Below are 280,531 nucleotides of genomic sequence, written 5' to 3'. Positions count from 1 at the left end.
ATTCACACTCTTTAATTCAAAAATTTCACTTCTAGAATTGTATTAAGAGAAAACAAAAATATTTTTTAAATGTATGTAAGTGGATGTTTATCACAACGTTATTTATAATATCAAAAAAAAAAAAACAACCCAGAAAGCAACGTAAAATAAATAAGGCACCCAAATGATTGAATACTATGAAGTCATTTAAGTCATAGTTCTGGGAGGATATTTAATGAGCTGGGAAAATGTCCATGGTATTTTAAGTGGAAAGAAGCTGGTCACAAAGCAGCATCTTGCCCAGATTTAGAGGGACAATGTGTGCTTATGTTTGCACAAAGAAACGGTAAGAGGGCTGCGCGCTAAAATGTCCACATGGTTCTCTCTGGATGCTGGAATCAAGGGTGATTTTAGTCTTCTTTACTCTCTTCTTATTTTTCAGCTTTACAGTGAATACAGATTACTGATATAATCAGGATGAAACATATTCTCACAAAGTAGTGGTTCTGTAAGGCCCCTTTGTTCTACTTCTCTGAACCTCATTTGTGTCACAAATCCCTTTGAGAAGCTGGTGAAAATTGTGAATCTCCTCCCAAGAAGCACAAATACCCATTGTCATATTTTACCAATAATTTCTAGGGATTCACCACCCAGGAGTTCATAGGTCCCGCGTTAAGAACTGTCCACCCAGGGGGCCGGCCCGGTGGTGCAGCGGTTAAGTTCACACACTCCACTTCTCGGTGGCCCGGGGTTCACTGGTTTGGATCCCGGGTGCGGACATGGCACTGCTTGGCAAAAGCCATGCTGTGGTAGGCATCCCACGTATAAAGTAGAGGAAGATGGGCATGGATGTTAGCTCAGGGCCAGTCTTCCTCAGCAAAAAGAGGATTGGCAGTAGTTAGCTCAGGGCTAATCTTCCTCAAAAAAAAAAAAAAAAAAGAACTGTCCACCCACAGTCCAGGTGGCTCTCACTCTGTGGATTTGGTCACTCTTTGCAATACTCCAGTGGTGCCAGAGTCCCCTTTGCCACTCCAAGAGCAGGCTGGGCCTGCCCATCAGCCTCCGCAGATCCATAGACCCAGCAAGTACTTTGAAAGCGCCCAGGTTAGTCTCGCGGGATGACATCGACAACTGAGAGGTGTGGTGGAGGAGATCACGGTGCTCCAGAGCCCTGCCCTCAGAGCCAGGGTGGGGAGAGTGGAGCAGGCAGGCCACTTGTGTAGCTTCCGAATGAGCCTTGGCCGCTCGGTGCTCCCAAGGGGGTGGAGGAGCATGTACTCAGGTGACTCTTATTTGGATGCAGTCAGCACGACCCTGAGACTTTGAAAATTAATAGCAAGCAGTCATCATTGAGAAACCTGACTCAATACAGGAATAAAACGAGAGCAGGGGCCGGCCCCGTGGCCGAGTGGTTAAGTTCGCGTGCTCCGCTTCAGCGGCCCAGGGTTTCGCAGGTTCGGATCCTGGGTGCAGACATGGCACCGCTCATCAGGCCATGCTGAGGCGGCGTCCCACATGCCACAACTGGAAGGACCCATAACTAAAATATGCAACTATGCACTGGGGGGATTTGGGGAGAAAAAGCAGGAAAAAAAAAAAGATTGGCAACAATTGTTAGCTCAGGTGCCAATCTTTAAAAAAAAAGAGAGAGAGAGAGAAAGCAGAAAGTAATACCTGAGGACTGGAAAAGCATGCCTGCCGGGCTGCTGTCAGAAACCGGAATTCAGGGACCTGGCAGTGGAAGTGGAGAGGGACATAGAGCTTCACTCCACAGTCCCACTGGACTGGAGGCATCGACCTTGAGGGAAGACCTCCTCCCTGGACCTCACACGTGGGCACAGGCTGAGGCTGAGGAGGCCAGTTTGTGAAGACTCGTATCTCTTGCTCACGAATTGAAAGCTTGCTGATCATACAGCCACAAAAAAGGCTGCAGAAGTTTCTAACCCTAAAAGTGATCTGAGCTGACTTGGAGAAAGATAACTAGAGATAGGAGGTCAGAGGAGGCTGCAGGACGGAGAGATGGGAGATGTCTGAGGCGTAGGACACAGAGGATCTGGGGACAGGTGGGATCAGATGGGGAGGGGAGGAGGAGTCAGAGCCTTAGGAAAGTCTCTGAGGGGGCTAGCCTGGGACACTGTTTGGATGACTCCATCCACCGAGACCCGCAGAGCTCAGCGGGAGGGCATCATGAGCCACTGCGGGCTTGTTCGTGTGAGGAACTGCAGGTATCCACGTGGAACCGTCCGGCGGGCATTAGGAAACAGGGATCAGGAGCTACTAAGTAGCCAGACGACGTGGCTGCTAAAACGAACACAGCCTTAGACTGCATTTCCCGCTGCAGAGTATTGAGACAGAGGTAACCATCCACTGTCGGCCAGTCAGGTCTGAGGTGGAGAGCGCCTCATTCGTGCCAAAGCAGTGAGGAGGGAGTGGGCATAGTTTCAGACTGACGTCAGTAACCCAACTCGGAACAGGTCCGAGGGCGGGCGGAGGCAACCAGGATGGTAGGAGAGCTGGAAGTCGTGTTACGTACACTAAAAAAACCAGACATCATTGTGTTCCGGAAAAGGAACTCTGGGTTAAATGATTAGTGTGTGACAGGGTATGAAAAAGGAAGCTTCTACAGAGACACCAAGTTACAGTAAATATGAACTTTCAGAGTGAGATGCCAAGTTGGCATGGATCACCAGAGAGAGATTTACAAAAGAAATGGTTCCCAGACCCATTCAGCGAATCTGGGGAGTCAAGGATAGGAAAAGTCCGAGAGTGGGAAGAGGAAAATAGATGAAGAGATTTAGGGGGCACGGCGGGAGTGGTTGCTGTGTCTGAGGCCCCACCCACCCCTAAAAATGAGAAGTTGTGTGGGGGAGGATGGATGCGGGGAGGGAGTGCCTTTTAACCCAAAGCCTAGTGAGGTGGCCGTCTGAGCTGTCTCCTCACCATCCCCTGAAAGCGGAGCCTGAAGAAATGGCTGCCTTGCACAGTTTATGTGTCGCATGGTCCCAAGGAACAGGAGTGACGACAGGGAAGAGTGAAACAGGGAGGTAGGGAACACCAATCCCAGCTCATCATTATTGTAGGTAACTGGGCCTGATGTCACCTGGCACTTTCTGAGGAGCCTCAGAGTTGTCTGGCCAAGGGATGGAAAAAGATGGTATTTATGCCCAGGCTCCAAGCCCGAAGAGGTCAAGGGCCACCCCCAGGGTGTTTGCACACATGTCAGAGTGCCACAGTGGGTTCCCCCGGCCCCCACCCAGCCACAAAGAAGCCCAGGGCCGGAGCGAGAGGTGCGAGGTGTGAGTACAGCAGAGGGACACACTGCTGTCCTGGGCCATAGAGGACCCGTGTCAGCTCCACACTTGAGAAGGCTAAAGCGGCCTTTGGCCGGGGGTCTGCTCCCACCTGGGACTTCTAAAGGGCAGATGACAGTGGGCTCATTGCCATGGTGGCCAAGACAGCGAGCACTGCAGCACTGGATCAGCCTACCCTTCCAGAGTGTGTTGGCAGAAAGGCTGTCTGGGTGCTTCCTTGGCCCTCAAAGGAGACAGCCTCCTTGGGGTTGTCTTACAGACTGCCCAAGAGGACTTCCGGTTTGGGGAGTGAGGAGACATTAAGAAGTCGGAGGGCACTGCCCAAGGCCCAGGGATGAGGAGAGGACCCCCCAGTGAGAATCTTTGAAGAGCCCAGGAAAACTCCCAGGAGAGAAAGAATCAGCTTTGGACACCTGCCAGGCCCAGAGAGAGAACCAGGTCACGAGAGCCACCATGCCTCCCTCCACTCCACCCTGCCCCTGAGGAGCTGGAGAGGGGGAGGGAAGGGGAAGTGCAAGGTGGAGAAGTAGACGGGAGCCAGCCACGCCTACTGACTGATGGAGGAGTCCAACCGGAAGCAGGCCTGAGCAGGGGGAGGGGAGAAGTTATGAAGATTATCTTGGGCTGGAGACTCTAATTATGGAAGAGAGGCTGTGTTTGTGACTTTGAGGGACTATAAGGCTGTGTATTACCAGGGACTGAGCTGGAAAGTCATGGGGCCTCCTGGAGTATTTATCTAGTAACGGGGTTTATTTATCCAGTGTGTTAGGGTTCTCCAGAAAAACAGAACCAATAGGATGTGTATGCATATATATAGAAAGAGGTTTATTATAAGGAATTGGCTCATGCAATTATGGAGGCTGACAAGTCCCAAGATCTGCAGTGGGCAAGCTGGAGACCCACAGAGCCAATGGTGTCCTTCCAGTCCAAGTGACAGCAGTCTCGAGACCCAAGAAGAGCCGATGTTTCAGTTCCAATCTGAAGGCGGAAAAAAAACAATGTCCTGGTTCAAAGGCGGTCAGGCAGGAGGAGTTCCCCCTTACTCAGCCTTTTTGTTCTACTCAGGCCTTCAACTGATTGGATGAGGCCCACCCACATTGGGAAAATTGATCTGCTTTATTCAGTCTACTGATTCAAGGGTTAAGCTCATCCAAAAACACTCCCAGGGATACACCCAGAATCATGTTTGACCAAAAATTTGGGTACCCATGGCCCAGTCAAGTTGACATATAAAATAAACCATCACATCCAGGTAATGTCCACTGAACGGATTTTCAAGGAGACTCAATAAAAGTAGTGTTTCATTATGTACGAGCCAAGCATAGACGACCTTCCAGTTACATTCTTGGAACTAGCTCAGGACCTCCCGTGGGGACTGGTAAAGCTGGCCTGGACCCTTGGCTACCCTGTCCCCTCTGCCTCCCTCCTTCGTCTTGACGCATGCTTAGTAGCTTCCTGGCTCCGGGTTTGGGGCTCCACCCTCTGAAGAGCAGGCAGCATGCCCCGCAGCCCCGGAGCAGTGTCTCCATAGTCGCAACCCTAATGAACCCTCCGTCAGACACGGTCTCAGCATCATTCGAGATGGTTCTCCTCAACATGCTGAGAGACGCAACACTCTCTTCCAAAACAGCCTAGTGGTTGCAGTAACACCAGGCAGTTGTCAGCCAAAGAGGTCCCCAAGCCGAATTCTAGTGACTTAGCTTGGCTGTGAAAATCCACAGGAACTCTGTCTTTTTTTAACTTTTTCCTACACAGCTTGGACCAAGCTGTCAAAAGGCTTCCTTTGTTAACCAGTAGCTCCAGCACTTGCAAATCCTCTGCAGTGGGTACTTCAAGCCAGGATCTTTTTGGTTTCGACCATTCCAGGTCGGATGGAGGAAACAAATATTTATGACACTGGGTTTCTGCCTCGGGCAGAAATAAACTTATAATTACCACACTGTGCTCTGAGGCTGAAAATCGAGAGAGGCATAAACTGTGTGTGCGCATGCGTGTGTGTTAGTGTGTGTGCATGTGTGTGCGCGCATGTGTGTCTGCTGCAAGGGAGTGAGGGAAGCAGGCGAGGGAAGGAGAAGAAGCCCAGCAAGGACGAGCTTTCAGAAGCCTAGACTCAGCCGGATCCCACGGGTGGCTGCAGAGCACACCTTGTCCCTCAGAATGTGTCCTGCCCTGAGACGAGGGAAAGGAGCTTTAATGCCCCTGTCCGAATCACTCCTTGAAGATGCCTCCTCTGAGGACCCTGTGGCCTGAGTGGCTCAATCACCTAAGGGCAAGCAGGTCAAGGTTGCAGGTGTGGACCATTAGCAGCAGCACCCGGACCACTCAGAGAACAGCCGGTGAACTGGTTAAAGCGATCTCGGGGGTTCTGGGTGGGGCTCCCAAAGTGTCTGCTACAGCTCCCCAGTGGACAGACAGTTTGAGTTGGGTTTTTAAGAAGCAGATGGAGTCTTTGGGTAAAGAGGCTGGGAAGAGAACATTCCAGGCCTGTGCCAAGGCTGAGAGACATGACATGGCAGCCGGGGTTGAAGAAGAGTACAAAGCAGGTGGAAAGGACAGCTGGAGAGGGGTGTATGTGCAGGGGGAGAGAGGCAGGTTGTACGGGCCTTGAATGCCGTGCTGAGGAACGTGGACTCCGTTACGAGAGACAGAGGCGGATTAGAATAGGTCCAGAGGAGGACGCCTGGGGGGCAAGAGGCCTGGAAATGCATGCTGTCTCTCCACTCCATTGCCAAGGATTGGACTGTGTGGTGGTGAGGCCACCCCGGGGGTGAGGGGACAGGCCGATGTCTCCCAGAAACAGTGGCTCTTCTGCAGCCAACAGCCGGCCTGACTCCCAGTGTTCTTGTGCCTCCTCTCGGCTTGCTCTCCTCTCCCTACCTTGTCTGTAGAACTCTCTTTCCACAACCCCTCCTCTCTTTTCTTACCTCTTCTCATCATCCCAGCTTCTCTTTTCTTTCTCTCCTTTGCCACGTGGCTGAGAGTCGACCTGCAGTGGGCCTGCTGTTCTAGGAACGCCCTTGCTCCATCTCCTCTTCTCTTCCTGTGGGTTCCCTGGATTCGGTCCGATGTGAAGTGTGGTGCCACAAGGAAAGCAGCTGTACGTATTTATGCATAAACTTTTATTTAAAAACGTTTCAACTTTTTATAATGAAAAATTTCAACATATACCCAAGTAGAGAAAACAGTATAATAAACCCCTATGTACTTATGCCCCAGTTTAAAAAATTATCAACTCATGGCCAATCTTATATCCTCTATACTTTCACTCACTTCCCCACCTCAGAATGCTTTGACGCAAATCCCAGACATCATAGCATTTCATCTGCAGATTTTTCAATGTATCTCTAAGAGTTAAGACTTTAATAAAAGAACATAACTACAATACCATTAATGCTCCCTATAACAATAATCAGTCCAGATCGTCAACTATCTAGTCAGTGTTCACGTTTTCCCAATTGTCTTATACAATTTTAATAGTTCGTTTGAATCAAGCTATAAATAAGTCCATACATTGCATTTGGCTGATATGTTTCTTAAGTCTGTCAGTCTATAGGTTGACCTTCCATCTCATTTTTTTCTTGCAATTTGTTGTCATTGTTGAAGAAACTGGATAATTTGTCCATAAGAGTTTCCCAAAGCCTGAATATTGCTTAGTGCATCCTCATGGTATGGTTTGACGTGTTCCTCTGTCCTCTGTATTTCCTGTAAACTGGTAGTTAGAGCTAGGCCAGTGCTGTCAAATAGAACTTTCTGCAATGACAGAAATGTTCTATATCTGCACTGTCCAATATGGTAACCACTAGCCACATATGGGTATTGAGCACTTGAGATGTGGCCATTGTCTAAGAAACTGAATTTTTTTTTTTTTAAAGATTGGCACCTGAGTTAACAACTGTGGCCAATCTTTTTTTTTTTTTTTTTCTGCTTTATCTCCCCAAATCCCCCCTGGTACATAGTTGTATATCTTAGTTGCAGGTCCTTCTGGTTGTGGCATATGGAATGCCACCTCAACGTGGCCTGATGAGCAGTGCCATGTCTGTGCCCAGGATCCAAACTAGTGAAAACCCGGGCTGCTGCAGCAGAGCAAGCGAACTTAACCACTCAGCCACAGGGCTGGCCCCTAAGAAACTGAATTTTTAACTTCATGTAATTTTAATTCAGTTAAATATAAATAGCCACATGCAACCAGTGACTATTGCATTGGACAATGCAGATCTAGAGGCTTGATCGGATTCAGTTTTGGTTTTTTTTTGCTTTTTGTGGGCTTTTTTGAGGAAGATTAGCTCTGAGCTAACATCTGCCACCAATCCTCCTCTTTTCACTGAGGAAGACTGGCCCTGAGCTAACATCCGTGCCTATCTTCCTCTACTTTATATGTGGGACACCTACCACAGCATGGCTTGACAAGCGGTGCCATGTCCACACCCAGGATCTGAACCAGCGAACCCTGGGCTGCTGAAGAGGAACATGTGAACTTAACCACCACACCGCTGGGCCGGCCCCTCAGTTTTGTTTTGTTTTCAAAACTATTTCAGTGGCGATATGTACTTCCATCATTCACCACTGTATGTGGTCCAAATTTATTTCTTCTTGTCTGCAATCAGTCTGCTCTCGTGGTGTTTATGCCTTTTATGCATTTCCTGACAGGCCACAGGGTGGCACTGTGGGCCTGACCTCCTCTGAGGAGCCCACCAGCACCATGGACACAATTACTTAGCCAAGACCCAGCTACACAGCAATTTTTCCCTTCTTGTTTGGTTGAACTCCATTGTGTTTTTTCACAAAGCTTATAAAATCATGAAATTAGAATATTTCTTCATTTTACAGGTGAAGAACATGGAGCAGGGAGGGGAGCAGGCTGCTTCTCAAAGCTGTGCTCCCCTTCTCAGTGAAGAGCCCCTCCTGAGAACCCCTTTGGAAGAGGGAGGGGGGTGGCAAAAGGTTATACAACTAGTTAATGGCTGAACAAAGATAGAACTTAACTCTGTCTCCTAATGCCCACACCAGTGTTCTTTTGTCTTTCTTCTATCAACACTGTGAATTCCATGATAGATTTGCTGATGTTGAACCATCCTTGCATTCCTGCAATAGCTCTGCTTGGCATCCATAATGTTTTAATGTCTTATATACTGCTGGATTCAACTTACTAATATTTTATTCAGGATTTTTGAATTTGCATTCATAAGTTAGTTTAGTCCATTTCTTTCCTGTCTTCTTATTGTACTTGTCTGATATGGATATCAAGATTCTAATAGCCCCATAAAATGAGTTGGGCAGCTTTCCTTCTTTTCTATTTTATGTAACAATTTATATAAGGTAGGATTTCCTGTTTTTTGAAGATTGGGTAAAATACATCCATGAAAGTGTCTGAACCTGGTTCTCTTCCTTCCTTCCTTCCTTTTTTCCTTTCTTTCTCTTTCTTTCTTTCTCTTTTTCTTTCTTTCTTTTGTAGATGGCAGAGTGGGGGCTTTGGGAGAGACTGAGGAAGACTGGCCCTGAGCTAACATCCGTGCCCATCCTCCTCTACTTTATATGTGGGATGCCTACCACAACATGGCTTGCCACGTGGTGCCACGTCTGCACCCGGGATCTGAACTGGCAAACCCTGGGCCGCTGAAGCAGAACATGCACACTTAACCACTGCGCCACCGGGCTGGCCCCCTGTTTAATTTTTTTTTTTAAAGATTTTATTTTTTTCCTTTTTCTCCCCAAAGCCCCCCAGTACATAGTTGTATATTCTTCGTTGTGGGTCCTTCTAGTTGTGGCATGTGGGACGCTGCCTCAGCATGGCTTGATGAGCAGTGCCATGTCCGCACCCAGGATTCGAACTAATGAAACACTGGGCCACCTGCAGCAGAGCACACGAACTTGACCACTCAGCCACGGGGCCAGCCCCCCTGTTTAATTTTTTTTAAGTTATTGTTTTATTCTGATATTCCATTTCCTATTGAATTGATTTTGTTGTTTTACATTACAAGATTGTTTCTTTCATCTAATTTTCCAAATTTATTGACATAAACTTGTTCATAGCGATTGCATATGATTTTCAAATCTCTTCCAGCATACTTTCCTCTCAATTCTGCTGACTCCTGTCCAGTCCTGTGCCACAAGGCCTCCATAATGACTTTGTAGTCCTGTCTGAATGCCAACCCCAAATGTGCAGTAAATGTGTATTGTCCATATATTGATGAGATGGGGAGTGTTAACCAGATCTGGAGAGAAAGCCACAGTTCTTAGGGCTTGCAAAGGATATTTAGTTTAGTTTAGTTTTTTTCCACCATAGGAAACACAAATCTGTATAAAATACTGCTTGGTTTTGTCACTGCCATGCTTAAGAATGCCCCCCAGCACTGACTCTAACTTGTTTGGCCAAGCTCTCAGGATCCTATGGAATCAGTCCTCCATAAATCTCTGTGCCAAGTATTGAACTTAAAGCCAGGGAGAATATAGAGACAACAACTACATATTCAAGGGTTTTGCTGGTTCAGATCCTGGGCGTGGACGTAGCATTGCTCATCAAGCCGTGCTGAGGCAGCATCCCACATAGCACAACCAGAAGGACCTACAACTAGAATATGCAACTATATACTTGGGGACTTTGGGGAGAAGAAAAAGAAGAAAAAAAAGAGGTAAATTATGTGCTAATCTGTAAAGTGCTGCTGTGGATACAAACAGCAGGAGCCACTGGACGAGGGGAGAGTTGGATGAGTTGGGGAGGCCAAGAAGGGATTGGCTAGGCAGGGGGAGCACGGAGAGTTTTAGGCAATAGAAACTGGTAGAAGAAAGGCAAAATCAGTGGGACAGAGGCAAAAAGCACTACAGGATACAGAATGTCAGAGGGGCTTGGCCTAGGGGGCCACCTGATTATGGATTATGGACACGGAAGGCGAGAAGGCATGCCTGCTGATCCTTCTGTGTAAACACTAGATCGAGGTGAGAGAGAGAATCAACGGGATTAACTGATCTTCCATGTAAGAATAAATTCTTTTTTTTTTTTTTTGAGGAAGATCAGCTCTGAGCTAACATCTGCCACCCATCCTCCTCTTTTTGCTGAGGAAGGCTGACCCTGAGCTAACACCTGTGCCCATCTTCCTCCACTTTATATGTGGGACGCCTACCACAGCATGGCTTGCCAAGTGGTGCCATGTCTGCACCCGGGATCCAAACCAGCAAACCCCAGGTCGCCAAAGTGGAATGTGCAGGCTTAACCACTGTGCCACCAGGCTGGCCCAAAATAAATTCTTATGTATAAGAATACGTTCTCATGCAAACAACCCAAATGTCCATCAATGGATGAATGGATAAACAAAATGTGGTATAGCCATACAATGGAATCTCATTCAGCCCTAAAAACGAATGAAATTCTGACACATGCTACAACACGGATGAAACTTGAAGACATTCTACTATGTGAAATAAGCTAGTCACAAAAGGACAAATCCTGTGTGATTCTCCTTATATGGGGTCCCTAGAGTAGCCAAACTCACAGAGACAGAAAGTAGAATGGTGGTTGCCGAGGGCTGGGGAGAGGAGAGAATGAGGTATAGAGTTTCAGTTCGGAAAAATGAAAAAGTTCTGGAGATGGATGGTGGTGATGGTTGTACAATAACGTGAATGTACTTCATGCCACTGAACTATGTGCTTAAAAATGGTTAAAATGGTAAATTTAAATTTTTATTTTAAATTTTATAAAAATTTAAAATTTTTTATTTTTATATTTTATACAATGTTATACATTTTTAAAATGTCATGTATGTTTTATCACAATAAAAAAAACCAAAATAAGTACATTCTTATATATAAGAATATATGTATATATCCTAAGGAATATAGACCAGAGTGAGCAGGGGTTCTTTCTGCAAGGTGGAAGCGCAGAGAATATTCTATATTATACATTTCCACACTGTTTGAACGTCTTCCAAGGAGCATGTCATTTTGTAATCACAAGATAATTAAAGATGAAAAAACTCCAGCAGAGGATGCAATGTGATGGATTACATGAAAAGTGCCTGTGCTCCGGCTGAAAGTCACTTCAGAAGAGGAGGGTTTTCCTACTTTGGAGGAGGGAAGGGGTCTGCTTTCGCTCACACCCCAGGGGACGAGTGAGAAGCGGGGTAGGGGGGGGGGTGGCGCCAGACAAAAGGTTAGGGCCCCAGAGGAAGCTGACCCGCTGCAACTTCTGGCGATTCTCCTCCTTGAGCAGAGGGGACTTGGTGGCTGGCAGTCAGCAGAGTGAATATACCCCCCGCCCCGCCCCCCCCCCCCCCACCAACCCGGGGCCTGGTCAGGGGTCTGAGGGGGCCAAGTGCACAGCAGCTGAGAGACACCCAAGCAGAGGCCCCGGGACGCGGGCACCGGGGCTGCGCTCCAGCCTCCCCACCCGCTGGAGACCCGCCGGTGGGAGAAGCCAGCGCGGTCCAGGGGGCTGGAGGGAACTGGCGTTTGAAATGTTCGTTTCTCCGCTTTGCTCCCAGGTTGCCAGGGTAAAATCCATAAACACACTGACTGGCTTCATTACTGAGTAATGAGCTTCAGCTTTATTTCTGCGAATCCTTGGACGTGAACCAGGCGGCTCCGTGCTCCTGCTCCTCCTAACGGCAGGTTCCGAGCCTCGTGCTTCTCCCCGGCCGCAGGCTCCCCCAGCGCAGGCCGCCACGTGACTGGGCCCTCCTCCACCCAGGCCTGGGGAACTCTCAGCTCCTGGGTGTCTCCATGCCTGTCAGGTCCTTCCTGATGCAGAGACTGGCTGAGTGGCGTGCACCTTCCCAAAGCTGGCCCAGCACCTGTGCCCTTGAACCCGTCCTTCTGGGTAGCCATCTCTGAGGCCCTTCACGACTTCCCTAGTCTCTCCTCTGTTTTCTCTCTCCTGCACCAGACTTGATCCTCACAGGCTGTACATGTGATCTGTCCTTGAAAAACTAAAACCCCGAATTGTGACCTTAGTGCAGCCTCTGTCCGAGGCCATATCACGTCTCTCATCTCCTTCTTGCCCCAGAGCCACTACAAGCTGATACATGGCTCAAACACAAGTCTCCTGGACACCTTCCATGCATTCCGTATTCTTTTTTAAAAACCAATTGTATTAAAGTATACTTTATCTACAAGCAAATGAACCAACTTTAAGTGCACATTTGGATGAGTTTTGACGAATGTACACACACGTGTAACCACCATCACAATCAAGGTAAAGGTTTCATTACCCTGAAAAGTTCCATCCTGTTCCTTCCCAAACTTCTCCTGCCACCCCCATCCCCAGGCAGCCATGGATCTGCTTTCTGTCATTCTACATTAAATTTGTCTTTCTAGACTTCCATACAAATGGAATCATACAGTAAGTACCTTTTTGTGTCTTGTTTTTCTCACTTGGCCTGTTTTTGGAGATTCGTCCGTGTTGTTGCGTGTGTCAATAGCTCATCCCTTTTTATTGATGAGTAGTATTCCATCATGTGGTTATACCACAATTTGTCTATCCGTTTAACTGTTGATGGATTTTGTGCTACTTCCAATTTTTTTTAAGCTATCATGAATAAAGCTGCCAGGAGCCTTTGTATACAAGTATTTGGGTGGACATATGTTTTCATTTCTCTTGGGTAAATATCTAAGAATAAAATGGCCAAGTCATATGGTGATTCTCTCTTTAAATTGATAAAGAAGTGCTAAATCATTTTCCAGAGTTGCTGTAACATTTGACATTCCTGTCAGCAGGGTATGAGTGATCCAGTTGCTCCATATCCTTGTCAGCACTTGGTATTGTCAGTCTAATTTTAGCCATTCTAATTGGTGTGTAGTGGCACTCTGTTTTCTTTTAAATTTTTGTCATGAAATATTTTCAGTGTTTGAAATGTTGAGAAAATAATATAACAAATACCCATGTACCCAGCACCTAGCTTCATCAAATGTCAACATTTTGCCATGATTGCTTCTTCTAATTTCTATTTATGCTGAGAGTCTATTGAAAATTCCATGTGCTGTACAATCATATTTTTACATCTTATTTGAGGAGAGAATTTAATATTTTTTTATTTATTTTTATTGTGGTCGTAATAGCTTATAACAGTGGGATTTCAGTTGTACATTATTGTTTGTCATACACCATGTAAGTATGCCCCTTCACCCCTTGTGCCCACCCTCCACCTCCCTTCCCCCCATAACCACTAATTTATTCTCTTTGTCAGTAAGTTTGTTTATATTCCACATATGAGTGAAATCATCTGGTGTTTGTCTTTCTCTGTCTGGCTTATTTTGCTTAACATGATGCCCTCAAACTTCATCCATGTGGTTTCAAATGGGACAATTTTGTCTTTTTTCTGGCTGAGTAGTATTCCATTGTGTATATATACCACATCTTCTTTATCCAGTCATCAGTCGATGGGCACTTGGGTTGCTTCCACGTCTTGGCTATTGTGAGTAATGCTGCAATGAACATAGGGGTGCATAAGTCTCTTTGAATTGTTGATTTCAGGTTCTTTGGGTAAATACCTAGTAGTGAGATAGCTGGGTCATATGGTATTTCTATTTTTAATTTTTTGAGAAATCTCCATACTGTTTTCCACAGTGGCTGAACCAGTTTGCATTCCCACCAGCAGTGGATGAAGGTTCCCTTTTCTCCACAACCTCTCCAACATTTGTTGTTATTCGTCTTGGTGATTATAGCCATTCTAATGGGTGTAAGATGGTATCTAAGTGTAGTTTTGGTTTGCATTTCCCTGATGATAAGTGATGTTGAGCATCTTTTCATGTGCCTGTTGGCCATCTGTATATCTTCTTTGGAAAAATGTCTGTTCATGTCTTCTGCCCACTTTTTGATTGAGTTGTTTGTTTTTTGGTAGTTCATTTGTGTGAGCTCTTTATATATTATGGAGATTAACCCCTTATCAGATATATGATTTGCAAATATTTTCTCCCAGTTGGTGGGTTGTTTTTTCATTTTGATCTTGGTTTCCTTTGCCTTCCAGAAGCTCTTTAGTCTGATGAAGTCCCACTTGTTTATCTTTCCTTTTGTTTCCCTTGTCTAAGTAGACATGGTATTCGAAAAGATCCTTTTAAGTCTGATATCAAAGAATGTACTCCCTATATTCTCTTCCAGAAGTTTTATGGTTTCAGGTCTTACCTTCAAGTCTTTGGTCCATTTTGAGTCTATTTTTGTGCATGGGGAAAGATAATGGTCTACTTTCATAGGAGCAAATTTACTTTTGACCTTAGAAATAATTTCATTGGGGCTGGCCCCGTGGCCGAGTGGTTAAGTTTGCGCGCTCCGCTGCAGGCGGCCTGGTGTTTCATTGGTTCAAATCCTGGGTGCGGACATGGTACTGCTCATCAAACCACGCTGAGGCAGCATCCCACATGCCACAACTAGAAGGACCCACAACGAAGAATATACAACTATGTACCGGGGGGCTTTGGGGAGAAAAAGGGAAAAAAAACCTTTAAAAAAAGAAAAAGAAAGAATTTCGTTAAGCCAACCATCAGCAATTTAATAAATTTCAGTGAATTTTAGTGGCTAGCAACATCAATATTTGGCTTAAATAATTATTTAATCTTGATTAATATTTTTCCAAATGAGCACTTTTTTTTCCCTGAGGAAGATTAGCCCTGAGCTAACATCTGTGCCAGTCTTCCTCCACTTTATATGGGGGTCGCTGCCACAGCATGGCTGATGTGTGGTGTAGGTCCATGCCCGGGATCTGAACCCGTGAACCCAGGCTGCTGAAATGGAGTGTGCCAAACTCAACCGCTATGCCATGGGACCAACCCCTGAATGAGCACATTTTTAAAAAGTTATTTTGTTAAGGTCATATTGGCTTATAACATTGTGTGCATTTGAAGTGTGCGTTATTATGTATCAGTTTCTGTATAGACTGCATCATGTTCGCTACTAAGTGTCTGGTTTTTATCCATCACCTTACATATGTGCCCTCTACCCCCTTCGCCCTCCCCCCACCTCGTCCCCTCTGGTAACCACTAATCTGTTCTTCTTATCCATGTGTGTGTTTATCTTCTACATCTGAGTGAAATCATGTCTTTCTCTGTCTGGCTTATTTTGCTTAACATAATACCCTCAAGGTCCATCCATGTTGTTGCAAATGGGACAATTTTGCATTTTTTATGGCTGTATATATTTATATACACGACATCTTCTTTATCCAATCATCTGTTGATGGGCACTTGGGTTGCTTCCACATCTTGGCTATTGTGAATAATGCTGCAGTGAACATTGGGGTGCATATATCTCTTTGTATTGTTGATTTCAAGTTCTCTGGGTAAATACCCAGTAGTGGGATAGCTGGATTGTATGATATTTCTATTGTTAATTTTTTGAGAAATCTCTATACTGTTTTCCGCAGTGGCTGCACCAGTTTGCACTCCCACCAGCAGTGTGTGAGGGTTCCCTTTTCTCTACATCTTCTACAACACCAAATGGGCACGTTTTTTAAAATCAGAAAATTCAGTGTAAAGTATGAAGTGGTGAAGCATTTCTTTTTTTTTTAAGATTTTTTTTTTCCTTTTTCTCCCCAAAGCCCCCCAGTACATAGTTGTGTATTCTTCGTTGTGGGTCCTTCTAGTTGTGGCATGTGGGACGCTGCCTCAGCGTGGTTTGATAAGCAGTGCCATGTCTACGCCCAGGATTCGAACCAATGAAACACTGGGCCGCCTGCAGCGGAGCGCATGAACTTAACCACTCGGCCACAGGGCGAGCCCCAGCATTTCTTTTTTTTAAGCAACTTTATTAAGATAATTTACATATCATATAGTTCACCCATTTAAAGTGGCCTTCTAGATTTCCAGAAATATGTCAGAGTTTTTCAAAGCCCCCTCTGGACAGCCACTTCCTCAGCTCCTCCTCTTCCTGTTGTGCCTGTCTCTGCTGACAACATCTCCAGTCGAACTGGGACTTTTTAGGTTATAGGAGACAGTTACTCCTCAGTGAGGTCACCTGTAGGTTCCATGTGGGGCAATTAGGGAGTCAGGCCTCAAGGCCTCGTTAGGCCGCAAGAGGCAGAAAGGAGGCCGGGTACCCAGAGCCTGAGACACCTCCAGGCCGCCATCTCACAGCTGCTCCCCTGCTCCTGGGGATCCGCTGTGTTCTCTCCCTGATGACCACGTCCTCTGCTTACTCATTCATCCCTTCTGTTCCCTCATAACCTCTGCTTACTCGTGGCCCACCCACATCGTGACCTTTTAGCTTCTGCTCCTTTAGTTAGCTGATGAGTCCCCCAGTGTGTCCTAGTCTCAATCCCCAGTGAGAGGAAATCTGTCCGGGCTCATCTTCTCTTGCAGGCCACCTCACAGGATGCCATTCAGCCTGTGGATTTACTTGTCTCAGGTCACATGCTCACTCTGGTCCAATCAGCTTTTGCCAAGGGAGTAGGGTGGAGTCAGGTGTCCACTAAAAAACCTTCCAGGGGCTGCGGGTGGGACAGTCTCACTCAGAAGGTGCTGAGAATTGGCAGACATCATGAACGACATCTCTAGGACTGTCGCACGCTATGGTAGAGCCTAATGCTTAAGGGTACAGTGTCAAGCTAAACTGCCTGAATTTGTGTCCCAGCTCCTCCACTTACGAGTTATGTGTCCTTGGGCAAGTTAACCTGTTGGAGCCTCAGTTTCCTTATCTGTAAAATGAGAATGGTGGTAATAATTAGACTCACTGAAGGAGGATTAAATGAATTAGTGCTGGGGCCGGCCGGGTGGCGCAGCGGTTAAGTGCACATGTTCCACTTAGGCGGCCGGGGGTTCGCCGGTTCAAATCCTGGTTGTGGACATGGCACTGCTCAGCAAGCCATACTGTGGTAGGCGTCCCACATATAAAGTAGAGGAAGATGGGCATGGATGTTAGCTCAGGGCCAGTCTTCCTCAGCAAAAAGAGGAGGACTGGCAGCAGTTAGCTCAGGGCTAATCTTCCTCAAAAAAAAAAAAAAAAGAATTAGTGCACATAAAGTGCTTAGAACAGTGTCAGGTATCTGAGAAGTGCTCAATAAATGCTAGAAATCATTCTCCAGCCACTGAAGGTGGAAAATGTAGGCTCACTTTTTACTCTCTTCTCTTTATATCTCTGACAAGAGATTTTCACATATTGAGGTATATGGGGTAACTTCTGGTTCAAAACTGATTCAACTTGAATGGGAGAAGCCTGACTTACAGGGGGCTAGCCTGGTGGCGTAGTGATTAAGTTCACGTGCTCTGCTTCAGTGGCCTGGGGTTCACAGGTTCGGATCCTGGGTGCAGACCTACACACCGCTCATCAAGCCATGCTGTGGAAGCATCCCACATACAAAATAGAGGAAGATTGGCACAGATGTTAACTCAGGGCTAATATTCCTCACCAAAAAAAAGGAGAAGAAGAAGCCTGACTTATGGCCTATTAAACATACACTGTACATCTGTTTTAACCATTAAAGAATACACTCTCTTTTGTTTTTTTAAGATTTTATTTTTTTTCCCTTTTTCTCCCCAAAGCCCTCCAGTACATAGTTGTATATTCTTCATTGTGGGTCCTTCTAGTTGTGGCATGTGGGACGCTGCCTCAGCGTGGCTTGATGAGCAGTGCCATGTCCGCGCCCAGGATTCGAATCAACGAAACACTGGGCCGCCTGCAGCGGAGCGCGCGAACTTAACCACTCGGCCACGGGGCCAGCCCCAAGAATACACTCTCTTAAGACAAGAATGCATACTTCCCCTCCTATGCCTTGTCACTAATGCCCTATTAGTAACACCCTATTGGTAATGTCCATATTAGTCCCTTTGCCAACACAGGGTATTGTTGACCTGCTAATTTGCAACTGAATACCTCTTTGAAACTTTGATGAATATGTATCCTGAGAGTATTTAATGTATGTTCTTTGTTCTAAAAAGATCGAAGACTGCACTGAAAACCATGCTCCTCTGGAACACTTTCTTCTTTTGTGGATACTGCCTTCCTGGGTTATAATGCTCACTCTGGCTCAAGTAAAATTCACCTTCTCTCTCTTATCTATAGGATGGCGGTTGGTTATTTTGTGTCAACGTCTCCCACTTCCGATGTCCCTACATTCTGTCAATTCTATAACGAAAATCCCTGTGAAGATATCACCTTGACTGCCTCATCGTTTCTCCGTGAGAATCTGGCAGGCACCTCCCCACTCCTTGCTTTCACGTTTCCCCACTCCGGTCCAGTCTCCCTGCTGCCTCCAGAATCATTTTTCTCAAAGGTACCTCTGGTCACGTCACTTTCCTTCTCGAGAAAACTCCAGTAGCTTCCCATGCCTGCAGAATAAAGTTTAAGCTCCGTGGCACTCCCAGTGATAAGAAATGTTCACATATTGAGGGATATGGGCTAGCTATTCTGGATTCAACCTGACTGAGTTTGAACTAAAGAAGCCTGATTAATGGGCTGTCAAGCATACATTGTGCATCTGCTGTAAGCATTGAAGTAAAGAATGCACTGGACATTATCTCAAGGTGAAAGAATGCTCTCTCTGAAGATAAGGATGCACGCTTCCTTTCCTACAGGCCAGTACCAGGACTCCTGAAGATAAGTTTCCTTTCCCAGACATCAGGGTCATGGCGACCTGCTAATCTGCAACTGAAGATCTCTTTGAAATGCAGTCTGGGCATGTTTAATGCATGTCCTTTGTTCTAAAAAGGCATGAAACTGTAGTGAAAATCACGCTTCTCCAGAGCGCTTTCTTCCTTTGTGAAGGCTGCTCTCCCGGGTTACAATCCTCAGCCTGGCTCCAGTGACATTCACCTTATCTCTTCTATGTCTAGAATGGTTACTGGTTATTTGCGTTGACACCGGGTTGATCTCGCCCTGTCACTCAAAGCAGGATAATGTACTGAACTATTATTTGATACGCCCTCTGGGGAGGCCTAGCCAGGCCTGCGTAGTTCCTTGCCTCAGGAGCTTTAGAGGGAGGAAAGCTGAGCTGCCCAAGGCAAGTCCTCTTTCCAGTCTTTAGGAAAAGCCTAGGCTGACAGAAGAGGTCCTGCTAGGTGACAAGGGAGGAGCAGCGAAGGAGGAGCGTCCCTCGGAGTGGGCACGAGGGGGCAGAGAATCCCAAGGACAGATGGAGGGATAGAGGTCGGCAATCTTGTGAGCAGTCAGGGTGCTCTGCTCCGTGGCAGAGCCCTGGGAAGGTGGCTAGACACAAGAGAGCTGGCTGGGTGGCACAGTGAGGGGCTGGACTCCAGTCCCCAGGACTGCCAGCCTGAAAAAGATTGCAAGACCCCCACCATCAAGCCAAGCACTGTCTTTGAATATCCTAAGGCCCCGAATCTGCTATGTAATCTGGGTGCCACTATATTGACTTAAAGAAGGACATGTTCCTTTACGCTGAACGTAAGTTTACATGGACCAGAAACATCCATGTTCCCCATTAAGAGCCCTCCTGTTCTGAACAAAGGAAACGTGGAGGCCAAATTGTCTTGTGGGAAGCTTGCTTAGCTAAAGTGGCAGACGTGCCTACCCAGCGCCCTTTCTCCCTTCCCCTTTACCAACAGTACTCTGATATTATTGGGGGTAGCAATGTGCCACATAGAAAAAGACGTTCCCAGCCTCCCTTGCATCCAAGGATGACCATTGGGATGTAAGTGGAAGCTGATGGGTGAGGTTTCTAGGAAAGGTCTTTTGTCCCTTCCCCTTCCCCTACCTCCTGCCTAGAATGTCGCTGTGATGATACAATTCCAGCAACAGTTTTGTGATCTGAGGGGTGGAAGTCATGCCCTAAGGATGAAGGAGTAGAAAGATAGAAAGAACCTGGGTCCCAGATGCCTGTGGAGCCACCATATCAGCCTTGGTCTGCTTATCTCTGGACTTCTTTTGAATGCAAGAGAAATCAACTTCTATCTTGTTTAAGTCACTTATTTGTTTTCTGTTTTACCAGCCATATCTAATCCTAACTGGTAAAGCAAGCACAAAATCAGAGTTTAGGAAAGAGAATAGCCCGGAGGAATAGTACACGCAGGCCAGAGTATGAGTGCAGAGCCTTAACTGTCCACCTGTGGCAGGAGCCTCAAAGATGGCCCCAAGGATCCCCATCCCTTGGTGTTCACTCTCTTGTGTACACCCCTGTCACAATGAATAGGGCTGGCCTGTATAGGCGATAGGATACTGTGGAAGTGACAGTGCATGGCTTCTGAGGTTAGGCCATAAGGGACACAGCAGCTTTTGCCTCACTCTCTCTCGGATCACTCATTCTGGGGAGAGCCAACTGCCATGCTATGAGGACACTCTCACAGTCTTATGGAGAGGCCCATGTGGTGAAGAACTGGGGCCTCTGCCAACAGCCAGCCACATGCGTCAGCCATCTTGGAAGTGGATACGCCAGCCCCAGTCAAGTCCCCAGAGACTGCAGCCCAAGCTTTACTGCAACCTTGTGAGAGACCCCAAGTCAGAAGCACCCTGAGAGCCACTGCCAGACTCCTGACCTACAGACATTGTAAGATATGTCGAGGCAAAATAACCAATAACCCTTCTCTAGATAAGAGAGAAAAGTGAGTTTTACTTGAGCCAGGGTGAGGATTACAATCCGGGAAGGCAGTATCCACAAAGGAAGAAAGCGTTCTGGACATATATGGTTTTCAGTAAGTCTTACATCTTTTTAGAACAAAGAACATCCATTAAACATGCCCAGGATACATTTTCATCAGAGTTTCAAAAAGGTATTCAGCTGCAAATTAACAGATCAACATGACCCTGATGTCCTGGAAAGGGAACTTCAGGAGTACGAATAGGGCATTGCCTAGGAAGGAAGCATGCAATCTTATCTTAAGAGAGTGCATTCTTACTTTAATGGTTAAAGCAGATGTTCTATGTATGTGCGATAGGCCATAAGTCAGACTTCTCTATTCAAGCTGAATCAGTTTTGAAGAAGAATAGCTACCCCATATACATCAATATGTGAGAATCTCTTGTCAGATAATAAGTGCTCATTGTTGTTTTAAGCTAAGTTTTGTTACACAGCCATAGCTAACCAATACACCACCACACGGGGACTTCTCAGCCGGCTTGTCTCACCCCCAGCAGGTGGGACACTGCCAGATTCCTGCTGTGTGGGCCGGTGGGCTCTGGAGCTCTCTTGCCAGCCCAAGTGCCGTGGCTCTCTAGGTGCTGGGAATGGGCCACAGGCCTGCCCCAAGAACTGATGGTTGTACGTTTTATGGTAATTTTATTTGAATTTTATATAAAGTCAATGTTTTATATCATCACCAGTCCTTTTTTATTACCATAATTTTATGCTATAAAGAAAATGTAATAGTTTTTTCTTTTACCAAGCCTCTTATAGGCACTCTCAAATGAATAATGCAAATATTATCATTTTTGGTGCGTGAAAAGGTTAGGAAGCCCCGGGCTAGGCTGCCCACTGCCCACTCCCGTCTGTAACATGTTCTTCCTTTGAGTAGGGCCATGACGTAATTACCGAGGGAACCCCCTTCTTGGATGTGCACCCACATTTCCCTCAGACTACCACTCTAGTGAACTTGGCTGTGGCCCAGACTTCTCTGAAAGCTCAGCCCATCACCTCTTGCACAGGATGGAGGGTGGGGCTGCTTGCAGAAGTTGCCTGTTGATGTCTCCAAGCCCACATACCTCCCCTTCGCAAAGCTTCCTCCATTGTCTGTGGGACTCGCTCCACTCCTCAGGCCGTACCACCCAGTTAGATAGCAGCTGGGCTGAGGTTTGTTCTGGAACCTGGGGTAGCCCCGGGGAAGGAAAGCTTGCTAATCAGAAATGGCTGGTAGCTATACTTCTCCTCCTCTTCCTTTGTAGCATCAGTGGTCCTCAAGGTGAGCTTCCAGGACCACCAGCAGCAGCAGCACCTAGAACTTGTTAGAAATGCAAATTCTCTGGCCTCAGCCGAGACCTATTGAATCAGAAACTCTGGGGGTGGGGCCCAGCACTTTGGGTTTTAATAAGCCCTCCAGGGGTTTCGGATGCAGCTCAAGGGTGAGAACTCGCAAAGCTCTTTTAATTCTTTCCGGGGATTTGATTAGAGTGCTTCTTTCTTCCTCGCTGAGTCACTCAGCAGGGTTAGCGTGGACCAGAGCAGTTCTGGAGCTAGGCTGGCGGGCCCTCTGGGATCTCAGCACTGCTAGGTAACCCCAGAGCTCTTCCCGGTTGGGGAGAGTGTGGGGGTGGGGGTCACTAATCCCTGAGGAAACTGGGTAGATGGAGACAGACTCATAAACACGGCAAAGAAGTCAAGTTCTACAGTGGGTCCTCTGAATGGCGAGACCAGAAGTAGAGCTTTTTTGCATCATTCTTTTTGTTTTCAACCTTGTAACTGCAAGCCCTCCAGGACCAGTTCAAGTGACCCCATCTTATCAACAGAGCAAATAAGAGTTGTCTTTCAGAAACCAAGACCCATTGTCCAGTTCAGGCTGGTTGAGACCACCAACCCATCAACTGGGCCTGCACAAATGCTCGATAAGTGACCTTTTTGACGTCAAGGAGTGAAAAACTCCACCCTCGGATCATAGGCCACCATTTTGTGAACACATGTCCTGTGAAGAGGCACGAAGCTTGACCACGCTTGAGCAGGTCATCAATTACCTCACTTCTTACCTCCGATCTCCTTACCTCCAATCATCTACCGCCACACTTCATCCCATAAATTGTGCCCCAAACTCTGGATCGGGGAGACAGATCTGAGGGCACATGCCCCCGTCTCCTTGCACATCCATCTCACAAAATAAAGCTACATGGCTTTTCCCAAAGGCTGATACCAAAATAATTGGCTTTTTTAATGTACATCAGGCAAGAAAACCCCAACTTTGTGTGGTAACAATCTCAGGTGCAGAGGGTCAAATTAATAATACTCCTCTGTTTGTGCATAGTAACAACATTGATCCACAGAAGGCCTGTTGTGTGTGTGCATGTGCGGACGCTCACGTGTGTTTATTTCATTGTATTTCCAATCCGCACTCCCGCTCCCCTCCCCCCACAGACAATCATTTTAGTGTATATCTTTTCCTTCACTTATTCTCTCGCAAAATGGGTATTCCTGTTTTCCTGTGAATATAGTTTTTGTTTTAAAGATTTTTATTTTTCCTTTTTCTCCCAAAGCCCCCCGGTACATAGTTGTGTATTTTTAGTTGTGGGTCCTTCTAGTTGTGGCATTTGGGACGCCGCCTCAGCATGGCCTGATGAGCTGTGCCATGTCCACACGCAGGATTCGAACGAACGAAACCCGGGGCCGCTGCAGCGGAGCGCGCGAACTTAACAATTCGCCCACAGGGCTGGCCCCTAGTTTTTGTTTTAATGTAATTTGTATAGCTGTGTAACATACATACGGAAAAATGCACACATCATAAGTGCACAGCTGGATAGACTTTCACAAAGTGAACACACCTGTGTAACCAGCTTCCAGCTCAAGCAAAAGAACATGACCAACGCTCCAGAAGTGCCTCACGCTTCCTGTAAATCATTACCTCTCCAAGGGTAATTTGTATCTGGATTTACAACAGCACAGATTAGGTTTTCTGTTTCTGAAATTTAGATAAATGGCACCCGTATGTATAAATTTTAAATCTACATTAATGGTATTGGGTTATATATTTGCTCCTGTTTTTTACCTTTTTTCACTGAGCACTAGGTTTTTCAGATCCATTCCTGTTACTACCTGTACATATAATGCCCTGCTTCTAATTGCTGTGTGATATTCCAGGATGTGCCCCCACGATACCGAACCACGTCCTGGGTGACGGATGCCCAGATTACTTGGGAATCCCTGCCAAGGAGCTTTTCATCCGTCGTCTTTTCATCTGCGTCTGTGTTGGGAGCAAGGCTGAAGGGTAATCATGTTCTTATTGAATATTTATAGTAACGTTCAGGAACCCGGCTTCAGACCTGTGAGCAGTCCCGTGGGATACACGTTGTACAAAAAGGGGTTAACACGGCAGGCCTGACTGCTTATCCTTAGAAAGGCCTGCTTGCAAAGTTGGCCCTTGGCTGGCGTCTGGGAACTTAGATTTCAGGAGAGCTCCCACCATTCCAGCTGATGAGGGTGGCTCATCATGCCTAGATGTTTGCAAACATTGAGGTCTATGCTGAACACCTGCTTTCCTTCTGGGAGTCTGGAATTTGGGTACCTGACAGGCAGAGGGTGACTATGTGACCAGCCCCCAACAAAAATCCTGGGCGCTGAGTTTCTAATGAGCTTCCCTGGTGGACAACATTTCACACGTGTTGTCACAACTCATTGCTGGGGGAAGGAGGCATGTCCTGTGTGACCCCACAGGGAGAAGACTCTTGGAAACTTGTGCCTGGTCTCCCCTTGACCTCACCCCATGCTCCTCCTCCCTGTGCTGATCGTGCTTTGCGTCCTTTCACTGTGATCAATCTTAGCTGTGAAGACAATTATATGCTGAGTCCTGTGAGCCCTCCCAGGGAGTCATCGAACCTGGGGGTGGTCTGGAGACCCTCAATACGCACGTCCAGGAGGGGACTTGCTGGGTCACACAAAACGCATATACTAAAGCTCACTTAGTCCTGTTCTGCCACCTCTCTCTCCTTCTTCTCTTCTATCTCCGGCCTCTTTCCCATGAGCTTCTTTGCTCTCTCTTCATGCATCCACTTGGTAAATCATTTGTAATTTACTTGTCTGCGTCACCATGTCTCTGCTGCCCTTACTCTGCCAAGAATGCCATTCTCTCCCTTCCCTCTCCTTTCTCATCACTTCTTGAAAATTTGATTTACTATTCACTTACAGAAATTCCTACTGTTACTGAACCAGGTTCATTTTTTTTTTTCAGGAAGATTAGCCCTGAGCTAACATCTGCTGCCAATCCTCCTCTTTTTGCTGAGGCAAACTGGCCCTGAGCTAACATCTGTGCCTGTCTTCCTCTACTTTATACGTGGGACGCCTACCACAGCATGGCTTTTGCCAAGTGGTGCCATGTCCGCACCCGGGATCTGAACCAGCAACCCCCGGGCTGCTGAAATGGAACGTGCGCAGTTAACTGTTGCGCCAACGGGTGGCCCCTGAACCAGGTTCATTTTGCCCACCACACGATTATACCAATCACTAAGACAACAAGATTGAAAGAGAAAGGGTTTAATCACAGGCAGTCAAGTGAGGAGACAGGAGAACCAATCTCAAATCCGCCTCCCCGAAAAATGCGGATTAGGGATATTTATGGGATAAGGGTGCAGGGCGGTGTGAAGTGTAGGAATAGATGATTGGAGGTGAGGAGAAGTGAGGCAGTTCATGATCTGCACAAGTGTAATCCAGCTTCATGGCTCTTCATAGGCTGCATGTTCACAAGATGGCAGAGTTACCATGATCTGAGGGTGGAGTTTTCAGCTCCCTGACATCAAAAGGTCACCTATCGGTCATCCTCTCAGGGCCAGTTGATGAGTCGATGGTCTTAACCAGCCTGAACTGGACACAGAGTCAACTCTCAGTTCCTGAGAAAATTAAGCACCCATTACCATGGTGACCCAAGTGTCAGAGATGTTCTTGTGGGGACCTGGAATTGGCCACCCCAAGATATGTCTCTTTGGCATGATGATTATTTGAGGCTGGTTCCTTTGCAGACAGGAAAACAACTGGAAAGTAGAATTTACTTACCCTTTGTAAGAGATATTTACATTGTAAAGGAACTCTCCATCTGTAAAGATATCTCCCTCTGTACCAGGAAGAAGGGGAGATGCCCTTGTCTCTAGAAACTGTTAATCAACAGGGAAGGCAAGGACTTAAATCTGCATTTGTTTATTGTGCTTGTCTGGTAACCTCCTGTAACTGACTTCCCTCCCCCTCCCAACATTGGCATTTCCTTCTGGATTAAGCATCTTTCCTTAGGCTAGGAACTGATTGCTGCGCTCACCTGTGACCACCCAGCTCAAGACAATAGACTTGCCTCCTGCTATGCCCTCTGAGATAGCAGACCCACTACCTGCTGTGTCCATCAAGTGCTGTGCCCACAGGGCAATCTTGTGACTACTGTGGGAGGGACGTTTCAATCACATGTGAAACACCCCGTTTGGGGGTATATAACCACTCTGTGCACCCCACTTCTTCGGTGCCCTTTCTTCCTTCGGGAAGAAAGGCCCCAGGCCATGGTCCTCATAAAGCTTTGTTTAATTTTCTTCTGCTATTCTGTCTCCTGTGAATTTAATTTGTTCTCCAGCCAGACGAACCCACACTAGGCAGAGGAAAAGTCTTCCTCCCCTACAGTCTCCATAGGGTGGGCTTAGTAGTGCACTATCTAACTACTTTGCAAACAGACAGCTAACTGAGCATAGCTAAAGCAAGTTGGCCCCTGGTTTCACTACCACCTCAAGGAAGTGGGATGTCACTTCCAAAGTGAAACAAGTTGTAGCACATTGTACCACCTACTGTCAAGAAAAAGGCACACTGTTTGGTGTCATTTTGGATTTTAGGGGCAACACACACCCCATTCGAGCCAGCTGCTCTGACCCAATTGCCAAATAACCCAGAGGCAGCCAGTTCTGAGGGGACGCAGAGCAAGAGACGGCTCTGCGACAGTCAAGGCTTCAGTACAGCTGCTCTGCCACTTGGGCCGACGGTGCTCAAAAAGTCTCTGGCAAATAGGCGTGCTGTCTGGAGGCCCTGGCAAGCCCAGAGAAGAGATTCGCACACAGACCCCTGGGGTTTGAGGCGGGGTTGCGGCCTCTTCTGCTGTCAAGTGCTTCCTAGATCCCCACTGTACGCCTGATCGTGGAACATCTGCAAAATTTGGTTCACCACTTACGTTCAGGAACTTTCCATAGATAACTACACTCTGTGGCCTCAAGTTTTTTGGACTGAAATTGTGTTTCATTAAACTGGACTTGTAGCCACTTGCCTTGCTAAGTGATCAACCCATGTTGTGTATCTCCCAACTAATTGTGTGATATTGAGCAAATTAGCTCATCTGTTGAAAAGTGAGGATAACATTACCTGGCAGTGTTGGTTTGAGGTAAAGTGTGCAAAGGGCCTAGCACAAGGATCCAAAACCTGGTAGCATTTATTATTGCTACAACTAGGTTGTTAGGAAAACAGTATGGTGGTTCCTCAAAAACTAAACATAAAAAAAAATTAGGGCCGGCCCGGTGGCACAGTGGTTAAGTGCACACGTTCCGCTTCTTGGCAGCGGTTCGGATCCCGGGTGTGGACATGGCACCGCTTGGCAAGCCATGCTGTGGTAGGCATCCCATGTATAAAGTAGAGGAAGATGGGCATGGATGTTCGCTCAGGGCCAGTCTTCCTCAGCAAAAAGAGGAAGATTGGCGGCAGTTAGCTCAGGGCTAATCTTCCTGAAAAAAAAAATAATAATTAAACATAGAATTACTAGATGATCCAGCAATTCCACTTCTGGGTATACACTCAAAAGAACTGAAAACGAGGGCTCAAACAGGGATTTGCACACCCATGTTCATAGCAGCATTATTCACAATAGCCAAAACATGGCAGCAACCCAAATGTCCACTCATGGATGAATAGATAAAATGTGGTATATACATACAATGGAATATTATTCAGCCTTAAAAAGGAATGAAATTCTGACACATGCTACAACACGGATGAACCTTGAAGACATTACGCTAAGTAAAATAAGCCAGACACAGAAGGACAAATATCGTATGGTCCCGCTTGTATCAGATACCTAGAGTTGCCAAACTCATAGAGACAGAAAGTAGGATGGTGGTTGCCAGGGGCTACGAGGAGGAGGAGTGTGGGGAGTCAGTGTTTAAGGGGCACAGAGTTTCAATCTGGGGTGATCAAAAACTTCTAGAGATGGATGGTGATGATGGTTGCACAACAATGTGACTGTATTTGATTACACTAAACGGTACACTTAAAAATGGTTCAAGTGGTAAACTTTGTGTTATTTGTTTTTTACCACAAAAAGTATGCAAATGAATGTAATTCAGATTTTTTAAAACCAGGTTAACTTTCTAAGAGCAGTGAGTGCATCTTTTACTTCTTTAGTGTCAGTCAATTAAAAATATTCATGGAAGCCTGACCGCCATTTGGCATCTAAGACATAGAACCTGTCCACACAGAACTCATGTTCTAGATGAGTCTTAGTGCCTGGTGAACTGTGTCAGACACAGGGCAAGGGCTTGTGGTGTGGTGACCAACACTTGCACAGGGCTAGGTAGCTTTTTGCTGTCACCTCTAGAGCAGGTTTAAGGTTGTTCTGAGGGCAAGCTCCGTCTCTGTTTAGCTTCTCTTCACACCTGCGGTACCCAGCCTCCAAGATGGCCTCCAGGGGTCTCTGCTTCCTGGGCCACACCTGTCTGTAATCCCCTCCTGCTGGGGTGGGCTGGACTTTAATAGAAGACAGAAGTGACATGCTATTGGGAGACTAGGTCATAAAAGGCAGAGTGGCTCATCTCTCAATCTCTCTTCCCCCCTCGTCACTCACACTGGGGCAAGTGTCCCCAGAGTAGGCCTGTGGAGAGGCCCAGGCAAGGAACTGAGGCCTCCTGCCAACAGCCGCATGAGTGAGCTCAGCGGCGGATCCTCCGGGCCCAGGCAAGTCTTGGCAGAGCGCAGCCCTGGCCCACAGCCTGACTGCAGCCCTCCCCACAGACCCCTGAGCCCGAGCGCCCAGGGTCCTCCCCCTCAGAAATCATGTGCCATAATACCTGCCCGTTGTTTTAAGCTGCTACATTTCGGAGTAATCACACAGCCATATATAACTAATATCTTCCCATCACAGTCCAGGGCTTAACAGTGGAACCTCGGGAAATACAGTCTGGACTCAAATCCTCGTTAGGCCACTTGCAAGCTGTGTGACCTTGAGCATGTAACTTAACTTTTCTGTGCCTCAGCTTCCTCAATTACAAACTGGGGCATACTCCTAGTATCTACCTCATAAGGTTGTGAGGATTAAATAAATCCATATCAAGTGCTTGGCAAGGTGCCGGGCATACAATTAGCAGTCAGCAAATGTCAGCTGCTCTTGTCGTTGTTCTTATCATGGTTGATGGGAGAATGCTGCAGAGACGTGTGGGGACTCAGGAGGAAGCCCCTGTCGGCAGCATGGTGCTCCCGACCTCCAGAGGAAGATGGCATGATGAGTCTTTCCAGGCGCCCCGGAACAGGGTCGTGGCTTTGCCTCCATGCGGAGCATTGCGGGGCTCTTCTCACTGCAAATGGGACTGCGCTGCTGCCGGGCTGCACAGAGGAGCCCTCGGGACGGTTCCTGGAGGCCAGGCCTCGGGGTCATGCCCATCCCTGGGCAGAGCAGCCGCTATGCTGAGCATGTGTCCTGGGTTTGTAACATCCCTGCTCTGGAAGATGATGTCAGAGAATGCCCTAGACAGGATGGACTGTGGCTGAAACTAGAAATGCTGCGATTTCTAGTTTCCAGTATTCAGTGTTATTTTCCCTTTTCCCAAAGGAAAAACATTTGATTCCAATTTATTTGCAGGCCTGAAAAAAGCTGTTTCCCACAATTGGAAGGTATTATATATGGTGCACACTAAATAAGAGAAGGGTTGGAAAAAGGTAAGCAGGAAACATTGCCCATGAAAGCAAAGCGAGTTACAAAGTGAAAGAGGCCAATCTGAAAGGCTGCATACTGTATAGCTCCAACTACATGGCATTCTAGAAAAGACGAAACTGTGGAGACGGTCAAAGGAGCAGTGGCTGCTGGGGTGGGGTGGTGAAGAGGCAGAGCACAGAGGATTTTTGGGACAACGAAACTATTTTTGATCCTGTCATGAGAGATACATGTCATTACATATTTGTCCAGTCCCATAGAATGGCCGACACTGAGAGTGAAGTCCAGGGTGAACTACGGACTCTGGGTGATGACGATGTGTCGGTGGAGGGTTCATCCGTGGTAACAAATGCACCACTCTGGTGGGGGATGTTGATAACGGGGGAGGCTGTGCATGTATTAGGGCAGGGGCGATATGGGAAATCTCTGTACCTTCCTCTCGATCTTGCTATGAACCGAAAACTGCTCTAACACGTAAAAGCTATTTTTGAAAAAAAGTAAAATGAGAAAGCTTTGATTTGAGGACATGTTATTTCAAACTCCACTGAGTGCAAGTAACAGAAGTTTCAAGCTCACTGAACCTCAGTTTCTTGGTCATAGGTGCCTGGTGAACCACAAGACGGGAATTATTGTTATGGAAGATGGGAGGATGCTGCAGTGGACCTCAGACAGGCCTGGAAGGCGGCAGGGAGCACAGGCTGAGGCGGAGTTCCTGCGGCCTGCCCCATCTATGCCAGCATCTCTTGATTCCCTCTGTCTTCCTCCCTCAGCCTCCTACCCTAGGGTGCTCCCTCCGCCTCCTGGGGGCCGCAGCCTCCCACTGCTCCCCTATTTACACAGAATGGTCTCTCCCTCTGCGCAGACACTTTCTTTTTCTCCATTCCAATTCTAAATTCCTGGGCAAGGGGACTCTGGTGGCCCAGTATCTTGGGGCAGATGTCAGCTCCCTGCTCCAGCAACTCTGGCCATGGGGGCTGGAGGTGGGACCGTGGCACAAAGGAAGCTGCTGGAACCCATCCCTGCAAGGAAGCGAATGTGTCTGTGCGTGCGCGTGTGTGGGAGGGGGGCCTACGAGGAGGTGTGTGGGGCTGGTGCCTTTCAGCTGGGCCTAGTTCTGTGACATGGGGCAGTTGCGCCCCCAGGAGCAGGAACCTTAGCCGGCAGAACTCTGCCCCACTTTCTGTGCTGTGCTGGCGCCGCTGTCCCTTTGGACTCAAGGCCGGAGCAGGGGCTCTGATTTGGAGCGTGGCGTTGGAGGAATTCTTACTGCCAACCATCCTGAATGCGTCCTTCTTATATAACTAAATGGCAACCGAGAGGATGTTTGGATTCTGCTTTTTCCCCCCGGATGCAGTAGTTTATTAATTCGTGTGCAAAAAAATAAAAAGGAAGTAATAGAATAACCTTGTTTATGTTCTGCTCCCCTGTTCTGTGTGCTCACTTGTCTGCAGCCTGGCCCTGGCGTGGGGAGCAGGAACGCCGGGCCCGGGGGAGGGGGCCGGGCCCGGGTGGCAGCATCTTCCGCTGCGGACACGCGGGGCCAATGCGAGTCATTCCTCTCCCTCCCTCCCCCCGCTCACCCCTCCCTCCCTGCTCCCCCTGCGGGTGCTGGGCGTCCTTGGAAGGAAAGAGGGCTTACTGGGAGGGTGGCTTCGAGGCCGGAGGACCCGCATCAGTCATTCCAAACGTCTTTGGAAGCGGGGACGGTATCAACAAGGAGGTTGAGACTCGGGTTCTAGACGGCCTCGGGGGCGCTCGCCGCGCCTCCCCGCCCTCACCCCCATCCCCACCCCCACCCCGCCCGGCGCCCTCCTGGGGACCGCGCCGGCCGCCGCCACCGGCCACCCGTGTGCGCCCCTTCACTTCGGGGCTGCCTCGGGCTCCTCGGATCCCACGGTGCGGGGCTTACAGTAGTCGAGGACGGGAGCCCAGGGGTGCCGGGGCTCCCGGAGAGTGTGACTCCGAGGGGCAGGGGGTCTCCGCTCCCCAAAGCCTGGGCGCCCCAGTGCGACCGTGAGCCCCAGGGCGGCGCGCCTGCCACCCGTCCCCTCGCAAGGAGGGACGCGGGGATCGAAGGATGGCCCGATCGATCCGAGAGAAGCTTCTGGCCCCGCCCCGGATGACTTGGAACGGTTCGTAATCGAGGCTGGCCCGCCTTTTCCGGCCCCTCCCAGCACCCCCACCCCCACCCCGAGGCCGCAGCCCGCGCCGTCGGGCAGGCGAGCCCAGGCGGCGGCAGGCGGGGAAAGGAGCGGGACGAGCCGGCTGCCCGCGAGGCTGCACTTCCCGGTCGCCCCCTCCCAGCCCGCGCCTGGGCCTGGGGACCCGGGCTCCTGCAGTGCTGGAGCCTCGCCCGGCGGGGAGGGGGCGAGAGCAGCCTTTGCAGTGGGTTTTGGAGGTGGGGTCAGGCCCACAACCTTGTTCGCCTTGTTCACCAGGCCTCATCCTTGTTCACCTCGTGACACACCCAGAAAATGTAGATAATATCTCTGTGACCTTCAGCGGTGAACTGGAGAGTACTTGGAGGGTCCAAATGGGGTCTGGTGGGAAAGGAATGTATTTCATTCTGTGTATCATGCAATCATGTAAAGAAATTAAATACAAACTATTAGAAAAGGTGTTAAATGGCAAGTGTGTATATATATTTTTCTAGTGAAATTTTTCCAAGCTTCCCTTTTATTTTTTAGCTTTTACTATGGAAAATTTCAAACATATACGAAAATAGAGGAGTAGATCATGAACCCCCAGCTGCAGCAACTGTCAAGGTGGGGCTGGGTTTGTTGCATCTCCACCCCCAGCCACTTCCCCCTCCTGTTGTCTCTTGCACTTTTTAGTGTCAAGTTGAGCTTGTGTTTTAGTCAGCCTTTGCTGTGTAACAAGCCGTCTCAAGGCCTCGTGTCCCCAAACAACAATAGTGCATTTTTTCTCAGGACTGTGGTGGTTGGCTGGGCACTTCCTTTGCTTGTTTGACTGGACTCAGGAGGGAGGGTCAGCTGGGCTGGGAGGCCCGGGAAGGCCTCAGTCCTGTGTCTGCCTGTGGACTAGGACCCTCAGGTCTCTCCTCCATGGCTTCTCATGCTCTAGAAGGCTAGATGGACTTCCTTATGTGACAACCAGAGCCTTCAAAGAGAATCAAGGCCTCAAGCTTCCTGACAGTGGGAGTCCCAAGTCACTTCCGCCCTCTTCGGTTGGCCAAAGCAAGTAGTCACAAGGCCAGCCCAGACTCTGGGGTGGGAGGGATAGAGGAATATCGCCGTGGATATTTCTGGATGGGAGGAACAAAGGGGAGGGACACATTGCAAAGTGAATACTAGCATGGGAGAGATTGGTGGCCTTTAACAATCTGCCACAGTTTACTTTCATCAACATAACTTTTTATATGAGGATTTATGCTTGCAAAAGCCACACACGATTCCTAATCTAGGCTTTGTAATGATGAACACTTCGAATGCTTGATGGTCACCATCAAGGAGAAACTTTGTTAGCACAGGTAAGCAAGTGACATTTTTGTTTATCATCCATTTAAAATTGCGCAACAGTTGGAATTATATTTAAAGAGGCTGGCAGTTCTTCCTTTTGTGGACAGATGACACATTGACATTTCTGGTAGCAACGGGAATAGATTTTGAATCCAAACCTATCTTTTCCTATCAGGCACTTGAAAATAAAGATGCAGGTCTAATTTGCAGAAGGCACATGCATTATTAGCAGCCCATCAGCCACAAAAGGATGGAGGTACCTGATACCTGTGGGGATGATGTGTCAGGGCGCACTGCGGGGGCCCTGCCCCCCCAGCCTCACGCTGTACTGCCCAGGCTGGGTCCGTGGGGGCAAGAGCAGGCATGGGGACAAACACCAAGTTAGGGTCTCCAGGTAGTTTGAAAACAAGCCAAAGGACGAACTTTTCAAAGTTGTACTTACTTTTAGCAAGAAATGTCATAGTACTGAAGATTCTTCTTTCAATGGAAGGTGATGGATTTTGCCTTAAATTTCCTGTCGTTAATTTTCACTTTGTTGTCAAACAACGTGATGGGGATGTTTTCACACGCTTGTACCAGATCTCTATATCAGTTAGGCACGTTCTTGTAAGTAACTCTCACATGTTACATCAAACATTCTAATGGCACACTGGGTTTGGATATAATGGCAGTCTCTTCCAGCCCACCAAATTTCTCCTGACCAGCTGTATCCCTATATTGAACTTAACAGGTCCTCTGTTGGTGTGGAACACAAGGACAGAGATCTCAACACTCACTGTGGCCACATGCTTCTCCACTTCACCAAATGAGGTTTCACGAAGGTAGTTTCTCCAACACCAGTGCAACCAATACAAGTGTGAACTGAACTTGTGATTCTCCTTGGGCCACCATCGTGAAGCTTTTCCCAAACACGTCTCTGTGCCCCATCTGACCCAGGGCGCTATGACCATTATTCTTGCATTTACTATTAACAGGATAGCTCCTTCTGTGCACCCCCTTGTAAAACTAGGCAACAATCTACAAGACCACCCTCACTTCCAACACCAACTGCAGAGTTCAGGGGTCCCCAAGACCACCCTCAGGTTTGATTATTTGCAGAACTTACAGAACTTACCTGAAGCTGTTATACTCATGGTTACAGTGAAAGGATACCAATTAAAATCAGTCAAGGGAAGAGACTCGGGGCAGAGTCCAGAGAGGTCCAAACACAGAGCTTCCAGTTGTGCTCTCCTAGTGGTGTCATGAACTCCTCCCAGCACCTATATGTGACAACACCCATGGAGTATTGCCAACCAGAAAGCTCACCCAAGCCTTGATGTCCAGAGTTCTTACTGGGGCTCAGTCACATAGGCATGGCTGGTTGCCCACCCTCTGGAGGCTGAGCCGATACTGTGTGACCCAAAGCTCCCACCAGAAATCACATTGTTTGGCTATCTGGTGTGGCGCAGGGCCCCCAGGTAAACAGACACTGTTGTCAGGCAAGACATTCCAGGGGTTTAGAGATCACCTCCCAGGAGCTAGGGGCAAAGGGCAGACCTTTCTTTGGGCAAGGGTCATTCTTTACTGCACACTCCTCATTCTGCTTTTCCTCTCTCTCCCTTTCTCCACATCCCTTTCCCTCCCACCTCTCCTCTGTGCTAGGCTGGGAGGTCACACTGTTATCACAGGGGGGTTGAAGGTCAATGAATGGGATAGGGCGCCTCAGTAGTTCCCTCCCCAGGGTCTCCACAGCTTTGTGTCCAGGGCACCATGCGGCAGAGGCCAGCCACACTGCTGTCTGCTAGGTGAGCTCAGGGAGACAGCACATGGGTGCAGAGAGTACAGTGGGTCTACGCAGTAAGTGGGGCTCTTGATCCCCCCCATGACCTGGCCAGCTGGGGCATGTCACAGGCATCATGCCTGCTCCCTGGAGTGTGAAGGAACTGACACGAAGGGACAGAGAGAGGGGCCTGAGCAGGTCTGAGCTAAGTTGCCTGTGGCACTCACCACCATACCCAAGTCCAAGTTGAACCCCGAGCTTCAGGCAGAATCAGATCTCCCATTACCACACCCTAGGAGGCCAGGCGTCTTGGAGATTACACGTGACTCTGGGAAGGATGGCTGCGTCCAGAAGGCGAGACAGAAGTGGATGATGGGGCCGGCCTGGTGGCGCAGCAGTTAAGTGCGCACATTCCACTTCGGCGGCCCAGGGTTCGCCGGTTCAGATCCCGGGTGTGGACATGGCACCGCTTGGCAAGCCATGCTGTGGTAGGCATCCCACATATAAAGTAGAGGAAGATGGGCATGGATGTTAGCTCAGGGCCAGTCTTCCTCAGCAAAAAGAGGAAGATTGGCAGATGTTAGCTCAGGGCTGATCTTCCTCAAAAAAAAAGAAGTGGATGATGAAGAACTCGGAGCCCCATAAACCTACCTGTTTTTAAAAGTAGGGGACACCCTGTTTGCAAAAATGGCCACAATTCCACTTATATGAGATATCTAGAATAGTCGAATTCATAGAGACAGACAGTAGAATAGAGGCCACCAGGGGCTGGGGAAGGGGGAGGGGACAGTCACTGTTTAACGGGTACAGAGTTTCTGCTGGGGATGATGAAAAGTTCCGGAGTTGACAACATCTAATGCTGGCGAGGATGTGGAACAGCGGCAACTCTCCTTCACTGCCGGTGAGAATGCAAAATGGTACGGCCACTTTGGAAGACAGTTTGGCAGTTTCTTAAAAAATTAAACATACAGATTTATCATACGACCTAGCAATTGTGCTCCTGGGTATTTACCCAAAGGAGTTGAAGACTTACATCCACACGAAAACCTGCACATGGATGTTTATAGCAGGTTATTCGTAGTTACCAAAACTCAGAAGCAACCAAGATGTCTTTCAGCAGGTGAAGGGATAAATAAACTGTGGTTCCTCCAGACAGTGGAATACGATTCAGCGCTAAAAAGAAATGAGCTGTCAAGTCATGAAAAGACATGGAGGAACCTTAGCATATTATGAAGTGAAAGAAGCCAATGTGAAAAGGCTACATACTGTATGATTCACTCTATGACATTCTGGAAAAGGCAAAACTATGGAGACAGTAAACAGATGAGCGGTTGCTGGGGGCTGGGGGCTGGGGAGAGGAGGAGTGAATGGGCGAGCACAGAGGACTCTTAGGGCAGTGAAAAAAAATGGTCCTGTTCCAACTGTGAAAGTGCTAAATGAATGGAAGGTAGCATTTAATAAGAAAAGTCTCAAAGGAAAAGTTCTGGAAAGGGATGGTGGTGACGGTGGCATAGCAGTGTGAATGAGTGTATTTAATGGCAATGTGAACTGTACACCTAAAGATGGATAAAATGGTAATTTTTATGTTATGTGTATTTTACCATAATACCACAATTTTAAAGAAAACACATGGCCCCAACTGTTACCCTCCCTGTACCTGCGCCCCTTTTCAACGCAGAGTGGCTCCTCCCATCAAGCGGTGGAGCCCTTGGACCTGGGCTGGTCTTGGAACCGGCTCTGACCAACCGAATATAAAACGTGGTCCCTGTCCAGGCCGATCTCAAGAAGCCTTGAGCGTTTTTCTGTTTGGGCTTGCAACCCAGCCGCCTCCCTGTGAACAAACCCAGGCTAGCCTGCGGGAGGATGCGAGACCGTGCGGAAGAAAGACGATCTGACCAGCCGAGAGGGTCCCGGACCCCCAGCCCATCCGGCCGCGGATATTGCAGACGCCGGTGTGAGCCGGGGGCCTCGGCGGAGCTCAGCCCAGGTTGCCAGTCCGCAGAGTGGAGAGCCAAACTAACAGTCGGCGTCTTAAGGCGCTAAGCTTTGTGGCGGGTTTGTTTGGCAGCAAAAGCTAACTGACTCAGAGCGTGGTGATGGAGGTCAAGAAGGACCTTCTTGGTGAGGAGCCTACCCTCTCCGGTGCTGGTTTCCCTTAGTTGCAGAGTTTGAGAGACACTGGTTGCTAATGGGTTTCGGGAAAACTTTTGGAGATAGCTGTTAGCCTCACTGATGCTGGAGAAGCCTAGAACGCCTTGGAGGTCAAGGTTCCAGCCTCACCAGATTCAAGGTTCCAGCCTCTGGGTTCTTGGACAGCAGAATCCAGCATGAAGGAAAGAGGAGTGAGTCACAAGGCGGCTGGCTGAGGACTTCCGGTGTAATGGTGGGGGGCGTGGGGATAGGAAGCGGCTGGGGAGCCCAGCTGGCCCCCCGAGAAGCAGGCCCACGCCTTTCCCGTGAGTCTCCGGGATCCTGTGCGGGGGCCCTGCAGCAGCACCCCAGGCGGGCTGGTGGGCCCACCTTGCTTTGCCGGGTGGGAGGTTCAGAAGGGCCAAGATTCATGCTAAATGCGGCGATTCTTACTCAGAGCTGGGTTTCACGCCTTCTGGCATTCAATACTAGCCTAGTTTTTAATAAAAACAGCACTATTTTGGTGCTGTAAACCTATTTTTCACCATCTGGCATAGCCTTATGCCTCTTATATTTCTTCTAGTACAGCCTGACAGGAAAAAACCATCGTGGGACTGGAAGCTCCCTACCTACGAGGCTATTATTGTGCATTCAAATGGACACGGTGCCTCCCTCTCTTCAGGTTGCACCCGCTTAACCCCGAGCAACAGACTTCAAAAAAACTCTTTCTACAAATGTCAATAGAACAAAGTAAAAGAAGTTTAGCTCATGAAATATTAAGGTAAAAAATGAAAGTTTGATTTTTTTTTTTTTTTTTGCATAACAGATGATGACAATCTTAAAATACCCAAGAGACTAACGAGGAAGAAAAAGCAGTCCTTCTGTCGAAGGGAATGTGAAATAATGGCCCAAAGCTGTCCTCTGCAGTTTCTTTGGTGGTGACACTAAAAGAATGGAAGGCACTGGGGGAACCAACAGGAAAATTAGCTTGGTTAGTAAAATTAGCTTCATTAGTAAAAATAATTCTCATTAGATCAAGCTTTTAATAAATCTGTGGTAATTTTGTGATTCTGTGAATTTTCTAGGGGAGGGGTCTTGTGCCTCTTTTTACCCCGTGAGCCCACAGTTCTTAGTTCTGTATGTGAGATGGGGGGGGTGTGCGGGGGGGCGGGGTGCACATTTATGTGTGGGATGGATCCAGGGTTTTTCGCTTTCTGAAGATTGTGTAATTTGGGGGGCCTTTAAACAGAAAACAGAGGGGCCAGCCTGGTGGCGCAGCGGTTAAGCACGCACTTCTGCTTCTCCGGGGCCCAGGTTCGCCGGTTCCAATCCCGGGTGTGGACATGGCACTGCTCATCAAGCCATGGTGTGGCAGGTGTCCCACATATAAAGTAGAGGAAGATGGGCACGGATGTTAGCTCAGGCCTAGTCTTCCTCAGCAAAAAAAAAAAAAAAGGAAAGAAAATTATGAACACAGAATTAGGTAGGAAAGGAAGGTTATTTAGAATCAGAAAGAAAACACAATAATAACACTTTAAAAGCTGAGAAAGATCTCAAATCTCATATGATTCAGAAAACTGACATAAGGTTTTGTTAACTGCTTGACAAACTCTTACAACAATTTTCTGCCCTACAATTTTTGGCTGTAGACTCTGATTGCCTTTTCACGTGACGACAATTTTGTAATATCATTTTCCAGCAAGAGGATAGAAAGATAATTCATTCTGGTTTTCTTCTAGCATGGTTGATGCAGATTTGGTTTACGTTATTGATGGTTTAGAAAACTTGCAGCTTTACAATTTGTTATTAGTAATGCTGTATACGTTTTTAGGACGGCTGTCAAATTTGGGGAAACCTCTATCAAGTTTCTTTCAATATAAAGTTGTAAATTTTCAGGGCGTATCGAAGTTTCGTATTCAGAGACCAATCTTAAATACTCTGAATTGACGATATTCACCAACCAACTTGTAGAAGTCTGGTTTGAGATTTATGTTATCTTTGTCAATGTCAGTATTCTGGCCAAATCAGCAAGAAATTTAAATTCTTTCCCACTGTGTTCAAATACTTCACTTCTTCTCATCAAGTAGATTATTATACAATCCAAAAACTCATATATATTACCTCTATTCAAAATTTCTCTTTCCCTTTTGGTACGATCTGAAAAAGATTTTGCTGCAATTTACTTCGTGCCAGAATAGTTTCTATTGGTTACATATAGACACACTTGAAAACAATTTCATTTTACAGGAAGTTTGCCATTATATTCACTGCATTATTGATGATATTCCTGACAGAAAAATCTTCCGTTTTGATCTGCTCACAAATTTAGGCATTTGATAATTGGAAGAATTTTCCACAGACTAGCTTCCGGCTCTGTACATTTCAAACCTTGTTTCTCCTCCTCCGTCCCAGCTGCTGTAGAGCTCAGCGTCATGACGCCAGGTGGGCAGTGGGATTATTCCTGGAAGTCATTCTTACCCCAGGATGGCCAGTAATAACTCGCTATGTAAACAGATCCCATGAAAGTCACACTAAATGTTTCCCCAACTCAACTTCCCCTTCGCCAGCTCCCCGAGGCCCAAGGCCCCTCCACTGCTACAGGGCCGGAGGGGGAGGGTGACAGTCAGGGTGGGAAGAGAACGATCTTAACCGATGACAGTCCAATACAGATGTTAGCCAATTTGCAGTTCGCATCTGCAGATTTTACAAACACCTACGACCAGATGAATATATTTCTGGGGCCCCACCAAGGGTCTTCTGCAAATGAGGGGCCCCGACCCTTCAGCATCATTAGCTCTATGTAGGTATGAGTGTGCGAGGGTTCTTTTTGCTTTAAATTAACAAGCGGCAGCGGAATCCCCAGGGGCCGCTTCCGGAAGGCTCGGATCTGGGTCTGCCTGTGACCTTGAACGGATGCTTCGCCCTCGGTGCGCCCGCCCGGGTCCCGCCCCTGCCGGCCGCCGCCGCGCAGGTGAAAGCCCGCGGCCTCCAGGGGGCGTCACAGCCCCGCCGGCCGGGGCGGTGTCTGGCGGCTGCACGGGCTCCGGGACCCGCCGACGCTTTGCGCGCCATCGTGCTCCGCGCGAAACGTCCCAGCGGGCGGGCAGCGGGGGAGCCGGCGGGGCCTCACGCAGCCCCCTGGGCTTTGAACGGCTGCTCGGGAGGGGGCGGGGGCCTCCGGGAGCGAGCCGGCTTCCCCGTCGACGGTCGTGGAGCTGCTTGGGGTGCACGGCAGCGTTTTCAGGGCCGTGACCCCTGCTGAGGGCTGCGAGGGGCCTTCCCTGCCATCAGCCACCGCCCCTCACCCCCGGGGACTTTGCAGCCCTGCAGGATCTCGAAGCGCACGGGCCTCCGGCTCTGGATTTGGGGTGTCTGGGATGGGGCGCCCCGCAGGTGACCACCGGTGCTCGTTGGGCGGGGGGGCGCAGGGCCCCCAGCGGCCGCCCTCCCCGCAGGGTGTGTGTTGGCGGCGGCGCCCGATCTGGGGGTTCCGCAGAGCCCCCCTTTGGAGGTCGGGCCAAGCGCCGGGAGGAGGGCTCGGCCTACGCCCAGGCCCCTCAGAGGGTGAGGGCCCTCAGAGGGTGACTGGCTGCCATCTGGGACCATGTGATAGCTGTGTCTTCAAGGGGATTTCCTCTGTGACCTCTGGGCCTCAGGGGCGGGAGGGGCCTCGGGGGGACTGTCCGGCGCTCCCCTCCCATGTCAGGGGAGAAGGGGTGGGCCGGTGAGGCAGAAGCAAAGGATTTAGGCGAGAAAATCACTCTGATGAATATGACAATTGTCAGTCCCCGCAGCGGAACCCTGGGACAGCCCCGGTTCAGGGGTGGGAGGCTGCTGGGCCTGGCCCTTTGTGCCTGGAACCAGTGTGTGTGTGTGGGGGGGGGGGGGGGGGGCAAGAGCACACAGGGAAGGCATACGTATTTTTTTATTGTGGTAAAATAGCTATAACATAAAAGTCATCCTCATTTAAAAGGGTACAATTGGGGCCGGCCCCATGGCCTAGTGGCTAAGTTGGAATGCTCTGCTTCGGTAGCCCAGAGTTTTGCCGGTTTGGATCCTGGGCGTGGACATGGCCGCGCTCATCAAGCCACGCTGAGGCCGCGTCCCACATGCCATAACTAGAAGGACCCACAACTAAAAATATGCAACCATGTACCGGGGGGCTTTGGGAAGAAGAAGGAAAAAAATAAAATCTTAAAAAAATAAAATGCAACTATGTAACTGGGGGACTTTGGGGAGAAAAAGGAAAAATAATAAAATCTTTAAAAAAAGTACATTCACAATGTTGTACAACCATTGACATTACCTAGTTCCAGAACATTTTCATCACCTCAAAAGGAAACCCATACCATTAGCAGTCACTCCCCGTTCCCCTCTCCCAGCTCCTGGCAACCACCAATCTACTCTCTCCTTATTTTATTTTAGTTTTTTTTTGAGGAAGATTAGTCCTGAGCTAACTACTGCCAATCCTCCTCTTTTTGCTGAGGAAGACTGGCCCTGAGCTAACATCCGTGCCCATCTTCCCCTACTTTATAGGTGGGACGCCTAGCACAGCATGGCTTTTGCCAAGCGGTGCCATGTCCGCACCTGGGATCTGAACCGGCGAACCCCGGGCTGCCGAAGCAGAATGTTCGAACTTAACCACTGTGCCACCAGGCCCCCCCTACCCTCTGTCCTTATAGATTTGCCTATCCTGGACATTTCGTGTGGATGGAATCATACAACATGTGCTCCTTTGTGTGTGGCTCCTTTCGCTCAGTGTAATGTTTCCAAAGGTCGGCCGTGTCACAGCACGTATCCGTGCTTCATTCCGTGTTAGGGCTGAGTAGTATTCCACCGTGTGGATGCACCGTATTTTGTCTGTCCCTTCATCTATTGATGGGCACTCAGGCTCTTTCCACCTTTTGGCCACTGTGAACAGAAACACATAGACCTTTTCGTCTGTGTCCTGCCCTCATCTGCCCGCCTCTCTGGGTCCAGTGCTCTCTGCTAATGCCCGGCTGTGAGCAGGTCTTCCGGCGCCTACACCTCCCCCTGCCTCCCACCCCAGCCCAGGGAACCTTCGTGTGGTCTGGGGGCTCGCACTCATCAGGCACCACCTCAAACAGAGAGAGTCCACCCGGAGTTATTTTTGCTTCTTCTCAGGGGCTAGGCCTTCACAACTCAGAGGCCAGAAGCAGCTCCTTTTTCTCTTTCTGCCATTACATCCCTGGGGCAAAGAACAAGGCTGGTCTGGCTGCTGCCATGACGAGAGGGGGCACAGGCCAGGGACGACGGGAAATTCTGGAAGGTAGAGGGGCCTGGAGGAACATGATCCTGCATGTTTCTATCTTTATTTACTCTCTTTTGGATGACAACTTGTATAAATGATTGGAGGGTGGGACATGTAGGCCACGACCAGCCCAGGAAAAGGGGGAGGGGAGACTGTGAAGGACCATCTCCCTACTCAGCGCAGCCAGTCTGCCCAGGCCCTGAGATGCAGCAAGAATGGGGAGACTGTGTGTGTATGTGGGCTGGGAAGTGACTGGGGAGGCCCTGCCTGGACAAGCAGACTCTTCCTTGCCAAGGGAGATGGGCAAATTGTGATTGCCAGTCCTAGAAAAGGTAGCCAAAGGGCCCTGAAGGGGAACTCTCCCCAAATCCACAGGCAGGTCGGCGATCAGTGAACAAAGCCTATCAAGCTAGGATTGGATGGCCTGGGGTCCTGTGACCTGTCCAGGCCTCTAGTTACAGGAAATGAAGCCGCCTCTGTCCTCTCCTCCCACCCTGCCTTTGCAAGACTCTAGATCGCCTGTTGAAGTGAACAGGAGCAGCCCCATGCCAGCTCGCCTCATTTGGAATTCAGCATTTACTGACTGCCAGAGACAGCTGCTCTCCGGGTTTCATTTTGTTTTTTAAAGGGGACCAACATTGGCTTGCCTACTTCGTGTTCTCCCAAGTTAGAGAAGCAAAAAACAGCACCCCACCACTACCACGATCATATGAGGACAGGCATTTGAATTTCAAAAGATTCAAAGAGCCCAGCCTCATAGGACGGTCTTTTAAATGGGGAAAATTCAGTTTTATGAAGATCTTACTATTTTGTCCTAATTTCTCTCATTCTGCCTCATTCCAACCAGACAAATCCTCAGAGTATGAGGTTTGGGGACCAGCCCAGTGTTTCGAAACCCCTGCCCTAAATCTCACCCCCAGGGCCCCTGGGAGCCTCCCATCTGGTTTTCCTGTTTCCTTCTTCAATTGTTCTTCCAATTCCAAGATTTTTAAAAAAATCTTTAGGAGAGCCGACCCCGTGGCCGAGTGGTTAAGTTCGTGCTCCGCTTCGGTGGCCCAGGGTTTTGCCGGTTGGGATCCTGGGCGCGGACATGGCACCGCTCATCAGGCCATGCTGAGGCAGCGTCCCACATGCCACAACTAGAAGGACCCACAACTGAAATATACAACTATGTACTGGGGGACTTTGGGGAGAAAAAGGGAAAATAAATCTTAAAAAAAATTTTTTTTAAATCTTTATTGAGGAATAACAGACAAATATAATGTATATACTTAAAGTGCATAACATGATGATTTTTTTTCTTTTTTTGAAGAAGATTAGCCCTGAGCTAACTACTGCCAATCCTTTTTTTTTTTTTTTTTTTGCTGAGGAAGACTGGCCCTGAGCTAACATCCGTGCCCATCTTCCTCTACTTTATATGTGGGACTCCTACCACAGCACGGCTTGCCAAGCAGTGCCATGGCTGAACCCAGGATCCGAAACTTGAACCCCAGGCCACCGAAGCAGAACGTGCGCACTTAACTGCTGCACCACCAGGCCGGCCCCTAACATGATGATTTGCTATACAGACATTGTGGAATGATTACCAAGATCAACATAATTACATCCATCCTCTCACATAGTTAACACTTTTTTTTTTGGTGTGGTCAGAATGCTGAAGATTTACTTTCAACAACTTTCAAGTACGTAATGCCATGTTATTAACTAGTCACCATGCTGTACATTAGACCCTTAGAACGTGTTCTTCTTGTAACTGGAAATTTGTACCCTTTGACCTACATATCCCCCCCATCCCCCCAGTTTTCTTCATCAGGCATTCACGGGGTCTTTGCTTAATTAGAAATCATGCTGCTCAAATCAGAACTTCTTGTAGCTTCTAGAAATCTCCATATTAGTGGTGAGCAACCTTTATTTTCCCCTACACGAGCCAATTTAGGGGAAAAAATGATGCTTATGGGCTGTATTTATTTTCATTCCAAATGAAAATAGCTTTGAGTCCCGAGGGGGGGAAAATGTATTTTCTTCCAGGGCAGAATGCCCGTGCAATCAAGTGGGTTTATGCTAATGAGCAAACGGGGCTGCTTTCCAGCTCCTGAAATGGTAACATCCGGCCTAGCTGAGAACTAGTCACATAGAGGGAGCTTTCTAATTTTTTACCCGAAATTAGTTGACAGGCTAAAGGGATAGATCGATAGAGGGGCACAAAACCATCTAGTACCGGCGTCGACTTGTTTTTCTCCAATACAGGAAACCAACTTATTAAGAATTCTGCGTGTTGTTATTACACCGCTGTTACAAAAATAAGTGCTTCTGTGTTAGCAAGCAGATCTGACATACAGATCATAACTCAAATTATTGTGTGGTTGAAACATCTGTTTGCTGCATTAGTCGAGTCGGTCCCAGCTGACCAAAGCTCTGATACAAAGGTTTGATCCATTTAATGCCCAGGCGCCTGAGTTTGCACTCTGGGGTCACGCTGTCTGGGTTGGAATCCTCAAGAAAGCACTGTTACTCAATCTCGTTCCCGCGGTGCTCTCGCTCCTGGCGCAGAGGGACTCACACCAGGGCCGGTGGAGGGGGAGGGAGTCAGCAAGATGTCCAATATGGGAACTGTTATTAGTGATATGGCAGAGGAGAGACAGACGGAGGATACAGAAAACCTGGAGAAATGACATGATCCAGGCCGAGACGCTTCAAAATTCATTTCCTTACGCTTACAGTTTCAAGCAAGAATGTTCTTTACTCTCTCAACATGAAATAGAATTGTCTGCCAGGCCTTCATTCTCAAACGGGTTTTCATTGTTAAAAAATCATTTAAAAAATCCTGAAAATGGAGCTTTCTCTGGAACCTGCGCCACCGCAGATCTCATTTATTAGAGGCCATGAAAACTACGGAAGTTGCGCTTGTTGTATTTTCTGCATTTCCAGTTTTATGCAATTTCATTAGATTTTCTGCTTTGGTAGTAAATTTAGACAGCAGAAGAAAAAATATCACATATTTCAAAATGCAACACTTATGAGATTCTATTTACCAATATCATCTCTTCAGGATAACTTTAATCCTTGCAGCTCAATTTTTTCTATTGAAATATATTTGACACATAACATTGTGTAAATTTAAAGCTCAATTTTTTCCTTTGTTTTCTGAAAGATAGCGTAACCTGTTTCTGGACAAAAACATCTTCAATATTTTCTCCTCTGGGGATGTGGCTGTTATCTTGCGGGGGGTACAATTGATTAACAAATAGTAGCCACAGAGCTGTGAAATGCCAATGATCTCCTCAAAGAAGTAAAACCATCTATTTTTGTCCCCAATGCTGCAAGTGAAACCTTTCACGATGAAACGCTGACAGATTGCCAGCGCCGTGTTCGTAAACCATGTAGTCCATTCGAAATGTTACCTCCCGTTCGTTTTATTTATTTGACCAATAGTTTAATACAAAGAAAGCAATTTCTCGTTTTTCTCTCTCCCTGCTGAGCAACTCCAGAGGACTCTTTTAAGCCCTTTGAGCTGAAATTTCTCCACGTAGAAGATGAGGCTATTTTCACCTCCCTTATGGGGTTGGAAGGATTAGGGCCGTCCTACTGCTGGCTGAGAACTAAAGAATTCAATCTTCTCATGTGTCCTCTTCTACAGAAAAGACAAAATAAATATAATACTATCTTTGATAATCATTTAGCGAATCAATAGGAAACAAATCCCCATTGGAATTTCCCAAAGCGAACAGCAAGTAAAGCAAACCACCATTATCATCCATGAAAGTCTTTTCCCATGCATTACCAAGAGCCACTTGGTGAACTAGTTAGGCCGTTGTTCCAGAAGATTCTTATTGCTAATTTCAGCAACAAAGCCAAATTTCAACATAAAAACATAACCTCAAAGTTGTGCCATCTCCATATTTTCCTTGCTTTTCTTCAAAGGGAGTGGGGCCCCAGCAATCCCAGAGCACGCTGCATTTCTTGCTCTAAAGCAAGTCACGCGTTACCAAAACATCTTGGGTAAAAATAAATTAAGTTGTGATTCTTTCTGAGATGGAGATTGCTTTGGCTGCTCACCCAACCATGCTTTTTGCAAAACTCTGGGCTTTGTTTTTGCTTTTTATTGAAGCAGGTTTATAAACACCAGAGGCGAAATGCACCAACTCGAACAGATGGCTCGCAGTGCTATTTCATTTGTCATTATTTGTTTGGGGGATGTCGTCAAGTTGGGTTGCTGGGATTGCAGGCTTAATTCTAGAAGAATTGTCTCACGCGGAATCAAAGACCCCTTGCCGCAAAGCTGGGGCTCAGTACTTTCCTTTTTTAAAAGGAAAATGCGACAGACACAGAAAGCATCCTCTTGTTGCTCCCGGGACTCTAACCACACGTGAGGAAGATGGGATGACTAGAAATCTTGTTTCCACAAGTGGCAGAAGGCAGTCGTGTCATAGCCCACGACTGGAGAAGAACGCCACTTCTAACCCAGACCCGCTCCGGCTTCTGGAGAAACCCCATCAATTCCTTTGGACTTCGACACCTTTGCCTAGAAAATACTACGCTAAGGTCATTTTGCTCACACAGAACGTTGTCAATGTTCCTGAATTTACCAAGTCTTTTTCTTTTTTCTTGGAATTCTTTAAGGAAGAGCCTCCTAGTCCTTCTCTGGTGAAACACTACTTCGAGTTTTCCCTGTGAAATTCCCCACCTGGGGGTGCTGCGACATCCCGGCTTGGCCAACTGTCAGCAAGCCTGGGCACCGTTACAAACTGCGCCCGAAGGATGCACGACGAATCGTGACGGTGGAGGCTCCTGAAGGAGGGGGAGGGAATGAGACTGAGGACGGTGGGGGGGTGGGGGGCGGCGGGGCAGCGCTTTATTATAGTAGCTGACTTGTCTTAATGAAAATACGACTTGAAGTAAATATGCGAGTTCCAGGTAGTAGGTACATGAGTGATCTATTTGTATACTTCTGTATATTTTTAAAGTTTGGTACCGCCCCCCCCCCCCCTTTAAGAACAGCAGGGCGCTATGGAAATAGTTGTCAAACCCAACTGCCGTTACATGGGGAACTTAAACAATGTTAGATTCCTGGCCATGCTACACCTGTACTCAGTTCCCAGGAGAGGGATCCAGAAGGTGGGTTTTTAAAAAGTTCCCCGGATAATCCTCATTCAGCCATTCCAGCGCAGCCCTCAGAGCAGCTTTGAAGCCCCACTGCCTTGCAGAAGTCACCCTGTGTATGCTTATAAGTCACCCCATACAACGCCCCCAACTGTATTAACTCACATACTTAGCAAAAACAACAATCCAGCAGTGTTTCTGCCCACGTGGAGATTCAATCCCTCTAATGTAGCGTAAATCGTTTAACAACAAAAAGGTCTCTTTTTTTTTTAAAGATTTTATTTTTTTCCTTTTTCTCCCCAAAGCCCCCCGGTACATAGTTGTATATTCTTCGTTGTGGGTCCTTCTAGTTGTGGCACGTGGGAGGCTGCCTCAGCGTGGTTTGATGAGCAGTGCCATGTCCGCTCCCAGGACTCGAACCAACAAAACACTGGGCCGCCTGCAGCGGAGCGCACAAACTTAACCACTCGGCCACAGGGCCAGCCCCCAAAAAGGTCTCTTTTTAAGTCTCTATGTGAAAATTGGGTCAAAACTCATTTGACGACATATAGACTAGGATCCTCATGCAGTTTTAAACCTAAAGTTTTAAAGTTTAATAGCTTAGATGACAACAAAATCTGTATATGGCATTCCAGTATAAACGGAGTTTCCTTCTCAGACAATCTGGAGCTTTAATTCCGCCAGCCTTAGGGCAGTGCAAATCGACAACAGCATCTTTTTCACGGTAGGAGTGGATATGACAGAATTGTACACAAGGTTTTCTTCTGATTGTCTTAATTTGTAGCTTTAACTTTCTTTCTTCTCTCATGACCACTCAATGATTTTTCATGTTTTGAAGGTAATGAGTTTAAACTCACCATATGTGTAGCTACGTTTACATGCACACACAGTCACGCCCCGGCGCTGGGGACCTAGTTGCACACTTGAAGTCCCTCACTGAGTTCTTGCTTCTTATTTAATGTTATTTTTTTGCCGTTACCCCCATTCTCCATCAAATGCTGAGCAGTGAAACAAGTGAAATTAAATAGTCCTCTTTGCCACTCAACAGTAGCTTGGTACCAGGCAGCTAAAACTAATAAATGAAAACCAAGACAACTTTACACCCATCTATGGCTTTCTAACAAGCATATTTTATGGCTTGCTTCCATCATGACAGCTAAGCCTGGGTTGCCTTTTTCTTTTTCTTTTACAATTTAAGATCAATCCTGTAACAGGTCGGAAGAACTTCCAGGTTCAAAGGGGCCCCTCAGGCCCGGCTTTCAGGACCATATTTGGGATGAGGGTGCCAGTGAGGCTGTCCCGCTTGAGGTGGGGCAGGTTCTTGACCCAACTCAGCAGAAATCATCAGGTCTTCCTGGGGCACCTGTCACGTGTCCAACAGTGTCATCCACACACTTTAGTAAATAGCCCAAATTGAGCAGACTCCCTTTGTCTGAATATAAAATTCTATCCTATGATTTGTTTACAGCTTCACTGATATGGAAAGGCTTATTACAAGAGCAGAGCCAGAGAACTAGTGACGTGCTAGTACTTGTGTGAAGTGTCCCTGCTGTTTTTGTCTGGCTCCAGGCCTTTCTTTTTTTCTTTTATTTTGTTTTGCTGAGGAAGATTAGCCCTGAGCTAACATCTGTGCCAGTCGCCACCACGGCATGGCCGACAAATGGTGTAGGTCCATGCCCAGGATCCAAACCCAGGCCACTGGAGTGTGCCGAACTTAACCACTACGCCATGGGGCCAGCTCCTCCAGGCCTTTCTTAAGGGCCACTGTGGCCCTTGCTGGTTTCTTGATTTTATAACATTAGAAAAAGGAAAGCAAGTTCAAGTCTACAGAAGCGTTAGAACAGCAAAGAGTTCAATCATTTTCAATGCAAATTGATTCAAACAAATATAAAGAGAAGTGGCCAAAGTTGGACAAAATAATATTCCTTAAATGTGTATATGTTCAAAATCTGAATAAGATATTAAAGAAAAAAGTAAATATAGGACAAACAAACCACTTGGGGTTGTATCAACCTATCCAGGTGACCAGCTCAATGTAAGATTTTATTTACAGGCAATCCTAAACTTAGCAATTTTCAATTTTAATTCTAAGCTGAGAGATTTTATCAGCTGCCTTTCTTTACACATGAAAGTTGCATCAACTGTGTCTGTAAAGAAAGTTGACGTTTCTTATAAGAAGACACATTACACTGAAAAAATCTAGCAAGGACATGCCTGACACTAGCATTTCTCTGGACCAATACAAATACAAATGACTTTACACAGGATTAATGACTGTGCACCTGGGGACAGAGACCAGAACTTTCCAGAGGCCAAGTTGGGCCCCAAGTCCCCATATTCAAATCAAGAGAGCAACTGGGACAGAATGCAATTTAAGGCATTATCAAAAGAATTTGAGTTTGAGAGCCAGCCCTGATGGCTTACCGGTTAAAGTTCAGCACATTCCACTTTGGTGGCCTGGGTTTGGTTCCTGGGCATGGAACCACACCACCCGTCTGTCAGTAGCCCTGCTGTGGTGGCGGCTCACACAGAACTAGAAGGACTCACAACTAGAATATACAACTGTGTACCTGGACTTTGGGGAGAAAAAAAATCTGAGTTTGAGGGAGAAGTGCACTTCGCACAGAGCACGTGTGCTTCAGCTCTGAGAACTAGCCTCAACTCCTTTCTTTACGTTATTTTCTCAGTGCCCGTGTTCGTAATATTATCATTTCTGAGAGACCGTTATAGCAGCGTTAACTTCTGACTAAAACTTGTTTTAATAAAGACCAGTGAAATGCAAATGAGAAAAATTCCTGCCCCGAGGCTACCGATGTGTAGTTTAGACCATTTCAGAAATCTTTAAAGGAGGTGGGTCTTTAATCAAAATTATCATGGTAAGGTTTAATATGAATAGACAAGCTTATTACTTTTTTTTTTTAAAGATTTTATTTTTTCCTTTTTCTCCCCAAAGCCCCCGGGTACATAATTGTATATTCTTCGTTGTGGGTCCTTCTAGTTGTGGCATGTGGGATGCTGCCTCAGCGTGGTCTGATGAGCAGTGCCATGTCCGCGCCCAGGATTCGAACCAACGAAACACTGGGCCACCTGCAGCGGAGCGCGCGAACTTAACCACTCGGCCACGGGGCCAGCCCTGACAAGCTTATTACTTTTTCAGGGGGAAAACATTCATAGTTGAGATCCAACCTAAGAACCACACACAAGGAGAGCCTGCTTTCTCAGTTCGGGCCTTGCTATTTGGCTAGGCAAGAGCACAGAGCTCACAGGCTCGCCTCTTCCGTTTGGTGTGGTACTGAAGTCACCACCGGGGCCCGGGACATTCACAGTTTACAGCTGCCGAGGAAATTGCACGGATTGCTGCTGGGTCAGGGCACATCCTGCTGTCACTTGAAAATGAGTTGCAATTTTCTTTTCCCCACGGACCTGTTTTTTTTTTTTTTTTTGAGGAAGATTAGCCCTGAGCTAAGTGCTGCCAATCCTCCTCTTTTTGCTGAGGAAGACTGGCCCTGAGCTAACATCCATGCCCATCTTCCTCTACTTTATACGTGGGACGCCTAGCACAGCATGGCTTTTGCCAAGCAGTGCCATGTCCATACCTGGGATCTGAACCAGCGAACTCCAGGCTGCAGAGAAGCAGAATGTGCAAACTTAACTGCTGCGCCATCGGGCCGGCCCCCAAACAGACCTGTTTTTTGAAGATCACATTAGCGCTTTTTCTTCTCATTCCAAGTAGTGGCTACAAGAAACCCCTCATCTGAGCTACCAGAAACGCTTCAGTATAACTTTTCGATGTACCGATTTTTAAATCAGAGCCAAGAAAAAGTAAAAAGCATATGTCAGTTTTCAAGTTGTAACCTCACATCAAATTCCTAAGAAAAGCTGTCCCTTGCCGGAGGGGGGCTCACACTAAAGGCTTGGCAAAGAACTATTGCAGTTGATACACAGATAGCATCTTTTAAATTACGGGATAATATATTATTTTAGGCAGCTGTATTTTCTTTTTTTTTTTAAGCAAAGCCTTTTTTTTTGTATGCTTTTTGGTGAGGAAGATTGGCTCTGAGTTAACATCTGTTGCCAATTTTCCTTTTTTTTCCTCCCCAAAGCCCAAGTACACAGTTGTATATCCTAGTTGTAAGTCCTTCTAGTTCCTCTATGTGGGATGCCACCACAGCATGGCTTGATGAGCGGTGTGTGGGTCCACGCCCAGGATCCGAACTGGCAAACCTGGGGCCACCGAAGTGGAGAGTGTGAACTTAACTGCTATGCCACTGGGCTGGCCCCTGTATTTTCTCTTTTAATCTAGACACAAAATATAGCACCACATTTCAGATTTAATATATACATCTGTAAACAAATTCAGAACACAAAAAACAAACCTTACTTTTTTTTCCCTTATTCACTAATCAAGTTTAGAAGGCCAAGTTTTACTAACTGCTGTTAAACCAGCCTAACACCAAACGTCAAGATTTCATAGGAGATTCAGGTATGACATTATCTACATCTTCCTTTGGTTCTAGCTTTCCATTTTCAGTTCATTCTTGACTTTAAAAAAGCATTTAAATGTAAGCATTCTAGAGTTAAGCCAGCTTCCCTATGATATAAATTATTACTCTTCTTACATTTCAGCCTCCAACTGATTTTGTGTTGACTATTGCCCATCACACTTTGGCATAGCAGAGTGACAATTAAAAACTGAAATGTGAATTGCATATTGATAAATTATTACCGCTCAGAAGCACCTGAAAATATAAGTGTTGCTCCTGGTTACTTGGCACTGTGCTTTTCTAGAGACAAAAACGCGAGGAGAGAGACATCCTATAGCCATTTCTATTTTATCACAAGTCCTAAGGGTTTTTCAACACTACATTCTTCTCCGCCTGCACTCCTTCCAAAACAGTAGGTTGGATTCTTTTCCCTGTAAGAATGGAGTATCTGCTAACCTCAGTGTAAGCAGCTCACTTTAAGCGTCTAATGCTGTGTCATCGCTAAGTGCTAAACAATAACCGGACATCCAGTTTATCTTGCAGTTACGTTACTAGCGACAATTACTAAACCAAGCTCCAGTGGCTATTAGAAAGACTCATTTGTTCGTATTTTACGGCAAATTTGAATTTTTGGTTTTTGCTTTTTAATGGGAAATGCCAACCTTGGGGCAATAGAGAAGACTAACGACAATTTAAGAGCTTGGGATTTAAAACTTAGTAGCTTTAAAAAAAATCTCTTTGGTACATTCATGGTCTCAGTCTTTGACTAAGTCAGATGTTTAACACAGCCTTTTGGGAATCTGCATAAGGTCCATTTGGCTAAGAAAGAATTTATACTAAATGCTTAAGAAGACACCCTGAAAGTAGATGGCTGAAAGAACTAATTACTAGTACTACTGATTAATATTTTCAATAAGGGAAGGTACTCGCCAAATTTAAGCAGTCACCATCTAGCTTTGTGATTTTAAACACACAGCCTGAAAAAGCTGTTTCCCTTTTCACCCAACAGCACACACTGACTGACATCAAGAACTGTGTCAGGGACGCATCCTAAACGTACAGGAAGTGGATGACGAAGGGCTTTTCTTCCACAGCCCTGAGTGTTGACTACTTCCTTGGCGCTCTGCAAACGCTTCCTCTTGCCAACAGCCGCGGGTCAGGCGGTGCTTGGGCAGATCCAGCGGGAGATTCTGAACCTTCGTGATGCAAACGCTTCCTTCTCTGCTCCACCCCCCATCACCAGATTTAAGACCGCGCATTATCTTGACTTCTGAATTCCAAAGGTGTACCCAGTGTTTGGATGGGCGGGGGACTGGATGAGAACTTGACAGAATGGAGGTGGCTCACAGCAACACTGTAAGAATACCTTTCTAATCCTCACCCAAGTGAATCCCTCCAGAGGACTCATGGAAAAACTTTCCAGGGTCCAAAGCGTCCATTTTGGATGCTTTTACATCTACACAATTGAAAATAGAAAATGAATACAATTCTTACCATCTTGCAAGGTGGCGCCCACTAATGTTACCTTTGGGGAGGGAGGGTAGGGGTGAGAAGGGCAAGGAAGCTGGCTGCTATCCTTCTCTGACAAGGAGTGCTCTGACGGTCAAAAATGAGGCCAGGGCAGCTGCAGAACACTGGTGGAGCCAGAAAGTCTGCTTGGTGTCTTAACTATAATGGATGTGAAAAGACAACGGGGGGGGGCTACGACACCGACTATGTCAAAAGGACTGCTTATGTACGGCACTCCGTTAATAGACGACTCCTTAAAGCTTTAGTTCCATCAAGGTTTTTCCTCATAAACTTGTAAAGTGGCCAGCTTTGTTACTAATCACACATAAAAATAGGGTTACTGTATTCCATCAGGTTAATGGAAAAACGGGCAAAGTGAGAAAAACCCACTACAATGAAAAAACTTCTATTTTCAGATATTAAAAAGGTATTTGCCATGACATGGATTACTACCAAATGGGATTCCCCTTTTAATATCCCTCAGTCAGTGAGTTTGCTTACTGGCGCACCTGTGACTCGATGAAATGCAGTATATCCTAACACTGAGCAGTGAGATGACTTCTCTCGTTTTCAGAGGACAGCTAAAAGCAGTCCCATCCTACTCGTGAGTTCCACCCATCTTAATGGAATGCCTTTAAAATAATCAACTGACTTTTACATGGGCCTGAAATTTGTTTTATGGAGCAGTTTCTTAGTATGGTTTGAGAACACTTGCCTTGACACTTCACATCCCTAAAGAAAGAGTTATTAAAACCTTTTATGTAACCCCAACTTTAAACTTTGAGGTATACAGATAAAAATTGAGCCGTCGATTTCTTACCTACCTGTAAATTATCAGATTACAATGAAGGAGTTCAAAATATCGGTGGCTATGTTAATATTAAATGATTCATGCAGGTAAAAATACTTGGAATTCAAACGGTGCAATGCAACTGGAGTTTCCCAAACTGCAGGACACTAGTGTGTTAAATATTACTTCTCTGATTCTGTTTTTAAGGAATACATAAAATCTGATGAAAATCTGGGATGTGTGTCTTTCTTTAGCAGCAGTGCTTGAAGTAACCCAACTTTAGGGAAGGACCAACAGGTTTCTACGGAAGTCCTATTTCTTTGGAACACGGCAACAAAGAAATACTTTTCAGATACTAAAAAGCAGAGCAGATGGCACGTGCTGTTGAATTACCTGAATCTTCCCTTCTCTAACTCCCCTCAAAACATGTGACCTCCTTTATTTCTGACTATTTAAATGAACCTTGAAACAGCGAAGTGTCTGCCGAATCTTGGTTTTAGAATGAAAGGTAGGCCAGCAACTGGAATCACAACTTAGCTTTGGCACTGCTGAGACGTGACACACACAATGAGGGCCGAATCCCCTACTTGTCAACATTTCCCTTTTTAAGTTCCCTTCAAATCTATTACACCTCTAATTTACCTTCCGTTTAGAAACCTTGTTTTAATAAATAAAAGGGAAAACCGAAATTTACTTTATAAAGTTTTATTTTTGTGTGCGCTAAATCTTAGGACCTGTGGACAGTCTTCAGTCTGTCGGCTCGTAAAAGGCTGAGAAGTGTGTGAGCTGGGTGGTGAAATTGCCTTCTGGGAATCTGGATTTCAAAATAAAATTTCACTCATTTGCAAGTTTAAAACATGGTGCACCTTTCCCCCTTTTTTCTTAAACCTATAAATCTGGAGGAACAGTGCTACATTTCTGCAAACGTAAAATAATCATTATAAATACAATCGGCAGAAAGTTCGTAATACATTTAGCACTCCTGTGGTGATTTATCACACCCAAAACCTTATTTTCGAACACTAAACACTCACAGAGGTGCAGGACCAATTTTGGCTGAGCTCTCCCGAAGCCAGTACTGAATGGTTTTTTTCTCAGTGACACAAAAACTGGAGGGAGGGGAGTGCTGTGTGCCTCTCTCAGCAGTCATGTCCAACTTTCAAACTCGAGGCCAGAACGGGGCACTTATAATGAAAAGACAATTTGCTTACCCAGTTATGATTCTAAGTAAGGCAGGATATAGCCACCAAATTAACCACAAAGTTCAGCAAAGTAAGAGTTCATGGGAGAACATAAGCTGGAAAAATACTAAGAAAACACTGAAAGGGACTATTCTGGAGTGGTCACATGAATATTCCGACTGTTGCTTCCATTTACAAATGTAATTCAAATAAAAAAAGGCTCTTCATCTTTTTAACTACTAGGATTAAATACTTATTCACTAATAAAAGTTAATCATGAAAAAAATATAAAACATTTTAATAATTCTAAATTTGTATTCATAACAGCTAGAAGACACAAGGTTGGGAAATTATCAGAGAGAAAAATCAACGAAAGACAAAAACCCCAAATATGACTATGTTCTTATTTCCGCCTCTACCATGTTGAACACGAAAATTTGGTTGGTGGAGGGCTTAGAAACAGCAGCAATATGGTCTTTACCAAGTTGTGCACTGAAACACTTAGAGCCGGCAGGGCCAAGCCCTTGTTCGCAGAGATTAACAACAAAAATATCTTCAGTCTTTGTGTTAAGAGATTCTACTGTCTTCTAGAAAGTAATCATGCCATTTAGAATTCTGGGGTTACTTCTTTGCAAGGAAGACTAGCGATTCTGCAACAAACAATTTAAAGTAGGAAATATATATATGGCTCAAGAAATCAGTTGAGGGAGAATTAAATAATCTTTAGGCACTTTGAAGACTTGAAGTTTAAAATGTGCCATTTATGTTCAGAAAAAACCTCAAAATCACCACTATGTTGCTCTTACAATAACATGCATCTTAAAATTTCCGGTTATACATTAATGCTTGCTCAAGAGTTAAATATAGAAAATAATTTGCACAAACAAACAAACAAAAATAACTCTCTCCATTCACTTTACCTCGATCCTGGTCACAACACAGACCATGTTCCTCCAGTGGAGGGAACATGCTTCACAAGCCCTCACCTGGCACAAGGGGGCTCAAACTCAAAGCAACCAAGGTGGGATCTCCCTCCAAGAAGAAAAATTCACAGCCTTTTAAAATGTCAAGTTTTTCGTGTCTAGGATGTCAGCAAAGTTTTTAAATTAAGTACATTACATACTTTTGTTAAGGAGCAGGAAATATAAAAACCACCTCTCAGATGGAGAGAGGATATATTTAAGGATAGCAACTTGTCCAAATAAAGTTAACCTATTCTGCTCATTGTTAAGGAAGCTAGGAATTGAGGAACTTTTAAATTAAAATTACCAATTGGAATTGCAAACTGCGTACAGCTTTTGCTCAAACTCAACAAATTCAGGTGTAATACACTTAAGGTAAAAACAGGATCTATCTGGTGTCAAAATTTACTAATGTTACAGAAAACCTAGGATCATAGGTTGACTCAGAGGACTGCAAATAAGATACCCAAAGCTTGATCTTAAATACCTGCCCCTTTTAATCACAAAATAATGCAATTCTCACTTTTGTTTCTGCTTTGTTCAGTTCCAACTACAGCCTTTTTGACAAGACATTTTCCTATTAACTGAATTGTAAAAAATACAACCAAGCTTGTGCTCATTAAATATACATGTATATAAAAAACATACAAAAAGTACAAGATTGATTATGTTAGGAAACTTTTACAGTGTCAACATCCTGTTTTCTCTAAATCTTTAGTAATGGGCCAAAGGTCAAATCTTTCTGTGCACAAAAACTCGATGTGACTGAACCCCTGAATTCAGTGTCATGCCTTGGCATGTTATGCACAGAATTAATTTTAATATGCAGTCCTTCAGGAAAAAAAAAAAAAAAGGACAAAAAAGTAACCAAAAAACCAAAAACACACCACAGGACAAAAAGTTCTTCTTAAATCAAATTCTATTTGTGAATTCAGCAAAATAATTTCTATAAAATAAAACAGCAAAATATTTAAATAGAATAGGGTGGACTGTATCTGTTTGCAGGGGTATTTGGTTTTTAGACAGGTTCCAAAAAATTACACACATTCAAGTTACCAATTCTCTTTTAAATACAGTATTAACTGAGTTCCCTATCTTTAATTAAATGTTTATTCTGAAATTATGATACCTCAATTATATTAACTAACCAGTAGTTTCCTTTTTAATTAGACCCTGCTTCGAACGTTAAAATTTTTGGAATAATGGAAAAGGAGCGAGGACAATTCTTGCTTTCAAGTAAAACTGTGACCGAAGGGAAAGCCAGCCAGACATCTTGGTGCAATGGTGCTCCAAGCACTGCGGGCTTCTGACGACTTCCACTTCACTGGGCTCCAGCAGGAGGAAAGTTTTACAAGATTCACCTAACGAGCTCTACCAAAGAAACAAAACAAGCACACCAAACACAGTCTTCTATGACGCGCCGAGCAGCCGGGCACAGCAAAGTTTTGCATATTTGTTTTAAATCTTTTAAAATTCCCATCACTGATACTTAAGTTTCTTTATCCCACCCAGAGATTGAACTGTCAAACATTAGATGTAAGCAACATATGTGTAACTGAAAAACCACCTGTTTATCACATTTCTCCCCTTGTTTTATATTTTATATTCTAGGTGTAAGGAAAAGCTCTGAGCAACACAGCTGTCACACCGGGACAACTGCTGTCATTATGGTAATTTTTTCCTCGTTGGCTACACTACCCTGGTGTGAAGCCATGCTAAATGTTACAGCATAACTATAGCTTCAAAGTGATTAACCTAATATCAGAATAAAAAGGCAATGAAAAAGATCTAGAAACAATGTTACATCACCAATTTTCCACATCAACCAAATAATTTAAAGGTTACCAGCCTTACATTGCGCATAGTAAAACTGACTCCAGTGGCAAAGAATTAACATGAAACTATTGGTGTGGTTGACATGGATGGGCTCTGTTTTGTTGCTGTTGGTTTATTTTTTGTTTTTGTAAAGGAGTTGATCCAACTGCCATGAGGCAGGCAACACTGGTTGCAGAGTGCAATGGGTATAACAAGAAAATTAACTTTTGTAGTTTTTGTAGATTTGTGAGTCTCATCAAGAAAAAAGTTTCTTGCTTAAGAATTAACAGTCAAACATTAATATACTATATACACCTTTGCCATTTACACATTAGCATCAGGCCATTTATTACAAAACACTATACACTTTCCACTGCAGGCGGGTTATATATTGACAGCAAATTTCTGCAGATAAGACAGTGAATAAACTCTCCACTCCATGTTGATTAGGAATAGTTTTTCTAGTTTTAAATATTAGCCAGACACAGAAAAAGGTTGGACTGTAAGGCCTGGGTGCACAGTCTTGGTGGAACCAGTTCACTACGCGCATTTCACTGATCCTTTGTCTGAGGCGGGGCTACTTCTTCACTGCCTTCATAGTTTTCTTGTGCTCGTTGGCCGGTTCTCTGAGGGTTGTTCATGTGATGTGCTGCTGGGCCCGTGTATGGCTGTCCATGCACATGGTTATTCTGGGAGGGGAGGAGAGAGCGGCACGTTAAAACTTCCCACATACTAAACTTAATCACGGGCTGAAGTTTGTGGAAATGTACACATTTCTTTTATTCTTGGGACTTACAAAGAGTAAATACACTTGGGATAATGGTGAAAAGAAAAAATAATTGGTTTTAAAAGAGAAAAGCTACCCTAAATGCAAACCCCAAAGCCCCAAATAAGAGCAGTGTAGGTCTGTATAAATCTTTGGCCAAAGAGACTTTTAGTGCCAAACGTTATTTAGACCCAAGTTCGACAAACAAGGGATCACAGCTCATGGTCACAAATATTCACAAAAAAAAGAGATTTGTGAGCTAGACTACATCTATTCCGACTCTTCCAAGCATCCTGAAACTTCCAAATGATAAATCTGATTTCAGCATTTGAAGTCTGCATAAGCAATAATCCTGAACACCGAATGATGTCAATGGAAAGAAAACAATGCTGAAGATAATAATGGATTAACCAGGCATTACTAACATATGAGCTTCCTCAGGGCCGTGGAAAGTAATTTTTCCCCTTGTGGATTTGGTTCCTCAACCTTTCACAATCCCTGAACCCTCCTGAGTTTTCTGCACATTCTCACCAGCCAAGCCAAGAAGATTTTAGGCTTTACTTTCTACTGTTTGTATTATGAAAATAAATACAGTGAATATGCATTTTCTAACTATTCAGCATGCTTCTATTTCCATGCTGAAATATAAGAAGAATACCTTAAATAGTATTTCTGAAAGTATGGTTCCGAGACCAGCAGTGGCATCCCCTGGGAACTTGTTAGAAATGTGGAATTTCTGGTCCCGCCCCAGAACTCTGTGCTGTAACAAAACCACCAGGGGATTCTGATGCTCAATGGAGTTTGAGCACCACTGCCTCAAAAGGTCTGAATTAGTCACATCTGGGTTTCAGAAAAAGAAGTCCTCATTTAGAGAGTCCTGCACCTAAATTTCACTTTAATTTATTTAGTTCTTGATTTTACAGGAAGTTTTATGGAAATCTGTCAAATCCTTGAATTTTTTCCAACAATTTTTGTGTCACTGAAGTCTTGGTTAGGCTAAGTAACCTAAGATCTTCTTCCTTCATTGCCACATCTTAATGTCTTCGGAATCCATCTGCAGATTTAGCCTAACAGAAAATGCCGTCATAATCCATGGTACTAAAGGTTATCATTCTACGTTGCCGGGAATTATCACACAGTTTTACTACCTTTAATTACTAGTACAAGAGGGGCACCTATTTGACAAGGAAAACACCCCGGGGCTAGTTCCAACACGCCACACGGACCCCACTGCAGCCACTCCTCTTCTGATCATGCCCCCAAAGCTAGCTTAGATAGTCCCTCTAGAACTTTACGGTCACGACCAAACCTAGCCATGCTTTCATGCAAGCATAACATGGGGTCAGGGACAAAACCCAGACCAAGGCCTACTCACCTGCTGATACTGAGAGCCAGGGGAGTGGGGGTATAACGGGGCGTCTTCAGGCGGAGGCGACTCATGCTCATCTGGGGCATCTTGGTCATCTGGCTCCTAATCGAAAATACGTAAAGATAAAGAATTTTGTAGGCAAATTCAAATTTATTTCTGTTTTTTTTTGGATTCAAAATAAATGTTTTAAAAAACATCTACAAAACTGACCCACTAAAAACTTTCCTTTTACCGCAGATAAACAAATAAAGCAACTGAAAAAAACCTAATCTGGGTTCTCTTAGAAATGCTACGTTTCAGGCAATTTCACAGAAATTTCTCTAAAAGAAGGCTCCCTCATCAACTTAAGGCCACATGAAGCAAACATTAAAACAAACAAAACTTAAACATATTTTTTTTACATTATCATTAATACATAAACACTGGCCTATAAAGTAAAGAATTACTTTGCTTTCTTCCATTCCTATCTGCTGCACACTGGCGGCTTTTTTTACCTCCTCTGGACAGAGTTCACAAGCTTTTGCAAGTGTCATCCTAGCGCTATGCGATCTCTCCAGGAAATAACCATTGGACGTTTCATTGCTTTGCACCGGAGGAGACCAATTGTTGTACGTGTACTGAGGATTGCCAGTGTATGGTCGTCTTTCAAGTTCATCTCCAAGCCATTCCACTGCCCAGGTCCACTTTCTTTTAAGATCTCCATTGCCCTTCAAAAGAAATTAAAAAAATACATCAAAGGTTTCAGAATGCTTTTCAAAGTTAACTTACAACAACAACTCCAAATTCTCATCTTTTAAAACAGAATCCTTAATTCTGATTCAGATTTCTACAAAATTAGTAAAAAACCCCAAAGCCCTCACCTGGAGAATCTGGTAAGCAACAGGACAATTGCTGAAGAGAGCTACCATGCATTTTATACACTGGTATGCTCTTTTCTGATAGTGATTCTTAGAGCGCTGGATTGTGTCGAAGAGCCCATCTCGGTCATCTGGGATTCCTTTAAGTGCATTATGAATTCTGAAAGAGAACCAGATTACAAAATAACAACTTCCAAAATCACATAGCAGCTAACATTTACTGAGTGCCTACTATGAGCTGCTCAATAAATGTCTTTGGTGTAGTCTTGTCATCTAATGCTAGACAGTAGGTACTGTTACGAAAAGCCTTGAAGAGATAAGAATGGGTGCGGAGAGGTCAAACAGCTTGCCCAAGGTCGTACAGCTGCCCAGCAGTCTGACTCTGGAGTCTGTACTCTTACCAACTCATTACCAATCCGAAAGCCTTTTGCTATACATCTCATTCAAATACATTACCAGAAGAGAATTCAGGGCACTGAGAGTAAGAGACTTTTAAAAATTAAAGTTAACAACTGGGTTTATAGCTGTTGTACTTGAGAAGAATTTGCTTCAAGTCAGTTCTGTTTATAAAACTGCATTTCTGAAGGTAAGTTAGGATCCAGTAACGATGAAACAGCGATATAATTTGGAAGTATAAAATTAACTTGAATTCTAATAATGAGAATACATGGGAGGCAAAGCAATTTTCACCAGCAATAGTACAATTTGGCTGATTTCATTTTAGCTCTTGCCAAACAGAATATACAGTTAATGATTTCTTGTTCTTCCCCCTCTAACAAATCAAAAAATGATTGTAGGGGCAAAAACATTCCTAGTTTCTTTTGTGTGAAAAACATTACCTGACAGTAAACAAAATGTGGTATATCCACACAGTGGAATATTATTCAGCCTTAAAAAGGAATGGAATTTGGACACACTACAACACGGATGAGCCTTGAAGACATTAAGTAAAATCGACACAAAAGGACAAATGTTGTACGATTCCATTTATATGAGGTATGTGGACCAGGCGAAATCAGAAAGAACAGTGGTTACACCAGGGGCTGGAGGGAGAGGAATGAGGAGGTGGTTGAATGGGTATAGTTTCAATTTGGGATGATGAACAAGTTCTGGGGGCAGACAGTGGTGATGGTGACGCAACACTGCTGATGTACTTAATTACCACTGAACCGTATGCTTGAAAATGGCTAAAATGGTAAATTTTATGTTGTGAATATTTTGCAATTAAAAAAAAAAAAGCTTAGAAAAAAACGGAGACCCTTCCCCCTCCATTATCTGCCTGCAATTCTACTCCAAGGTATAGATATCCAAGACAATTGAAAACTAGAGTTAAAGCAAAAACTTGAACACAAACGTCCACAGCAGCATTATCACAAGAGTCAAAAGGTGGAAACAACCCAAGTGTCTATTAATGGATGAATGGATAAATAAAATGTGGTATATCCACACAGTGGAGTATTATTCAGCCATAAAAAGGAATGAAGTATTGACATGCTCTAACATGGATGAACTTGAAAACATTATACTAAGTGAAAGAAGCCAGACACGTAAGGACACATTGTACGATTCCATTCACATGAAGTGTCCAGGCAAATCCTAGACATTTTGCCTGTGGACAGACAAATCCATAGAGACAGAAAGCCTATCAGTGGCTGCTGGGGGATGGGGGAATAGGGAGTGACTGCATGGGGTTTCCTTTTGCAGTGATGAAAATGTTCGGGAATTAGATAGTGGTTAGTGGTTGCACAACACTGTGAATGTACTAAAAGCCACTGAACTGCATGCTTTAAAATGGTAAAAATGGTGACTCTTTTTTTTAACTTTTTATTAAGATTATGATAGTTTACAACCTTGTGAAATTTCAGTTGTACATTATTGTTAGTCATGTTGTAGATGTACCACTTCATCCCCCACCCCCCCTTTCCCCTGGTAACCACCAATCAGTTCTCTGTCTGTATGTTTAACTTCCACCTATGAATGGAGTCAAACAGAGTTCGTCTTTCTCTAACTGACTTATTTCACTTAACATAATACCCTAAAAATGGTGAATTTTATCTCAAAAAAGAAACATTACCTGTACAGTCAGTAAAAAAAAAAAAAAAAAAAGAGGCCGGCCCCGCGGCCAAGTGGTTAAGTTTGCATGCTCCGCTTCGACGGCCCAGGGTCTCGCTGGTTTGGATCCTGGGTGTGGACATGGCATCGCTCATCAGGCCATGCTGAGGCGGTGTCCCACATGCCACAGCTAGAAGGACCCACAACTAAAAATATACCAATATGTACCAGGGGGCTTTGGTGAAAAAGGAAAAATAAAATCTTACCAAAGAAAAAAAAAAAAAAAAAAATCTTATGTACACTACGTATTTTACTTAATAGAATGTTCCAAATCAAAATGCAAGTAGTTTTTTGAATTACACACATTCATAAAATGTTTTGTTTGGAAATTATTACTTCAGCAATTTTGCAAAAATTTAATCATTTCCGACCAAATAATCAACCATATAGAGGCTTCTCGCTGTTTAATCTGAAACACTGCAGTCAGTGTATATTCCGTTTTTACCTTCAGTTTTGTCAAGTGATGATGAAGTGTAAGCCATTTCTGCCACATCATGTTTTCTTCCCATTAGTATTAACTACATTTATATGCTATTTTTTATCAATATTATCTTTGTCTGCCTTACTCCCCAATGCCTAGCTGCGCCAGGCACATGGCAGATGCTCCATAAATATTTGAACATGTTCACTGAACCAACTAAAAAAGCTCACCATGAGAAGATTATTTTCGAGCTTGGGCCAAGCGACTTATAATAACAATACCTTACAATCTCGTCACACAAAAGTCAACTGCCCATGTTTAATCCAGCATATGTGCCTTCTTTACCTTTATCACTTGCTCTAATGAAACAAGGTGGCTAAGATGTGACTAACTGGTTTAAAGGTAAAAATGCCTAAAACATTTTTTTTTTAAAAAATAGTAAAAGTTAGACTCCATTAAAACCAACTCTTAAGAAAAGTTTCAAATCCTTTGATCATATTGAAAAGGCTGCTGCATAGTGTGCAAAATAAATGGCTATCTATAGTTTTGGAACTACTAAATTTTCTGTCTCATGAAAATTGATTTCTGGTTTAATGTTTTTTTTTTCTTTTTCCGAGGAAGATTAGCCCTGAGCTAACATCTGTGCCAATCTTCCTCCACTTTATGTGTGGGTTGCCACCACAGCATAGCTGATGAATGGTGTAGGTCTGTACCCAGGATCTGAGCCTGCGAACCTGGGCTGCCGAAGTGGAGCATGCTGAACTTAACCACTATGCCACAGAGCTGGCCCCCTGGTTTAATGTATTTTTACAATATTAATTTGACTATTTGAAATCTATGATGGTAATTTTGGAGATAATTTGAAAATATTAATTCATGAATTCTGGCATTTGCAATCTCCACTAAGATTCAAGACTGTAATTTCTCTTTAAGCACTTTGTTGTTACAGAACTTGTTTTCAAGCTTCTGTTTTACTTATTATATTGACAGATGGGAGGCAGTATATTATTTTGGGAAACAATTTAAAATCTATATAAACTATGATACTAATGTTCATGTGGGGAGGGAAGCTATAAAATCTGGCAGAGCTGTCACCTAATTCCATAGTTTATCATCATCAGTATAACTCTTGGGATTAAAGATAATATATTAAGCTTTTACTGTAAATAAACAAATAGAGGACCTCTAGAAGAAGCCTGTGGGATAGTCTGGATAGTCTTAGTTCTTAAAAAAAAAAGAAAGAAAAAATTGCACTCTAAACTTCTCATATACTGAAAACCAAATTATAGTTGATGCTCATTATTCACAGATTCCATATTTGTGAATTTGCCTACTTGCTCAACTTTATTTATAACGGTAAAAATCAACACTCAAGGTGCCTTCATGGTCATGTGCACGGCGGCAAAAAATGAGTTGCCCAAAACACCATGTTCTCAGCTGAAGTAGAACAAAGTGACGCTCTGCTTGTTTCAGCTCACTCTGTAAACAAGTGTCCTTTTGTCTATTTAGTGCCGCCCTTTCCATATTTTTGTGCTTTCTGTTGATTTCACTGTTTACGATGGACCTCAAATGTGTACTGCTGAAGTGCTATCTAGTATTCCTAAGCCCAAGAAGGCTGTGATGTGCCTCGCAGAGAAAATAACGTGTTAGATAAGCTTTGTTCAGATACTGAGTTATCATGAGTGCAGCATTAACGAGTCACCAATATATATTAAATATGGTGTCTTTAAACAGAAACACACATAACAAAAGGTTATATATTGACTGGTTGATAAAAAAAAATGTAACTGGAGGCCTGTAGGAACCTAACCCTGTGTTTCTGCTAAGAGTGTGTTTCATTTGGTGTTCCAAATGAATTTACAGAATGTAACTATCACGAATAATGGGAATTGACTATACTTACCTAAGGACTATTTCTAGATAACCAAATGTTATCTCTTGTGACTAATTCTAAAACTAATGTAATCTGGGCTGGTCCTGGGGCCTAGTGGTTAAGTTTGGTGTGATCTGCTTCAGCAGCCTGGGTTTGGTTCCTGGATACAAGACCTACACTACTCATTGGCAGCCAAGCTGTGGCAGTGACCCACACACAAAATAGGGGAAATTGGCACAGATGTTAGCTCAGGGTGATTCTTCCTCAGCAAAAACACCCCCCCCAAAAAGCCCAAAAAACAACAAAAAACACCCCAACTAATGTAATCTAATCCTAAAACAACCCTAGGGCATCATTAATGAAATTAAAATAGTCACCAAAAGCTAGTTTTCCTTAATTTAAAAAATAGTCAATTGTAAGAAAAGAGTATATTAAGTATGCAACTTGGGCAATGAGAAAAGAATAAAAAATGAAATAAAATTGTGTGGGAAGGTGCGAACTTATTCATTCTTGTCTTAAGTTTTTATTTAAGATAAAACATTTATCAGATCTCCAAGAGGTAAAAAATCATATATGCTGACTGGCAATTTCAGTTCTGACTACAGCTGGGCAAGTAATCACAAAGGGCTATCTACCTGTGAGTCTGCCAGGAGTCCTCAATCAGTAAGATCTGCAAAAGCAGATCCAGATAGGGCCGGAGCTCATAAGTGTAGGAATACGCAACCTAAAAACAGGTAAGACATGGTGAATAACTTAATTAAAGGAGTAACAAATCCAATTATAGAGACATACGAATGTTTATGTTCCTTTAACCTGCCAGAGAAGTTCACTGAGGACAGTAGATGAGAACTGAGGATTCTCCCAGCAGCAAAAACGAAGCAATTTGACAGTTTCCTCTGAGTTACTGCAGTCCTCAATGATTTTCTTCACATAACTTGTTCTCACAAATAAAATGTCTGCCACATTCTGCTGAATTGGCATTATAGGCTGTGACAAATTAGGATCACCAAAAGGATTGGGAAGAGGAGGATTACCTAGAATACAGATTTGTCATCAATGAAAAACTAATAGGCTTCTCCACAGTAACATACAGCTTTCACCATAGAAAACAGCTTCTGAGTTTTTTCTTTTAGAAAAATAACATTTTAAGTTTCCTAAGTACAATGAAGAAAGTAATATATTAGGCATTACAATGATCAGATATACCAAGATGATAAAATGTAAAATTTAAATGACAACACTGGCATTTACCTATATAATTGTTAAACTACCTCATAAACAAGGTATCCTCAGCAGCAAGTAGACAGAAATAGAGCTCCTTAAATAAGTGAAAAAGGCATACGACTCAAAAATACTATAAAATATTCCAAAGTATGGTCCTTTGAGACTCTTGTTTTATACGTAAACATCTTCAGAATTACTTTTAATCAAGTCCTGCATACGCTCAGCAGTGTTTTAAAACCAATGTACAGAACACAGTATTCAACTTTACCATTGATTGAAGACTGCATTCTCGATGAGACATTGCAACAGCGGATCAGCTGTGACACTACTGAGTATAATTTGCCCAATTCAGCATACTGATATTTGATTGGAGGACCTGGACCTTCATCTAAAGACACAAGCATGAACGTAGCAGGTACGCTCAATTTCAGAAGCTGTGTCTTCTCCGCCACACCTACAAGGAAGGGAGAAGTGGGAAATGAGGGATAAGAATTATACGAGACGAAAGAATTAGGAAGGCAATGGCTTCATAATAAAGTAGTTATCTAAAAAATATTTTTCTATAACTTTTATGATCATTTACTGAGCATTCAGAGAATTATTTAACCAGAACAGAAAACCCACTGAGTTAGTATAACTGTATTTAAGTATGACCATGACACTCCAATCATACTGGGCCATAAGAAAGATGAACACTTTTTATGGCCTGGAGAGTCTGGGGGACTAACATATATTACAATCCTCCTCATTAGGTAGCATGATAAAAACTAAATTAGGGGCTGGCCCAGTGGCCGAGTGGTTAAGTTCGTCTGCTCTGCTGCAGGTGGCCCAGTGTTTCGTTGGTTCGAATCCTGGGCACAGACATGGCACTGCTCATCAAACCACGCTGAGGCAGCGTCCCACATGCCACAACTAGAAGGACCCAGAACGAAGAATATACAACTATGTACCGGGGGGCTTTGGGGAGAAAAAGGAAAAAATAAAATTTAAAAAAAAAAAAAAAAAAAAAGAATTTTTTTCTTTTTGAGGAAGACTATCCCTGAGCTAACTGCTGCCAATCTTCCTCTTTTTTTTTGGCTGAGGAAGACTGGCCCTGAGCTAACATCCACGCCCATCTTCCTCTACTTTGTATGTGGGACGCCTACCACCAGCATGGCTTTTGCCAAGTGGTGCCATGTCCGCACCCGGGATCTGAACCAGCGAACCCCGGGCTGCTGAAGAGGAACGTGCGCACTTAACCGTTGCGCCACTGGGCCAGCCCCACCCCGAGAAGTAAGAATTTTTTTGTTAACTGCTGTCTCTCTTCTTTCTTCCACAGTCAAGCCTCTTGAAAAAGATGCGTAAGTTTGGTCTCTACTTTCTCATTTTCCCACTCCTCAACCCATGCCAATCTGGTTTCTGCCCTCTTTCCTGTTGTAAAGCTAAGGAATCGTTCTCAAACCATAGCCACTTCCTCCTCCTTTCTTTCTACCTCTTCTCCTTGGTCTCATTTGTTAAGTCCCCCTTCCCCTGTCTCTTGACAACTGCTGCTCCTCAAAGTTACCAGGCCACGTTATCACCGCACACTGTATGCCTTCCCTGGACGATCAAATCTACTCTAAGGGCTTCAAGTTTCAGCTACTTCCACTCAGATGATTCATCTTACTGTTCTACTGGACATCTCCATTTGGGTGCCACAGGCTCAAACTCAATTTGCCCAAAATGAACTCATCATTTTTCTCCCCCATCCCTGTTCTTCCTCAGGTGTTTCCCCTCTCAGCACACAGCACCAATCTCTGCTCAGTTCATCAAGTCAGAATCCTGGGCATCATTCTTAACATCTCTTCTGTGTTCCCCTCCCCTGTATATCCAATCACCAAATCCCCCTGACTCGACCCCTGATAAAAAGCATCAGAATCTGTCCTATTCCTGTCCCTCTCACTGCATCCCCAATACAGGCCACAATGATCTTCTGCCTAGAGATCATTTTAACAATCGCTAGCTTACTCCCCCTGTAATCCATTCCACACTGTAGCCAGAGTGATCTTTCTAGAAGATATGTCTATTCAAAACTCTACAATGGCTCACCACTGCTCTCAGGGTAAACTCTCGAATCCCTCACAAGGCTTGCCAAAATAGCACCATCAGAGAATCCTGCTCACCACTCCTGCCATCCCCATCTTACACCAATTTGCCAGACGGAATAACTTCTGTTTCCGCCAATGAGCCATGCTGAGTTTGTTCCAAAGTCTTTGCATCTGCTGTTCACTCTGGATAGAAAACTCAACCAACCAATTCCCACATCAGCTTCTCCATTAAGTTCCTGTACTCCCCACATCTGATCAGGTACCACGATGTACTTCCAGAGCACTTTGTATTTTCTCTGTTACAGCCATCAACATACTTTATAGCAACTACCTTTTGATTTGCTTCTATACCCCATTAGACAGTAGATTGTCTTATTTACTGTCATGTTCCCAGAAGTATAATACAGGTTCACAGTCCCGTATCTGAAATCCTGAGATTCAAAAAGCTCTTATCATGAATATAAACAAAGTTCTTTCATAAAGTTGGTATCGAAATGTGTTTGGTGAGAACACGTGGCTTGAACCGACAAGAAGCTATTTATGGTCTTCATTTATCCTCTCAGTGTGAATATCCATGTTTTATCACAGAAATATTAATATGTATGACTATAAGGTGCTGTCTCAGATCCTGCTAAAGGGATGTTACATGACACATGGTATATGAACTGCCTTACCTTTCTTAAATCCAAACAATTGTGAACCCCAAAACATATCTGTCTTAAGGATTTCATATTAAAGTTTATAGACACATATTTGCTTTTAGCAGGGAAATTTTAATTAGATTATATTATGGATCAATGACGTATGCTTTGTGAACAGGCAATAGCTAAAAAGGGAGTTAAACAGAAGAGGATTTTTGTGATGGCCTAAATCTGGCATTTCTAAGTTTGAAATACAGATTCCACATATGCTTGTTTATGTAATAAACATTCTCTTCCTTCTCAACTACAGATACCCAAGCATCTCCAGCATGAAAGGAAAGGGAAAAGGAGACACACAGAAAGGAGAATGTTATGTCAAAAGGGCCACTGATCAGTTGGTGATTAGTAAGTTCACATAGAAAAAACCTGGAATCACAGGGATGTTTGGGTACAGAACTTATTAATAGGTAAAGTTTTTTTTACTTTTAAGAAGTTATTCAAAACTATCTGCTAAGTCTCTGAATCAGTTCCCAATCTGGCTAAATATACATTATCATCACTAAAGTTCTAACTGGAATGTCTCAGTGAATTAGTCATTTGGGACCAGTGCACTAACATTTGTAATTCTTAATAATTTCAATTATAGGAAAGTTAAACCCCCAAGCCAATTAACAAACACCAAAATGATATTCCTAACTATCCATCTGTTGGTTCAACAAACATTTGCTGAATGCTATCGTGCAAAGCTCTGATCTTTGCAATCTAGTCAGAGAGCAACACAAAAATCTGAATGTTATGAAAAACAAGAGGGTAAGCCTGAGATAGTATAGCATACTTTTTAGGTAAGTATTATAGAATCACTGGAAACAAATGATCAGGTGATGCTATGAAGAGCAGGTTACTGTGAGGAGGAGACTGCTGTTATACAGAGGCTGTACCATGTCAGTAACAGGGTGATTGAACTGAATCCCTTAAGTGACCATTTGTATTATCCTTAATTTTAATTTAGTTTACCTCAACAAACACTTATGTACAAACTAAGTCCTCCACCCAAACTTGGTGAGTATCACGAGCACCTGGACCTTCTGAAAACATGGGTTCCTTTCACCAGCTCGGAGAATTACGATTCAGCTGGTGTGAGATGAGGCCTAGGAATTAGTATTTTCAAAAACCAGAGACATCTGGCAGCACTGCTTTAGGAGATAAAGATATGATTAACACACAGATCCTGACCTGTGTCTACTACAGACATAAGAAAATGCATAAATAACTATCAAGTACAAGGTGAAAAGTACAGTCAAAAAAAGTTTCAGATAAAATTCACACTAGGTTTTATGGAATATTGTTTCTATTCCAGATCAGGTTACGTTTCATCACTTGACTTAAATGACTTCATCACTTCATATAATACATTAAAACAGAACTATGAAAACGAATTCTTACCTAAATTGGCATACATTACAAACAGGTTGAAATATTGCTGTAAATGACGCCCATGCTCCGAAACTTCTCTTCTCAAGAGATTTAGTACTGCTCTTAGCAAATGATCGCTCAGGCTTAAGTTGTCATAAGCCTATAAAGGATAAAACATTGGCTGTTTTTTCAGCAACAAGGTGCAGGTATGACATAATTCTATTTACATAAGAAAGGGATATACATACTCTCTCACACACACACACATACAGAGAATATAAGCAGAAGTTTCTGGAAGGACTGATCACACAAGAAAACTATTAAAGGGCCAGCCCCAGTGACCTAGCGGTTAAGTTTGGTGTGCTCTGCTACAGTGGCCCTGGCACGGACCTACGCCACTCATCTGTTAGCAGCCATGCTATGGGTGGTGGCAAACATAAAAAAGAAAAAAGAGTAAGACTGGCAATGGATGTTAGCTCAGGGTGAATCTTCCTCAGCAACGAAAAAGAAAAAAACCACAAAGAACTATTAAAAAAGGATTACTTCTTGGGAAGGGGAATGAAGATCCCAGGTAGATTTCATTACAGAGCCTTCGTGCTGTTCTAATTTTTTTTTAAATGCAAGTTCATTTTAAAAAGACTTTAAAAATCATTTATATTACAGTAAGTGTATAATTAAGCCACTGCATGAAACTGAATGAACAGAGAAAATTTTGTTATGTTTTTAAAGACCCAATTAATCACTATTCATTGCTGTGCCATACTTTTTCAGAAGACTGGCCCTGAGCTAACATCTGTTGCCAGTCTTCCATTTTTTGCTTGAGGAAGACTGTTGCTAAGTTAACATCTGTACCGATCTTCCTCTATTTCATATGTGGGACACTGCCACAGCATGGCTTGATGAGCAGTGTGCAGGTCCACATCTGGGACATGAACCTGCAAACCCTGGGCTGCCAAAGCTAAGCGTGCAAACCTAACCACTATGCCATTGGGCTGGCCCCTGAAGTACTTTTAACGGAACTCATATACATCAGATTGTGTGTTGTGTGTGTTCACGTGCACACACGTTAGGTAAACATATCAATTAGATGTATACATATTTGTGACTTAAAATTCCAGGAGACAGAATTAATTTGTAAGCATTTAATCCTTAGAAAGAAAGCTGTGCATACCTGACTAGAAGGTCCAGGAGATGCAAAAGGTGAAGGACACGGTCCATCTTGCAAGGAAAAATGTGCAATAAAAACTATAAGTTTTGCAAATGCACCCCTCACTTCTGCACTAGGGCACTCCAGAAGGTATTCAGAGAAACGATTTGAAACATTAAAAAGGACATTATGAGCAAACCAAAAACGTACGTTCTTGCTGTGACGAAGGAGAATACACAATGCATCATACCTAAGGCAAAGCAAACAAGAATCTCTGAGTATCAATTCAGTAACATGTTTCTTATAGTATACGGATGGGTCTCTTTCTATGAACCAAATAAAAATCAAAGATCTTCTTTTACTACCCGAGTGAGCAAACCAGCAATGGTTGCTTCTAGTACTGATATTAAAAGGACAGATGAATACTATGACTTGGTCTGTTCTCAGAGTGACAAAATAGATAGACAAAAGCTTATTCAGTTCTCTACAGATCCATTACCAGACTCTTCCTAGGTGTTACGACAAAACAATATCCACCCCTCCACCTTCCACGAACATCTTACATCGGATAAGTAAGTATAAACTGTTACATCAAGCTGTCACGATGGCTTCTGTCCTTCCATAATCATGAAACATTTTAATTTTTTACCTTTTTAATCTATAGCAGAATTTAATCTAGGGATGCCAAAACTTAATAATTTCATGGTTAAATAGCTTAGACTTTTAAGCATCATCCTATAATCTTTTGTACAGAGATGTAAACAACACGATACAAAGTAATACAACGAGAAGCCAGTTTTTGAATGACCAAAGGCCATGTTTAATCTAAGTAATTATTTCAAGATGCATTTCTCTCACTGCTACCAAGTTTTTTATTCTACATTCCAAAGCTGAAAAAAGAATTATCATGGTTTGGCAAGAATCAAGCAGCATATTCAAGAACCAAACTAAATGTTAGTGTAAGAGGAATGAGAAGTCAAAGCAGTGTACCAATCACTGGCAGAGCCGCGGATTATCTTCTTGGTGTGGAATCCCGTGGTAAAGAGGAACCTAGCAGCAAGCTGAATACTAATCATAGTGATTTCTTCTGCTTCAGGCAACAGGTGATCTTGCCCTATAAATAAAATGCAGATTAAAAAAAGTTCAAGTATCTATGTTCAAGCCCCATTTTCAACCAAGTCTGCATTTCCACTAATTTTCAGAAGTCCTAACTTTGCTAAAACCTCTCTCAGGTTGCTTATGAAATAATTCTTAGCAGTTCACTAAAGCACGTTTCAAACTAATGCTTGAGTCAAAAACAAACTGTTAAAATCAACAAAAACTCCTCTGTTTCCAAATAGCAAGACAATATATACCGCTCAAAGACAACACAGTCACGCGCCCTTAACGATGGGGCTATGTTCTGAGAAATGCATTGTTAGGCGATTTTGTCGTTGTGTGAACACCACAGAGTGCACTTACACAAACCTAGATGGTACAGCCTACCACACACCTAGGCTACATGGTCCTAATCTATGAGACCACCGTGGTGCATGCGGGTCGTGGCTGAGCGAAATGTCAGTACGCGACGCATGACTGTAGTCATCTGAAATGACTTTAAAACAACCCAAAGTAAAACAAACAAACAAACATGTTAATGCCTGCGAAGAAATCCCACAAGTAAAATAAGAATTATGCTTTATCATCAAGAAGCTGACTGCTTGATACTTACCTGGAGGAGGATTTAAGTAAACACTATTACATGTAAGCAGTTTTTTCATAAACTGAAAATACTCCAAACTGTACTGCATTCGGTTATGCATGAACTGCACATTCTGTTTCCGAACACTTCTCTCAATGGCTGATGGCATAACGATCTGATGGGGCCTTGTGCTGATAGCAAGCTCTGATATATATTTTATCAACTCATCACCTTGGTCTATTGTGTCCAATCGTTCATAAAAAAGTATATACGCATTCCACCACCTTTTCTGGCGCCTGTAGGACATGCGTTTCATCATGTGATCAAATACTTCTCCCATGTACTCCCCACCAAAGCACTGGTTTTTCATTTCTTCATCATCATCCATTTTACACTCTGTTACATCTCCATCATCAAATTTATACCAGCGGTTTCTCTCACCATCTCCACCATTCCTTTGAATGATATAAGAATAATAATGTCCCCCACTCGCTTGACCACTGTGTACAAGCACACCCACAAGTCTGTATCTTGTGCTTCCTGCCGTCTCACTTTCAGACTGCTCGTTCTGTTGTATCAACTGACTCTCTGGGTTCACATTATCTCCTTCCAGCTTTGCAACACCTGCAACTGTGTAAGGTTCCATGTCCAGCTCTCGAGGAAATTCAAAATAATCATTGAACTTGATTGCACATTCTCTTTCCCAGTCATAGTCGAATCGTTTTAATTGGATAGCAAGAACAGGAGGTAATTTTTTAATTAGCAAGCGCTTTACAGTATCAACCTAAAATAAACAGAGTGAGTTACTGGATGTTCTCTTATAATCCACTGCAAAAAACAAATGAACTTTAAAATTCTATTATTAAATTCTCTTAAGACTAATCTGAAATTATAAGTGTAAACTAAACAAATAGAGGATAATGAACATAATCAAGGTAATGCTGCCACAGTTGCTATTTTTCAAAACGTTAACTAAAATAATATGAAAATGGCTTATGCCATTTATTACAAATTGCAAAAATTAGTGATATAGACGTTACTCGCTGCCTGGTTTCCATATTGTCATTGCTATCTCACCATTACTTGTTTGATATTTACTGTTATTCTAATGAAAGTGGTCCGCTGTGAGCAAACTGAAGAAAGAGAATAAAGCAGCTAACAGTTACTGGGAAATCAGGTGCCAGGTAATATGCTAAGTGCTTCCCAGTACCACTGAACCTTAAGATGAGGATTACGAGTAGCAAAGAGGTTAAGTAACTGGCCTCAAGTCTCAGTGCTGTGGGTGGGTGGGAGGCAGTACGGCTCTACAACTCAAGGTCTCAACCTCTAGACTTTAAAAGCTCTCTTTAAGTGGTGTATAACGTCACAGCAGAGGGACTTGGAGGTGAGAGGGGAGGAAGCCCAGAAAGATACACGTTATTTACTTTCCGTATGTGTGAACTCTCTCCCCCCAAGAGCTGTTAAGTGCCCACAGATAAAAACTAAGCAGGTGGGTCTAAAAGTCGGATCCAAGTGGTTTAAAAACACAGGTGGGAGAAGAAATCTTATGTGGCTGAATAAAGTAATGGTCTCAGCAAATGTCTTGGTCTTCACAAGTAACTCTGGACATGAGAGAAGAAATGCTTTCTGCTGTGGGCTCTGTAATGGCGAGGAGTTCAACCGCAGTTTGACTGGGTACAGACGGAAAATGTGTAATTCAGAAAAGAGAATGTGATAGTAAGACCTCTAAAATGATTCACCCACTCTTATTTACCTGTTTTCCCTAGCCCTTCTGGCACAACTTTCTCTCGATCTTCTTTCCCTGATAAGTCTTTAAATCCGTTATCTTAACTACCTCTCTGCTACCACTATAACAAAGCAGGGTAGGGGACACAAGGAGGGGGACTGCTGAAGACAGACCAAAACAACCAGCTTCTTCCAAATCCATTAAATTTAGTCATAATTATTTTAAAGAAAACTGGATAATTCGTACCTTTTTATTACACTTTTCACAATGATATGCATTTGCACCTTCTAATAAATCTCCTTTGACATATTGTTCCAAAGAATCAAGAAGATTTTGGTGATTTCTAATGTCTACATTCAAAGTCGTAAAAGATTCTTCACACTCGTATCTAAAGATATTTAAGAAACAACCAAAATGGACTTATTCCTTAGTTTTTAAAACATTTTAGTTAGTTATGGACTTACCGAAAACTACATTTGCAATATTTACAATATAATACAAAACCTGTAAGTCAGAGAATGTTATCAGAAAATGACAGTAAATATTTATTGGTTAACTTATCCTGTGCTGGGCATCACATTAGGTTGTTTACACACTATATAGACCAGGTTCTCAGCCTTCATGACAAGCCTGCTAGAGCACTATCAGGAGCTCCACTTCAGAGATGAGGGGACAGAGGTTCAGAAAGATTAATTTGGTCAAGATTAGGCAAAACGGTGTTTTGAAGCCTGGTCTGTCTGGTGTCACAGCTTCAGCTCTTTATAGTCTACCATGCTGCTTCCTCCGTTATCTATTTAGATAGTAATTCATGCCAAGGCCAAAGCATGAATTCATCAACTTCTGAAAAGGATATTTTAAACTATCACTGGGCTGAATTTTTAAATGTTCCTCCTTTTCTGTAATGGAAACCTTACTCAAGCACAAGTTTGAACACAAACAGAGGATAAGCAATCTGAGTAGGAGCCAGAATCTCATATTCTGGCAATTTCCCACCAAAGGAATTTTCAGATTTCTGATGAGACATTCATAAATTCAGAACATGGGACGTGGGGAGTACATTCTCAAACATCCAATTCATTCATTCAACAAATATATTGAGGATGCCTTCCATGTGTAAAGCACTGTGGAATAGTCAATGTTAAGATAGTCCCTCATATTTAGGGCTTTTCAATTAGTTAGGGAGAAAAGACAGGTGCACAAAAGGCATTTATAAGTGACATGAATGGAATATGAAGTGGATATTAAGCAAATTGCTACTATAATCGGGGAACAGCCCATAGAAGAGAAAAAGGAAGTCAGACCTTATAACTCCAGTTAAAAAGTAGGACGTTCCAAGACAAGAAATGTGCAAAGTTTTTCTGTAAAAGGCCAGGCAGTAATATCACACACTTTTGAGGACCATGAAGTCTCTGTGCAACCACTCGACCACTCTGCTGTTATAGTGAAAGCAGCGAGACAACAGGCAAAGGGGTGGGGACGTTCCAATAAAGCCTTACGGAGACAGACGTCAGACTGGAATTGACCCACGGTCCACAGTTTATTACCCGTTCTAGACAAATAATGCCTTAAAACAGATAGACTCGGGACTGTTACCTTCTGCAATATAACCAGAACAAGACTAGTTATAGAGCAGGGATTTGAACTTTGGGGATCTTTAAGATCATGCTCTCTGGACATTTTCACCTAGCAAAGAAAACCAAGAACTTCCAAATAATTTTGAAAACTGTCTAGGGGCTGGTCCCGTGGCCGAGTGGTTAGGTTCGCACATTCCGCTTCAGTGGCCCAGGGTTTCGCCAGTTCGGATCCTGGGAGCAGACATGGCACCACTCATCAAGCCAGCTGAGGCGGCGTCCCACATGCCACAACTAGAAGGACCCACATCTAGAATATATAACTATGTACTGGGGGGCTTTGGGGAGAAAAAGCAGAGGGGAAAAAAAAAAAAAAAAAAGAAGATTGGCAACAGTTGTTAGCTCAGGTGCCAATCTTTAAAAAAAAAAAAAAAGAAAACTGTCTAAAACAAAGCTAGAAGGACTGACAAGAACAGATGACCAGAAAGTTGGCCATTCTATCTGTAATCAAAAACAAGAGGTTAAAAGGATAATTGTACTGCCCACCTAATACAAAAGGTCTTTCATAAGGATGAAAAGTTGTCCAGGCTACGTGAACAATTACATGCTCTCGTTTTGAAGGAATGTTATAACCCAATGGAAATTTCTCTTGTATATAGTATTACCTCTCCCCCACTCATTTCCCCATGTTCAAAAATGGAGCACCCCTGCCAACCACATATACACACAACCCATGACTACAAATAATACTGTTTGGGCTTGTAGAAAATACTATCTTACTGTGATATTTTGGTGAAAGAAGATTTCAAACCAACATTAATTGATAACATACAAGAGAAGTTTCAAAGCAAAACTTCCATGTAATAGGGATAAATGTGAATCTATCAGGAATGAACTTTAACAGTTATTTAACTATTTTCAGTAAGGGCCCTTAATCAAACAATTTCCCTTTTAAGTCAAAACAACATTTGTTTACGCAACTCTTGCTGTGAACGTTTTGTGTGGAAAACATACTTTAAGGATAACGACAATAATCAATGCTATTTTAAAAGTCAGTATTTCACTTGTATAGGAAATAGTCCTCCATGTCTGGCTGTCATCTTCTAAACTTAAAATAATTATAATATTGTAAATATATTAATTCTAAAATAAAGGGCAAATTTATAAAGTAACACCTGTGGCTATATGTAAAATGCCATTTTATTTCCCCAGGAACGACCATACGTGAAAGAAGGTAAGAGTATGAAATAGTTAAGAGACTAAGTGGAGTAAAAGGAACCAAAAGTTATGGCAAAAAACAAACAACCCCCCCGCCCATTGCTAAGGTATGTACAGTATATAATTCATCCAGTCTCAGGTATTTAGTAATTGGTGGTATACTTCACTTTTATATATAATTACTAGTAAAAATCTTAGTTAGCAAATAAACAGTACAACATACACTTTAAATATCTAACTGGCACTTACCTATGTGGGCAGCCTTGGCAAATCTTCTGATCAGCAAAGGAACCTCCTAAGACTTTACTTAGCATAGCTGGATGTCCTAAGGCTTTCAAAGCTTCATCTAAACTATCCACCAAGGAATTAAAAAATTCTAAAGCATCATGTTGCTCACGCAGATTAACAGGCTCACCCCAAAGCCTAAGAAGGGATGGAATAAAATATGTAATGTGCAATACTCCCAAACAGTATACACAAATATTTTTCAGGGAAAAAAAGCAATATAATCACAAATGACAGTATTTAACTCAGATTATATTCCTTAATTACATGAGGAATTAGGAAAAAAAATGCTCTTTCTGCACAGAGTGCAGTGGGGGAGAAAGTGAGGCTCACAGTAAAAGCAGTACTACAGCGGGAAGAATTACCATGAAACTACTGGGGCGGGTGATGGACAGTATGGCTCTAAGAAGGATGGCTGCTTTAACTGATATGGTATATGCGTGCATTTTGAATCCAACTGAAGATGCTATTAAAATGGGGTGGTGGACCTCACTCTTACGTAGATGTTATAATTACTGTTTTCTTTCTTCCCTTTTTCTTTAAATTTCGGGTTATAGATACAGTGCAAAGGTTATATCTATTTACTCTGAATTACATTGATTTTCCCAAGTGAAAAGAGAAGATCTGACTTGCTCCAGAGTTGACCTCTTTCGAATAAACTGAGGACTTAAATTAGGCAAATCAATCCTGAGAAAACAAACTATCAATTGTGTATACCACAAAATGAGAACTGATACTGCTAAAAATTAGGCACTGTTGGAAACTATCAATGACATCGAATTTTGTATTTACAGAGTAATATACATAGAGAATATAAGTGAATTCATTTTAAGCGAGAGATATGAAAAATGCATTTCTTCTCTTTTTAAATTTAATTTTTATTGAGGCAATGTTGGTTTATAACATTAGGTAAATATCAGGTGTACATCATTATATTTTGACTTCTGTGTAGACTACATCGTGTGCACCATCCAGTCTAGTTGCCATCCATCACCGACAAATGTATTTTAAATATGCTAGAGGTACTAATTGTCTATTGATAAATTCTTGTGTAACACTTTTTCTATGTAGCAGATAATCTCATTCCAATTAGATTTTAGACTTTAAATTTGCATATAGTGAGTTTAAAAGAAAATACATAATTATTTGTTAAAATCTATTTGTTTCACTATTGGAGATGACACCAATCCATTCTATTTACTTTGAAATTGTAGTCAACTCCTCATAATTTCAAAAGTAGTCAACTATTAACTACAAAAGGGAAAAGGCACCTTTACAATGAGAGGTCTGTTAAGAACCCAAGTGATCAAAGTAAATCTCACCAATAATCAGATAAACTGATACCACATGCCTCCGAACGCAGTGCAACTGAGGCATATAACATCACCTACACAATTTTCTTGCCAAAAAAACAAAAACATGTTTAACTGAATCAAATCATGAAGAAACAACTGCACAAATCAAGAAAGTGAGACACCGCAAGACAACTGGCTTAGACTCTTCAAAAATTTCAGTGCCACAAAAGTCACTGTTTTAGAGAAAACTAAAGAGTTAACAACCAAATTCTTGTGATTCCTTCCAGGGTATCAGACTAGGATCGGGGGGGGGGGGGGGAAACAAAAGTCATAAAGAATATTTCGGGGAAATTGGAATACACATTGATGAATATTAGACATTGTTAATCAACATTAAATTCTGTGGGTGTGATAATTGTATTATACATAAGTAGGAAAATGTCCTTATTCTTAGAAGATAAATGTTGAAGCATGTACGGGGGTAAAGTATCGTGTTTACAACTTAGTATCAACTGGTTTAGGAAAAAAAATCAAACAAAAACCAAAACCCAAGTATACATACCAGCAAATATGGCAAAATGTTAACAATTGGTAATCTGGGTAAAGAATATAACATAAAGGTGATTATTGTACTACTTCTTCACCTTTTCTGTTGGTTTGAAATTTTTCCAAATAAAAAATTAGGGCTGGGGAGGGGAATGTGGTTAACTAACCCACATGTATCAGGACTGTATTTCATATCTAAAGTGTGGATAATCCCAAAGTGCTCGTCTACACAAACTGCAAGATCCACTAGCACAGGGAGTAAATGAGAAGTCAAAAATGCAAATGCATTCTAAGAAGAGAGAAAACTATTAACTAAATGACAAATTTTGAGATAAAAGATCAAAAAGCATGAGAGTAATTTGGAAGAGGAAGAACAGAAATGCTAAAAGCCTTATGGCAGAGATGGGACCAGCTAGGGAAGGAAAGAGAACAGAACAGCGAGAGAGGAGGGCGAGGGTGTGCCACGTGATAGGACTGAAGGAGCAAGAGCAGAGGCGGGAAGAAGGGTGGTGCAGGCAAGCCGGGAATACAGATTAAGTAGGGGCCTAGGCAGGGGTGTCAGAGGAATTTACATGAGAAGTCATAGGTAGGCTATCGTACTATAAAGCATTGGTTTCAAAAAGAAATCCAAGTAGCATCCTTGTAGGGAAAGGAGCTGCTCTGGTCGAAGCAGGGAAGGTGGACGGGAGTGGCAGTGCCAGGTGAGCCTTTGCTGCCCCGTTCTCAGCTGTCTGGGAGATCCCGGGAAGGCATTCTAAGGAGTATTATTTTAAAACCCACTGTTATGAAGGATTATAGCTTTGTTCCTACATGGTAAAGAGTTCTGTGGTTGTAGTGTTGTATTTTAACAGCACATGACACATAACAGGCAATGATTAAAAAAAAGTGAAATAAATCAAGTCAAAGTGCAATCAAGGATTTTTTAAAATAAAAAAACAGAAGAGAAAACAAATTTATCCCACCTTTCTTATAAAATTGCACACTAGAATGGTCAAACAGTTGGTGAAGGAAAGTTTCCCTTTTGAGATCTAGTCCAGCTAATATAAAATTAGAATATTGCCACTTTGTAACCCCAATGAAATACTGTATTTAGGCAACGATGATCAATGGCTGTTATCATAAGAAGGGGAAGAGACAGACACTATACCTCTCCTCACCGAGGTAAACGTTAAACGTTACCACCTAAGAAGCAGCTTTGACTATCCATTCCAAAAAAAGAAAAACAACACCTCAATGTGATCAAGCCTCTATATCTCACTATCTATTTATAGGAAATACAGGGGACTGAGGAAACTAGAAAATACTAAAATACCACAGGGATCCCATTAATAAAATCGAGATGGTGGGAAAATTTACAGGGTAAACTACCTGTTTTATTTTTCGCTTTCAACAAATAATTCCAAGGGTGAAAAAAGATTAGAAGAGGGACTGGCCCAATGGCGTAGTGGTTGAGTTTGCACGCTCTGCTTCGGCGGCATGGGGTTCGCCGGTTTGGATCCCTGGTGCGGACATGGCACTGCTTATCAAGCCATGCTGTGGCAGGCGTCCCACGTATAAAGTACAGGAAGATGGGCACGGACGTTAGCTCAGGGTCAGTCTTCCTCAGCAAAAAGAGGAGGACTGGCGGTGGACGTTAGCTCAGGACTAGTCTTCCTCAAAAGATTAGAAGAGACTCAAGAGTCATACCTACATCTGCCATATATGGACTTCACTTGGATCCTGATTTCAAAAAACAGTAAAAAATACTTGAGAAAATTGGGTAAATTCCAACACTAACAAGAATATTAAGGAATTTTTAAAAGACATGATAGTATCATGGTTATGTTTAAAAAAAGAGAGATACATACTGAAATATTTATGGATGAAACTATGTATTTAAGATTTGCTTCAGAACAATCTGGAAAGAAGAAGATTAAATAAGATTGCCCATGAGCTGACAACTGTTGAAGTTGGGTGATGAATACATAAGGGTTTATACTATTCTCTCTACTTCTATATATATTAGAAGTTTTCCAAATAAAAAGTTATTAACATCTTCAGAGACTACAGAATGCTGCCTCTCCTTACTATGACACTTTCTACATCCTCCTTTGGGGACAATGACAAAAAAAACAACAACTGAGAAGCAGGGTTTGAATATTACTATTGCTTGAATATTAAATAAAAAATGCCTTCCAACATATACTTTAGAAGTTTAACATTAGTGTATTGAGATGTTCATAAAGGTTTAAGCAGTATCCTTATTATTCTCCATCCATAGTTTACCTGAACTGTTTCCAAAATCCTCTTGGCACATAGTACTGTAGTCGAGAAGCAGCTAAATGACCAAAGATGACTTGAAGGTGTCTTAGAACACCAATATTGTACTCTTTCCTATCTTCTGTTTTACTTAATGCTGGTTTGTCTTCAAATTGTTGAGGATATCCAAATACATCATCTCTGGGATCAACATTGCTCTAGAAGTAAAAAAGATCATTACTGAGTGAATCTAACTTTAAAGTATGATAAAATATGTTGAAACAAATGCCAAACAGAATGATCTGTACCTCTATTTCTTATCTCCAAAGCACTTAACTTTTAATTTATAAATTTTAATTTATAATATTGGTGCTTATTCCCACCACTTCGCATAAGGAGTGGTCATAAAGGAATAATCCTATGTACTGGAGAGCTAGATAATATACCGGAGTAGAGTTCAGTGATTAACTAAGACTGAACTGGACACAAAGGCAGGCTCTGCCACTTAGAAGCTAAGTATCTTAGAGCAAGTAAGTTACTTAACTTTTCTAAGCATCAGTTTCCTCATGTGTAAATAGGGATATACAGTCTTCATGTAGCTGTTGTGAGGATTATGAGATAATGTATATAAAGCACTCAGAAGTGTAAACATTCAATAAAATTCAATAAAATATACATATTAACAGCAGTAGCACTCTTCAACAAATGGTGGTGGAAAAATTAGATATCCATAAGCAAAAGAATCAAGTTGAACTCTTCCCCAACACTGTGTACAAAAATTAACTCAACAGGGATCAAACACCTGTACGCAAGAGCTAAAACTATGAAACTCTCAAAAGAAACCAGAGGGTAAAAGCGCCACAACATTGGATTCAGCCATGATTTACTGGATATGATACCAAGGGCACAAGCAATGAAACAAAAAGAGATATATTGAACCTCATGAAAATTAAAAACTTTTGTACAAAGAAATTGGAACCCTTGTGCACTGTTGATGGGAATACAAATTGATGCAGCCACTATGGACAGCAGTTCCTCAAAACACTAAGAATAGAATTACTACATGATCCAGCAATTCCACTTCTGAGTTTACACCCAAAAGTACTCAAGGGAAGGTCTCAAAGAGGTACCTGTACACTCATGTTCATAGCAGCATGATTCCCAATAGCCCAAAAGGCAGAAGCAACCCAAGTGTCCATCGATAGATAAATGGATAAACAAAATGTGGTATACCCATACGATGGAATATTATTCAGCCTTAAAAAGGAAATTATGACACATGCTATGACATGGATAAACCTTGAGAACATTATGTTCAGTGAAATAAGCCAGTCAGAAAAGGACAAATAATATATGACTCCACCTATATGAGGTACCTAGAATAGTCAAATTCTTTGAGATAGAGAATGCTGGTGGCAGATCAAAGGTCTGAGAACTCTGATATAGAAATAGACAATATCTAGTCCCTACAATGAGAAAGCTGAAATCTAGAGAAGGAAACGAGCACAGAGGCAAAAAACAAAAAACTGAAGAAACCCACAGTGCAGTGGGTGCCGAGACAACAGAGAGTAGAGGGTACCATGAGAGTAGAGGTGGGACACCTTATTTCAAATTGTATCATATTTTGCCTGCCTTGTTTACTTCTTGCTGGTACAATTAGCTATCTCTACTTGTGATTAACTCAACATCTCAGAGATGTGATGGGCTACAGAACTAGAATTTCAATTTCAATTTTCACTCAGAGCAGTGGTTCTTAACCAGGCATGGGTGTCAGCATCCCCTATGAAGCCTTTTTAAAAAAAGTAAAAACGCTTAGACCCCAACTTCTGAATGACGTGCTTCAGTAGATCTGGGACAAGAGTTGAGGCAAGCGTATGTTTCAGAAGGTCTGTAAATGATAAACTACCTCAGAGCAAATAGTTCCAGTGACTGAAAGAGAAAAGAACCATTCAAGATATTTACTACAATTAGAACACACTCCAGCTTCTCAGCAACACTATGAACAGGAAAAGGTAAAATAAAAACAAAGCAATGGAGGGTGGATAGACACATGACTACAACTTAAGTCTTGCCATATTCTCTTCTTTAAAGAGCCATGCCATAGTCATGTCAACTCTGATCCACCACCACAGCCTGAACTTTCCCATAGCTTTTTTCTGCATTTTCTCTACTTCGTAGGCAGCCTTAATTTTGCCAAGAGACCACATAATATTTAAAACAGAGAGAAGTTTGTTCCCTACGCAAGAAGAGCTATGATGTTGGGTAAATGTAAAACTAACCTAACAGTAAGCACGGATAATGAAACTGGTATAGTATACAACTTGGCGTAAATTAATGGAAATATATAATTTAAAACATCAAATAGAAAAGTAAAAATATAATTTAAACTATTATTAAAAATGAAGATTCTTATCATTATACAAACTCCAGATTATACTAAACAGTTCATACAGAAAAGTGAGTATATTAACTGTTGCTTTAAAGATACCTAACTGTCATAAAAATTAACTCTAGTTTAAAGTGTGGGAGACAGTGAGCACTATATTACATCAAGAGGTAGCAGTCACGCTGGAAGAGTCTAGCTTTATTTTCAAATACACGTCAACGGGTGCAATGAAAGTACCACACTCTCTAAGAGAGAACAACCGGATCTAGCATCAGAACTTCAAACACAGAAAACAAAAGCACTAAATAAAATTTACCTCATTGTCCTGCTTCTCATCCCCAGACATATCATCATCTACATCACTACCTGTGCCTTCAATTGCAAGAATACCGTTCCTGATGGAGGGAATCATGTAGAGTTGCTGAATCACAGAATTCATATAACAAGTAGCACCAGCATTCTTCAGCCCCACAAATCCTTTGGGTGGGCGGGGCCCAACAGGTGGCAGATATTCCCACTCAGTAAGTGCTTCACAAGCTGAGAGAAGATAAAAGATTCTTGTAGTATGCATAGAACCATTTTGTCCACTTTTAGCTCTATTAGTTGATAAATTAACATCACCATCAAGTGCACACTCCTATAGTTGCCTGAAGCAGTGCTCCAAGCGTGCACCTCACCCTCCACAAACCTAAGTATACAAGAACACGTACCACTCCACAGGTTCTTACCCCAGCATCCACGAACCCACGTTTTATCTGGAGTTGTTCTATGGCAATCTCACAAGATGGTATGATGCTGATTTCTACGTGTTAACCTTACTTTTTAGCTTTACTGTTTAGTCATTATGAACTTTAATTTTTTTTTTAATTTAGTAATAAGAGTAACACCTGCTTTGCCTATAATCACAATGATATTTTGAGGAGCAAATGAGATAGTGGATTTGAAAGTTCTGAGAGAATTGTAAATCACCATACATCTCCCTCTACCATACTATCAAGTGTCTACAGGACCGGTTAAACAAATTATAGCATATTGAACTGAAAGGTATATAGCCAATAAATGAAACTAGGTAAATATTTGTGTGTTGATAGTGAACAATCACAGATATATTGGGGGAAAAGAAAGTGAAGAACAATGTGTGTACTACATGCTAATCTGTGGTTAAAAAACTAAACAAAAAAGATCTTTCATACACAGAGATGCTGGGAGGACAGACATGAACTGAGGATATTGGTTACAGTTATCAATGGGGGACTGGGAGACTGGAATGGGCAGGAAACATACTTTTTAGTATATACTGTCTTTGGTACTTGAAATTTTTACCATGCAAATGTACTACTTACAAACAAGAGGCCTAGGGGCTGACCCAGTGGCATAGCGGTTAAGTTTGCACACTCCCCTTCAGTGGCCCAGGGTTTGCGGGTTCACCCAGGTGGGTCCTGGGTGTGGACCTACCTACCATGGCTCATCAGGCACGCTGTGGCAGCATCTCACATACAAAATAGAGGAAGGTTGGCAAAGATGTTAGCTCAGGGCCAGTCTTCCTCACCAAAAAAACCCAAAAACCAGAAAACACAAGTGGACTTTCTCTTTCTGCCATCTTGGAGCCTGTGGAGGTGTGCTGGGAAGAGGATTTCTAAAACAGCAAATACATCTGGAAAGCTGTGGTCCAAGGCTATTTTTTCTATCTTTTGTTGGCTATAAAACCAGAGGGAGCACATAGCTCCTCTTCCTAAAACTGAAGGTGTTCATGCCCAAGGTGAAATTGAATTCTACGTATTTAAGAGAGGTACTCATGTGTACAAAAGCAAAGAACAACACAGTGACTCATGGCCGCAAACTGAACAAAACCAGAGGAATCTGGGGAAAGGTAACTCATGCCCATGAAAACAGTGACATGGTCCATGCCAAATTCCAAAGCAACCTTTCTGCCAGGGCCACTGGACACAGACTCCTTGGGATGCCATACCCCTTGGGGGTTTAAACTTATTGAAAACTAAATAAGTCAAAGTGTGGATTAGTTTGAAAAAATGAACAAACAAAAAACCCCCCTTTAAGTTAAAACAAAACCTGCCTTACTATATATACATTTGGTAAAATAAATAGCCTAAGGTCTAACCTTTTAAGCAGTCAGTTGAATCAGAATCTCCTAAAATGTTATTAAAAACATCCTTATATTCTGAAATACAAGTATCAAAAAATAGGCTGACATGTTCTTAAGGATTTACTATAATCAACTGTATCCTTAAGCTTCGCAGATAGAAAAACATGAGTTGAAGATGTTTATTAAAAGAAAAACAGGAAAACAGGATTTGAACACATAAGAGAATTGTCATCACAACTTTGTACTTTAAAATACTTACTAGTTATTGCTGTGCCAATGTAATACATTTCAGTCAAAGAATCTACAATCTGTTTGAGATTCCTCACACAGCCAACAGCTAATGCTACAAGTAACTCAAAACCAGCATTAATGGTAGCTGGTGAACTACAGACTGGAATAGCCTGCTCGGCTGGCAGCTCTCCATTTCTCATATACTGCAGGTAAACATTGGATGCAGGGAAGATGAAATCATCAATTAATTCCTACAAGAGTTGAAAAAAGGATTACGTATTAACAATGACATACATAATCACTATGTTATACGTTATACATACTTACATGACATTTATATATAAATATGTGACATACAGAAAGTTATGTATATACATTTTTTTTTAAGGAAAGAAAAATGTCTCTTAGAAGGAAATAATGTTAAATTACCATCAGAATTCAAGATCTCATTACATCTCAGAAAACTTGGATTTTCTAACAAAAAGATCTCACTTCAAAACACTATTTACTATAATTAACAAATACACCCAGTTTCTCAGGCTAAAAATTTAAGTATCAAGAGCAATCTGATTGTAACACTTAAAAAACTTACGTTTTAAATAAAAATAATGCTAATTTTTTTTCTTGAGTTACTATGAATGTGAAGAAACTCATTAAAGAAATACGATAAACAAGCAGCACAATCTTACAAAACAGAGGTTTATCTCATTTTGAAAAGTTCAACGAAGTGAAAAACTCAGATTTTCCCAAGAGAAAAATAGTGCTTATTTACTTTATAAAATACATTGTATTGAAATTTTATTTATACAAAACTCAGAAATTATATTTTAAACATTACTATAACCTCCACATTGATTCTTAAAAAGTAGAAAAAAGATCAAGATAATATACTGATATGACACTATAAATTAATCTGACAGATTTGCTAACAAACATTTAGAATGTTATGATATAACTTTCTAATAAACATTTAGAAAGTTATGATATAACTTTCTAATAAACATTTAGAAAGTTATGATATCTAGTTTAGGACCAGGACAACAGAACTTACTTTAATGAGATTAGCACCTCCTTTTTCACAACCAATATGATACTTTTTCTCAGGGGTTTGAAAGGCCAGTAACTCTTTTGTTACCCCAAGGTGGCCTTCCAAGATCGTCTCTTCAACACCCGTTTCACCGGTTCTTTTAACATCATCCTGCCAAAGACAAAATGCCAAATGCCTAACTTACGAAAGGGAGGTAGAGATGGAGGGAGAAGCCAGAATAAGAGAGGGCTGGAAGGACATGAGGATTTCCCCAAACTTTTCTATTCTAAGCAAGTTTAAGTTCTCTAGAACTTTCTAGAAGTAGGCTTTACAAACTACTAGAAGAAATGCTAAAAGCTGCAAATCTCTTCAGAAATATATTCTTATACAATTCTAAGATTATCAGGTGTTAAGATCAAGAGTTAAATTAAGTGCTAGTATATTTTGATGACAACAATTCAAGAATTCTTTTTAAAAGATGAAAATATGCAAAAAGGCCGAAGATTCTCAAATGGAAGCAGCTGAAAATCAGTATTCCAAATCTCCAGTAAAACAAAGCATTTTACAAAACTAGTTATGCATTTATTCTGTGAATCATCAGTTACTACTATTTACCAACAGAGCTTGTCTTCTTTGGTCCTTTTTATTACTCTTTGGTGTTTTTCATTTAACCAAAATGCTCAAAACTACAAACTATTAATAAAATACTACTTATTGATATGGTAAACACAGTACCTAATGCAACTTACCCTAATTCTTTTAAGCCAATCAATTTCATTATTGAGAAGAACTTCAGCGTTGGGTATATTAATATTACTGTTGTAAGCATAATTAAGAAGATGCCTTAAAAGAGTGAAGTAGTCGCCTGAATGTTTAGCTCTCTCTCTCGCTGTGCTCTGAAACAATAAAGTAGAATAATATGAATTTTTTATGTCCGTGCTTAGAATCCACTTTTTAAAAACTAGAATAGGTGACTAAAAGAGTATGGGAAATCACTAATATTTTATTTATTAAATAAATATGGACTGCTCTAACTTTTTTAGGTAAGAAAGAAAATATTTATGATCACACATCGAAAATGACAAATACAACAAAATTCTGAAAAATAAAATTTAGACATTGCTCAATCTTATTTGTCCATAAAAAAATTATTTCCATAACAACAAACAACTACTAAAATAGCTAGTGGTCTGGGGATACAATGACCTATATTCTGGTCCTCATTTTCCGAAGTTGTGGGGCCACTTTGATTTTCTCTTTTTCTTTTATTGAGGTAACATTAGTTTATAACATTATATAAATTTCAGGTGTACATCACTCTATTTCGATTTCTGTGTGGACCACACCATGTTCACCACCCAAAGACTAATTACCATCCATCACCATACAGATGTGCCCAGTCACCTCACCCCCCAGCTGCTCTAACTTTAATATCAGCTAAAACCATAAATTCCTGAATGTTCCTTGTTTAAACAAGGAATTACATTGATAAACATATTAAAAGATCTCACCCCCAAAACGGTAAAGAGCAGAGTAATGAAGAAAAGCAGAGGCCTGTGTCCCATGCAACATCTGGTGCACATTAAAAAGAATTGCTCCTGTGCCACCTGGCGAACAGTTCTGAAATAAAAAAAAAGAAAAGATGCCAACACTGTTCTCTCTTGGGGGTGGGGGTGGGAATAAGGAGTAGGTAAATTCTAAGTAAAAATATGAGGTAACACTCCCTTAAGCCAGCAACACATAACAGATGAACTTAGGCTGTGCGTCAAGAACTATAGTCTCAAATTGCCACCGAAGAGTTTGAGGGATACCTTCTAATACCCCTTTTCTGGAACAGGCTGGAAACGCTCCTCTAGGTACAGGATGGTCTACAGTGAGCATTATGCATCTTTTTGGCCTTCCACAGGATTTTTATTCAATTGGGCTTTGAGGCAAACAACTCTACAGGAATTCTGCTGCAATTACAATAAGGACATTGCTGCATATGTCCCTTAGATTATACCAGCAGTTCCCAGAGCATGGTCCCCACATCAGCATCAGGATCATCTGGGAACTTGTTAAACATACAAAACCTCAGGCTCTATCTCAGACCTGCTGAATGAGAAACACTGACGGTGGGTCCCAGCAACCTGTATTTTCATAAATCCTTCAGATGATTCCAACGCACGCTAAAGATGAGAACCACTGTATTATACAATATTCCCTCTGTGATGACCCATGGGAAAAACTTGTCTCTGGTCCCAGTACCGGGAATTTTCCCTGATTGTTATGGATCTTACTAGAATAAATGCTCCAAGTTGGCAGAGACATGATCTATTTAGTTTACTACCATGCTCTAGAATCTAGAATAGTGTTTCGCATTCACTAGGTGCCAAGAACCAGTTATCAAACGTATAAATACTATTTTTGTTTATAAGATGGTGGTCTGTCTCCAGTAGAAAGTAACCTCTTTCAGGGCAGGGCTCTGCTTTATTGATGCCAGAGTTTCTGGCACCTAGAACAACATCTGACATATGGAAGATGTGTGCTAACTTAAGCATTTGTGTATCTTACAGACATTACAAACTACATTTCACGGTTAGCTATGTTTCCGTCTTTGTGCTAGCTGACAGAGAGCTTAGAAGCAAATTTACAGTTCAATGTAAAGAACCTGAATCTTCTGTGTACCAACCTCTTCCTAGATATTTTTTAGGTTTCTGAAACCCGTACATGGTCCTATAAACCAGAAGGACTTTAGAAGCTTTGGGTTGAGTTTGGTGGAACCCAAGAAAATCGAAGTCAAGAGTGCCTAGTTTTCTGGGATAAGGTCATTAATGTTTATCAGATTTTCAAAGGTATTATGTTATTCATGCTGCCCTAGTTTATTTTTTAAAAAGTTAGGCATGCAGCCCCAATAGAGTAGGGGTCTATAAAGAGCTGGTGCTTGTCAGTTCCTGATGAAACCTGTCACACATGCAGACCTCTTTAACGCTTCAAATGAAACACATGTCTATCAACAAATCCTGTTGCCAGTATCTTCACAAAATACTCAAAATCTGATCACTTCTTACCACTTCTACCATATCACTGCCATGTTTCCAGTCTCGGACATCTATTCTTTGGATTAATGAAACAGTCTGCTTTTCCTGCCACTCTATAACTTATTTTCAATAAAGCAACCAGAACAAACTTAAAATGTTAACTCAGACCACATCATTCCTCTGCTCAAAACCCTCCTATGGATTCCAATCTCACTTAGGGTAAAAGTCAGTGTCCTCACAATGATGTCTAAGATCCTTACAGGCTGCTTGTTACTTCTGTGATCTTACCCCCTACAAGTGCCCTCCCTCATGCACTCTGCTCCAGCCACACTGGGCTCCCTGCTGTTCCTTAACATGTCAGGCATGTCCCTACCTTGGGACATTTACACCTGTTGTTCCTTCTGCTTAAAACACACTTCCTCCATTCTCTACACGAATGATACTCTTTCAGAGCTTTGTTTAAAGGTCACTTGCTTAGGGAAGCCTTCTCTGACTATCCTATATAAAACCGAATGACACTAAGCCCCCACTCCTTATCCTCTTTCCTGCTTTATTTCTCTCTATAGCATTTATTACTACCTACACACAATATATTTTCCTGTATGTCTTCCCTCCCTACTCCTCACCCCCAATAGTATGTAGACTCCAAGAAGGCTGACATTTTGTCTGTTTTGTTTGTTATATCCCCAGTAGCTAGAATAGAGCCTAGTACATAATAGGTACTCGATAAATTATTTAACAATGAGACTGCCTACCATATTAAAATCTAACACTACTTAGATCTCAGCATCAAAGGCTTTCTGTAAACTGACTCCTACTAATCTCCTTTACAGTATTATCTTTTACTCCTCTTTTCTACACATCAAACCAGGCTACTCGGCTCTGTCCTGAAAGCACTATGCCAGGAGTGGCAAACTCAACTGCCTCCATGCATTAGAGAGGTAACACAAGGAGTTAAATAGGCAGGGTATAAAGCAACGGGTGCTGGAAGGGGCTGGAAAAAACCATATCCACCTAAAGGAATACAAATCTGATTGTGAGTGATTACAATAAAATAAAGTCAGTGTTACGAGGTGGAAGCAGATCTCATCTAATAGGAACAGATGTCTGGGAAACCTTCCGAGTCTGGGGATAAGGAAAACTTAATGGAAAATGTGGCATTTAAGTTGAAACTTATGATTAGAACCAAGAGTCAAACTGTGGAGTGCCTATAAATCAAATTTAAATGTTTAGACTTAATTTAAAGGCAATGGGAAGACATGGAAAGATTTTAAGCAGGAAAACAACATGATCATATTTTGCAAAGATCACTTGGTCTGCAGTGTGGTCCACAGATCAGAGTAACACCTTAGTCGTGCAACACTAGGCGTGGGAAGATTAAGGATACTGCAGTTGTCCAGGTAATGGGCGCTGGGTGCTTAGACAGGGGAAGAAGTAGCAAGGAGAAAAGTGTATGGAATCCAAAAATACACGAAGTAAAAACAAGACAACGGGGAGTGAAGGTGTGAGAGAGGACACCACCAATGTCCATCTTACATTTTTACGCACACATAAATCTTATGCAAACATAAGCTCACATGCTACATTCTGCACAGAACCTTCACTTGTGCTCCTTCCAGGAAGAAAATAACTTGAATTCCTCCTCCGATTTCCAAAGCACTTTTTCCCTTTTATGACACTAATTTCTGTCTCAAAGTTCCTCGAGTGCAGAAACTATCTTATTTGACTTTGGACAAGCTTGACAATTGCTAAGCACACCGTAAGAACTCATATAATTTGCTGGGGGATTATAATTACACAGAGTCAGATTGTGTGGCAGAAATAAGTTAGAACTCAAGAGATATGACCTTGTCATTTAACTTCAGTCTTAGGCCCTCCATCAGCAAAATCTACTTCTCAGTTGCTACAGAATTAAGTGAGAAAATCTATGTGGGAAATGATCTGTAAATAGCTATACTGGTTAGTAATGCGATTATTCAAGTATAAACCCTACCTGAAGGGCAGCCTCGTGTATATATGCCCACAATCCCTATCTGAAACCCTCGGGGCCAGATGTGTTTCGGGATTCCGATTTTAAAAAGGCAATGATAACAAATAATGTTCAGGTCAGGTTACAACATGATTGAAAACTACAGGGCAGGGTAAGAATCAGTACTAGACAAGAAAATCAGATACCTAAAGCTCAAAAAGATCTTAAGCTTAGAAGACTCCCTTTGGTGCTGAAGACAGGATGACAGGCGTAACGAGACAAAGTGCTGCTACAGTAGAGTATTTCATTGTGTGCCAAGTTTCAGGGAGGAGAGGAGAGAAACGGTTCTAACTTCCTACAAGGGGAATTTTCACAAAGGGTAGAGGGAACCTGTTAAACCAAGTTCCTTAACGCTCAGTAGCCAAGGAAGTGAAATAAGTTCCCTAAATAGTTTAAGATTTTTTAAAAAATCAACATAAATAAGAAATCTGTTACCTCCAGGTTTGACTTGATTTAAACTGTTAGCTAATCATCTTTCCTCTTTAAATGCAACTGGACTTACTCAACCTATTTATCTTTCGTAACATACGTAGCTGGCCAATGATGATAACGTCTTCTCAAGGAGATAGCAAGCTCAACCTTTTCTGGGGGGATCCTGTCAAAGGATTTTCTGAATAGGCTGGACTAGATGTCTTCAAGAAAATTACCAAGGAATTTCTAAAATAATAGACATTCCCACTTGAGGCCCACTAAATCACTTTATAGCATCCTCTGGAGTTAGCAAGTTGAACCTACTCCCTTATATCATGTACATTTTTTTTTAAAAAGTTTCACTTATCATTAGGCTTCATTTTAGCAAAATACTTATTTTGACTTTACAATAGCTTTTCATCAGGGATTCCTCACAATGGCATGTGACAGAATAAACAAAGTGAACATTTTCTCTTTTCACAAAATGTATATAAGAGATTAATTACACATAACAGTGGCACTAATTAGCACTCGAGTTTAAAAAGTTACCTTATGAAGGTCAGGATGAGATTGACATAAGAGGATGGAAACCAACATTTTCTAAAAATCTGACCAACATGAATAAACAGAAGCCCGAAACAAAATAAACGTAATTAATTAAATGCTCTTGAATTGAAATTAGGGCTTTATAGTTGGTCTTAACTCTCAGTGTAAAGTGTACAGTTCTTACCATAAACCTGCCTTGCGAATTTCATACTGAATTAACAACTTCAATAAAAAACAAAAAAAGACCAAAAAAACCCAGAAACCTGGTCATCTAGGTATCTGAGATAGGCAGCTGATATCCTATTTAAATCTTGTAAACCAGATTTTAAAAATGGCTTAAAATATATATACCTCTTAGGAGAAACTCAATTCTGAAATTAACGAAAAATTAATTTTACTTTGACAATTGACGTTGGCATTTTGCAGAGACTAAAACCAAACAAATTTAGCTCTACACAAAACATGGTTAAATAAAAATTTCCTAAACATTAATGGGCTATGGAGACAATAAATATTTGAATTCTGGGATAAATTCTGCCAGCATAAATTAACTCATTTCTGCTTACAAAAATAAGTTTATTACAATTAAAGAAGACACTTACTTGCTGTGACAGTGTAATAGTAAGTCAATAATGAATGTCTGCCAAGCCTTTTCTTTACTAAGAGCATCTAAGGCTGTTGGAATCAAGGCAAAACATAACGTCATCACTTCCAATGCTTCACAGCAAACCTGTTCATCTTCCAAGTCCGGCTCATTGCCTGCATTGGTCTGTAAAATTACAGTCGGGCAAATTACCTAGAGATGCATTTAAGAAAAAAATCTCATACAACTTCAAGTTAGTGCTTAAAACTTACCTACTCGTTTAAACCATTTGGCCTCGGCCTCTTTCCTGCAACTCTTGAGGCCCCTTTGGAATAGTATGGAAATGACTATAATAGACAGTGAAGTCTAACTACAGTATTTTGCTATGTCCCAAGGAGGGCCGAAGGAACCCACTGAGCACACCACCAGATTCTTTGTGCTTCAGGCTCCTGGAGACCTTCTGAACCAACAATCATTCCTTTCTCAAGAACCACTCCAGCAGTGCAATTAGATATTTCTGGCTGGGTTCCATTACGTAGCTTACCTAAAGTGCCATTTTATTTGAAAGCAACTGCCTTGGACAATTGTTTAGGAAGGTTTTGAAGGTTTTATAACCTAAAATATACTTGCGTAGATAGCTAATAAATTCTAATCTTACTGTTTCAAAAATAACTACAGTACATGCCTGAAAATGAATAGGCATTGAAATAGCAGCTGACTGAACAGCCAGCACTATACCAGACAGATACCAGAGGACACCAACATATATCCTGGGCAAATCAGGGTTATGTTGGCCACAAAAGGTAAGCTCTACCCAGCCAGAAAAGTTCCTGTAACTTAATTTCCTCTTCTAAATTTGCAGCAGTGGCTTCAGAGGCAGGTACAAATGATAAGAAATCAGAGTTAAACATAGCCTCTCTTCTGCAAATAATTTGCTTAACCCTAACGAGAGGTCAGGGATGATACCTAATCGACTGATACTCTTCCTACTTTTGACTGCTTTAAGAGAATCAAAAATACTTAAATGCCACGATACTAAAACTGACAGTTACCTAAACTAAAATTCACACAGGACAGAAAGATGATCAAAGAAGAATAAAGAGAATGGGACAAAGTAAATTTAGTATGAGACAATTATGTCTGGCCCCAGTGAGAAGTAGAAAAAACTGGTGCATATTAAAAAGAAAGGAAAAAAAAAGGAGGGAACTGGCCGAGTGGCGTAGTGGTTAAGTTCGTGTACTCTGCTTTGGCAGCCCAGGGTTCACTGGTTAGGATCCTAGGGGTGCACCTACACACCGTTCGTCAAGCCATGCTGTGGTGGCATCCCACATAGAAGAACTAGAATGACTTAACAACTATGATATACAACTATGCACCGGGGCTTTGGGAAGAGGGAAAAAAAGGGCGGGGGGGGGGGGGGGCTCATGGCAGGATTCTGAAGTACTTTATTTTCAAAGTAAAGCTTTACTGTATTCTCATCTTAATTATAGCTACTAGTTAATTTTCAATCATTAAGATGCAAATGATTGGATTTTTAAAGATAGCAGACATCATAATTCAGCCTCACACACAAACATTTATTTAAAAGGAATATATTTCTGTGGTAACTCTTACCTTCTCATAAATTTTAGTGATTTCTTCATTTGGGCTAAATACTAGCTGTAATGCCCCACATCCTGATGCCCAGGTAATTTTTTGTATAGCTCTAATTACACAAATATCCGGCATATATCTTGAAGCCTGCAAGATAAAGAGTAATTAAAACTATTGACAGAGTGTGAGAGTGGAATAATCATTAGACAAGCAAAAACGTTTCTTCTCCCTGTAAAGGAAACAGGAAGGGCTGTGAAGGAGTACCACTGTCTTTAGGTTCCCAAGTTGCCTTTGTCCCATTGTTTAGTTTAAGAGCAACACCAAAAAGTATGCTCTCCAAGTTATTATCTGGCTCTATATAGTAGTCCCCCCATTATCTGCGGTTTCACTCTCCGAGGTTTCAGTTACTTGTAGTCAACCATGGTCCGAAAATAGTAAACGGAAAATTCCAGAAATAAACAATTCATAAGTTTTAAATTGTGCGCCATCCTGAGTTGTGTGATGAAATCTCTCGCTGTCCTGCTCCATCCCACCCAGGACATGAATCATCCCTTTGGCCAGCGTATCCACGCGGTATACCTTACCTGCCTTTTAGCCATTTAGTAGCCACCTCAGTTATCAGATCAGTTGTCTCAGTATTGCAGTGCCTGTGTTCAAGTAACCTTTGTTTTACTTAATAATGGCCTCAAAGTGCAAGAGTAGTGATGCTGATAATTCGAATATGCTGAAGAGAAGTTACTGTTGTTAATCTTCTACTGTGCCTAATTTATAAATTAAACTTCATCATAGTCATATGTACATATAGGAAAAAACAGAGTGTACATAGGGTTTGGCACTATTCGAGGATTTAGGCATCCACTGGGGGTCTTGGAATGTCTCCCTGAGGAAAAGGGGGGACTACTGAACTACTTTCAGAAGACTCTTAAAAAGACTACAAAGGTGATCCAACCATTGCAAGCCTAGTGTTTTTACCCAAGAGAAATAAAAACCTATGTCCATACAAACACTTGTACAGAATGCTCGCAGCAGGTTTATTCACAGCCAAAAAGGGGAAACAATCCAATGTCCTTCACCAAGTACGCTGATAAACAACGTGGAATATTCATAATGGGATACTACTCAGCAATAAAAAGGAATGGACTAATGGTCCGCAAAATACAGATCATTCTCAGCCATTATTCTGAGTTACAGAAGCCAGACACAAAAGCACACACACTTGTATGATATTTCACTTGCATAAAATTCTAAAAAATGAAAACTACTATATAGTGGCAAAAGATCAGTGGTTACCTGGAGCCAGAGGGAGACAGAAAAATGGACTGCAAAGGGGCATATGGAAAGAGTGATGGAAATGTTCTGTGTCTTGATTGCGTCAGTGGTTTCACACATACATGCATTTGTCAAAATTCATTGAATTATATACTTTAAAATGATGCTGTTTATTTTACATAAAGATAATCAAAACCAGAAAGTACTAATATTAATATTCGATAAAGTTCATGTTAAGGGAATTTTATCTAGACTGAGACAGCGATTAAAGTAAGTGGGCCTAGGAAAATCAAGCACCAAATTGTGGTAAGGGCTCTTTCTAAATTAAAGAGAGGGTCAAAAGTAGAAAGAAATAAACCTTCTAGGATTTCAGAGCTTTAAAGGTTTAATACTAACCTCATCAGATATTTGCTGAGCAAGACGAATTGACACGTTTCTAAGCATGCATTCAGATGATGGATTTGGAATGCTCTGAAGGGCACTTTGTAGCACCACGGCTTGATCATGAGTAACTTGGTTGACCTGAAAAAAGATAACATTTCACCTGGAGAAAATAATTTGTACTTAACCAGACCCAATCATTTGCTCCTCACCCATCATCACTCTTCCATACATGTACTGTACAACCCATGGTGACTTACACAAAAAGCACTTCACAATGCCAGCAACGTAGGTTTCCTCTTTTTCTTGTGCACTGGAGTGCCACATTATCCCTCTGTAAACCCCCATTCTACATCAATCTTAGTCTGGGATCAGCATAACTTGTAACTGGACTAACTGGTTCCAACCCTATCTAGAGATTCAGTCAAGTACTCCACATCTTTTACATGCTGCTCCTGGGCAGACCCTGGTCCCATTCCCTCTGGTCATCAAATTCTCCTTTGAACAGGAGAAAGATTAAGGAATATCAGTGACAGAATGAAAATACTAATGTATGAAAGGTATCAGTGTTTTACTGACTAGCATAACCAACTTCTTAAATCCCCAAGAACAAACATATGACTTTTAAGCGAGGCAATTCAGACTGCCTTTCAAGTTGTAACTCCCCTTTCTCTATATTGTATTTCCACAACAGTATTTAAGACATGTCTGTTGTACTAATTTTGCTTTTAGCTCCCTACTGACTGTGTGCTCTTTAAGACTAGAGGCTCTCGTGTACCTTTGTATCTACAGTGGCACATTTTCTGAATAAATATTGGAGAAAAGTGAAAGAGGAAAGCATTGTAATTGTTTTCTGTGTGCTTCATTAAGCACCTGTGTCAGAGATCACGATAAGAACCTGTTTTTATCTTAGAAAGAACCACTTTTCTTATCCTAATAAATATGGGACCCTTAATACAAAACAACATAAAACTTAGTTCATTTTTTTCATTATCTTTTTTAATGGAAAATTTCTAACATATATGAAAGTGGAGAGAATAGTATTATGAACTCCCATGTACCCATTTCCCAGCTTCAACAATTATGAACAGAGAACCAAAACTGTTTTACCTAGCCACTCTCCCTCACTTTCCATCCCCTCTCTATCCCAGGATTATTCTGAAGCAGATCCTGGATTATCAGATAATTTCATCTGCAAATATTTCAGCAATTATTTTTTTAAAAAAAGAGGGAAGCTCTTTTTTTCTATATTCTTCTCCCCAAAGCCCGCCAGTACATAGTTGTGTATTTTTAGTTGTGAGTCCTTCTAGTTGTGGCATGTCGGACACCACCTCAGCATGGCCTGACAAGCAGTGCCATGTCCGCGCCCAGGATCCGAACCAGTGAAACCCTGGGCTGCCGAAGTGGAGGGTGTGAATGAAAGCAGTCGGCCATGGGGCCAGCACCAGCTCTTTCTTTTAAACATAACCACAGTATCACTATCACACCTAGAACTATTATAAGTGCTATCACAATTCCATGTGATATTATCTGATAATATATCTCACTAACATTCCAAGCTCTCTAAGATCTAAGACATTTCTAAAAAAGAAAATCTATATTACTGAAGATTTTATCTTCTATCAGTAACTCGGTAAACCAAAACTTATGCTGCAAATAAATCAAATTTTAGTCAGAATTACATGCATAGTTTGACCTCTCATTAATAGGCATCAAATTCTGGCATGTCTTGAGAACTTTTGGAGAAATGGATCCAAGATGCCACCAAGGCAAAGACGGAGTCAAAATAAGCTCCAAACTGGAGTTGAAGCCCGTCAGGGTGGGAAGAGACGCTGGCAACAGGCTAACTCAACTGCATCTTTATTACCATTTGTGTCGCTATGCATCTGCCAAGTACAAGTTAACAAGAGATTCATCTGGAACTTTTATTGGGTTTAAAATAATTGAAAGTCAAACAGGATGTAAGGGGGTAGTGGGGAACTGTCCTCTCCGAGTGTAGTCAGTGAAAAGCGCTTGCACTTTTCATACAAATATAATTTAAGAGAAGGAAATCTCTAAAAGGAGGTACCACTATAATGGAACTTGAAACATTTTGAATCTACTTTGAATGGTATACTTTAAAAGTTGCTGAGTTTAATTTTAAAAATCACCATCTGTTGTTATAAAGAAGATTTTTAAAACGTCGGTATTACCGATGACATGGGATTCACGCCTTCCACACCTGGCTGACAAGCTTCTGCTACAGCTCGAACGTGGCCATAGCCAATGGCAGTTAGCAACAGTTTGGCTATTTTAAGAGCATTGAGGTAGGCACCCCTTCGAGTTTCCATATCTGCATTTGGTAGGAAGTTATTTCTGGTTAGCATACTCAGAACGAGGGGTAGGCCACCACTTTTCAAGAAATGAAATTGAAAATCAGAGGAATCGTCAGCCAGAGGTGCACCAGCAGGCATTAACAAGGCATAGACTACCTGGAAGAAAAAGGAGAAGGACTATATTAAAAGGTTGTAAAAAGGCAACTTCTCTTTTCCCTATCATCATTGCTAAGACATTTTTGACCATTTCAAAAGTATTTCATTACAATTTTATCCATGTTCTTCACATTACCACATAAAAGGTCAAATTTAAAGAACATGAAAGAAATTTAAAAGGAAAAAACCAACCTCTGTTAGGTAGAGCACTTGTGAGGCCGAAGGACCAAAGAAAAGTGAGTCAAGAGATGGACTAAGGCTGCTTTCTCCAAGTTTAGCGTGGTCCAAACAAATAGCTCTTAATTTTTCTATTGTTGTGCTATCTGTAAGAAAAAAAGAGACAGTCTTTTAAAAACAAAACATAATTGATATGCTCCTAATATTTCACTTTTGATATTCTGAAGACTACTTTAGTACGGAGTAACAATCAATTCAGTTGAGTTATAGGCTCAAACTTCAAGACATAACCAGATCTGGATTAAAAAAGAAAAAATCAAAATCCAAATCCAGCAGGGCTCCTTCATCAGTCAACCGAAGCACAAAGGAATCAGTCTCCTGCTACTCACGAGCCTCAAATCTACATGCTCTCCTCAGCCACTGGAGACAGAAGAAAATACCAAAAGAGAAAAAACGACAAGCTCTGCTCTCCAACTTCTCTACTGTTCACTTCCATGACACTATGTATTAACCGGTTTGTTTTACTCAAAGAGCCTTAGTGGTATCCTAGAAACGGAACCTTAAAAAGGAAATATTAAAAAAAAAAAAAAAAAAAGCAAAGAAAAAAATGCATAGTGCCTAATGTTCGCCTTAGAGTAAGCATAGTTTTGATTTTTTTTGGTCATAATATTAAAAGATGAATTTCTTTTAAATCACAGTGAAAAGATACAGTAAGAAAAAAAAAGATAATACCAACACTCAAAAGTTAAGAACAGTCAATCAACTTTAGAAAGTACTTTGATAATCAAACTATTCCCAAAGTAAATGCCCTATGACTAAAACACCACTTGATAAACAAGAATTTTTTTTAAGTAAAAGCTTTTTTTGAAGAATAAAGATGATAACTGAAAATTACTATAATTTCCTTAGGGTGAGCTAATTTTTACAGGCCTGGAAATACAAAAAATCTTCAATTTGTGTTAAAATTGTTGGTTTTCCCTATTCTGAAGGGATAGTGACATATAACTAAATGAAATATTAAATTTTTATAATGTAACACTTGTGAATATCTTCTCATGTTATTAAATATTCATCTCCTACATTTTTTTTTTCCACCCAGGGAAAGATTTGCCCTGAGCTAATATCTGTTGCCAATCTTCCTCTTTGTTTTCATTTTTAATTAACGTTTAAAATGACATCATATCATTTTTACCAGTATACCAAGTTTAATCTCTATTATTGGGCATTTAGGCTTTTTCCACAATTTTGTTTTACTACTTAAAGGTCCTAGCAGCTAAATCTTTGCAATTATTTCATCAGGAAAAAAAACCTGAGAGCAGAAAGAACTGCAAGATCCAAGACTTCTGACACACATAACCAAATTACTCTCCAAAAACAAACCAATTCATGTGTTACATTTGAGAATGTCCTGCTTCGGTGAAAAATATTCTCAGTGAAGGATGGAAGCAAAAGAGAGCAGGAGAAAAGAAATAAGAGCTCTAAGAAAAGGAAGCAGTAAATTCTAAGCCAATCATTTCATTTTGTTGGATTATAGTTTATTCACCTGAGGGATCTCAACCAAATCATCAGTAGTGGCCATTCGACCTTTAGCATTCATGAACCTAAAGCATTTTAGGTCCCTGATTAGACATGTTCACTTTACAAAATACGGAAAACAGAAAAATTTAAACCACCCATAATCCTGTCATCCAGATATAGTTAAGATTTTAGTTTATTCCTTTCTAGTGTTTTCAGATTTTTTATTTTTTTCCTTTTTCTCCCCAAAGCCCCCCGGGACATTGTGGGCCCTTCTAGTTGTGGCATGTGGGACGCTGCCTCAGCGTGGTTTGACGAGCAGTGCCATGTCCGCGCCCAGGATTTGAACCAACGAAACACTGGGTCGCCTGCAGCGAAGCGTGCGAACTTAACCACTCGGCCACGGGGCCAGCCCCCCTTTCTAGTGTTTTTAAAAGATATTTTAGCCTAATCGATTATATGATTCTAACAGTGGATTATTTAAAAGTATAGAAAATGATGAGCAGTAACACGGGTTAACAGCAGAAACTGTGAAGCCCAAGTGCATGCATCTGAACCTGAGAACTGTCATTTAAGCTACGTGTCCCTGATCAAGCAACTTACTCTCTCTGTGCGTCAGTTTTCCCATCTTTAAAATACTGATAAAAATAGTAATTCCCTCAGAGGAATGTTGTGAGGTTTAAATGAGGGAACAAGTGTAAAGCGCTTATAATAGACTTTGGCATATTTTAAGATATTAGTCAGACCAAACTTCTAGGAAAAAAAAAAAAGCTCCGAAGAGGAAAAGCAAGTCCTTCTGCTTGGTATCGCACTATACGTTTTAACCACTCAGTATCAAGCGAGAGTCTGTTTTCCAGATGTAAGTAGTACCAGAAAGGTTACAGGAGCGCCTGAGTACAGTGAAGGTTACAAGAGATTAAATTACCTACAGAGAAGACTATAAAAGTTCTAAGTTTAATCGTAAATCATAATGGAAGTGCTTGACTTCAGGCAGTCAGAATGAACTAACAGAGGTAAAGCTAAGGACTAGAAAAAAAGCTACTAATTCCATCTTGGTCCCCCCCCACTTTAAAATACACGCACATGTGCACAAACACTAAATGATTATCCAAATGTTACATAGCTAGAAACAAAATTTATACCTACTTCCTTTTCAGAGAGCCCCTGCTTCCTTTCTCAAAGAAGTGTGTGTGTGCTCGCTCAGACGTGTATGCAGCAACGACAGTGACACAGAGTAAATTAACATTTGTTGAATACTGATTAAATACCAGTCTGGGCTAAGGGTTCTCCATACATCACCCCAGTGAGTCCCTGCGATTCTATGAAGTAGTTATTAAGGCCAGTTTTACAGCTAAGGAAGCTCTGAAAAACTAAAAAAATTTGTGTCTAAGGCCACGTGGTAGCAACTAGAAGAAGCAGGATTTGCACTCAAGTCCATTTGAGTCCAAAGCCTATGATTTGTCTACTATAATACAATCATTACTGGCTATTTCAAAGTTGGCTGTTTCAAATTTAGGTACTATACTTTGACTATATAAAATATGAAAAAAAAAACCACCCTCAAATTTCTTGCTTGAGCTGCCTGGCGAGAGCTCACTCCTGCCATCTGGTGGCATTATGCTCAAATCACAAGATCAGGGATTCTGAAGTGGGTTTATGTTAAAATACGTTCTGAAGGTTGAATTTGCATACATAAAGCAACAACTGTTACTCAGCTACTAGTAAATAAAATACAAATTCTAAACAATACAACAGACAAGGATTAAATTAAATCGTTGAGAGAAACCTTAATCAAGAATCTAAGTAATATTTGAACTGAATCTGTCCCACAGGGATCAGAAAGCAAGATGGGAAAGGCTAACAGGGTGTTTACTTCAGAAAAAGGTGATAATGGAAACAAGACAGTTTTAAAAATGAACTGGACCAATTATTGAACCGTATCAGCAATGCACCCACAAACCCCACTAAAATGAGAATAAGTGAATATAAAATATATAAACTCAAAAGGATAAACAAACAAACAGGAGATGAAGGAACACTGGAGAGATGTCAGTGAATCACTGAAGGAGTAGAGGGGATAGAAGGTAGATAGCTGGCTCAGCTGAACCAAGAAGCACTTGCGGGGTTAGAGGGAGGAGGAGAGCATAAGTTAGCACCCCACCAAATTCTAGAAAATCTAAGGGTATGAAAACAACAGGTACTTGAGAAGTTACAGATCAATCAAAGACCTAAAAACAGAGTGGCTGAGGTCTGTATAAGAAGCGAGTTTCTACTCTGTGCCCCCCCATCCCTGAAAAGATCAACTAGGTTGGGGAGCAGATTCCTCACTAATGTAGAGATAGATACAAATATGGAATGGAGAAAGACCAAGAAGCTGGATTAACACCAGTATGAATCTATGTTTGTTTTTTCCTAATAGAGACAGATACAAAAATTGATAGAGATGTGTGTATTACTTCCTCAGTCCAATGAAAAGACCTAGAAACAAGGACATCCTTGTAGTAATGAGCACAATTTAGCCCTCAGATTTTGGTTTCTAAATATCCTCTCTCTCGCCAAAAGGAGAAATGGCTGATTCCAGGGCTGGGATACAGAAAGTACTAGAAGAGCTTTAAACATCTTGTGTCAGAAAGTAAGAAAGTACTCAAAAAATGATGAGGCAATATAAAAAGGGCATTGGGTCTATGTAAAAAAACAGTGGGTCCATCCACTGACCATATCTGGGACAACAGCAACAAAATAAATAATGATTATAGTCCAATGGATAAAATAAGAATCCATGAGTAAATAGTGATGATACATAACAAATAGGGGAGAAGGTAAAGCTCTATCTTATAGAATACCAACTAATAAATGCATAAAGAACGACCAACTTAAAACAAAATCATTTTGCAATCATCATAGGAAAACTGATTCAGGCAGTAATCACAATGAATGATAAAATCAGTAAGTAAAAGTCTGATGAGGAAAAAGTTACAGAGTATCAAAGCATCTCCCCACAAAAGGAAAAATAACTTTGCAGAGGAGAAACCTGGTAGACATCAATTAAGTCATCGGTGATAATGTCACCATTAGGGACAAACTGATATGTGCCTCCTGGTGTGATGCTCTGAGGAAGACAGAGCATCACATTAGCAGTCTGGCAAAAAACGTACAACTGAGGCAGCCCTGATGGCCTAGTGGTTAAAGTTTGGCACGCTCCACTTGAGTGGCCCGGGTTTGGTTCCTGGGCGTGGAACCACACCACTTGTCTGTCAGTAGCCATGCTGTGGTGGCGTCCCACCTAGAAGAACTAGAAGGACCTACAACTAGAATATACAACTATGTACTGGGGCTTTGGGGAGGGAAAAAAAAGCACAACCTGTATATAATCATCAGGAAACAGACAAAATCCAAAGAGACACATTCGACATCAAACTGATCTGTGCTTTTCAAAACCACCAAGGTTATAAAAGACAAAGACTGAGGAACTGTTGCAGATTAAAGAGATATACTAACTAATCATGCTATGTATGAACATCAATTGGACCCTCAACCAGAACACACTGTTATAAGGAACATTATTGGGAAAAGTAGTAAAATATTAGTACAGTCTGTAAATCAGATAATAGTAATGTATCAATGTTAAATTTTCTGATTTTGTTTAATACTGTGGTAATAACAGAACGTCCTTGTTCTTAGAAAGCACTAAGTATTTACGGATAAAAAGATATGGTATTTACAACTTGTTCTGTAAAGGTTAGAAAAAAATCCTATCATAGAACAATAGAACAACTATGGCAAAATGTTAACTATTGATCGGGGAAGGGTAACTGAGATTGTACTATTCTTTGTAAGTTTGAAATTACTTCAATAGAAAAAGTTTTCTTTAACAGGAAAAAAAACCCTCTTTGAACACAAGAGACACGCAAGAAACAGGAGAAAACAAATAAAACATCTATCAGTAATAGCCTCCAGAGAAATAAGTACAGTCTCTTATGTGGTAACGTGTGTTTCCAGAACCCCAATTAGCTCATTTTCAATTGGCAAATAGAACCATGTCAGTAAAATGGTGAAGTGTGTTCATATGTGATTGTCCCCAGGCAATGGGAGTCAGTACGGCAGGAGAAGAATTGTAATTTCCAACAACAACTAAAACCAAAGCCAACCAAACAAAAACCCCTCAGCCTGGCAGCTGCACAGGAAGAACCCCTTTTTCTCTTCCAGGAAAATTAAAAGTGAGCACCTGGACCTGGGGCTCATCCTGGAAGGTGTACTTCCAGACTTTCAACACTCTTGGCAGATTTTCCCTTGTGCTGTGCCCACCTTAATGGTAGCCCATCTGTCTCAGAGTTCCACTTCCATCTGTATTATCTCAGCACTGTCAAGCCAGCATTTTCTCTTTATTGGTTTCATGTCTTTTTATTATCTCCTGAGGCAGCCTTCGGCCACAATGAACTACCTGCGTGTGCTGTCCAAGTTACCACCGAAGATACTAATTATTTTTATTAGCAACCTGTTTAAACTCGATGTGAAAGGGCTGCCTAGCCTAGGGTGTAAGAGCCCAAGCAGGGTGAGGAGGATGTCCACACGGTGGGGCACATTCCCACGTAGCGACTAAGAAGCCAAGTAGGAGAGGAAGAAAGTACAAACAATGGGGTAGCTCAGCATGAGGATTCAACTCAGGCAGAGTGAGGAGGGTGTCCATGTGGTGCAGTGAGGCTCAGCATGAATGAATATAAAATACACACGCTCGATAAACTGAAAGCCAGAGTCCTTCCACACAGAGAAATGCATGGGTGTAGAGATGACTGATTACATAAGGAGGGCTGATTAAATAGGAAAATACATTAAAGGGTAACGGGACCCAGGTTGTTCACTGTCAGAGAAGGGAGTTACAAATATGGAAAGGGAGAAAACGAAAATGAACCTTGTGATATCAGACTTGAATTGAAGGAACTGGTATGACTCTATGATATGAGTTTTTAATCTATGTATCCATATGTGTGTGTATACATATGGATGGATGTATAAAATACAGATGTAAATGTGGATGTACATACACATATTGCTTAGTTCTATCCAACGAGAGCCCAGGAGCAGCAACATACCAATAGCAATGAGCACAATAGTGCTCTTCCCTTCTAAATATTATTTTCCAGGAAAAGCAACCAGGGCTCCCTAGAGAAACGGCTCACTGCAGACTGCGGCAGAGAGAGCACATGATGTTAGGCTGGAAGATCGTGAGCCAGAAAGCACACAAGTGCTCAAAGAATGACGGGAATATGTGAAAATAACACGGAAATCAGCTTGAAGAGGCTCCCACTGGCCAAATTAGAGATAATTTGAGCATCCAAATCAATCATAGTGACGGATTATAACCTCTTGAATATAACAGGAAACCATGAGTTTATAGAGTTATAAATGAAAGAACAAATGGAAAGCCTGATGGGGAACAGCATAAACAGTTTCAAAGTACCTCCCCACATAATACTTAATAAGAAAGGGAAAAGAGTTATTTTAAAGTGGAGAAGCATGGCAAATGCTCAAGCGATCCACAGTGCTCATTGGCAGTAAAGGGAAAACCTGAAATTGCCCACGTGACAGGAAGCACTGGGAAGAACAGAGGCTCACTTCTGTGGCGTTCCCTCGTGCCTATGGGAAGCTTAGCATGATGAAAAGAGATAAATCTAAGGTGAAGGATATTCTACAAAATAGCTGGCCTATAATCCTCAAAACTGTCAAGGTGATGAAAGTCAAAGATAGAATGAGGAACTACTCCAGAAGGAAACTAAGGAGATACATGTCAACTAAGTACAATACATGATTTATGAATTGGATCTTTTTGCTCTAAAGGAGAGTACTGAAGAACCTTTAATGGGGATTGCTAACTAGATAGTAGTAATGAATCAATGTTAACGCCCTGGTTTAGACGGCTGCATTTTGGCTATACAAACATCTTTGTTTGTTGGGAATACACAATAAAGTGTTTAAGGGCGATGGGACATCAGACCAGCCAATTACTCTCACATGGTTCTCAAAGAAGTTCTTAAATTGTACTTCCAACTTTTCTGTAAGGTTGTAAACGTTTAAAAAAGAAACAAATTTTTTTTTTAAGTTGTACAGAATTGAATGATCTGCCCCAACTCTCTTTTTTTCAACAAACCCTGTTACTTTTAATGCCTAATTTTGCAAAACATTAGGTTTTGGAGGAAAACATATATTAGAGCAGAAACACTGAAATGTGTTCATGGAAAACAAAATCATATGGAAGGGGATCACTTGGAGGAAGGCCTGGAAAATTTAACACTAGAATATCTGGGTGCGAAAAGTCAACAGAAGAGCTGGAAAGAGCTAAGAAAACAACCCCAAAGATGGAATAAAGTTAATGAGAGAAAGGAGACAGACAAGGTAAGAAAAACAGATTTAGTCAAGCCAACACCACAGTCATAGACATTTTAAAGACACACAAAAAGCAAAACGCTCAGAAGAAAATGAGCAAAGAAAGAATACATCTCTCTCACAAATAAGGACTCTCTAGGCCCACCACAAAACAGACCTACTCCAAGTCATCTCATCATGAAATTTCAAACCCAAACTTCCAGAAACAGAGATCACACACAAAGGAAGAGAAAACAGGTGGGTTTTGGTCTTCACACCAGCAACGTTACCAAGTAGACAGGGTGAATGTCTAACTTAGAATTCTATACCCAAACTACGAATCAAATGTGAGGTTTTAGCTACATTCAGATAAGCAATATCTCAAAAACAAAAAACAAAACTATCTCCCATGTGCCCTTTCTGAGATAACTGCAGGAGGGCATGCTTCAGCAAAATGAGAGAGAACCTCAAGAAAGGCCTAAGAGCCAGTGACAGGGATACACCATAGGAAAGGTGAAGAAAGAAGCCCCCAAAAGGTAGCCACGTAGCAAACAACAATCAGATGAGAGGAGGAAGAAGAAAAGTTCTAGGATAACGGTGGAGCTGACATATTATACAATGCACATATTAATGGAAAATGACTTTGAGAGGTTATGAGAGCACATGTGGGAACAATCAGTGATAGTTGTATAGGAGATCAAAACACTGAAAAGGGGAAATTATGAAATCCAGGAAAAAAAGGTGTCAGTATTCCAGTGAACTACTTTTCACACTCTTGAAAACGAAAATGCTGAATGTGAATTTAAACAAAAGCTGGGAGGATGTGGGAGTCAAGAGTTAAGTGGGTGTTTCTAAGGAATAAAAAAGGAACAATGCTATAGACGACACATGACCCAAAATATAGTCCAGGGGTCAGCAAAGGTTTCCTGTAAAGGGCCAGACAGTAAATATTTACGACTTTGTAGGCCTCATGGTCTCTGCCACAACTACCGAGCTCCGCTGCTTTAAGATACAAGCAGCTATAGACAGTATGTAAGTGACTGAGCATGGCTGTACACCAATAAACCTTGGTTTATGGATACTAAAATTTAAATTTCATATAGTTTTCATGAATCAAAAAATATGATTGTTTTGATTTTTTTCTTCAGCCATTTAAAAACGAACAAACCATCCTTAGCCCATGGTCTGTACAAAAACAGGCAGTGGGCTGGATTTGGTCTGTGGGCTATAGTTTGCCAACTCCTATTCTGGTGTATACCACAAAGCATGTTCTATCTAGGAACAGAACTTGCTAACATACCCCATTATTGTCCAGTATGTGTTTTATTAACATTATTATTATTTTTAAAGAAATTCTTACCAGGTGGCATAAGTTTCATAAGTACTCTTGCTCCATCTCTAAGAGGCGGCATATTCAGGCTGCTGCCTAAGTCCGCAACTTGCCAAAGGAAAGAGATGTATCTGGGATGCAGTGACATTATCTAGAATATAAAATACACAAAATATTTACCTGTAAATTATACGTCCCCCAAAGAGCCCACACATAAATTGTTTGTTCATCTCCACTGCTCTGAAATGGTTTGCCTTCCCTATCTTCTCACCTTTACAAATCCTTCGTGATGCCGACTGAATACATTATCCAAGGCAACTCCAGTAATCTCTGTGTGATAGCTCTTTTACTATTTTGTTAAACTACTTCTCTCATACAAACAAGTCAGACTCTGTATATACAAAAGGCTGCCATGCCCACTAATAGTTAAATTCCTAACCTAACTGCTGTAGGCAGCCAATCCTTCTGACACTGGAGTGGCTGGTATTATTAAAGCCATTAAAATTCTTATTCTGAAGGAGGATTCATTTTTGTGGTACGAATACAAAACACAGTGGTATTTCTCTAAATTTACATATTCAATAGTTATAATTAAGTTGTATAACAGATTAACTTTATGTAAACATAGCAATACTGTATCTACAGGGAAACGTCATTTTAAATCTCAACCAAGTTAAAATCCCCTCAGAGGGATCCATTCTGAAGTTGATGGTTAACTGTACAGTTATTTGATGTTTTCTCACATTAAATCATAAGCTGCTTAAGAAAAAAACTATTCTACATACTTCTATGTTCTTGAAGAACCTAGCATAATGCCTTGCATACAGTAGCTCAAAACTATCTACTCACCACCCCGGGCAAACAGCTTTCCACTTCCGGGTTAGGACCATCACTGTAATGATTACCATGGTTTCCAGGAGATCCAGTTGAGGAATCAGAAGAGCTATCAGGGCTTGAAGGCATATTGGAACTTATCTGTGTAAGTTTGGCTGTAATTAGCTGAAAATGATATACTATGTTAGTATCAAAGACAAGAAAAAAATATACAAAACAGACGTTAGTGACATACCAAGAAATAAAAAAACTACACACTATACTTCTAGAAATACCATAAATGTTGTCTAACATAATCACTTAAATAGTTTTAGAACTACTTTCTTCTGCTATGTTGTAGGTACCATGATGCCTGTCTTATTTCGTGTTATAATCCAAACACCTAATACAGAGCCTCAGATATAACAGATACTCAACTAACATTTTTTGAATGAAAGATGAATACTGAAATGAAAAAGTCTCAGGCTTGATTTTCTTGAAAATTTAATTATAGATACTTACCGACTTATCTTTTAAGTTTAATTGTCCAATCAACTTCCTATCATCTGCAGGATCTATCAGTTCACCGCCCACAAAGAGCTCAATTTTTGTATGCGCTACATTGGCTTTAATACGATTGAGAATATATCGTCGTACTGAACCAATTGTATCATTTGTATGAGACCATACGTCCAAGTCATCAACCTGCCTGCCCTGGTTTGGAAATCGAACTATAAAAGAGAGGTGTTTACCACGGAAAGCTCTGGAGGAAAAAAAGGGAAAACATTATATTCAGCAGATTTTCAAAGCTTCTTGTAAAGAAAATAAAGCTAGGAATTTAATATTGAATATCTTATTAAACAAGAGAAGAGAGTTGAAGATACTTATTTTTAGGTTCTTAGAAAAAAAATCTATTGCTCCTTTCAACTACAAGTACTACAAGTAATCTTCAAAACACAACAATCATATTCCATTGCTGTTACTCTTGTCCCTGTGGTTGCAGAAAATGAGGAGTCTAAGTTTTAAGAAATTAAAACAGAGACGTGAGTAATACATCAATGTTTTTATGCTATAAAATCCCAACTCACTATTTTTAAATGTGGAAGATAAACTTCATCTTGAGACTAACAACAAAAATGCTAAGATGTACATTTTTTCTGAAAAAGTCTTAATATCAAACTTCATCCCCCAAAATGATATTTATGTTACTATATTATCTTCTTGCAAGATGCATAAGATAAAAATGATATTCAAGGAGTGACTTTAAATAATTTCATGGTTAAGAAAGAGAACTCTTGGGGCAAGCCTGATGGCACAGCAGTTAAGTGCACACGTTCTGCTTTGGCGGCCTGGGGTTCGCCGGTTCGGATCCCGGGTGCGGAAACGGCACCGCTTGGCACGCCATGCTGTGGTAGGCGTCCCACATATAAAGTAGAGGAAGATGGGCATGGATGTTAGCTCAGGGCCAGTCTTCCTCAGCAAAAAGAAGAGGATTGGCAGCAGTTAGCTCAGGGCTAATCTTCCTCCAAAAAAAAAAAAGAAAGAAAGAAAGAGAACCCTTTAAAACAAATACTGATGGCACTCATTCTATAGACATCTCTAAATTATAACTATTTGAATTACTAACTGGTGAGACCTTAGGAGAAATGTTAGTAGACCATTTGAAAATATTTCTTGCTTTACTGGCTATCTTCTCAAGGTGGCTTTTAAGAACTCTTTCCAATTACTTTCCAAAAGACTATTCTATTATTTGTAACAGTGTAAACAAACTGCATCAAAACACTTCAACTGCGAAATATCCCTGATGACACTTCACAGGCAATAAAGTCAACGGCAAAAAAAGAATGAGAAGAGCAGACTAGTCTTAATGAATGAGAATGCCCTACAAAAACCCACACAGGAACACACAAAACAGACCCTGGAAAACAAACAAAGGTCTACCATTAAAAAGATTCTAAGGGCCGGCCTGTGGCCTAGTGATTAAGTTCAATGCAATCTGCTTCAGCAGCCCGGGTTCAGTTGCTGGGGGCAGATCTACACTTTGTCCACAGCCACTCACATACAAAATGAAGGAAGATTGACACAGATTCACTCAGGGTGAACCTTCCTCAGCAAAATAACAAAAGCAAAAACAAAAAAAGAAAGTAGATTCTATAAGATGCAAATGTTTTTAATGGGCAAGACATCAACATTTTCAAAAACAAAAACTTTCCCCAGTCTCCTTTTTCCTGTATACTGTCACTTTCTGAAGATAAAATGGCTAGGAAAATACCAAATAATTAAGAAAGACAACTAGTAGATCAGTGATCAGTTATTCACAAACCTTGACATAGGTAGAATTGTTCTTTCCTCGTGATAATCGCTGTCACACTCATTTATATACTCTCTTAACACAGTTAATACTCGAACCATTCGAACAGCTTCCTGTCTTGCACAATTAATACTGTCTTTGTCACCATCCAAAACACACAACGTGTCATATGAGGCTTTCAAACGATCAAAGCAAGACTGAATGAAGTCTTCATGGATCACAACCTACAAGCAATGTGTCAAATAAAGAGTTCAAGTTGCTTTGAAATGTGAAAGTTAAACATATATATAAACATTAATGATGGGAACAAGTAATTTAGAGGTAGCTCTCAATAAACCACACCATATTTAACCAGACAGTCTATAGTGATAATAAAACACACTGTTTTGTCAAAGGAAGCTAGAGTTATGTAAGTTAACAAGTATAAACTAGATACCCCAAAAATGAACTTGAGGATTCGGTGTTAGAATCAAAAGAAATTCAGTCAAAACCTCTTGCTATACTCACAGTCGCCCCTCGGTGTCTGTGGATGCTCAAGTTCCTCACAGAAAATGATGCAGTATTTGCATATAACCTACGCATAGCCTCCCGTGTACTTTCAGTCATCTCTAGGTTACTTATAATACCTAATACAATGTAAATGCTATGTGAGTAGTTATACTGTATTGTTTATGGAATAAAGAAAAGAAAAAAAAGCCTGTACACGTTCAGTATGGACACAACCATCGTAGGCCTTCAGATCTGTAGCTGGTTGAATTCATGGATGCAGAACCCACGGATAAGGAGGGTAGACTGAGAATATCCGCCCTCCTTATCAAAACCATCACTTCAAGATAAGCACCAAAACAACACTCACTTAGACAGCATTTTGTATGGGTGAAATATGGACCAAATATTTTAGGTATATTTTAATAAGAGATGAAACAAACAATTTCTAGTTAACTTTGAATTAAAGGAAAAACTCTTATCAGCAAGAGTTCTTCAATCAGAATTCCAATTTGTGGAAGTTTTAATGCACTTCAATACTCACCTGATTGACCTGCAGCCTTGGACCAAGGTTTGTGTATATCTCTTTAAGGAGATCTATAGCTCTGCTGGCAATATCATCATTACTCTGAATCACGACCTAGATTCAAAAAGATTCAAGCGTAAATACCTTTCAAGAAATATTTCAGTTGGGCATCAAACTAAAATGGGTTTAATTCAATTCAAACCATACCCTCAGTTATTTCTAATACAGTATTCAATAATTTAAGGGTCGACTGACTTTGATAACCAAGTAAATCAAGTAAAATTAAGGTGTGAAAACAGACCAAAAGGAAGAATAGTAAATGCAAAACTCAAGTCTTTCAATAAAGGAATTTAAGAATAGAAGACACATTTTAGTAAGGATAAAATATGCTTTGACCACTATTATTTAACCGTGCACTGAACACCTTGGGAGCCAAGCTGTGAGACGTTAAAGGAGGAATTCAAATTGGTTAAGAGGAAATAAAAGATTACATGAAATAGCTTAGTATAAAAGGCTACTTATTCCATTTCTACAGATCTTTAGCACTCATCTAATTCTAGCAGTGGTTTTCAAACTACGTGTGGAACTCTAGGGCTTGGCGGAAGTGTCTTAGGGCTGACCCTGTAATAGGCTTGGGGAGGGGGCAGGGGCTGAAGCACAGGCAGACGGAGCAGGAAAACAAGGGCTTTCCCTTGTTACTTCAATTAGTTTTACATTTTGGAGTATTACATAAATTTTGATTTTTAAAAAGGGTTTCTGTTGTTTAAATATGTTGAAAACCACTTAAAAAAAAGTTTGAACAATCAAATACTACAGTAAACATCTTAGTCTGTTTGCAAGAAAAATATTTCCCATCCAAAGAATAATATGAACTGCTGTGAACAGAACATATTTTTAAAGATAGGAATAATATATTAATCGTACATTGCTACAACATGAATGGGCCTTGAGGGCATTATGCTAAGTGAAATAAATCAGAGAAAGACAAATACCACATGATCTCACTTATACGTGGAATCTAAAAAACAACAACAAAACCCACAAACAACCGAACTCAGATACAAAGAACAGATCAGTGGTTACGAGGCAGGGGCTGGGGAGTGGACCGAATGGGTGAAGGGAGTCAAAAGGTACAAACTTTCAGTTATAAAACAAGTAACTCCTAGGGATGCAATGTACAGCACGGCAACTATAATTAATAATACTATACTGCATATCTGAAAGTTGCTGAGTAAATCTTAAAAGTTCTCATCACAAGAAAAACAAATTGTAACTATATGTGGCGATGGATGTTAACCAGTATTGTGGTGAACATCTTCTAATATATATACATATATCGAATCATTATGTTATACACCTTAAACTAATGTTCTACATCAATAATATCTCTATTAAAAATATATATATATGTTACTACAAAAGTGAAAAGATTACCCTTAAATAGATGATAATATTTTACTCCCTCAGGTACTTAAAAATACCAAGTTAAACAGTGCCAATAAAGTAGACAATCATAATACCTTCTAAGTCAAGTCTTCTCTTCTGTCCTCTATTTATTTTAGTATTAAATGTATAATACCCTAAAATTAACATTGAAGAGAAGAAATAGATCTACATTGAATGAAAAAAGGGAAGAACAATAACTTCCATGGGGAGGCATGAAAGATTTGTATGGTTAGTGCACTCCTAAACACGTCTGGAACAGACAGATTCTAAGTCAAGACAAAAGGAGCAGCAGTGGGGCAGAAGGAGAGGGAGGGAAAGGGAGAGAGAGAAGAAAAAACCCGATGACAAATGACATGAACAATAGTATAAAGATGAACGATCACCACCTCCTGGGACAAGCATCAGAGCAGCATACATACATAAACTTTATTTGCAAAATTGTGATTCCTTACCTATTTGAAAAACTACATCAGAAACAACTGTCTACAAAGTTCCTAGTTTCCACTTACCCTCCAAAGGTAATCTAATCCTATTAACTCCAAATCATCCATCATATATGCTCTCCTTTTTGCTACTAGTTTTCCTTCTCGACAATTCACAGCTTTGAAGAATCGCTCAAAACATTTCATCCCATTTTCAGTTAATAGGGAAGGATCAAGCTGAAGCACATTACTTTCAAAGAAGTCCTTATTAATATCAGGATCCAAGTCTGGTTCATCCCCCATCAACTTGGAATACCACTTAAAACAGGCTTCACGGTCACAAAGGTAAACTGCATTCTCTGCTAAGCATTTCCAGATTTGTTTTGCCTGAGGAGCACACAGCCACAGTTGGCCATCCTTCAATAAAAATCTTGGAAAAACATAAAAAATTAGCAATTAGACATACATAATTTTTATCTTGAAAGACAATCTATCTATATATATATAAGCGAAATATAAACCATTTACCGCAATTATATTTTAACTACAGGTAAAAAGATGTCAGTTCTCATTGACATTTAAAAGAACTTATTTCTCAACCTTTATCTGGTACTAAACAAGTACCCCATATTAATTCATTTATTTAACAAGCACATATTGGGCACCTACGATGTGCCAGGAATTCTGCTAGATGACTGCACCTAAACTGAATAAAAGATTTGTTTCTTGAATTTAAAGTTTAGTCTTTGAAACCAGTCCTTTTGCAAGCACGTTTAATACGCTGTTTGCGTTTTAGCATTCTGCTTACACGACATCACTGGAGAATGAGGTATTCTACCAAGCCACTTTCACACATACCAACTCACTGACATTTAAGAGTTAAAACTGCTTCAGTTTTAATACTTTATGATGACCTAATATTCATCACTCAGTATCTGGCCACATTAAGCACAATAACCTACACATGAGTTAAACTTTTTATGTCAATATTCAACAGGAGGCTTATCGATTATTCAGTGATGTTCTCTAGGGTCTTTTTTGTGACTGTTGGTTTGGTCATTAAAATATGACAATAATGAAAGTGAATTGTTACAACTAACCTCTCTTTCTTCATTAAGTTTTCTATTTCTTTTAGCATTCATCCACCCGCCCTGCCTGCCATTATCTTTGAATGACAAAGAAAGAGAACACCTCATTTTATTGTGAGAACAAATAATTTTTGGCTAACACTATGGTGGCTCCACACCCAGTTACAGAGTATGGGGCATGTACTTAATGTCCTCTCCATTTCAAAGCATTTTGAGGTCTCAATCCTAGGGTCTTTGATATTCTCACAGGATTGCAGACCCTGAAGGTGGCTTCTAGCACCTAGTCCTACCTAACCTTGCCACCCTAATTTACAGAGAAGAAACTGAGATCCAATGTGATGATCAAACGCACGTACAGTTGTTTTCAAAGTTTAATTGCCGTTTTTAAAGACAACAGCAGAAAACTTTTTTCAAGCAAAAATTCCATTTGGAAGTCTGACGTATAAAATGAAAGCAGAGCTGCTCCAGTTGTTGGGAAGAGCAGGAGGAGGAAAGAAAGGAGAAATGGGAACAAAACCTCCACTGCTTGTTCAGACACCTTGGAGGAAGCTCCTTAGAAGCCTAAGGCTCCAAGGTAGGTTTGAAAAATCACTGAATAGAAAGAGCGCAACCTCTGAAGTCAGACTTGGTTGCAGAGTGCAATGCCATTACATACTGGCTGTGTGATTTCAAACAAGAATGTGAATCTCAGCTTTCTTACTAATCAAATGGGCATAATACCTCCCTGAATGCATTGCTATGAGGATTCAATGCAAATGTAAAGGGTTTAACACAGGTCGAGTGTACAGTGGCTGAAGTTAGTTCTCTTCCCTTGATTGAGTTGCTGTAGGTCATGTAGACAGGTACTAATAGAGCAGGGGCTAGAATAAGTCTTCTGATTCCAAACTTTAATATAGCAAAAGGAACTCTTAACAACTTTTCTCTTCTAGGAAATCTAAGGGATACAACATACACCAATCAGTAACAATGGCTCACGATGGCAGTGATTCTCAATCTGGGGAGGTAGGTCCTTCTATCCAGGTGGTTGAAAAACAAAACAGACACACACAAAACACTTCATTTTAAACAAAATGTCAGATTTCTTAAAATCTGGTGGCTAGAGTTTTTCCTGAAGTTAAAATTATTTAACTACCTATGTAAATGTTTCCCAAAAAGTAAGCACACAGTTCAATAAACTTGAGCCCATAATTAACACAGCCCAGGAGAAAATTCCCCAGTGTGTTGAAATAATAAACATAATAGATCTAATCTGCGCAGTTCCCTTAGCACACTCATGATCTGAATAAGCTCTTTTGCTATATGATGTGGTTTCCGAATTCACAAGAAACCTCTCGGCATCAAAAGGTTTAATTTCAAATCTATAAGGGTGTTATCATTAAAAGCTAAATCATCACTGAGCAAATCTAGTCTGGGACTACATTTAGCTTCGGCTTAAGGCAATAGACCTCTTTTCCTCATCGCCATCAGAATAACAGCATTAACGCACGACTTCAGACGGCCTTGGTCAGCCACTGCTAGGATACACAAGGCACCACAGGACTCAACCACTCTTTTGGGGCGCTGGTTCAGCAGCCTTTGGGCTCCATTTCCTTAGTGTCTATGATATCATTAAGGTCAGTATGGTTCTCTAGTCAGTTGTGTCAAAATACAAAAATTTGTTCTTTAAAAAATAAGCATTTTCAGCGTAAGCAAATATGAATAACAGAAGTCTATACAAAAGCTTAAAATGTGTTCCCTTCAAACACTGTGAAGACGACAAGCTAAAAGTCAGCCAGTCATTTAAAATATTTAATAATGAACAGATAGGGAAATGTTCGGTGACTTTTAGGTAATGATCTCCATGTTGGAAAATAAAAAGTGCCAAGGGGAAAAGGCCACCTAACAAAGACCTAGCTATACAGCATATTAACTTGGCATTCTTTATCTGTGTCTTAAAGAGAGCAACACTAATTCTTTAAAACAAACCTAAGGAAGTTAAGCCGTTCTTGGACTTCTTGAACATGACTATATCTACTTCCCAGCCTCACAGTTTGTGGGTCATAGTCTTCATGGTCTGCAAATAAAGAAAAATCAGGCATTATACACATGGACACCCACATCACTGCTGACTTTAACCAAAGGAAATTAAGTCAGTTAAAAAGTCATTAATCCTTTATCATTAAAAGGCAACCTGAAGTCTATTAATTAATTATTGGTGGTTTCTACCCATCTCCTATTCCCCACAAAAATAAACTTTCCTTTTATATAACCAAAAGAAAGTGATCTGTTTAATGTGCTGTCAAATAACTTTTCACCACAACCCCTTCGCCCAATCTTCATACACAATGAAGAAATTTCTGATCACAGCCCAAAACTGACCTGAGGGGTCTGTGAACATAAACTAACCACCAAGACAAAGCTTTTTCTTCAATTTCCTTCCTGTTATACTGAAAACTGTCATTATGGAGGAAAAAAAAGTTATAAAAATAAGTTATATTACTAATTTCTACCTACGAAGTTAGAGTAACACAAGATGCTACTCTATATAATGAAGTTATCGTAACAGTTATCACCAGCATGTTATGAAAGTTTCAGACAGAAGTTCAAGAAAATCTACCCTTTAAGTTGGAAATTCCTTTATAAAAAGAACTAAAAAATAAAATAAAGTGAGCAAACTCTTTGGTTTCACTTTCATCACAGCATACAATGGGTGAAAAGGCTTGCAATGAAAGAGCACAGCAGAACATCTTAAAAAGCACCTACTGTCCTAAAAATACCATGGACAGTTTCTTGTTTTTTAAATTTTATTGGAAAAAGCTGTATGCCCCAGAAATGGTCAAGCTGATTTGTGGTTTGGAGTACAAGAAAGCTGAAGCAAATGCTCTGACAAGTCCTCTTCCAGAAAGTTCAGGCACATTATAGAGGAATAAGAAATTGTGTAATTTCCTTTTAGCATTGGTTACTAACATTTCCATACCAGATCCTGGACCTTACGGTACGTGTGGGCTGGTCTCATAGAATTCTAATTGTATGAGACCCTTTGGAAATAGTAAAGCTAATCGAAGTCTTCAAAAACAGTAAGGTTTCTTCTCTGAACAAAATCTTGACATGTCGTAAAGATGGAATATTTACAATGTTTAGAAACATCTGCTTTTGATGCTTTGGTGAAGAAAAGAAGCCCAATACATTATGACTAACTACTTTCTACTTCCACATATATTATCATCTACCCAAGTCCTAAACACATATCGTCTACTTTCATGAAAGTCAATTTCAACGGGCCTCAAGACCTGAAGCATTACTTCACAAGAAATTTTCTCAAGAAACTGGAGAAAATATCAAATTCTATTTTACTATGCAGAAAATTTCTGTTTCAGAGCGCTAGTCTTGAAGTACCTGAATAAACAATAGACTTCAGCTGCTCTTTTTTTTGAAAACAAGGAGTTTATGTAAGCTTTGTTCACTCGGCAAGTTCTTTTTTAGGGGAAATGCTAAATTTTAATAATTTCCAACTTGACAAGTTTCAAAAACAATATAAAAATTCCCTTATAATCTTTACCCATATTCGCCAGTTGTTCACCTTTTGCCCCATTTGCTTCATTAGTTGCTACACGTGCATGCATGTGTATGTATATTTCTCAATCATTTTAGAGTTGGAGACACGTCCCTTTACCCCTAAATACTTCAATGAACATTTCTGAATAAGGAGGACATTTTTTTACATAACCACAGTACACTTATCAAATTAACACTGATACCATACTATTATCTAACCCAAGGTTTCTCAACAGCACACTATCAACATTTTGAGCTGGATAATGCTTTGTTGTGTGGAACTGTCCTGTGTATTTTAGGACATCTACCAGCAACCCAGGCCTCTATCCACTAGATTCCAGTAGCATCCTTGCCCAACCACCCTCCCAAAAATACCTCCACACAATTTTAATTCTCTCAATAATGTCCATTTATACTTTCTTTTCTCCAAATCCCATATTAAATACACATTGCAATTAGTTCTCGCGCCTTTCTATTCTTTAATCTGGACAACTCATTATCCTTTCTTTGTGTTTCTCGACTTTTTAGGAAACTATGAGCCAATTTTGTTGCATATTGCTTAATTTGGGCTTCTCTGATGCTTCCACATGATTAGATCCAGGCTAGGCACTTTGGCAAAGAACCATAGAAGTGGTCCTCCTCAGTGTATCATTATCAGGAGTAACATCATCTCACTTTGTGGCAATATTCGTAATGTTAACTTTGATCACTTGGTCAAAGTGGTTTTCACCAGGTGTCTCTCCACTCTAAGGTTACTATTTTTCTCTTCATAATCAGTAAATAATCTGTGGGGAGACACTTCGAGACTATGAAAATAATCTTGTTTCTTATCAAACTTTTACCCAATAGTTTCAGCATTCCTCCTTTTTTATTTAGGTGCCAGATGTTTCAAGAACTGGGACTCTGAACACAGGGAAAAATTCTGAAAACATTCAATGAAAGTCAAAAGTCAAGAAATACGAAGATCCCTCTATGCTAAATAGGAATGGAGAGGCCTTACACTTTGCTACAGAGAAGCTTCCGGGCTGTCAAAACAGAAACAAGATGGTTGGTTTTCCTTGTAAACAGTGAGCACCAAACAAATACTGTGATTAGTTAGTAGTCAAATAAAGAGGATGATCCATTTTTTACTCATGCTGCCTAGCTAGTAGATACCCCACTGAAAAGAGGAGGAGAAATTAGATGAGACTAAATTAACTCAAGTATCTATGCTAAAGCTAACAGTTTCTTGTCATTATAAACTGCAGGTTGTCTAGAGTTCTTTTCAGAATTCATTATAAAAGAGAAGGCTACCTTTTTAATAAGCATCTTTATTGAGACATAATTGAAATACCATAAAATCCACCCACTTAAAATGTACAATTCAATGGTTTTTAATATAGTCAGAGCTGTGTAACCACCATCACAATCTACTTTTACAAGATTTTGCATGAACTCAAAAAGAAGTCCTGCACAATCATTCCCCATTTTCTCCTGTCCCCAGCCCTTAGTCTATTTGAGACATGTCATACAAATGGAATCATACAATATGTGGTCTTTCCTGTTTTTTTTCCACTTAGCTTAATATTTTTCAGGGTTCATCCATGCTGTAGCATCCTTTTTATCACTGAATAGTATTCCATTGTATGGATATATGACATATTGTTTATCCATTCATCAAATGATGGACATTAGGGTGTTTCCACCTTGTGGCTATAATGAACAATGCTGTTATGAACATTCATGTACAAGCTTTTGCATGGATCTATGTTTTCATTTCACTTGGGTATATAACTAGGAGTGGATCATATGGTAAAGTCTAAGTTTACCCTTTTGTGGAACTGCCAATTTGTTTAGCAAGGTGGCTGTACTACTTTATGATCCCAGAAGAAACATACGAAGGCGCCAATTTGTCCACATTCCTGCCAACACTTGCTGTTGTCTTTAGTTTTGTCATCCTAGTAGATAGGTATCTAATATCTCAGTGTGGTTTTGATTTGTATTTCCCTAATAACTAATGATACTGAGCAATTTTTAATGTGCCCATTGGCCATCTATACATCTTTGGATAAGTGTTTATACAGATCCTCAGCCCATTTCTTTGAGCATTTGGTCAAGGTGGTTTCCACCAGGTTTCTCCACTGTAAAGTTACTATTTTTCTCTTAGTTTTGGCATAGTCCAATATGTCACTTTTCCCCCCTAACAATTTTGCATTGTGTAACCCAAGGCCACAAAGATTTCTTCCTATTTTTTTCCTAAGAGTTTTACTTTTAATCCTATGATCCATTTTGAGTTAATTTTTGTGCATGGTGTGAGGTAGGGGATTCAATTTCATTCTTTTAGATGTGGGTATCCAGTTTTTCCAGCAACATTTATGAGAGACCTATTTCTTTCCCACTGAATATTCTTGGCACCCTTATAAAAATCAATTGACCATAAACAAAACGGTTTATTTCTGGACTGTCAATTACATTTCACTGATGCATACATCTATCCTTATGTCAGTATGACACCATCTTAATTACTATTATTTTGTACTAAGTTTTGAATAGGAAGTATGAGTCAGCCAACTTTGGTTTTTATCATCAAGATTGTTTTGGCAATTAGGGTGCCTTACATTTCCATGATTTTGAGAATCAACTTGGCAATGTCTGTAAAAAGAAAAAATTGGGGTTTTTTTTTTTAAAGATTTTATTTTTTCCTTTTTCTCCCCAAAGCCCCCCGGTGCATAGTTGTATACTCTTCATTGTGGGTCCTTCTAGTTGTGGCATGTGGGATGCTCCCTCAGCATGGTTTGATGAGCAGTGCCATGTCCGCGCCCAGGATTCGAACCAACGAAACACTGGGCCGCCTGCAGTGGAGCGCATGAACTTAACCGCTCGGCCACGGGGCCAGCCCCAAATTGGGGTATTTTTATAGGAATTTTGTTGAGTATTGCCATCGTAACAATATTAAGTCTTCCATTCCATGAAAATGGGACGTCCTCCCATGTTTTTAGATCTTTAAATTGCTTAACAATGTTCCTTTATAGTTTTCAGTGTACAAGTTCTATACTTCTTTTGTTCAAGTTATCCCCAAGTATTTTATGCTTTTTACAGCTATTGTAAATGGAATTAATTTCTTAATTTCATTTTCAGGTTGTTCATTGCTAGTGTATAGAAAGACAACTGATTTTCGTATATTGATATTAACGTTTGCAACCTAGCTGAACTCATTTATTAGTTTTAACAGACTTTAGTGGATTCTTTAAGATTTTCTATACACAAAATAATGTTATCTGTGATTAGAGATAGCTTTACTTCCTTTCCAAACAAGATGCTTCTTTCTCTTCCTTGGCTAGTTGCCGTGGCTAGAATCTCCAGTAGAATGTTAAATAGAAGTGATCCCAGGGGTAAAGGAGACAGTCTTCCACCATTAAGTATGATGTTAGCTGTGGGTTTTTCAAGATGCCCTTCATTAGCTGGAGAAATTCCTTTCCATTCCTAGTCTGTTGAATGTTTTCTTACAATGAAAAGTGTTAGATTTTGTCAAATGCTTTTTCTGCATTTACTGAAAAGATCATGTAATTTTGGTCCGTTTGGTCTATTAATATGGTATATTACAATTGACTTTTGGGTGTCAAATCAACACTGTGATCCAGGGACACATTCCATTGGGTCACGGAGCATACTTTCTGTATGTTGCTGAATTCATTTTTCCTTTTCTTTTTAAAGACTGGCCCTGAACTAACCATCTGTTGCCAATTTTCCTTTTCCCCCCCTTCTCCCCAAAGCCCCCGAGTACATAGGTGTATATGCTAGTTGTAGGTCCTTCTAGTTCTGCTACATGGGACGCCACCTCAGCATGGCTTGAGGAGTGGTGCTAGGTCTGCACCCAGGACCTGAACCAGTGAAACCCTGGGCCCCTGAAGCAGAGAGTGCGAGCTTAACCACCCAGCCATGATGCCGACCCCAGTCCCTGGTCTTTTTTGAGGACTTCTGAGTATATATTCACAAAGGATAGTGGGCTGTAATTTTCTTGATGTCTTTGTGCTTTTTTTAAATATCAGGGCAATAAGTTTCATAGAATGAGTTGGGAAGTGTTCTTTTATTTTTTTGGAAAGAAGTTCTGAAGGATCAGTGTTAATTCTTTAAATGCTCAGTAAAATTCACCAATGAAGCCATTTGGTCCTGGGCTTCTCAGTGAGAATGTCTTTTGATTATTAATTCAATCTTTACTTGTTATACCTATTCAACTTTTTAATTGCTTCTTGAGTCAATTTCAGTAATTTGCTATTCTCTCATACTTTTTCTTTTTGTAAGGTTGGTAGTGATGCCTTCTCATTTTTGATTTTCATAATTGAGTCCTCTTAGCCTAGCTAAAGATCTGTCAATTGTGCTGATCTTTTCAAAGAACCAGCTTTCAGCTTCATTGATTTTCTGCATTTTTCTCTTCCCTATTTCATTTATTTCCACTCTAACCATTATTTCCTTCCTCCTTCTAGCTTTGGGTGGGTTTAGTTTGCTCTATTCTAGTTTCTGAAGGTGAAAAGTTAGTTACTGATTTGCCTCCTTCCTTAATACAGGCATTCAGAGCCATAAATTTTCTTCTAAGCACTGATTTAGCAATGCTCTATAAGTTTTGGCATTTTGTGTTTTCATTCATCTCCGTATATTCTCCTTTCACTTGTCCTTTCTTCTTCTTCTTTTTTTTAACAGGGAAAGATTCGCCCTGAGCTAATATCTGTTGCCAACCTTCCTCTTTTTTTAGGTTTTTACCTCCCCAAAGCCTCAGTTTATGTTTGTATATCCTTGTTGTTCTAGTTCTTCTATGTGAGCTGCCACCACAGAATGGCAACTGACAGGTGGTGTGGTTCCACGACCAGGAAGCAAACCTGGGCCACGAAAGTAGTGAGTGCCGAACTTTAACCACTAGGCCATCACGGCTGGCTCTGTCATTTCTTCCTTGACCCACTGGTTAGTTAGGAGTATATAATTTCCATACACTTGCAAAATTTCCAAATTTCCTTTTTTCTGCAGCTTTGTATTACTATCTGGTGTCACTTCCTTTAGTATTCCTTGGAAGGCACATCTGCTAGCAACAAATTTTCTCAGCATTTATCTGGGAATGTCTTTATCCTGCCTTCGTTTCTGAAAGACAGTTTTGCTGAATAAAAGAATCTTAGTTGTCAGGTTCCTCCCCTGCCCCGAGCACTGTGATATGTTGTCCTATTGCCTTCTGGCCTCGAATGTTCTCATAAGAAATCAGTTGTTATTTTTATTAGGGTTTCCTTATGGACGAACAGTCATTTCTCTCTTACTACCTTCAAGGTTTTCTTTTTTACTATGATGTGTCTGCACCTGAGTCTCTCTGCATTTAACCTACTTGGAGTCGAGCTTCTTGGATGTGTAGGTTAATGTCTTTCACTGAATTTGGGAAGCTTTCAGCAATTATGTTTTTCCGCCCCCTTCTCTCTCCCCCCTATCCTTCTGGTATTCCCATTACATGTGTTGGCATTTTTCTTTTCTTTTTTTAAAAGATTGGCACCTGAGCTAACAATTGTTGCCAATCTTTTTTCTTCTTTTCCTTCTTCTCCCCAAAGCCCCCCGGTACATAGTTACATATTCTAGTTGTAGATCCTTCTAGTTGTGCAATGTGGGATGCCACCTCAGCATGGCCTGATGAGTGATGCCACATCCACACCCAGGATCCGAACCAATGAAACCCTGGGCCGCCAAAACGGAGCATGTGAAGTTAACCACTCGGCCATAGGGCCAGCCCCTGTTGGCACTATTAATGCTGTCCCATACTTCCCTAAGAATCTATTCATTTTCATTCATCCTCTTTCCCTTGTTCTTCAGACTGTGTAATCTCTACTGATCTATAACTCACCAATTCTTTCTTCTGCCCCTCAAATCTACTGTTCAGCCCCTAGTGAAATTTTCATTTTGGCTATTGTACTTTTCAACTCCAGAATTTCCATTTGCTTCGTTCTTTCTTTTTTAAAATAGTTTCTATCTCTGTACTGGCATTTTTAACTAAAACAATGTCATGATACCTTCCTTTAATTCTTTAGACAAGAGTTCATTAATTTCTGTGACATACTTGTAACAGCTACTTTCAAGTATCTGTCTCCAAAGTCCACCATCTGGGCCCCTTCAGAGGCAGTTTCTGTTGTCTGTGTATGTATGGGTGACACTTGGCATCTTTTTTTGTTAAAATACAGGAATCTTAGATATATTGTAGCAACTTGGAGACAGATACCACACCCTCCCAGGGTGACACTGTTTGCCTGGCTGTTTAGTGACGGGGCTTCACTAACTCTGTGAAGTCTATCTCATCCACAGTGCTTTCCCCTTGTTCTTATCTTTTAGCCTGGCTACCTATGGGTTGCTCCTGGGTCAGCATAATCCCCTTATTGCTCAAAGGTTGTGCTTAAGTAAGTCCCTTTGGCAAGTTAGATTTTCACCCTTATCATTGGACACGTGTGTGGTCTGGAATTTACCATCACTGTCCAAGGAGTTTATTCCTTTGTTTCACATTCAGTCAGGGACTGGTAGCTCAGATATTCTCTTTCCAATTACTCCTGAGAGGGTGCAGTCTTGGGCATGACATGTAGTCTTCCAGACTGCCAGGGATACATGCAATTATATTTTAAGCAAGCTTCCTAGTGGTTGCCCCTGGGTCTGGGTAGTTTATCATTCATGCAGTATTTGGTCAGAAGTTGAATTTAAGTACCTGTGCTAGTGAAGCTTCGAGCCTTTGTTGATGGATCTATGTGTAGATTGTGTAATGCATACAACTTGTCCCACACGTCCTGCTCTGACTGCTTCTGAATGGGTGCAGTCGAATGCATGTGCACAGCATTCCTGACCTCCCTGGCCTGACTGAGCCCAGGAGGGCTCACCTTGGTTGTTTCTTTATCTAGATCTCTCTGTTAAACTGCTGGTTGCTCAGCTGTTTTTGCTTGTTGATATGAGTACACGGAGCTACAAGTACCCTCTTAATTGCTCTGCGCCAAAATTTCCACTGGTTTTGATAACACCCTTAGGAATGGCATGATCCGGTCCAAATAAAGTTAGTCTCTTCAAGCCTAACTGCTGAGCTCTTCATTCTCACAGCTTGTCTCTCTGACTGGGCAGAACTTCTGTACCACCGCATAGGAGCTGGTGGCAACACAGCAGGAAGCTTCTCTCAGAGTGATACCCCTGGCTCTATGAGTGGTGCTGGTCATAGCCCCCGGTTTTCTCAGTATGCCCCTCCTGGCATGGAACTTCTATCTTCTGAGCAAGCTGTAGCAGGGGTAACCAGGACTCCAGTATTCTCAGCCTGCCATACCTGGAGTAAAGCTTCCGCCCTATGAGTAGGCGCTGGGTAAGATAAGCGAGTCTTAGTCCTCCTGCCATGATTGCCTAGAATAGAGTTTCTGCAACACAGGACAGGGGAAGACAAATACCAATAGCTTGCCCTTCCTGTGGTGGAACCACAGCCCTAGACCGGCAGAAGGGAGTGAGGTGTGGCTCAAATGCTATAGATTCTTGCTGTTCCTTCTGCGATTTCGTAGATTTTCTTGAGTAAATGTTTCCCCATTTGCTGTACCCCCTTAAGACAATTCCCATATACTTTAAATGATTATTTTTAAAATAATTATCTCTAGTTAAATGGTTGTTTTGTTAAGGAGAAGGTCCAATGGGCATCTTATTCCCACCACTCCAGAAGTTAAATCCCTCATCCCTCGGTTTTTTATCATCATCATATGTTCTATATTTATTAGTTGGTATTTTCCTTTCTTTCGGTATAGACTGAAGGGTTCATATTTCACTTAATGGGTTTAGTTATTTTCATTATTTCTTTTGACCCAGTTTTGGCCAGTGAGAGCCAACTCCTGTGTTTCTTTGACATGTCACTATGATTCCTCAAGCACTTTCTCACTTTCTAGAATCAGATGGTCAAGGATCATCTTGTACTGTCCCTGCACCAAGCCTGGAAATAGCCATTACTCCAGAGAACTATAAATGGTTCATAAAATGGATACTAATTTAATGTTTTTAAATCACAAAGAACCCACACAGACTTAACAGTATTTCACGGCTGATGTGTAGGAATGAGCCAGCACTACCGAGAAAATCTAGCCTAGGATGTGCATCCTAACACAGAGCACAGTTGGTGAATGACAACTCATCAAGAGTTCTTAAAAACTGCCAGTTTTGGATGTAAGAGACTGGGGAAGAGGTCATTCAAAGTGGCAGTTCTTAGAAAACGGAATGCAAAAATGGGATGTGCAATGAAGACAAGTCCTCCAACTCTATCCACAAAACAGGAAAAATGGTAAATAAAACTTCCCATAAGTGTTCAAGTCAGTACAATGACTATCCTACCAATGAAGTAAACCTTGAGTGAAAACTGAAAGACGGTTTTACACTTTGCTATATACACATAAAAAGCTTTTAAGAAAGGATTTGTTAAGTACCAGTGCCTAAAAGCACTAGTAGTAAGAACACGAGTCAATACTGTAGAGAATAATAATAAGTTCATTACTTTCACTAACTACTGTTAGAACAAGAGGTAGGATCAGCTGACCATACAACTGACGAAATGTTTTCCCAGAGCCGAGGATGATAGTGGAGATGAAATATGGGCAGAACAAAAACTTAATATTGGTGAAAAAGTTATCAGAAATTGAGATTATCATTGAACTGTGGAGGCACGAGTTATTCGGCTAAATAAAATGTCTCATACCTAATGGGATCCATGCAACATTTTTATTATATGGAGGCAGAATTATAATTTAATTTAGAATTGCAAATTCACAAATTGGTTGATGTTACCACAGAAGTGATTTAATGCTGTGAAAAGTTTAACAGGAGAATTTTACTAGTTTTAAAAATTACTTTCCGCCCCATATTTAAGTATCTGTAGACTGATCAGTATTTTTCAGCAGAGTACTGTAATACAGGATGAAAAGGTATCAAAGGTAGGAGAAACAGAAGGCAGGGGAGAAAAGGGTGTCAATGAATTCAAGCGAACATATCAATAAGAACAAAAATTCAAGAGTTTACTAAGTGCCAGGCATTGTTCTAGCATAAATAACTTCTCCAAGGTCACAGAGCTAATGTTTGGGTCACGTTTCAAATCGAGGCAATCTGACCATGCAGATTCACATCTCTTACTTTGTGGAGATACAGACAACAAAAGGAGGTGAAACTGAAGACTGAAAACATTCTTGTGGCCATGAAATTGAGATGAAGCAATGATTCATGTAGAATTTGACTACAACAGAGCAGAAAACTCGAGTGAAGCTGAAATGCACATGCACCATCTCCTGATTGCCCTGATAACAGGGTCCCCAACCTCTGATGATAAAATTAAGTGAAACACCATGTACAAGTGAAGCAAGTAAAAATCAGCACTGCAGCACATATGATTTATGTTCCATTCTGAGGGAAGGCATGCATTGCCATCTGTGAGGGCTTTGTACCAGAAAGAAGAGACCATAACACAAAACTGGAGTTAGGTTAAACTGAGCCCAGATGCTTGCATACTTGGGTATAACTACATGGAAACCTTTTGTGCCACTCTCTGATTTTGCTTGCATTTGGTACAGAATATAATTCACAGGGTCACATGCCTACACTGCCCTGATTGTTCTATCATGCTGCGTAGAAAAACCTTAGGATTGAAATGATAAAAGATCATTACCTGGTGCTTACCAGCTGCCTGATGCATAGACTGCTTACCTAGCTCTACAACCTACTGCCTACTAGGACTCAGCAGGCCCAGAGGAGGTAAATGGAAGAATAGGTCAACAAAATCACTAGGGGTATATGAAGACCTGCTTAATTTTTCAATTATGTTTATCTGAATTTTATATGGGAATGTACATACTATATGTGTTAAGCATAACTCTCATGATTTATAAGCACCTTGGGGTTTTATTCAATAATGCCAAGAGTCTACTCTTTAAATAATGAGTATCAGAAGTATCCTCATTTTTAATATCTACTATTGGCTTCTGCAGATTCTATTATACCATGTTATGCGAGTGGTGTGTTCAGTAACCATTATGCTCAAGTCTATCTTTAACACTGGTAACATAAAGTTTAATTTCTACAGCTTCGGGAACAAACAAGCCTATAAACTAGTTTTTGGGACCTACGAATCTGGCGTAAGACAGAGGAATATGTACTAAGAACCCATCTGTACTCTAGCACAAACTCAGACACAACTGTCAGAGGGCAAAAGAGCACTGAAACAGACTTCCACATATGGCAGGCACTTAAAGACTGGATGTTGAAACCACAGGAAACTTTACCCTAATATGGCTAGACAAATTCACATTTTGGAAACCGATTAAACATGTGGATTCTTGAAGCCTTGCATCTCTATTCTTGTGAAATTTTAATTAATAAAGTCTGAAGCACTTATATGAAACATAGATTTAGGATTATAACAGATTATTAGATTATAATATATTCAAGAACAGGGGCCGGCCCTGTGGCCAAGTGGTTAAGTTCACGCACTCTGCTTCAGCGGACCAGGGTTTCGGTGGTTCGAATACTGGGCACAGACATGGTACCGCTCGTCAAGCCATGCTGAGGCGGCACCCCACATACCACAACTAGAAGGACCCACAACTAAAAATACACAATTGTGTACTCGGGGGTCTTTGGGAGAAAAAGGAAAAATAAAATCTTTAAAAAAAAGAATAGACTTCAATAAGTTTTCTTGAAAAGATAAAGGTGGTGGTAGCAAGGAAACAAAGGTTGAAAATGAGGCAAGTACATACCTAAGAAGGTAACAACCAATTGTAGTATAGACAGGCAGAGTTCCCAGGCAGGGAACAAAAAGAAATGAATTTACAAAGAGAGTGGGGAAGGCACGCACTTAGTAAAGAGCCTTGGAATGCTGGCCTGGAATTTAGGGCGTGTAAGAGTTGGGAGTAAAGTGGATCATAAACTCTAAAAGAAACACAATTTATAAACCCAATTATCTTGTATCTTTAAAAATACCTCTGTTGTCATTCCTAAGGTAATTAACGCCCCCAAAGGATGCTAGTAAGGAAGTTGCTGTTCTTCTCCATAGTTCACGCCAGCTTACAATACATACCTCTAGCATACAGTCTCATGCTTTCCATGTAAGTTGCGAGGTTTTCTGCTACCAAAGTAACTAGAGCATGATTGTGCTGAAGTTGATTGATTAAGTCATGGCGATAAAATACATGGGGACTTCGCTGAGTTTGACTGAAACGAGAAGAACTTAACAATATAATTAGGCAATTAAACTCTGTTGTAATCACAAGAGCTTATAAACTCTAAATTCTTACCTACTAATTTAAAAACTTAGAATGGTTTCCTTTATAACTGAATTACACTTTTGGCCATTTACTCTAATGACAATATCAAGCAATTTAAAAGAAAATAATTGATGTGTCGAAAAATGAGACGTTTATCCCATTATTCTTTTTCACGTGAAAACTATGCATTAACATTCTCCAATTTCAAACCATGGGAGTCTACTTCAATGACTGCTATTTCCTCCTATACTACAGTAGTACCACAGCACTTGTATAAACTCACATGATTATTCCCAGAATTATAAAATAGAAACACCCCTTGCAAGATTAGCACTACAAAGATTATGCTTTAATTGCAGTGAAGAATTTAATCAAAGAAAATGCTTTCAGTAAAGCTTTATTTATTATCCATTAACGGCACATTCTGGGACACTTGGTTTGTAGCCAAGTTTGCCCAGAGATAGCACCAGAAAGGTATCTAGTCCCTTGCCAACCTGTTTTGCCACCTACAGGGACATAAATCAACTTTCATAGCCATGAGTACTCTTGTGGAGATGAAGCCACTGCTCCTTAGGAAGAGTATGTAAGCTACTGTGTCTATCTACAACAGATGAATTCACTTGAGAAAGGCCAAGAGGCACTATGTACAGCGGGCAAAACGCAATCAAAATACGTCCCTCAAATAAATGTTACTGTTAATAAGATATACGTCTGAATTTTCTCCACTGTTTATCCCTATAGCTTTTCTAATTTCATATTATTTATCCAGCTTTGGGAAAAAATGATACAAAGTTCAACTGTTAAAACCAAAGTATACACGAACTTTTCTACTTCTGCCTTAGGCATAATCATAATAATCTAGAGCTGTAAAAGATCTTGGTAATCATTTAATTTTATACACAGAAAAATATATGTCTTCAGATTAGAGAATCTTTACAAGATGATACGACTGGTTACACACAAGAGTCATGCCCAGGAATCCTAACTCCACTGTTAATATTCTTTGCACTATACCTAGCTCTCTCTCTTCCTTATTCTTCCTTTGCATGTTATCAGTTGCAACTCTTATAACCAGAAAATACAAAGACAAATTATTCCGGTAACTAGAATTTGGCATGTAAGATAATGTATTCAAAGACAGCTATTTAACAGAAATTTAGCTAAAATAAATCAGAAAAATGTATTTTTATATCTTTCATAATTTAAACATACTTGCAGTCTAATCTCTGAAATTAAATTTAAAAATTAACTATTAAAAAAATAAGAAACAGGTTTATTTTACTTTGAAAGCTTCTGTAGTATGATGTTTTGAAGTTACTAAAATGTTAAATATTTCAGAGTGAGCCAATTAAGGAAACAATAAGGTCTATGAGAAATATATAATACGAGATAGAAAGGATGGCCACTGCACAAAGAGAAAACAAAGCAAGAAAGATAAAATGAAATGATAAATGAGATTAACAGATACAACACATGCCATGAAACTGTCCGTCACACTTGCTGGAAATAGAGATAATTGTGAACCAAGAACCTTTTGAAAGGCAGTATTATCATCTTGATTCTGATACTTCTCACTTAATTGTGGCTTATTTCCTCGTTAATAAAATCAGAGCTGTATATGATACAGGAATCTTCTTTCATCCACATTAACCCTTCTCTCAGCCTCCTGTCACCCCACTCTAATTTTCTTTTTTAAAATTTGCTTTTACAACTGATAATGTTGTTTCTTTTCAATAAAATACATCAATGAAAATATTGAAATTCTCTGTTAAAAGCCTTACCTCAAATTTTGAGGTGCTTCACCAAACAAACTACAGATTTCTCTGATTTGCTTCAGCGCGGGAATAACCCATTTGTCATTAGTACGAAGTTCTTCTATAAAGCGATCTATCCACTGGATCTTCTGTGTGTCACGGTCCTTAAACAAACAATTACACTGTTTTATATAGGTCAATACTCAAGAGAATCCCGCCTTCACAACTTATTTTGAGAATTACAAAATAGAGCTTTTCTTGTAAGGTTCGCATCACATACATTTTGCCATAAGCGCAATAAAAAGTTTAATAGTAATTAAAAAGAAAAAGCTGCTTTAAGTACCTTTGTATTTCACATTTACTACCAAAACTCCAAAAGCGTAAAATACTGTAATAAAAGCTCAACATGACCTGGACTCAGATATATCCACACAAAGGTATAGATCCTAAATATTAGGCACACAGAAGGTGGGCGTTTAGCTTTTATCCAATATTTTAAGAGACTCTATCACATAATAAAATTGAGCAATAACATACAACCCTAATTGTTACTCTATATAGGTTTTTTAGCACAGTGAGGAACATTGAAAATTTGTATTCTACCAAGAAAATAATGGTATGGCAAATAAGTTTAAAAAATTCAGCAAAAATCAAAATAAGGACATATCCACATACACAGAGGGAGAGAAAGGAATAGAAACAGTATAAGCAGTTAAAAAATAATGTTCTAAACTCAAAATTATCTCACATACGATATTTTACTTCTCTCCTCATTTACTTTACTCCTTCCCCTAAGTCAATAGTAATCAGAAATGCAGGTTTGTGTACCCAACAATTTTAAGTTTGAATTATTTGTGCATATGTATCTCTGTTCAATGAAATAATTTAAACACAAAGTTCTTATTACTATTTGATATACCAAATAGTTAATGAACTGTCACAAGCAAGTATAGGCAAAAAGGGAGTAGCATCTGAATCACATACACCTACGTGAGCTTCTTTTCTTTAACCTTACCTAAATTGCAGCTCACCAGTATAGCAAACAGGCTTAACAAGTGGGAAATCAGCAGAACGTTCATTTTACCATGAGTTAAAAGATACACACTTGACAAATCAGAATGCAGGGGAGCTGCTGTGTGATTTGCTCACAGGAAAGGCAATAATGTTTTATTGTTTAGGAAATTCTACTAATTTTTCTTAACTTCCCTAAGAGCAAAGAAAACCTAACTTCTCTTACCTTTAAAGTCCTTAAACAGCTTTTTTTTTTTCAAAGATTTCATTTTTCCTTTTTCTCCCAAAGCCCACTGGTACATAGTTGTATATTGTAGTTGTAGGTCCTTCTAGTTGTGGCACCCAGGATGCTGCCACAACACGGCTTGACGAGCAGCGCCGTGTCTGCACCCAGGATCTGAACCAGCAAATCCCTGGGCCGCCGAAGTGGAGTGTGCGAACTTAACCACTAGGCCACGGGCCGGCCCCAGCTTTAGTATCTTAGGATCTATTTGAAACTGGTATTTCAGCAGCAAACATTTGACAATACTACCACTACATAACCTGTTTTGTTTATATTGTCTTGCTCCCAAGGAGACTAAAATGCTTTTCAGATGATACACAAAACTTTGACATAGAGACCTAGGAAGAGGAAGGCAGACTTACATGAAGAAAATAATTTTCAAGTCACTTCAAAAACGACAATGTCAGAAAAACCTGGAACTATTCTGTATCTAAGCTATCCTAATTGTGAAGGGTCACAAAAAGTGAACAAAGCAGGGGCTGGCCCTGTGGCCGACTGGTTAAGTTTGCAAGCACCACTTCGATGGCCCAGGGTTTCGCCAGTTCGGATCCTGGGTGCGGACATGGCCCCGCTCATCAGGCCATGTTGAGGCGGCATCCCACATGCCACAACTAGAAGGACCCACAACTAAAACATACAACTATGTACTGGGGAGATTTGGGATAAAAAGCAAAAGAAACAAATAAACAACAACAACAACAAAAAGATTGGCAACAGCTGTTAGCTCAGGTGCCAATCTTTAAAAAAAAAAAAAAAGCAAACAAAGCAGCACACACTTACCTGGGAACAACTATAATCTAGTATTTTTATGTGGGCACTGAGAGCCAGGTCCATGATGTCTACAGGCACATCATCACTGTGGGCCAGGTTCCAGAGGAGGTTCAACACTTTGTGTGCCATCACACCATCTTTGTCATCTTCTGCAAGACGGCGTATCAGCTCAAGTAGTTTTTCACGTTGCTTTTTACTTGCATTTGTCCAACTGGCCTAGAAAAAATTTTTAAATGACATGAAAACATATTTATTTCTCACTGCTTAAAATAAGTGTCACTGGATTGGAAAAACAACATAGCTGAGCACACGATTATTTAAGTGATACCTGAGAGATAAGGCAAACTGCAGGAAACAGGAATCTCCATTTATAGTTAAATACCTCAGGATCAGGCTTTCTCAACCTTGGTACTACTGACATTTGGGCAGGAAAATTCTTTGTCGTGGGGGTCTGTCCCATGCATTGTAGGAAGTTTAGCAGCATCTCTGGCCTCTACCTAATGGAAGCCAGTAGCAACTCCTCCTTCTAGCTGTGACAACCAAAAATGTCTCCAGATATTGCCAAATATCGGGAGGGGGGCACGGTGGCCACAGATCAACCCGTGTTGAAAACCACTGCCTTAGATTCAGTCTATTTGTGACTTTTAAGTTATCTTAAGAGATGATACAGACGATTAGATAGAGAACAATTTTCATAATAAATGAAAAAAGCTGCTTATAGAGCAACGCATATTACGCATTTGAAAACAAAAGTCTGTGGCAAGGTTTGTTATTAACCAAGAAAAATAATTTCTAACTGAGATAGAAATGATACAATGCTATTTAAATTTGGAAGATGAAATACTCATTTTAAACTCTAAAATGGAAAAAACCCTCTCTAAAATGCTATTTTTCAAAAAGCCCAGTTTATACAATTAGGGGGGAGAGGTATTTGCTAGTGGCATCTAGTGGGTAGAGGTCAGCATGCAATAAGGAAAACTATATGTTTAAAGTGGCTAATCAGTGTTTCTTAGAAAATAAACTGAAATCAAACTAGTGGCAAACAGTAGAAGGATGATTAATTACAGAAAATCCTTACAATGGAATTATTACACAGACGTTTGAAATAAATACAGGATGTCTTGGAAAATGACTTGAATGCATCCTTTCAATTCCTCCTAGCCGCTCAAAATTAGGAAAGGAATATGAAAACTACTAAGTGTATAAGACTGAAAGATTAAAATTAAGAAGATCTTAAAAAGAGAGCTAACCCAGCATTGCATGCCTCCTGAAGGAAGAGCACATCGAAACCTATAATGTATTCTAGCACAAGGAGGGGGAATTATATTCTACTTTTGACATACAAAAAGGCAACAATCAATCCACTTTCGTCAACAAATAAATTGCAAGGAAAGAAAAAGATAAAGGGGGAAACTACAGATTCGAAGAGACTTGAAACACATATGCAACCAGTTACAAAGTATGGATCCTGATGGAAACAAACATCAAAAATAAACTATGATCTGAGACAACTGGAAGTTTTAACACTATCTGATGATATTATGGAATTATTCGCTTTTTAGGTATGACAATGCTATTGTGAATTTTTTGTGTACTCATCTCTAAGGGATATATAGTAAAATAATTACATATAAAAAGGAGAAATCAATTAAGAACATCTGTTCATCAAAAACCACTGTAAGGATGGGGCAGGCCCTACGGCCTACTGGTTAAGCTTGGCACGCTCCGCTTCAGTGGGCAACGACCTAGACCACGCATCAGTGGTCATACTGCAGTGGCAACCCACATACAAAACAGAGGTAGACTGGCACAGATGTTAGCTCAGCGTGAATCTTCTTCAAGCAAAAAAAGAGGAAGACTGGCAATAGATGTTAGCTCACGGCAAATCATTCTCAGTGAAAAAACAAAAGAGAAAACAAAAAACTACCATAAGGAGAATATAAAAGACAACCACAAAGTGGGAGAAATTATTTGCAACACCTGAACTGATAAGAACTAGCATTCAGAATATGTCAAGAATTCCTACGAATCAACAAGAAAAATACAAACAATCCGATAGCGAAAAATTAGGCAAAAGACTTGAATAAGGCTTTTCACACACACAAAAAAGAATACAAACATATGAAAAGATATTCAACCTCATAATGATCAAGGATATAAAAACCAATACCTCAATGACGTAACATTTCACACCAAGCAGACTGTCAAAAATCCAGAGTTCTGACAAAAACAAGTGTTGACAAGGATGTGAAACTCTTGGTGGGACCGCAAACTGGTGGGACCGCTCTGAAGAACCAAGACTTACTTAGAATTCAAACATTTAAAAACTAGACGAGGCACATACGTCAGCAAAGTCCAATCAACAAGTTTGAAATCATCTGGTTGCAGTCTATAAAGAACTGCAAAGTGACCTGGACTTCATGTTTCCTTTGACTTGGCTTTAGTAGAAAGAAGTTAAGGCGCATTCCATAAGAATTGCTTGATTTACCAACACTTCAAAAAATAGTGCTTGTTACCAAACAAGTGCTCAATAAACATCTGTTAAGCCAAAGGGGGGAAAAATAGATAAGAGATTTTTATATTTAGACTATGACTGCATTTAGACCATCCTTAAAAGAGGCGTGTTCAGCGAATGTAATGACAGTCCACCTCTTCTTTCTTTCTCCCATCATGGCAATCATTGGTCACGCACCACCATTTCAGAAGTCATCTCAAGATTAAAAGTGAATGGCAATTAACTTTAGCGCACCCATGATAACTGATTCTATTCTCTCCTCAGGTGCCTTTGAGGTACTTGAAACTGAATTTCTCCATAAGGCAGTGATTTACAACGTTAATGTGCTTAAGATTCATCTGAGAATCTGTCTTAAAAATACAGACTCCTAGGCCCCATATCTAGCAATGTGGATTTAATTAATCTGCGGTGGAAACCAATAATTGGTATTATTTTTTTTCTCCTATGGTGAAATACATATCAAGGAAGGTATAAATATATACATTATAGTGCGTAATGTAAACACCTGTGTAACTACTACCCAGGTCAAAAATAACACATGATAAGCAGCACTCCAGAAGCCAGCTGGGTCTATTCCTGCAGTTTATGTTAATGCAATCAAGGCATATGAATACTTGTGTGACTTCATTCCTTTCTTCAACCATGTATGTGGTTGAGTTGCTAGAATTTGCCTTCTCATTATCGTGAATTGTTTCATTATATGAACATTCCACAATTTATTGATCCACTCTACATAGCGATTTTTTGTTATTAAATAATTCCACTACAAATGCTGAACATGTATCCTGTTGCACGTGTGCAGCAGTTGCAGAAGTTTCCCTAGAGTATATATTCAGAAGTCAAACTGATGAGTCATGAGAATCTTACGCTTCTCCAGAAATAGCAAACTATTTTCCAAAGAGGTTGTAGCAACTTGTGTTCCTACCAGCAGGCAGTAGAAATGTTATTTCTACACAACATACCTCTGTGATCTAATGCAAATTGTTAATGGAACACCTTATAAGGTCCTATTTTCTTAATCCACAAATTCACCAATCATTTGGCTTTTACAAACCCAATACCAGCAAGTGGAGAGAGACTACTACACGACATGACGGCACCAATGCAGGTGTGACTGCAGGGGCTCTCGGGCTACCTTATGAATTACATTTCCAATCTGCCTATGCATATCACCCCAGAATACCGAGGCCCTGCTCATCCCTTGCTGTCTCCTCCTCAGTTTCCATTGTAACTAATCATTCTTCCCCACAGTCCTACACTTCACCTGAACCTATAATAAAAATACAAACTGCTACAGGAAATAAGTCCAAATTGACAACCTGAGTTAAAAGAAAATCCTTGTTTATGAGGGCTACTATTACAAAAATGAACATCAAGTTCTCATTGGAAAAGAAAACAATGGCCAATTCCTTCACACTAGAGACTATTTAATGATTTCTATTTAAATATTTCTTGGCTAAGAGCTACTCACAGATCTAATGAATTAATTCTATTAAAAATGAAATGGTAATACTTTACTTTGTTAACTATTACCTTAAAGCAATCAAAAAGATGATCAAGTTGTTCAGGAGAAAAATCCCATGCCAGCTTTGCCAGTAGATCATGTACATTCTTCACAATGGCTTCATGTTTCCCTGCCTATTGAAAAGACAAAGAACATCATAGGATACTAGAATCTGAACAGCAGATAAGTAGTGTCTACTGCCTGCTGACAACTATTAAATTAATGAAGCATTCCCATCTCCTTCATCTTACGGTGTAACATAAGAAAACTAACATTTTACATGCTTCAGAACTGCCACGTAAAACCTGACAATTCAATTTCTTGATATACATGGTTAATGTATACCTTGGGAAGTGATGTGAACTTTATTAGTTTATTGAATTTAGTGTGCCAATTTTAACACTGCAAGAGGAGAAAAATAAAGCACACCAATGGTATTGTTTCAAAACTGGAATTTTAAACACTCAAAGGCAAAACTGAATGTTTTCTTGGTGGCTATATACTCAAAAAACAAAGCTTTGTAACCTAGAACTCCATACTTCCCGAGTGATCCATGAGCAGAAACTTGTCATTAAGATAATCAAAGGAATTATAAAGTTTCTAGCTGTGAAACCAAAAAGGTGACTGGCCTTCTGACAAGCTATGCATCCTTTACATCCCACAGTCTCGGCAAGGGATCTAGTGGGTTAGTGACTCTGCAGGCATTGGAGTTGTCTTCGTATTAAGTTTATGAAGAAATCAATTACAGATGTCTTATGCTCTTTCAATAGACATTCCTAACTATTTTACTGTTTACCTCTGATTTAAAACCATCTACAAACTGCCAACTTTTACCAAAAACATAGAGTAGATGATGAAATATTTTCATTTTTAAAATATTAGTGGCTATTTCAAAAAGATTCTTGGCAGGATTTCTGAAAACAAGCACCTAAACATACAAAAACTCAAACAATATAAGCCTTCATCCCATTTCACGACTACTATATTTCTTTGGCTTTTAGTATCTTTCTTTTACAAACCAAATACCACCAACTTAAATTGCTTACCTGTGCCGCCCAGATATTATCAAGATCTTGTAAGGTCAGAGCCTTTTCTTTGATGACAAAACGAAGAATCTTCTCCAGCTTTTCTACATATTGCGGTTGATGAAGACTATCTCGCAAGACTATGGATAAGATATTGTTCTGCTGGATCCATTCCTAAATAGAAGTCAAAAATTGTTTTCAAAGCAGAAACTACAACACAGCTTTTAGAAAAATAAAGTATTGTTCACACTTTTCAACAACATTAGTAGGAACTGAAAAGCACTCACAAAATACAATACACTCATGTAATATGCTTAGGTGTTTTAATACAAAATTAGGAAAAGATCACAGTAACTTCATGGAAATAGCTTCATTAAAAACAATTTAATTTTGCACATACAGAAATGCTTCCAGGAATTACAAACGGTGAAAGCATTAAAGATTCTACTCCAGCATTTACTCAGAAAAATATTACCTAAGCACAGCAATCACCACGGTTTAAACAGGGTGGGAACATGACCTATTTTAGAGTCTTTGGATTCCTTATACGAGTTTTGATTTGGGTGAAAAGGCTATTTTTTGCTTTTACTTATTAACCAATTACACTAGTATTGCTTATCCATTAGCTCCTGAATCTTCCAAACAATCCTAACGAGGGATGTATTATCCTGCTACAGAACGGTAAACAGGCTTGGAAGTATTGGAATTGGAACTGGAATCTGAATCAAGGCTGTATGCTTCCCACGTCTGTGTTTCTATAATACTATGCAATGTTGTTTGGCATTTATTTAATATCTATACCAATAGATATTACACTATAACTTATGATACAAAAAGGTAATAGTCCCCACTGTATGATTATACAGTATTCAAGCGAATGAGAATAAAAAGTATTTAGCACCAAAATGTGCTAGAAAAGTATACTTTTCAATTGTTAAAGGTACCTTTTTATTTCTAATCTGTTGCAGGCAGACATTTTTGTAAAATACACTAAAAACGTGACAATATAAAATTGCTCTGAAAGTTTCTAAACACTTAATGCTATTTCCTGTACTCATGTAGGACTGGCAACAGCTCAAGGACCAGAACCAGCCCTTGGAACACACTATGAGTAGCTCTGTGCTTGACTTCCCACAAGGTGGACAGGCGAATCACATACACAAAACCAAATGTCTACCACCTGACCCCTAATACGAGGCCAGTGTCTAGGCATCCTCCACATACTTCTGATGACATTCTAAGCACTGTCTCCCCTATGAAACCGAGGCCGCCTTCAGGGCAAGGACAGTTCTTTTACAGATGTCTCCCCAGTACTGTCAGACAGCAGGCACTAAAGTTACTCAACCAATATTTTTTAAGGGGCATACTTATTCATTTTAAAACTACAACATATACAAATGTCTATGGTAAATAAAGTTTCCTAAATTTTCAATGTCAAAATGATGCAACTTTAAGTGCAGTTCTTAAAATGATAAAACATTAATCCATGCAGATCTTATTCCAGTAATTATATATCCTAATTTAAAATCTTTTAAGTGGAATTGGTCAAATGAAAAATAGGCCACTTCATTTATTAGGTACTAGATACTACCCAATCTATTCCCAAGATCACCTTTATCTACTCCATTTCAACCAACTCCCCCCAGCAAGCCAATAATTCCTTCAAACACCAACATTCAGATGTGCTATGCTACTACCAGTATCACCACCAAATAATAAACTATGTTACTACAAAAAATTCTTAGGGGGCCAGCCCCGTGGCCCAGTGGTTAAGTTCGCATGCTCCGCTGAAGCGGCCCAGGGTTTCGCCGGTTTGGATGCTGGGCATGGACATGGCACCACTCATCAGGCCACGCTGAGGCAGCGTCCTTCATGCCACAACTAGAAGGATTCACAAGTAAAATATACAACTATGTACTGAGGGGATTTGGGAGAAAAAGGAAAAATAAAATCTTAAAAAAATTCTTAGGATTAACAGAGTTGTAAATCAATCCAAACACCTCCCAATTTCATGGTTTTCTTTAAAATGTTAATATTGCTAACTTATGTAAAGCTATTCTAAATTTTGCCTTAGGTAGATTCTTATTCATGAAAGAAGAATCCACGGACTTACTGCCATTCGTTCAGCCGTGAGCCACTCCTCCTCCTCAGGGTTACCATGCCGATGAGTGTAGTACGAGACACTAGATATCACCTTGTTAACCTCATTCAGGGCGTTCATCTTCCCATTGAAAGAAGAAATTTGCAATAATCTAGAAGAGAAATTCAGAGTTAAGTATGATTCTAAATGTTCACATAATTATTTCAAGAGGTAAATATCTTACCTAAGTATCATTTTTAACCTAAATATTTCTAAATTTTTTACAGTTTCCTCTTGTCCTGGAACCCTTGAAGCCAAATTCTTCAAAGATTTAATAATCATTGAAAGGGCATCATTCTTGGCTTCATTCTTTGCTTCTTTTTTCAGTTCTTCATCAGTTAAGTTTTCTAAAAACTGTGGAACCATTTCTATTACTGGAAGAAAGTACTTTTTCACTGTATGAAGAGTGAGAAACTCATAGCACTGTCCAAATGGTCTGAAATAGGAAAGACAAAAAATTCTTGTAATACTCAATTTCTTAAAATCAACTAGGACTGAACTCAGATTATTAATATTACTTTAAAAAATCCAAGTTACCAATTAAAGAAGAAACCATGCTCGAAAAAAGAAACTCAATTTTTATTAAGCAATAAAGTAGCAATTTCTATAATGCACTTAAAATTCATTTTAAAACATAACTTACTTAATAAGAGCTGCAATTATTTGAACATTTAATGCTGATCCATTAATAAAACGATCATGCAAAATCTGGAACCCATTTAAAGTGCCGAATTTGTTGAGAAGATCCACTAGCCAACCCTGCAAAACAGTAAATGAAAAATGTTAACTTCCTGCTTTTAGGGGGGAAAACAAGTACTATCTGAAGTAAGTTCTTGATTGGAACATACTAGGAACAGGAAATTCATTACAAGAAAATTATTATGTAAACCCATCTTTGAAAAAAACACAAAACCAGTGCATATTCTTCACAGTAATCCTGTCTGCGACAGAGAAGATCAGCAGCAGTACAGATCAGATGGCTACGGCACAGCTGGCTGTTTATACCAATATAGCTGGTGAGCAGAAATGAGAAGCCATGCTTCTATTTCAGCAATCCCATCATTGTACAATATCTTCTGATTATCTAAAAATATGTTTTAAAAAATGTAAGGGAGTAAAAAAACTGTTTAAGAAAAGTAAGATATTTGGTAACCCAAGATAATGTTTGAATTCATTTTTTGTGGTAGTTTTAAATAACTAAAAATTCCATATAAATAATAGTCTTAAAGCCCAAGAGTGATCTATCCATTAAAAACTAACCCCTGGTATTCTATCTGTTGGTCCTAACTAGAATATGCTGCTTAATGCTTTCGCTGACTCACGTGAATGAACCCAGTTCTCATCGCAGAGGTGCGACGACAGAATAGTATGGACTGTCTTTCAATCTTTGCCCTAAGGAATAGCAGCATCTCGGAGACCAATGCAGCTGCGCTATGGAACGTTTCGTGTAGTGAAACGTACGCCTATATGTAAAAACTTAAAATGAATTAAAAGAGTATATGGATACAGTTGTCCCTCAGTATCCATGGGGGACTGGTTCTAGGATCCTCCCTCCCCCGCAGACACCCAAGTCCAAGGATGCTCAAGTCCCTAACATAAAATGGCATGGTATTTGCATGTAACCAACGCACATCCTCCTGTATACTTTAAATAATCTCTACATTACTTATAACACCTAATACAATGTAAATCGTTGTTTTACTGTATGGTTCAGTGAGTAAAGACAAGAAAAAAAGGTCTGTACATATTCAGTCCGGACAGAACCACCGTAGGCCTTTCGACAGGCAGTTAGTTGAATGTGCAGATGTGGAACCCATGGATATGGAGGGCTGACTGTATAAGAATCAAATGCATCTAAAAATTTATGTACTCAAGACAACCTTTTATACCTTGCTTTCTTCTAAACGGCCACATTTTAGAAGCCACTGAGGGAAAAACAAGGGGGGGCAATTTGTCTACTAAGCCTTAAGCAAAAATAATTTCTACAATGATTTAAAAACAAAAAAACACAGGTCCAAGACAAAGGTAAATGCTAAATAAAAGGTAAATGCTTTAAAGAGAGAATATTGTAGCTAAGGGTAGTTTTGATATGATTTTATGATAATCTAAATCAAATTCTCTAATAAATCAACTACCATATTTCTATATAATTACAGGATTTTCCTACATTTTTATTTGGTCTTAAAAAGCTTATTCAAAACAATTAAAAATCTGAGCATTTAATTCACCAGGTCCCTTTTGGTATTCAGCAATTCTAAGATAGTACATATTCATTATGCAGTATGTATTTTTATTTCTCCAATAACTGGAATGAAACTATTAGGCTGATATACTCAACAGTTACATATGATATATATAAAATAGCACACATGCACAAAGTAAAGAGTTAGTCTAAAGCTAATCTTCTCATGTTTTCAGCAGCAACGTATATTTAAGAAATTAGGAATACTCAGTAGTAATACTCAAGAAGAGCTAGGCTTCAAAGGAAAATATAAAAATATCTTCAACCAGAAACCATCTTAAATCAAGTTATTCTCTGTGAGTCTCTTTACTGACCTATAGAGCAAAAAATAAAATAAAAAAGGAATACAGGTATATTTCGGAGACTGACATTATTTAGACATTAATTTGATTTACTTAAATAAAAGTAAGCCTGAATTAGATAACATGACCCTTGGGAAATACCTGAAAATCTCAGCTCTAAGTTCAACACACCCTGATGATAGCCACCTTTGACAGAAGAAACCAAGCATTGTATGTATAAATTCAAATCTTCCTGGCTGGTTTTATAAGGCCCATAATATTAAAAATGTCTCCCTAAAATCTGAAATTTGAAAACTATATATTGTTAATTATTTAAAACTTAGTAAAAGAAATATAGTTTAGGGAAACATTGTTTAAAGTGTATACTGTTTATGTTGCTATAGAAAATTTATCCTGGAGAACTTTCACATTTATGTATATAAAATATATTTCATTAACACTTAACTATTTTGCTTTCATTTATAATTTCTATAATTTTAGTTTTATGACATTATTAGACATTTATAGGATGTACTTGATCTGGGAGTCAAAATCTTAGAATGTCTAAAATAATCATGGCTTTGGTCAAAGAAGTAACCACCTACTCTACTCGTATTTAAAAGGAAAAACATCGTCTGTTTCATATTAACCCAAATTATGTCTATTTGCCAAGAGGCTAGGCAGAAGACAATGGTGACTGACTACATGGAGAACGAAAAAAAAGAAAGAAAAAATAATAATTTTATTTGCCAACTACATCTCAATAAAGCTGAGGGGGGAAAAAAGATTCTAAAATACAAAATAATGCAGAATCCTTTTAAGAGTAATATGAAATTATTCTTCCCCATCTTAACAGGAGGTTCAGATCATTTAAAGTTTTGTGGCAGAGCAAAGTAACTATAATATTTAATTTTGAAAATAACAAACCAACGCACTTTTGGTGATCGAGGGTCTGGTGAACGAGCAAAGAGTTCATCTTCAGGCAACTGAACATTTGAGGAAACGGATTCACATGGACGTGTACCATTGTAGATATGGAATTTGCAATGAGGATTTAAGGCCATGGAGAGAAGTTCTAAAAGTGGAAACCAGTCTTGGGACAACTTGGCCACACATAGCTCCACCAGGCGGTGAGTATTGTTGATAATACACCTCTGTTATATAAAGGAAAAAGGTGATTTATAAGATCAAAACACTACAATTCCAAACAGAAATGTTTCCCATCTTAATTAATTATATCTTAATAATGATCTATTTTTCTATACAAATCATTTGAATTATGTTTCATTTCACTAATAGGAGGACCAAACTGATATATCAAGAAAGACAAATTAGCATTTATTTTATAATTTATATATACTACCTACTTTCAAAAGCCATTTGTAATGGCTTATAAAATCAAGTAGGCACTACTCTATGTCCACAAACATGATGCAAATTACCATTGTTTTTCCTTTGGAATTTATACACTAGAGGCAATAATTCTAAAATCTAAACAACATATTAATTATTCAAGGAGTACATTTGCTATCTAAGCCTCAATGCAAAAGTCTGACACGACTTCCAAAATTTCCATTTCTATACCTATAAAGTTACATGTTGAATCAGGAGACGTTGGGATTTTTATGCTATCGTTCTCTGTGAGAAACAGTTCAGAGCACAAAAGTACCTCCTTCACAAATTATGACCCTATTTCCACAGTATAAACAAGGAACAGAGACTTGGAGTAACTAGGGCATTTCATCAATCTAAGATGCACATTTTTTCACTTTTTAAGATCTCTGGAATCTGACTGTATCTTATAATCAATGCATAGTCCATTTTCCTAGACTGAAGGTGTTTGTAGAGAAGATTTGTCTTTGCTTTTGCCAGTCACTTGGGGACACCACCAAACTGAGACCAGTTTAAATTCTCCGTTTGAGGATTTTTTGTATCACACTTATAATTTGAATTCAGACTACAAAACTGTTTGAATACTGCCTTGTGGTTTAAATTTTAAAGATATTTTCCCACATCTAACTGGTGCAAAGGTTGAGACATATAGATTTCTTTGCTGTCTCTTTCTGTATGGTTAACTTCATTGCTCTGCATTGACCCCTTTGTGTCCCAGATATTAGATTCCTCAGCTTGGGTGTTTCTCTTCCTTAGTGGTACATAAAATGAGTGATTGGTACATCTCAAAATTGATACCATCATATTTTCAATGAAATGTGGTGACTTAAGGTCACAAGGCACTTGAGAACCCAGGAGACAAAGTAAACCAAAGTTTCCTAACTCTAAATCTCACATTCTAAATGATCATACTTCCGTCAATATAAAGTGTAATTTATAAAAGCTATTTTAAAAGTTTCTCATTTTGAGACCCTTTAATTCAATTGACGGATCAAATATATAACCAAATATACATTTTATGTATATATAAATGAGAAAACACTCACAAGTATCACCATGTAAATCTGATTTTTTAAAATCAAATGCAAGACTCACATGAATTTCAAACTTCCAGCCACTCACTGCCTCATCTGTAAGGATTTTAGTGAATGATATTGTTAGTCCATCTCGAAAAAATCGCTGACATGCTTCACTTTTAACATCAAGGCCTAAGAAAAGGGAAGAAAAATTAATGTAAACAAAACATTTCTCTGATTACCTTTCAATGTCCAATTATATGATAAAAGGTAACAAATAATTGTAAACTGTTCACTGACAGCTAACAAATGCAGACTAGCCTTGGAAAAAAACTCACAGCATTATCTATTGTGAGAGGTCAAAAAGGTAATCATATTGCAAGTATTATCAAAGTTCCTATGTGTCAAAAGGTAACTGATTCAGAAACAAAAATAACCTTGAATGAACTTCAAAAATACTTAACTTTATAAAAGTACATTAAATCAAGCAATATTAAGATGAATTGAAAATATTTCAAATTATGACACAGGACCTTAAACACAAAATGGTTACCAGTACCATGTGATAGGGAATCTAAATACTTCATAGCGTTTTACTCTCTGAAAATACCTAGGTATAAATTTAACCAAAGAAGTGAAAGACCTATACAATGAAAACTATAAGACATTATTGAGAGAAACTGATGATGACATAAAGAAATGCAAAGAGGTTCCAGGCTCATGGATTGGAAGAATAAACATAGTTAAAATTTCCATACTACCTAAAGCAATCTACAGATTCAATGAAATCCCATTCAGAATCCCAGTGACATTCTCCACGGAAATAGAACAAAGAATCCTAAAATTCACATAGGGCAATAAAAGACCCCAAATAGCTAAAGCAATCCAGAGAAAAAAGAACAAAGCTGGAGGCATCACAATCCCTGATTTCAAAATATACTACAAAGCTACAGTAATCAAAACAGCACGGTACTGGCACAAAAACAGACACACAGATCAATGGAACAGGAGTGAGAGCCCAGAAATAAAACCACACGTCTATGGACAGCTCTTCAACAAGGGAGCCAAGAACATACAATGGAGAAAGGAAAGTCTTTTCCATAAATGGTGCTGGGAAAACTGGACAGCCACATGCAAAAGAATGAAAGAAGGGGCCGGCCTGATGGCATAGTGGTTAAGTTTGCACACTCTGCTTTGGCAGCCTGGGATTTGCCAGTTCAGATCCTGGGCACGGACCTACACGCTGCTTGTCAAGCCATGTTGTGGTGACATCCCACACAGAAGAACTAGAAGGAATTACAACTAGGATATACAACTATGTACTGGGGCTGTGGGGAGAACAAAAAAAAGAGGAAGATTGGCAAGAGATGTTAGTTCAGGGCCAATCTTCCTCACCAAAAAAGCCTGTAAAAAAAAAAAAAACCTATGAAGCTTTAAAAAACAAAACAAAACAAACCAGACCATTATACTTCACCATACACAAAAATTAACTCAAAATGGATTAAAGACTTGAAAGCAAGATGTGAAACCATAAAACTTCTAGAAGAAAATATAGGCAGTACAATCTTTGACATCGGTCTTAAAAGTATCGAGTACCATGTCTACTCAGGCAAGGTAAAGAAAAGAAAAATAAACAAAGGAGACTACATCAGACTAAAGAGCTTCAGCAAGGCAAAGGAAACCAGGAACAAAACTAAAAGACAATCCACTAACCAGGAGAAAATATTTGCAAATCATATATCTGACAAGGAGTTAATCTCCAAAATATATAAAGAATTCACACAACCCAACAACAAAAAGACAAACCACCTGATCAAACAATGGGCAGAGGATATAAACAGACATTTCTCCAAAGAAGATATACGGATGGCCAATAGGCACATGAAAAGATGTTCATCATCGCTGTGCATCAGGGAAATGCAAATCAAAACTACACTAAGATATCACCTTACACCCATTAGAATGATAAAAATAACTAAAACAAATAGTAACAAATGTTGGAGAGGTTGTGGAGAAAAAGGAACCCTCATACACTGCTGGTGGGAATGCAAACCGGTGCAGCCACTGTGGAAAACAGTATGGGGATTCCTCAAAAAATTAAAAATAGAATTACCATACGACCCAGGTATCCCACTAAGAGCTTGAAGTCAGCAATTCCAAAAGTCCCATGCACCCCAATGTTCACTGCAGCATTATTTACAATAGCCAAGACGTGGAAGCAACCTAAATGCCCATCAACAGATGATTGGATAAAGAAGATGTGGTATATACAACGGAATACTACTCAGCTGTAAAAAAAGAACAAAATCATCCCATTTGCAAGAACATGGATGGACCTTGAGGGAATTATGTTAAAATAAGCCAGTTAGAGAAGGATAATCTCTGTATGACTCCACTCATATGAGGAATTTAAAAACGTGGACAGAGAGAACAGATTAGTGGCTACCAGGGGAAAGGTGGGGTGGGGGGTGGACACAAAGGGTGAAGGGGTGCACCTACAACCCGACTGACAGACAATAATGTACAACTGAAATTTCACAAGATTGTAACCTATCATTAACTCAATAAAAATTAAAAAAAAAAAATAGAACCTCATCTTTCAAGTTTTTTTTCTTTTAGAGAAAAATCAAAGATTTTCTGTGCATTAAAAAAATAATCAACATATGAGCTAGAGAGTTTACTTTAAATATGAATACACACAAATTTGGAATATACACAAATTTTAAGTATAGCTTCAGAGAGTTCACAAATACCCCTGAAGGCTGTCCAAAGGATATAAACTCTCACTCTAGATATGTATCATAAGCCGTATCAAGAAAGCTTAGTTAGGGGCTGGCCTCGTGGTTAAGTTTGTGCACTCCGCTTCGGCGGCCCAGGGTTTCACCAGTTCGGATCCAGGGCGCGGACATGGCACCACTCGTCAGGCTAAGCTGAGGCAGTGTCCCACATGCCACAATTAAAAATATACAACTATGTACCGGGGGCTTTAGGGAGAAAAAGGAAAAATAAAAAAAATCTAAAAAGAAAAAAAGAAGAAGAAAGCTTAGTTACAAGTTCTAATCTAGGAATATACAGTAAGTGTTTATAAGAGAGGAAAACAAAGTTTTCAGGGATGAAATGAAAGTGTATGTAGTAGCACACATTTTGGAAAGCATAACAACATCCAAACTTACCTTTTTTACTAAGATCAATAGCAGCTTCTAAAAGCACTTCTAATTCCCCTTTTGGCAAAACTGGAACCACCCATCGAGGCCTAAGAGTTTTAATAATATAAAAAGATGTTTATTGGTTGCACACTAAAAGAGGCACTATAAATGAGTTACTAATTACTCACTTATATCAGCATGAAAATATTAAATATTAAAATAACATTAAAATAGTAAAACAAAGGTTCACAGACTATCTGCTTTGTGGGACTAAGTGACATCTGTTGTCTCTACAAAAAGTTGTGTCTACAAAAAGATTTTTTTTAAGGAACTGTCAAACATATAGCAATGAGAGGGAAAAAATGAAATTATTTTAATAACAGAATATCAAACTATTACATAATCAAATATTAATTAATTGATACCTATTGTGAAAGTTCATAGGAAAGTGCTCTTTCAGGATTCAGGTTAGAGGAGACATTATGATGAACCTCTTAGTTGTCTTCAACTTCTTCACCAAGAAAAAGTTTAGGTGGCAGATGACTGATTTCTGCCTCAATTCATCATAATTCCTCAACTTTTCCTGAAGGTTAAGTGAAACCTGGCTCTCCAAGTCTCGATGAATCCAAAGGCACCCTTGCACCCTCAAACAAGGATGCAGCACACGCCCAGGTGGGGTTTCCTGTGGTCCCAGTGGCTGGCAGCCCAATCATCTAGAGTCCATCCTTTTTCTTACCCCTTCCTCCTCACCACCACTCAACTTCACCCACTGCCCCAAGAACTCTCGTTTTGATAAAAAGTGCTCCATGATCACATAATCTATTAGAAAGCAATGTATACTATCTTTGCCCTTGTTTTTATTTAGATAAAAAACATCATTTGTATTTCTCTTCCCCTGAGGATTTGCTAATATGCAACTTCATCCTCGAATCCACATAGGTACACTTTACTAACAATCACCCATCACCAGACAAAAGGCAGCACTGCACAATCACTCGCTATGATGTCTCTGCTATAGAGAATGACGCCAGGGACATTACAAACAACTTCACATAATTTTTCTTTGTTTGACTATAATTCATTATATGCCATTACTATAGGCATGTGCCAGAATCACATTTAATGTGTTCTTTCAAAAATACCATTAAAAACAATGAATTATATATATATTTATTCATAGAAAAAATACTGAAGATAAATGAAGTGAGAAAAGCAAGTCATAAAATGATATTATAGTAAAAATCCTATATTTGTAGAAAAATCAATACATATGAAATAAACAGAAAGATATTCTGGAAGAATGTACTCCTGATTGTTAGGAATTTTTGGTTGGGATGTGTGTATGTAAGGAAGAAATTATAGAGAACTTTATCAACATAATATATTTCTATGTTTAACAATGCATACTTATGTAATCAGAATTAAAACAAAATGAAACAACACACAATGTTTCTATTTCCCCTGTCATTACATGTAATGGTGTTAAGCTATTTTTTAGAAAGTGAAATACAACAAAACAACTCAGTAAGGCAAGTGCCCATAAGTGTGTTTTCCTTGCTTTCCTCTTTGGAGATGCTTTTCCCTTATCTTCTTTAATTCTTTCTAATTCCCTGCACCTAAGCTTAAATTTTCACTCTCTCAGAGTCTTCCTCCAAATAACCAAAGTGCGTGTGTGCGGGGGAGAGATGTTTGTCCTACAAGTGTGAAAACTTACACTCTGAACTGCCCCGAGATGAAGATCAAGAGAAACAAATCGCTGAGATGGTTAAATGCCTCAGCCTAGGCAAGGGTTCACGAGGGGCAGGCTCCAAGGAACTCAATCTCCTTACAGCCTGGTTTACCTCAGGGCCATGCAAAAATTACTAAAGTCATCTAGCAACCCCAGCAGCCAACACACTAGTAAGGAAAAAATCTTCATAAACTCTCAAAAATGGAAATCACACATATGGCTCTACTACAGAAAACATACCAGCTAGGGTCATCGTCAATCTGAAAACCATTGACATCGTTACTCCCTTTCATTTTTAAAATCCACAAAGAACCATGGGTTACAGAGCACTTGGCAATGACTAAGATGTCAAGGCTATTAAGGAGGCAGTGTGGTTACTGTGATATTCCTGTTCACTCTCTTATCTACTACTAATTACTATGCTGAGAAATTCAGTTGGTTTTCCTACGTACGACACACACTAAAAACAAGACAAAATCAACTCACCTATTGATCATGTCGTCTAACTTTGCCAGGTCAGTATGTGGAAATGCAGGTTCCTCATCTTCAAGCTGTGGTGGGGCATCACCTTGACCTTGCTCATCTGGGGGAGTTGCCGGGGAATTTTCATTGGAAGAATCAGGCGATGAAGTCTTAATTAAAAATCAGATATTCGAGATTTAGGTTTCTATAACATCTAATAACTCAAACACCAGCACAGATCAGGGGGAAACAACGTAAATTTTTAAAGAAGATACGATCATTGTAAACTTCTGATGTTTCAGGCAGTCTCTGTGTGACTTTGCTTTAAAATAATTTCAATTGATTCTCAACAGCATAAGGAAGTATTCTACTGCCATTTAACAGATAGGAAAAACTCCAACAATAAGTAATTGGCCCAAGGTCACACAGCTCCAAGTCTGGTCAGGATTTGAATCCAGGTCTAATTCTAAAGTTGGTGTTCTTAACCACAATGTACACTGCTTCTCTGCTTACGTTTCCCATTATATAAGCCCTGTCATAATAGAAATTACTATACAAATATGAAATCACATTTTACAGATTAAAAAGTTTGACTTATAAGTTTTATTTTTTAATTTAAAGGGGGAAAAATTTTACTCTGTAATTTCCCTAGTCTCAAACTATTATCCAATTATTAAAAACTTTATGATTGTGGTTTCTAAATAGTTCATGTCATTTTCAACTAATAAGGCTAATTTTATTCTTTCATTCTTCCTTTTTAGCACATTTTTCTCTTACCACCCTATGTTAGCTGTGCATAATATTTTGCAACTAAATGAACGAACTTTATGACTTTTATTCTTAATTTAGAAAGCAGATGGCATTCTCCCTTTCAAACTGAAACCAATCTAAATTTTAAGCTGATTTTTACTTCTCTGTTCTTGAATTTTCTACCCACTGTAGACTGATGGCCCTTTTCCCTATCATTTTAGCACCTATTAGGTACATAAGTAAACGTCTGTATTGAAGACAGCTGGGTACACCACCATTAATCCTCCTCACTTACACAGTGTATATACGAACATGTAGAACCAATTTGTAACTAAATGGCGAACTTCTACTTAAGATGGTGAACACAGTGCAGGTGCTACAGAGCTAGTCTCAAGGAAAAAGAATCTACAGCAGCACAGAATTCCAGTTTTAGAAGCCTAATATAAGTATTTGTATGTGAAATACGTAATTTAGGAAGTCTGCTTTATTATTTAAAAGAAAAAACCTCCCCTTCCAGTATATATAAATATTATATACATGCTCATAAAAATCGTAAAGACAAAAATAACAATTAAAACACCTGTAATACCACACCGACAGATAAGAGCCAATGACATTTTCAATTATTTCCTTATAATCTTTGTTCTACCAGTGAAAAAGCAAAAAGCCGCCTATGTATATGCATGAATTTTCAATAAAATTGGGATTATACCTGCTTAAGTCTGTGTCCATTTAACATTTGAGTATTTTCCCACATCATTAAGAATATTTTTTTTAAAGTTGATTAATGGCCACAGGGTATCAAATGAATTAAACAAAATTAAGGAACATTTAGTATTTTGCGATTTTTATTGCCAACATAAAGAGAGCTGTAATGAATCTTCTCATATATAAATCTTTGTACTGAACTTCAAGTTTTCCTTACAATAGGATCCTGGAAATGTAATTACTACAACAACAGCATAAAGTGGTTTTTTTTAGGGCCACTGACATATATTTTGCCAAATTCCATTCCAGAAAGTTTATACCCTCCCAATAGCAGCACCCAAGAGTGTTCATCACACAGTGCCTTCGCAGAGGCTATTTCATTTATCACTGAGTTTTACCACACATTAGAGCCCAAAATTCTCTCCTGTGGGAACGCCCTTTTAAAGCAATATCATACATTAGGTGAAAAACCAGACTGATTGGAGAAATTCCCTTTATGCCAATATGTAAAAAGCATATTCCAAAAGTGACCCTTAAATTGGCAGTGATTAAATGCTATGGTTGCGTTCTCTTGGTCCAGTAGTGTTAAATCTCGTGAAATAACTTAAATCCTAACATTAAAAAGTAGAGAATAAGAAACTGAAAGAGCGAGGGATTCTACAGAGAGTTAAGAATGGAATTCGTTTGTTCCTCTGTTGTTTTAATTACCAGTCATCTTCAAACACATAAACAACTATTAGGACATAATGTGGAGGCATTATGTTAAGTTGAATATCACAAACCCAAGAGCTCTAAAAATTATCACCAACACTTTAAAATAAAAGTAAGTTTAGAATAGAGGTTTAATTTTTGTCTAAAGTCATACAAGCCACAAACAATGCAAAAGATGTTAGGAGTCCATGTACAATGCAAGTATAACACGGAAAAGAGAGAGCGAAAGATACTGCAACTCTAACTACTAGCTCCTGGTTTAAAAATAGAAATCTCTGGCATCCAACACAAACCTTTGACTATGTTTAAAGAAACCTGAACACTGACTAACAAATTTATGACACAGGAAAGACTTAACAACTCTGTCCAAGACCTGTGACAATATACTTAAGTATTTTATGTCTTAAAAGTGGGAACCAGAGAGGAAAGGAAATAAAGCTGACACATTTATTTGGGGAAAAAAAAATTAAAACCTGACTCACTCACTTCTCTAAAATGGCAGAGGGAGAGGAAGAAATGGGGGGAGCAGAGGGAGAGCGCATGCGCAGCTCTTTTCTAGCATACTTGTAATAGAGAGTATCTAATCTGTAAGAGCTGGACAATCAAAACTTATCGAGAAATGACAAATGTAAGCCCCGTGCAATAACAATATCTTTGCCTAAAAACTTATCCCTACAGAATTCTAGATAAACACATACCAGCTGTAAGCAGCATGTTTGTGATTCACGTGCATGTACCTCAGCTATAAATTCACCTCTAGGCGCTGTCTGAGCTGCATATCACAAATTTTACTATGTCTGTCTTATTCAGTTTTATGTTTTGCAATATAAAACTGTATAAATTAGAAAAGAAGGTTGAAAAATCAATTATTGAACTTTCAAGAAACGAGAAAAAGAACAGCAATCCAAATCCAAAGGAAATAAAACAAACAAAGAGATAAGGGTAAAAGCAAACAAGTGGGGAGGGGAGAATATTAAAGCCAAAAGTTAGTTTGGAGGAAGGTTTAATGAAATTGATAAATTCCTAGCAGAGAGAGAATACAAATTAGCAGTATCAGAAATGAAAAAGGAGATGTTACCACAGATCTTAAGACATTAAACAAATAAAAAGGGTATTATAAACAACTTTACCCCAACAAATCTGACAATCTAGATGAAATAGACAAATTCCTTGAAAAACACAACTTACCAAAAGACACACACACACAAATCAGAAAATTCCCTTATTAAAAGAAAAGTTAGATGTGCAATTAAAACCTTTCCGCAAATAAAACCTGAGGCTAGATGGTTTCACGGTAAAATCTTCCAAATGATTAATGAAGAAATAGAAATCTTACACAAATTCATCCAGAGAATAGAAAAAGAAAGACTACTACCCTATGAGTTATGAGGCCAACACAAAATCTTAATGCCAAAATCTATTTTAAGCTCTTAGCAAACATTATTGCACTTGATCCTCTTAACAATCCTACCAAGTAGTTACACTACTGTTATCCCCATTTCACACATGAACAGCTGAGGCTTGGAGGCTATATTAATTTACCCAGAGTCATAAAGCTAGTGTGGCGCAAAGCTGAAATTTGAAGACAAGCAGTAGACTTGAGTCTGTGCTCTTAACCTTCCAGGCTACGCTAAATGATTTAATGCTTTGCTCCGGAATTGACACAGGGCTTAAATACTTAATTTAACGATGAATGTCACTATAAGACACCAGAAGAAGGGCTACATATTCAAGCATCACCATCTATATAGCACTTGAGCTTTCTTGTTACTATGTAAGACTTCCATTTACTTTTCTTAAAATAACAGTTTTATGGTTACTTTGCAAATTATTCAGAACATGCTGCATTATTTAGTATCCCACCGTATAAATACCCACGTAGCTTTAACTAGTATCTTAAACGTCCTACCTGATTCTGTTGGAGGGGTGGCTGAGACTGTCCGTCAGGAGCCTGGCCCTGGCTGTCATTCCCTCCTACTGGAGAGCCACGAGTCGTGGCTGTCATACTCGACACAGGGCAGATCTTTGCAATTTTGTCTGCTTATGTAGTTGTCTTGAGAAAAGAAATTATAGTCCACTTATAGAAGATGAAGTACCAGCATTTGTCAGTCTTAAAAAGCTCCAATTCAAGAATAAACCATCTTGCAGAGACCATTGCATAACCTACAAATAGAAGGAAAAAGTACATTTGTTTTAGATATAAAAAACACAAATAAAGGAACTGTTCAAATAAAATATTACCAGTCAATCTAGTTAGGAGGAGGTGGCTATATAAATGAGAGGGCAAGGTGAAAAGCTACAGTTTCATGAATGCTTTATTCAACTTCATAAACTGATAATGGCACATCAGCTGTTATATCAAGAAAACATACAAGTATAGCCTTATGACATAATATTTCACTTTTCTCCTGGGATTCAAAAGACATTATCAAGGCACTTAGTTAGTTGCCTTGTTAATTCAATTATGGAATGGCGAAAACTGTCTTCAATTTGCCAATGCCTTAAATGCACCTTAAAAATGTGTATACTCAAGACATAAACCAGGTAATAAAATCTGATTTTCAAAAACATTTCAGAAAGGATTACACAACTAACATTTATCACGGATACTAGGGCATTATAAACCATTTTTAAAACAACCTCACAAGTGGTTTTAACAGAAACTTCAAAACTTTGGGTCAACTTTTCTTTGGAGAGGGTTCAAACTATATACTGCTACTCCGATACAACTGAATTTGTCAAGTGACCCTGACATCCCACTTTTGACAAGGTTTTAGCTACAGGCACTCCCAGAGCCAAGACAAGGCTACAGACTACAAGTGTTTAACAAGGAATTCTTCGCTACCTGACTAACAAAGGTGTACAGGAAAGCAACCAAACCCTCAATTCTCTATTCATTAGACCAATGGGCCTCATCATTAGCTGCATAGTAAAATCGCCTGACGTGCTTTAAAAAACATTGACCTCCAAACCCTTCTCCAGATTGAATAAATTACAATATTTGGGAGTGAAGTCTAGGCATCAGTACTTTTCAAAAAATCTCCCCCAGTGACTGGTTCTAACGTGCCACGAGACTGTGGTGCCACAAGACTGTGAACCTTAGTTGACTGGTTCTAGGTATTCACAAGGGGTGCGAGAAGATGGATTCATTAGCATCACCTGGGAGGGTTTTTCTCCCTCTCCCCCAAAATAAACACAACCTCTACTCCCTCCCACGTCCTTCTGAGAGTGAAGCGGTCACGATCTCGGGGGCGGGGGTGGGAAGCAGCATCATATATTCCCAGATGTGGGGCAAGTTGGGCAGAGGGGATGAGTCCTGAGGCACATCAACATCGAAGAGGTATTGTTTTGGATAAATCTTCACAGTTTACACAGAATTTGTGGTATTTTTCTATAAATTAGAAAACCAAGGCTCTAAGGAGTGACTTAACCAAAGCACAGGTAGGAAAGTCTAGAATTAATTTTATTATCTTGTCCATTAAAACATACTTTCTCTCCGTAAAAAGTCTTTCCAGGAAGTAACCCGAGGATGAATGAACGGATAAACAAAATGTGGAATATACATACAACTGAATATTATTTAGCATGAAAAAGGAAAGAAATTACAACACATGCTATAACATGGATGAACCTTGAGGACATTATGCTAAGTGAAATAAGCCAGTTACAAAGGGACAAATATCCCATGATTCCACTTACATGAGGCACCTACACTCCTAGAGACAGAAAGCAGAACGGTGGTTATCAGGGATTGGGGAAGGGGAACAGGGAATTATTATCTAAGGGGTACAGAGTTCAGGCTGGGAAAATGAAAAGGTTCTGGAGACGGATGGTGGAGACGGGTGCACAACAATGTGAATGTACTTAATACCACTGTGACCAGTACACTTAAAAATGATTAAAATGGTCTATTTTGTCATATATATTTTCCCCACAGTTATATATAGCACGGACTGCTCTCTTGCTTTGCAGATCATTTGATTTAAAATAACTTAAAATTATATTCTTGTGTTGTTTTGTTTATGCTCAAAATCCTTGCATCTATACATATCCCAATAACCCTCCATCTATAGACAAATCAAAAATATCTGACAAAAGTCAGGGGCTCAATTATTCTAGACAGAAATATTCTATGGATAACCAGGGGACTATCCCTTTAAACAAAATAACTTTAAGGTAAATGGAAAAGGTGGTAGCGTGTAACCTCTCCCCCAAACGAAAACAACTTTGCTCTCAGACCCACAGAACTAAATCATCTGCTTCTTGCAGAACATTCCATCAGCAAAGCCTCAAGTTGCTTGCCATCCCTACCTCACATAGTCTCACCTTTCTCTCTCTCGGTTTCTCGGTTTCTTCTACCTGTCAAGTTCTCCACATTTCTAGATTTCCAGTACTGCTGGGCAAGAACGTCAGGTCTCAGCATAGCATACTCTGCTCTACTCTACTATTTTTAACAGCTACCTCCCTACCACTACATAAGAATTGGAAACCTTGGGACCGACCCCGTGGCTGAGTGGTTAGGTTTGCGCGCTCCGCTGCAGGCGGCCCAGTGTTTTGTAGGTTCGAATCCTGGGCGCAGACATGGCACCGCTCATGGAGCCATGCTGAGGCAGCATCCCACATGCCACAACTAGAAGGACCCACAACTAAGAATATACAACTATGTAGTGGGGAGCTTTGGGGAGAAAAAAGAAAAAAAAAAAAGAATTGGAAACCTTTTCCTCATTTGCTACCTTGAGAGATTAAGAGCAAGAAATAGGTATGGAGCAATAAAAAAATTATTTCTGGATTCAAACATAACTCCTGCAAAATCTCACGTCTGCTGCTTACAAGCTGCCTAGCCTAAAGGCCAGTAACAACCACTCTCACTATTTTTCCAGGTCTTTAAAACTGAGATAAAGCTACGCACAAAAACACCAGGAGAATTTTTTTTAATAAACATGTTTCGCAAACACCAAACACACAGTAATTCTCAAAAAATGTAATTTTCTTTTCCGTTTCTATAATGTACTGGGTTCTTGAATATTTGAAGTTTAAGAATTTGAAAATAACGTTTTCAGATATAATTTGGAACGGTTTGAATGGAAAAAAAATATCAAAGATGCACTACAACTAAGTTATCCAAGAATAACACCGCCACCTTTCTTAAATCCCATTCAATCCAAGTGGAGTTAACAGATGGATACCACACTGCTTTACCTGATTTCAAGAAGCAGTCTCAAGGCTCTAAGGGAGCTGGTTTTCCAAGTCAAGGATATTTAGGCATTATCTAACGGGGCTAGAACAAGCTTTCTACCAAGTCAGAGCAGCAGTATCCTACACAGAACTGAGCAACTCAATAATCATTCAAATCATTTAGAATTCGACATAACAACAAACCCTTCCCATAGGAAGGCTCAAGCAAATCAGTGTGAAAATTTAGTATATGAAGTAAAGTTTTAAGCTTTACATAAAGCTTAAAGTTTTATTTTAGAAAAACAAAAGTACTTTAAGGGTCACTGCCCTCCCTCCCCTTCATTCAGATTTTACCGGAATGCATATTGGATTTCCTGCAATGCAAAACCTAACCAAAATGGCAGTATGAGACTGCCTTTAGAATACACAGCATTTTTTCACAAACTTAGCATCTCAACATCTTCCAAGATGGGAAAAGCATCATTTTTACCTGGATAAAAGGGTAACATCATGTTCTTTTAAATAACCTAGTATTCTATTTCATAAGAGGCAACCATTTCTATTTATTTTAAACTCTGCAGAACTGAATTTCTACAGCTGCTTTCAAGGAGGGGCCTAATATCAGACAAACTCTCAGGACAAACACTAGTCCTTCTCTACCCAGTCACTCCATCTCTGCTCAAACTTTCCTGTATTCCAGAATCTCTCTCTCCTTTTGTACAGCACACTGAACCTCTCTTCTCTACAATTCCGTATCTATGATCCCAGGATACTTAAAGAATTCGTCTCTTTCTAAATTTTTCTCTCTTCATCCAAAAAAACATCTATGTTTAAATAAAAACTCAAAGCTTAATCATTCAAGAAATATGTGCTAAGCCATCTACAATGGGCCACATATTGTTTTCAGCATAAGGGAATATGGCAGTGCACAACTCTCTGCTCTTGAGGAATTAACATTACAGATTGAGGATAGAAACAATAAAGAAGCAACAGCTCCAACACGCCCCCAAATTACTTCCCTTACCAGGCATCAAAATGAGCTGAGCTTCTTAGAAAACAATTTGACGGATCATGCTTAAACTCATCCATGGAAATTAACCCGTGACTTTTACCTATTCTGGTTTTATGTACCAAAGTCAAAGGGGAAAAACTATTCAATTATTTGTTTTCCTTTCTAATGCCTTGTATGTTTGACTGACATCCACAACCCTTGGTTTTCCCTTCTTAAAATACTTGACTTACCAGTGAGAGACATAACTGTGAAACACAAGCTGTACTTTCAGCCTTCACTAGGCACTACACCTCACTACTTTTGCTGATCACTAAAAATTAAAACTACTTACAACTGCCTTAGACAAACTATTATTTTGCAATTATTACACTAGCATACAAAGAAGGCAGAACTTAAATTATGTTGACAAAGTTTTAATGTAAAATGTATAAATAATTGTTCCATCTTTATTATAATCCACTCTGAAGGATCTTTTAAGTACTCAGTTTCATTTCAAAATAACCACCACTTTAGAGCATGAAAATACTTATTTTTTAAGCCAATAGTACTCAGACCTTTTTGAATTTTAAATTGGAATTTCTGTCGCTATGACAGATTCAATATGCTTAAAGGCCAACTTTTTATGCATTATTGTCTGGAAGAAATATCCTATCCTACGTGGCAGCTTTTCTACCACAACATGAGAATGACACAGGGTACTGCAGGCTTGACACATTCTCATAGATACAGAGAAATTGCCAAAACCCCAAAAGTGTATGAAACACAACACAAAAGAAGTAACAAAACACTCACGTGCTGTTAATTATCTATGTAAGAGCTGAACTTCCAGGGTTTTTTAAAATTCCTTCGAAGAAAATATATTGATACGTGAGTAAAAATAATTATTGAGGGACACTCTGACTCTAATTTTTAGGTAATCTCATTTGCAAACACTGGTATTATATTTGTTTTCACTAATTACTCAACTACTCATTATTATTACTTGTGACACACTTCAGTTATATTCAGACACTAGGATCTATAACCACTCTAGTGGGTAAGGCAAAACAGGTTTCAGTATTTATGCTATCCAAGGAATTTTTTTGTTTTCTGGACTTGTTGGTTCCCTTCCATTCAAACTTTCTCTGTGGTTCTACGATTCTGCACCCCATTACAATGTGTGGGTTTTCCCCCCACACACTAAGCAATTCTTCACACCAGCTGGGTGTCCTACAATTCAACTCAATTCTGACACTGCCCACCCAGAGACAGCGTCAGATCCCACAGGTTAAGGGCTCAGTCCCACAGGCCTGTCCCCACCCCCACCCCCACTTCAGCCACCAGTCACAAGCCCAGGCTGTTACCTACGCTTCTAACCAACTGGCTATAGATTGGAGGTTCCAATGACGCCCTCCCTGGCAACTCAATTCAGACGCCAGTCACAAGGCCAGGTTGTTACCTGTACTTCTGAAATGGCTGGCTAGGCTCCAACTTCTCCCTCTTTGGGTCCAACGAATTTGCTAGAGCTGTTCACAGAACTCGAGAAATATTTTACTCACTAGATCACCGCTCTATTACAAAAGGATATGACTCAGGAATAGCCAGATGGAAGAGATGCACAGGGCAAGGTGTGGGGACAGGGCGAGGAGCTGCCACGTCCTCTCAGGGCACACCACTCTCCCTGCATCTCCAGGAGTTCACTGACCAGGAAGCTCTCCCAACCCCGTCCTTCTGGGTTTTTATGGGGGCTTTATTACACAGGCACAATTGATTAAATCGGTGGTCCAAGAGGATTGAGCTCAAGATCTAGCCCTGATCCCCTCCCCCAAGGGGGGGGGCAGGGGCAGGACAGAAAGTACCAACTATCCAGGTTCCCCTGGCAACCAGCCCCCATCCCAGGGCGACCTAGGAGCTTTCAGAGTCGCATCATTAACATAACAAAAGACACCTTTATGGCTCTTACCACTTAAGAAATTCCAACACTTTTAAAAGCTCTGGGCCAGAAACTGGGGTGAAGACCAAGTATATATTTCTTATTAAAAATCACAATACCACAGGCTCCTTTCCTGTCCCATCTTTTTTTTTTTTATTATTATTGAGTTATTGATAGGTTACAATCTTGTGAAATTTCAATTGTACATTAATGTTTGTCAGTCATGTTGTAGGTGCACCACTTCACCCTTTGTGCTCACCCCCCACCCCACCTTTCCCCTGGTATCCACTAAACTGTTCTTGGTCCATAGTTTTAAATTCCTCATGAGCGGAGTCATACACAGATTATATTTCTCTCCCTGACTTATTTCACTTAACATAATTCTCTCAAGGTCCATCCATGTTATTGCAAATGGAATGATTTTGTTCTGTTTTGCAGCTGAGTAGTATTCCATTGTATATATGTACCACATCTTCTTTATCCATTCGTCTGTTGATGGGCACTTAGGTTGCTTCCACGTCTTGGCTATTGTAAACAGTGCTGCAATAAACATTGGGGTGCACAGGACTTTTGGGATTGCTGACTTCAGGCTCTTTGGATAAATACCCAGTAGTGGGATGGCTGGATCGTATGGTAGTGCTATTTTTAGTTTTTTGAGGAATCTCCATACTGTTTTCCATAGTGGCTGCACCACTTTGCATTCCCACCAGCAGTGTACGAGGGTTCCTTCTTCTCCGCAACCTCTCCAACATTTGTTGCTATTAGTTTTAGATATTTTTGTCATTCTAACGGGTGTAAGGTGATATCTTAGTGTAGTTTTGATTTGCATTTCCCTGATGATCAGCGATGATGAGCATCTTTTCATGTGCCTATTGGCCATCAGTATATCTTCTTTGGAGAAATGTCTGTTCATGTCTCCAGCCCATTTTTTGATTGGGTTGTTTGATGTTTTGTGGTTGAGTTGTGAGAGTTCTTTATATATTAAGGATATTAAGCCTTTGTCAGATATATGACTTGCAAATATTTTTTCCCAGTTAGTGGGTTGTTTTTTTGTTTCAATCCTGTTTTCATTTGCCTTGGAGAAGCTCTTTAATCTGATGAAGTCCCATTTGTTTATTCTTTCTATTGTTTCCCTTCTCTGAGAAGGCATGGTGTCCGAAAAGATCCTTTTAATACTGATGTCAAAGAGTGTACTGCCTATGTTTTCTTCCAGAAGCCTTATGGTTTCAGGTCTCACCTTTAGGTCTTTAATCCATTTTGAGTTTATTTTGGTGAATGGTGAAAAAGAATGGTCAATTTTCATTCTTTTACATATGGCTTTCCAGTTTTCCCAGCACCATTTGTTGAAAAGACTTTCTTTTCTCCATTGTATGCCCTCAGCTCCTTTGTCAAAGATAAGCTGTCCATAGATGTGTGCTTTTATTTCTGGGTTTTCAATTCTGTTCCATTGATCTGTGCACCTGTTTTTGTACCAGTACCATGCTGTTTTGATTACTGTAGCTTTGTAGTATGTTTTGAAGTCAGGGATTGTGATGCCTCCCGTTTTGTTCTTTTTTCTCAGGATTGCCTTAGCAATTCGGGGTCTTTTGTTGCCCCATATGAATTTTACGATTCTTTGTTCTAATTCTGTAAAGAATGCCATGGGGATTCTGATTGGGATGGCGTTGAATCTGTAGATTGCTTTAGGTAGAATGGACATTTTAACTATGTTTATTCTTCCAATCCATGTACATGGAATGTCTTTCCATCTCCTTATGTCGTCATCCAATTCTCTCAGAAAGGCCTTGTAATTTTCATTATATAGGTCCTTCACTTCCTTAGTTAAATTTACCCCAAGGTATTTTATTCTTTTTGTTGCGATTGTGAATGGTACTGTATTCTTGAGTTCTTTTTCTATTGGTTCATTACTGGAGTATAGGAATGCTACTGATTTATGCAAATTGATTTTATACCCTGCAACTTTGCTGTAGTTGTTGATTACTTCTAACTGTTTTCCAATGGATTCTTTGGGGTTTTCTATATATAAGATCATGTCGTCTGCAAACAGCGAGAGTTTCACTTCTTCCCTCCCTATTTGGATTCCTTTTATTCCTTTTTCTTGCCTGATTGCTCTGGCCAGGACCTCCAGTACTATGTTAAATAAGAGTGGTGATAGAGGGCATGCTTGTCTTGTTCCTGTTTTCAGGGGGATGGGGTTCAGTTTTTGCCCATTGAGTATGATGTTGGCTATGGGTTTGTCGTATATGGCCTTTATTATGTTGAGGTAGTTTCCTTCTACGCCCATTTTCTTCAGAGTTTTTATCATAAATGGCTGTTGGATCTTGTCAAATGCCTTCTCTGCATCTATTGAGATGATCATGTGGTTTTTATTCCTCAGTTTGTTGATGTGGTGTATCACATTGATTGATTTGCGGATGTTGAACCATCCCTGTGTCTCTGGTATGAATCCCACCTGATCCTGATGTATGAGTCTTTTGATGAATTGCTGAATTCTGGTTGCCAAAATTTTGTTTAGAATTTTTGCATCTATGTTCATCAGTGATATTGGCCTGTAGTTCTCTTTTTTTGTGGTGTCCTTGTCAGGTTTTGGGATCAGCGTGATGTTGGCCTCATAGAATGTGTTAGGAAGTGTTCCATCTTCCCTAATTTTTTGGAATAGCTTGAAAAGGATAGGTATTAAATCCTCTCTGAAAGTTTGGTAGAATTCCCCAGGAAAGCCATCTGGTCCTGGGGTTTTATTCTTTGGGATGTTTTTGATTGCTGTTTCAATCTCTTTCCTTGTGATGGGTCTGTTCAAATTGCCTCTTCTTGAGTGAGCTTTGGGAGATTGTAGGAGTCCAGGAATTTATCCATTTCCTCTAGGTTATCCATTCTGTTGGCATATAGTTTTTTGTAGTATTCTCTTATAATCCATTGTATTTCTGCAGAGTCTGTTGTTATTTCTCCTCGCTCATTTCTGATTTTGTTGATTTGAGCTTTCTCCCCTTTTTTCTTTGTAAGTCTGGCTAGTGGTTTGTCAATTTTATTTATCTTCTCAAAAAACCAGCTCTTTGTCTCATTGATCCTTTCTACTGCCTTTTTCATTTCAATAGTATTTATTTCTGCTCTGATTTTTATTATTTCTCTCCTGCTGACTTTGGGCTTCATTTGTTCTTTTTTCTCTAGTTCAGTTAGGTGTGCTTTAAGGTTGCTTATTTGGGATTTTTCTTGTTTGTTAAGATGTGCCTGTATTGTGATGAATTTTCCTCTTAATACAGCTTTTGCTGTATCCCATATGAGTTGGTATGGCATGCTATCATTTTCATTTGTTTCCAGGTATTTTTTTATTTCTTCTTTAATTTCTTCAATGATCCATTGCTTGTTCAGTAGTGTGTTGTTTAGTCTCCACATCTTTGTACCTTTCTCAGCTTTTTTCTTGTAATTAATTTCTAGCCTTATAGCACTATGATCTGAGAACATGCTTGTTATTATTTCAATTTTTTTAAATTTGCAGAGGCTTGCCTTGTTTCCCAACATATGGTCTATCCTAGAGAATGTTCCATGTGCACTTGAGAAGAATGTGTATTCAGCTCCTTCAGGCTGGAGTGATCTATATATGTCTATTAAGTCCAATTGTTTTAGTTTTTCATTCAGCTCCACTATTTCCTTGTTGATTTTCTGTCTGGATGATCTGTCCATTGATGTGAGTGGGGTGTTGAGGTCCCCTACTATTATTGTGTTATTTTTAACATCTTCCTTTAGGTCTGTTAATAGTTGCTTTATGAATCTTGGTGCTCCTGTGTTGGGTGCATAGATATTTATAAGCGTTATTTCTTCTTGATGAAGTGTCCCTTTGATCATTATATATTGTCCCTCTGTGTCTCTCTTTATCTGTCTTATTTTGAAATCCACTTGGTCTGATATGAGAATTGCAACACCTGCCTTTTTTCCCTTGCTATTTGCTTGAAGTATTGTCCTCCACCCCTTCACCCTGAGTCTGTGTTTGTCCTTGGGGCTGAGGTGTGTTTCCTGGAGGCAACAAATTGTTGGATCTTGTTCTTTAATCCATTTTGCCACTCTGGGTCTTTTTATTGGAGAGTTCAATCCGTTCACATTGAGAGTGACTATTGATGCATGTGGACTTAATGCTGTCGATCTGTCGCTCATTATCTTGTTTTCCTGTGTTTCTTTTCCTGTGTGCTTTAGACTACCCATTTAATACTGCAATTTCTTATGCTGGGTTTCTTAGATTTTTCCTTATCTATGATTTGTGACTCTGTTCTGTGCTTTATTTTAGTGTCTACCTTGAAGTTTGTATTTAGAATCTCATGTATAAGATAGTCTATTCTCTGGTGGTCTCTTACTCGACCAATACTGATTTAGACCCTTTGTTCTTCCCCTCCTAAATAATTATTTTCATTTTTTATTCCAACTCGTCTTATTAATTTGTAGTTAGAGTGCTAAGATCGTCCTTGTTTTGGTAGTTTCCTTATTTTTACCCTAATGCTATAGTTGAATATTTGCTATCCTGTTCTGGTTCTATCCATCGGTCTCCCAAGTCTGTGGATTGTGACCCCTTTCTCCCTTTTTTCTTTTTTCAAGTATGAGAGCCTTCTTGAGGATTTCTTGTAATGGAGGGCTTTTAGTTACAAATTCCCTTAACTTTTGTTTGTCTGGAAAACATTTAATTTCTCCCTCATATCTGAAGGAAATTCTTGCTGGATAGAGTATTCTTGGCTGAAGATTTTTATCCTTTAAAGCTTTGAATCTATCACTCCATTCTCTCCTAGCTTGTAGGGTTTCTGTAGAGAAATCTGCTGACAGTCTGATAGGGGCTCCTTTATAGGTTATTCTCTTTTTTTTTTCTTACTTCCCTGAGTATTCTTTCTTTATCATTCCTATTTGCCAACTTTACTATTATGTGCCTTGCGGTGGGTCTTTTTACACTGACAAATCTAGGAGATCTAAAACCCTCCTCTACACACATTTCTCCGTTGATCCCTAGATTTGGGAAGTTCTCTTCAATAATTTCGTTAAGCACACTTTCTGCTCCATTTTCCTTTTCCATATTCTCGGGAATTCCTATGATCCTTATGTTCTTACTCCTCATTGAATCCATTCTCTCTCGGAGATTTTCCTCACTTTTTTTAATTCTTAGTTCTCTTTCTTCCTATGTCTGGTGCCATTCAGCCTGTCTGTCCTCGATTATGCTGATTTGCTCCTCTATGTGGTCTATACGGGCATTCAGGGAATCCGTATTCTGTTTTATCTGGTCCATTGTGTTTTTCATCTCAAGTAATTCTGTTTGATTCTTCTTTATGATTTCAATCTCTTTTGTGAAGTAACTCCAGAACTCGGCTTGTTTCTCTATCTTTCTCTCTACCTCATTGAGTTTTTTTATTATAGCTGCTCTGAATTCATTATCACTTAGTTTACCTAATTCCAAGTCCTCAGGACTTAATTCTGTGTTTTTATTGTTTTCCTTCTGGTCTGGGGCTTTTATAAATTGCTGGATGGTAGAGGAGCAGTTTTTTCCCATGGTGGTAGAATTCGGTTGCAGTTACAGCCTGTCGCCACTAGATGGGGGTCGAGAGCGGCGTGTTAGCTCTCCGCCTTGGGGCAAGATGGCTGCGCCCACTGGCTTTGTTGGGGGGGAGGGGCTGTTACTCACACCCGCCGGTCTGGGTTCAGATCAGTTCTGTTCTCTGGTCTCCCAAGGTCCTTGATTTATAGGGTCCCCGCGGACGGAAGCTTTCCCCCCGTCAGTGGGTTTCCACTGAATCTGCGTCAGGAGTCCTGGATGATCCCCCAGTCGCGTGGCCCCTCCCCCGCTCCTTTCCGACCCACGCGGCAGCGATCGCAGACTCTCGGGAAGGGAGTGATGTCCTCTCCTACCGTTCCAGCGCCTCTGAGGCCGTCTGCAAGGTTTATGATCTCCGCCTTCTTGGTATTGTAGGTCTCTAATGAGCTGGCATTATGTTTATTCTCTGAAATTCAGTTCTTCCAATCTTCTGTTGTATTTTGGAGGGGAGAGAATCCCGGGTCAGCTCACCCCGCCATTTTGCTCCGCCCACTTCTCCTGTCCCATCTTAATTTGTTCATTACTCTACATTTATACATTTTGTCATTACTCTAGAAAAGTTATGAGCACTTGTGTATCAGGGCACAGTAGTAGGTGCTTTATTTGTATAACCTCATTTAATCATCAGGATACCTGTCCCACACGGCTATCAGTCAATTTAACAGACATAAACAGAAGCTAAGAGATTAAGTAACTTGACCTTATCCAAGATGGCAGTTAGTGACATGTGTTAAGACTCCAAAGCCACTGCCTCTTCCATTATACCATAATGGTTCTCTACAGCTCCCAAGATACTGATGTTCTCTCTGAAGGCAGAAAATCAAGAGGGGAAAAAAGGGGGACATGGATAAGGGACTGATCTTTCTCTTAAAAGCATGGTTACTAGGGCCGGCCCGGATCCCAGGTGCGGACATGGCACCGCTTGGCAAGTCATCCTGTGCTAGGCGTCCCACATATAAAGTAGAGGAAGATGGGCACGGATGTTAGCTCAGGGCCAGTCTTCCTCAGCAAAAAGAGGAGGATTGGCGATAGATATTAGCTCAGGGCTAATCTTCCTTCAAAAAAAAAAAAATAGCATGGTTACTGTCAGGCCTGCGTCCACCCCTCCAATTATGTTTTATCTTTTCTGGCGTTAGAAATGACCACTATGAGTCTTATTAAAATGCAAACCATATGACATCACAGCCCTCCACTGCGTAAAAATCTTCAAAGACCAGGATGAAGGCCAAAATACTTCTCTAAAGGTCTAGAAGGCCCTCGCACACCCAACTCCAACCTCATCTTGCAACTACCCCAACTCAAAGCTTGTTCTAACTCACCTTCCTGTTGTTCCTTCCAAATGTACTCTCTCATGCCAACTCTGGGGCCTTTGTACAAGCAGCCTGCTTAGTTTTGCCCATACTGATTCACCAGCTCTTGACTCTCCTGGGCCACCGCACTTTTCTTTCATAGCACCTGTGTGATGATCTCTCTCCCTACCAAAAACTCAAACTCTCTAAGGGCAGAAACTAGATGAACTTTGTTCATCATTGAATCCCAAAGATTCCTTGGCACACAACAGGTAGGTGCTCAAAACAAAAATGGCAGCGGAGGGGGGGGGGTAGTAAAATCGACAAGGTCAACAGCCTCTGCCTTCCTATCTCCATCAACTCCTCTTCATGATGTGTCCAACATTATCTTTCCTACCCCCATTCATACCCTAGGCTAGACTCCAATTTTAACAGCAACTTGCCTGGTCTCCGCACTACCAACCTGTTTGGTATATTAGCGCTCAATTAATCTCCTAACACTTTCAGTCTCTCAAACCTTGAGTGGCTTCCTTCTCTCCACCTTTTACGTAAGTACTATTATTCAGGGTCATTCACAATCTGCCCTATTTTTTCAAAGTTGTCGCTCGTTCCCCAATTTCAGTATTATCAGCACCAGGTGACATACCCTAAATTTTAAATAAAATCTTTCTTATTAATAGTGATGATAATAGCTAACATTTGAGTTTACTTTGTGTCATGCACTATTCTAAGCAGCTTATATGTATAAATTGATCCAAGCCTCAGACCAGGTCTATTATTAGCTCCATTTCAGGAGTAAAGAAACTGGGGCAGAGTGAACAGGCAGGCAAAGTGGTAGAGCCAGGATTCTAACCCAGGGAGTACAAGCTGCAGGCTTCTACAGCTTTAACAACCAGGCCATACATTAACCATGGTGGAAAAAACTACTATTAATCTCACCACAGCCCCACTTCCAAGATAAACTCTATCAAAATATTTCTGATGCAGAACCATATCTTAAAAAACTGGATTTTTCACTTAATTTACAATTTCCCCATGTTAACTCTTCTTCTACATCATCATTAACAGCTACATACCACAGAATTCTCTTCTAAAACACAACAGCTATATTCCTTAAAAAATATGGCATAATCAAAAAACATGTTATAAAAACTTCTTCAATGGGGAGACGAGATTTCATATGTTAAGGAGTTTGAAACCCAGCAAGTTATTTTCAATAGCTGAGTCCACAGCTACAAACCTAAATATCCCTAAGTAATTTCCAAATGTAGCCTTTGCTCAAGAGTAAAGGCCTTTCTTTTCCTAGCTCCACCAGCACTGCCATTATCATTAGCACGGGACTCATCATTCTTATCACACATTATTATGCTAAATTATACACAAAACCAGTCAAGGCAGCTATATTAAGCACAGGTGTCCCCCGCAGAGCCAAGTGTGATGCTAGCTCTAGACAGTATCATGTCCAATCAATAACTCAGGCTAATGCAAATGAAGATATCCAATTAATTTTTCTTAAATTCAAATCTATGACTTGAGCTAAATGCCCACATTCTATTAGCACCACTATTAAACACACATACACTCCTAGTTTTTGTCACTAAATCACTATGTACATCTACTGCTACTTCTTAGAAGTCATCACAATAGAAAGGCGTTCTGCGTTCTAAACTTTGTGGCAGCAGAAATCTATTCATTTAGAAATGCTAAGTAATCAGCCAAACACACTTATTCAAAATGTCTCCATACTAAGTGTCTGTCAAGTCGTATGTACACAATTAAGGTACTGGAGGCTTTTATATGTATATAAAAGCTTTAATAAATTCCAGCATCCTTTCCAAGGCGTTCTCAAACACGACTTTTTAAGTTGCTGTAGGCAATGAGTAGTTTTAAATTAAAAATGATTTCTGGAATGGTAGCATCAGACGTTCTGGACACTCTGCCCAGTGAAACAACCATAAGTGGTGAAAATTATTAAGAAAAAAAATTAAAGTCTCTAGAAATTGTCCTAAAAGTATACAGCAAATGAAGAAACACTAAAGAAAATCCATTCTATCTCAGTAAGAACAGAGTCTGGCATTTTGAGCCAGCTCAGTAGGAAAGAAGCTCCATTCCAGGTGGGTGCAGCCAAGAACACAGGGCTCTCTCCCCAAACTCCCAGTCAAGGTACCTCCCCAGGAGAGGAAGGCAGTCAGCATCTCTCATCAACCCCAACTCTGAGCTGCACAGAGCCTCTATTGCAAGCAAGAGAAGCTGACAAGTCTTGGGCTCTTTTCCTCCATCCAGGCCCCACTTGTGGAGCAGAACCTCAACCCCAGGTTCAGCAGATCAAGAATAATGTGGTCCTACTGGCTTCCACTCCGTCTCACTCATAAGACTGAGGGTCTACATCAGGAGAGACAAGCTGAGAAGACCAGAGGCTGCCACTCCCACCCAGCACCCTGCTCAGGAAGCTGGGGTATCACAGACAGAAATGGGCCATTGTTGCACCCCAGTTCTGAAGCAATGGTTTTGCCCCGGGGAGAGGCAGACCATAAGAGAGCTTTGAAGTTCTCTCAAAGTGAACTGACTTATTTAGAACAGAGGACAGAGAAGTTGAAGCCTGAGGGTGCACTAGAAAACAATGGAGACTGAGGTAATAAGCAATTAAGAGGAAGGTTGTTTCAAGAGATGAACAAGCTAAACTTTAAACCAGGTAGCAGTTTACCAGAAAGAACCAGGGAAAAGACAGCTAAGACGCCTCTCAGGGGTCAGAACAAATCTCAAAGACTGACCGCAAAGATTCTCTGGAAAGCAGGAAAAATGAATTGGATCAGACTGTGGGACAATTAAATCCCAGGGCATCACTTTAAATAACAGAGCCATCAGCCAACAATTAGTGGAGACTAACATTTGCAAGTGATACCAACAGAGGGCGACACCTAACAGAGATATTATGGCTAAAAACACTGTCATCCCAGGGTGACAGAGTGCATGACTAAGGCTCTGAAGAGCAAAATCACAGGCTGCACGTTGCAGGGAAAATAGACTTATATAGACTTCATTAAAGCACTCTAGCCAGTCACTAGGCAAATAAGCAAGCAAATCACAAGAAGCCCCTGTGGATGGGGAGCAGTGGGGAATCAGTATCCAAAGTTGCTACGTTCTACGAAAGGTCCAGTTTTCACCAAAAAAATTACAAGATGTGCAAAGAAACAGGAAAGTGTGGCCCATACACTGGCGGGGGAGGGGGGGAGGGTTAAGCAGGCAAAAGAAACTGGTTTTGAGAGGGTCCACATGTCAGACTTAGCAAAGACTTCAAAACAGCTATTATGAGTATGTTCAAAGAGCTAAAGGAAAATAGGATGATGATGTTTAAACAGACTATCAATAGAGATAAAAGAGTTAGAAATTAACAGAAAAAAACCCCAACCAAATGAAAATTCTGGAGTCAAAAAGTACAATAACTGGAATGAAAAATCCCCTGAAGTGGTTCAACAGAAGATACGAACTGTCAGAACAAACAATGAGCAAACTAGAAGGCAGATCACCAGATTAAGCAATCTGAAGAACAGAGAGACACAAACGAGTAGAGTTTGAGAGAAAGGTGGGACATGATTAAGCATATCAACATATGCATAATGGAGTTCCAAAAAAGAAAGGAAGAGGTATTTGAAGAAATTATGGCCCAAACTACCCCAAATTCAAAGAAAACGGTAATCTACACATCTAAGAAACTCAACAAACAAGCAGGATAAATGCAGAGAGACCAGACTGAGAAACATCATAATCAAAATGGCAAAGCCAAATACAAAGGAAATCTCAAACACAAGAAAAAGGAAATCATCACATGTAAACGTTCCTCAATAAGATTAGCAGCTGATTTCTCATCAGAAAACATGGAGGACAGAAGGCACTGGGATGAGATATTCAAAGTACTGCAAGAAAAAAACCTGTCAACCAAAATTCAAAATGAAACTTTTCAAAAACGAAGTCAGAAATCAACTTCTAGCACGAGAGCATAAGGGGCTTGGCAGACCTAATCCCCAGTGAAAGAGCACTGGTAAATACAATTACAAACAGTATAAATACATTTCTTCTCCATTCGTCTCTGATTTAAAAAGCATTGTATAAAACAATATGTATATAATACACGATTGGGCCTATTACATATAGAAAGATATTTCTCAAATAGAATGAATTAAGTCAAGATAGATCAAAGAAATAAACATAAGATGAAAAACTATAAAATTCTTAGGAGAAAACATAGGGGTAAATCTCCATAACCCAGGATTTAGCAATGGATTCTTACAGATATGACATCAAAAACAGGAGCAACAAAACAGATTAAATGGATTTCATCAAAGTTAAAAATTTTTCTGCTTCAAAGGGCACTACAAGGACAGTTACAAGAACCGATAAAATGAGGAAAAACAAAAATTACAAATCATGAATCTATTAAGGGACCTGTATCCAGAAAATACAAAGAACTCAGACAACTCAATACAGTCATACATTGCTTAACAATGGTGATACATTCTGAGAAATGCAGTTAGGCAATTCTGTTGTCGTGCAAACATCAAGTGTACTTACACAAAGCCAGATGGTACAGCACACATGGGCTATATGGTACTAATCTTATAGGACCCACTGTCATATATGCAGTCTGCCATTGACTGAAATGTTACGTGGCACATGATTGTAATAAAAAGACAACCCAACTTAAAAATTGGCAAAGGAGGGGGCTGGCCCTGTGGTCTAGTGGTTAAGTTTGGCCTGGGTTTGGTTCCTGGGCATGAACCTACACCACTTGTTGGCCATGCTGTGGTGGTGACCCACATACAAAATAGAGGAAGACTGGCACAGATGTTAGCTCAGGGCAAATCTTCCTCAGCAAAAAAAAAAGGGGGGGGGGGTTTACAAAGGATCTTAATAGGCATTTCTCCAAAGAAGATATACAAATGGCCAGTAAGCACATGAAAAGATGCTCAACATTAGCTATTAGGGAAATGCAAATCAAAAACCCCAGTGAGATACACCCACTAGGATGGTTATCATTAAGACAGGGGAAAAAAACATGTTGGCAAAGATGTACTGAAATCGAAACCTTTGTGCATTGCTGGTGGGAACGTGAAAAGGTGCAGCCACTGTGGAAAATGGTATGGTAGTTCCTCAAAAAAATTCAACATAGAAGTACCAGACGACCCAACAATTTCACTGCTGGGTATATACCAAAAAGAATTGACAACAAGGGCTCAAACAAATATCTCTACATCCATGTTCATAATAGCATTATTCACAACAGCCAAAAGGTAGAAGTAATCCAATTGTCCATCAACAGATGAGTGAATAAACAAAATGTGGTATACACCAGCAATGGAATATCAGTCAGCTTTAAAAAGGAAATGGACACGTGCTACAACATAGATGAACTCTGAAGACATTATGCTAAGTGAAATAAGCCAGTCACAGAGAGACAAATATTGTTGGATTGTACTTATATGTGGTACAAAGTAGTCAAATTCAGAGACCAAAAATAGCATGGTGGTTATCAGGGACTGGGGTGAGAAGGGGACATGGGGAGTTAGTGTTTCATGGGCACAGAGTTTCAGTTGGGAAAAAAGTTATACAGATGGATGGTGGTGATGGCTGCACAACAATGTGAACGTACTTAATGCCACTGACCTGTACACTCAAAAATGGTTAAAATGGTAAATTTTACATTAGGTGTATTTTACAACCAAAATAAGAGGAACAGATAAAAAGTGCTGGTGAGGATGTGGAGAAATTGGAACCTTCAAATACTGATAGCAGGAATGTAAAATGGTACTTTTAGGTAAGGCCCTTTAAAAAACAGTTTGGTAGTTCCTCAAAAAGTTAAACAGAATTAACATACAACCCAGTCATTCCACTCCTATGTATATATCCAAGAGAAATAAAAAGCCCATATCTAAAACTTGTACACAAATGTTTACAGCAGCATTATTCATACTAGCCAAAACATGTAAACAACCAAAATATCTACCAACTGATGAACAAAATGTAGTATATATACACAATAGGATATTTTTCAGCCATAAAAAGGAATATAGTTCTGATACATGCTACAACATGGATGAGCCTTGAAAACACTATGCTAAGTGAAATAAGCCAAATACAAAAGGACAAACACTGTATGATCCCACTTATATGATTGTCTGGCACAGGCAAATTCAGAGACAGAAAGTAGAGGTTACTAGTGGCTGGGGGAAAGGGAAGATGGAGAATTACTGGTTAACAGTTACAGAATTTCTCTTTGGAGTGATGAACAAGTTTTGGAAATAATGGTGATGGTTGTACAACACTGTGAATGTAAATAATGCCACTAAGTTGTACACTTAAAATGGCGAAAATAGGGGCCAGCCCTGTGGCCAAGCTGTTAAGTTCACACGCTCCACTTTGGTGGCCCAGGGTTTCACCGGTTCGAATCCTGGGTGCGGATATGGCACCGCTCAACAAGCCATGCTGAGGCGTCATCCCATATGACACAACTAGAAGGACCCACAGCTAAAATTACACAACTATGTACCGGGGGGCTTTGGGGAGAAAAAGGAAAAATAAAATATTAAAAAAAAAAAAGGCGAAAATAGCAAATTTTGTGATATAAAATCGTTTTAACACAATTTTTAAAAATGATGGCCCAAAAACCATTGTACACTTTAAATGAATGAATTGTATGGTATGTGAATATTTCAATAAATGTGTTAAAAGAACATTAACAAAAAATACAGTGAAAAAATTAAAAGGAATTAAAATATAACATTAAAAAATATTCACTTAAGGCCAAAGAAATCAGTAGAGGAGGAGGAGAGGAACAAAAAAAGGCATAAGATACAGAAAACAAAGTAAAATGGCAGACATAAATCAGGCTATATTGATAATGACATTAAATGTGAATGGCTTATAAAATCCAATCAAAATGCAGAGATGGACTGGATTTAAAAAGGAAAATCCAACCACATGCTGTCAATGGGAGATGGATTTTAGATTCAAGAATACAAATTGGTTGAAAGTAAAAGGATGGAAAAACATGCATCATACAAAACAGCAACCATAAGAAAGCTGGAGTGGCTATACATTTATCAGAAAAAAAGACTATGACAAGAAAATTACTAAAGAGGAACGTTTTATAATAATAAAAGGGTCCACTCATCAAGAAGATGTAACAACTATAAAAAAAATATATATATATGCAACCTAACAGAGCTTCAAAACTACATGGAGCAAAAAATGACAGAAAAGGAGGGGGAAATAGACAATTCGACAATAGTTGAAGATTTCAACTCTCTACTTTCAATAATGGATAGAACAACTAAGCAAAAGATCAACAAGGAAAGAGAAGACTTTAACAACACCATACACCAACTAGACCATACAGACATCTCTAGAACATCCTAGCCAACAACAGCGGAATGAATATGCATTCTTCTTGAGTGCACACGAACATTCTCCAGGACCATATGCTCGGCTGTAAATCAATAAACTTAAAGGATTGAAAGTATGTCCCAAGTTGAACACAGTAGAATAAAATTAGAATTCAACTGACGGAAATTTGGGAAATTCACAAATATGGGGAAATTTATTTTGGCACAGTAATCATATCCAAACCACTACTAGTTACTCAGTTGATTTTCCTAATATAAAATCCTGACATCTACAAGTAATAAAAATCCTGAATTCTCCTTAAAGACAAAATAAAACTAGGGCAAGATGTAGTCACTGAAACACTATTTCTTTTCTTGTTTTTCACAATGTTTATATAAAATGCAAGAAATTTAGGCATACACAAAAGATGAGACTAAAGTAGTATACCCTATGTATTCAGCTCCACAGCACTTACCTTAGGAAATAAAACATAAGTCCTCATGAACCACTACTTTTTAAAACGGTCTAGCCCTGCTAACAACAGGCATCTAAACATATACACCCAAAACATCAATGAAAACTCACAAAGTATTAAAAACATCAATATTCAGTAACTACAATCCATATTTAATCTATTTCAAATCAATGATGAGAAGAGATGGGGAGGGAGGGGAGAAATCAGGAAAACAGTATGGAATAAGAGGAGAAAAGAAAGAACCAAAACGGAAGATAAAAGCAATGGGGGTGACAAATCAGTTAACATTTATGAACATTATGGAGTACTTACCATGTGCCAGGTATCATTTAAAGTGTTTTAATCGATTTAACTTATTTAGTATTCAAAAGATTTCTAAGATAAGTACTCATTATTGCCATTTTCCAGATGGTAAAAACTGATGTGCATAGAGGTAATCTGACTAGGATGAACTAGCTAATAGGAGACGAGGCTAGCAAATCCAGATTTCAAATCTAGACACCTTGGTACCAACGGCTCTGCTCATCCCCTTGCTAAGCTACATCAATCATTATTTTTGTCTATTTCAGTGCTTTGGAGGAGAGATCATAGAGAAGAGAAATAGAATGACTTCACCAACCTTTTTAGGTGTGTTATCAACCACTCTTGTTTAAAGGCCTCGTAAAATTATTTTGCCAGAAGCAGTATGGTATACAAAAGCAAGTTTTGGAATCAGAAATACATGAATTTAAATTTCTACTCTGGTACTTACTGGGTGATCTCAGGCAAAGTTCCCAAACCTCTTTGGGGCTCAGTGTCCTCACCTGAGGAAACAAGGCTATAGTTGTGATTAAATGAGGTAACAATTATCTTTAAATGTCAAAAGGTGTCCAGTTAAATATTAGTTCCCTTTCCTCTCAAATAACAGTCCATGAGGGGAGGTGAAACACTTTAAAGACAACTATTCGTAATTTAGTACTAAGGATGGAACCTGAGTGTGGGTTTAGGAGTGAAAAGACTTGGTCAATATGAAGTCTGTTCAGCTACAAAAGATGTAGTTTTGTAATGGGATTTAGCTCATTGGCAAATGCCAGTAAATACACCTGCAAGTTCCATTAATTCATAAGCAATTTCCCCCTCAACACATTAATGTCTTGCTCTAAGTAACAGCAGCTGAGTGCAGCATGAGGGCGGGAGATAAAGGTTTGGGCCCAGGTAGCTATCACGGCACATTCTTCTTGGCTCAGTCTGGCCACACGCTCTGTCTTGCAGTACTTAAGACTGTTCTCCCTGATCTTTCTGCATTTATTTCAGCCCTGTGTTCCTAACTCAGTAACCTCAACCCCTCTCTACATGGAAGGGATCCATTACGTTACCTTTTCTAAAGTCCTATATTTACTATAGTTTGTCAGGAATTTAGGATCTTTTTAACTGTGCTATTTATTAGAATTTTTATTGTTTTTGTTAGTGCTCTAATTACAAAGTTACACAGCTTCCGAGTGATCGGTTTCTTCTTAATACTATTTTTCCCCAGAAGTCTTCTGGGTGCGTGATTTTGCAAAACATGAGGTTTTTCAGCAACTGTAACATAACAGATATGCCTATAAAGATAATGCTTCAACTCGAAGTACCATTTTTTTTCTCTCAAGGAGGCTAACATCTTCAGAAATTGCTGGGAAGGCTTAAGAGGAGAATGTATGTGAAGTGCCTAGCACATAGAAGACACCCAACAAATAGCAGGGGTTCTACAAATGCTGGCTATTTCTCCCCTGAAAGGCTCATTACATTATTATGTACTCTCGACAGTTATTTCTGAACCTTCCCAGACTCCCTACGAACATGAGCTCTAGATCAGTCCAGGCGAGAAGCATCCTCCCAACTACACATTACCAGAATTCTCTGCTCCTGATAGACATATCGCAACTGCTCACATTGATCTTTAAAACAAACAGCTTCAACAGTTTTGCTAACATAGCTGCTTTTATTAGTCTACTGCAATAACACAGAATCCTACATTTCAAAATTTTGTCCTTTTAAAAAAGTTCCAAAGATATCTTACCATCTGTAAGACAATTCATAGCACAGTATTCCTATCAGAATTTGTGCTAACTCTAAAGAAAATGTGACAATAGGGAAACTGAAGAAACTGGTAACGAGACATCAAAATTATGCAGTGCTACACAACTTAATAATTATCTGTTGAGTAAGAGAATGAACAAATGAACCCTTTTAGGTAGAAACATAAGCACATTTTTCATTTAATAAACAGGGAAATAACCCAGTAAATGTGGAATTGGAGTCCCAGTTCTCTCCATCTTACTCCAAGCACCAGATTTCCATCAACAGTACTAAGCTGGCTCAAGCCTGCCAGTTCTGGTTCTACCTTAACAGAATTTCTAAAAACTAATTTAAGTTACGTTCTATTTTAATACTGCTAAATATATGCAAAAATGAAATTAGAATTAAACTCCTTATGCTTATTGCTCTTCTACACAACAAATTTACAAACTAAATACAAACAAAACTATTACTATTAATATAGTGTGACAGATGGCAGTGTATTACTGACTGCTAAAGCATGGGTTCCTGAGTTTTGCATGGCTCTCCTACTACCATCATATGGCATATGGGAGACTCAGATCTCCTACTTGAATTACTATATCACTCTGTACACATGGTGTGCTCTGACATCATCTATGTTAAGTTGGCTTCTATTGTTCTCATTATCCCACAAATCACAAACGGTACAACTGAGCACCAATGCATTAAAAACAAAGTTAACCTAAGTACCGAAATGGTGTGGCAGGTCTTGATCACGAGGCAATCATCTAGACAGCCCAAAATACATGTATTGATGTTTAAGAATATCATAAAAATGAAAACAGACTTGTTTTAAAAAGAAAATACTTGTTTTAACCTGAGCACAAAAAGGGTACCAAAGAGGTACTTAAAAGGCTAGAAGCTTGCACGGATTGGGTGGGGGTGCTCAAAGACTAGGAAGCTTTGGAAATTAACTGCTCCAAATGTAGGAATTCTACAACTAATCTCCCCTTGAATGTTTTCTGTTAGAACAACGTGAAGTCCATTGCTGTCAATAGGAAGATCTTTCTTCTGAGTCAAGTGTCTATTTCCCTTGTCACTGATCCCTATTGGTTATAGTTCTGCCCACTCAAACAGAAAATATTCACTATTTTCCACACTATAATCCTTCAAAATACTGAGATTTATAGTGTACATACACCCAGATCACTTGTCAAAAGAAAGATAAACTTTTACTTAAATATTCCTTTATTTATTGAATCCTTACAAAGGGTGCAAGGTCCCAATAAATTCCAGTCCCTAAACAAATCAGCCTATTAACAATAAGCAAGTGAGCAATGTTGACTTAAAATATTAGACATAGTCACATACCAAATGTCACAGAAGGTATGCCTACTTATCAGTATACTCTTTGTTAGATGACAGGTTAAGATAAACAACTCAAGCTACTAACAGCTCTTAGCAATCTTTATCAAAATTACTTAACACTTAGAAGTTACTAATCCCGTCATGAAATACTGCTCCAATACAATGAAAACAGAGACCTCATCTCATTTAGTCAGGATTTTAAGCAAGGCAGATAGCTTATCAATAATTACCATTTTCAATGTGCATCCAGTGGGTACTCTTTTTGTCTGAATCTTTCACAATTAGATTAAGTCACAATTATAGAATAGACTTTGAAAAGGAAACCAAAGAATGTGAAATTCCTTTTAGTCAATGAGATTATCTTCACTGTATTTTAAGTTACATATAGTAGTTTTTTAAATAACAGCCTTGATATAATTCACATACCACACAAATCATTCCAAGTGTACAATTCAATTGTTTTCAGTTCATTCAGTGGTACAGCTATCACCACAATCAATTTTAGAACAGTCTCATCACCCCCAAAAGAAACCCCATACTCATCAGTAGCAGTCACTCCGTATTCCCTCTTCCCTCACCCCCGGCCCCAAGCCAATTTACTTTTTCTCTTTATAGATTTGCCTATTCTGGACATTTTACACAAATAATATCATACAATATGGAGTCTTTTGTGACTGACTTCTTTCACTTGGCATAATTATTTTCAAGGTTCATCCAAGTTGTAGCATACATCAGTACTTCATTTCTTTCTACTGTTGAAAAATACTCCATTATAAGGTACACATCTTATTTATGCATTCAGTAGCTGGACATTTGCACAGTTTGTGTAATGTAGTTTTATACATGTAGATTCTATTAAGAGAGATCTAAGAGAAAAAGTATCCTTTAAAGTCTGTATGTCTTCATACAATCCTAAAGTTTCCAAATAATACTCAACAGTACACCATAAAGGCTAATAATCAAAAGTGAAAGCTATGTCAAGTTACTGAAAATGAAATTTTTAAAGAATACAATGTTGAAGCAAAAATGAAAACTCAACATTAAAATTTTTAAATGTAATGTAAAATATATAAAAATAAAACATTCTAATTCAATTATGGCACTTTCCCCCTTATTATATTGAGAGACTATCATTAAACAAAGAGGCCAGAGGTAGACAATTTTGACAAATCACAAATGAAATGAAAAGCAGAAGAGCCAAAGGCAAGGGAACTTCATCTCTAAAATAGGAGAGCTGGACAGGCCTGGTGGCATAGTGGTTAAGTTAGGCGTGCTCTGCTTCGGCGGTCCGGGTTCATGGGTTCAGATCCCAGGCACGGACCTACATCACTCGTCAGCCATGCTGTGGTGGCAACCCATGTACAAAATAGAGAACAACTGGCACAGATGTTAGCTCAGGGACAATCTCCCTCAAGCAAAAACAGGAAGATTGGCAACAGGTGTTGCTAGCTCAGGGCAAATCTTCCTCAGCAAAAAACAGGGGGAGAGCTGCATGCTAAGGTCCCTTCTAGCTGTATTTTATGAAAGAGCAAATAATGCCTGTGTGCTACTAGCAAATGCAAGGCAAAAGGCCAAATAACAAGGAAAAAATACTAACAGAGCTCATTCACTCAGACACTATATAGTGTAGTGGTTTCCAGTACAGACTGAAGATACACTGCCTCAGTTGAATTCCTTTTCTGCTACTTATCTAGGTGTCCAAGCTGCACAAGTTCCTTAACATCCCTGCCCTGGTTTCCTTCTATACAGAATGGAGATAGTGCTATCTACCTTTTAGGATTGTTGTAAGAATAAAAACACTTTTTATGCATGTGAAGCAATTTTACAGTTCCTCACATATAGGTGCTAAGTATTTCCTATTGTTGTGAGAGGTATACAAAATAGACTAAGAGAATAAGGAAAAACTAAATTAAGAACCTGTAACTTACAACAGAGAAGGGCAATGTGAGCATCAAGGAAAAACATCTAAATTAGACTGGGATATACTAAAATATTTAAAATGAAATGTTGTCTGGGATTTGCTTCAGAATGGAGAGTGTACATAAAAAAGAATAGCCACGCACTGAAGCCAGCTGATGGGAGCTGATCTACAGCTGTGCACAGGGAGACCTCAGAGACAGTGTAGCTTTGCTTCCAGATCACAGCAAAAAATGGAATATTACAATAAAGTGAGTCACACCAATTTTTTTGTTTCCCAGTGCATATAAAAGTTATGTTTACACTATAGTATATTAAGTGTGCAATAGCATTATGTCTAAAAAAAACTATATACTTTAATTAAAAAATACTTTATTGGTGAAAAACGCTAAGCATCATCTGAGCCTTCAGTGAGCAGTAATCTTTTTGCTGGCGGAGGGTCTTGCCTCGGTGTTGGTGGCTGTTGACTGATCAGGGTGGCGGTTCCTGAAGGCTGGGATGGCTGTGGCAACTTCCTAAAACAAGACCACAATGAAGTCTGCCTCATCGACGGACTCTTCTTTTCACAAACAAATCGATTTGTCTGCAGCATGCAATGCTGCTTGACGGCATTTTACCCACAGACTTACTTTCAAAATTGGAGTCAATCCTCTCAAACTCTGTCACTGCTTTATCAGCTAAGTTTATCTAACATTCTAAATCCTTTGGTGTCATTTCAACAATCTTCTCAGCACCTTCACCAGGAGTAGATTCCACCTCAAGAATCCTTCCGAAGGTTTTCAATTTACTTTGCCCATATCCAACAGAGGAATCACTACCTTTGGCAGCCATAGCCTTATGAAATGTATTTCTTAAATAATAAGGCTTGAAAGTCGAAATTACTCCTTGACCCACGGGCTGCAGAATGGATGTGGTGTTAGCAGGCATGAAAACATTCATCTCGTTGCACATCTCCATCAGCGCTCTTGGGTGACCATTTGCATTGTCAATGAGCAGTCATATTTTGAAAGGAACCTTCTTTTCTGAGCAGTTGGTCTCAACAGTGGGCTTAAAATATTCAGTAAACCATGTTGTAAACAGATGAGCTGTCATCCAGGCTTTGTGGTTCCATTTCCAGAACACAGGCTGAGTAGATTTAGCATAATTCTTCAGTTTGAGGGTTTTCAGGATGGTAAATGAACACTGGCTTCAACTTAAAGTCACCAGCTGCATTAGCCCCTAACAAGAGAGTCAGCCTGTCCTTTGAAGCTTTGAAGCCAGGCATTGACTTCTCCTCTCTAGCTATCAAAGTCCTAGATGGCATCTTCTTCCAATGGAAGGCTGTTTTGTCTGCATTGAAAATCTGTTGTTTAATGTAGCCAGCTTTGTTATCTTACCTAGATCTTCTGGAAACTTGCTGCTTCCCCTTGCACTTTGATGTTACAGAGACGGCTTCTTTCCTTAAACCTCATGAACCAACCTCTGCTAGCTTCAAACCTTTCTTCTGCAGCTTCCTCACCTCTTTCAGCCTTCATAGAATTGACAAGAGTTAGGGCCTTGCTCTGGATTAGGCTTTGGCTTAAGGCAATGTTGTGGCTGGTTGATCTTCTATCCAGACCACTAAAACTTTCTCCATATCAGCGATAAGGCTGTTTCACTTTCTTATCATTCATGTGTTCACTGGAGTAGCGCTTTTAAATTTCCTTCAAGAACTTTTCCTTTGCGTTCACAACTTGGCTAACTGGCGCAAGAGGCCTAGTTTCTGGCTCATCTTGACTTTTGACATGCCTTCCTCACTAAACTTCATCATTTCTGGCTTTTGATTGAAAGTGAGAGACGTGTGACTCCTCTTTTCACTTGAACACTTAGAGGCCACTGTAGGGTTATTCACTGGCCCAATTTCAACATTGTTGTCTCAGGGAGCAGGGAGGCCTGAGGAGGGGGAGAGAGACAAGGGATCGGCCGGCGGGTGGAGCAGTCAGAGCACACGCAACATTCACTGATTAAGTTCACCAGCTCACATGGGCGCGGTTCGTGGTGCCCCAAACAATTACAGTAGCAACATCAAAGATCAGTGATCACAGATCACCATAACAAATACAGTAATAATGATGAAAATGTTGGAAATACTGCGAGAATTACTGAAATGCGACAGAAACAGGAAATGAGCAAATGCTATTGGACAAATGGTGCCAAGAGACTTGCTTGACACAGGCTTGCTACCAATCTTCAATTTGTAAAAAATGCAGTATCTGCAAAGCACAGTAAAGTAAAGCACGATAAAGTGACATCTGCCTGTATGTTTGATTTTTCCTTAATAAAAAGTTTGGTGGGAGGGGGAATAAGTTCCATGAGGGTAGAGAATATCTACAAAAGCTGCTCAAACATTTGAGCTGAATCTTAAAGGATAAGGATGAGTAGTAGGCCAAGTGAGCGTGTGTAGGGCTGGAGAAGGGAACGGCCTACTGCAGTCAATGTAACAGCAGTTCAGAGTAACTAGCAAAAGACCAGCGCCAGTCACGGCAAGCACTCTGAGCGGTACGCATAACCTCGTTTCTCCTATCTCTGGCATTAGGTGTTAAATTTTAACCAAGAAAATTTGGCCTATACAAAAAGTTCACTGGTGAGTAAAATATATGCAATCATGCGAAATCTGGCTAAATAATTAAAGGGTGAAAAATATGTAGGAAAAAGAACTTGTCTTGGTGACGACTGAATACTTACTTTGTGCTAGACCCTGGAAAGATAGAATAGTAAACAAGACTCAGTTCTGCCCTTAAGGAAGTTACCAGTCTAGGCACCCTCAGAGGAGCAAGGTAGCAAGGAAATTCTTTAAAATGAATTTCACAAGTGTGAATTTCACACAAAAAAGAATGATAGTTAAGCTTAGACATTTATTGGGATATATAAAAAAGTCCTGAACAGTGGAACAGAAAAAGAATAGAATAAGCTTCCTGTTTTCTTTCTCTTTTATTTGAGATTCAATATATGATTTTATTTTTTTACTTTTTGACCCCCTTCATCCATTTCTCCCGCCCTCTACTTCCTGCCTCTGGCCACCACAACCTGTTCTCTGTCATCTGTGAGGCTGGGTTTTTTCCCTAGATTCCACATATGAGAGATCATATGGTATTTGTCTTTCTCTGACTTATTTCACTTAGCATAATGTCCTCGAGGTCCATGCATGATGTCCCAAATGGCAAGATTTCATTCCTTTTTTTTTTCATGGCTGAATAATATTCCCTTGTATATAGATACTACAATTTCTTTATCCATTCATCCATCAATGGACACTTAGGTTGTTTCTATATCTTGGCTATTGTAAATAGTGCTGCAATGAACATGGGGGTGCACATATCTTTTCAAGATGGTGTTTTCGTTTTCTTCAGACGGATAAATATGACTAAGTGGAATTGCTGGTTGTATGGTAGTTCTATTTATTTATTTATTTTTTAGCTTGGTGAGGAAAATTGGCCCTGAGCTAACATCCAATGCCAACCTTCCCCCTTTTTTTTGCCTGAGGAAGACTGCCACCGAACTAAGATCTATGCTGATCTTCCTCTATTTTGTGTGGGATGCTGCCACATCATGGCTTGACAAGCAGTGCTAGGCCCGTGCCTGGGACCTGAACCTGTGAACCCTGGGCCACCAAAGGAGAGCATGTGAACTTAACCACTACGCCATTGGGCCAGCCCCTATTTTTAATTTTTTGAGGAACGTCCATACTGTTTTCCATAGTGGCTACACCAATTTACATTCTCACCAACAGTGCACAGGGTTCCCTTTTCTCTACATCCTCACCAACACTTGTTATTTCTTGTCTTCCTGGTTTATTTCTAAAGGCCAGATTTTAATATGAAGTATTGAATTTCTCAAGAGCAAAGATCTTTACAGACACATTCTAAAGCCAAACACATATATTTTTTAAAAAATTATTAGGAATACTTAACCCCTTATCACTAAGAGATCAATTAAGTTCATTTTTTAAAATCTCTTATTTCAGAGAATTCATTCAACTAGTGATTTTGAGCTACAAGAGACTTCAAGCTGTCTACGGGCCAAACTTCAGATTTTATAGGCAAGCAAGAATTTAAACAGCCAAAAGACCAACAAGCACACGAAAAGGTTCTAAACATCATTAGACACAGGTAAATGAATATTTAAGCCACAATTAGATCTTCCTAAATCTCCACAAAAATGGCTAAAATTAAAAGGACTAACAATACTAAGTGCTGATAAGGAAGAGCAACCTGAACTACATTGCTGTAGGATTCTAAACCGGTCCAGTCAACTACTGGGGAAACCTATTTGGCAGTATCTACTAAAGCTACACACACACATTCCCTATAACCCAGCCATTCCACTTCTGGGTGTGTACCAAAGGTGCCTAAGAAACATGTACTAAAATTATCACGGCAAGACTTTATAATTAGTGAAAACACTGTAAACAATCTGAATGTCCACCCACAGCAGAATGGCTAAATAAATCATGGTATATTTCATACAATGACTACATAGCAATGAAAAAGAAGAAACTAATCAATTATGTGTTTGGCAAAAGAAACGAGACACAAGAGTGCATACTGTATCATCCCATTTATATGAAGTTCAGTAACAGGCATAACTAATTCATTGAAAGACAGAAGTCAGAATATCGTTTTGGGGGGTGGCGGTAGAGCGACGAGGCAGCCTTCTGAGACACTGGGAACGTTCTGTATGTTGATCTCAACAGTAGTTATACAGATGTGCACATTTGTAAAAATTCATCAAGCTACACACTTAAGATCTGTGGACTTGACAGTATGCAAGTTATATATTATAGGAGGTAAGCCAGTCAAAAGATAATGTCAAACTTCCCCTGGGAGCCTAAGGCACTGGTTCTTAAAGTGTGGTCCACTGAGACCTTTCAGGAGATTCAAGAGATCAAAATTATTTTCATAATAAGATGTTATTTGCCATTGTTACTGTCATTCTCTCTCAGGCATACTGTAGAGTTCTTCCAGAGGCTACATGATGTATTATATCACAACAGATTGAAGGCAGAAGCATATACAGAATCCAGCTGTCTTCGATTAAGCCAGATATAGATATTTGCAAAAATAATGCCACTCTTCTAATTTTTGCTTTGGAAAAGTTATTTTCTGTAAAAGTATTATTTACATTAACATGCAGTTAGTTTTGTTATTTTTAAATGCAGACACAAATTTCTAAAATGCTTCCACTTTAATTTTTAATATAGTAAATATCAACGAATATAACCCCACATAAACAAAAGCTCTTTGGGGTTCTCAATAATTATAAAGGGGTCCTCAGACCAGTAAGTTTGAGAAAGGCTGGCCTAATGACAGACGATAAAAGCAGTAAGCTTCTTTTGCTACTTGTCTTACAGTGATGAAAAAGTAGGTATCAACATTTTCTCTGAAACCATCTGTGCCAGACGAAATCACTGCTACTATATTTATCTGCATACTTTCATCCTCAATTCAGAAAAAACAACTTCCCCTGAATATTATTTTCCCTAGCAAGCTACATCACTTTTTAACAGCAGTAAGTTATTAAAGCTTAAACTAGACCTCAGATGAACACTTAACCAAACTTTAAGCTGCTCTGTCAGCAGAGAAAGTCTGTGGTCTCTAAATTCACACTACAAGCACAATTAACCCACAGGACTCTCAATAAAATAAAGCCCTCCAGACAGACAGACACAAAAGAAAAACAAGGGAGAGGAAACATTCCAATTATAATATTATCCCTCCCTCTACTTGTCAATCCAACAACTCCTAAACCTACTAACCCATTTTACCTTTCCTATTTTCCTTTACTTGAAAATTTCTCTTCTTCAGACTCCAGTTTTCTCCACATCTCTAGGGATAAAAGATGAAATTTACTAACTCCTAAAAAAAAAAAAAGGGGAGCTTAAGTCATCTCTTGTCCACACCTTGGGATTTTACAGACAAGAGTAGTGAGGACCCAAGAGGTTAGTTAAGTGACTTCACACACAGAGAGCAGGATAACTGAAACTAAAATACAGCCCCTGACTCAGAGTCCACTTCCCTCCCACTGAACACACCACTTTCACTTAAGATACGACCGCTGGCTTAAAACAAACAAAAAAACCTCCAAAATAGGAGCCAATAAAATTTATTGCAACTATTTAAATAATAAGATTATTCACCCATTCTTGTGTATCCATCTGTTTTAAAAGCTGTAAAATAACACCTATACAAACTATGGAGAGCCCACAGTTAACGTTCTCGGGATTTGAGATCCTAGCTCCTACAGCTGGGGTAGGGGGTGGTAAGGAAGGCATGTGCTTTGATAATCCACTGTTAAGTACCGGAGCCACATTAGGAAAATACAGTCATTCTATAACCCAGACTGCTTTCTCTAGATGACCTTCCAACAGATCTCGACAGCAGCTCTCAGTGGGGAAAGGGAACTGGGGATGGGAGAAGGAGCTGAAGAAGGAAAAGACAATCAAGGTCTTCTGCTCTGCAGCTCAGCACCCCGCTCAACAACAGAGAAGCCAAAGTCAAACTAGCAGCACCTCCCTCATAAAGGGGAGTCCCAGGCACCTCACTCCTTTACTCCATGCCCTAAGCCATCTCTCAGCCGAACTATTCAAACGCTGTCTCAATCCCTCTGCCACCCAACTCTCCAACGCGCCCTCCATGCTGCCATAGGAATTACCTTCCAAAAAACAAACACAAATCTAATCCTCTCTCCTTTCACTTAAATCTGAAGGCCCATCTCGTTACCTGAACAAAACGTTAAAGTGCCCCAACATGGCATTTAAGGTCATCCCTTGTGATCCAGCCTCACTCAAACTACCCTTCTAGTCTCATCTCCCATAATCCTTCCCTCCCAGTATCTCCAGTGTTCCTTCTACATTCTGCTGGCTTTTCTGTAAAAACACTATACTGACACTTCCATTCCTCCATTTCAAGTAGTGGTTCTCAAATTTTGACCCCAAGGCACATTTGGCACTGTCTGGAGACAATTTTAGTTGTCACAACTGAGGGGAAGGAATATTACTGGTATCTCATAGGGACGGGCCAGAGAGCAATAGGACAGCACCCCAAACAAAGAATTATCTGGCGCAAAGTATTGTGGTTAAAAACCCTAATCTCAAATTGCTCCCTTTGCCCAGAAGTCCCTGCTCCAATTCACAGGGCCACCAAATAGGACACCTTCGAAGACCAGCAAAACTCACTCAACCCCAAACGAGAATTTCATCATCTCTTCTACCATTCCATTTTTCAGAACTCCATTTAATACAGCACTTATCACACTATATAATTAATTGTCTGGCCCACTAACATTACAGCCTAAAAAGTAAGGATTAATCATCTTTGTATGCCCCTGTGCTAGAATGGGACTAAATGAATGAATTCAATTGTTATAAGACAGCAATTGCCCAGTTCAAATCTTTCATTTTACAATTTCGTCGAGGTTAAATAACTGGCTCACTAGTTGATAGAATAGTTACAATTGTAACCCAAGCCTTTTGACTGAGGTTAGAGCTCTTCACTACCCACTACAGTGGCTCATCAGACTGAGGGAGGCTCTAACCACCCACAAAGGACAGTTCAGACTTAGAGACTATCAACTGAGTCTCAGGAAACTTCTCAGAGCCACCTTCACAGGGGCTGTTTCTGAAGAAACACAAAGAAAAGAAAATGTAGTAGAATGAGTTAAGACCAAAAGAAAAGCATAAAAAAAGTTACCAGAATTCAGAGAAAGTAAAGACCAGTTCCAACTAGAGAGAATCAGAAAACACTTCATGAAGCCAGCACGTGAGCTGGGCATTGCAGGCGAGCCATAAAGAGGAGACAGAGCAGAGCCATGGGAAAAGGAAAGGCTAAAGGCATCTGTTTCAACCATGGACAGTCGGATTAGGCGGGAGAACGAGAAACAACTTTGGAAAAGTAGATTGGAATTGTATCAAAATGACATTTTTTGGGTAGGACTGGCATGGTAAGAGTTCTGAGGAGTGTCTGGAGAGAGAGCAGGAAGAGATAAGGAGGTACTTGAAGAGCGTGATTCTTGTGGCTGTGAGATGAACATTAGCCAAAGAATCTTTCCCTGATTCTCCTTTCACTGACGATTCTTCTTCCCAGGATGGACTGAGGATAACTAAGGTAACCCTTGAGTAGGAGTAATTCAAGACATCTGACATTTATATCGCTCGCATAACGACATCCACCATCAGACAAGAAATACACCTGCAGGCACTACAGTCTGTTCTTCTTCCAGCCCTCAGTCTGGACCCACAATCCCTCTCGCCCCAGCTCAGCAGGCTCCGAGTCAAAAACTCTCAAGAATTTTGGATAGTTGATATTTATCTACATTAGGACACAGTAAACAGATATATACATACTAATGATTAAATAGAAGGAAATGATATTTTCTGTAATCACTTCCACAAGAGTTTGGGCAAACACTATGCAGAGGCAGTCCCTCTTCATACATAATGCAGTCCTGAAAATGTGACAGAAGTCACATATTTCAAAGCCAAACAACAGATTCACATGTTTCTAGGGGTTTTTCCAACTCTCAGAGTCAGAGTGCAGGAAAGTATTAAAAATCCCTAATTACACTTCACCGTTCACATATAAACTTTATTAGACATTTGCCATACTTTGCTGTTTCGTTGTAATTATTTCATTCACCATTGAACAAAATCAACCAACATAACCAATGAGCACAACCTAACACGCTAAGGTTAAAGATTCATATCCCTAATTAGTTCCCTGTCTCAAGGATATTAAGTTTGAGACCTCCAGCTGATGCACTTTTGTTTTCCACTCATTTTTATAAAAGAACAAAATACAACTGAACTTGCAAATTAACATACAAGACACTAATGTACAAAGACAGCCAGACTGCTGAAACAGAACTGTTCTCAGGCAGGCAATAAAAAGAAACTTCTTTCATCAGCTAATGGACAGAACTCTGAATCTGACTTAAGGAAGGGAGCTTCAGGGTTAACATATATTGTATTAAACAGAGACTATACAAAAGTCAAATGTATCACAGCTGAGGACTAGCTAACATTTTTCAATGGAAAAAGGTATAGAAACAGGAAGCAGAGCTCATTACAAAGTTCTTGTAAGAGATCCTCATTCTTTATATACACATTTGTAATGTGCACTGTTATCTCGTTTCCCAGTCCACAGCACATTAAAAAGAAAGGAGGAAATTAGGACTGGAACCACAACTGACAACAGTGAAAATAACCATTATTGAGAAAATGAGATATCTTAAAAAAAAAAAAGCAAAAACATTAATTCAAAAAAGCCTGGGGCCTTTTAGTGTGTATGTGAACCATCCTGTAAACCTCCAGAGCCACTGAAGATGGTAAGCGACAGGTGTATAAAATCAAAGAGGCCAAAGAGCAATTCAATTATGTTCATGGTGTAGCTGGCACCAGCAAAGAACAAGCAGCCTCTGAAAAGGACACTGAAGAAGCACAGTAACAGAACTGGGAACATAAGGTGTTCCTGGAGAATTGGTAGAGTCCAGTAAATGGAGGATGGGGGAAGAAATAAATAAAAGACGATGGGAAATTAGGTTGGAAAGTTGTATTAAAATCAACTTCATGGGGCTGGCCCTGTGGCACAGAGGTTAAGCTTAGCGTACTCCACTTCAGTGGCCCAGGGTTCAAGGGTTTGGATCCTGGGTGTGAACCTACACCACTCATGAGCCATGCTGAGGCGGTGACCCACATATAAAGTGGAGGAAGACTGGCACAAATGTTAGCTCAGGGCTAATCTTCCTCAGCAAAACAATAAATCAACTTCATGATGAGAGTTTTGAGCAGTATTTATAAAAGCAATACCCCCAAAAAAAGAAAACTGGAGGAGGGAGGAGGAAAATGAAAACAGTGTCTCTGAAGCAGGATGAACAAATGGCACACACTCAAGTCCTGAGGCAGGAGTAAGTAGAGGCAAAGGACATAAGGAAACATAACTTAGTAATCTGATTACCTAACTGATGAGAACTTTTGATTTAACACACATCTACTAACGTGGTTGCTTCTACATGATGGAATTATCAGAGGTGGAGTTTGGGTGTTTCACTTTTTGCTTTTATTCCCTCATGCTCCCCAAACTTTTTCTTAACAATACATTAACTTCATAATCAGATAAAAATTATAAAAAGAAAGTACATAACCTCTTTAGAAAGCTTCCCGTCAAATAATACACTGGTTTAAGTATTTAAAAGTAAGCTTTGATGTTCTGAAAAATTCATTTATACAGAACATTATCCCCAAAGACATCAAATTATTGAAATATTTTAATAACGTCTCCTTCCAATTTAGCTTCCCTTTAACATGAGTATGAAACACCACTGCCCTGCTTTCAAAATGGCGCTCTTTGTCTCACAGACTCTAGCTCTAAAGGGTTTGTGGAAAGTGATTTTTAAATTCACTCTTAACCAGTATCTATGACAGCGACAATTCTGTTTTGCTCACCTTGTATCCCTATCACCTATACCTAGCACATAATAGGCATTTAATATATAAGTGATGAATTTAAAATAAAGTACAAAATAAAGATTCAAGAAAAATTAGATCAAGCGATAAGCCTGAAGAAAAGCAGGATATGCTGGAATTCATCTCTAAAACAGTAATTCTCCCAGGGTGGGTCCATACTTGGGAATTTGTTAGAAATGCATATTCTCGGGCCCTATTCCATACTTACTGAATCAAACTCTGGGGGCAGGGCCCAGTAATCTGTTTTAACAAGCCCTCAGGGCTTGAAAACCACTGCTCTAAACAAAGGCTGGCAAACTATGGTCAGACCAAAGCCAGCCTCCTGTTTTCGTACAGCCCATGAGCTGAGAACGGATTTCACAGGGGAACATTTACAATCAATTTGATAACAAGTAATACTAACTTTAAACCCCAATTAGACAAAATACTGTATTATTAGGCCTCCCCAATTCTATTCTCATTAGACCTGAATTACCAATAAGAGTACTCAATTATCGTTGTATTTCGAACTTCATTGATAGAAAATTTACCCAATATCCTCGATTTTGCCTCTTAGCACGCAAAGCCTGACATATTTATAATCTGGCCCTTTACAGAAAAAGTTTGCTGATCCCTGCTCTGAACTCAGGTGTTAGCAACCAAATCTTTCTACACTACCTTGATCAGAGACGAAATACTCTGTTAGGTAGAACATGGGGCGAACACTATATACTAATTTCCTGCTCTCTGGTATCCAGGTTAATTGAGTAGACTTGCTTAGAAGTTCTAAGTAACTAGCTGAGACAAAAGACCAGAAAAGAGAAATGTAACCAACAACCTACACTTACAACTCTCAATAACCACCAAAGTCAGTAGGAAGGAAATGGGCAGAAATAGGACAGGAAAGGAAGACTTCTCCTACTCCTTTTCTTCCTAAATTTCCTTCTCTTCGCACTTCCCAGGCTCTGTGGTTGAGGATGAAATCCAAGACACCCAGCTCCAAATCATCCCAAGGAAAACAATTCCTTGGATAACGGTTGGTCAATATGGATCTAAAGTTTTGAAACCTTACACAACTGATCAATTACAGAAAGGCTAAACTGAAAAGGGCCATATATGACAATACATAAATTTTGTACAAGTAGTTCCAGGCAGTGAAGTCAAATACTCCCCCAGATTTTGCCATTAAGGCAATCAAGCAGTTACTGTCAACAACCCTATTATATGTGCTCTCTAATACACAAACGTAAAGGACAGAAGCCCTGACCTTAGCATGTATTATGAGGGATAGAGTTAAGTGTGAATTTTATGAGAGTGACCACAAAGGTAATGGAATTCAAAGAATTTAGTAATTAATGTGACTTGTTAGATACGGAAATACCTTCATTCAGAAGGCAGTCTATGCACGCTACCTTAGTCAAGTTACTTCACCTCTTTGAGCCATGTTCCTCATCTGAAAAACAAGGAGTTTGACTAGATCTAAGATTCCTTCCAGGACTGCTCAATCATAAAAGGATTATCAGATGAAGTTAAGTGACTCCAAGTAATAAGGAGAATTAGCAAAGAAATAGAGAAATCATACTGAAAGTATAATATCGTGAACTGATTATTCATCCAACAAATAGTTACTGAATGTCTGTGTGCCAAGCACTTTCTAGGGGCTAGGGATACATCAGCGACTTAGGATCTTGAGTCTCATCAGAGGGACGCCACCAACCTGAAAGAATTCGGAGGACAAAATTAATCAAAGCATCTGAACACCACAAAACAAACAAAAAGACAGAAAACCACACAAACAGTGTAGAGAGAACTGAAAGAGCATCGATACAGAAAAGGAATGGCAGGGGGAAGGGATGACACCAGAGTATGTAATTCCTGGCCCAAAATTAAAAACATCAAGTATAGCTATTCCTAAAGACAACAGGCAAGAATTCTGAAAGAATTAATTACTACTGTACTTGACATCTGGGTCCACTGGAGAAGACTGACACTCAGAACAAAATTCTATTTAACTTATTTAAAGACACTGAAAGGTAAAAGGAAAATCCCATTGGCTTATACCATAACTAGGTATATTTCTTACAACAACTTAATTCAGTCTCCTTCTATGAGACACAAGAATGACAAAATTAGAGCTAGGAAGGACTTTAGAGATCAGCCAGTCCGATGCCCCTCATTTCGTACAACGTCAGTTTCTGGATAATGGTAATCTCTACAACAGTGTCTGGCACATGGTAGGTGCCCAATAAATATTTGCTGAGTGGATAAAAAGGAAACTAATGCCTTAACAGATATTAATGTTAGTATTAAAGCTGGAACCACAACTCTTAAGACGGTGCTCGGTAAGGGAGAATGAACAAATCTATTTTACGCGTGCGTGTATAAAATCCTAAGTGGAATTCCAGTCTCTCTCAACTATTAACTATTTGGTGTTAATATTTGTAGTCTCTGAACTTTTCACTACAAATTCAGTCACTGGAATTTTTGGCAGTGTGACTGAAAAAACTAAACTCAAGCAAGAATGTTACTACCTAATGGTAGGACACAAAACTCAGAGTCTCAGATCTCCCCTTACCCTAAAATGAACTGCAAAAAAAAAATCCCCAGTGGCACATTCGAATCATCTTTTGAATTTTTTAACACCCAGTTCCCACCCCAAATCTACTCAATTATAATGTCCACAGAGTAAGACCTAGGCAAATACATTTTGGAAAAGCTCCACATGTGATTCTGTCCCCAAGTGAGGTAGAAAACCACTGTTGGACAGTGACTGAAAATAGAATCGGAAACCCATTTGCAGCCGAATACGTGTATTGTGTGTGCGCACACACTGAAGCCTGCAAGTCCAGCACAGGCACGTTTGGAGAATCGATTTCGGTAAGATATCTCATCTTAACAGTATACTTTTTCACATTTTATTCCTTCAAAGTAGATTACGCTGGCCATTACTTTATATTCAACAGTAATGCTTAAATGATAAATTCAAACTCCAATGCACGTAAGTATCATGAAATCTTTTCTCCTTATGATAGACTTCATAGCATAAAAAATAGGACAACAGTGATCATTAATTCAACAGAAAGATCTCTGATAAATCTTGTGCCACATTAAGAATGCTCACAGATCCTTCATCAGCAAGCTTTCCCCAGCCCATACAGAATTTAGCACAGCGGACCAAGGGAATTAGGAGAAATCAACACCAAATAGAGCTGTTATTGCTGTTTCATTCGTTCCATTATATTATCAACTAATACTATAAAACTGCAAAATGAAAGCCTTACTTTTGAAAACTTTTTGTGAAAATTACACTGATTTTCTAAGTGTTTCTAAGATTTTTAACTAAGCTAAATAAAACTAGGAATTCTCAAACTGAAATAATAGAAGTTCACATGATATTAAATGTTCATTTATGGGATGATTTAAATAAGTTACTGGGAGACAAATGCCTGGATTTTGCATCTTTTAGGAATATTAGTTGTCTAACACTATTTTAGTCATAAACACACTCACCAGCTAAACCATCAACCTGAATATGTTGGGAGACACCTGGAAGGGGAAGAACCTATTTGTTGCAAAGCTTTGGCATCTCCCTTGGTCAACCAAGATATCTCCCAAATTGCAGACTATTGTCATATTTTAATTAAAATTTTAATCTAAAGCTACGCTAGTACAGGAAACAAACCAAAAGTTCTAAATGTTTTTTAAAAATAGTAACCAGTGTCATTTCACTAATGTGGCACAGTCGTCGAAGCACCACTGGTTGAGACTGACAACCTGAGTCCCTCATCTGTATAATGGAGATAGCACTATCTACATAAGGTAATAAACGAAAAATGTTTAACAGTGCGGGCACATAATTAATGCTCAATAAATGACAATTATGCTGATAACTGAAAATAGTTGAGGAAAAAAACTATCTTATTTATCCATTTGAAAGTTCAGTAAGAACATGCTAACAGCAACAACCCAACGGTTTTCAACCCTGACTGCATATGAGAATTATCCACAGTGCTGTTAAAATATACCTTTGCCCAGGCCCCATATCAGACCAATTAATCAGTCTCCGGGAGTGAGACCCAGGCACAGTGTATCTTTTTTAAACTCCCCCAAGTGACTTTAATGTGCAGTCAAGATTGAGGTCCAAAGCATTAACCCTTTCCCAAATACCAACGTTACATCCTGTTAAAACAAGACAAGCACTTAGCAATACAACAGCTTTCAAAGACACAGCTCCTAAAAGCAGCAAATAAAAACTAAAATTCTGTTTTTCAATTTTTGAAAAAAAAAATTTCAAGATTCAGCAAACTCACCAGAAAAACGGGAAATATACTGCAGGCTAGCATCAAAGCACTATTTTCTTTCAGAATTAAAAAAACATCAACTAGCTCAATAACCACAGAATAAGATATTCCCCCCAGGTAATTACCCAGAAGACAGACAAGAGGACTAATTTTTTAACATACACACTCATATATATTTCAAACAACTTCCTTTAACCTGATTTAAACAAAGATTTGTTTCAATATTAAAATTCTGAAAGTATAAAAACTTTATCAGTTGTAAAATTGACCTTATAAAATAATCTAAAAGAATGCTTGCTTGTGTGCAACTAATCAAGAACCTGATAACTAGCAAATTCATGACAAACACCCATTTTCAAAAGCTGTAAGCATTATTACTACGACGTCAAAGAAAAATTATCTTTGAGGAGATATCCACGAAATCTCTCATCTTCTTGAGATGTCAGAAAATTTATTTCAAGATCCTGGAAGAAAAAAGATCCAAAGTAAATCCTACTTGAGCATTCCATCGATAAAACAAGAGAACCATGGAACACCAACGAGAGATCCCAATAATTTGGTGAAAGGTAAAATCTGCCCTTGAAAGTTACTTTCTGAAGAATTCAGATTCTCGCATGCACTGTTCTTGCTGTTAATCTCTCCAGAAATTTTCCCCCTCAGAAACTACCAAGGTCAGCAAACAAAAGGAAGAAACAGCAAGAGAACATTAAGATAATACGTTAAGAACTACAAGTTAAACGTTCGTGCAAAAAATAAAGGAAAAAGGGTAGGGAGAAAAAAAAAAGTATGGTCCGAAAGTCTTATTTTTATATTAGAGAAAGCAAAACATATCAGAAACATTTTGAGTTCACCCTTGGTACACCAATTACAAATACTTCTGGTTTGCACTCTATCGAAATATTGGAACAACAAAGCTTAAAGGGTTAAAGTCACCAGAATGACAAAGCACATGAGTTTTAAAATTGAGAAAACAAATACTGACATCTTTGTATATATAATACACAAATCTTTAAGAACTTGGAAGGCATTCGCTGAAACCAAAATGGCAGCCCACTGAATCAGTACATCAGCGAGACCTAAAGGAGAGTACGTTGTCTCTATTTTTAAGTTCAAGTGTGCGGATTAAGCAAGCCAAGCTAGTCATGGTTAACGAGCCCTTGCCAAATAATCACTAAGAGCAGCTAACGAGCTCCAAGAGAGAGTTAAGTACCTGCTAAAAAGTTTCCTAATCAAGGTACCCCAGATCCTTCCTCAAAAGGAAGGTATAGAAACAAAAATTAGGTAGACTGAGGGGACCCAAGTTTCCACGTAAAAGAACGCTACAAATATTTCCCTCCCTCCAAATCAAAGCGTGAATATTCAACCTACATCTACAACTCGCTCAGTTAAATTCAAAGACAATCCGAAGAAATTACACACACCTGTAAACTGCACAGTGGAAAATCCAATTAACGCCCTAACTGTGAAACTTTCAAAAAATAATATGCTTAATTTAAGCAGGTTCTATCGGGCATCTTAAGAATTCCCGGATAAGTTCCAGTCGCCACGGAAATGCATACGGATCTTACACAACAGGCGTACACCTGCGCCCTAACTCTTTACCTGCTTATTTCACAATGAATGAAAAATACACCGTTTCTCAAACCTGAAGCCTCGCATCCCAACAATCGCAAGGCTTTATCATTCACAAACTCGCACAAGCGAATATTTCTGCAGAAACAGTTAAAAATAGAAAAGTGGTGGATCTAGGCTGGCTTGGAAGCGATTTCGGCAGCAAAACATCTTGCGCGGCTGTGGCCCTGGGCAAAGGCAGGGGGGTGCGGGAGGTGGAGGGAGGCGATAACCCGGCGCCGGCTCCCAGGCCACAGGGCGCAGGAGAAGCTGCGGGTTATCGCGGGAGGGTGGGGGGAGGCGGACAAGTCGTCGGGCCTGATAGCCAGGCGTCGCCGAGGCCTAGCTCTCCGGCTCCAAATCACTCCACCTCAGTAATGGCGTTTGGTGTCAAGTGGAACGAGCCCGGGGAGGCGAGCGGCGGCGAGTGCGCCGAGCGCCGGGCTGCAGCCCCAGGGTCGGGGGCCAAGAGCCCCCGGCGCCGAGCTGGCCCGGGATGCGGATGCGGGGGCTGCACGCCGCGCCGGGAGCCTCCATCCTCCCCCTCGGCCCCAGCCAGGACGGAAAGGGGGAGGAGGGGGAGGGACGGAGCCGTCAGCCATTTTCCCTTCCAGTCCAAAACACACACACACACGCTCCGGGACGCCGGCTCGGCCCGGAGCGCAGCCCCGCGCCCCCGCCCGCGCCGCGCGCCCCCGGCCTGCGGCGGCGGAGGGGCACGGGGCAGCCCCCGGGCGCGGGCGCGGGCGTGGAGGGAGGCCCCGCGCACACGCACACCCCCCTCGCCGCCTCCCCTCCCCTCGATCCAGCTGTTGGCCCCGGAAAAGCGCGTCGTCCCGGCGCGGCTGGCTACTCACCGCACGACACGGGCGTCTTCTCTTCAGCAGCAGGGCACTCAGAGGCGGCAGCAAGGCTCAGTCCCGGGGCAGGGCCGGCCCTGGGTGCATCCCAGGCCCAGGAGGGACGGGCGACAAAGTGTGTCGCGGGACTGCGGGCGGGAGGACCGCGGGCTGCACGGGGGCGCCGGGACAAGCGGCTCGCCGCGCCCGCCCTGCAGCGGCGGTGGCCGCGGCCGCCTCCTCCTCCTCCTCCGCCGCCGGCGGCGGCCCTCTTCCCCCTCTCCCCTCGGGCTGGGGCTCTCCCAGGGCGCAGACGGGCTCCGGGCGGTGCGTTTCTCCTGCGTCACCTCCTCCTGCTCCTCCTCCCGCAGTGGCGGCTTCACCTTCCCCTGGTCGCCGCCTCTGTCCCCGCTCCGGGCCTGGTCGCTTTGCAGCGGCTCGCTCCTCGCTCCGGCGCCGACCCGAGCACCGGGCGCTAAGGCGGCCGCCTCCCGTGCGAGAGGCGGCGGCGGCGGCGGCGGGCTCCCGCGAGGCCCGGGAGCTGAGCAAGGCGGGGAGGGGCTCCGCGCGGCAGAGGCCCACAGGGCCCGGTGCGGAGAGGCTGCCGCTCCGGCGGCAGCGGAGACTAGCTTCCGCAGCCGCGGATGCCCGTCCTCGTCAATATGGCGGATCCGGCAAACCAAAAAAAAAAAAAAAAAAGACTCGGCCAGTGGCGGCGGCGGTAGCGACGGCGGCAGCAGCAGTGGCGGCGGCGGCAGCAGCGCGGCGGCGCAGACTCCCACTAGCCCCAGCACCGCCCAAAGCCCCGAGGCGCCCCGCCCCCGACAGGCCCCGCCCCCCGGGCCCGCCTCCCGGCCCTCCTCCCCTTGCCCACCCTCCCGGCGCTCAGCTGCTCCTGCAGCTTGCGCCCGCTTCGCCCCCTCCGCCCAGGGCTGTCGAGCCAGAGAGTGGCGCGTGCCGCCGGGGGAGTCGGGCCTGGCGAGACGCCTGGAACCCGGAGAGCTGGGGTGGGGGAAGGGAAGACAATGCGGTAAAGAATGTTCATGCAGTTCCGCTTCTTCCAGCCGGCCCTTCAGGGTCGCGCTACGGCCAGGAACTCTGTACCATACCCCTCGGCCCCGGAGCAGTGTCAGGGCAGGGGTGGCACGAGGACGGGCAAGGGTGGGGGAAGGGAGGCCCGAAAGGATCTGGCATACCACACCAGAGAAGGAGCCGGGAGGTCGGGACTGGCAGGGTGTGTGGCTAGGACAGGGTTAACAGCGCGAGCCACAGCTGCGTCGCTCAGAGTTTGACTTGGGCCGCTTGTTTTTGTTCCATTGTGAACCGTGGCCCCGCCGCCGAGTGCCCGGATGATGACGTCACCAGCCTCCCCCTTTTCCGGGATTGGGGGGAGGGGTAGCGGAAAGACGAGATCTGGAGCCCATGCGCGGGGCGGTCGCACCCACGGTGCCTGGGGGTCTTGGCAGTACTGCTGACCCGCGTCACGTGGCCCCTGGGCCGGCCAGGCCCACGAGGCGGGGACGTTGGGGGCGGTCGCAGTACAAGGTCCCGAGAGCGTGGCCACCTGCTCCGCGCCGATAGAGGGAAGGTGTGGCTATCTACTGCGGCGGGAAGGGGGGAGAGTTAGGAGTGGGGGCCTTCCCCCCACCCTAGGAAGCAGGTGCTCTGAGAAACTCATTCACATGATCCTGCAGCAGCAGTACCCGAATGTACTTGGGCTTCCGCACAGCCCGACTGTGATCGACCATAGGTGCCCTTAAAACAGAACAACAAAGAAAAAACTACAAAGTGCCACGGACTGCATAGCGACTAAGCAGTACTAAATGTAGCAAGATCAGCCTCTTTTGCCAAATCATCGGCCCGATTCAGTTAGAACCCAGAAGGGCCTTGTGAACCCATGACATTCACTATGTCATGGACTATTTTCTACATGTTTATATTCCAAAGTGAAGGTTAACAGGCTAATCTCAAATAGATGGAGGGCTTGGAACAATTCTGTACAGTCCCTCGGATGCCCAAATGAAGAGAAAAGAAATGCAGTTCTTAATTTACCACCGATTTCCTTTTGATTTAAAAATGCTTGTGGACATCAACTTGTATGCAAAATCATAGCAAAATCCTATAAAATAAGGTTATTATATTTTGTATAGAACAGTTGGATTTAGTTATAATTATGTGAATTTGTAATAAAGGGTTCTTAAAGTGGAATGTAAGCTAATTTAGGGTGACAGAGCAAAACATTACTAGTATCTTAAACTTTAAAACTATTTCTCAATACAGTACTAGACTATACAAAGGTTTACCCAGAAAAATTTTCTAATAAGGTGTCCAAGACACAAAATTCCTAGCGCTAATTCATAGCACATTTTATCTTGTTTTTATAATTACTTCCATGAACGGCTTGTCTTCTCCACTAGCTTATGAGCTCCTAAAGGGTGGACACTACCATCCATGTACACTGTTGGTTTGATAAGCGCATGGTTGTTTTATTTAATCCTCAGAACCCTGTGAGGTAGCCAGAACAGATATTGCCATCATTCATTCTAGATAAGGAAACAGAAAGGGTAAGTGATTTGCCCGTGGTCACCAGGCAGGATTGGTAAGTGTTGAACACAGGTCTTTTAACCCTATCAAAAGTGCACCTTTAACAAGGCTGCCTGCTCTCACCAATTCTATTCGACGTTGTACTTGTGGTTCAAACCAGGGCAAGAAAAAGAACTAAAAGACATCCAGGTAAGAAAGGAACAAGTAAACTACCTCTGTTGCAGATGACATGGTCCTGTGAATAGAAACTCCTGAGGAATCCATTATAAAAAACTATTAGAGCTAATAAACGAGTTTAGCAAGGTTGAAGGATATAAGATCGATATTAAAACATCAATTATGTTTTTATGTACTAGCAATAAACAATCTGAAAGTGAAATTAAGAAAACAATTCCATTTACAGTAGCATCAAAAAGAATAAAATACTAATGAATGAATTTAACAAAAGAAGTGCAAGATTTGTACGCTGAAAACTATGAAACATCACTGAAAGAAATTAAAGATAACCAAAATAAATGGAAAAACAGCCCATGTTCAAGGATTAGAAGACTTAATATTGTTAAGATAGCAATACTCCCCAAATTGATCTAGAGTCAACCCCACCCCTATGAAAATCCCAGCAGGCTTTTTTGCAATAAGCACATGAAAACATGTTCAACATCACCAGTCATTAGGGAATGCAAATGAAAACCACAATGAGATACCACTTCATACCCACTAGGATGGCTATTATCAAAGAAATGGAAAATAAAGTGTTGGCAAGCGATGTGTAGAAACCAGAACTCTTATACATTGCTGGTGGGAATGCAGAACGGTGCAGCCACTGTGGAAAACAGTTGGGCAGTTCCTCAAAAAGCTAAACATAAAATCACCATATGACCCAGCAATTCCACTAAGTATATACTCACAAGAATGGAAAGCAGGGGCTCAAACGGATACTTGTTCACCCACGTCCATAGCAGCATTATTCACGATAGCCAAAATACAGAGAAAGTCTAAATGTTCATCGACAGATGAGTGGGAAAAAAATTTGGTATATACACACAATGGAATATTATTTAGACTTAAAAAGTCACATATTGTGTGATTCCACTTAATGAGGCACCTATAATAGACACATTCATAGACGGCAAGTAGAGTAGAGGTTATTACCAGGGGCTGGGGGAGACAGAATGGGGAGTAACTGTTTAATGGGTAATTAATGGCGTTTCTGTTTAGGCTGATGAAAAAGTTCTGGAAATGGAAAGTGGTGATGGTTGCACAATGTTATGAATGTACTTAAAACCAATGAATGGTATACTTTAAAATGGTTAAAATGGTAAATTTTATGTTATACTTATTTTACCCCAATTTTTACAAAGTGGAAAAAAATTGAATTTCAGATGGTTTAGCCTATAAATTACACTCCCACCAGCAGTTCTAGGAAGACCTAGTCTGTCAAGTCAAGCTCACCAGCAACCAGCTCCTTCCTACACTGTGGAGCACCCGTGTACACCTTGGCTCCCAGGGTGGGTGTGGCCTACAGAACTGCCCACTTTTCATACCTTCCACTCAGTTAATGGGATAGGAAATGAACTTGAGTTAAAAGGCTAGGTTCAATGCCACAGTTTAAAGACCATATAGTCCAGGGCTTCCTTATTTCCTGTTTTGGTTTCTCTTTTCTAACACTTGTCCTTTAACTTTAAAATTGTAATTTTTTTACTTCCCGGTTCTGCCTTTGTAGGACAAAGACTTATTATGTTATATTTCCTCATAAAGTTTCCCATTGCACTCTTATTTTTCTCTCCAGAAATGCTTGATAAGTGTACTCATTGTTTACTAGGACATTTAGCTTAAAGAATAGACAGAATTTCCTGGATAAGTTAATAGTATTTAATACTTTCAGTGCTACAAATTTCAAAGTTCTATAGACAAGGAGTTAAATGCTTCATACCTGTGGAAATGTTTTCTGGGTTAATGACCAAGCTAATATAAAAGAGGAGGGAGTGGGGCCAGCCCCATGGCCTGGTGGTTAAGTTTGGCGTGCTCTGCTTTGGCAGCCCTGGTTCATGGGATTGGATCCTGGGCATGGACCTACACCACTCGTCAGCCATGCTGTGGTGGTGACCCACATATAAAGTGGAGGAAGACTGGTGCAGATGTTAGCTCAGGGCTAATCTTCCTCAGCAAAGAAAAAAAAAAAAAGAGGCAGCTTTGATAATATGTCCCCTAGAGAAGGCTTTGTGATTTGAATGGAATGAGGAAAGTCCACAGGATTTAATATTTTTAATATAAAAATATGATAACTAAGAATCTAAGTAGATGGTCCCATTTCATCTTCTTTGATGACAACAGGCAGAGAACGTAGCTAGGGAGGACAAGGTACAATATAAAAGATCACAGCTGAGAATATGCTATTGCTCATGGATATTCAATTGAATTTTAGACACCAGTGCCTAGAACAGACATGCTTAAAAATAGTCTGTTCATCCTGCTGTGAGAGAACCTCTCTGAAACTGACCTATTCTCAGCCAGGGACTTAGATGCAGAGTCCAGAGTATTATTTCACTCCTTTTACTCTAGTTTTTGGACCTCGGGTTTTATTTCAAATTGGAAGGGTTCTATTTCATGTATTTTATGTAAACCACCACAGTGCAAAAGCATCTGATCCTTTTGTTTTTACTGGCACAGTCTTGCTTATTTCATCTAGTCTAAGAACTCCATATTTTCCCAGTTGGAAAATAACATCTACGCCTCCTGAGAAGCCTGGATCTTCCCTAGCACCAGTTTGTGGCACAAGTGAAGTGCCTCAGCCCAATTTAGGGCTGCTCACTGTGCCTCACTCCTGACCCTATGCTAGTTCTAGTAAATTCAGAGCTCCTTAACAGTGGTCTGACTCAGCTCTGTCCACGTGTCTGTCCAGAAGATTCCAATTTTTCTACCTAAAATATAAGCCTCATGATTTAAATGTAGACCTGCAAAGTCAACCTGATTTTCTCAATCACCTTCACAATCAAATTTGCACTGCAGTTTTGGTCTAAATCGACCATTTGGTAAGTCAAGTCAGACATCAAGCCAAATTCTCACGACCGTCTCTCTACAGGATTGCAGCCTGGTGACGCTTCAGCTCCATCTTGCTTTCTGCTTTAGCACACGCTCCTATTTCTTCTTGGCCAGCCTGGAAGTTTTGTAAAAAGGCAAATTTTCGACCAACTCTTCCTTTTGCTAGAGTTTCTTCAAAGTCTACTCTAATTTGCAAATATTATTGCATATCCCAGAAAAAAGCAAACACTGTTAAGCCCTAAGGTCTGATCACCAATTTCAACGTGTGTGTGGGAGGTGGTTTTTCTCACATCACCAAGTAATGACTCTCTGACACCAGCTGGGTGTCCTACCATTCAACTCAATTCTGACACTACGCACCCAGAGATAGCGTCAGATCGCGCAGGTGAAGGGGTCCGTCCCACAGGACTGCCATCTACCTCAGATACTAATTTCAAGTCCTGGTTGTCACCTGTGCTTCTGACCAACCACCTATAGACTGGAGGTTTGAATGACCCCTTCTTTGGGTTACAGGTTAAGGGCTCAGGCCTACAAGACCGCTGCCCGCCCCTCTTCAGACGCCAGTCCCAAATCCAGGAGGTCACCTATGCTTCTGACCAAACGGTTATAATTCAGGGGTTCCCAAGGAGGCTTGCTTTGATTAATTTGCTAGAGCGGCTCACAGAATTCAGAGAAACATTTTACTTATTAGATTTTTTTCTTTCCTCCAATAACAGGGCAAGCATAAAATTCTAGACAGTTTCTGTCTGGATACCATGTTTTAATTTAGTAAGATCCAAATTAATGATCTTGTAGTATATGAATTAGTAGCAAATGAGCATGTCTGTTTATAAGCTTGCGATACTGTGATTTATAAGAAATATAAACTTGGTTATTCAGATGAACAAAATGTATTTCTCATATGTATTTGGTCTTTGTCCACGGTTCCTGGCTCACAGCTCCCAAAATCCTTGGAATTTCCTGAGTGATAACAGCAATAGGAGCAGCATCTTTTGTCATAATATTTCAGTCCCTGAAACTTTATGGCATTTGTCAAATCTACAGTATTTGTAAGAGAATTATTTACAATCTAGTCTCTCAATACAGTTGTTTTGAACATTTTAGAAAAATCTGTTACTAAACTCCTAAATCATTCTTAGTATTAAAGTAGCTTCAAGTATTATAAGTATTACACGTAATGCTATGTAATCAAAAGTCAGTTCTAGATGTCCTAGCATGCTAACATTTGCTGAATGTCCTTGGAAGTGAATGTTTGTTTTAAAAAAGGATATGTGTATACACCTGCCGGTCTTCAAAGAAAATGCAACTTTTTTCTTTTAAGATTGGCACCTGAGCTAACATCTGCTGCCAATCTTTTTTTTTCCCTTCTTCTTCTCTCCAAAGTCCCCCAGTATATAATTGTATATTCTAGTTGTAGGTCCTTCTGGCTCTGTCATGTGGAACGCTGCCTCAGCATGGCCTGATGAGCCGTGCCATGTCCGCGCCCAGGATCTGAACTGGCAAAACCCTGGGCCGCCGAAGCGGAGTGCGCGAACTCAACCACTCGGCCACGGGGCCAGCCCCAGAAAATACCATTTTAAAAGATTAGTGGAAAATACACCAAAATTATAGCAAATGACTGGAGCAAATAACAAAATCATAGGACTGACTCGAGGGCTCCGTTTCACACAAAGCTTTCTAGAATCAAGAGAGGAAGGGCTAAGGGTTCAAGATAAAGCGGTTCCCCCAGGTGATTCTACTGCAGGCTGCTCAAGTTAAGATTCACGTCCTTCAGGACTTCTAAGACAAGACTCATTTGCTCAGAATATATACATTATATATATGTAACATATAGACTCATATATAATTGCATTATGTATACTATATAATAAAGTGCTATTTGTCTTAATATATTCTGCAATTCAAACTTTTCACAAATGCAAAGAGGCTTTCTTTCAGCCAAAATTGGTGAGGTTTTTTGTCTTAATTTGTTTTTGTATTGTAAACATTGCATTTTTAACTGCTAGATACAGCTATTCTTTCTTGGCTCTTAGGTATATTTTTTGCCTCATTCTTTTAGATAAAATTTATTCATTTTAGAAAAAATGCCAACGATGATTTGTCAACTCTATAGCATCAATTCACTCCCTTCTTTATACTTGTGGGCTCATTTCAGGACCTTTTGCTTCTTTTTGGGGTTGACCTAGGCCACCACGGCTCTGGTCTTGGGTTTGCAGACTCAAGCGTCTGCAGAAGGTTCGTGGCTGCACTGCTCACTCAGTTTGCTCAAGGACTGGAGAAAAACTACACTGTTTCCAAATCAGCCAGTCTTTTCTGCTTGGTCAAGTCCTTCAACAAACATGAGATTGCATATCAAAAGAGGGATTTATGGGGCCAGCCTGGTGACATAATGGTTAAGTTTGCACACTCTGCTTCAGCAGCATGGGGTTGGCAGGCTCACATCCTGGGCACAGACCTACACATTGCTCATCAGCCATGCTGTGGTGGCGTCCCACACACAAAATAGAGGAAGATTGGCACAGATGTTAGCTCAAGGCCACTCTTCCTCAAGCAAAAAGAGGAAGATCGGCAACAGGTGTTGTTAGCTCACGGCCAATCTTCCTCACACGCACACACACACACACAAACGTGATTTATGATAGCTTTTAAATATGTGCTAGAAATGGTAGTATAACAGGTGGTATAACCAACAGAAGCAAGCCTGGTCCAAACACCGTTCTGTAAAAGGGTTTTTCACTTAGCTTGCCTAATTTAGACACCAGGAGGCTAAACCAAACAAAACCTGCACGTTTATCACAAACAAAAAACATTATGGCAGATGTAATATGATGACATTACAAAATGTCTAGCAAAAGGGAGAAATTCTCCTTATTTCCATCACCAAAACCAATGACCACTATCATTTTTGTGTACTTCCCTCCAGATGTTTTTTGTATGAATAGTCCCTTAAAAAATTTATAGGAATAATGCAATCAAATTAAGGATGTTTGGTAAATTGAGAAACAAATAACCCCCATAATGCTAAAATGTGACTGCCATAATTTTGGTGTAATTTCCACTAATCTGGTAAAATTTCATCTTTCTTTATTTTGAAGATCAGTAGGTGTATATGCATATGCTTTTTTAAAACAAACGTTCTTCGTTCACTTCAAAGAATATTCAGCAAATGTTAGCAGGCTAGGACATCTAGAGCTGACTTTTGATTACATAGTATTATATTGGGTGGATGCAGCATAATTTGGATAAGCCAGTCCTTTACTCATGCACATTTGGCACATTTTTAATCTTTTGCTATTATAACAAAATGCTGACTTTCAGTTTCCAGTCCAACATGGAAGGAGCTTGGAAGTCAACACTCCCATCCTCACAACAAGAAAAAAGTTGAACAGACTGAAAATCAACAACTCCTCTTATATCCATCAGAAAATACAAATACAGAGAATCACAGCTTATCAGAGCAGAAGCCTGGGAACTGAAGCCTGCAGCTGGAGCCAGTACCAGGGTAGGAAAACTTAACACTGTAACTGATGAATTGGAGGCTCAGTGTCGACAAACTAGAGAGTTAAAAACTGCAGCTGGGGTTGGGGTGGGGGGGGTCCAGTCTTAGGAGGGCCCCCTCCTAAGGGGGAGGAGGAAATTAACTTAACCTTTTCGATAATGCCCTGAACGTTCTGTTCTCCTTAACAAAGGCTTGTCCTCAAGGGAAACTTTTTTACCAGTGCCTAACAACCTTGGGTGTTACCAGAGCCTAATGCTTGGGGGGGGGGGGGGCACTCTAACCTTTTACAAGGGGGAGGGGAAATACTCAAATCCAGCCCCCTCTAGCCTTCCTGTTTCACCTAAAGGGGTGCAGGGGAAAGGCATGAGAAGAACTTGTGAAGGTCACAGCTCAGGGGTCCAGACTCACTAAAAGACCGAGACTTAATCATATGACTATAGAATGCTTCCCCCTTGCCCACACATTACCACATTACTACAGGGCCATTTACTGCAGTTCCTTTTTCTCAGTACATCACGTCCAGCTTTCAACCAAAAATTACAAGGCTTACCAAAAGGCAAAAAACATAGTTTGAAGAGACAAAGCAAGCATTAGAACCAAACTCAGATATGGAAGAGATGTTGGAATTATCAAACCTGGAATTTTAAAAAAATCTATGATTAATATGCTAAGAGCTCTAGTGGGAAAAGTGGACAACATGTAAGAACAGATGAGTAATGTAAGCAAAGAGTTGAAAATTCTAAGAAAGAATCAAAAGGAAATGCTAGAAATAAAAAACACGGTAACAGAAATGAAGAATGCCTTCAGTGGGCTCATCAGTAGAGTGGACAGAGCCAAGGAAAAAATTAGTAAGCTTGAATATATGTTAACAGAAACTTCCAAAACTTAAATGCAAAGAGGAAAAAAGAATGAAAAAGAACAGGATATCCAAGAACTGTGGAGTAATTACAAAAGGTGTAAGATACACATAATGGGACAAATAGAAGAAGAAAGAAAAAGGAACAGAAGAAATATTTGAAGTAATAAAGACTGAGAATTTTCTAATATTAATGACAGACACCATACCACAGATCCAGGAGGCTCAGAGAATACCAAGCAGAATAAATGGCGCCCACCCCAAATCTATAGGCATATCACACTCAAACTGTAGACAATCAAAGACAAAGAGGAAATCTTGAAAGAAGCCAAAGGAAAAAAATACCTTATTTATAGAGGAACAAAAATAAGAATTACATTGGATTTCTCTTCAGGAACCAAGCAAACAAGAAGAGAAAAGGGTGGAGTGAAATATTTAAAGTACTGAAAGAAAAAACCACCAAACTAGAATTCTGTATCCAGCCAATTATTCTTCAAAAGTGAAGTGGAAATAAACACTTTCTCAGATAAAGCAAAATTGAAGGGATTTGTTGCCAGTAGACCTACCTTGCAAGAAATGTTAAAAGAAATGCTTCACAAAGAAGGAAAATGATGTAGGTCAGAAGCTTGTATCTACGTACAAAATCAAACAGCATTAGAGAAGGATAAACGAAGGTAAAATAAAATATTTTATTTTTCCTATTCTTAATTGCTCTAACAGATAATAGTTTGTTCAAAATAATAATGTTAGCAATAATAATAATAGTAATAATAGCAACACTTAATAAGTATGATAGCTTATAGATAAATGAAATGAACGACAGCAATGTTTAAAGGAACGAGAGGGAAGAATTGGGAATTCTTTGTTATAAGGTACTTGCACTACCCCATGAAGTGGCATAGCATTATTCAAAAGTGGATTTGGCCTAGCTGTAAATGTATATTGCAAACTCTATGGCAACCAACAAATTAAGAAGTATAATTGATGTGCTAAGAGAGGAGAGGAAATGTAATCATATAACACATTCAGTTAAAACCAGAGAAGGCAGCACCCCCATGTTCATTGCAGCATTATTTACAATAGCCAAGATATGGAAACAACCGAAGAGTCCATCGACAGATGAATGGATAAAGAAGATGTGGTGTATATATATATATATGTTATTCAACCAAAAAAGAACGAAATCTTGCTGTTTGCAACAACGTGGATGGACCTTGAGGGCATTATGCTAAGTGAAATAAGTCAGACAGAGAAAGATAAATACCGTATGATCTCACTTGTATGTGGAATCTAAAAAAGAAAAACAAGCTCATAGATATAAAGAGAACAGATTGGTCGTTGCCAGAGGTGGGGGAGGGGAGCAGAATGAGTGAAGGGGGTCAAAAGGTACAAACTTTCAGTTATAAAATAAATAAGTCATGGGATGTAATGTACAGCATAGCAACTATAGTTAATATACTGTATTGCACATTTGAAGGTTGCTGAGAGAGTAAATCTTGAAAGTTCTCATTACAAAAAAAAAATTCTTTATGTATGTTGATGGATGTTGGCTGGACTTATTGTGGTGACCATTTCACAATATATACAAATATCAAATCATTATGTTGTACACCTGAAACTAATATAGTGTTGTATGTCAATTATACCTCAAAAAACAAACAGGGGCAGGCCCCGTGGCCGAGTGGTTAAGTTCATGCACTCCACTTCGGCAGCTCAGGGTTTTCCTGGTTCGGATCCTGGGAGCAGACATGGCACCGTTCATCAGGCCATGTTGAGGCGGCATCCCACATGCCACAACTAGAAGGACCCACAACTAAAAATACACAACTATGTACTGGGGGGCTGTGGGGAGAAAAAGGAAAAATACAAATCTTTAAAACAAACAAACAGAGAAGTCAGAAAAAAAGGAAACAAAGACAAGGAACAAATATGGTAAATATTAATCCAACTATATCAATAACCACTTTAAACATCAATGGTCTAAATACGCCAAATAAAAGACAGAAAGTGTCAGAGTGGATTAAAAAAAATAAGACCCAGCTATTTCTTGTCTACAGGAAACCCACTTTAAATATAAAGACACAGATAAATTAAAAGTAAAGGGATGTATGGGGCTGGCCCGGTGGCACAGCAGTTAAGTGTACACGTTCCAACTGGCGGCCCAGGGTTTGCCGGTTCGGATCCCAGGTATGGACATGGCACCGCTTGCCAAGCCATGCTGTGGTAGGCATCCCACATATAAAGTAGAGAAAGATGGGCATGGATGTTAGCTCAGGGCCAGTCTTTCTCAGCAGAAAGAGGAGGATTGGCAGCAGTTAGCTCAGGGCTAATCTTCCTAAAAAAAAAAAATTAAAAAAAAAAGTAAAGGGGTGTAGAAAGATATACCATGCTAACACATCAAAAGAAAGCTGGAATAACTATATTAATTTCAGACAAAAAGGCTTCATTGAATATCATTGGACATATACTTTTTTTTTCTTGTTTAGAAGACAGATGATCTTTTTTTTTTTTAAAGATTTTATTTTTCCCTTTTTTTCCCCACAGCCCTCCGGTACATAGTTGCATATTTTCAGTTGTGGGTCCTTCTAGTTGTGGCATGTGGGACGCCGCCTCAGCATGGCTTGATGAGCGGTGCCATGTCCACACCCAGGATCCAAACTGGCGAAACCCTGGGCCGTCAAAGTGGAGCGTGCGAACCTAACCACTTGGCCACTGGGCCAGCCCCGAGATGATCTTTTTTCCTCTAAACTTTTGTGTTTTGTCTTGTTTTCCTCTTTTATTGTGGTATAAAATGCATACAGTAATGTGAGTAAAATGTATTAAAGAGTATAGCTTGATGAATTTTTACATACATACATACCTTTTTCACATTGTTTTAACAGCGTTATCAAATAATTTAGCAGTTATCATGTGCTTAAGCACTGTTCTAAGCATTTTACATGTATTAATTCCTTTACTCCTCATAATAAACCTATAAGTTAGATACTATTATCGCCGCATTTTAGAGATGAGGAAACCATGCACAGATAGATTGAGCATTTGGCCAGGGTCATGTGGTTAAGTAGCTCAGAGCCAGAATTAAGACTCATGCAGTCAGGCTCCAGTGTCTGGGCTCTTACTTCAATACTCTAACTACATATAAAGATAATCAGGGAAGGGGCTTTAGCCCAGTGTCTGACGTACAATATTAAGTGCTCAATATTATCATCATCATGTCTACTGCTATTATTACTATTTCATTGAATCTGAGGAGCCATCAATTATAACATACATTATTATTATTTTTTTCATTTTGAACTTAGGAAACTCTTTTTTAAAGATTTTATTTTTCCTTTTTACCCCCACAAAGCCCCCCGGTGCATAGTTGTATATTTTTAGTTGTGGGTCCTTCTAGTTGTGGCATGTGGGATGCCACCTCAGCATGGCCTGATGAGCAGTGCCATGTCCGCGCCCAGGATCCGAACTGGCGAAACCCTGGGCTACTGAAGCAGAGCACGCGAACTTAACCACTCAGCCACGGGGCCGGCCCCTACATCATTATTTTAGATGCTACTGACAAAGAAAGAAAACACTGTCAGTCATAATAATCGAAGACTGTATTGAGTGTTGTAAAACGTATTCCAATTTCAAAGATGTGAAGATGTGAAAAAAATGTACATTGTAGAATGAGTGAAATTCAGTATTATTGTATATAGAATTTTGTAGTTAGTGTTGGCCAATGACTTTAAATACTTCTATGTCCTGAGGGCCCCAAAATTTATATTTTCAGTCCTGACCACTCCTTTGAACTGTGAAACCTGCATATACAATTGACTATTTAATGTCTCCAGGTAGCGGTTCCCAGACCCCTCAAAAATCACACGCCTAAAACCGAGTTCTTGATAGTCTTTACCATCTCGGTATACGACAACTCTATTCTTCCAATTACTCAGGCCAAAAACCTTGGTTGGCGTCAACAAATTCTGATGTTTCTACCTTCAATATAAATCCAGAATTCAGCCACTTCTCACCAACCGCACTGCCAATACACTACTCCACAGCACCGTGGGGCAGAGATTGCTAGCTGCTCACCTAATTCATGCTTTCCTCTTCTCCCTGGGCACATATTTCCCAGCCTCCTTTGCAGTTAGGTGTGGCCATTATGATGAAATTATAAGTGATGGAATGTGAGAACAAATTTCATGTGGCACTTTCAGGCTGCCCATGTAAACTTTCCAAGCATACTATAGATACTTTTCTCCCCTTGTAGCTTGCTAGAACGGAGATGGCTCTGTACCTTACCCCGAAGGGTGACCTTGGCAGCCATGTGTTGGATAAAAAGCCCCTGTCCGCCTGGGTTTCTGAATGACTCCAAGGAGGAGGGCTATCCCAATGAGCTAGTCACTCACTCGGTACTGAAAGATGAGCAATAAAGAAATTTCTGTTGTGTTTGAGCCAGTAAGCAATGAGGAACTAATATTGGAGGATAGAAAGATGGAGAGTCTTGTTAAACAGCAGTAAAATGCTTGATTAAGATGTTAACTGTAATATAAGGAAGTCAGGCCAAATGCCTCCTGAACCTATGGCTTTAGGGGAGGACGGAAAGCAATGTTTCGAAGTGTGTAGTGATGGTTACTTGCTGTGTTTACCAAGGTATTACAAGAAAGAGATAAGCTTAGGCAAGAATTGACTGATCCAAGGGCAGAAATGAAAAGAAATAAGAATTGGGGGAATAAAGGGTTAGAAAAGCTGACTGCTTCTGTATCCCAAATAACAAGAGAGAAGACTGAAAAGGGCTTTTTGTAAAAAAGTGTAGGAGAAGGGCTGTGTCCAGACGTGCTGGCGACCTCGTACATGTCCACGTAGGCCACGGAAGCAAAGCTTGTCTGCACTCTGACCTGACTCTTAGCAGAACGCTGTGATTCCTCCTGGAACAAAGGGAGATAAGGACAGGGAGTTGCTGCAAGAAAGTTTCTTGTCCCTATCTTGTGGGAGACTGCCACAAGGCTATTTCTCATCCAGCTCCCTGGTCTGGGGGAGGGCAACCCCTTCCACCTTCCCCACTTTCCTGTTAGGGTACAGAGGCCAGCTTCCGTGGCTGTCTGTACAACTGCCTGGCTTTAGTTTAGAACTGGCTTCTCCACAGCAAAGTGACATACCGTTCTGGTGGTCTGTCATTTGGCTCCTCATGTTTGGTGTCACCCTGTGGGACCAGGGACATAGGGAGCGGACACTATCTTGATCTTCCTTATGTTGTCTCTGAATTTACCATCTAAATCCATTTGGCCGCATTATCTCCCATCAGCCTAACAGCTGCAATAGTGTCAGCCCCCGAGCTGCCGCTTAGGGACTCTCAACCACTTGACACAGACGCATGAAGACTCCTCAGTTAAACAAGGGACTCAGCTCGGAAGCAAAAGTCAGATTAGAGTGGTTGTGTCCCTCTCATGCAAGCCTGTTGTTTGAGATGGCATCAAGGTAGCCGTGATTAATTTGCAAAGAGAGAAGCATGGGAACGAGGAGGCAAATACATAAAGCAGACTTTACAATTACGTCTAGGAAAGAACTTTGGATGTGGTTACAGCACATGGAACTGCCTAGAAGCAAATAGATCAGAAGACTACTAAGGTTTTTGAGGAAACTGAATTACCAAAGAAACCAGGAGCCTGGCCTAAAAAAGATGCGAGGTGTAAAGCAACGCTGGGGCAGGAAGTGATCTGGGAAGGCTGACACAGCTGCGATCCCCATCATTACCTCTCTGACCTCGTTCCCTCCTTGCCCCCGTGACTCCGTCTGTACCAACCAGCCTCCTTACCGTTCCTGGAACACCATAAGCACATTTCTATCTCACATCCTTGGCCTTTGCTGTTTCCTCTGCCTGAAAAAACCTTTTCTTCAGATATTCACATGGCAAACCCACCATGGATCCCAGCCCCAGGTATTCTTAGGGGTAATTGAAATAAACAGTCTAGCTCTCCTCTGGCAGCTGCCACTCCCACAGGCACCAGGTCCACTGTTGATGGCATAAAACAAAAGCTAGGTATAACCTGATTGCCCTGGCACTTGGTCATGCAAGGCCCTCAGAGCCCCACAAAATGCACCTAATTATTTCCAGGAGTTGCTAGGGGTTGTCACATGTGCTCAGCAACAAGTGCACTCCAACAGTCTGTAGGACTCTGCTCTCAGCTGGAGACCACAGACACTGCTGCCACTCGAAGGCTCCCTGAGGGTGTTGGTATCTCCCGCTGGATTATAGTAGTTCTGCCCTGGTGGCCCCCTGGACAGGACCAGGCAGGAGGTGCCTGGTGCTTCATGGGGTGTTTGGTGTGAACAGCTCTCTCCCCACGGTGTTATACCACCAGGGTGTCCTACAATTCAACTCAGTTCTGACACTGTCCACCCAGAGATAGCGTTAGATCCCAGAGGTTAAGGGCTCAGTCCCGCAGGCCTGTCCCCACCCCCACCCCCACTTCAGCCACCAGTCACAAGCCCAGGCTGTTACCTATGCTTCTAACCAACCGGCTACAGATTGGAGGTTCCAACGACGCCCTCCCTGGCAACTCAATTCAGACGCCAGTCACAAGGCCAGGTTGTTACCTGTACTTCTGAATGGCTGGCTAGGTTCCAACTTCTCCCTCCTTGGGTCCAACGAATTTGCTAGAGCTGTTCACAGAACTCGAGAAATATTTTACTCACTAGATCACCACTCTGTTACAAAAGGATATGACTCAGGAACAGCCAGATGGAAGAGATGCACAGGGCAAGGTGTGGGGACAGGGCGAGGAGCTGCCACGTCCTCTCAGGGCACACCACTCTCCCTGCATCTCCAGGAGTTCACTGACCAGGAAGCTCTCCCAACCCCGTCCTTTTGGGTTTTTATGGGGGCTTCATTACATAAGCATGATTGATTAAATCATTGACCGTTGGTAATTGATTAACCTCCAGCCCCTCTCTCGTCCCCGGAGGTCAGGAGATGGGACTGAGAATTCCAGCCCTCGAATCACGGGTTTGGTTCCCCTGGCAACCAGCCCCTATCCTTAGGTTAGTTCCAAAAGTCACCTTATTAACATACACCTTTGTGGCTCTCATCACTTAGGAAATTCCAAGGGTTTTAGGAGCTCTGTGTCAGAAATGGGGAGAAAGATTAAATATATATTTCTTATTATATATCACAATACATAAACTGCAATCCACCCCCTGGTCTTTCAAACACACATCTCCAATAGCAAAACAATCACGAGTCCAAAGATACTGGCACGTTACTGGACTCTCATTCAGTCATTAATAACTCTCCAGTCCAGCACCCTGTCCTCTGAGTGTCTCCCAGGCCGAGGTCACTCAGGTTTGCAGGCTTCCACTCCATCTTGCCAGGTTCCATAGCAGGAGTGGTCTCAGCAGTACATAGCTTCCCCCTTCAGGCGTCTGGCATCATCGAGCTAAGAGATAGTATGTCTCTGGCCCTGAGCCCCTTTTGAGATGTTAACGTAACATGGGTTTTCCCTCATTACACACCCACTTATTCACTCCCTTACCCTCCGTTACTGTTTGTCTCTCTCTCCATTTATACCCAAACTTTCCCACCTTCAGCAGGGACATTCGGTTCGGCCACCATGCTGGGCTGGACTGCAGGCAGCCACGCTAGTCTAGCACGTCCCTCTCCCTCAGTCCACTGCCTGTCGGAGAAGCGAAGGTGCCACAGGCGCAGAACCAGCGGGCTGTCCCCCGCCCCGGGCAGCACGGCTGCCTGCGCCGTCAGCCGCAGTGTTGCCGGATGGGGGAGGCACGTCCTGCCCCATCAGGCCCTTAGGAATTCTGTCTGACAGAGGGGTTAAAAACATAGTTACCATTTCTTGCTTAGGAATCACTTCTGCTCCCAGCCCTTGGAGTTGCAGCCCTGGTCCTGTGACCACTGCATCAAGCAGGGGGGAAAAAGTTGAGGTGATGTGGGGCGGAACAACACCAGCACGGCCCCACCCCGTCTTCTCCAGATCCACCAGGAAAAGAGAGAAATCCATCCCGTGGGGACTCTCCTTCAGCCCCACTCATGTTCATGTTGAGTGTGAGCGCACACTCGTGAAGGCGTGTAAGCCAGCCCTTCTTGCTTTTATCTCCCCGTTTTAGACAGCCCACGTTTTCTGTGCCTGTTCCCATTCTCTACGGAACTAGTCCCCTGAGGGAGCTCTCTGGCCATTGTTGGACATTACGGGCTGCAGAGTGAGTCCCATGGTCTGGAGAAATGACGGTCAGTTGTCCAAACGGGCTCAGTATCTTCTGTTCCGGTTCCTTCACAATCCTCTGAGCATTTGCACCTACGCCAGGCAAGCAAAGCCCAGTCTAGAGTCGGTGTCGACTCCTGTGAGGACTCGCTCGTAGACCCAGGGCTGCCAGCATCAGTCTCACTCGCCAGCTAAGCTCAGGGCTTCCCACCAGGGACTCTGCCGCATGGCCATCTGCAGTCTCTGCCTCTCTCGCTGGCAGACAGAACAGTGCTTATTGGCCTTTTGGGCCTCAGAGGGTGCAAGAGGACTGTTTCTAGAATCAGCCCGTTGCTGCGGTGTCCTCATGTCCGCTCATCTCACGGACTCAGGTGACCGTCTCAAGCAGGTACACAAGGACATCTGCTTGTTTGTTCCAGTCACCTTCCAGACCTGGATGGGAGTTCTTCTGATGGGCGTTGGCATGTCCTACTCTAATGCACCCTCAAATTCCCATGGGGCTGTGCCCCATACAGGCATCCCTTTAATAGGCCAGGTTTCCATTGCCCTCCTGCCTGACCATATGGCCAGGCCATTGGCCACTGCCGTGAGTCAGTAAAAACCCAAACATAGGCGCTTTTACCAGTGCTCGATTCTTCCATCACTGCAGGAAAACAGCATGCAGTTCCGCCCACCGAGCTGATTTGTTTTTACCTCCTTCCATCAGAGTGGCAGCCTTCCAAACAGGATGTCCATCCACGTGGAACTGGCGTCCACAAAACAAGCAGCTCTTTGTCGATCAGCCGAGAGCTGTTTACAGGGCCCTGTCCAGGTGACGATAGCATCCTGCAGCTCCTCGCTCAGTTCCCAAGTCGGTCCTCGGGGAGAGGCTCCCTGCCTGTGAGTATCTCCCCTTGCCTTCCCCAGGCAGCATGATCCTGGAGAAACCATTTCCATTTTACTTTGGAACTCCTCTGGGCACTGCCAGGCCCATTAGAGCGCTTCTCCGACATCACCCAAGACACTGTGGGCATTTCAGGCTTCAGGATCATTGTGTGTCCTTCGGTCATCGGGGTAGCTTCCATTAACGTCCAACAGCAAGGTAGGACTTACCGCTCAAATGGAAATTCTCTGTTCAAAGGACCAGTCATGGTCGCTGGGAGGCGCTCACAGGCTCTTGCCATAAGCCCCAGTCTAGCTCCGCGTAGGGCCATTGCACAGAGAATTTGTCCCTACCTGCCCTCCAGCTTCTATTCCACAGCGTGGCTCAGGCATCTTACTGGTTCCCACTCAGCACGCTGATGAGTATCGCTTGAAGGGCGGACTTACGCGCCTTCTGTCTTACGATGTTAGGCGGGGGAAACATCCCCCAGTCAGATACAGTGTCCATGCCCCTATCACAATTGGGTAAAAGAGACGCAACCACTCACGTAAAGCCTGTTCCAACATGCAATTCTCCTGCAAACTTTTACTGTAATTCCCTCAGCTCTTGTGCTCCTGATGTGGCCTCCTTTAGGACTTCATCCACAGGTTTCGGTTTGACAATACCAGGTAGGGGAGGTGTTCCCCAGCCAGACAGAATATCCATTCCCGTGAAACAGTTAGGTAAAGTTGACACAATTTCTTTACAGAATTCCTGCTTAGACATTCCAACGTTCACAATCTTATGGCCCATGACATTTTTATATTCTCTCCATCTAATTGCAGGAGGAGTCAGGGCTTCACCAGTGGGTTTTGGGACCACAGTTCAGGAGACTCCTGTATCAGTGAGTCCTAGAAACTGCTCATCTCCACTCCTTGACCATTTTAACCACTCTTGTGCAAAAAGCTTTGGATTCCTAGGGAGGGCTCGAGTCAAGGGACCCTGGCCCTTTTGTCAATCTTTATCTTGATTAATAGACCTGACCACCGCTGCCCCGAGCGATTGTGGGTCAGGTCTCTCATAGCTCTCTCTCCCTTCCGGCTTTTTCAATTTCCCCAGACTGGGGTAAATAGAGCGGCCTTTTTTTGAGGCCCTTTGATATTGGGGGACCAACAGGGGGCCCCTTTGGCCAGCCTAATCTTAGGTAGTGCTATATATTTTTTTCTTCTCCCCAAAGCCCCCCAGTACAGTTATATATTCCAGTTGCGAGTGCCTCTGGTTGTGCTACGTGGGACGCCGCCTAGGCATGGCCTGATGAGCAGTGCCATTGTCCGCGCCCAGGATCCAAACCAGCGAAATCCTGGGTCGCCCAAGCAGAGCGCTCGAACTTAACCACTCGGCCACGGGGCGGCCCCTCGTCCCATTTCTTGATAACAATCTGAAGATTCCCACCCTGCTGGGAGGAGTCCTGTGACTCGCCCCTTTCTGTTTCCTCTTTGTTTCACTCCTAGCAATATTCACTTTATCTTATTTCTCAGCAACATTTTAAAAATTTCCACCTAGTTGGCAAGAGTCCCTGCACTCTCTCTCCCCTAGGCCCCTTCCCATTCTCTTGTTAATTAACCTAATGTTTCTATTAGCATCTATAAGACCCTCAGGAAGCCGCAATAGCAAATTCATAAGGCCCCCGAACTGTTTTTTGGTTTTGTAATAAGATTATATGAAGTGCCCATGTGAAGGGGACGCCTTAACCACAGCATTTACCACCACCTGGGAAATGGGCATATTCAGCGGGTGAATATCCTGGTCATCACAAGGCCAGTCCCCCAGGGCTCGCATACGAAGCCTACCAGCTGCTTCACCTGGGGGGTTCCACCTGGCATTCATGGGGGGATGGACAGTCCCCCTCCTCAGGGTAAACAGACCTTACAGTGGCTTTTATCCAGTCCACCAGGCTGCCTATTTGCTCACAAGTACCCTCCCGTGTCTGGATCACCTACAGCCATCTGGGATCGTTCCCTAGTGAGCTGTGGGTCCTGCGTCAACCCAAACAGGCTCTTCCGCTCCGCAGCACTGGAACCCAAAGACACAGCCCCCAAGTTAGTCCCTCCGTAATCCATTTGAGTAAAGGTTCCTCGGGAAGCCGCTGAAACAGCTCCTTCACGCTACACCCTCTGGTTCAACAGTTTCTTGGGTTCGCCCTTCCCCCGTGTTGACTTTTCCCTTGGCGGGCGGCTTTGACGCTCGCCGCCAAAGCTCAGACTCACTGAAATCTAGCTTGGTCTAGCATCAAGGTCTGACCTAGCGTTCTCTCTGACTTTTAGTTGAGCCGTCACAGGTAATAATAGCCAAGGGGTTGAATATTTTGCCTTTTTCTTATTAGCCTGCATTTCCTTGTGCAGCCAGTGAACCAACTCCCCGGGAGCTGGATCCACCTGAGTAACGGATTGCAGCGCTGCTGCAGCTGCAGACCACGGTGACCACGTGGACACCAGGAATCAAAGGTCCCTCATCCCCCGCCCTTTCATCCTTTCTCTTCCCAAACCACGTGTTTCTGTGAGCCACGCCGTTCTAGCAAATCCCACTTCACTGACACCAACTATTTGGGGTTCCTGGACCCAATTTCCAATGCGTGTGTGTCGGGGGCGGGGGCCGGGGGGCCTCCCACACAACACCAAGGAATTCTCCGGCTCCCTGCTTGTGTTCTGACACTACCCACCCAGAGATAGCATCAGATTCCACAGGTTAAGGGTTCAGTCCTACAAGACTGCCCTTAGCCTCACTCCACTTCAGATGCCAGTCACAAGCCCAGGCTTGTTACCCATGCTTCTGACTGACCAGCTATAGATTGGAAGTTCCAAGGACCCCCTCCCTCGAAACTCAATTCAGACACCAGTCAGAAGGCCAGGTTGTTACCTGTATTTTTCTGACTGACTGGCTAAGTTCCAGTGACCCCATCCTTAGGCTCAACTAATTTGCTAGAGCGGCTCACAGAACTCAGAGAAACATTTTACTTACTAGATCATCGGTTTATTATAAAAGGACATAACTCAGGAACAGCCAGATGGAAGAGATGCACAGGGCAATGTGTGGGGAAAGGGCGGAGAGCTTCCATGCCCTCTCCAGGAGCGCCACTCTCCCTGAATCTCCACGTGTTCACCAACCTGGAAGCTCCTCAAACCCGATCCTTTCGGGTTTTTATGGGGGCTTCATTACATAGGCATGATTGATTAAATCATTGGCCATTGGTGATTGATTCACTCTCCAGCCCCCTCCCTCCCCGGATGTCAGAGGGTGGGACTGAAAGTTCCAGCCCTCTAATCATTGGTTGGTTCCCCTGGCAACCAGCCCCCATCCTTAGGTGCAGTCCAAAAGCCATCTCATTAACATAACAAAAGACGCCTTTGTGGCTCTCATCACTTAGGGAACACCAAAGCTTTTAGGATGGGGACTGAGACCTCATTTACATTTCTTATTATAAATCACAAATATATTTCTTATTATAAATCACAATACCACAGCTTGCAAATAGGAACTACATTTTGGAGGACTTTTCTTTTCTTTTTGGTGAGGAAGATTGTTGCTGAGCTAACATCTGGCCAATCTTCCCCTATTTTGTATGTGGGATGCCACCACAGCATGGCTTGATGAGCAGTGTATAGGTCTGCATCAATATTCAAACCTTTGAACCCATGGCTCCTGAAGTGGAGTGCAGGAACTTAACCAGTACACCACCAGGCTGGCCCGGAGGACACATTTTTAACATCTAATGCAAGTTTTAAAATATGTACTCTCTCTGACCCAGCATTTCTACTACTCTCTATCTACTCTAGAGAACTACTCCTAAACAGATACAAAGACACAGGGACATGAATATTAATCACAGAATTGTGTTAATAGTGAACATAGGACAACAGCAAAATAAACAATGGCATATGCACACTAGGAAATATTATGCAGCAGTCAAAAAGAATGAGGTGCCTCTATGTGTCATGATATGGAATGACATCAAGACAAATCGTTTAGTGAATACAGCAAATTGCAAAAAAGATATGTACACTGTGAAATAAAAACAAAACTCTCCAAAATAACACCATAAATGTTTGACTAAGCATATATATGTAGAAAAGCCCATGTAAATGATAACTGATAACAGCGGTTACGTCTGGGGAGAAAGGAAGAGAAGGGAATCAGGAGTGGGAATGGTGATTGAGAAGACTTTAGCCTTATGCTTAATAACTGTCTTTTGAGGATAGTGAATGCTTGTGTAATTGGAAATTAATTTTTTATAAAGAGCATTTGGCATTTAGCAAACACTATCATGCTCGCCCCCCCTCCGCTCTCCCTTATCACGTTAGTGCACACTGGCCCAAATTCCAATTGCTAGTTCTTGCATTACCTCGCCCGAGGGCTTTCTCTTGCCACTGGAGCCAGCTCTGCTGCCGGAGTCGGCTTTGCCACCCATGTGGCAGCCCAGAAATGCTGGGCAACGAACCCCTCTGGGAGCAGCCCTGGATCAGTGACTGATGGGTGCTGGTGTATCTCTCAGTCAGTGATCAGTCGAGAGGCAGAAGCCATATTAATATTAGTTCTTTGAACAGACAGGATTTAACATAGAAAATGTTAACTAGGCATAAAGTTGTTAAGTAGGTAACAAATAATGAAAAGAGAACTCTAAGATATCATAAAGAGAGCGATCGCGGGAAGCCACTCCCACCCCCAGGGCTGAGGCACAAAGGAAAGAGAATGGAATTATTACAACCAGAAGCTTGGAGGAAGGGCTCCATGGGGCTGGGGCCCAGACCTCTGGGGAGGGGGTGCTGCTCACCTCATGCTGGTGTTTCTGATGGGAGTGTGATGAGGCTGGTTCTGTGAAGGTTGGAAAACTGCAAACCGGATTCAGCTGTAGACACGGACAGGTGCTGCTGGTGCGAGGGTGAAGAAATACTCCTGGGGGGATGCTGACAGAAGCAGGAAGCTGACAAGAAGGAACAAGGAAGAACAGAAAGGAGTTGAAGTTCCTTCCCCCTCCTCCAGCCTTGGAGTCTCCCTCTATCGCCCCCTAGGCGGAGTCTAACAGGGAGCCGCTGGCGAAGCCGAACCGTGCGTGGTGGAATCTCATTCCCGGAGTGAAAGGTAGAGTACAGAAGGGTGAGTGTGCAGTTTAATAACTTAACAGCTTAATAACATGCACAAAGATAAAGGGAACAGTCTCATGAGTCCCGGTTTATCTGTCACTCATCTTCAACAGTTACTACTACTTTGGCTTTCTTGCTTCACTTATTCCCCTCCACATTCTCCCCCTGGAGTATTTTAAAGCTAATGACATGATTTCACCCATAAATACTTAAGTATCTACCAGGATAGGGACTTTAAGAGCACAATACCATTATCACACCTAATAAAATTAACACTAATTCCTTAATATCATCTAATACCCAGTCTGTGTTCAAATTTTCCTGATTGTCTCAAAAAGGGCTTTTCACAATTGGTTTGTTAGAATCAAGGCCCAAACAACGTCCGTGTATCGTTTTGGTTAATATGTCTCTTAAGTCCCTTTTGATCCATAACCCTTCCTTCTCCCTTCCCTTTCTCTTTGGTATCATTAATTCACCAAAGAAACTATGTCATTTGTCCTATAGAATGTCCCATATTCTAAATTTGTCTGATTGTATCCTGTTGGTATCATTTAACGTGCTCCTCTGTCCCCTTTATTTTCTGTAAGCTGGTAGTTACATCTGGAGCCCTGGTCAGATTCAGATTCAATTTTTTTGCAAGGATATTTTATAGAATGCTGTGTATTTCTTATTACTCCTCACTGGAAGACACAATGAGAACTTTTTTAAATTGAGGTAAAATTAGTAAATTGAGGTATACTTTACCTACAATAAAATGCACAAAAATTAAGTGAACAGCTTGATGAATATTTACATATTATGCATCCATGTGACCACCACTTAGATCAAAATATTAAAGCATTTCCATAACCGCGACCATTCCTTCATGAAATGGTGATTCTCCAATCCTGTCATTCTTTCAGAGCTTGAATTCTTTTATAATGAGCTTTCCCATCAATTCTGGATCCTCTGAAATACGCTCAGGCAGGATAAATGTTTCATTTTTTTCCTTTCTTTGCCAATTTTATGATTAATAAATTGGTGTCCTAGCTGCCTCCAAAAAGTGACCAGGGAGGTTTTATTTATTTTTTAGTATCATTATAAACTCATGGAGTTTTAAAATATTTGATGTATAAATATATATATCACTTTGCAGTGATTATGTTTTTTGATGCTCATACTGTCCTATCTTGGGGCCATTGGGAACCCCTTAAAAAGTTGCTTCCTTAGTCTTTTAATACGACTCTTGTAGTCTGTAATTTCTAGTAAGACAGGATATTCCAGGTTCATCTTTTACATTTCCAGCATTAGAACTGAAATTAGCCATTTCCCTAAGGAGTTCTGCATGTTTGTTTTAAATTATATTTAGTCACCACAATCTGGGTGCTGGGTATTTATTGCTATTATGTGTCTTTTCAGTGCACAGAGCTCGGAAAGACATTTTTTTAGAAAAAGAAAAATAAATTATGAATTAATACTGCTATTTCCAATCCAAATAAAAAATTCAAGGATTTTTACTTAATTTCTTTGATTTTGTGCTTGTATCTCTTTTCTCTCATGTATAGAATCTTGGTTCTTAATGATATTGACATAATGACTTATTTGCTTTATTCTACCACATAGCTAGAACAGTGTCAGGGTAACAGTACCAATGTTGTTGCTAACAATTAGACCACTGAATGCCATTTAAGATTTATGTGCAGTTCTTTTTGTCCTTAAGATCCAGCCCACTAGAGATGTACAGTAAAAATACTGTGTTTGCAAGTCACTTGAAATAATTATTCTCTGTGTAGTTTTGCCACTGACTTGATATATATTAGGTTCGCTTGTTTCAGTTCGTCTTCAATTTTTCAGGACTACTTTTTTTTCTTTCCGATTATATTCAGTTTTTAAATTATTTAAAACAATTTTATGGTTCCAATGTGTATTAGTGATTTATTGCTGCATAATAAATTAAACCAAACTTCGCAGCTTAAAATAACAAATATTTACTATCCCACGGTTTCTGAGGGTCAGAAATCTGGAATAGCCTAGCTGGCTGGTTCTAGCTCAGAATCTCTCATGAAAGACAGCCAAGATGTCAGCCAGGGCTGCCGTCATCTTGAGGTTTAACTGGGGCTGTACGAACTGCTTCCAAGATGGTTCGCCCGCGTGGCGGTTGGCAGACCTTAGATCCTCACTACATGGGACTGCTCAACGGGGCAACTGGCTTCCCCTAGAACGAGTGATTCAAAAGAAAGAAAGAGCGAAACGTAAGGCACGTGGTCTTTCAGAGCCTAATCTTAGAAGTTAGCATCACTTCTACCAAATTCTATTGGTCACAGAGACCAACTCAGAGGGCACTTGCAAGGATGTAAATACCAGGGGGTGGGGATCCTTGGGGCCATCTTTTACACAAAGCAAAAAGATAAAGCAAGGTATATTCAGAGAGGTCTAACTTTCATCTTTGTGCTTTCCGCATTCCCTCCCTCCCCATCTAGGAAACCACTTTTATTAGTTTTGTTTTATCTTTCCATTGTTTTGTTTTGAAAAATATCAGAAAATATGTGCCTATGTTTATATTCACAAAATATATTCCCTACTGTACAACTTTTCTGCACCTTGCTTTTTCCAGTTAATACATATCCTACAGATCACCTAACAGCAACACACAGAGATTTTCCTTACTCCATTTTACAATTTCCTTAAACTCCATTATATAGATATACTGTCATTTAAGTAACATTTTAATGACTTTGTCATTTATTAATTCTTCTCCAATTTTTGGACATCTAAGTTGCTTGTAATTTTCATCATTATAAATAATGCTGCAATGAATATCTTTGTGTATACAGGTTTTTCTGGATGTAGGACTGTTATCTTAGACTACTAGACTTCATTAAGTCAAAGGTATGAATAATTTTTATGCCCTGTTTATGTATTGCTAAATTGGCTCACAAAAGAGCTATCCTGCATTACATTTCCACCTACTATGTATAGATGCTCATTTTCTCTGTATTCTTGTCTGAATTGAGTGGTCTAATTCTTTTTAACCTATACTATTTTGACAGCTATGCCTAAGTATAGTCTTGTAATGGCCATGTATTTTCACATCATGCTTTAGCACTAACTTAATTTATTTTATTACTCTGTATTTCAAAGATAACTCTTACTAATTTAGAAACTGTATTAAATATTATTTTTGATTATTTGAATTTATTTTTCTATATCTTTAACCTTAAGTGCATGTGGACTTAGAGAATATTTTTCTGAGCTAGTAAATATTTAGTACTTACATGCAAGACTATAATGTGTGTAAAAATTATGAACTGCAACAATGATTATATGAGTCATATAAAATGCCATAAAAATTACTTCAGCAATTTTTAGTACAACATATTCATATATTTAGAGGTAGTAACATTTTCAAGTTATTTTGTCGGATTTATAGCACTATGGTTTTATTTTTGCTATAATAATAGCTGTTAATCCTTTTTCACTAAAAATATAAACTGGAATTAGAGATCTATTATTCATGAACTACATCTTCGTAAAAGTTTTTAAAACAGCACTGCCATTTTCCCAGTAAGATAGCTATGGCATATGTTTCTAAATTCACATGTCATCATTCTTCATTGGATTAATTAGCAAAATTACTTTTTTCTCCTTCTTTTACCTTTTCGAATGATATTTTTAAAATATTTTAGCACTTATACAGAGTACAATTTATAGATAATAAAAATGTTCATGTTGTTAGCTGAGGGCTAATGTTCCTCAGCAAAAAACAAAAAAAAAATCATGTTATAAAGTACTTTTGCGTAGCTCCCCTGCTGCTGTGAATACTATTTATGAATATATGTTTAGGTATTTGTAACACCTAGCCATGTTCCTGAAATGTAACCAGACTCAACAGCAGAGCCTGGGGGGTGGGAGTGGGGGTCAGTAACACCAAGACCACCTGCAAATCATCATTCTCATCGTTATCAATAAGCAGTTGTAACAAACTGGGTCATAATGTCCTGAAATTCCACGGTGAAAAGGAGACACTGTTCCTCAGTATGTTTCATGCCTTGACGAGCAAAACAACTCAGGCCTGCTGGAATTAACCCTCCCAGCACAATAGCAAAACACTGATTATATCTCAATACTTTCCAGAAAGCAAAAACTCTCCAAAACACATTTTTGTGGGCCACAAGGCAAAGATTAGCAAATATGGCCAATAAAAATCAGAACAAAGTGCAAATGAAAACTAGGTACTTTTAAAAGAATTATAAAATTGGTGAAAGTGAATGAGAATGCTAATATCCAGGATCAGTAAGGATAGGCCTCTCCATTCGCTGCTCAGGAAAAACATAAATTGGCAGAGCCTTTCTAAGGTACATCTTGGTAATCTGCATCAAAATTCTTTAAAAGGTACATTTCCCCCGCCTAGCCATTACATATGTAGCATTTCATCCTGAAGAAATAATCGAGGACATGGGCAGAGGAAGGTACAAGGATGTTTACTGCAGTACAGTAAAAGCTGGAAACAGCCAAATGTCCAGCAATATGGAAATAGTTTCAGTAAGTTACATCCATGTGCAATTATTCAAAATAATTTTGTAGAGGTCTGTTTGCAGCAGGCCTTGTTAGTTGCATGTCTAATATCCTTTCCCCTTTTCTTCTATGTTAACAGAACCCAGAATTGTTCAGGGCAGCGATGTTCACTGCTCCAGGCACAAAATCATGACAATCTTGTTCCCACTTTCCCAGCTTCCCCTGCACCTAGGGATGGACCTGTGATCCAGTTTGGGACATTTAGATATAAGGGGAAGTCTACTGGGGACTTCTGAGAAAGTTTTTGCATTCCTGATGAAAAGGACAGATACTGCTGACGCCAGCAATCACCTACCGCAGCCCTTCTGTTAAGTGAATCTGACTCCTACTTATGAAGCAAGGGTCGATGGGTTTTCTGCTGCTGGGAGTCAAAAGCAACCCTAGCTATGGTAGACTCTGTGATGTGCCGCTCCGATACCCCTTGAGGACTCCCAGCTATTGGGAGTGCTACAGGCTGCCGCTATCTCCAGGAATTGTACTCCGTTGAAGTCAGCTGCCTTGCCCAATTTCATGCCCCCTTGGGGGAGGGGGGCAGCCCACATCTAACATCAGGGGAGTCTAAAGGCCCAGGCTTCTTTCTTCAGTTCAAGACGTTCCAGGGCCCTCTAAACAAAGTTGGAGCCCTTGTTGCTCTTGCGCCATTGCCTAGCTTGCCCTCCTGTCTAATCCTACCTACTTCATTCCCTTCCCCATACATGTTGATCCTGAAAGCACTACCTAGCAAACTTCCTGCATGCAGATCTCTGTCTCTATTTCCTGGGCAACACCACGCACAACACTACTGACACATTTATTCACATGAAAAGATGTTCAAAATATATTGCTAAATGACAGAACAACAGGTTATAAAACTATGCATGATGTCATCCTGTTTTCTTATACAGATTATACAGCTGCAGAGAAAAAATATCTGAAAAACTTTTTAGGAGATAATATAAGAATGTCTCTATGATCTTGTGATGGTGGAAAATTTCTTAAATAAGAGATAAAAAGTGCAAACCATAAAGAAAGGCTTGTACATTTGAATACACTTAAATTAAAACTTATGTTAATCAAAGGACACTATAAAGAAAGTGAAACCATAAGCCACAAACTAGGAGATAATATTTTTATATTTTCAATATGATAACTGACAAAGGATTGTATCTAGAATATATAAAGGATCAATTAGAAAAAGTCAAATCCAAAGAGGAGAGGGCAAAGAATATGAAAAAGCAATTCAGAAAAGAAAAAACATACATGGCCAATAAAATATTAAGAGACACGCCCTCACCCATTCTCAGGAAAATGCAAAACAGTTTTCACCCATTGGATGGCAAGAGTGTGGGGAATCAGACATTGATACATAATAATAAAAAGCAGCCTTTTTATGGGTAATCTGTCCCAGCTTTTTTGGAGAGTAATTTTTAATAGCAAAAAATTTAAGCAACCTACATTTCTCCTGGGGAATGGATAAACTAAGGCACATTCTATGGGGTAGTAGGCAGCAGTTAAAAAGAAAGAAGCTGATGTGTATGTGCTGACATGGAATGATCTCCAAGACAAAGCATCAAGTAAATAAAGCAAATTACTCAATATGTGAATATTATAATCCCTTTGATGTTTTAAAAAGATCACTATATATTTCAACATATACATATATGCAAATTCAAAGAAAAGGACTGGGAATGATATCTACCAAACTGTTAATAGTGGTTAATTCTGGAAAGGGGCAAAGGTTGGGGCAGGAGAAAGGGGACTTTTGCTTTTTACTATATATTTTTCTGTGTTCTTGTCATTTTTTTCTCAACATTTTATTATGAAAATTTTCAAACATACAGCAAAGTTGAATTTTATAGTCCACCTTGATATACCCCATCTAGATTTTACCATTAGCGTTTTACAGACTTGTTTTTTTATCACAGATCCATTGATCCATCCCTCTATCCATCTTAATCTATCTTATTTTTAATGCACTTTAAAGTAAACTGTAGACATCAGTACATGTCCCACTAAATACTTCAGCAGGCAAATAATTAACTAGAATTGAACATTTGTTTCTTTGATATAAAATTTTAAGAGTACATTCACTGATTTTTGATAAATGACGTGTTATCCAAACCCCTATCAAGATAGTGAACACCTCCATCACTCATGAAAGTTTCTGCATGTTCTTTCCTCATCGTTACCCAACCCCATATGCCAGAAGCAACCACTGTTCTGACTTTTTCCACTATAGATCAGTTTTGCTCATTCTAGAATTTCATATAAATGAACTCATACAGTATGCACCCTTTTGTATAAGGCTTCTTTCACTCAGCATTATGTTTTTGAGATTCTTCGTGTTTTTGCGTGTTATCGGTTCATTCCTTCTGAGGAGTATGCCATTGTACGAATATACGAGAGCTTGTTTATCCATTTCCTATTGATGAACACCTGGGATCATCGATGGCCCTATCGATATTTCCTCATCTTGGCTATTATGAATAAAGCTGCTATGAATATTCATGTACAAGTTTTCGTGTAGACATATGTTTTCATTTCTTTTGGGTAAATATCTAAGAATGGAATTGCTGGGTTACAGGGTATTAAACATTTAGTTTCATAAGAAACTGCCAGATCTTTTTCCAAAGTTGTTATACAATTTTACATCCTCACCAACAGGATTTGAGAGTTCCAGCCGCTCTACATTCTCACCAACATTCAGGGTTGTCAGTCATTTTAATGTAGCCATTCTAATAGGTCTATAGTAGTATTTCATTGTGGCTTTAATTTGTATTTCTCTAATGACTAATGAACTTGATCACTTCTTCATGTGATAATTGACCATTTGTTTCTTTTCTTTTCTTTTCTTTTGAGGAAGATTAGCCCTGAGCCAACTACTGCCAGTCCTCCTCTTTTTTGCTGAGGAAGACTGGCCCTGAGCTAGCATCCGTGCCCGTCTTCCTCTACTTTATATGTGGGACGCCTACCACAGCATGGTGTGCCAAGCGGTGCCATGTCCGCAACCGGGATCCGAACCAGCGAACCCTGGGCCACTGAGAAGCAGAATGTGAGAACTTAACGACTGTGCCACGGGGCGGGGCCCTGTTTATTTTCTTTGGATAAGTATCTGTTCAAATCTTTTGCCCATTTTAAGTTGGCTTGTTTGTCTTTTTATTACTGAGTTATAGAATTCTTTATATTTCTTGCATAACAGTCCTTTGTCAGATATATGTTCTCTGAATAATTTTTCCTAGTCTGTAGATTGCCTTTCAATATTCTTAATGGTGTCTCTCAATGAACAGAGTTTTTAATTTTGATGAAATCTAATTTCTCAATGTTTGCTTTTGTGGTACTGCTTTCTGTGACCTGCTAAGCCAACTTTATCTATCCCAAATCATGAAGATATTCTTTGAAGTTTTCTTTAAAAAATGCCTGATTTTACCACTTACCTTTAGGTGTGTGATCTGTCTCAGATTAATTTTTGTGTATGGTACGAGGTAGAGGTTGACATTCATATTTTTCCATATGGATAGCCAGTTATTATGGCATCATTTGTTGCACAAACTTTCCTTTCTCTCCTGGATTGTTTTGGTGCTTTTGTAAAATATCAAATGACTGTATAAGTGTGAGTCTATTTGCAGCTCTCTATTCTATTGTCAATTTGCGCGCCATACTCTCTTAATTAGCATAGCTTTACAATAAGCCTTCAAGTCAGGTAGTGTAAGTTCTCAAACTTTGTTCTTAATGTTGGAGAGGTTGCGAGAAAAAGGAACCCTCATACACTGCTGGTGGGAATGCAAACTGGTGCAGCCACTATGGAAAACAGTATGGAGATTCCTCAAAAAACTAAAAATAGAACTACCATACGATCCAGCCATCCCACTACTGGGTATTTATCCAAAGAGCCTGAAGTCAGCAATCCCAAAAGTCCTGTGCACCCCAATGTTTATTGCAGCACTGTTTACAATAGCCAAGACGTGGAAGCAACCTAAGTGCCCATCAACAGACGAATGGATAAAGAAGATGTGGTACATATATACAATGGAATACTACTCAGCTGCAAAACAGAACAAAATCATTCCATTTGCAATAACATGGATGGACCTTGAGAGAATTATGTTAAGTGAAATAAGCCAGCGAGAGAAAGATAATCTGTGTATGACTCGACTCATGTGAGGAATTTAAAACTATGGACCAAGAACAGTTTAGTGGATACCAGGGGAAAGGTGGGGTGGGGGGTGGGCACAAAGGGTGAAGTGGTGCACCTACAACATGACTGACAAACATTAATGTACAATTGAAATTTCACAAGATTGTAACCTATCAATAACTCAATAAAAAAAAAAAAAACTTTGTTCTTGCTTTTCAAATTCTTGGGATATTCTAGGTCCTTTATATTTCCATATAAACTTTAGAACTAGCTTTTCAATATTTACAAAATTACCTCCTAGTATTTGGATATGAACTGCATTGAATCTATAGATCAATTTAGAGAGAATTGACACATTAACAACATTGAGTCTTCCAATTCATGAACACGATCTATCTCCCCATTGCCTTAATTTTTCTCTAATTTCTATCAAAAATATTTTGTAGTGTAGAGGTCTTACATATGTTAAATTTATTCCTAAGGGGCCGAGTGGTTAAGTTCACACACTCCACTTGGCAGCGCAGGGTTTCACTGGTTCAGATCCTGGGCGTGGACATGGCACCGCTCGTCAGGCCATGCTGAGGTGGCATCCCACGTGCCACAACTAGAAGGACCCACAACTGAAAATACGCAACTATGTACTGGGTGGATTTGAGGAGAAAAAGCAGGAAAAAAAAAGAAGATTGGCAACAGTTGTTAGCTCAGGTGCCAATCTAAAAAAAAAAAATTTATTCCTAAGTATTTCATGCTTTTTGATGTTATTATACATGAAATTCACTTTTAATTTTATTTTGCAATTGGTTGCTAGTAGCATATAAAAATACAATTAAGTTTTTAAAAATTAACTTTGTATCCTGTGACTTTGAAAAATTAGGTAGTGGTTGTGTGTATTCCTTAGGGTTTTCTAAATAAACAATCATGTCATCTGCAAATAGACATAGTTTTACTGTTTCCTTTCTGGTTTGTATGCCTTTTATTTTTCTTGCCTTGTTGCACTGGGTCTGGATGCTAGTATGATGTTGAATAGAACTGGTGAAAATGGCATTCTTACCCTGTTCCTGATTTTAAGGAGAAAATGTTCAATATTTCACCATTAACTATAATGTTAGCTGTAAGTTCTTTTGTAGGTGCCCTTTATGATTTGGGAGAAGAAAGAAATTAGTGAATTTGAAGACATAGTAATTGAAACGATCCAAAATTAAACACAGAGAGAAAAAGGAATTTTAAAAAATTCAAAGAGCATCAGTGAGATGTTGACAACTTCCAGTGGTCTGGTGCATGATAACTGGAGCCCCTGAAAGGGAGGAAGGACATAAAAAAATTTGAAGAAATAATGGTCAAAACATTCCAAACTTCAAGAAAATTGTAAACCCACAGATCCTGGAAACTCAACAAACACAGGAAACAAGAAGAAAACTAGAATTTTATACCTGGGAAAAATATCTTTCAGAAAGTAAAGCAATATAAAGTCACTTTCCCCCCGACATATGAAAGCCGAAAGAATTCATCACCAGCACACGTGCAATGCAAGAAATGTTAAAGGAAGTCCTTCGGGCAGAAGGAAAGTGATGCCAGGTGGCAACGTGGAGCTACACAGAGGAATGAGAGCACCAGAACAGGTTAACTAAATGAGGAAACATATAAGACTTTTTTCTTATTATGTAAATCTTTTTAAAGGATAACTGACTGTTTAATCAAAAATAATCCCAGTGGGGGCTGGCCCGGTGGCCGAGTGGTTAAGTTCGCGCGCTCCGCTGCAGGCGGCCCAGTGTTTCGTCTGTTCGAATCCTGGGCGCGGACATGGCACTGCTTGTCAGGCCACGCTGAGGCAGCGTCCCACATGCCACAACTAGAGGAACCCACAACGAAGAATACACAACTATGTACCGGGGGGCTTTGGGGAGAAAAAGGAAAAAAAAATAATAATAATCCCAGTGTATTACGGGGTTTATAACATATATAAAAGTTAAGTGCATGGCAACAAAAGCATAAAGGACCAGAGGAGACAAATGAAAGTATACTATTGTAAGGTTCTTATAATATAAGTGAAGTCATATGATGTCACTTAAAGGTAGCCTGATAAGTTAAATATGTGTACTATAAACCCTAAGACAATGACTAAATTTAAAAAAATATGTAGTTATTTTCTTTTGCTGCGTAACAAATTACCACAAATTTGGCAACTTAAAACAACACACATTTATTAGCTCATAGTCCTGTAAGTCAGAAGTCAGGCACAGCATGGCTAGGTTCTCTGCTCAAGGTGTCACAGGCTGAAATCAAGTTGTTGGCCAGGCAGAGTTCTTGTCTGGCAGTTCTGGGGAAAAATCCACTTCTAAGTTAATTCTTATCATTGACAGCCTTCAGTTGCTTGTGCTTGTTGAACTAAGGCCTGCGTTTCCTTGCTAGCTGTCCAGTGGGGGCCACTCTCGGCTCCTGGAAGCTGCCCATATTCCTTGACACATGGCCCCCTCCATCTTTAAGGCAATAACAACACAATCAATTCTTCTTATGCTTTGAATCTTTGACTTCCTCTTTTACTATTAGCCAACAAGGGTGATAAAATGGAATCATACAAAATACTCAATTAAGACCAAAAGAAATAATCAGAAAAAGAGGAAAAAGGGAACAAAAAGCAGATGGGACAACTCTGAGATGTTGGGCTCAAACCTAACCATATAAAAAATTATATTACATGTAAATGATTTAAAATATCTCAATTAAAAGGCAACTATATGTTGCCTATGACCAGCCCTGGTGGTCTAGTGGTTAAGATTTGGTGCTGTGAACACTGCATCCCAGGTTTACTTCCCGGGCAAGGAACCACACCACCCATCTGTCAGTTGTCATACTGTGGTGGCTGTGTGTTACTGTGATGCTGAAAACTATGCCACAAGTATTTCAAATGCCAGCAGGGTCACCCATGGTGGACAGGTTTCAGCAGAGCTTCCAGACTAAGACAGACTAGGAAAAAGCACCTGGCCACCCACTTCTGAAAAAATGGGCCATGAAAACCCCATGAACAGCAGCAGAGCATTGTCTGATAGAGCCCCAGAAAGTGAGAAGATGGTGCAAAAAGACCAGGCAGGGTTCCGCTCTGCTGCACACAGGGTCACTAGGAGTCAGAATTGACTTGATGGCACTAACAACAAATATGCTGCCTATGAGATACTCAAGTACTCAGGAGGGTCTTACCTCAGTGACGGGGAGTAATTAGCCCTCAACTGATAATTGCTCCAGACCCACCTAACAAATCATCTTTACACCTAACAAATCATGACAGCAAGATCCAAAAGGATAAAACTATGTCCAGGTAGATGAACTGCATCTCAGAACAAAGCTTAAGAATATTTATAGGAATACAAAAATATCCAGCACCCAACAAGGTAAAATTCACAATGTCTGGCATTGAATCAAAGATTACTAGGCATGCAAAGAGGCAGGAAAATATGAACTGAGGTTAGGCAAAGATCTCTTAGTTACAATACCAAAAGCATAATCCCTCCCCAAATGATAAATTGGACTTCATCAAAATTAAAAACTTGTCCTTTGAAAGATATAAGAAAATGAAAAGACAAGCCACAGACTGGAAAAAAATATTTATAAAACATTCATATTGAAATTTTTTTTTTCTGAGGAAGATTAGCCCTGAGCTAACATCTGTGCCAATCTTCCTCCACTTTATATGTGGGTTGCCACCACAGCATGGCTGAAAAGTGGTGTAGGTCTGCGCTCAGGATCCAAACCCGTGAACCTGGGCCACTGAAGCAGAGCACGCTGAACTTAACCACTATGCCATGGGGCTGGCCCCTAAATTTTTTAATTGTGACAAAATTCACATAACAAAATTTACCATCTTAATCATTTTTAAGCGTACAGTTTAATAGTGTTAAGTACATTCAAATAGTTGTAAAACCAACCTCCAGAACTCTTTTCATTTTGCAAAACTGAAACTCTATACCCATTAAACAACTCTCTGTTCTCCCTGCCCCACCGCCCTCGGCAATCACCATTCTACTTTCTGTCTCTGTGAATTTGACTACTCTAGGTACCTCGTATGAGTGGAATCATATAGTATTTGTCTTTTTGTGACTGGCTTATTTCACTTAGCATAATATCCTCAAGATTCATCCATGTTGTAGCATGTATCAGAATTTCCTTCCCTTTTAAGGTGGACTAACATTCCATTTTATGGATAGACCACATTTTATTTATCCATTTATCCATCAATGGAAAGCAATGGGTTGCTTTCACCTTTTGGTTGTTGTGAATAATGCTGCTATGAACATAGGTATACAAATATCTCTTTGAGTTCCTGCTTTCAATGTTTTGGGGTTGATATCCAGAAGTGAAATTGCTGGATCACACGGTAATTCTACTTTTAATTCACAGCATATATTTTATAAGGAATTTGTGTCCAAGATATGTAAAGAACTCTTAAAACTCAATAATAAGGAAACAAACAAACTAGAAAATAAGGGCAAATAATTTGAACAGACACTTCACCAAAAAAGGTATACAGATGGCAAAAAAGCACTTGAGAAGATGCTCAATATCATTACTGTCATTAGGGGAATGCAAATGAAAACCATGCGATATCACTACATACCTAGTAGAATGGCAAAAATCAAAAAGACTGACTATACCAAGTTTTGGCAAGCATGCAGATGAACTGGAACTCTCCTACACTGCTGGTGGAAATGTAAAATGGTGCAACCACTTTGTAAAATATGTGGCAGTTTTTAAAAAGTTAAACATACACCTACCTTATGATCTAGCTATTTTATTCCTATGTATTTACCCAAGAGAAAAGAAAGCATATAGCCATACGAAGACTTGTATGTGAGTGTTCACAGCAGCTTTATCTCTAATAGCCAAAAATTGGAAACAACCCAGATGTCCATCATCCGGTGAATAGACAAACAAGTTGTGGTGTATCCATACAATGGAATACTACTCAACAATAAAAGGGATGAAGTATTGACACATGCAACAACATGGATGAGTCACAAACTAATTATGCTGTGTGAAAGAAGCCAGAGAAGAAGGTATGATTCCATCTATATAAAATTCTAAAAAATGCAAAATAACCTATAGTGACTGAAGGCAGATCAGCAGTTGTCAGGGGCAGGGTGAGGTGGGGAGGAGCTGGAAGGAGGAATTACAAAGGAGCACCAGGAAAATTTTGAGGGTGAAAGATATGTTCACTATATTGATTGTGGTGATGATTTCATGGATATATACATAATTAATTAATATAAAACTACTTATATATTTATATTATATATAAAACTGTATATATAGTTTTCAAATTGTGCATTTTAAACATGTGCAGATTTTTGTGTATCAATTATACCTCAATAAAAACATGCAAAGAGCCCCCCAGCTTGGGTTCAGCACTCCCCCAAACCAGTGGATCTGTGTTGTCTTACATAATCTTGAGAGCAGTGAGACAGAAAAATTGTGGCAGTGACTTATCTTTTCAAGATTTGTTTTTAAATCCAATAATTCATTTTCTAAGACTCCTTCTCATTCACACGTGGATTCTCCTACAACAGAAGAGGCCCAGCAAGCCCCAGTACAGAGCAATGGAGCAATACTGTCCCGGCTCTGCCTAAATATCAAAAGACAACCTTTGGGACTTCTGCTTCCGGGAAGATGGAGTAAATATACTTTTCCCTACCTTTTATATGGAAAATAAGCATAAGCAGACTCTGAAAGGTGGAGAGAAAAAGGCAGACCAGTTAGGGGCCTCAGGACCCAAGCAACAACAAGATGGTAAATCCCCAGAGTTTTCTTTTTGTCTCACGTCTCCCTGACTGAGTGCTGGAGAGGCCAGCAACCCAGAAACATCAACAGGCACAGACCAAAAAAAGAGTTCCAGGAAAAGCCTGCTCTTCCTAGCCAAAAGACCAGGAAAAGGATAGCCTAGCAGGACAGAAAACTTCTAGACAATAATTGCTCTACTCCAGCCAAATACCACAGAAAAAAACCTGTGGCCCCATTCTGCCAGCAAAGGCCAAGTGGAGAACCTAGACTTCCACCCTTGCCAGACTGGCAGGAGGTGGCCCCACCGCCCTCAGGTGGGATCAAGAGAGGCTGAGTGGGCAGGCAGGCCTTACATCCCTGCTGGGTAACAAGGAGTCTTCCACCCCTTAGTGCCAGCGGAAATCACATGGGGAGCCTGGACTTCTACCCCAAGCAGGCCCCCTATCTCCTCTCTCGGGCGGTGTCAGAGGAGACCCAGCAGAGGAACAGGACTTTCACCATGGCTCAGTGGTTATGAGGCCACTCCCCACCACAGCGTCAGAGAAGGCAGTAAAGAAGCACCTTTAACCCTCCCAGCCAGGGTGGCATCGGTGGGGCCCTATGGGGAGCCTGACCTCCCCCACTGCTCAGCAGTGAGGAGGAACTCACCCCCACACACGTCAACAAAGGCTGAGTGGAGAACTCGGACTTTCACCTCCGTCTGGCCATAGCAGAGCAGCGTCCTCATTTCCCCCACCTGAGCAACTTCAGAGGTGGTTTGGTAAAACACAAGATTTAAGTTAATATTTGTCATCTTACAACATCATGTCCCATATGTCCCGGATTCAATCAAGAATCACTTGTCATGCCAAGAACCAGAAAGATCTCAATTTGAATGAGAAAAGACAACTAACATGACAGAACTGTTTGAATTATCTGACAAGGATTTTAAAGCAGCTGTCATAAAAGTGCTTCAAGGAACAATTACAAACATGCTGGAAAGAAAAAAAGCCTCAGCAGAGAAATCCAAGATATAAGGAAGAAACAAAAGGAAATTTGAGAACTAAAAATTGCAATAACCGAAATAAAAACATCAATGCAGTCTCAACAGCAGAATACGGAGGACAGAGGACAGAAGCCGAGGATCTGAGGATACAATAGAAATTACCCAATCCGAACAACAGAGAGCAAATAAACTGAAAAAAAACGAACAGCGCTTCAGAGACATGCAAGACTATAACAAAAAAACTAATGTTTGGATCACAGGTGTCTCAGAAGGAGAGGAGTAAGAAGGTGGAACTGAAACAGTATTCAAAGAAATAATGGCTAAAAATTTCCAAAATACGGCAAAAGGCATAAACCTACAGATTCAAGAAGATTCAAACCCCAAATAGGAAAAACCTAAAGAGATCCATGCCAAGGCTCAGCATAGCCAAACTTCTGAAAATTAAGACAAAGAAAAAGTCTTCAAAGCAGCCGGACAGAAATGACACTACCTATAGGGGAAAAACAATTTGAATGATGGTAGATTTCTTCTCATCAGAAACCATGGAGGCCAGAAGGAAATGGCACATTTTTCAAGTGCTCAAAGAAAAGAACTTTGAGGGCTGGCCTGGTGGCGTATTGGTTAAGTGCGCATGTTCCGCTTTGGCAGCCTGGGGTTCGCCAGTTTGGATCCTGGGTGTGGACATGGCACGGCTTGGCAAGCCATGCTGTGGTAGGTGTCCCACATATAAAGTGGAGGAAGATGGGCACGGATGTTAGCTCAGGTCCAGCCTTCCTCAGCAAAAAGAGGAAGATTGGCAGTAGTTAGCTCAGGGCTGATCTTCGTCAAAAAAAAAAACTTTCAATGCAGAATTGTATAGTTAGCAAAAATATCATTCAGGAATGAAGGGGAAATCAAGACATTCTCTGATGACAAAAACTAAGAGAATTTCTTGCCGGCAGACCTATCCTTTTGAATGGCTAAAAGAAGTTCTCTAAATGGAAAGAAAATGATAAAATAATAAATCTTGGCCCAACAGAAAGGAAGAAAAGATGACAGAGCAAAAATATGGGTAAATACAATAGACTTTCATTTTCTTCTTGAGTTTTCTAAATTATGTTTGATGGTTGAAGCGAAAATTATAACACTAGTTTATGCAGTTCTCAATGTATGTAGAGGAAATATTTAAGACAATGCTGTTATAAATGGGGGGGGGCGTAAAGAGTAGTAAAAAGAAGTAAGGTTTCTACACTTTACTTGAACTGGTAAAATACTGACACCAGCAGACTGATAAATTATGTATATACGATTTAATACTTAGAACCACCACTAAAAATGCTATACAAAGAGATACACCCAAAGAACACTATGGATAAATCAAAATGGAATTCTAAAAAATGTTTAAGCAACCCACAGGACGGCAGGAAAAATGCTATTCTGGTGGCAAATGAGAGGCTGATGGGGATGTGGTGGGGGGAGCGAGTGGACGTATCTCCACTTCTACGCCAGGGTTATTCCAGAGCTAACCTGGACCCTTTTTGCCCAAGTCCTTGCTACTGCTTTGGGGTGCATTGTGGGTGGGGACAGGGAGGGGAACCTGTTGAGCTCTTCCATGGAGCTTTGCCTTGGGAGTCGTGGTGGGTTGTGAGCTGTTTATACTGGTACTTAAGGAAGGCTCTTCTACAGGCCAGCAGGTCGACCAGCATCACACTGGAAGGAGCCCCCTGCCAAGGCTGGGGCTCGGCTAACCTTCAGCACCATCGGGGCTCCCTCCTGGAGCAGGAGGATACCTTTGCGTTCTTTTTTGGTATGCATACTTTTGCATACCAAAGCACCTCTCTGTGTGTGACCTATACTGCTGGAAAAATGGAGTCAAGATGGCTTTGAAAGGGCCTGATGCAACTTTGGCAAGGGGGAGAAGAAAACTCACTACATTGGGAACTGTGCCCTAAATGCTTAAGCAATATTTGGGTTCAAAATCAGACAACCTTGGCAAACTCTCCCTGCCAGAATATAAAGATCTATTTTCACAGGCATCTTTAGTCTTTGAACAATCAGGAAGAAAACGAATCCTGAGTTCCAGCGTAGTTCAACTTCCCGGTCATTTTACTGGGGCGAGAGTTCTGTAGCCTTCTAGGTAGGTGGTGAGCCTCCAAGTCTTGTAATAGATCACCTCCTAGGACCTGCTGGCCCTGTATTTCTGCTTCTCCATCCTGAGTCTCCCAGAAGAATGCCTCTGAAGACTTTCCATTATAATTTATAATTTTCCTACTTTTAAAAAAGAAAAAAGTGTTGGGGGCTATTTGCTTTATACGTCATTCATTATTCCCAATGTCATTTTAATCATTTCAACATGAAAGCATCTTAATATTTTCAATAATGGCACTGGTAGCTTTAAATATTAAAATTGCTATTAGGAAAAAAGAATAAGCTAGCCAATCTGCCCTTATAGACCCAATATATAGATGCTTACGTTTGGCGGATTTGTGGAGAATTGCTATCTTCGCAATATTGTCTTCCCATCTGGGTTTCCTTGCCTTTCTATTAATAATATTAATGGTATTTTATAGCTTTCGCTGTAGAGTCCTTGTGCAACTATGGTAGATTTAGGTATTTTGTGTTTTTGATGCTAATATAGTTTCTTTTAAGTTTCATTTCCTAATTATTATTATTATTATTTTTAAAGATTTTCTTTTTCCTTTTTCTCCCAAAGCCCCCAGTACATAGTTGTGTATTTTTAGTTGTGGGTCCTTCTAGTTGTGGCATGTGGGATGCCGCCTCAGCATGACCTTATGAGCAGTGCCGTGTCCGCGCCCAGGATTCTAACTGGCGAAACGCTGGGCCACCAAAGCAGAGCAACGGAACTTAACCACTCAGCCACGGGGCCGGCCCCTCCAAAAAAAAATTATTTTTTGATGGCATATAAAAATGCAACTGACTTCGTGTTTTGACACTTTATGCTGCACCTTGCTGACCTTCCACATACACAATCATGCTGCTAACAAATAGTGACGGTTTTATTTCTTCCTTGCTAGACATACTGCTTTCTCATTTATTTTTTTTGGCCTTATTGTCCTGGCTACATTACAATGGTGATTAAACAGCAGGAGTGGACATCGTTGTCTTGTTTCAATTTCCAAACCTGCAATAGTTTCTCGTTGTGTGTGATGTTTGCTGTAGGGTTTTAGTAGGTGTTACTTTAAGGAAGCCCATTTCTATTTGGAGCTTTCTAAGAATTTTTATCGTGAATGGCTATTATACTAAATGCTTTCAATGCATTTTGAGATACCCATAATTTTCCTCCTTTATTCTGTTCATACAGTGACCAGCATTTATTTTCAAGTTGTACACCAATCCTGCAGTTCTGAAATAAACATATTCTTTTTCATAAAAATAAAAGGCAATCTCTGCCAGTTCTCCCCAGACTGCGTCACGATGACTCACAGTGGCGGCCCTCCAGAGCCTGGAATATTTCTGATGCTATGTGCTGGAATTTTGTGGAAAGTTCATTCTCTAAGAGGTAATAACCTGAAGGGGGAAATCTCTAACAAAATTTACTGGTTGGTTTCTTGCTTGAGTGAGTGTGTGTGCGTGTGTGTGTGTGTGTGTATGTGTCTGTCTGCATTAAAACCAGATTCATGATTATCCATCCTTTTCTTATTGGTGTAGGTATTATCTATTTTGGTGATGCATTGCTATATAACAAACTACCTCAAACTTAGTGGTGTAAAACTAGTATTTTATGATAGTTGGATCAGGAAGGCACAAAGGACACAGTGGGGTTGGCTTGTGTCTGCTCTATGATGCCTGGAGCCTCAGCTGGGAGCCTGAAATGTCTGCGGATGACTTCAACAGCTGGCAAAGAGAATCACTTGGATGCTTTTCATGTATATATCTGGTGCCTGGGATGAGATAGTTTGAAGTCTAGACTCAGCCGGTATTGTCTGCCAGAATGCCTACATTTGTTTCCCCTTGTGGCCCGGGTGCCCACAGCAGGGTAGCTTCAGCGTGGTCAGACTTCTTACATGGCAGCTCAGGACTCCGAGAGAGTATGCCAGTGAGCAAGGTGGAAACTGCATGGCATTTTGTGGCTTAGCTCAGGGCTCAGCACATTTTTTCTGTAAAGGGTCAGATAGTAAATAGTTAGGTATGTGGGCCGTATGGTCTCTCTTGCAACTTCCCAACCCTGCTGTTATAGCATGAGAGTAGCCATAGGCAGTACATAAACGAACAAGCGTGGGTGTATTGGGACACAGAATCAGCTGTATTGTATTCTGTATCCCAATAGCAGTTTATTGATGGACACTGAAATATGAATTCTGTATAAAGTTTCTTTTGAGCTTTTTCAATCATTTAAGGAAAATGGAAAAGGCATTCCCAGCTGACTGTACAAAATAGACTGCAGGCCAGATTTGGCCCGTGGGAGTGTGGTTGGCCAACCGCTGATATAGAATATTTCTATCCCTTCCATAAGCTCCCTTGTTCATCTTTTCAGTCAATGCCTACCTTCCTCCCTGGCCCCAGACAACCATTGGCCTGCTTTCTGTCACTCTAGATCAGTTTTACTTATTCTAGAATTTCATATGAATGGAATCATAATATGGCTGACTTCTATTACTCATCACAACGTCTCAGAGAGTCATCTATGTTGTGTGTATAAATAGGTTTTTCTTTTTTATTGTTTAATAGTATTCCTTTTGTTTTTCTGAAAAGTATTCCTTCATATGGATACACCATGATTTTTCTATCTATTTTTCTATTGACAGACTTTCATATTGTTCCAAATTTTTGGCTCCTGTGAACAAAGTTGCTATGCACATTTGTGCCCAAGTCTTTGTATGTTTTCATTTCTTTTGGGTAAATACCTAAGAGTGGAATTGCTGGATTGTATGGTAAGCGTATGTCTACATTTGAATCTGCAAAATTGTTCTCATTTTTTATTCCCAATTGCGAGGCATGAGAGTTCCACTTTCTTCACGTCCTTGTCGACTCTGAGCATTGTTCGTCTTTTGAATTTTAGCTCCTCTAGTGGGTGTGCAATAGTACCTTGCTGTGGTCTGAGTTTGCATTTTTCCATTAACAATGATGTTGACCGTCTTCTCATGTATTTATAGACCGTTTGTATACCTTCTTTTCTAAAGTATCTGCTCAAAGTTTTTGGCTATATTTTGGGGGACTGTTTTTTTCTTTTGACTGTTTTAAGAGTTCTTTATGCATTCTGTATACAAATCTTTTGTCAGATATAGGTATTGAGAATATTTTCTCTCAGTCTACAGCTTGTTTTTGCATTTTCTTATTAGTGATTTTCAATGGGCAGTAGTTTTTAATTTTGATTAGAATTAAAGTTTTAATTTTGATGTATTCATTTTTTTCTTGTGCAGTTCACATTTCTCGTGTCCTAAGAAATCTCTCTTTATTCCAAGATCACAAAAAATTTCTCCTCTGTTTTCTTATAAAAGCTTTTTTTCAATTTCATAGAGTTATTCTTTTTTTTTGAGCATTTTATTTTTTGTTGGGGTAACACTGATTTATAACATTATATAAATTTCAGGCGTACATCGTTATATTTCAGTTTCTGTGTAGATTACATCATGATCACTACCCAGAGACTAAATACTATCCGTTACCGTATACATGTGCCCTATTACCTTTTTGCCCTCCTCTCTCCCCTCTTATTAAAGTTTTCTATTTTAGGCTTTACATTGAGGCCTATGGTCCACTTTGAGCTAATCTTTCTGTATGTATAAGGCAAGGTGAAACTGCGTTTTTCCCATATGGATATCCAGTGGTTTACTAAGTCTTAACATCAGGTAAGGTAAAACCTCCAACATTGTTCTTCTTGTTTAAACTTGTTTAGGCTATTCTAGTTCCTTTGAATTTCCACATAAAGTTTAGAAACAGCCTGTTAATTTCCTTTTAAAAAAAAAAGACTGGTAGGATTTTTATTTGGATTGCGTTGAATCTATAGGTAAATTTGGAGAGAACCGATATCTTAACAATATTGAACCTTCCAATCTGTGAATATGGTATATCTCTCCATTTATTTGTCTTCTTTAATTTTTTATGCAATGTTTTCAAGTTTTTGGTGTATAGGTCTTGAACATGTTTTGTTAAATCTATTCCTCTTTCATGTATTTGGATGCTATTGGAAATGGTATTTTTAAAATTTCAATTTCTCATTGTTCATTACTTGTACATAGACATATAACTGATTTTTGTATTTTTGCCTTGTTTCTTGAAAACTTGCTAAACTTACCTATTAGTTCTAATAGCTTTGTGGTAAATTTCCTAGGATATTTTATGCACGTGACCATGTCATCTATGAATAAGTACAATTTTACCTTTTACTTTCCAATCTGTGTGCCATTTATTTCTTTTCCCTGACTTATTGCGCTCACTAGCACTTGCAGTACAATATTAAATAGAAGTGGTGAGATTGGCGTTTTGATTCTGTTCCTGGTCTTACTGGGAAAACATTCTTTCTTTAACGTTAAATATGACGTTAGCTGTAGGTTGAACATAGATGTTCTTTATCAGGTTAAGAAGTTGTCTTTTATTCCTAATTTTCTGAGAGATTTTATCATGAATGAATGCTAAAATTGTCAAATGTAGGGGTTTTTTGTATTGAGGTGATTATACGATTTTTTTTAGTCTGTTAATATGGTCAATTTCACTGGTTGATTTTCAAATGGTAAACCAACCTATTTTCTCAGATAAAAACCACTTGTTCACATGTATTATCCTTTTTATATATTGCTGGATTTGAGTTGTTCATATTTTATTAAGGATTTTTGTGTCTATGGTCATAAGGAATACTCATAGTTTTATTTTCTTGTAATGTCTTTACAAGGTTTGGATATCAGGATAAGGCTAGCCTCATAAAAGGAGTTGGGAAATGTTCCTTTCTCTTCTGTTTTCTGAAAGATTTTAGTAGGATTAGTATTATATCTTCCTTATGTGTTTGGTAGAATTCAGTGAAGCCATCTGGGCCTGGAGTTTTCTTCCCAGAATACTTATTTGTGAATTCAATTTTTATAATTGATATAGGGCTTTTCTTTACTGTTTCTTGTTGAGTCCGTTTTCATAATTTTTGTCTTTCAAGGAATTTGTCCATTTCATCTAGTTTTTAAACTTATTGACATTGTCATTATATATATGTATATATATAGTCTCTATGATCTATATGATATACTCTCTTATATTCCTCATATTGATAATTTGTGTCTTCTCTCTTTTGTTCTTAATCAGTCTACCTGGAGGTTTATCAATTTTATTGCTATTTTCCATTTTCTTTTTCTTTCTTTCTTTTTTTTTTTTAGGAATATTAGCCCCAAGCTAACAACTGCCGCCAATCTTCCTCTTTTTGCTGAGGAAGACTGGCTCTGAGCTAACGTCTGTGCCCATCTTCCTCCACTTTATATGTGGGACACCTACCACAGCATGGCTTGCCACGCGGTGCCATGTCCTCACTTGGGATCTGAACCAACGAACCCCGGGCTGCCGAAGTGGAACGTGAGAACTTAATCACGGTGCCATGGGGCTGGCCCCCTATTGACATTTTCAAAGAACCAGCTTTGGGTTTCACTGATTTTCTTTATTGTTTGTCCATTTTCTATTTTATTGATTTCCGTTCCTGTCTTTACTTTTCCCTTCCTTCTAATTACTTTGGGTCTAATATGTTCTTCTTTTTCTAGCTTCTTAAGGTGGAAGCTTAGATCATTAGTTTTATATATTTCTTCTTTTCTAATGTAAGTATTTAAAGATTTTATTTTCTCTTTTTCTCCCCAAATCCTCCCAGTACATAGTTGTATATTTTAGTCGAGGGTCCTTCTAGTTGTGGCATGTGGGATGCCACCTCAGCGTGGCCTGATGAGCAGTGCCATGTCTGCACCCAGGATTCACACCAGTGAAACCCTGGGCCGCCGAAGTGGAGCATGCAAACTTAACCACTCAGCCACAGGGCCGGCCCCTCTAATGTAAGTATTTAAAGTTATAACATTTTCTCATCATTTCTTCTTTGGCATGTGTTATTTAGAAATGTTTTGTCTAATTTCCAAATTTGGGCATTTTCCAGATACCTTTCTCTTATTGGTTTGTAATTTAATTCTGTTGTGGTTAAGGAGCATGTTCTGTATGATTATAATCCTCTTAAATTTATTGGCCAGCATATGGTCTATTTTGGTGAATGTTTCATGTGCACTTGAAAAGAATGTGTATTCTGTAGTTGTGTAGAGTATTTTAAAAATGTCAATTAAGTTGAATGATTACATTGTGTTCTTTACTCCTATTGATTTTTCTGTCTGCTTTTTTATCAATTACCATGGGAATTACATTGAAATCTACAATTATAATTTCGGCTTTATCTATTTCTTCTTTCTCTTCTATCAGTTTTTGCTTCTTGTAGACAGCATATAGTTGGGTCTTGCTTTTTATTTTTTAAACCATGTCTGATAATTTCTGCGTTTTAATTGGAGCGTTTAGACCATTTACATTTAGTGTATCAGCACAATTAGCTACAACAGTGTACTTCCATTTCTCCCCTCCTGGTCTTTCTGTTAATTTCTATATATGTGATAAACCCCATAGTACATCATTATTATTTTTCCTTTAAACAATGATCTTGTAAAAGAATTAAAAATTAGAAAAACGACTTTTAGATTTAAGCACATATTAACCATTTCAGCACTCTTCATTCCTTTGTATAGATCTGAGTTTCTTTCTGGTATCATATCTCTCTGCTGGAAAAACTTCTTTAACATTTCTTGTAGTGCAGGTGTGCTGGTGCTAAATCCTCTGTTTTTGTTTGTCTGAAAACTCTTTTTCACCTTCATTTTTGAAGGATATATTTTCCAGGTAGAGAAGTCTAAGTTGACTTTTTTTCCCCTTTCCAGGTCTGTAAAGACCTGCCTTTATACCTTTCGTAGTCTGTGAAGAAAAATCTACGGTGATGTTTATCTTTGTATACTTGTGTGTAATATGCCTTTCTTCTCTAGCTGCTTTTAAGATTTTTCTCTATCTCTTTTTTTTAGGTGATACAAACAAACTTTATTTAATATTTTTTTTTCCTGCTTTTTCTCCCCAAATCCCCCTAGTACATAGTTGTATATTTTAGTTGTAGGTCCTTCTAGTTGTGGCATGTGGGATGCCACCTCAGCGTGGCCTGATGAGCGGTGCCATGTCCGTGCCCAGGATCCAAACCAAGGAAACCCCTGGCCGCTGAAGCAGAGCGTGCGAACTTAACAACTTGGCCACGGGGCGGGCCCACAATCTTTGTTTAATACTTCATGAAGTGGACAGTCACCTTTCAGAGAACTCTCAATATTTTCTCCTTATCACTGTTTTTTTTTTTTTTTTTAACAATTTGATTTTGATATGTCTTGATGTGGTTTTCTTTGTATTTATCATGTTTTGGGTTTGTTGTGCTATTTGGATCTAGGAGTTTATAGGATTTTTTTTTAAAAAAGACTTTATTTTTTAGAGTAGTTTTAGGTTTTCAATAAAATTGAGAGGAAGGTTCAGAGATTTCCCATATACCCCTTGCCTCCATAGATGCATAGCCTCTTCCATTATCAATATCACTTACCAAATGGTACATTTTTTACCAAGGATGAACCTATATTGAAACATTATAATCACCCAAAGTTCATAGTTTAAATTAGAATTCACTCTTGGTATTGTTCATTCAATGGGTTTGGACAAATGTGTAATGACGTATCTATCATTATAATATCATACGAAGTATTTTCACTTCCCTTAAAATCCTCTGTGTTCTGCCTATTCGTCTCCACTCCCATCCCCCAACCCCTGCCTGGCAATGACTGATCTTTCTTCTATCTCTAAATAGTTGGGGTTTTTTTAAAGATTGGCACCTGAGCTAACATCTGTTGCAATCTGTTTGTTTTTCTTCTTCTCCTCCCCAAACCCCCCCAGTACATAGTTGTATATTCTAGTTGTGAGTTCCTCTGGTTGTGCTATGTGGGACGCTGCCTCAGCATAGCTTGACGAGCAGTGCCATGTCTGTGCCCAGGATCTGAAGTGGTAGAACCCTGGGCCACCAAAGTGGAGCGTGTGAACTCAACCACTTGACCATGGGGCTGGCCTCATACTATCTCTATAGTTTTGTCTTTTCCAGAATGTCATATAGTTGTAATCATGCAGTATGTAGTATTCTCAGATTTCACTTTGTAACATGCATTTAAGAGTCCTCCATGTCTTTTCATGGCTTGATAATGCATTTCTTTTTAGCACTGAATAATATTCCATTGTCTGAATGTACCACGTTTATTTACCCATTCACCTACTGAGGTTTATTAGACTTTAAAAATTAATTTTGGAAAATTTTTGGCTATTATTTCCTCAAATATTTCTGTGTTCCCCTTCTTTCTCTTTTCTTGGGATTCCAATTGCACATACATTAAACTGCTTGATATTTTCCTATAGATTGTTGAGTCTCTGTGTATTGTTTCTTAGCCATTTTTCTCTTTGTGCTTCATTTTGGATAGTGTGCTATGTCTTCAAGTTCTCTAGCCTTTTCTTCAGCAGTGTCTAATCTGCTGTTAATCCCAAAAAGTAAAATTATAAATTTAAGTATTGTGCTTTACAAATCTAGAATTTTCATTTGGCTCTTTTTTCCATATGTTACATTTCTATTTTCATTCTGTTCATATTTTCTTTTACTATACTTCCTATTTTTACTTTACTATATTGATAATATTTATAATAGCTGTTCTATCATCCTTGTCTGTTAACCCCATCATTTTGTAATTCTTGCATCTGTTTCTATTGACTAATTTTTCTCCTTATGGGTCATATTTTCTGTTTCTTTGCATGCTAGGAAATTTCTGATTGGATGTCAGGCATTATGAATTTTACATAGTTGAGTCCTAGAATTTGCCATATTACTTTAAATACTGTAGGACTTCATTCTGGCAGGCAGTTAGGTTATTTGTAGGTCACCTTGATCGCTTCATGATTTCGTTTTAAGAATTTGTAGGGTGGGTCTAGAATAACCTTTCCTTTAGGGCTAGATTAGCTGTACCACTAAGGTATGACATTTCTGGGATCAAAGTCTCTCTCCTTGGGCTAGTAAGAACTTGAACATCCCTGATCCTGTGTGAACTCTGGGAATTGACTGAATACAAATTCCTGGTAGTTCTTTCTGCAGAAGTTGTTGTTTGCCCAGCCATATAGTTTCATTCTATTTTATGTGGGACCTCCATGCAGATTTCTGGAACTCCTAGAATTCTGCCTACTCTATTATTACGGTACTGACCCACAAATTTTATTTTGTAGCTTAGTGCCCTGAACAATGGTGAGAGTGAAATTCCGTAAATGTTCTAAATTGTCTAATCTCTATTCTAATGGCCTATCCAATAATAAATCGTTCTGTTTGTTTTGCAGTTTCATTTAGGTCTAATGATCTAAGCATTACTAGACCAAATTATATAGTACAATGAAAATACGAACACAAACATGTAATTGGTATCATAATAGATCACTTTATTGGGAAAATTACCTTGAATAATTCAGAATCTCCATTTCATCAAAGAGCATACTTGTTACAATTGTTACTGCTGCCCTCATTGTTGCAATGAAACAAACCTTGCAGGTACACAAAAAGCCTACCTATATTTCACAGGTGTGTCAAGAGCATTTCCCAGTTCTTTCTAAGCATGTTAGCTTTTCAGCCTAAAGGATTCTGAAGCCTTTGCTGGTAAGGTAAAGATAAAGCACTGTGGCAGAGGCGGATTAATAATTGGCCATTTCTTAGCTGCAAGTATAAGGAAGTCAGTTGGAATTACATATTGTAAAATATATTATTTAACAATAGATAAAGGATTGTCTTAAAACATAAGCGATAATTATATTTTTTTCATGTTATCTGCATGGATGACTCCTTTGGTCACATGCTTGTCAAAATTTCATGATACTTTAAAGATTTTTGCTCTGCTTATATGATAACACCATAACTTTGGCACTTTTTTTAGGGGAACGAATTATAATTTACTATTCTTTTATTTTTGGTGAGGAAGATTGGCCCTGAGCTAATGTGTGTGCCAAGCTTCCTCTATTATTTTGTATGTGGGATGCCGCCACAGCATGGCTCAATGAATGGTGTGTAGGTCTGCGCCCAGGATCTGAAACAGCAAACCCTGGGCTGTCAAAGCGGAGCATGGAAACCCAATTACCACACCGCTAGGCCAGCCCGTAGTTTACTATTCTTAATCATGTAACTGATAGAGTAAGTACCCTCCTAGATGTGTGATTTTAAGGGTAAGACAATTGCTGACTTGTTTGCATTTCTTACTCCAAATTTTTCAAACGCATAAAGGTTCCACTGTGAAAAATCCAGAAAAAGTACCAAGGAACATTTCAAGTTCAATAGAGTCATTGCCAATGAAATTATAGCTTTGCATTAAACTATTAAAATTCAATAGAGAAAATTTTAATTATTTGTTATTTTGCTGAGCAGAGTAGAGGCTTTTCTGAAGTGTACTGTTTATTAATTACATTTTTGACAATTACTATCTCTGATTACCATATTAGATACTCAATAAATATTTGTCTTCTAAACTAAAATAATTAAAACTCTTGAGGAAACATGTTTAGTTGTTAATAGCATTAACATTCAGTGGAGAATGTCAAGCTGCTGAAAAAATAGATGTTGCCAAAAAAATCAATGCATTTAATAATGCTAAATCACGATGATCATTCTAAAAAGATCATGTTTTGCTTTAGATTTTAGATTTTAAATTTGTTTATATTGTAATTTTTTTTGTTTTGACCAAAAAGTATACAATGATGTAGTGACAGTTCTGGACTAAAACATACCTAGCTTCAAAATTCTGGTTCCACTACTTATTAGCTATGTGACCTTGGGCGATTCACATAACCCCTCTGTACACTTCAGTTTTCTCATCTTAACCTCTGCGCCTGCACCAGCAGCATCAGCACCACCTGGGAAGTTTTTAAAAGTACAAATTCTTGGCCCCACTCCAGACATACCGAATCAGAGCCCCTGGCAGTGGTGGCCAGCACTCCAGTTTAACAAGCCCTCCCTCGGTGCACGCTCGAGTCTGAGAACCACTGTTCTAAGCCACTGTGATGCCTGTCATGGCTTCTGCTAAGTCTCTTGTGATGGTGAGCGATTACAGTTAATCTACGTCTTGGCATTGTCTTTACACGTTGAAATCGTAAGCCTCCATTAAATGTGTATGTTGCCAATGAATGAGAGATTATAGACATTTAATAAATAAAACTTCAAGCAGACTAAATTTCAGAGGAGGCACAGAAGACCCTCCAATAAGAGATGTACGTTTTTACCAGTGGACTTGCTTCCAGTGTCCAGCTTGTCTGGTTTTGGGCAACGGCATGGGCCAGACTGGGCTGCACCTTGGACTTTGTGCCCTAGCGCCAGGCACAAAGACAAAATTCATTCCAGCAGGTCTAACGCAGCAAGGAAGTAAGAATAGCAACCATACTAAAGAGTTTGACAGGGAACAACGAATAAAATGGTCAGCATGGGAGGACCAAACATGGGAAGAGAGAAATGGGGTTTCTCAACAAGAGGGCAGAACTTAGTGGCCAAAATTCTAGGGGAAGGCAATGTTCAGAGACTGAGGTGGGCAGACAGGTAGGCAGGGAATCTATTTAAGGGACATCTACCAGCTGATGCAAGGACTTTAGTCCCTGGGACAAGTAATGACAAGAGCCTGGCAGGACCCAGTTGTACAGGGGGCAAAATACCAACACTGAGAGTTGGATACCCAGGACAAGGAAGGTGACCACTCGCCAAGAACAATGTGGGCAACTCCTTACCAGTCCTCACATAAGAGTCAAATAGCAGTTGGGTCAACTTGATGCTGGGTCCCAAGGTGGGTGTGTGGTCCCAGGACTGGGGTCAGGCTGAGCCTGTACGTGCTTCGAAGAGACTGGAGCTGTGGGAAGAGGTGGGCTACTGGCAAGATCACACATAACCCAGAGAAGTGGCTCTGATGAAGAAATTGTCCAGCCAGCAAGGAGCAAAGGGGTGGCAATACGGCCAACTGGTCAGACTCCGCCACAATCTGTAGGCAATTGTGGTTTCAAAGGAAATAGATAAGTACAAATGTGTATATTGACTTTTTCAACATTTAAACATTTTGAATAAGGAATGAATCCACCTACTTGTAAATTTAAAGCGTGAAAGAGCGTATAGTGAAAATTCTCCTTCATATCCCTCTACCCCAGACATCCAGTTTCCTCCTCGCAGCAATAGTATCTGCTTTTTGTTAGTGTATATATACATGTTTTTTCTTTGTGTACATATATTTTCTCTTTTGTGTTTGTGTATGTATATACAATATACCCCTTTTACCTAAATGGTAGCATACTATATTGTTCTGCTTCTTGCTTTTTTCCATTAACAATATATCTTGGATATATTTCCATATTACTACAGAGGGTTTCTTCATTTTTTTTTCATAGTCGCATAGTATTCCATAGATGTACCATGATTTATGTAACTCATCTCCCACTGATGAATATTTAGGTTGTCTTTAATCTTTGGAGTTTAAAATAGTCTTGTACATACATTATTTCACACATCTGTAATTATTTCTGTAGGATAAATCTCTAGAAGTGGAGTTGACGGGTCAAAAGCTTTATGTATTTGTAATTTTGATAAGTTTTCCAAAATTAAACTCTGGGATTATATCAATTTACACTGCCACTAGCAATTTATGAGAGCAACCAGCAACTGAGTATTTTAACTGTGTAGTTTATCTTTGTGAAAAGGCTGATGCGATGACTGCAGAAAACATTTCATGGAAATCGTTCCTACACGAATAGGTCACCAGGTAAGGCACAGCCGGGCAGAGCACGTCTTTCAGGAAGTTGCAGAAAGCTGCGACTTTATTTAGGGAAGTTCATTAACTAAGTAATCTTTACAATATGGAATATTACATTTCCTGCCTTTTATAAAGCTGAAATGTGAACCATAATTCCACTACAATAACCCAAATAAAGATGCTGTTTATAGTTTATGAAGTGTTTTCCCACATATACCTTTTAAACCTACCTTTCTCTGAACCTAAAATCTAGGTTTAAAAGGATATACTAAATTTCAAGGACTTTGCTTCAGAAATACTAGAAAAGTCAAAAGAGAACTAGAGCAGGAAATCATTTGTCAAATTCATACCAGCATGTTCCTCATGTCCACAGGCCCTGTTTTGTACGTCAGAGCGGTTATTTTTCTCTCTAATAGGGTTTGGAACTCTCAGTGGCTCTTGAATCCAAGCCCATGTATTAAAAATGAATGACAGCACCATATTATGGTGGCTGATTCCTGCTCTAATCATTCCTGCAAACCCTTCTTGCATTCCAAGACAATGAAAAATGCAAAAAGCTGTTATAAACAGCTGAGTCAAGATCTAATGCTCCAGTACCTTCATTCTCACTGACTCAGGTCTACATAACCTTTTGGCAAAGGAGATTGAATAACACATTCTGGCAGAAATGGAAATTACTGACAACCGGCTACGTGGTGTTAGACGCAAAGGCATGACAAGAATCCTTCTATGGAATCCTTTACCCACCCATTTATTTAGCACTGGTCACGTGACCATCTTTGCAGTTTGTGGGAGAGGAATAGAATTTGCTTGTGCAGTGCAGCAAGCCTTAAAGAGGTTTGTTTTTTCCTCTGCAAACTCCCTGGTCATGAGAATTGTGAAAAGCTTAATAGCAAGAGCTGGCACTATTCATTTGGAAAATAACCAAAGCTCCCCTTTTCACTAGTATATTGTCTACAGATTTGTCATAAAATGATGGATAAATAGTTCGATCAAATAATCCTAGCACTGCAAAAGATATATTTTTAAAGACCATTTTAATAAATGATTCCCATACCTGTATTTAATAATATCGCTTGTCTAGACAACCTTCCATCTACACCCTTTGCTGATGTTGGCCTCATCTCTTCCGTGTTTTGCTTCAATAGCTGTGGATAAGAACTCACCAATGACTTCCAATTAAGAACCATTTATCCACCTCACCAGTTCTAGAAGAAAATGTGGGTGAAATTTTCGAGAACAGTGCTTCTCAAATTTTAATGTGCAAATTAACCACCCAGGGAGATCTTGTTAAAATGCAGAGTCTGATTCAATAGGTCTGGCAGGGAGAGCAGAGACTCTGCGTTTCTAACAGAACACGGGATGCCTACGTTGCTCGTCTGAGGACCACACTTAGGTAGCAGGGCTGCCCTATAATCCAAGAGAGGGTAAAACTTTTACAACCATGACTCCAAATACGAAAGCCATAAGGAAAAAATAGATAAATGCGGCTGCATTAAAATAACTGTTTCATGCAAAGCCAAACAACCAACCAAAAAACCTTAGCTAGAATAAAAAGACAAATGACAAAATGGGAAAAAATACTTGCATGTGTCACAGATAAAGAATTACTATCCCTAATATATTATAAGCTTTTAAAAATAGAGAAGGAAAAACATTCTAGAAAATAGGCTAAAGATATGAACAATCAATTTAAGAGAGATAAATGCAAATGACTCTTTACCATATGGAAAGAGCTTGGTCTTCCTCATAATAGAAATGCAAATTTAAACTACATTAAAGTGTCTTTTCTCTCCCATCAGGTAGCAGAAATCCAGTTTGACAACATTTTCCGTTGGTATTTGCACTTTTAGGAATCTATCCCAAGAGTACAGTATAAAAAGATGAAAGCACAAATATTTATTGCAGCATTAATTATGGTAGCAAAAAGCTGGAAACAACACAAATGCCTATTGGGGGCCTAGTTGAATAAATTCTGATCTATCTACACAATAAGATATTATTTAAGTGTAAAGGGGAAAAAAGAATATCTCAGGGCACTGCTATGAAATAGTCTCCAGATATAATAAGTAAAAAAACCAAGGTGGAAAAATAAATGGACATAGTTTACTATGGTTTATCTAAGAAAGGGAGAAGGATGCAAATATGTATGTATCCACATTTTAAAAAGACAACAAAAGGACAGACCACAAAATAAAATGTTACCTATGGAAGGAGGAAGGAAACAGAGCAGAGGGACAGACTAGATTTTTCAGAAGATACTTTGAATTATAGATTTAACTTTAGAACCAAGTCAATATCTTACATAATTATAAAAGTAAAATTAATCAAAAAATTTAAAAAGCAATATCTAAAAATCACAAACAAAATGAAACAAATGGAGCTGTGTATTGAATTAATGGCTTAATCACATGAAGACAGATTATTTCAACTGATTTAAGATAGCAATGGGATATACCCTAAGGATAAAAAGGAAATACAAAAACAAAATCTTAAACTGAGAGTAATATGTTGTTTTTGTTTTTCTGATAATATTATACATATTTATATATTACAATTATTAAATACATGTATTTAATATTAAAAAATATTAACTAGATATTTAAATTAAATATATATTTAATATATAATATATATAACTTAAAGCTTATCATTAATTGTGTTAATGTCATTAGGAACCAAGATTTTCAGCATAGAAGAGAAAAAATATAAAATCAAGCTCTTTAATCTTGTGAACAGAAACTGCCAGCATGAACTTCTGATGTATTTTTCTTTAAAAATAATGGACATTTCTGAGGAAGATTGGCACAGATGTTGGCTAATCTTCCTCATGGAAAAAAAGAGGAAGGTTGGCAATGGATGTTAGCTCAGGGCAAATCTTCCTCACCAAAAAAAAAAAAATTATATATATATGTGTATGTATGTATGTATTTCCTAGCTAGAGCCAATGGAAATGCACAGCAAAAATGCCCAACTTAGTAACATTGAGCAGTTGTATCAGTCTGGGTCCAATGAGAGAGAAATTACACAATAATTTGACCAGGGAAAGTTTAATAGAAACAATGATTAACGATAAAAGGAGATTAGGGTAACAAGGGATACGCTAGTAAGAAATAAAGATAACTCTAAATACAGAAGTAGCAGACATAAGGTGCAATCACTACTAACAGGGCTGAGACGGAGCACCCAACAAAGAGTCCCCCTTCTACCCCCAGGCCTGAGATCAACACTGTGTTGGAGAGGTCACAGCTGTGGCTCACTGAATGGCAGAGAAATTGTGGTGTCCCAATTCTGGAAGTTGCTAGAAATCTACAGTCTGGAAATTTCTGGAAAACAGCCCTCTGGAACTTGCTGGAAATCTACCCTCTGGAACATGGCAGAAATTCACCCCCTGGGGTGCTTGAGAAAGCCATCATTACTGGGTCCTGCTGGCAACTGCGCACAACGGGAGTTGGGCATCGGAGAAGCTGCCCAGGCTGCAGGAGTCTGGCACTCGACAATGCCACCCATGCTGCAGGAGCCTGCTGAGAGAGCACCCCGGAAGCAGGAAGCAAAACCTGTCTTCCCTCAATATCTGTCCAGCGCCCTCTACTGACAATGTTTCAGTGCCAGCTGGCAAAGGAAAAAGATTTAAAGGGCCCAGATGCATTTTCACAGAGCAGTGTAAAAGGATGAATTTGCATGTAAGAGGGGATACATTGATAACCGGCACAGCAGTCCTAGCACCCAGACTATGGTCTTTGAATACCATTTCCTACTGAAAGGAGCCAGGGCTCTTAGAGAAATGGTTGATTCTAAGGCTGAGTCAGGAAAAGTACAGTATGACCATAGAACATCTTGTCATACAAGAAGGCAAGGAAGCTGCCAAAGATTGCTGGGATCATGTCAAGAGGACTCAGTAGTCAATGCGAAAAGAGTCCCATTAGCAAATGATGGGACAAGCTAAGTATCAGTAACAATAATAACTTCAATGGATAGAAATACATCAAATATGTTAAAATGCATAAGTTCATAATGAAACAAACTAGCAAAAATTCTCATTGATCACCTAGAGAATCATTTTTTTTTAAACTGGTAAATAAAAGGAAAAAAATCAAGAATTTAACTTGCCTTTTCTTGTACAAACTGAGCTCAGGGAAACCAAATAGTTAATGAAGGAAAGTTTCTCTCTATGGAAGTATTCCAATTTTATTTCTTTTTTTTTTTTTTGGAAGATTAGCCCTGAGCTAGCTACTGCCAATCCTCCTCTTTTTGCTGAGGAAGACTGGCCCTGAGCTAACATCCGTGCCCATATTCCTCTACTTTATATGTGGGACGCCTGTCACAGCATGGCTTTTGCCCAGTGGTGCCATGTCTGCACCCGGGATCCGAACCGGCGAAACCCAGGACACCGAGAAGCAGAATGTGCACACTTAACCGCTGCGCCACCAGGCTGGCCCCAGAAGTATTCTAATTTTAAAATGAAGAGGGAATTACAAAATTAGAACTGTAGTTTTCAAAGTGTGGGCCCCTGGATTCTTTCAGGGGTCCATAAGTCAAAACTCTTTTCATAATAATACTAAGACGGTATTTACCTTTCCACTGGGTTGACGTGGTATGGATGGTGAAAAGCAACAGTGGCTAAAAGCGCTGGTGCCCTAGCATGGATTAAGGCAATGGTACGGACCGAACTAGTAGTCTCTGTATTCTTCACTGCCACGTTCACAGTAACGACCCTGTCAGTTTCCCTTAAGAGTGTCTTTGTTGAAACAGTAAAAATTATTAATTTTATTAAATCTCAACCCTTGAGTCCACGTCCTTTTAATAGTCTGTATGATAAGGCGCTGCTGCTGTACCCTGGAGTATGATGGCTGTCTTGAGGAAAAGCAACTGCGCAATTATTTAGTTGAGAGCTGAACTAGCCACTTTTTTTGGCGAACACAATTTTTACTTAAAAGAACCGCTGACAGGCAACTATGGTTATTCAGACAGCAGTATTTGGCAGGCATTTTCTTGAAAATTAAGATGTGAGCCTTGTCACTTCAAGGAAAACAGCTTAGTATTAATTGCCAATGATAAAAATCAAGCTTTCAAGTGAAAAGTGGAATTTTGGAAAACTTGTATCCACCACTGTGAGTTTAATATCTTCTCAGTGTTTAAAGACTTTTCTCATGAGGTTGGTGGTAACATTAACAACTGTGATTTTTTTTGGATATTGTGCAACGAAATGTGTCAACATTTGCAATATTTGCATAACTCAGTGAACCAATATTTTTGAAATGACTAATGCATGATGTTACAAAATCATGGATGGGTGAAAGATCCATTCAAAGTACAACATAGATTTCTATGAAACAGAGTCTAAAAAGTACATTGCTGTGGTTTCAGATTCCGCATCCCAATTAACCTTTAAGAAACTACTACTTCTTTTAAAAAAGAATAGCCACAATTTTCTGTAGAAGCTTTTAAAATGCTCCTCCCTTTTCCACCTACACATTTGTGAGAGGCTGGATTCTTTATGTACTTTAATCAAAGCAACATTTCACAACAGTTTGAGTATAGAAGAAGATAAGAGAACTCAGCTATCTTCTCTTAAGCCAGGCATTACAGAAATTTACCCAAACGTACATCTGTTCTCACTAGTTGTTTTTGTCTTGAAAAGTATGGTTCTTTTTCTTTTTCTTTTTTTTTAAGATTTAAAAAAATTTTTCCTTTTTCTCCCCAGAGCCCCCCGGTACGTAGTTGTGTATTTTAGTTGTGGGTCTTTCTAGTTGTGGTATGTGGGATGCCGCCTCAGCATGGCTTGATGAGCGGTGCCATGTCCGTGCCCAGGATCAGAACTGGTGAAACCCTGGGCCTCTGAATCAGAGTGTGTGACCTTAACCACTCGGCCATGGGGCCAGCCCCCTGGTTATTTTTCATATAGTATGTTATATATGCTATACTTTTTATTGTTACTTGAAAATGAACTAATATACACATCCTAAAATTTCTCAGTTTTTTTTTTTTTTGAGGAAGATTAGCCCTGAGCTAACTGCTGCCAATCCTCCTCTTTTTGCTGCGAAAGACTGGCCCTGAGCTAACATCTGTGCCCATCTTCCTCTACTTTCTATGTGGGACGCCTACCACAGCATGGCTTGCCAAGTGGTGCCATGTCCGCACCTGGGATCCGAACCGGTGAACCCCGGGCGGCCGAGAAGTGGAACGTGCGAACTTAACTGCGGTGACACCGAGCTGGCTCCTCATATAATATGTTATATGTGCTATACTTATTATTGTTACTTGAAAATGAACTAATATATACATTCTAAAGTTTCTCAGGTTTAATATTGCACATGGTAAATATCAATAGATATAACCTACATAAACAAAAGCTCTTCGGAGTCCTCACTATTAAGAATATAAAAGAATTCTGAGTCCAAAATGCTTGAGAACTTTTGAATTAGAATATCACCATTTTCCAAGTCATTAATGAAGTATGGATCTGGGCATTTATTATCAATGGCTACGTCACAAAAAGGGAGATATTGTGTACCTTCCGATGGAGCTTTAAACATCAGCCATGGAGTATTCTTCCAAAAAATCAAACCTGACTCGGAGAAAGCTCTAGATGCTACTACCAGTTTATAGGAAGTACAGGGGAAGATGAACCTGTTAAAGACATTCTGGGGAGGCAATAAGCAAAATGCAGCATAACAGGTCATTCTATAGGAGAAATAAGTCCACTTCTTCAATGAGTAAATTGCAAGGACAAAAGAGGGAGGAGTAACCCATGCACTTCTGTTCCCATTGTTTGGAATGCTTTGCCCTGCTTTTCCATGTCGTGAACTCTTACCCCTTCTTCAAGTCAAAGCTCAGATGTTACCTCCTCCCTGAAGCCTTTGCTGCCTTCCCCAGGCAGAAGCCACTACTCTCTCTCGGGTACTCCGGTGGCATTTTGTTCAATTCTCTAATTTAGTGCTCACCATACTTTATTATAGTGTCTGCTTACATGTTTACGTGCTCTCCTTGAGTGCCAGCACCGTCTTCTCTATGCTTATATATTTCCCAAGGCTCAACTCCATAATTTCAGCGCATACTAGGAACTCAACAAATGTTTGTTAAATGAATGAATGGGATGGTGGTTGGGTCCATGCTCAAAGTCCGTGAATCACTCTTCATTCCTTTTCTAATGAATTCCGCTACTGCAGTGGACTGAATTGTGTCCTCCCAAAATTCGTCTGTTGAAGTCTTAACCCCCAATGTGATGGTGTTTGGAGGGGGGCCTTTGGGAGGTGATTAGGATTGGATGGGGTCATGAGGGTGGGGCCCTCATGATGGGATAGTTCCTTTACAAGAGGAGGAACAAGAGAGATTGCTCTCTCTCTTTCTTTCTCTCTCTGTTTGCCATGTGAGGCCATCTGCAAGCTAGGAAGAGAGTTCTCACCAGAACCTGACCACGCTGGCACCCCGATCTCAGACTTCTAGCCTGCAGAACTGTGAGAAAATACATTTCTGTCACATAAGCCACTCAGTCTGTGCTATTTTGTTATGGCGGCCCAAGCGGACTAAAACAACTACCTTTTCTTCTCCTACATTCTCGGGTTCCTCACCATTTTCCTTTCGCCAGGAAGCCAGACTTGACCCAATGTCCTAAGGTTCTAATTAGGACAAATCTTAACAGAAGGTGAGTTGAACAATAAGCACAAATAGTTATTGAGTGCCCACTCTATGGCAGCCCCTCCTCTGGGTGCAGGATGGTCTGAGGATTTAGAAATCAGGGAGCTACTGTCTTGTGCTTATGTCCTACTTAGAAGGCAGCCAATGATGAAGTGAATCCATAAAAATAATTCCCGCAGGCTGGCCAGTGGCACAGTGGTTAAGTGCGCATGTTCTGCTTCGGTGGCCCCGGGGTTTGCCAGTTTGGATCCCGGGTGCAGACATGGCACTGCCTGGCAAAAGCCATGCTGTGGTAGGCGTCCCACGTATAAAGTAGAGGAAGATGGGCACAGATGTTAGCTCAGGGCCAGCCTTCCTCAGCGAAAAGAGGAGGATTGGCAGCAGTTAGCTCAGGGCTAATCTTCCTCAAAAAAAAAAGAAAAAGAAATACATTAAAACTCTAGACACTCTTATCAATGGAGAAGGCAGTGACTTAAATCTGCAGAACCACCATACCTGTGCTTTGACTGATAACCTCCCATAACTGACTCCCCATCCCACCCAAGATTTCTTTTGTCTTTAGCTGGAGATGGTATTTAAGGGGGTGTCTCAGGCCATTTCGGAGAGTAACTCAGTTTTCCTGGGCGTCTCCCATGTATACAGGAGGTATCCACGTTATTAAACTTTTGTTTGCTTTTCTCCTGTTAATCTGTCTTTTGTTACAGGGGGTCTCAGCCAAGAATCTAGAAGGATAGAGGGAAAATCATTTTCCTCCCCTACGAGGACTAAGGTGACTAGAGAGTAGTGAGTGTGGGTGAGAGTAACGTGAGATGAGAGCAGAGGGGTACCACAGCACTCAGGGCCCTGCACACCGGGGGAAGGGCTTTAGATTGCATTCACACAGCGATGGGAAGTCTGCAGGGCTTCAAGTAGGTAAATGACATGGTCTGATTCATGTTTCTGGCTGCCGTGTGGAGAGTGGATTGCAGGGCGGGCAAGAGTGGAGCAGGGATGTTACCAAGCAAGGGCTCACCACCCGCTGTGCACAGAAGCTGACACCATGGCACAGCAGCTTTTGAGAAAAGAAAAGGCTTTATTGTGAGGTCTACCAGCAAGGAGGCAGGAAGCAGGGCTCTGAAGTCTGTCCCACACGTCCAAAGTTTGGGGTACAGTCTAAGTGATTAGGAAGGGCTGCTGGTGTGTGGAAACACTGCAGGGTGAGTTTCGATTGGCAGGTCAAAATTTTCTCTTCTGTGCATGCTCCTGGCTGGCTCCTTGCCCCTGAAAAACAGCCTTAACCTTCTGTTGTTAAGATGGGGTCAGTTACGGGAGGTCACTGGGAAAAGTACAGTAAACAAGGGTGAAGTTGTTATGCAGATTTAAGTCATGGCCTTCTCCATTGCTGAGTTTCTAGAGATTTAGAGTCAGCCTTCTCTTCCTGGCTCAGAGAGGGAGAACCCTTACAAATGGAGATTTCTCTTATCAATGTAAATTTCCTTTACAAAAGGGTAGCTTCTGCTAGGTTTTCAGAGCTCTTCCTGTATCTGCTGTTTCTCACTAATCATCTGCTCAAAATAACCCTTACGCTGAAGATGCATATTTTGGGGCGGCAAATTCGGTTCCTGGTCCTGTGGTTACAGGGAGGCCGGTTGGGAGGCTCTTATAGGAGTCCAGGCAGGAGATGATGGTGGCAGCAGAGAATGAGACAAGCGAGTCTATTGGAGATCTGTTCGGAGGGTCAACAGAACTTGCTCATGGCTTGGAGGGGAGGGGAGTCTCCATATACTGCAATGTTACCGCATCCTTGCAGCCCAGAGCTCCTAACCTAGGACCCACGTGTCCCAGGAGACTCATGAATGCACCTCAGGGAGTCCACAACCCCCTTGAAAAGGTACGTACAGTTGTGTGTCTTGGTGGGAGTGGGAGGTGGGGGGGTCCATGGTTTTCATCAGGTTCTCAAAGGAGATAAAAACACTGACAAATGTTAAAGGATATTGAAGCTGGGTGAGAGACACATGGGGGTTTGTCATACTCTTTACTTTTGTGCTTGTTTGGGAATTTTCATGATAAACAGTTAAAAATAATGACATGCAAACTATGCAATAAAAACAAAGAGTTTATTGTTGTGGTAGACCTTTTCAAAGCCTCGTTGCTATTTTATGGCTTGCAGTTGGACGTTCTCAATTAGGATCTCAAGGAGTTATTGCCAAATTTGCATAGCTCCTGCGCTCCCCTGTGTCACTTTGCCGTCGACTTTGTTTCTTCTCCAAGTGGACTACCCTTCATCGAACCTCATTTTCTGAGTTTCAGAAATACAGAGTATATTAGAGTCACTTTAAATAAATATCACAGGTGCTGGGGTGTGAGGGCCCTGACTTGGAAACTCAGCCTCCCCAGGAACTAGTGTGACCTTGTGAAATAAACTCTGAGCCTGGAATTCCTCCATTAAAAGAGAACCTGTATTTGCTCATAGGTTGATTGGTATTTAAACAAGAAGATATATCTAAAACACATTTCTGGGCCCAGCCCCAGGGGCCTAGTGGTTAAGTTCGGTGCGCTCAGCTTCGGCAGCCTGACTTCAGTTACTGGGGTGGACCTATCCCACTCATGGGCAGTCATGCTGTGGCGGTGACCCACATACAAAATAGAGGAAGATTAGCACAGATGTTAGCTCAGGGCCAATCTTCCTCAGCAAAAACCCAACCCAACCCAACCCAACCCAAAAACCAAAAAACACATTACCGGGGCCTACATAAATAAACGCAAGCCTGGCACTCCTTCCCTCTTCGAGCTGTGGGAAAATCATGCAAGAGTGGTGAGCAAGGTTTTCTCTTCCATCATTCCATAGATGGAGGTAAAATTTTTTAAAGATTGGCACCTGAGCTAACAACTGTTGCCAATCTTTTTTTTTTTCCTGCTTTTTCTCCCCAAATACCCCCAGTACACAGTTGTGTATTTTAGTTGTGGGTCCTTCTAGTTGTGGCATGTGGGACGCTGCCTCAACGTGGCCTGACAAGTGGCGCCATGTCTACACCCAGGATCCGAACCAGTGAAACCCCAGGCTGCTGAAGCAGAGTGCAAGAACTTAATCACTTGGTCACGGGGCTGGCCCTAAGGTAAAATTTTAATATGAGCATAAGAAGAGGACAGACCCCTGCAGAAAGCCATTTTTTATGCTGAATGTCTCTCTTGCCCTCAACTGGCTATAACCACTCCCAAAGTTGAGCAGCTGTTTTGAGTTGGGCTGACACCCTCATTTCCCCTGGCTCAGGTGAAATAACCGCAGAGTATCTTTGAAGTATAGTTATGTCTCTAATTAGTTCAGTTCTACTTTTTAGTTTTTTTTTTGCTGAGGAAGATTCACCCTGAGCTAACATCTGTTGCTGATCTTCCTCTTTTTGCTTGAGGAAGATTTGCCCTGAGCTAACATCTGTGCCAATCTTCCTCTATTTTGCATGTGGGTTGCTGCCACAGTATGGCTGCCAGTGAATGGTGTAGGTCCGTGCTTGGGAAATGAACCTGGGCCACTGAAGTGGAGTGTGCTGAACTCAACCACCAGGCCACAGGGCCGGGTCCAGTTCAGTTCTACCTTTGATGAAACCAGAGACGTTTGCCTGGTGGCCTGTGGGCAGCTTGCCCAGAGTCCACACCTTTGCTGGCCTCCCCACCTCAGCCCTCTTCCCTCTGGTGACATCATAGGCTGCTCCTGGGGAGTTTCCCTGCTTCTTCTCTGCTGTTCTAGTCAGGTCAGCTTCTAGTACCTGGTTCTTCCCTTGTTCTCAGCCTGGCTTTCCTTTCTTCTCTCGCAGCTGCTCCCCACCAAAGCGGCTGGCCAGTTTCCTCAATGTCCCCTTTTCCATAGGTCCCTGAAAACAATCTGTCTGTCTGTTTTGGTTTCAAGGATTTCAAAGGATGACAAGAGCAATACCTCCTGTAATTCAGGAGCCTCCCCTGTGCCATTTTATTTTACTCTTGCAGCTGCCTTAATCATACGAAGGCTTTGTGGTAGTGTGGAGGCAGGATAGGGTGGTGGCTAAGAGAGCAAGCTCTGTGACAACCAGCTTGGTTCATGTCATGGCCCTCCTACCTATTAACTGAGTGACCTTGGCCAAGTCACTCAACATCTCTTTATTGCCATTTTTCACCTCTACAATAGGTAAAATACCACTACCTCCAAGGCTTGTAAGGGTTCGATGATATGATCATGTGGCATATGAGATGGGTTCAATTAATGAAGAAAATCATATGAGAAAGGTTCAAGTAATGAAGAAAATCCTGGCCGCTCAAGTAGTGCCAGATAGCTTCTGTTGCCCCTTCAGTCGCACTCTCCATTCTTCTCCACCCTGCTCTCCTTCCCTCTGGCTTCAGCCTGGGTTTGGCCAATGGGAAGCTCCAGCAAGAGATCAAAGGAATAGGGTAGAACAAAGTCAGGGATCTATTTCCCTGGCTTTCTCCCTGCAGGGTCACCGCAGTTTGGCTGTGTTCCCTGACAGAAGGTCATAGTGCTTCTCAAGGCAACCCTCTGACGAGACTTTTCCCTTCTGGGTTCCAGTCACCACTCTCTCCCCAGGATCTTTGGACCTAGGAGTGATAACAGCCTCAGGGTACTGCACTGACTCTAACAGGCATAGCTGGGAGCTTCCAGAATGATCTCCCTCTTGGTAAGCTCCTTATTTCTCATAAACTTGGGCCTTTAGGGCTTCTCTCTTCACAGGACTTGAGGAAATAATCCAATGAAAGAAAGCAGTAGAGTACTTTGTTCACAATAAAGCACTACATGAGTACAAGGGTTTCATTACTACAATGAGTTGACTGAGCCCTAGCGGGTGAAAAAACGACTATAACAGTCAGGTAGGAAAACCATCTGGTGACCTGTGATATTTACCTTAGGCCTCTCCTCCAACTTAGGTGTTTGGGTAATAATTTCAAAACATCAAAATGGTGCCCAGCTGTCACTGAGAACCTGAGAAAGGAATGTCTTTAGGTATCCGTATTTTAGGCAATGGGCCCCTATGGTGGCGTTTCATCTTTTCTACTACATGACCTGAGGAATTAAAGGTATATCTCCTCTTTATTTATGTATTATTTATATTATTGAGGTCACATTGGTTTATAAATTATATAAATTTCAGGTGTACATCATTATATTTCGATTTCTGTATAGACTGCAACGTGTTCACCACCAAAAGTCTAGCTTCCCTCTGTCACTGTACATGTGTGCCTCTTTACCCTCACCCACCCACTCACCCCCCCCTCTGGTAACCACCAATCTGTTCTTCATATCTATGTATGTATTTGTGTGTTTATCTTCCACATATGAATAAAGTCATGTGGTAATTGTCTTTCTCCATCTGACTTATTATGCTTGGCACAGTACCCAAGCATAATACCCTTAAGGTCCATCCATTTTGTGGCAAATGGCAAGATTTCATTTTTTTTTTAAGATTGGCACCTGAGCTAACAACTATTGCCAATCTTCTTCTTCTTTTTTTTTTTTCTGCTTTTTCTCCCCCAATCCCCTCAGTACATAGTTGTATATTTAGTTGTGGGTCCTTCTAGTTGTGGCATGTGGGACACTACCTCAACGTGGCCTGACGAGTGGTGCCATGTCCGTGCCCAGGATCTGAATAAGCGAAACCCTGGGCTGCCAAAGCGAAGCACGCAAACGTAACCATTCGGCCATGGGGCTGGCCCCCAGATTTCATCTTTTTGCATGGCTGAGTAGTATTCCATTGTGTATATACATCACATCTTCTTTACTCATTCATCTGTTGATGGGCACTTAGGTTGCTTCCAAGTCTTTACTATCATGAATAGGGGGTGCACATATCTTTTCAAATTAGTGTTTTCCTGTTCTTTGGATAAATACCCAGAAGTGGAATAGCTGGATCATATGGTATTTTTATTTTTAATTTTCTGAGAAATCTCCATATTGTTTTCCATAGAGGCTGCACCAGTTTGCATTCCCACCAGCAGTGTATGAGGGCTCCCTTTTCTCCACATCCTCTCCAACACTTGTTATTTCTTATCTTTTTTTTTTATTGAGTTAATGATAGGTTACAATCTTGTGAAATTTCAGTTGTACACTAATGTTTGTCAGTCATGTTGTAGGCGCACCACTTCACCCTTTGTGCCCACTCCCCACCCCCCACCCCATCTTTCCCCTGGTAGCCACTAATCTGTTCTCTTTGTCGACATTTTTAAATTCCTCATATGAGTGGAGTCCTACAGAGATTATCCTTCTCTAACTGGCTTATTTCACTTAATATAATTCCCTCAAGGTCCATCCATGTTATTGCAAATGGAATGATTTTGTTCTGTTTTACAGCTGAGTAGTATTCCATTGTATATATATACCACATCTTCTTTATCCATTCATCTGTTGATGGGCACTTAGGTTGCTTCCACCTTATCTTTTTAGTAATAGCCATTTTGATGGGTGTGAGGTGTCTATCTCCTCTTTAGGCTGCAGCCCCACAGTCTCATTTAGGACTCTACCTGCTGTTTTGGTCACTGACACATCCGTTTTACCAAAGGGTGAGGAAGTTTGATCTATAAGCTGTGTTTTCGTGGTCTGTGAATTATAGGAGCTTGGCCTAGTCCTTCAATACAGTTTGACGCAACTTAATATGCATGTCAGACATTTTCCTTTCTGATCTCTTTCGCTCGGGCTGTCTGGGTAAGACATCTTAGAGCTGGTGGGTAGAGATATCTCACCCTTTTTGGCACTGGCTCCGGGCCAGAATGAAACTTTTTGGCGGCCCTGTCCCTGGAGCTAGCAGCTTCTCTGAATTGCACACACAGATATCTGCCAACAAACATTTCTCTCTGTCTTTCAAGAGAGTCAGTGTTTCTGCAGTCTCCTCTCTTAGCTAAATCCCACCCACCCCTTCTCCACTGTCTTGGCCAACTTCCTTCCTATTTATATGAATAAACGTCCCTTCTGGTTCTGACTTTTCTAAGACTCGATGTCCTCCCCTTCTCTTCTTCTCTCAAATGTCATTCTCGAGGACATCTTCCCACCCTGTTGTCCAGCAGCCTCTCAGTCAGTATATGTCATTGTTACCTTTACATCCCAAACTCATCTTAGCTGTGATGGAGGCATAAAAACAATTCACATAATGAAGGGAGAGTCCTTCATCACTCTGCGGGCAAGTCAAGTTCCTTGTGTCTGTGGCCACAGAACTTTGGTTGAATAAACTCTGAAGTGTTATACACTTTTAGGAGGTATGGACCCTCCTTAAGGCCAATCTTTATTATTCACCCATCTTTTCCCCAAATTAGTTCAATTTAACTGCCTACTAGGGACTGCTTCTTGATTTAGGTTGACTCGTACTGGCTGGAACATCAGGAGAGACAAACTCTCCGCTGTTGTTTTCAATTGATACCCAAGGGTGACCCCTCCCCCCTGAACATGATTACCTTTCATTATAGCCTGCTGCTGTTCTCCTCCAGTCCCATGAGTACCAAAAGGTGAGGACAGCCATTCTTTCCCTAAAAACAAAAGTTTTCTTGTTCTTGTTAAGGTCAGTATTAAAAAAAAGCCAAACTGGGCTCAAGGTAATGGCAGAAATGGGCTTTAAAAGAAATCAGGTAACAAGCCGAAAGCTGACATGATCATTGTAAACCCTGGCTATCCACTGACAGTTATGGTTAGACAGAGAGAGCTGGAATGATCCAGGAACCTGAAGGACATAAGTGAATGGCAGAGTGCTCAAACCAGCACCATGATTGGTGACACCCTAAACCCATGCAAGAACAGGGTCAGGGATTGAGCCGGACCCTCAAGGTAGCAAAACCACCTGGTCTGACACACTCGCTTTGTTAGAGTCAGCACCAGAGATAGGTGCAATAAGCTGCCTTTTAAAGGAAATGGGGGCACACTGGCTTACCACATGTACAGAAAAGTGCACAAATCTTATATGTAAGCTTGCTGAATTTTCACAAACCAAGCACGCCCATGTAGCCAGCACCTAGAGCAAGAAACAGAAAATGACTATTCACCCCCAGGAAGTTCCTCTTATGGCCCCTTCCAGTCACCATCCGACCCTTCTTTATTGCTTAGCACTTCTATCTAGCACACAAAATATTTTAGTCGTTTATCTTATGTATAATCTGTCTCCCCCACCAGAAAGTAAGCTTCATGAGGGCAGAGATTTTTGTTGTTTTGTCAAGTGCTATATCCCCAGCAACTTGAACTGTGCCTGGCACATAGTTATCACTCAGTAAATATTTGTGAAATGAATGAATAAAACTTTGCAATAAGGAATGCTAAAAAATAAACCTAATCATCAACAGATGAATGGATACAGAAAATGTAGCACATCCACACAATGGAATATTATTTAGCCATAAAAAGGAACGAAGTACTGATACATGGTACAACATGGATGAACCTTGGAAACATGCTAAGTGAAAGAAGCCAGACTCAGCAGGCCACATTTTGTATGATTCCATTTATAGGTAATGTCCGGAATAGGCAAGTCTATAGAAATAAGAAAGCAGATTAGTGGTTGCCCAGGGCTGGGGGAGGGAGGGAATGAGAATGACTGCTTAACTGATGAAGATTTTCTTTTGGGGTAATGACAGTGTTTGGGAACTAGACAGAAGTGATGGCTGCACAACATTGTGAATGTATTCAATGCTGCCAAATTGTACACTTAAAGATGGTTCATTTTATGTTATATGAATTTCACCTCAATAAACCAAATTTTTAAAAATCCTAAAAAGGACAAAACTTGTTGAACACCTTTCCCTTCACCACCAGAGAGTGGATTCTGGTAACTAGAGGAGCCTTGGTTTGAGGAGGTGATCGATATGTAGCATAAATTTGGAGTAACTGGGCCAGACTAATTTGCTCCGTGTAGGAAGGGGAGAGAGGATTTCTAGTCATACGAACTGGAGCCAGCAAAGTTGAGTGAAGGTAGAAGTGGATGTAGGAAAAGATGTAGAGGCTGCAGGGTGAGAGGAGAGCCACTTCAATGGGATTCTTGAGTGCCATGCAGCCCTTTGTGGCGTCCAGTATCATTTCTGAATACAGTAGGCAATGTGGATGAATACAGCACTGTGGGGACAGTTTTGAAAACTCTTAAGAAGACTGGCATAGAAAGACGTCTGAGTCCAGGGAGATAAGGCCTTCTAGTGGGTTGAAGGGTGGCTGCCAAAAGATGAGTCCACGTCCTAACCCCTGGAGCCTGGGAAGTGACCTTATTTGGCAAAAAGGGCTTTGCAGATGTAATTAAGTTAAGGATCTCAAGATGCAGAGATCACCCTGATTATTTGGGCGGGCCCTAAAGTCCAATGACAAGTGTCCTTAGAAGAGAAAGGCAGGGAGAGAATTAGAGGCAGAAGAAGAGGAGGAGACAGACACAGAGCTGAAAGTGTGACCATGGAGAGAGAGATTGGAGTGAAGCAGCCACAAGCCAAGGAACGCCAAGGAACGTTGGCAACCACCAGAAGCTGGAAGGAGTACGGCCCTTCAGACACCTTGATTTTGGACTGGCCTTCAGACTGTGAGAGTTTCAATTTCTGTTGTTTGAAGCCACCAAGTTTGTGGTAATTGTTCCGGCAGGCCCAGGACATGTATACAGGCCTCCAGCAGTAAACCCAACAAGCTGGAGGCGAAACCACATGCAGAGGCAAGAGTTTGGGTCCCCGGGGATCCAAGGAGTAAAGGAGATCCCTTCTTTGTGTCTGTGAGAATGAGCTGGTGGTTGTCCGGCTTGTACAGAGGCAGAGGAGGAATCCATGGGCTGAGGACTGGCTTGCAGCTTTTCATATCCTGGGACATTAGAGCTGCAGGAATAGGCAGATGCCCTGGACACATATGAGAGTGAGAAGACTTTTAAACCACAGCCAAGGGGAAAGTACTCTATATTTGCTTGGTGGAAATAAAATTTGACTGCTCTGTGAGCCGGGCTTATTAATGCAGAGTAGGAAAAGGAAATTGGCAAAGTCTGCCACCTTTTATTTGATAAAGTGACCAGCCACCTGAGGCACACGTGTTTGAAAGACACTGGGTAAAAATGCTCCCTGCGTGAGGATGGAAGGAGGGGATGAGCAAGTTTGATTTTTGAAAGAACAATGCTACAGAAGGTTTACTCTGCATACATGGAGATTCCTATGAAAAGAATGTTGAATTTCAAACTTCTTCTCTATTGGAAATTATTTTAAAACTTCCTTTCTCTGTTGCAAAGAGAGGGAGTTACTTCCTTTCTCTGTTGCAAAGAGAGGGAGTTAGGACGGGGAGGAGAAAGGAGACAACCTTTTTTTTTTTTTTTAAAGATTTTATTTTTCCTTTTTCTCCCAAAGCCCCCCGAGTACATAGTGGTGTATTTTTAGTTGTGGGTCCTTCTAGCTGTGGCATATGGGATGCCACCTCAGCATGGCCTAATGAGCGGTGCCATGTCTGCGCCCAGGATTCGAACCGGCGAAACCCTGGGCCGCTGAAGCAGAGCACGCGAACTTAACCACTCGGCCACGGGGCCGGCCCCAGGAGACGACCTTTGACATAGTTATTTCTTTAACTTTAGAGCCTTGCCCGTACACTTCGGCAATCCCAGGTGGATATTATCCTGTTGGGTTTTATAATGTCTACGAATCCTCAGACATTGTCTTTGCTCCTGTTCACATGTAACTTCATATTTTATGGATAAAGAACTAGATTTCCTAGGTAAGAATCACTGTCTTCTTTTCCAATTCACAGAGGACAGTTTACTTGGAGAACAAGGACTGGACTGATTATTTTCTTTGACTATGTCCTAAGGAATTATAGTAAAATTTGATTGAAAATTTTTAGACTACAAAACTAACTTCACTTCCAATTCCTCCCCGTCTTCCATCTATTTATCCCATAAAAACAAGATGGAGAAAGTTATAATGTCTTCGTTCTTCCTGTCTCCTCTCCGTTCTCCCTTTGGTCTATATGTAAGGCATACGTTATTCCTCCTCTGCTAGTTCATTTAATAATCTCCCTTTTTTCCCCACACACCCATGGTCTATAAATCAAGCATCTGGGATACAAAGATTCAGAAGAGAAGGCAGAATTCTACGTTACAATCCGGAACGTTGCTTTTCTTATGTTATTTTTTGTTTCAAGTAAAGCAAAATCTGTGAGTATTCTATCTGTCAGGGTTTGGACAGGGAAGCAGAACCACCACGAGTATTCTAGGAATGAATAGATGTAGGAAGCACTCGGGAAGTGAATGTCTGGACTGGGGAGTCAGAGCATCAGAGAGTCTCTAGCCACTACCGGAAGCGTTGGTGCAGCTGGACAAATGAGAGCTTTTGGGAAAGTTCCAGAAGCCAAGCACATCCAGGGGGAATTCGTGGAGAGGTTTATGGGAAGCTGGGGCCTCTGTGTAACTCCGCCTGTCTGGGGCTGTAGCCAAGCCCCTGGTGCTGGGCCTGAGGCAGCTGTTGGCTAGCAGAGCCAATGGTAGGAAATGCAAGCTGGAGGTGGAGCGGCGAGAGCCTGCTCATGATAAGCTGGGATCTGCAGGGCACCTGTGTTGCTGTCCTTCACTGTATCTGACGGGAAACCTGCCAAGGGTAGGGACTGCGGCTGCCTTCTGCCCTTCAGTTCTCTCACAAGTTCCTCTTTTGGTCTCCTCTAACCCGGAATCATACAAGGGAGGGGCTTCTAGGAAACGTTGTTCCCTGCCTTAATCAAATTGCCATTGTGTAATCCAGCACAGCTGAATTGTGGCAGGCTGGCACAGCCCACCACCATGATAACTGAAACGACACCAAAACAAAAGCCATTTCTAAATGACTCTTCCATTCTACTGCCCCTCAGCTCAGAATTCAGAATGTATAAGTATGTCCTCCTTCTTGTCATGGCCAAGTAAACTTGCTTTTGGTGGTGCTGGGCTTGGCGGGATACTGTGGTACGGAGGGGGTGGCATGTGCTGAAAAGCTCATAGGATTCCCAGTTGTGGCTCTGACTAGTACATAATGTGTCCCTGGGGCATATCCCTCCCCTCTGTGCCTTGTGTTTCCTCACCTGTAAAATGGGTGGAATTGTACCCAGTTGGCCTTTGTATCGTCCAAATGAGATGATGGAAGTGAAAGCACTTTGTAAACTGCTAAATATCATGATCGTTGTAAATCCCATTATCTCAAGGAATATTCTTCAGCTTGGCAAATGTTTAGAGCTTACATAAAAATAGATGCTCAGGGGCCGGCCCCGTGGCCGAGTGGTTAAGTTCGCTTGCTCCGCTTTGCTGGCCCAGGGTTTCGCCAGTTCGGATCCTAGATGCAGACATGGCACTGCTTGGCAGGCCATGCTGAGGCAGCGTCCCACATGCCACAACTAGAAGGACCCACAACTAAAAATATACAACTATGTACCGGGGGGCTTTGGGGAGAAAAAAGGAAAAATAAAATCTTTAATAAAAAAAGACACACAAACCCTCCCCCCCAAAAAATGAAAAAAAAATTAGATGCTCAAAAGTAATTTTGAAGCGAACGAATTAATGAATGCACATGACATGGCATCATGGGAAAAAAATTAAGGTGTTGGTGAGGATGTAATTCAGATAAGGAAGCTGCCAGAGAATATCTTTACTCCCCAAAGTCAGTGCACCTCATGCACCCTCGTCAGAGGCATGAGAACCCGGAAGTTTCCCTGCCCCTACAGAGATCTGTTTATTTTTCTGGTTAACAAAGAGTAAGGAGGACATCACCATCATCATCATCATCATTTGCCTGAAGGCCCAGAATACCCTGAAAAGGAGCACTGCTGATGGGAGAGGGATTAGCCTTGACCTCTCTAGAGGGTAATCTGGAAGTTTGGCCCATGACCCAGTCATCCCACTCCTGTGAGTTTAGCCAAAGGGAGTGCTCTAATGTGTACAAATGTGTAACTGCTGGGCCCTTGAGTTCTAGAGGTGAGAAACTTCATCTCAGAGGTGGCTGGGTCTTGTGTTGAGGAAAGTCCTGTAGGAGACTCGATGGTATATTCTAACTGGGGAGAACTTGGACAGGCGTAAGGTAAATGAAGAGAGTTAACAAGAACTTGTGGAGCTCCCTCTCTCTGTCAGTCCCTTGTCCAGATCACAGGAACATAATGATAAGCAAAGCAGACCAAGTTTCTGCCCTCGCGGGAGAGAGAGGCAATACAAAAATGAACAATGTAATCAAATGTCAGGTTAAGTACCAGGAGGGAAAATAAAGCAGTGTCAAGGATTAGAGAACGATGTGGGCGCCATTTTTAGGTAGGGCGGTCAAGGAAGATCTCTCTGAGGAGGTGCCATTTGCTCAGAGACATGAATGAATGGAGGCAGGAAACTATGCTGATCATCTGGAGGTGGAACATTTCAGGAAAGGAACAACAAGTGCACAGGCCCCAGGATGAGAAACAGCTTCTTTATTCAAGGGACAACAGGGAGACCAGTGCAGCTGGACCACAGCGAGGTGGTAGCAGCTGAGGTTGGAGAGGGAGCCAGGTTACAGACCACATTGGCTTTCAGTATGGGTCAAGTCAGATGGGAAGCCATTGGGAAATTTTGAACTGCAGCATGATTTTTGCTGGCTGAAGTACTGAAAGGATATTCACGGAGGAGCAAGAATGGAAGCAGAGAGACCAGTAAGGATCTGCTGCAGTGGTCTACAAACGAGGCCATCAGGAGGCTGGGACCAGGGCAGGGTAGCAGTGGAGGTGAGAGGTAGTCAGAGCCAGCATACACTTTGAAGGCACAGCTGACAGGACTTGTTACCAGGTCAAATGTGAGGTGTGATAGAAAGACAAGAGTCATGGATGACTCCAAGGTTTTGGCTGGAACAAGTGGAAGAATGGAGATGCCATTTACTGAGATGGAGAATACCAGGTGAGGAACAAGTTTGGGAGTAATGCAAAATTTAGTTTTGGAAAGATTAAGTTTGAGATGCATGGTAAACATTAGGCATCATATTAAGCAAGAGAGGATGTTGAGTAGGCAATTGTGCATATGAATCCGGAGATCAGGGCAGAAGACATAAATTTGAGAGTGATTGGTGTATAGAGGGTACTTAAAGTCATTAGACTGGAGGAGACCATCCAGGAGTGAGTACAGATAGAAAAGAAGTCTAAAGTGTGAGTCCTGGGACACCTCGAAGTTCAAAGGTCAGGAAGAGGAGAATGCAAAGGTAAAGGAGTAGGGAGGCTAAGAAGGAGTGGCCAGTAAGGAAGGAAGAAAACCAGGAGAACGTGCTGTCCTGAGACACAAGAGAAGAATATGTTTTAAGGAGGAAGTGGTTGCTTGGGATGTGGGAGGGATTACATGATAAAGTAGGAGACATTTGGAATTTTCAGGGTTACTGGAGTGAAGAAGTGAAGAGTTTAGTTACAGAGAAAAGAGAAGACATGAGGAGGTCAATGGAGAGAGCAGAAAGTCCCAGGAACATGGCAGGATGTCAGGTCTATGAAGGAACGTCAGCAATAAGAAGTACTCATGTGGCGGAGAATGGCCAGCGACTTTCTGGGGATAGTAATATCTGGAGTGAATTTGAAGTTATTTCCTGTTGTGCTATGATTGGCTTTCATTTCCCCCAAACCTCAGTAAAAGTCAGCTAGTTACACGTGGCTGCCATGTGGTAGTGGCACTATGGGCAGATGAAGGAAGAGGGACAAAGTCATGTTGAAAGGGGGCAGCTGCCCAAGAAGGTGAAATGCTTGGAGGGATAAAAAGGAAAACAGAGCGAGAGGTGACCAGGAGAAACAGAAGCCCCGAGGCCCCTTGGAAACCTCGGCGCTGGATTTCTGTTGGTTTGTGGGATGGAGTCATTAGCATTTTACTTAAATATTAAAGAGAAAGATGATGTATGTGGGCTGGAGACCTGAGGTCACCTGGGTAACAAAAATAAAGTGAAAAGTGCACAAGGCTACATGTGCGGGCATGTTCTTAGCAGCATTTCTTATACTAACAGATACTGGGGCGCAGCTTGGATCTCTGGCAGCGAGGGAGTGATTCAGTAGGCTCTGATGTTTCTTTTTAATGCAGCCATTAAAAATGATAACACGGGCGCATATTCTGCTGATTGAGAGAAGCAGATTTCAAAATAGTACACAAAGTGGGATCCCAGTTTTGCAGAGGTAATATGTGCATATCTAGACGTGTGCAAGGAGAAACAATTAAAATCATATTAACAATATATTTGAAATGGTGGTTCCTGAGTGGTGGAATTATGGGTGACATTTCTTTTCTCCTTTGTACGTTTCCGTATTTTCTAAGTTTTATTTTTACAGTGAATATTTATTACTTTTATGATTAGAGGAAGTAATAAATGTTTAAAGAAGAATTCACTGATGTATGATTTGGACATTCATGAGCACTGTCTCTACCTTACTTGAGTGTACTTTAGTTGACTGCAAAGAGGTTCAAAGGGCTTTGAGGTTCAAAGTTTGCCTGTGGCTAATACAGACCTGTGTAGCTGAGATGATTCTGGAGAAGTTGGATGGGTTCTGAGCTCTTGTGGTAGATCGTTCTAGGAGAAAAAATGATTGCCAAGGTGGAGATATAACTGTCTCCAGGTTGCCATTTGTTATTCTCTGTTCTGGCTCTAAAGATTTTATTTTATTTTTTTTTCTTTATTCTCCCCAAAGCCCCCCAGTGCATAGTTGTGTATTTTTAGTTGTGGGTCCTTCTAGTTGTGGTATGTGGGATGCCGCCTCAGCATGGCTTAGACGAGCAGTGCCATGTCCGCGCCCAGGATTGGAACCTGCGAAACCCTGGGCTGCCGAAGCGGAGAGTGCGAACTCAACCACTTGGCCACGGGGCGGGCCCCTCTGGTCTGGCTCTAAGATCAAAAGGCTGCAGGAGACTTGCTCGGTGCACTGTGGAGTATGGAGAAGACAGATGCTTGGTCATCTTGACGGTAAAATGCATGCTTCAGAGAGGTAAGCACACCAGCTTCCTCCTTGGCCATGTAGTCCTGAAGATGGGCATTCCTGTTCCCTTCATCTCCGTGCAGAGCTCAGCGGGACAGTTGTTCCCTTTAGGCACGCATCATCGATCTTGATGTTTGTGCAAGGCAATCCAGACAAGCTGGTACAGCATGACCCATTGCTCTAGACGTACACAACACAATCATCAATCATTAACATAAAAAGCCCTCCAGGGGCCACATTTCCAGGTGCTGGGCAAGGCCTGATCATGGTTCTAGGTTCCCCTGGAGACATACAAGGAATGAACAACCAGACACGCTGTGTTACTCTTTCCTACCCTTCTACTTTCCAGGTTTGTACCAGAGAGGGGCAGCAACTTAGTCTCGCAGATTCCCAAGTTCAATACCTCCAGGTAAAGGCTCTATTTGGTCCATTTTGGGTCAGGTGCTCACTTCTAGGCCAATCAACGTGATACTATGTGCGCACAGGTGTGTGTGTGTGCACCTGCCAGTGTGTGCCAATCTTAGAGGAGGTAAAATGAAAGCTGCCTGTTGGAGGTTGGGTTCTTCAAGAAGCTGACTCGGAGATGGATATTCATTAAGAAGTGCTCTTGGCAGTCAGGCAAGAAAAAGAAATAAAAGGCATCCAAAACAGAAAGGAAGAAGTAAATTGTCTTTGTTTGCGGATGATATGATCTTATATGGGGAAAATCCTAAAGACTCCACCAAAAAACTGCTAGAACTAATCAAAGGATTCAATAAAGTTGCAGGATACAAAATGAGCAGAGTCAACAGCTGTGTTCCTATATACCAACAACAAAACATCTGAAAGAGAAATAAAGAAAACAATCCCATTCGCAATAGCATCAAAAACAATAAAATACTTAGGGATAAATTTAACTGAAGAGGTGAAAGATCTGTACACTGAAAACTACAAGACTTTGATGAAAGAAACTGAAGAAGATACAAACAAATGGAAAGATATCCTGTGCTCATGGATTGGAAGAATTAATACTGTTAAAATGTCCATACTACCCAAAGCCGTCTATAGATTCAGTGCAATCTCTATCAAAATTCCAACGGCATTTTTCACAGAAGTCGAAAAAACAATCCTAAAATTTGTATGGAGCCACAAAAGACCCCAAATAGCCAAATCAATTCTGAGAAAGAAGAGTAAAGCTGGAGGCATCACACTTCCTGATTTCAAGCTGTACTATAACGATATGGCAATCAGGGGCTGGCCTGGTGGTCGAGTGGTTAAGTTCACATGCTCTGCTTTGGAGGCCCAGGGTTTCGCCAGTTTGAATCCTGGGCGCGGACATGGCACCGCGCATCAAGCCATGCTGAGGCAGCATCCCACATGCCACAACTAGAAGGATCCACAACTAAAAAATATACAACTATGTACTGGGGGGCTTTGGGGAGAAAGAGGAAAAATAAAATCTTAAAAAAAAAAGATATAGCAATCAGAACAGTATGGTACCAGCATAAAAATATACACAGACCATGGGACAGAATCGAGAGCCTAGAAATAAAGGCTTGCCTATATGGTCAACTAGTATTTGATAAGAGAGCCAAGAATCTCAATGGGGAAAGGACAGCATCTTCAATTTTGGTCTTGGGAAAACTACATAACCACATGTAGAAGAATGAAATTGGATCCCTATTTTACACTACTTAAAAAAAAATTAAACTCGGGGTCTGCCCTGTGGCTGAGTGGTTAAGTTTGTGCACTCCGCTTTGGCGGCCCAGGGTTTTTCTGGTTCCAATCCTGGGCACGGACATGGCACTGCTCATCAGGCCACGCTGAGGCAGCATCCCACATGTCACAACTAGAAGGATCCACAACTAAAAAATATACAACTATGTACTGGGGGCTTTGGGGAGAAAGAGGAAAAATAAAATCTTAAAAAAAATTTAAACTCGAAATGGGTTAAAGACTTAAACATAAATCTGAAATTGTAAAACTCCTAAGAGAAAACAGG

At 40.8% G+C, this 280,531-nt stretch overlaps 1 protein-coding gene and 1 long non-coding RNA gene across 15 annotated transcripts; one reads left to right on the top strand and one right to left on the bottom strand.

The window, feature by feature from the left end:
- Positions 1 to 57,293: 57,293 nt before the first annotated feature.
- On the bottom strand, positions 57,294 to 224,664 carry USP9X (ubiquitin specific peptidase 9 X-linked). Of its 14 annotated transcripts, none has more exons than XM_070603644.1 (45): positions 224,527 to 224,664; positions 157,317 to 157,570; positions 153,263 to 153,408; positions 151,075 to 151,154; positions 147,981 to 148,093; positions 146,429 to 146,647; positions 143,614 to 143,729; positions 143,155 to 143,406; positions 142,944 to 143,082; positions 140,852 to 141,004; positions 139,835 to 139,939; positions 135,796 to 136,002; positions 133,749 to 133,885; positions 131,781 to 131,929; positions 119,147 to 119,234; positions 116,181 to 116,523; positions 114,244 to 114,339; positions 113,226 to 113,437; positions 111,425 to 111,665; positions 110,939 to 111,088; positions 110,120 to 110,240; positions 100,900 to 101,030; positions 100,429 to 100,707; positions 98,252 to 98,377; positions 96,608 to 96,733; positions 95,013 to 95,206; positions 89,916 to 90,024; positions 89,154 to 89,300; positions 88,429 to 88,575; positions 87,406 to 87,628; positions 85,359 to 85,579; positions 82,684 to 82,874; positions 78,542 to 78,715; positions 75,750 to 75,891; positions 73,808 to 74,561; positions 73,087 to 73,210; positions 72,121 to 72,346; positions 70,980 to 71,109; positions 67,098 to 67,283; positions 66,419 to 66,639; positions 66,241 to 66,329; positions 61,203 to 61,359; positions 60,789 to 61,049; positions 60,349 to 60,444; positions 57,294 to 58,896 (listed from the first exon to the last, which is right to left on the bottom strand). In XM_070603644.1, exons 2-45 carry the CDS (start codon positions 157,410 to 157,412, stop codon positions 58,759 to 58,761), a joined length of 7,755 nt encoding a protein of 2,584 aa, XP_070459745.1. In that variant the 5' UTR covers positions 157,413 to 157,570; positions 224,527 to 224,664; the 3' UTR covers positions 57,294 to 58,758. The 14 variants fall into 14 exon arrangements, with proteins under 14 accessions (XP_070459745.1, XP_070459751.1, XP_070459748.1 ...); XM_070603650.1 differs by having other exon boundaries at positions 95,013 to 95,179; XM_070603647.1 differs by having other exon boundaries at positions 131,781 to 131,914.
- Positions 224,665 to 224,722: 58 nt separating this feature from the next.
- Positions 224,723 to 232,367, top strand: LOC139080922 (uncharacterized). The gene is made up of 3 exons (XR_011535786.1): positions 224,723 to 224,849; positions 227,650 to 227,704; positions 232,233 to 232,367. It is a non-coding gene; the product is annotated as an uncharacterized lncRNA (long non-coding RNA).
- The last annotated feature ends 48,164 nt before the right edge of the window (positions 232,368 to 280,531 follow it).

The sequence above is a fragment of the Equus przewalskii genome, chromosome X (genome assembly GCF_037783145.1).
Source record: "Equus przewalskii isolate Varuska chromosome X, EquPr2, whole genome shotgun sequence".
Lineage (NCBI taxonomy): Eukaryota > Metazoa > Chordata > Mammalia > Perissodactyla > Equidae > Equus > Equus przewalskii.
This window is presented reverse-complemented; position numbering and strand designations above follow the sequence as displayed.

What these genes read in the sequence shown, in the direction of transcription:
- USP9X (XM_070603644.1), bottom strand. Translation starts at nt 157,412, where the DNA reads ATGACAGCCACGACTCGTGGCTCTCCAGTAGGAGGGAATGACAGCCAG. An exon ending in TGCCAAGGCTGCCCACATAG is followed by an intron (nt 75,892 to 78,541) that starts GTAAGTGCCAGT and finishes AAATATCTTTAG; the next exon opens with ATACGAGTGTGAAGAATCTT. An exon ending in TTGCTTACCAGATTCTCCAG is followed by an intron (nt 61,050 to 61,202) that starts GTGAGGGCTTTG and finishes TTTCTTTTGAAG; the next exon opens with GGCAATGGAGATCTTAAAAG.